The following is a 272,084-nucleotide window of genomic DNA, read 5'->3' as shown; positions in this document are numbered from 1 at the left end:
CTTAGTGGGCATTATAAAGCCATTATGGTTGGAAAAGACCTCAAACACCACTGAGCCCGTTAATACAGTCAGATGTTTCAGATGTCTCTAATCCACAAATCCAGTAGACAGCTCAAAGGGGGCTGATCCCTTTGACAATGACAGGACTCAGGGAACATCTGGAGCTGGGCCAGGGGAGGATTAGGTTGGATATCAGGGAAAGGTTCTTCCCCAGAGGGTGCTGGGCACTGCCCAGGCTCCCCAGGGAATGGGCACAGCCCCAGGGCTGCCAGAGCTCCAGGAGAGTTTGGACAACGCTCCCAGGGATGCACAGGGTGGGATTGCTGGGGTGTCTGGGCCGGGCCAGGGGCTGGACTGGATGATCCTGTGGGTCCCTTCCCACTCAGGATATTCTGTGATTCTGTGAGTGGAAGTGGCAGGGTGAACATCTGGCAGTTGGCCAAAGTCAACCCACCACGGTATAAATTATTTCTGTGACAGGAGGCACATGGAGCAATTTCTGTGTGGTTTGTGTGTAATTACCACCAGCTGCAGTGCTGAAGGGTTAGGTCACTGTGAATGTAGGTAGAGATTTTACCTTTATGATGATGGATTGCCAAAAGATATTTCAGAGAAATTTTTTTCAAGCTACTTACAAATTAAGTTTAATATTTGTTGAGACCAGGGAGAGCTTGTCTCCAGGAAAAGTTTTCTGTGACCAAAAAAGATTGTGTTTAGCGCTGGTCAGAGACATCAATCATCATAGTGAAGTGTTTTGGGAGAGGAGTTTTTAAAGTGGACCATATTTGAGTAAGATGAGAAGAATTTTGAATGTAGAAGTAGATTTTCATGGAGAAGCTAGCAGAATCAATCTGCATATCCTTTAGCTAACTCGAATGAGAAATCCTGTAGAAAACTTGTTAGGAAAATTATTTTAATTTTCCAGCACTGCAAGATGTTGCAGGTGATGATGCAGTAATCACTGAGCAATAAACACATACAGAAACAGCATCACTTAAAATTACTTCATTGTTCCAATTGCTGATTTGCAAATGGAAAATACTCCCAGTACTGTTATAAACAGACTCGCTGGCAGGCTGTGCAGAACAGTTCTTCTTTGCCACTTGCCAACTTTACAGCCCTACAGGAAGAGAGATTGACTAATCCACTGTAGAGTGCACCACAATTACCTGTGACAAGCATAAAACATTACTTTATTTATGAGTGTTGTGGTTTAACCTCAGCCAGCAACTAAGAACCACTCAGCTGCTCACTCATCCCCAGCCCCTCCAGTGGGACAGGGAGAAGAGTTGGAGAAAGGTAAAACCCATGGGTTCAGAACAGTTTAATAACTGAAATAAATTAAATAATAATACAAGGAAAATCCTTTACTTAGGGTAAGGGTTGCTGAGCAACAACCAAACCCTCAGTGTGGGATTCACATTGTTCTCATTCTAAAGACAAAACACAGCACTCCACCAGCTACTAAGAAGAAAATTAACTCTATCCCAGGATAATGAAACACTTTTTTATTAACTGTTGCATGTAGCACAGTGCCGACCATCTACATGCAAACATGACCTGAATTAAATGCAAAAACATAAAAAATGTCTGGAATATTTACCTTGTATTTCTATAGAAAGAGTTAACAATTAAAAAACCCCTAATAGCTGGTGGCCATCAGCCCATATTGCTAAGTTATTTTCTTCACAGACTTCTAAAAGTGAAGGGGACTTTTTATTTTAAGAATTCTGCAGTTTGGACTACTTTGAAGATTTGAGTCTTTGTTTTTTTGTTTTTTTTTTTTTTTTTTTGTTTAATTATTTTTCAATTTAATGGCAGGTTTATCTTAAGTACAGTTAAAAAGAAATCCTTGAATGTATTTACAACTGAAGTTGATTTCAAGCTGGCAGTGAAATGCCTGGTAAAATCTGTCAGAAACTGGCCAATAGAACATGAACAAAATGAATTATTTTCCAACCTAGAGGTAATTTTTTGGTTATCAGGCTTAATTCATCAACCTGTGAGGCTCACTTCAGCAACAAGTGTCTATCTACCCAATGTGATTCTATAAAACAAATGTTCAGAAACCCAAATATTCATTGACAATTGAGACTATTAGCTAATGTGCTGAATAAAAATGTGTGCATTTTGAATTACTTCTAACTTGCAATCAAATCAGGAACAATTTTGTAATCCTATTTTGCTGACATTGAAAAATACATATTTCCACATCACCTTGGATTTTCAAGTGTTTTAAAGAGTTGGGTTGGTTTTTTTTTAATAGAAAACATAAAATAATGTCTTAGTTACAGACAGGTGTGGGTAGAAGTGATCACTGTGAGGTGGCATTCCATGGACCAGCAGGGTCTCCTCTCCTGCTGTGCTCTCGTGATGCCACAAGGCAGCACTGGAGCTCTGCAGGGGCTGTGTGAGCAAACTTAAAATGAGCCAGAACTCCTTAACCAAAAAATTCCTGCCTCAGCAAGGTCAGAGCACAACAAGTAAGCATAAGGCAGTGTGGTGGAGGATTAAGACAGTGATAGGATCCTCCAGTGATCCTTATTGTCCTGGGTTATGAGATATGTGCGTACTCTATCCCCATCTGTCAGAGGTGGGGCAGCTATCCTCTGCTCATTGGGCAGGTTTCTTTATCTCTTCCACAGCCAATCCCCCCTCCAGGAGATCCCTTATGTTCATGGGCCATTAATTATTCATTATCTTCTGTTCATGGCCAGGGAGTGTCCCTGCATGGCTGACCAAATTCCATCATCCATTAGGAGATGCTCTGCCCAGGGGAGGAGCCAAGCATTCCTACCTGGATACAATCTGAGCCTGGAACAGCACAGCAGCCTTTGCCCACTGCATTCCCAGAGAAGCAGCTTTCTCCTGCCCTGCATTCCCAGAGGAAGAGCAGGCCCATCTCCAGCAGCCCTGGAGCTTCAGAGGAAAACTCCAGCCTTGTGCAGGATCCCTGCTCCAGCAGAACCACAGCTGGCACTGCAGGAGGACTGAGCCCCCATGGGATGGGACTGTGCCACCACCCTGACACACAGGGGGCCAGGGCCTGCTCTGACTCTGGCAATGTTGTTTTGTATTACTACATTATTATTTTTTTTTTGTTTGTTTTCTTCCCTAATGAAGAACTCTTATTCCTACTCCCGTATCTTTGCCTGAGTGCCCCTTAATTTCAAAATTATAGTAATTCAGAGGGAGGAGGTTTACATTTTCCATTTCAGGGGAGGCTCCTGCCTTCCTTAGCAGACACCTGTCTATTCCAACCAAGACACTTATGCACAGACCTCTTAGCAAACTGCAGCAAAGTAGGACAGCTGGGCCTCCCTGCTTCTGTGAAAGGCTTATTTGTGTGTGTGTGTTCAGCCATGGGCAGAGATGTACAAACTGTGCTCAGTTATCAAGGAAATAAATGACCAAAGGAAAGAGCAAACACAAAAAATCAGAACTCACCAAGTAGAGAAACATGGTGGTGGTTGACAGCTACTCAGAGAATGAAACACTGCAGCAAACCTTAGCTTAATAATATTCATACTTTTTGTGTGAGAATTTACTCCCACCTTCTCAAGGGTTTGTTCTTATTTTCTGTGTTTTACTACATATGTTAGGAACATGGGAAACAATTTATTTAACAGACATTGGTGTTAGTGAACAAGGAAAGCTGCATGGAGATGCGGTATTTTGCAGACAAAAAATTCTGCGCCAACACCTCCACAAATACTAAGGCAGAACAACTTCTCCACCTCCAAACCTGGTTCTGGAGCCTGTGGAGAGTTAACCACCTTGACTGACAGCTCACCCAGCTGCTTCTTCACTCCTCTCCTCCCTCCCCACCCCAAAGCAGGATGGGAGGAGAGAACAGGAAAGGCTGAATTGAGAAAAGCTCGTGGATTGAGACAAAAAGAGTTTAATGACTGTGAAAAACCACCCCTAAACCATAACAACAAAATTAAACCAGAACCTCCAGCTGATGCCAAGGCAATCCCTGACCAGCTTCCACTATCAGACTGGGGCCAACCAGGCTATGAGAAATGGCTGCTTTGGAAAATTGGTGATGTCTACTTTTGTTAGGAGTGACCTCTTTTGAAGGTATGGCAGTAGAAGGGCTTTTTTGTACTTCTCTGCTCTTTTTTCCTCCTACTGTGAAAGGAAAATTAATTTCTGAGAAGACTTTTTGTTGTTATTGTAGAACAAGATGAATAGCCTTGCTTTGGTTTTCTTATTTTAATGATACAGAGAAAATTGGGATTTTTTTACTAATTCACAAATCAAAGAAACTGAAAATGTTTTCTTCATTTATTTGTAGCAGCAAGGTTGTTTTTGTTTGCTATTTATGCAAGCCTTTGCATTAAAAACACAGGAGTGCTGACTATTGAATTTAGGAAAAGACTCAGGCTAGGGTTATTTCTTAAGAGTAGAAAATGATTGGAGCACTAACTGTAAGGTAGAGTTGCAGGGCACAGACTGGTTAAACCATAGCAGCTACATTTGGATTAATACACATGCCATCTTCTAGCTCCAAGGTCAATTCAGGCTCTAATAGTGCTCAGTTGTCTAAAAAGAGCAAATGCCAACATATATGTTCACCATATAATATATACATAATGCAAATTATATAATTATATTGTATAATTATATATACATAACATATACAACATATATAATATATATTATACATTATATAGTTATAGTATAAATTGTATATTTTATATTATATATATTATATAATAGATATAATTTTATTTTTATATATATATAGCTAATTATATAATTATATACAATTAATTGCCCTATAACTTCCAGGTTGAGAAGACCTTCCATTTCCTCTAGACAGCCCAAGTAGTGCTCAGTGAGAATGTTTCCTTAGGGTTGTTTTTTTGTTAGCCTGTAGGGTTTTTTTACTCTGTCATTTAAAGTGCACACCTAATAGGGACATTGAGACTATCCCATGTTAATACATTTTGGAAGTGTTACTTTTCATGTCTTTATCTGATAAAAAACAAGCAGGAGAATGGCTATCTGGTTTCTTAATGTCCTACTAAGAACAAGACAGTGTTCTGCTGTGTCAGAGTTTTGCAAAAGATGAATGTTATTTCTGGGGTTGAGCAAAATCAACACAGCTAACTTTAAATTGAACTTATGTCTTTTTTGAACCAGGTTCTGAGATTTCATTTACTTTCTCTCCAACCTCTTTTGAAGAAATGTAACTGAAACATGGCTCTGGTAAAGGCATTTTGCAACACTTTGAAAGAATAAATTCCTGCTGGCATGTGATTCAGCAAAACACGTGCTAGAGCCATGAAGTCATCCTCATCTGCTGAAGTTTTAAATGTGTGCTTACAAGCCAGAGTGCTTCACAAAATCCATGTGGGCTTTGTGCTCCACTGCTCTGACAAATGGAGAACCTAATCAAATAAATGATGGAAGAGGAAGTGTTTTTTTTTTTTACTGCCTCCTTTCCATTGTGACCGAGAAGAGAAGCTGATATCTCCCTGCTCTCAGCCCCCAGCAGCTGGGAGAAATGTCAAAAGGGGATGGCTGTTGACAAGACACATACCTGTTGTGTGCCACAATGACTCAGCCTGGACTGCTGCAAGACAAGAACTGTGAAAAGCAAGAAAAAACCACACACAATTTTATACACATATCGCTTATTTTTCATATTGTTGTATTTGGGTTGGAAATTAGGTAAATGGAGTTCATCCATACAAATTCTTCATACTTTCTCTATCTCATTAACTCCACAGCCTAGGCAAATGAGAAATGCTTGTAAAATTGCTGTATTTTAAGTGCAGGCTGGAGACTGGAAATGCATGGAACAGAATGTTCAAGAAAGTGTATTGTTTTTGTTCAATGTCATTAGTGGCCATGTAGTTTGATTCTTATGAGTTAATGACACATAATAACAAAGGTTATTTTCAAAACTTACTACAGATCTTTTGCTCAACTCGTTTCTGTGGGAAATAACCAGATTTATTGAGATAATGCAGCAGATGTTATTCAGGGAATGACTATCAAATGGAACCAATATCTGTAAAATAATCTATTTTCTAAATGCAAATCCCATTCTCTACAAGTTTTTCTTCACAGCACAGCCACTTTGCAAAACTCTGCCTTTCTACTGTGCAATTCCTTGACTCTGCAAAGCATCAACTGAACTTCACTTGGCTCCACCACCCTTCCAAACATTCCTTTTTTTCTGTATGTGGGTCTTGTTCTTTTACACATGCCACAGAAAGTTCATTGAGGGGGTCCCCTATTAATTTCAGCTCTTTTTCTGTCCTACACCATTAATTCAAATGCATTTCATATCCAAACTCTATAAGAAGAGGCTTTTTGTGTTAATACATTGCCTAGTCTGGAAGGGACTCCTTTCTGACTACACAGAAATAACACAGCACCAGCTTGGTAGGGTTTTTTTCCTAGCTCTGGTGTCAACACTAAGGTCACATGGGACTAAAACACAACAGAAGATGCAAGACTCCTTTATTTAAACACAAGCACGCTAAAATTACACCTCAATTCCTCTACAAATGTGCAGAGGTCAGTGCTTCTCACACTGCTTGTAAAATCAGTGCTTGTGGCAAAGGGGCCTCCATTCTCTGGCCATCACATCAACTACAGAAATACAGATTATACCACTTTCATAGGACAGGACTTCTCAGTAACTGAATACATTATTTCAAAGAAAATCAGGCATTTGATGCACAGGAATCTCCACCACAACAATTCAATGTGATTTCAAATGCATCTCCTCCTTTACCATTTTCTCCACAAACATTTCTTGAAATGAACAGAGACTTTTGTGATTTTGTAAAGTCCAGTTAGAGTTGGGAGAGATACCTGAATACATCAGAGGATATTTTTAAAATGGCAAACCCATATTTTTCCCTGCATGGCTATTGGACATTGAAACATGGCTACAAAAAAATAGTAATAGAGTCACTAACATATTGCAGCATGTTGGTGTTGTCATTGCCCCATGGATTTGGAGACAACTCATTTCCTGTTGACCTTTTCAGCTTTAATGTCAAGGCTGAGAGCACTTTAAAGCGCTGATTTTCCCTCTCACACTGTATGGCAGCAGACATCCTTTGCCTTATATCCTTTAAGAATTAACAAGGGTAAGCCAAGCCTGTCCCAGAACAGCCTTGAAGAGAGCCTTGCATCACCCTGCCTGGCACAGATGACAGCAGCTGGGAAGGGTCAACAGAACAGCCTTAAATCTTTCAAGAACAGGGCTCAGGAAGCTGGCAGGCCCTGGAGAAGTTCATGCCTCCACATCTCAGGTGCCTTTGTGTCCCTCCTAGACACACGTGTCTGGCTATGTCTGCTGAGTTCAGCTTACAGGTCTGGCAATTAACACCTTCTGAAAGCAGCAGAGAAATACCATCTCTTCAAAGAGGTTATACCACCTCTTCAAAGAGGTTATTCTGTCTAGGAAAACTGGTGCTTCAATGACAGCAGGAGCCTGAAAAAAAAAACAAAAACACAAAAAACCAAAAAACCCCAGCCTTTAAGTTTGTCCCCTGCTGCCAAAGGACAGGGCAAGTGAATAAGGAAACATGTTTTATATCTTTGATATTTTGGGGGAAAAAAATACAGTATTGATTCAGTTTTCTGTAGGTGAAATGTTGAGAGATCCTAAAAAAATCTCCTCTGCAAGTGAGGAAAAAACTCAGTGGGCATAATTTTGTTCAGGTGAATCATGTCTCTGTTAATGCAAGGTGCCCACCAAGCTGCTCTACTGACTCCCCCTTCCAGCTGGACAGTGCAGAGAAAATAAGATGGAAAACAACTCATAGGTTGAGATAAGGCAGTTTACTAAAAGTGAAGTAAAATGTTGCATTCTCTCAAGGAAGATTTTATTCTCTACTTCCAAGCAAGAACAGCTAGCAAGGTCTGGTCTGTTCCTGGGAAGTAGAGCTGCAGCACATGGAGCTGCTGCTCTGGAAGGTAAATAGTGTAAATAACACATTCTCCTGCCCAGTCCTCCATCCCCACTTGGCTTTTGTCTCTGAGCTGGTGGCATGTGCTCTGGAATACCCATTTGGTCAGTCTGGGGCAGCTGGCCAAGCTGTGCCCTCTCCCTGCCCCTCCATGGCAGGGAATGTTGAGGACAGAGTGGAGTTGTGCCAGCCCTGCCCAGCAGCAGCCAAACCTGCTGTGTTTGTTATCTGCTCCTCTCCAGCTCCCAGGGCAAAGCACAGCACTGAGGGCTGCTCTGGGAGCATGAAGCCCACCCCAGCCAGACCCACTGCACCAGGGGAGCAGAAGCATCTTCTCCGTGGCCAGGTGTCTCTGATTTATTCTAAATATGGCACATTGGTTTCTGTAATGAGCAACTGCAGGGCTTGTTTAGATACACAGGCCAATTTATGGGTGCAAACAGTAACTAGAAATGAAACTCATGAATATGTGAAGCATTATTTCCCAAGCAAAATATGAATGCTGGACACAGGCAATTAAGCACTCCCTATGTTTTCTGGATAAATATGCAAATTTGACATTCAAATCAGACTTCTAAAAAAAATTTCACCCAAGTTAAAACACTAAGAACATAAGCAGTCCAAAGCTTAAATCTTTTTGCTCCAACTTTAATTGCTCGCCATAATTTCTGTTAAGGGCAAGGCACTTTAGTAGGTTATCATTCTGCTCCTCCCAACTGTTTCAAAAGTCAAGTGTGGTTTCCCCTGACACATCACATAGTGGATGGAATTTTTAGATGGAGAATTTACAGCAGAGTAGCATGCAGGGAATTCATTAAAGCTGGGAGAAGGAAGTCACTGCAAGAAGGTGACAGTATTGTTCGTATAATAGGTTTGCCTGTTGCAAACTAAGACTAGCTACTGAACTGCCTTAATTAATTACATTTTTCAGTAGTTAAAGAGAAGCAGTTAGCAGGTTCTGGAAGAAAGAGGACCAAAAGGTTGATCATATGAAGCAGAAAAAAAAAATGTTTTAGGATAAACTGTTAAAATGTGTTTACACAGATATACACTGCTGTTAAAAGCAGATTTACAGGACAAAGGACTCTAATGACTCTAATTCAGGGCCACAAGGCTTTTGGGAAGAGAGAATTTGACGTTCCACTCCTCCCTCACATGAGGGTCACAATCTGGATTTAGCATTTTTGGTGGTGATGTAAGTTTCTGCCTCGCTCAAGTGCGGTTTGTTCCATTATTTGTGACTTCAGTACTCTGCCCTAAAATGAGATTTTATAATATCATATTTTAAGGCCACATATTATTAACCGCTGGACAAAAGGCATCATAATCCTCTACAACCCTTTAACTCTGATTCAGAATGATTTTAAGGGCTCAAATCAAACTGTAGTGGTAATTAGGTCTTGGAGTTGACCACAGGGAAAGATCTGTGTTGTAATTCCAAAGTGTCTCTTTAACCTTTTGGTAATGGACATAATCTTTTCTGAGCAGCCTGTTCTAGAGGGATGTAGAAAGGGGCTGGAATTAGATCATCTTTAAGGTCCCTTTGCAAATGAACTATTCCATAATTCTGTGATTCTATAAAGTGAATAATATCAGAATATTCTTATTCAATTTAAAGTGGAAAAGAACCAGAAGAGTTGATACTACCTGAGGAAACCAAGGTGTCCTGTTGTGTAGGTGAAAGAAGGTGGCAGGAAGGGAAAGAGAGCACAGTGAAATAAAGACCAGACTATGTGCACTGCACCTCTGGATGCTATGAAGTAGTAAACGCCGCCTTATTGTGAAGTGTCTGAGGCAGAGACTAATGAAGTCCATCCCTTTCATTGGGAGGATGAGGTTGGTCAGGCTCAAAATCCTCCTTGGCTGATTTAAGCTACCTTTGCTGTGAAGGAGCTGCAAAGCAAGTTCAGCCTAGAACACCGCTAGAGAGAAGGAGAAACCTGAAGGAAAGAGCAGAGAGGCATTAGCACAGCAGCAAATCTCTTTTTATGCATTCTGTGTGTCCCTCTGTCACACACACGCGGCGGAGAGGTCCGATGGACTCTGCAGTACCAAACTCGGCCGTGACGGTGCTGCTGCCCGTGTGCTCCCTGGCGCTCTTGATCCATCCCAGGCACACGCCACGTCTGCCCTTTGTTTTCTGCGCGATTTTATCAGCCTTGGAAAACGGGCAGTACCCTTATGGAATGCCTTGAACACCAAGTCTATTTGACAGTCATTGCAGGCTTGATGTACAGCGGTCTTTGTTAAGGAACGCACAATATTTACATAAATAGGCTGACCTTTTAAACCGCATTTTCTCAGGAGGAGCTGAAGGGGAGGAGATAAGGGGGCAGAGGAGCCTTTCCTACCTGTTGCTGTAAGAGAAATCATATCCTGAGGCAAAGAGACCTTTTGTTTTTATAACTGCATAAAAAAATCGTATCTATGTCGACATATTTAACAGCGACTACACTTGAAATTTACACTGAATTATTTTCTTTACAAACCGTATCATTCTGCCTTCACTCCTGTTCTTATATCCTCGCTAAAGAAAAAAGAAATCAATAAAGCCCCAAGCAGCGTAAATCATTGCTAAGATTCATTTCACTCCACGATTCTTTAGTATAAGAATGATTAGATATGCTGACAGGAACAAACCAATGTGGTGCCAGAGGAATCTTGGGTTCCTGCGGTTTCCGACTTTTCCCCAGCAGATTCTGGAAACATAAAACTGCCAGGCACGAACAGACACGAACGCTTCACACTGCTGCTTACAGAGACAATAGAAAGAAGACAAAAAGCTTCTTAATAGCAAGGCAGGGATTGCCATCTCTTTTAGAGAGCGCACACGGCAGAGCAGACAGGTTCTGCTGTAACGCTGCATCTTGCCTGGCACACACATCGCATCATCTCATGGTTACTGCGCTCACCGACCCTGCTCCGCTGCAGGGATGCCGGAGCTCCGGCCGCTCTGCACGCTGCTCCTGACACGGACCGCCTCGCAGCTTACCCGTGCTGAGCTCTCAGCCCGACTATACCCCGGGAAAAGCATTTTTATTAGCCACGAACGCGTGTCTGTTCACAGCGCGGGTGTAGAAGAGGGACCAGGAGAGGGGGGGACGTGTATCAAGCTCCATAAATGCTGGACCACACACACCTTCAAATTCCGCACGCACTCCGGAGCCGCTATGCGAGGAAAAGGGGGATTTTCCCACCGAGCCGGGGCATTATTTCCATGCCGAGAGCCTGGAAGCAACGAGAATCGGGAGAAATGGAGGGGCGATGCTCCGCTTACCCGGGGCAGGAGAGGGACTCGGGTGATGAGCAGGCGAATTTCCGCCCATGCCCTCTCCCCGCAATCGCTCCTGGCCGCACGGTCTCTCCCAAAAGCCGCTTCCCCGCTCAGGGATCTCCGCAGCCCTTCCTGCCGGGCTCCGAGGGAGAGCGGCGGGCAGGGCTGCGGAAAATATGGAATAAAAAGATGAGAAACAAAGGGCTGGCCGAGGGTAGGGGACACGTATGTTCTTACCCGCTCGGTATCTCCGCCGTGGCTCGCTGGATTGCGGGTGCAGGAGGAGGAGGAGGAGGAGGAGGAGGAGAGGCTGGTGCCGCGCCACCCGCAGCCTGCGGGAGCTGCCCCCGCACCGAGCTCTGTCCCCGCCGTGCCCCGGGAGCTGCCCCCGAGCCGAGCCCTGTCCCAGCCGTGCCCGGCCCCGGGAGCTGCCCCCGCACCGAGCTCTGTCCCCGCCGTGCCCCGGGAGCTGCCCCCGAGCCGAGCCCTGCCCCACCTCGGTCTCGGCTCCCCCGCCCCCTCCTCCTCTCGCCCCCGCCCCGGGGGCAGGGTCACCCCCCGGCCGCGGCTGCCGGGATGAGCCCCCGGTGCTTTCCGACCCTCCCGGTTGGCTCCGGCCTCCCGCTCCTCGCTGCGGTCTCGTCTGTGTTCCACCTGCGTGGGCAAAGCCCCTCTCCTCCTGCCTGCTGCTGAGATCCCACAATTTGTTATTCTTTCCTCGAGAATCGCTTCCATCACCACCAAAAAAACCCACATCTACCCCAGCGAATCCCATCCCTCTTCGCAACTCCTCTTGCTATTCGGGTTTGCTTCCCTCTCTCCTCCTCCTTCTCCCCTCCCTCTTTCCCCCCTTTCGGGTTTGGAGCCTCTCTCTGCCCTACACACACACACAGACAGGCACGCACGGTGTAAATGGGTTGTCACACACACAGAACCGCTGCTGGTTGCCAAAGTTCCCCCACCTTGCTCAGCCATCCTTTAGCTTGAAGCCTCAGATCATGGACTATATGCTTGGAGCCGGGATGCGTTTTATTCACAGCCGCTTCGCCTCCTGCAATTTCACCCGGTGAGTAGGTTTGGTTTCGCGTTCAGGTGGCGTGCTTCCAACAGGAAGGACACTAAATAGAGCAGGGAAGAATAAAAAGAAAAGAGAAGATAAATTTAAAAAAAGTTTTGCTTCCCCTTATTCCCGAACGGGCTGGCTTCACTTTCTAAACTCGAAGGAATTAGGGAGCACCAGTTTTCTGCTCACGTTCATTCCCAGCCACCGCGCTCGGCGCTGATTGCAGCGCGCACCGCAGCATCGCTTCCAGAGCCGCCGTTCCACTGCTTATTCATCACATTTTATTCATGTTTCCATCAGGCACGGTACCTGCTCCGTTCCCCGGTTAACCCTTGCAGACGGAGCGGCTCTGGAAGGGCTCAGTGTTGCTCCCCGTGCCGGGGAAGGACGGGATTGCTGCTGCCTGAGGCAGCCGGGAGCGTGCCTGAGGAATGTCTGGGAGCCCGCGGGGGGAGATCAGGTGCAAAAGTTCATTGCTCTTCCCCATCCTCTGAAGAACTTGCACAGGATTGGGGGTGGGGAAGGATTCTCCAGAAGGGATAGGAAAGGATTTCCAGACCTGAATTCCCGTCGCATGTGCTGGGAGGGGGCAGTGGCCAGGCGGGGGGGCCGGGGCTGCGGGGCAGCAGCGGGGTCGGCGGCCGGGGCTTCTGTCCTGCTGCTGCCAGGGCTTCTGTCCAGCCGCTGCCGCCTCTCGCACCTCGCCCTTTCCTCACTCCTCAATCCCATCGCACCTGATTTCATTTATCACTATTTTCGGGCATGCCTGTATTTTTTGCCGGCCAAAAATTGGCTCCCGAGGAGCACAAAAAAAATGTATGCCCATCTATAGATGTACCTGAGGTAGAGGTAGATAGTAGAGATAGGGCTCTTGAATCAAGTAGGGGCTTCTTTGACAGAAAAAGAGAGGAGAACCAAAGGCAATAAACACATTACATTTCAAAAGGGACGAGCCTTCAGAGTGCTATTTGTGGTTGATACTTCCAGGATTTCAGTGTCTCTAATTAGCGGCAGAGATCCTCCCACGGTCAATAGCAGAAGGTAGGGAGGAAACATGCATGTCTGACTGGGCTCCGTGCAACTCTGTCATTTGGGTGCAGGATAAGTGTGTGTGTGTGTGTCTGTGTGTCTGTGTGTGCGCGGTCATGTCCCCAAAGCAGTACCTGCAGAGATCACCAGGAAGGTGCTCAAGGCTTGCAGGCAGGTAGAGATGCCAGGGAGAAATAACAAGATCCGAATTTATTGCCTGGTGGCATGCAGAAGACGGGGAAGACCAATTCAATGCCAGACTGTGCTCCCCCCCGTTCTTCCCTCCACCCTCCCCCTCCCCGCCCTACTGCCTCCCTCCTCGGCCGCCAGATTGCTGGCTGATGTCTGGAAAGGAGTAGTGAAAAAGCCCTTCAAGCACGGGATCCAAAACCCACCCTTCCTCCAGCTCCTCTTTTCTCCCACCAGCTCGAAACTCCCATGCCTACTTATCTCCTTCCAGCTCAGCGTCCTCCTCCCGAAGGCTCCAGCAGGTTTTTCCCATTCGCACTGACTTGCCCCTCAGCCCCCATCTCCTCCTGCCCCGGACCTTTCCATGAGACTGAGGTGATGAACCAAATCCCAGACATTTCCCCTGAATTCCCTGCCTCTGGCCCTGCTGCTGCTGCCGGGATCCTCCCGCACCAGGCTGCTCAGGAAAGTTTCCGTGCAGTCATACCCCCCTTCCCTCCCTGGGCAGGGAGTGCGTTTCAAAACCTTTACCTGATTTTTAATGATCCCCCGCCCCTAAACCTTTAGTAAAGAAAAAAACCCCTAAAACAAACCAGCAAGTCCTGAGGGATTTATGTTATAGTGGGAATAGCTCAGCCAGTGAGCATCGCCTTGCCGTGCTGCTTAAATGTTACCGCTCTGCAGAAGAGATTTATGTGCCCATCAGCAGAATATTTCCCGGGTTTAAGAGCACTCGATTTTCCCTCTGCTGACGGGGATGGGAGACGGTAAGACACAGGGTGAGGGCAGTGGAGTTGTTTAGCTCACAGGCACTGTGACGGATGGCAGTAAAACGGTGTCTGGGCAGCAAAAGTGACACAGGTTGGACCGGGTGGCATTTCTATACTCAGAGGAAGGCGAGGGGATGCACATCAACCCCTTTGCATACAGCACCGAATAAATCAATGCAAGTAACGTGGGCTTAATGGGCGATTGCAACAAGCGACAGTCAGGAGTGGTAGAGAATATTCCCACTACCCTTAATTTCCAGCATTCCGCACCCCCAGCCCAGGGATGCCTTCTTCTCACATGAGGCTGGATGACTCAGAAAAAAACCCAGGAATAATGGGCAGCAGCCGGGCGGCTTTTTCTTTGCCGTAGTTGGTTCTTTTGCTTTTTGTACAATACATTGGCGGTGCAGAAATACCTCCCGAGCCCCGTGGCCCATTCCCGAGAGAACGCTCCCAAACATCTCTCTTCCCTGTATTTAGATGTCCAGGCTCCCTGCTTGCCCGTGTCTGGCTTCACTGCCAAGGATTACCTCTATCTGCCCTGAAGCTGCGTGGATCTGGGACTCCCTTTTGGCCGGGAGTTCATTTCCCGATTTCCCGTACTGGCAGTGGCAGACGGACATCCAGGGAGGTGGCCCTGGCAGAGGGAACACCTTTAAGGACCTGTCAGCGTCCAGCCTGTCTTCTCATCCTCCCGGGCTTCATCTGCCCCGCTCCTCTGCGTGTCCCCGGGGCAGGTGCCGGGGGAAGGGCCGGGAGGTGCCGGTGGCAAGGCGGAGGTCGGGGGGACACGCCGCCCTCCCCGGCAGCAGGAGGGGCTGCTCCGGCTGCGGGACCCCCGGCTCGCCCCTCCCCAGCCTCTCCCCATCCTCGGCAGCCGAGGGCAGCTCGTTTTGTGAGGGGAAGAGAAAACACCCCCCCTCCCGAGAGCCGTGCGTGCCCCGCAGAGGGAGCAGAGGCTTCACCGCAAAGGGTTAAGGCAGGGCTGCAGGGTGCTCCAGGCTGGAGTCCTGTGTGCGCCTCTGAGATGCACCAGCCAATCCTAGAGACAGCAGCGTGAACTAGATGTAGCATGCTGTAAGAAGGGAGGTGAAGAAAATAGGGTGTAAACTGTCGCCGCACACCGCGAGGCGGACCTGCTCCTTGGGCTGCGATTTCTTAGAGACTTAGAGAGCATCATGCATTTAAAAAGGTAAGGGCTTTGTTACCAGCAGTCTGTATTGTGATTCACTGCCGGATTCAAGTGCATTTTCCGTGTGGTTTTCATTTAGTGATAAATTGTGTAGCGCAGAGTGGGGAGAAAGTGGAATGTGGCATGATTTACTGTTCGGGAGCCGTTTGGAAAGACTACGTCAGCTTCGAGTTGTAATGATTTCATGTAGAGATTAAGCAAGTGAATGCATGTGAAGTGAATTCATGACTGGCAGAAAAATGTACTGCATGTGATAAGAGAAGGCTGTTCTGTTGTAGCAGCAAAATCAGTTATGGATCCATGTGAAATGAAGGGTACTGTGAGATAGACCTGATTCTGAGAAAATGCAGAGAGTAATTCAGAGGCATGTATCTGACAAGCAAGTCTGTCAGAAAAACACCTAAAAATAACTTCATTCCTAGAAAAAAATATCCATGTTTATTAAATACAACATCACAAAAGAATGCTATAGGAAGGAGTGAAGTCAGAACCTTACAGAGTCTGTATGTTCAGACATGAGTGACTCTGACACATTAAGTGTACAGAGATAAAGCTAGAGTGGCCCTGCTAACATTTACAGGATATAAGAAATAACTTCAGAGGGGCAATCCGTTTAGATATCAGACTTCACAGACTGCTGTCATTGCTCAACTCCATCCCTACAAGGAGTTATTCATTTTAAATAGGTGCTCTATCAGCTTTACCACAAGACCAGCTTTGGGAACAGAAACATTTGGCTGGATCTCTTCCTCTCTGTATCTAAGCATAGCAACAGACCCTCGGTCTCAGATGTTGTTGCAGTGCTAATCAGCAGAGTTCCATCCAGAAACTACCTACAAATTCTTGCCTCCAAGCGTTTTTCTCTCTAAGACGTGTATAATTTAAGCAGGGGAGGAATAAAAAAAAAGATCTGTGATATTTTCTGTAAGCTGATCCACCTCCAGTGAGAGCAAACCTCCCCAACAGATGCTGAGTTCACTGGAGTTGTGTTTGGGGTGCTTGTTCATGAAATGCTGAAACCCTGTGAGTGAAAATGATAACTGAGAAACATGAAAACAAGAAGCTGAATGTTTTTACAGAGCTCAGTGCAGAAGGCATCATTTGTACAACAAGCCAACGAAACAACTTGAGAATCTTCAAATGATGAAATCATCCCGTCTTATCCTTTCCTTTTTGTTCTACTACTCTCTGAATGCCTTTGTGAAGAATTAATTACAGAAGTCAATTCATTGTTTACACCAATGTGTCCAAAAATTTACTTTTTCATCACATAGATTGCAGTGACTTGTCTCTCCTCTCAGTCCCAGACAATGATTTATGGGACTTAGATATTTTTACTTCATTTGTATTAATTCAAAATCATATCTGACTGTGATCAGTCTAAGTAATTTCTTGCTTGAGATGCAACACCCGCTGAAAACAAAAGGAAGATCTTTTTACCAGCAAGCTTGCTTCTTCAGCAGTTTTTGAAAATCTAAATGGAAAATTGGATGATCAAACTACTTACCTAAGTTTTCCTTAGAAGAAAAAGAGTGGTAGAAGGTATTAGGTGATAGTTTCTGGAAACATTATTTTCTATCTCTCAGGCATACCCAGTGCAGCGCTTTCTTAATCCTCCCAAAGCTTCACCTTTCCTCAAAACCAGAAGGAGACATTTTTTACTCTCCTGAAACACTAGTAACCTCATATGGGAGCAAAATCAGCAGAAATACACTTTGACCAACAGAGCCCAAATGCTCTTTGAGAAAGGTGGCACTGAAGCCACTGTCCTGCTAGAGCTGCAGGGAGTACTACAGCCAGTCTTTCCATGGGGAACTAATCTAACTTTTTCCTGATCTCATCCTATATCAGCATAAGAGAACATTTTTTAAAAACAAATTTGCAACTACATTCTCTTCATATTGTGGTTTTCCTTTTGCTCAGTATGTATGTGTTCAGTGAGGGCCTGATCTTGGACAATTCAAGATCAGAACATCCCTATTAACTTCATTAAAAGCAAGATCAATTTCCAAAACAATATTTTGGAACACAAATGAACTTCAGATTTAGAAGGGAAAAAAGTGAGCATCATGAAGTTACATGCTGCGCACTGAGCAGTGGGAGGCTTTGCTCATCTTGAGTCAAATAATATTAAAATACTAAAGAACTAAGTATTTGTGAGTTGGTCTAGGCCTCAGTACTTTTTCATCATTGATAAATCAACATTTTCTGTATGAAGTTGAGGAAGCTGAGCTGCAGGTGATCAGCACCTTGTGACTGGAGTCATCACCCTGCTGAAAACTGTAGTGTGAATAAATTTGGTCTTCTAGCTTTGAAGTTACTAATTTGTATGTACCACAGTTTGTGTGCATACACAAATATGGTTTATACACAGATATCAATATGCATGATATGCACTACACATCCCTCCACACCCATGGTCTGTATAATCACTTTTTTGCCCTGGCTCGTACCATGGGAATGATTTTTTAGCTCAGTCTCTTTCCTATCTCCCACTGAAAGTCTTCACCTGCTCCGTGTGTCACAAAATAATGCACTGAGGAGAGGGAAGAAGGACACTCTGCCACATCAGAGCTTTTCAACTTTAACTAATGAGCTTCTTACAAAGGCCACAGATTTTGTTCCACCTTCAGAAGAAGATTGACCAAGCAATATATATTGTTAGCTAAATTAACACTATTAAACTGTAGTGGTTCCTCCTATAATGAGGTGAGATCGTAAGGCTCATGTGTCAGATACCTTTATTGTACCAGTTACATTAATGGGGGAAAATTCTGCTGATTTGCAGTAACACCTTCATTGCCACATCCACCAGCACTGATTAATGAGAAAAGTGGTTTGTAAGGCACTTATCACACATTGGCAAGTAAAGGATGTAAATCTGGGGAGTCAGAGCACTGCTCCATACCCTTAATCCCATATTATTCATGACTCCTGAGAATTCCGTGGGGCTAATTTAGCTCTTTCAGTACTTATAAATCTACTCGAAATAACAAAAACACCTGGTTAATTGAACATGGGTGACCACACTGGAGTCAAATGGGATTGTTAAAATCCATGATAAGTGTTACTTCTTAGTATTTTCTTTTTTTCCTTTATTTGAAATCCCTTTCTGAGGAGGCTTACCACCACTGGTGAAGAACACTGCTAAATGCTGAAAAACAGTATCATGGTTGGAGGTGGCAGCCCAAGTGTATATTTTTATTTCAGCTGAAACATTATTGATCCCTATTCATTAACAATTTGTTGGACAGAGAGAGCACATATAGGTTACAACAATTTTAATATTGAATAATTCTGTATGGTTTGCACTTAATGTGCCGCCCTAAAGGTTAAAACTGCTGTAGTTTAGGGCAGAGATGATACCTACCTCTTTTTCTCCAGAACACGTAGCTGCTCAGCATTTCTTGGATTCATCCCCTGATTCCTTGAGGTCTGTACCAACATTTCTAAGGAAGATGCTTGTTTAGGTAAAGCAGCACTGTTTATGCAGGTCAAGACTCATCCTGCTGCCAGTCTCTGGAGACTGTGGATTTATTTCACAGTCAGAGAGCCATTAGTTGGTGATGTTCTCTTTTTAGTCACTGCTCCTGTGGGATGTGAATCTAACTCATTGGCTTAAAAAGTAAAAGCTTTAGTAACTATCTAAGTACCCTTTAAGCTCTCTGTTAGCTTGAGTTTATTAGATTGATTCACATTAGTTGAAGACATGGTGGTGGCTTTATTTTTTTAAAGTACTCTTATTTATGAACCAGCTTAACTTCTTCATGCTTGCTTGTCTTGGCCAGGCAAAGTCTAGAATATTTTCTTTGTCTTTCTGGAAAAAAATAGTCTGTAATAAAGAAAACTGATGATCCTCACACTCAGAGGGACTGCAGTGATCTGTAATTCCTCATAAACAGACATGTATCTCTCATTTAGCACTGTGCAGGTACTACTGAAAGTTTTAAGCTCCTCAACATTAGCTTAACAAATTTCTACTGAAGAAAAATGTGTTTTTCTATGAGCTACAAGAAATAGTGACAATTTCGTACTTAGGTAGTTTCAGACTGTGTCATATCTAAATTAAAACAGTAGAGAGATTGCAATTCCTGATGCAAACTCAGGCTTTCACTCCTTGTATCATGATGTTCATAAGAAAGACATCTTTTAGCAGACAGATTTTTTTCTCTCTCTCTAATTTTACAATTTCTTCTAATCTTGTCAAAAATCAAGCCTTGCAAGGCAGCTTTGGTGCTAGATTTATGTGAGATAGCAGGCTGCCCAGTACACATAACAAAATTATTACTTGTACAATCAAGTTTATCCATCCTGAGCTGCAATTAGCCCCAGACTGGTTTGCTGGAGCTTGAATCTTTGCTCAGTCAGCCATAAAGTCCCTACTCTTGCTATAAAAAATTAATAGCTGTAACATGAACATTTAAGAGGATCTGGCTACTGCCCATGCAGTGGCTACAGGCTTGGAACGACGCGGCAAAGGAACCGTGGAAAAATCCTGCAACAGCTTTGAGTAGGATCAGCTCTAGAAAAATGGTCTCTTGAAGCTTTTATGAGTCCTGCCTTGGCAGCTGGCACAACAAGTGGTGTAAGTTAGGTTTTTTTTTTTTTTTTTCCTGTAGAATAAATGGGTTGAAGATGAGGAACCTGAAAGGAGTTTTCACCATCCATTTATATCAGCTGAACACTATGTATGCCATCTGTGAAATCAGCTGTAAAATATGCTGTGAGATCTGGAGCACTTTTGTCTGAAAGACATAGTAAAAGGGCAAAATAAAAACATTACCACTCTATTAGATATCATGATTAAGAAATAAAATATATAAAATAATCCATTCTTCTCACAAGGCATCCAGAGAAATGCACTGAAAGAAAAATTTCCTGCCATTAGATCTTTATAGATGTTATTCTTAACTACTCATCTAAGTCGTAACTACTAATTTTCACATGGATAATAAAATCAAGAAGAGTGTAAATCCTTGACCAGATACAACCTTAACTAATATTAGAGGGCTCTGTCCCATGCCTGAGTCAGAGCCTTTAAACTGAGAAAACCATTCTTAGAAATAAAAGAACCCCCAACCACATTATTTGTGGATTAGGTCAGGTAATATCCGAGGGGATGGAAGTACATGAAACTAGGCTGGATTTTGTGAATATGTCCCCACTGCAATCAGTTCAGTACACTGATATTTTGGCTCTCTTCTTAAGTCCAGGGAACAGCTATACACCATTATTTTTTCCCTTCATTATTGTACAAACAATATTAGCACTCCAATAACTTCAAAGAAACTTGTATTTTTGCCTGAGACTGACAAATCCTTTCCTCTCCATCCTGTTTCTGAGCATTTCTTGTAAAATCTCCAGGAAAAGTGATTTTAATCGGCAACAAAAATAGTCAGCCACTCTGTTAATGAAAAAATCAACTTCCTTTTTATTTTATAACATTTTTGCCATCTAGTAATTTGAAAGCATTCTATAAGCATTGCTTGTTTAGGCTTCATAATAGAAACTGTCATTAAAGAAGGTTAAAGCACTTGGCAAAGTTTATACAGCACAATCAAAATTGTACTTTGAGGTAACAGCTCCAAGCACTCTCCTTTCTCTCTGTAACCTGAATCTTCTTCAGTTCACCAATCTGTTGGTGAGCAAAGTTTCCTCCCACTCCATCCCATTTTAGCCCTTCTGTACTACTAATCAGTTATATTTGGATTTGTCCTCGGGCTTGAAAGCCTCTGGAAGCAAAGCTTTAGTGTACAGTGTGTAAATAGCTGCTTCCTCCTGCTCTAGATGGTAGCAGCTGTAAGAGCCCTGGGTTTAAAAACAAGGATGGGTTAAAAGAGGAAAGGGCTGTTTGTTACTCCAGAATGGTTTGCTGCATACAGCTAATTTACATGTGTCTCAGTATCTTTGTATCCTACTGACACTTAGCTGTCAAATTGGGTCAGAAAACTTGTCTGGGGACTAAGTTACGAGTGGAAAGGAGTCATGCTGCTGGAACTCATATATCATGACTTTTCAATGGGCATTTATCACTTAATTTCATGGGGTAGTTTTTACAAATCCTGAGGAGCAGCTCAATTGCCATTAAAACACACCCAATGAGATTATCAGAGTAGAGAATGCTGGATGATCAGAAGTTAGGCATTCAGTTAAAAAAAAATAAAATCCAAGATGGAATCAAGGCTTCTAAATATATGTCTCCTGTTGGGATTTTCTTCAAACTTGAAAGCTCCAGTATGCAAAATTGTATGTCACAGCAATACATGTCAGTCTGGGCCTGAGGAAATGCTGGACCAGAACCTCTCCCGAAGCTGTTATTTTTCTGTAGAGCCACTCCCAAACTTATTCCAAGACAGCTTGTTCTGTTTCCCTTCTAACTCTTTTCCTACCATCAGATGCTTTAGCTGAAAATTTTTGGACAATTTGGGAGAATGTTTAGCATAACTTGTGTAATGGAGGAGTGACTTAAGACTGAAATGTCATGTAGAGTTTTCATGCAGAGAGATTTTGCATATAGTATAGTCCATGTGCACTTGTGGACTTGCAAAGATTAAGGTTTCATCCCTACAGACTTCAACCCCTACAGATTTTTATGATTGCAGAAGTGCAGTCATCCAGCCTGGAGCAGACTTCAAGCTCAAAGCAGCAGGTTTTCCGTGTCTTCTTGGCACCCTGAGTGTTGGCCAGAAACCCAGGGCTTCCAGAAATCAGCTTCATTTTAGCTCCTTGTGGGACTGGTACCAGTTGTCTATCAAGAATTTAGGTGCTAGCCCCCATTTAAAGATGAGGAACTGGGACACAGTGAGGACTTGAGTGGATTTTACAAGATCACGTAGTGAAAGGAAAATGGAGAATGGCTTTAGACTGCAAGAGAGTAGATTTAGGATTTAGATTGGACATTGAGAAGAAATTCTTCCCTGTAAGGATGGGGAGGCCCTGGCACAGGGTGCCCAGAGAAGCTGTGGCTGCCCCTGGATTCCTGGAAGTGCCCAAGGCCAGGTTGGGCAGGACTTGGAGCAACCAGGGACAGTGGAAGGTGTCCCCGCCCATGGCAGGAGTGGCACTGGATGGGCTGTAAGGTTCTTTCCAACCCAGATCATTCTGTGGCTCACTGATTTCTTCCTTTCAGGTATTCACCTACACAGTCCCACTAGCTCCACACAAGCTGGGACTGGAGGTCCTGGAGCCCCTGGTCAGCCTGAGGTGGGTGGAGGACTCAGATAAGGCTGGTCAAGGTTATTGAGGCCTTTTTGTGCTCTCAGAGCCTTGACAGGTAATATCTTCCCCTCAATGGGCTCCTTGTAGAAACAGATTCACTCATTAAGGCAGAGAGACTGCAAAGGCATTTTAGGGATGTTGCTTGACATCATCAGCTAAAACACATAAGGATCCATTTGCACAGGAGGATGAGCTTAGATTAACAGATTTAAACAGCGCCTGAGGGAATTTACACATCATGATTTGGGCAGCAAAGGAAAAAATCAGGTCTTTTACAAATATCAGACGTTGAAGCAGTTACCTCGGCACGCCTGACAGCCAGCAGATACTTCATGGGCTGAGGAGGCTGGGACTTGCTGCACTGGGAAGTGGCAAAAAACACATGGGGACATCAACTGAAGGCTCACAGGCACTTGCAGGAGTGAAATTCTGCAGGGACAGAGCAAATACCAAGGCGGGTTCTGTAGGCAAGGGCTGTAACACTCAGCAACATTCCAGACAGACCTGAGCGCAGCTGCAGAGGTTGGGCTGACATAAATTCTCTCTTTCTGTGGATGCATTTGATGTTTTCTCCTTTTCTCTGAGGGAAAAAAAAAAAAAAAGCAGAATTGTTTAAAAAAAAATTAAATCAGACACCTTATTTGTTCTTTATTTTGGCTGTTGAGGACATAGTTACAGGGGTCTTGTCTCCCCTTTGAGAGGGGAGAAGAGAGCTAAAATCTGGCAGTGGATGAAGTTCTGTTTGAATAAAGGAAAGGTGCTGGTTTAGGGTGTCTGTAGTCAAAACTGCTACCAGAAACTGATGTGAAGGCTTATTCTTAAGCCTGGAATGTAAAACTCTCCTAATCTTGTTAGACATAAATTTAATTTCTCCTTTCAGATTTTTTTTCCAGATGATTGTAGCTCAGAATGAACACCAGAGAACAAGTTGATTCAATCCCTCTCTGGAAAACCATGCTGACAAGTATGACTTGTCTGTCTAGGTGACTTCTAATTTTTTCTCTAGTGTCACACACTGTCCCCTGCAGCTCATGAGGTCAGATCTGACAGCAGGGAGGCCTCACCATCTTCTGCCCTGGTCCTTCTGAGCGACCTGGGCCACTTGGCATTGGAAGGAGCTGAGCTTCGAGATCCCTTCCGACCCAAAGCACTGTGACTCTGTGATGCAGTGATTCCAATGCCCCAAAAGCCTGTTCTGTTTCTCTGATCTGGGTCTCTTGCTCCTGCCCCAGACATCTGGGGGGACTTCAAACAGAGCTTTTCTCTGTCCAACAGCTGACTGTGACCACAGGATCGAGCAGCTCACCTCTGTTCTCAAGTCCTTTTGCTGTCCTTTAGGAAGTTCAGCTTGGGAGATGTTTCTTCTGTGGATTTGAGTATCTTCCTTTGAAGAACAGCCCCTGTGTGGTGGCCAAGCCCAGAGCAGAGCACAACTGAGATACTTTTTGCTCTTCTCTCTAACTGATACTGATTGCAGCCCTTTCTGCTCTTCTCTCCCTCAGCACACCATCAGCTCCACAGCTGTTTAATTTACACTGGGCTGTGTGAGAACCCCATGGACAGGTGCCTCCTCGGGTCTCATTCACTCAAAATTGTTAGCATGAGAAAAATGGCTTCTTGAAGAAAGAATAAGAATCACTGATGATAACGCAGTAGGTCCTGTGGTGCTTTGCAAAGGTGGGCAATGTGATCATCACACTTCAGACAGGGAAGTGAAAGCAGAGACACATGAAGTGATAAACCCAAGGACTTACAGCAGATAAGAGCAATCTCTGAGACACAGACTATGGCTTTATTCTTTATGTAAAATGTCTTTCTATTTTTCAGTGTCAAAATACCTTTGAAAAAAACGGTCTGGACTTATCTTGCCTTCTCTGAGCTTCACTGTTTCACCTGCAGTAAATAAAATGTTGCTTCTTGCTGTTGATTCAAAGTTGTAGCATTCCTGAGAATTTCGTGTAATACCTAGAAAACAAAAGATTTGCTCCATTCCTGTTTTCCATGATGTGCAATCTAAAAGAAATATGAAGAGTACTCTGCTACACCATGTATTGCACTTGATCAAAACCCGTAACTTTGAAATCCCTAAGGCTTGTAAGGAATGGAGGGATGGAGTACCAAAACCCTCATAAATGGTAAAATTATGACCTTTCTGAAATCCAACTGCCTACAAACAGAATTGGATGTATTCCCCACCATCTGCTATCGTATTTTTTCTTTGTTTGTTTATTTTTAAAGGATATGCAAGTAGTATTTAATATTTTGATTAGTTCAAGGAAAGCCAGGCTTTGTGTTTTGCATAAAAAAGCACCATCTTAGATATGTTAATTTGCTAAATGTTATAGAAAGTTATTTTTTACTTTCCTTTGAAAGGACATATCTGAGAATAACAGTGTTAAATTTTTATTTCACCATTATGGGAAGTTACAGCCAGGAGAATCCCACTTTGGCACAGTGGATTCTCAATTTTCCATAGAGAGCTGACTTTTATCAGCATTTTCTTGGGATTCAAGTGAACATAAAAACCAAAGGACTTGAGAGAGACCCTGGTCTTCTGCATTTCCACTGACAGAAGGGGATCTCAGACCAAGGTCTCAGATAAAATTTTTACCAATTTTTCTCTCTACCCCAGAATCTCTCAGATTATGGGGTAGAGAGAAAAATTGGTAAAAAACCCCCAAACCTGATCTTTTCAAAAATGCCCATACATTTGTACAGTTATTTTATTTTTATCCTTGAGAACCACAGGTAGATTTGGCCCAAAAAAGTTACTGGTGATGCCTAACATCAACTTTAGTGACTCTTACATAAAAGGCTGCTCCACTAGTGAACCAGTAATGACCAATTTAGTAGCTATATCTTTACTGTAAGTTAACACATTAGTATTATACTTGACTCTCACCTCTTGGGAAATAAAAGGTTACATGCACTGAGGTAACAATAGATTAACTACACCCCCCCCCCCCCCCCGCAAGCTAAACTTGCTGATTTTTTTTTTTTTTTTTTTTGAGCATTGTTGTCACACATCTGGGCTGGCTCTATATTATTCTGTGTATCTTAGTATGCATGGTTCATTAATTAATGTTCTGTAAGCAAGAAAGCTCAACCACAAATCAAGCATACGCTTCAATCTGGACTATTTTAGTTTAGTGTCTTAGTGAGTTCATAAACTACCATATGTAATCATATACAATTTTAATCTTTAAGAAAATATTACCTGAAAAAGAAAGACTGAATTTGGTGGGGTTTGCCCTAAAATATGATGACAACAAAATGACCACAGATGTCCTGTTCTCTTGTTCACAGCTGAAGCTTGATGAAATTTTTCCCAGTGGCCAAAATGTTTGCATTGCATTTGCCAGTTCTACATCCACACATGATACAAATACATGGATTTTGCCAGTCTCCAGAACCTTTACATATTCAAGAGAATTAGGACTTAGTTATGGTATTCCCAGAAGATGCTGAGTCAATTCCTGCTGCACTAATGCCAGTGAGGAGACAATAGATTTCTAACAAAGAAGAATTTAGCCTGTGTTGCTTCTTGAACTCAACCTCAGAATTTAGAAGAAGAACCAAAAGCTTAGCAGCCTTTACAAGTGGTAGCTGGGTGAAACCATGGGGATAGCAGAAAATAAATGTGCTGAGCATCAATACCTGAGAATTGTCCTTTAAGCCAGCACTTCAAAGACACTGTTGTTGACATGACAGTTTTTATCACAGAATAAATATTGCATTATTTGCTCTCTGTATAATATCTTCTCTACTTGAAAATCCACCAGCTCTGTTACTTAACAGGTGTTTTATTTGCCATGCCCCATCCTTTATATACCACAAATTTAATACACATTGTTCTTCCCTGGAGTTCTACTGTGGCTTTGTAACTGCAAACTTTGTATGTTCCATATGCCTGTAACAGTCTTTAGAAAACGTTTTCAGGGCATTTGCATTAATTAGAGAATTTGAATATTTAAAATTTTAAGATATTTCTGTAAGCTTTGCAAAAATTCTTTGGCTGGAATTTTCTAAATTATCTTTTAATAGGAAACACACATTGAGATCCCTCTAACAGCTTAACCCCTCCCTTAGCACTCATCTTTTCAGGCTTCTGGTCCTTGTTTGTTAAAGTCTCCCTCTCAGGGGTGTTATGAGGATTAATGCAATGCAGAATGATTTTACAATGACTGGACAACAGAGACAAGTGCATAAATACCAGTTACAAATGCACACATGATTTTTCTCTCTTTATTTCTCTTCTGTATATTTATGCTCCTTTGGAATATACCTCCACAGATCTTTTAAAACAAGGAGATCTTTAAACCAAGATTATTTCCTTCTCTACCTGCACAGGTTCTCTGCAGGTGTTTTGCCAGTGGTTAATTTATGACACACCATGAGGTGCAGCATTGAGCCAAAAATAAACTCCTGTCTCTTCCACTATTCCTTTCCAAGTGCTGTTTTAGTCTAGTGTTAGGAAGATGCTACATATACACAGTAATTAATTTTCCAATCCTAATATTATCATTTTGAATTCAAAAGGGACTCAATTAGTCATCATTACAGTTTAGCAGCCTGAAACACTTTAGTGTTAATAAGTAACTGAAAAAGTAAACTCCTATCTTTTCTCATTTAATCAAGTATGGGAATTTTTCAATAGAAAAGTTAGAAATTTTAATAGAGCAGTAGATATGAAAATTGAAATTCTCATGAAACTCACTTTCTGTAGCTTCACATAATGTCAAAAAATTATGCTCAGCATCTTCCCTGTCTATGCTAAGGATGATGGAAGGGAATGAATATGCTGTGCGATACATTACTAATAAGAAGAGACAAAAGTATTTGTGGATTTTCGCTCTGTTGTGATGCAAAGGCTGGTCTGGCCTGTCTGAAAGTGACTGGAATGTTTTCTTCATTTATACTCATTTATTTTTAACAGGAAGTGGAAAGCAAATGATCATCATGGCTTTTCTGGGCCAGCAGAGCAATCTATTGCATTTCAGTTTTGCTTCAAATCTGTGCATACTTTCTCATACAGTGGGAGGAAGGTTATGCAGTGGTGTAACCTCAAATACATGAATTTCCACCTGTGAAGGAAAAAAAACCACCACCAGTCTAGGAAGATGATACTCAAACTTCAATATGCAGACTCTTTTTGCATGGAAGTGATGGCTTGCGAGTATAAGTAAAAGTTTGAAAGGTCTCTGCTGTAGACTCATGGAATTTAATTTCAAAAGGATTTATAAAATTAATGCAATCTGTGTTTTATGATCAGAAACTACTGCATGGCTGTAACTGTTTATGGTTACAATTCAGTCTCTTGGTACATACTCAGCATGAAATACGAGCAGGGTCTTTCTTCATACATTTATTGTTTGCAGAATCATGTCCAAATCATGTTACAAACAATTACACCACATAAAGCTTGAGTATTTATCTGGTTGTATAGACAGATTATTATATTCTTAGGCTGTAAATTCCTGTTGGTTCACAAGAACCTCTGTACTCTCATGGAGGCAGTCAGCTTCCTGCAGACTCTTGAGAATATTAATATCTCACATATATGCACAGAGCATATTTATTCAGCGACACAATTTTCATTATAATGGATGAGGGTGCTGAGTGTTCAGTTGCAGGACTGTTCTGTTGGAAATATCCATCTTTTAGGGCTCAATTACAGAACAAATTACTGATGGGAAGGAAACATTTCCTGCCAAGTTCCAAAAAACATAGCAAAGGTGAAAATGTCATGATGAGTGCTGATTTGAGTGAATGTGAATCCAGCATTTTATTCCCTGTAAACTCATCAGCTAGAAAAATTAAAGCTCTCACATTCATGTATTTTAATTCATTCTGTGCTGTTTCAACTTAGACTGAAAACTGGAACTGATTGCTTCTATATATTTAGGAATCCACATGACTTTTGTAATCTCTGAAAACCTCATGCATAGATCTTGTATAGATGTTTTAATGAAATCTCTGCAGGATATTGGAAACATTTGCCCATTCCACAGGTATGGGTCTGAGGTACAGAGGGAAACTGTGGCTTGTCTTCACTGAGCTCCTACATGATGCAGTCAATACTTGATCTGTGACAGGGCACACACACACAAAAAAAAAATGTTTAGGCACTGTTTAAAAAGTGTTTCTAGGCGGATCCGCTGAGTTGCAGCAATTTGGACTGAAAGTAAAATATTGCTGTTAGCAATACCCAAAATTTCATCATCTGGAGTTGGTGTAAGTCACTTGAACTCATCACCATGGACAGCTCCAGAACTTTTGATCAGGGCAGTCACTCTGTCCAGCAATGCTGGTTTGGAGAGAGGAACGTGATTCTGTTAGCTACACTTTGCAGTGAAGACAAACCACAATGCAATTTTCCCGAGGACATTAAAAGAGAAAGCAGCCTGGGTCTTCTGAATCTCACCTGTGTTTTCTGTCCAATGTGTGAACAGTGAGCTTATGCACAGACATTGCTGAATGATTTTGTACTGCTGCTTACAGACAAGAATCTGGTGTTGCATATTTTTCATTAATGACTAGCATGAATGGGAAAAAAACCCCAACAATCCCTCCCCTGATGATTTGTGAAGGTTTCCCTTCAACAGTAAATATTATCGCTGATGATGTTAATGAAGACATTAGTTTCACAGCATTTGAAGTACTGAAACACTCCACTGTTAACTAGCCTAGTGGGGTTTATGCTAATGTAAAATATAATAAAGTAGAGGCCACTATCTCTTTAAGCTGAAAGAAAGGAAACTTGTTTCTACTTCCAAGGGATGCCTAGTGTGTGCTTATCTAATTGACTGTGTATTTTGTCTAGGTGTTGAGGGAAAGCTAAGAGAATGAAGGCTCTAAGTCCCCAGTGGAAGCATGATATGGCGATGCAGTGCTGGTGCTGAATTGTTCTCTCTGATGGCTCTATGGGAGTGGATAGCACTGAGTCTTCATTGCTGGGTTTTAGCAGTTGCTGCTGTCTCGGATCAGCATGCCACAAGCCCCTTCGACTGGCTCCTCTCTGATAAGGGACCCTTCCATCGCTCACAGGAATACACTGATTTTGTGGACAGAAGTCGACAGGGATTTAGCACAAGATACAAGATTTACAGGTATGAAGCAAAGGGAAAGCAATTACAGAGATACCGTCTTTAGAAGTTGTAAATTATCAATAAGGGTTTACTTTAAGGGAAAGGTTCAGCTGTGGGAACAAATCCATAGACATCAAATTAATTGCTGAAATATGTGCAAGGCCACTGTGTATTATGGAAATGCTGCTTGTGTTGTTTCTGTTTTGCTTGAAGAACTTTTGATAATTGATTTTGTTGCTCTGAAAAACTTTGTTGTTTGCTACCTACCTCTACTCTGTCCTAGTGATATGGTCAAAAATGTGCTAGGGATTCAAACACCACCTTTGGTTGCAGAGGGATCACCTTTGATCGTGCATAAATTGCTTTCTGTGTGACTCATCAAGACTTAAGCTGAGGTTTTAAGAATGAAATTGTGGCTCTGCATATACTGCTGACAGAACAGACTTCATGGTACAAAGGAGGGCATTTCAAAAGTGACTCAAAAATATTTAATGTTAGTTTATGCCATTTAATGTTTATCTATGCCATTGCTTTGAAAATGGATGTTCTCTTCCCTGAGGAATCGAGTGATAAGAGCCACTGTGAATTTTAACAGAGGTTGCAGGTGTTTGGTCCATCACAAATCTCAGCATTAGGCTGGCCCAAAGAAAAGAAAAAAACAGAGGATGACTTCAAAAGTATAGGTCTGCTTGAGGATTTGGGCTTTGCTGTGGAATCACTTCAGTGATGTTTGTAACCTGTGAGTCTCTACTCTTTTGAGACAGCACTGGTGAAATGTCTCCTCAATCATGTGCAATGGGTGTAACTCAGTAGCATCCAATATTATCAAGGACATGGGCAGGGAAAGGGGAGCTCAGTCTAATATGAATGACCTCATGGCAAATAGACAGAAGGACAAATGAGAGACCAGGAGAGACTAAAGACTGGGAAAACAAATCTATAAGCAGAGAGACTTCTTTACTCCAAATTGTGGTGGATTCCTCCCAACAGCCAAAATCAAGTGGGGCAGCAGGACAGTACAGGGCAGATTTTCAGCTCCCCTAATACCTGTCCATCCTACAAACACAGACCATATTGGTATGGGAAGACACACACTGATATCACTGAAAAGTACAGAAGAGATTGTGCAAATGTCATACCTATTTTGTGCTGTTATTCCCTAGTCCTTTAGAAGAAGGTAAGAGTGATATATGCCTGTATGTATATTATATTTAGTTCAGAGTACAGTAGCCTGTAACAAAAATGCTGGCCTCAGCGTGTAAAGATTTTATTTTTAGGAATTGACTTTATTTTCCTTTCCCAAATACATGCAGTAGAGGGCACTCTGTCGCAGGTCAATTTTGCAGTGGGCTCCTTTGCGATATACAGAGAAATTAAACCCATTTTGAAAATAAAGTGTGATTTGGAAATATGCTTGATGAAGTGGCTTGTCTTAACAGAACAGCATTGCCCAATATTTACTGCATTTTAAAAGCCAGCTGTCAGGACCAATAATGTAAAGCCAATAATGCAGAGACTGAGGCAGCATATTTTATTCCCATTATTCTGTATTAGTCAAAACGGAACCAAAATTATCTTGCTAAAACATGAAAGATGGAATTGTATTTCATTTGTGCTCTTACAATCAGGTCCTTGAGAATTTTTCTCCTCTCAGCCACCATTACAGCAACATTGTTAAGTTTCACAGATCTGTAATCACACTGCTAATATTTATTTGGGTTTGTGCATAGGTTTCAATTGACTTTAATTTACACAATCCCCCAGAAAATGTTTTTCAGCTTTAGTTCCATTCTCTGCCTATTCCAGGAAGCCAAAAGAGCCACAAGTTGTACTTTTCTGTTTCAGCCCTCCAAAAACAAATCTTATTGTAAAGTTTCCTTGTAAAATATGGTCCCATTAGTGAGTAGTGCAGAACACCGTGACCTTGTTAGAGGCCACACACTGTACATTTAATCCCTGTTGCTTTTCTATGAGCTTTCCCAGGCTATAGGACATGGAGCCTAATTGTCTGTTCATTCCCTCACCTGCCTTTTGCCTAATGAAAACGATCCCTCAGGGACAGGTCCTTATTTGAAGAGAGAGGTAAGGAGGAAGAAAGCCCCTGCCTGCAGGGATTCGGCTGAATTCACCAGGGAGAAAGGTGCTAAGCGAGCCCCTCCAGTCCCTGGGCTCTTCAGCCCTTGAGCCACTCACATGAGTCCTGACATTTAAAGGTTAAGGATGAAGGAAAGTCTCCTTCCTTCATTTTAAATCCATGCCAGGTCAAAATCCATGGGGTTTAAGATGAGCAAGATGTGTAGGGTGAAGGACTCCAGGGGATTGTGTCCCATTTGAACCCTTTTTGGCAGGATGTTGGTGGCACAATGGGGTCAGACAGAAAATGACTGGAGATCCCTTTTCTTTTTTAATGGCACAAACGTGGCAAGAGGCTGCAGGCTACCTAAAGGAATGCCTCTCTTCTATAAGGGGCTGGCTCCAGAAGAACCAACAGGGATTTGAGCAGTAGCAGCTTACCTCCTGTGTCTCCAGACTGACACAAGAGGTGACCAATTGTACCTCTCTGCCAAAACCCATCAAGTCCTGCTGCCCATAGGAACCAGCTTAGGAAGAACAACCTCACACTGGGACTGTTTTTCTACAACTAGCAGAAATGAAACAGCCTTAATAAAAATAACATAAAGCCAGCAGTGAGTTGCACATATTCCATGTCATAGTTCAAGGTGTGTAGCAGGAGATTTCAGCATGAGACTGCTGTCTCATTTTTGCTTTCCAACAGTGGAACAATTATGCAGTGACTAGAATGATATTTTCATTTCCCCTCCATTTGCAGTCTCAGGAGAGGCAGTAATGATGTGGAAAAAAATAAATCTTGATGGAATCTGTAATATCACAAGATTTTATTTCATTCCCTCATTAAAAACATTCTCTATTTTAATCAAAATAATATTAAAAAGCAGAGAATGCATGTTATTCTGCTGTTGGTTATATCAAGTAATGCATTTTTCTGGAAATACCAAAGTTACAGGTACAAAGGCCTTTGTCTTGTACCATTCTTTGACACTGGGTTTGAATGGGATCAAGGTCATACACTGCAGGCCCATGAAAGATACAGAATGATTAAAATCAGATAATAGGACAGAGAAATTGGAAAAGCACCCAGTAGAGAGAATAACAAAGAATATTAAAATGGAATTTACTTGAAGGATACATTGTCATTAGTTTTCAGCTATTGAGTAAAACAATGTTGTGCTAATTCTTCTATTTCTGTCACTTGCGTGGCAGGAGACAGACTGATTTTAAAGTTTAATTTCACATATGGCAATTGTTTTTAATGATACTCAGTAGGCTTACTTTTTTCAGTTCTTATTTTACATAACCTGTTTCCATTTAAAATTCATGTAGTCAAACTTTTAGCCTAAAACAAGAAAATTTATCACTCTATGGACTGTGTGTTAGTATTTCTGTTTTCATGAAATCACAGACTGGTTTGTGTTGGTAGTGACCTTAAAGATCACCCAGTTCCCATTAGCAGGGACAACTTCCACTAGTCCAGGTTGCTCCAAGCCCTGTCCAGCCTGGCCTTGGACACTTGCAGGGATCCAGGGGCAGCCACAGCTTCTCTGGGCACCCTGTGCCAGGGCTTCCTCACCCTCAGAGTGAAAATATCCAATCTAAATTTACCCTTTTTCAGCTTAAAGCCAATCTTCCTGTTTGCATGCCAATAAGGCAAAAAGCAACTGCTTTGTATCCACACCCTGTGGTCACTGTAAACAAGTGTTCATCTGACCATGAATCTGTTATAAATTATTGGGATGAAGCCAAGGATTTGCACCATGGAACACACTGATTAACTGAGCCCAATTTCTAATAGGAGCTCTTCACTTCAGCATAATTCTTAAACATAAAAGTTACACTTTTTCTTATCTCCATGTCTGGCTTTTGTAGCATCAAACAATCATGTGACAAAACCAACTAGTGCATCATTTGTGGGAATGCACCAGCAGAAAAAAAATCATCTCCTACCCATATTTTATTCTATGTATTAAGGTTCAGTTATGTTCATGGGCAAACAAGCTGGCTCTCTCCAAGGCCAGGAGTATTCAGTGTTACAGGACAGAGCTGAAAGAGACAAAGAAATATGAAATAATTTTTAATCTGGTATTGCAGAACACTAAATAATACACAACTGGTGATATCAACATTGTTATAAGTTGGAAATTATGGGCTGGTCGTATTGATTATGTGATTATCATGGCATTCTTCTATTCCCTCTAGTGCTTGAAAGGAAATACCCTCCTAGGGGAAATTTAATAATTGCCACAGTTTTTGGTGGTATTCTTCATCACTGACCTAGAAAGAAATCCACCAAGATTTTCTTTTCCGAAGAAAGAAAGGCCAAGAAGACTCCTGGATGGCTGCTGAAGACCTCTAGAAAACCTCTAGAATGCTATGTCAATATTTCATGGAAGGTGGCTCCTGCAGTTAGCATCAATAAGTATTTTGGCAAGGAAAACCAAGTTTATAATTTGTTATTTAATACACAAAAGGACTGCTGTGCCTCTTATGTAAATCAGCTACCCAGACAAAGGAATTTAAATCCAAACAGAATGAGACAGAGAGGTTACCAGGATGGAAAGAGTGATTGTGAAATTATGCAAAGAACCTACATTGTATCAGAAGAGGTAATTTCTACAGAGATAGGGAAGTATTCAACCTATCAAATAAGGTCTTGAGGAAATCTCCTCAGGGATACTGTGGAGTTTTGTTGAAGCAAAATGATTTAAAACCTGAAACAGATGTGAAAAATCAGGGGAAGAAAGAGCCTCACTCTTTTAAGGTAGAAATACTTGACAATATTTAGGGGGAGAAAAAAAAAGAGAGTTGAAAGAGGATAAAATTCCTGCCAACAGAATACATATTGTAATGTGAGATGAGCTATGTAAACCAAAAGCCATTGATGTTTCAAAACCAAATTGGTATAAACTGTCAATGAATAAATTTAGGTTGGTTCTTTAGAAAAGGTTCCTAATAATTGAAGAAATTTTGGGACATACAGAGTTACAGAACTTTCCAAATCATAAAAATAGGAGGAAAAGGTTTTATGATGTGATGCAGGTAAAAGTGGATGAAGTTTTAGTGACCATTGACATCCTTTGGGGCAACTACTAAGTGCCCAATACTACTCTGCAAAAGGTGAAAAAAGAAGTCTCTTGAAGCAGTGAGTTGGCCTTGGCAGCCTGGTATTCACCTGGCTTGAGAAGATTCCCTTAGAGGTTGTTTTAAAAATGATTGTGTTCATGAATAGCTAAAAAAAAACAAAACCCAGAAACATTGAAAATAATGCAAGTTAAAGATAACACATTGTGTTCCTCTCCTTTGTTCTGAATCCTTTGGTGACTGAACCCATAGGGCAAAGTGAGCAAGACTCAAGACTGTAACAGGACACTCACTCATATGCTTCATCTCCTGTGGGTGAACCTAAGTAGGGCCAACATTAGTTGGTTTTGTCATTTTTTTACTCCCTATCAAAATATTTTAGCCCACAGTTCTCACTAGACTTGACACATGTGACAGACAATGTTAATAAAATCCTAGGGGCTTCAGTTGTGCAGGTGCACAATATGCCCTGAATCACAATTTTCACTCCAGTGTAGTCTGGAATAACATTTCCTTCTGCTCTTCCTGAGGGTGATTTGAAGTGATTAATCTGGAATTTCAAAGCATGGAGAAGAACTAACAAAGGTCTTCCAACAGTGGTTTTCAATGCAGGTGTCTGGGCAGGAATAACAGGAATAACAGGAATAACAGAAATCTCTGCCTTTTCCAGCAATTGGCTCTATCAGAAAATAGCTTCTGGTCTGTGTTGTAATTGGTTCCTTTAGGGAATATTTCATTCAACTTTGTGGATAAAATGTACAGAAATCAGATGAATCATTGTTCCCAGAATGTTTCCAAGAGGCTAGATTGGGGAATGCACTAAGTCCTCTTTATAATTTCAGGGGCTTACAGGCTGGTAACAGGGAAGAGCAGCTCAAAGAGTGTTTCTGTGATTGTGAGTTGATACATTCCCACTAGAAAAATAATATTGGTAGCCAAGCACATTTTTAAGAATGTCTGGATATGAAAAACATCAATGAGTTTCATTTTGGATCGTGATACAACAGCTTCTCTTAGTTAGCTGGGCATAGAAAAACATGACACCAGTTAAATAACAAGGTGTGGTGAAACTTCTTGAATAAGGACATACCTGAGCAAAATTAAAACTTTAGATGACCATATTTCCAGGTCTAGAAATACCTGGATAGTGCCCTCCAAAATAATAGAATTTCCATCCCTTTGTTCCAAATGGAAATCCCTTTCATAGGAAAGCATTTTTTGTTTAATTTTAGAGCCTAAAAACACACCAGGTCATGATGCTTTACAATTAGCAATTCCTGTTATCAATGTTATAAAATATCAATATTATACTAGTTTCTTGATTCAGGGGGATTCTCTGGAGGGTGTGTGCTTGTGAAAAGGTGGAAATAAAGGATGAGAAAATTTAAACTGAGAAGCCATGCATACATAACAAAAAAGAACATGTTTTCAGATGAATTATAACCAGAGCCTAGTTTAGTCTAGCCACAATATTAAAAGATTGACAAGTCCCTGGACTGGATATTCCCAAAGGTGAAGGAGCATTTAGCTATCTCCAATATCACTGGGACAATCAGGGGACTCCTAAGATGGATATCAGAGACATGAAATGTGCAGAAGATAGAGACTGGACACTTGTTTAGGTCTGTGCTCACAATCCCAGTTGTGTAAGGGGTCTGCCATGCATGGATAAATGATATTTCTATGGGCAATAATGAAAGAGATCTCGTGGGTACTTGTGTCCCAGGAAAAGGACAGACAGAAATGAGGGCTCAGAGATGGACAGGAAGGCAGGCAGGCAGTTCTGATTCCCAAAATGACCCTGTCTTTCCAGCTCTCTGACATCTATGAGCCAGCATGGCAGAGAAGTCATGTGCTCTGGGTAAAGGAAGGCACTTTTTACTCAAGAACAAAGGAGAAATCAAGTTCATTTTGAGACTGATCCACAATATCAGCCTGCATTTGAAGATCTTGAAAAAAAGGCCCCATCCCTGGAAGTGTCCCAGGCCAGGTTGGGCAGGGTTTGGAGCAGCCTGGGATAGTGGAAGGTGTCCCTGCCCATGGCAGGGCGTGGAACAAGGTGGGCTTTAAGGTTCCTTCCAACCCAAACCATTTTGTGAGTCTCTGAAAAGCATGACAGCCCCTGGAGGCACAGGGTATTTTTAAGTGATTCTGGCTTCCTACAGGATCTTGCAGAACATTCAGTACACCACAAGTTATTTATTGATCAGAGAGCCCACTTCCACAGAACTCAAAGGCCTCGAGGGTGCCAGGGATCAGACTCAGACCCATATCCCCTGATATTTCACTCAGCATCAGCCTCCTGGCTTTCAGAGGAAGGGTGGAGTTCCTCTTGGTCAGCTAGAGCAGCACTGGGCAGGGTGCTGGGCAGCAGTGCTGGCTGTGCCAGCAGGATTAGGGGTGTTCTCAGGAGTCAGCTTGACAAGAACATGAGCGTGTTTCAGCTTGGCAACAAAGGAGAATATTGATGCCAAGATTGCCTTCTGTATGTCTTTTTTTCATAATACACTGCAGGAGTCTGTGTTTTGACAATCTCTCTTTGTATTTCTCCCTATTTGTTCTGTGTATTTAATCAAAGATCCTAAAGAAACTCAAATGGCAAGGAGAAGAGCAAATCTTATTTTTTGTAAACATTATTATAATCTATTTCTAGAATATACTCTCTTTCAAAATCTAATATTTAAGGATAATTATTAGATCAAACCTCCTACTGATGTGTTTCCCAAGAACAAAGAACATTTATTTAGAGAATATGGTGTGTCATCATTTCAGTTAGTGAGTTCATGTATCATTTAAGTTGCCCTAAAAAAATTAGTATAATAGAGGCTGTAACTTAATGGTTTCATGCAATCACTGAAGTAGTGTAAAAGCTGTTTAACACTAATAACAGATACATTCTTTAGTCAGCAGGGTAGTCTGACAGGATTTTGCACATGAAATCAGGTAATTTTCATTAATTCTTTGAAGAACATTTCGTTAGTTTGGTCTTTGTTCTTTCATTGCCCTTCCTTTTCATTTTCGTTTCAGTATCCCTGCTGGTACTATCAGTGATGTTCAAGATGTAGAGGATATCAAACGCTGATGACTTTCATAAAAGAGAAAACAATTACCAAGATTTCTTTTAGTTACAGAAGAAAAAAGGATTTTTTTTTTTAATTACTTGAATCAAATTCTCTCTGCTTTTGTTTGAACCCCCATGTTGCTGTTTTCTCTTACTGCTAGGGCAGTAGCTGTCTCCAAACAGAACGGCTTTCAGGTTTTTCTTTTTGACCTTATGTTAAGTCTGTATGGGTGGCACATTGTACCTTATACAGAGAAAAATGACTGAGTAGCACAGAAACCTTCTCTGTATAAAAAGCCAGTGATATTGATTGGAGTGTGTGATTCTTTGTATAGAAGGGCATTTGTGCCTTTTCCATGCAGGAAAAAGAACAACTGACACCAAATGTGCTCACTCAAGAATTTTTATCATTTTCTTCTACTATCATTAAGTTAAGGTTGTGGTCAATATCTCTGAATCCAAATCTTACTTGTCTTCTAGCTTGGATTGATTGATTCTACAGGTTTCCACAGTCATTATGCTGGTTGTGAATTTTTTTTTTTTTTTTTTTTTGTAGCTACAGGTTCATTCCAGCAGAGACCCTTGTGAAGAAAAGCAATACTTCAAAATAATGTCTTGTTGCTCGATTCTGCCTAGAATCCCAATATGATTGTTATGGATAACAGTGTTCTTAAGGTCATTAATGGCTCTGTATCTCAATTCATCTTCTGATACTCTCAATTTCTACTTTATTTATGCAGCTTGAGAAGAGAAGATATTGTTACTGACCAGACAATTTGATATATACAGAGCTCTGAAAAATGCACATGCAGAGCCCACCAGCAATTTAGAAGTTGTGTATGCAGGTCTCACATGCATCCAAGAGATAGAACCTGGCTTTGAGGAGTGAATGCTAATTTCTCAAGGGAAAAGCACATACAGAGGTTTTGACTTATATGGGTAACATAATTTAAAATCAAAACAGAAGAGACACTACCAAATATTCAGAAAAAAAGCAGAATCTGAGTACTGAGGAAATGAAATTGATTAAGCTAAACTAAATATTTGTGTTTCAGCTAATTCTGAATGATATCCTTACAGTTCTTTAACTATAGCTAATATAGATTGGATTGGATGCTTTACTAGGAACTCAAATACAACATCATCTTTCCTTCCTGATATATAAGCTCTAAGAATAGAAAGTAAACAAAGACATTGGTTTATTATCAAGCCATATCTAATTGTATTTTATTTAAACTACATCTTTAGCCATTTACAAAAAATACTGGCTATGGATGATGATTATAATAATAACATTAATAATAATAATAGTAATAATAATAATAATAATAATAATAATAATAAATTAAAAAGAAGGCTAAACCTTACACAGCATAAGCCATGTGGCAACCTGCATTAACAAACAGAATGTGGCATTTTGCCTACATTTCATATATTTACCCATGCAAAATAAATTTTGAAAATAATAAGTTCAAGTGGTGAAAACAGAATACATAGGATTCATGCAAACAAGCAAGAGACTGATTATTTTCAGATATGCTTCCGTTTCAAGACTCACAGGAATCTCAGGCCTCCATTGCAGTGGAGAAGGAGGTGGACTCACAGCCCTGCAGGGCAATTAGTCAAAAGCCTTCTAGTCAAGAGTGTGTTGAAGATGAAGGCTGTAAGAAAATGCCTGCACATAATAGCAAGAAAGTTCCTCTTCCTCCTCCTCACCTCCTCAGAATCTGACAAGCAGGGCTGGCACCTCCTGCACCAGGCACGAGGTTGTGGATCTAGAAGGCCAGACAACTGATGAGGTGGGCAAAAGTCCTTCTGTCGTTGTGGGGCCTCCTAAAACACCACCACCTGTACCCTAAAAACACCTGGATGACAGCTTTTGGGAACTTGTCCTGTGGGAGCCAACTTGGAAAGATGCCCTCCTCCTCCTTGTCTGCAGCTGGGATTTTGTGAACAAAGTGGAGGTCTTGGCCGCAGCAGGCATGGAGTTGTTGAATTTAAAATCTCTGGTGGCAGAGGAAAAATGCCAACAAAACCTCAGCTCTGGCCATGAGGAATGCAACCTCAGGCTGATCAGGGGACTGGTGAGCAAGGTCCCCTGGGAAAATGTTTTAAAGGTGCTGGGGCCCATCAGCACTGGTCAGTTTTGCTGGTCAGCAATTCCCAAATGCTGGAAATCAGAGGAGGCAGAAGACCTGCTTGGTTGAACAGGGATCTTTTCTTGGAAATAAGGCTAAAAAGGAAGGTGTGGAAGCAGTCAGATGATGTGGGGAGAATACAGAGGTGCTGCTTCCCATTATGGGGAGAAAATCTGTGCAGCCGAAGCTCAGATGAAGTTGAGGCTGCTGGAATTGTTGGGGAGAATTGAAAGTTTTTTCAAATACATTAATGGCAAATGGCAGAGTAAAAATACCATTGGCACATGCCAGGATGAACATGGTCACCTCACAAACTGAGACAGCGACAAGGTGGAGGTGTTTAAGGCCTTCTTTCCCTCTGTCTTCAACACGGGTGATGGACCCAGAGAGTTTCAGTGCTGTGAGCTGGAAGACCCTGTCCATGAGAATGATCAACTCCAGTCTACCCTGAACTTGTGAGGGATCTGCTGCTCCAGTTGGATCCCTACAAATCTATGGGGCCTGGTGGGCTTCATCCAAGAATCCTCAATTCAATTTTTGAGCAGTCTTGGGAATCCAGAGAGGTCCCATCTGCCTGAAATCTGGCAAGTGCTCTGCTGATATTCAAGGAGGACAAGAAGGAAGACCCTGGAAACTACAGGTCTGTCAGCCTCTCTTCAGGGCCTGGTAAAGTTATGGAGAAGGTTATTCTGGGAGGTATTGAAAAACTCCTGGTGGACAACACAGTCATTGGTCACAGCCAGTATGGCTTCATGAGGGGAAAGTCCTGCTTATCAAACCTGATTTCCTTTTATGACAAGGTGACCCACCTGGCTGATCAAGGGAAGCCTGTTGATTTTGGATTTCAGTAAAGCTTTCCAGACTGTCTCTTCAAGGATCCTTCTGGACAAAATGTCCATCCCACAGCTGGATAAACATATCGTGAAATGGGTGAGCATCTGGCTCACAGGTCAAGCACAAAAGGTTATGGAGCCTGGGATGACATCAGACTGGCAACCTGCCACTAGTGGGGTTCCACAGGGCTCCATCCTCAGCCCTGTGCTCTCCAATGAACCACCTGGACATGGGACTGGAAGGGATAGTCAGCAGGTTCACAGATGATACAAAACTGGGAGGAGCTCTTTGATTACCTCAGAAAGGAGCTGCAGAAAATCCTCAACAAATTAGAGATGGACAATCACCAAACACATGGACTTTAACAAGAAAGGTGCTGCCCCTGGGACAGGGCTGCCTTGGCTGTGTGTATGGGGAGCAAGAGGCTGGAGAGAAGGTGTGGGAAGAGCCCTGGGGGTCCTGGTCCATGGCCAGGTGGATCTGAGTCAGCAGAGCCTGGCAGCCAGGAGGGACATCGCTGTCCTGGGGACACCAGGCCCAGCACAGCCAGCCAGCCAGCCAGGGGAATGTCCCACTCTGCTCCTGGGTGGCCTCACCTCGAGTGCTGGGGGCAGTTCTGGGTGCCACAATATAAAAAAGATACTGAACTGTTAGAGAGCATCCAAAGGAGGGCTTTCCTTGAGGGGAAGCCTTATGAGGAGTCTCTGAGGGCAGCTGGTCTGTTCACCTGGAGGAGACTGAGGGAGAACTCACTGCAGTTACAGCTTCCTTGTGAGGAGGAGAGACAGACACTGATCTCTTGTCTCATGGCCAGAGTCAGGACTCTTGGGAGTGGCCTGAAGTTGTGTCAGGGGAGGTTTAGGTTGGATATCAGGAAATAGTTCTTCTCTCTAGAGTGTGGTGGGCACTGAATGGTTTCCTCAGGGAATAGGCGCAGCCCCAAGGCTGCCAGGGCTCCAGGAACATTTGGACAAATTTCTCAGGAGGGGAATGTCCCACTCTGCTCCTGGGTGGCCTCACCTCGAGTGCTGGGGGCAGTTCTGGGTGCCACAATATAAAAAAGATACTGAACTGTTAGAGAGCATCCAAAGGAGGGCTTTCCTTGAGGGGAAGCCTTATGAGGAGTCTCTGAGGGCAGCTGGTCTGTTCACCTGGAGGAGACTGAGGGAGAACTCACTGCAGTTACAGCTTCCTTGTGAGGAGGAGAGACAGACACTGATCTCTTGTCTCTCATGGCCAGGGGCAGGACTCGTGGGAGTGGCCAGAAGTTGTGTCAGGGGAAGTTTAGGTTGGATATCAGGAAATAGTTCTTCTCTCTAGAGTGTGGTGGGCACTGAATGGTTTCCTCAGGGAATAGGCGCAGCCCCAAGGCTGCCAGGGCTCCAGGAACATTTGGACAAATTTCTCAGGGACAGGGTGAGATTGTTGGGGTGTTCTGTGCTGCCAGGGCTCCAGGAACATTGGGACAAATTTCTCAGGGACAGGGTGGGATTGTTGGGGTGTTCTGTGTAGGGCCTAGAGCTGGACTCAAAGATCCTTGTGGATCCCTTCCAAACTGGCAGTGTTTCTGTAATGATGCTTTTGGTAGCAAATCACCAGGCTTGATAAATTAGAATAAGTGGAAAATGTGTAGCCTGTGGTGCTTGTCCATCTACTGGTGTCTAGAGCCCAAATATTGGTCATTATTGTGAAAATGAATCAGTGTGAATATGAATTCATGTGTTTTTATATGTTCATGAGTATACATTTCTATACACATATATGTATGCGTGTGCATGTGTGTGAATGTAGAGATATGTGGCTATATATACACACATAAATATAAAGATAGATAAGGATGAGTTAAATAGCTTAGTTTATTGATTCACCTTTTTGCAGGGAGATGTATACTGTTGATTAGAAAGAAAAGCTTATATCCTCTGCAGTCTGGTGTCTGAATAGCAGCCTTTGGCCAAGGCATTAATGAAGTTTGCTATGGACATTTGCTCATGAATCAGACATCCAGAAAATCTTTGTAACCCTGGCAATGCCAAAAGATCTTTCCTGATTAGATTCTTATATTCAAATGCCTATGGCAGAAACATTCTGTCACATCTTGCTGCATTTTCTCATGCTTTTGGTCAGCTCTAGATTATGCCTTATACTTATCCATTAAATTTTAGTTGTGGCTGCAATAGAAGACTTCTGACAATCTGTAACTGAAACACATTGCCATGAAACTTCTTTTTCCTTTTCATTAGCATCAAACTTATTTTTCATACAGGGGGTACCATGACTTTGCTCTGTTTTTTTCTCTGTCTTTCCATAAGATTCTGGATATAGTTAATGAAATTAGCCTTGACAAGGTACAGAAAAAATTTGGTATGTATGTGACTACAGAAGCTCTTCATTTAAATCTCAGCTTTCCATAGATTTCTTCTGTGATAATGTCATGCAAAATTCATATGCTATAGATTCTCCACCTGTACCTTCATTTCTAGGTCCACCATGTGCTCATGTGTTGATGGTGCTAAGAGCTGTCAACATGTTTGATAAATATTACAGGTGGTGCACAACTCCAAACTTTCAAAGAATCTGAAAGGAGTTGTTGAGTTCTGTGCCTAGGACTGCTTTGTTCCTTAGACACCTTTGCCTTTACCCTTTTTTTTTTTTTTAATTTGGTTTTGTTTTTGTTGTTTTGTTTTGTTTCAGGCTTTGTGTATTGTCTGGAAGATATTTTTATTGTATTTGTCTTTTGAATTTGATATTCCTTTAAGTAGAATTATTTCTCAAGTGGTTGACTTCAAAGGCACATCTGTTTATTTAAGATTCTGCCTGATGAAGTAATGGTTATATCTATTTTTACTGCTGACTCCTTGGCCTGGATGAGCACAAATGTGTGCTTGTTTACACGTTCTGAAGTAGCAGTTCTCTGTGACTTGGGTATGTGTTTCCTTGGCACCCAAACCATGAAGGAGTCTTAGAAATCAATGTAATACGTCAAACTCCCTGACACTTGTTCTTTCAGAGAGACAAAAACAATCAAAAAAACCCCCAAAATAAACAACCAAACTGTTGTTTAAATTGTTGTTCATTTTTTTTACAGTAATGGTCATTTTCTCATTCTATGAAACTGGTAAAAGGTGAATCACTTAAAAAGGAATTTTTAACATAGTAATTAATTGGAATTTAGAGATAATTAACAAGAACTTTTAAAAGTAGGACATTAAAATGAAAGAAAAAGAATCGTGCTTCTACTTTATAAAATGTCTTCATGTACCCATTCTGTATTTATGGGAAGACAAAATTAGATATACGATGTATAAGTCACACTTATTTCACTCTATTTCTCTTGTCTTCACAGTTAAACCATGAAAGTTCCAAACCATGAGTGGTTTTACAAGATATTATATGGTTGTTGACAGCAATAAAACAGTCTTAATGTAGTATTTATGCTAAAACAAAGTAGGACTTGTCAAGCTTCTAAAACACAAAACCTGAGGTCATGAGACTCCCGTTTCTAACTCAGCTTAAATCTTTGGAAATTCCTATGTAAAGCTGTTATGCATGAGTTACCTTCCTCTCTCCGTCAGAAGAATTAGTTCTGTCACAGTGTCTGGACTAAAACAGTAGGCAAAGGTCAATTTTAGTTAAGTAAACTTGGTAATATTTCCAAATTTAGTCAGGGTGCAGAATTTTTGAGAGTGGGTAGGGTGGAAGAAAGGTCCATCTTCACATTACCAGACAAATTTGTGGCTGACAGCTCTGTCTGAACAGCAGGTACCTGAGATAAAGTTGTTTTATCCTTGTGAAATATGCATTTCCCAGCTGTAAAAAAATGCCTGTGCTTTGCCTCTCTGTTGTCATGTGAGATCATCCTGAAACATGCTAACATGTTTCAGTAATTTCAGAATTTGCTGAAATTACTGAAACATCCCTTAAAAGCCACTAAGCAAAGGAAGATGATGGTGACAATCCCATGAGTGGAAAGGCCACTGGAGTGATTGCCTGCTCACACTACCTGCTGAGTGCAGGGAGAGGAAAGTCAAAGGGCAGATCCAGAGCAAATCCAGGGAGCCAGCTGTTTTTGGAGTGCCAGAATGAATACAGATGGCTTTTCCACAACTTCTTGTTCCCTGGTTGATGGTTGATGATCTGACTGCAGCTCATCTTACAGTCAAAGCATTTTTAAGAGGGTCATGTTTCGGCACTCAAGTTTAACTTTGCAGAGACATTTTTGGGTGTGCCTTTGTGATAACATCATTTTGCCCACAGTGATATCGGATCATCAAATGTGGAAATAGTTTTAAGGTGATTTGTGGCTTAATATGTCTAGAAATGGGTGAAATTCATTTGAGGATGTACAGTAAGTTAGACATACCCATCATCCTGTAGTACCTCCCTGTATGGGTAACACCTACTACCACAATGCTGATCACAACTGCCACTTTTTAAGAAAGCAGGTTAAATCACATCTAGAATCAGACTAAATGGGAAAGATGGTATTCTTGACTGGTAAGGACCTCTAATGCCACTGACTTGAAAAAGCACATCATAATAGAAATCAGAATTGTTTGGGTTGGAAGAATCTTAAATTCTATCCCATTCCACCCCCTGCCATGGCAGGGACACCTCCCACTAGCCCAGGTTGCTTCAAGCCCCATCCAACCTGGCCTTGAACACTTCCAGGAATCCAGGGGCAGCCACAGCTTCTCTGGGCAACCTGTGGCAGAGGTTTCTCCCTCTAGTCTTTTCTCATGAGACCCCATCTGGCACTGCACTCTGGGGTCCTCAGCATGAGAAAGACATAGACCTGCTAGAGCTGGTGCAGAGGAGGCCACAGAGAAGCTCCAGGGGCTGGAGCCCCTCTGCTCTGGAGCCAGGCTGGGAGAGCTGGGGGTGTTAATCCTTCAGAAGAGAAGGTTCCAGGGAAAACTTAGAGCCCTCTCCAGTGCCTAAAGGGGCTCCAGGAGGGACTTGGGACACAGGTCTGGAGTGACAGGACAAGGGGGATTGGCTTCCCACTGCCAGAGGCCAGGGTTAGATGGGATATTGGGAAGGGATTGTTTCCAGTAAGGCGTTGGCACAGGTTGCCCAGAGAAGCTCTGGCTACCCCATCCCTGGAAATATCCAAGGCCAGGCTGGACAGGGCTTGGAGCAACCTGGGCTAGTGGAAGGTATCCCTGCCCATGGCAGGGGGTTGGAAATGGATGAACTTTAAACGTTTTCCAACCCAAAACATCCTGTGATATTTATGATTCTCAGAAATCAAGAAGCTGGGTGGCTTTCATTATTCAGGCAATCAGGCAATATCACCAGTTTTCCTCTGCATATTTACTACTAATCAATATGGTTCTCCACAGTTTATAATTTCATGAGATATATCACTGAATATCTCACCTGTTCAGTCTTAGCAAAATGTTCTGAAAGGTGCCCTATATCATATAGCTCAGAATCAAAACAGTCCCTATGTTTTCTGCTTGCTGAATTAAATTACCCTGCCACAAGGTTTGGTAATCCCTTTTAGTCAATGCTGAACAGTAAGAAAGGAGTGAAATGAATTACTTCACATTTGCCCCAGGCAAAGACACTTGTGTTATTTACCCTTTGGCTGTTACCAGGTCTTGAAAATCAGGAATCATTCTATCTCTGTAATAACATTATGCAAAAACAACATGACCTGTGAATTAGTCTTGTGGGATATGAAACTCTCTGTCTCAGACCAAGTAATCCACTTCTAGTTAAAGCAGGGGGGCTGAAACGACAAACTACAGAAATTTCTGGGTCTAGACTAGCATGAAATGGTGTGTTGATCTTCATTGTAAGTTGACAGGCATACAGAGGGAAATATATAAATGTGTCCACAGTGGACTTGATGCTGAGACTAATCCAGCAAAAGGATTAGGATTTGGGATTTATTTAACTCCTTTCTAATATAAAGAGTGATGATGTTTTTCTCACTGATAGCAAATGGTGGAGTTTGGAACAGTACTATGGAGATTTAATTCCCATGCTGTGAAATGAGGAACAGTCATGCTCCTCACAGGCAGAAACAGAAAGTGAAGGCAGAAACCTTCACAAGCAGGGTGTTCAAGGACTATTAATTTACTTTTTATGAGATCAACTACTACCGAGTGCAGTAGAAAAATGGTGAGGTGCTGGAGAGTAGGAATGCCCTGCAGATACAAGAGGAGAGGAAACGGCCTCAGGCTGGGCCAGGGGAGGCTCAGGGTGGCAATTAGAGAAAATTTCTCTGCTGAAACAGCAGTCAGGCCCTGGCACAGGCTGCTCAGGGCAATAGTGAAGTGCCCATCCCTGGAGGCGCTCGCAGGGTGTATGGATGGGGCACTTGAGGACATGGTTCAGAGGTGAATATGGTGCTGAGTTGATGATTGGACTTGGCAGCCTGAGAAGTCTTTTCCACTGTTAGCAATTTTCTAATTATATGGTTTCTCTTGGGTATTTCCAGGTTGGTTGAACACCTTTTTCATATACCAAATAAAATTTTAAAGCATCGTTTTCACTGAAGTCAGTTAGATAATTGTTTACTAAAAAGAAATACAACTTTGAGAATATGTGTGAGTACATGTGTGCAGATTTTGGAACTACTCTTGAGCCAGAGAGGATGTTAGACACACACACTGGGTTCTCTCTGAAGTAGTTTGTAGTAATTTCCATTCTCAGCCATTTTTTAAATAGTGATGATCTTAAAGGAACAAATTAAATTTCTGGAAGAAAACAATTGTCCATTATAAATACCTCCTTTTTTGTCATTTCTTCCTAATGAGCTCATGTCATGCGGTGTAAGTTATGTCAGGGTGGTGCAATTTGTGAAAGGATTAGGTTTATTCTGTATCTCTTTCCACTCTGGTGTATTTGATGATACAAGATGATTTTTTAAATTTCAAATCTGGCAAACCACAGAGTAACATATTTCTTGCTATCTGTAAAGCAAATGGAGTTCACCTTTGCCATTTTACTGCAGAGCTTGTTCCTACTTTTCTTTTTTAATTATGTTTTATTTTAATTTTCCCCTGTGTTATGGCCATCCCACAGTTGCAATTTGCAATGGGAAAAGTGGTTGAATATTACAGGATGGAAACTGTCCAGTTCTGCTTTTGCTGAACTGGAGAAGTTAGTCAGACGTGTCAGATGAATAGCATAAATTCTGATTTTCCAGTTATGTATTTAACTGGTTTTGTAGGATGGGTGCTACTCAAGTGTGAAATATTCTTGTATATCACTGCTAAAGCACATGGCATTTTACGTTTTCACATGCTTTGATTTCATGGTAAAGTACTAATAAAGGCAGAGGAGCAAAGCTGGCTATGGTTTTTGTATTAGTCACTAATAGAAAGTGGCCCATGTAATTTCTCCTATATGCTAAGCCACCTCTTGCTGTCAATATAGACACAATTCACCAATCAGCAGCAATAAAAGCTCTTTAATTGCATATTTTTGTTGCAAATATTTCTAAGTAAGCATGTCTGAAGTATAAAAAGCATAATTAAAATCTATAATTCAACTATCTGGGTGCATTGATAGAAATGCAGCCACCTTTTAAATGAGCTTTAACAGTTTAATAGCTCTGTGCTTCAAAGAAAAGTGGATTAATACAAATAGCCTGCAAGGAAAGATAAAGGTTCAGATCTCAGCAATCTGTAAAACTTTGCATTTCTATGGAATCCAATTTCAGGCTGCACAAATAAAGTTAAGAGGATGAGTAAACTTACTGCATAGCATATTTTGTTATCCTAGCTATTGTTGCTCATTGAATTAAATTTGATCATTCTGCTGAAGTTCCATTTTTGCTTCATATTCCTCATGATACAGATATGTTCTGTCTTTGATGTTCTCTAAATGTCATTGAGGCTAATGCCATATCAATTAAATATGCTGTTTGAGTACTTTTTTTTTTTCTACTAGTCAATCACTGACATTTTCTATACAGCTTAGCATTAGCATTCAGAAACAGATTTTCAAAAGAACCTCAGATTTTCAAAAGACTTCAGACCTCGGTGTGACATTTGTTTATTTAGGTACCTAAGGAGAGTAATTGCTGTGCTGAAGGAGTTGGCTTACCAGGTTCATATTAACTAGGATGGTTTCACTGTCATTAGTGAAAAATTGTGTGAACAGCTGACATGTTTAACAAGATTTTACCTCCTGGTTTGGTTTAGTAGGTTCAGGTCCTGATTGCAAAAAACTTTGGGACAGAGAACGAAAGAGTAACATCATAAATAATGATGTGAGGCTGTAACAACAAAAGAAAAAAAATCTCAGTCTGACAGGAGGAAACCTTGAGGATTTTGTGAATTAGAGGAGTTTAATACATGCGACTGAATTACAGAAGGTGGCAAAGTTCTGTGGATTTAATGATTAGGGAGCAGGAAAGGAGTTTGCAGAGAAACAGCATTGTTACAGGGCAGTGAAATTCTGAGGTTCTTAAAAATAAATGAGGGAAAAATTACAGGTGATTAGCTCAGATAATAGATCTAATTGAATTCAAAAGAGTTTCTTGCTGATTTTTTTTTCCTTAATATGAAGTGTATTGGTTCAACTTAATTTTATATAGTTTATGGCATCTTGCCTTAAGTAAATTTTGTCACCTGCTTGTGGTACTGGATGACACCATATCTCTCACCTAAACCTAAATGATTTTTGTGTATAATTTACTAAAATATTACTTTCTCTGTTTCCATTGACCAACTTTTGCTATAGAATTGGGAGATATTTTTCCCCTCCACCCTTCCTAGGCCTCTGAACCCTTGGTGCTGGCTTCTGACAGTGGCACTGACAGTGGTGCACTTGGCTTACTTGCAAAGAGATTTCTTCACCCCATGTTAGATGTGGAAGAAAGCAGAATTCCTATTCATTCTGGCCTCTAATGGCATACCCTACCTTTGAGCAGTTGGAATTGCAAATTAACTGTTCTTCAAAAGTATGAACTTATAGGTTTTGCTATTACACTACATGCTACCTATTATAGGTATTACAGTTTGTACTTATTTTATTTTAAAAACCCCAATCCAACAAGAAAAGCACTTCAGTTGTGTGGTGATGCGTTTGTTTCCTTTCTTTTGGGAACTGTTCTTTTTCTCAAACATTCTGGACCGATCAAGAAATATTTTGGAGAAGAGAAAAACATTTTGGTTGAAACTTCACTGTTATTTACTTATCAAACCCATGTTTCCTTTACTTCCATGTTATAGGTCTCAGGAAAAATTTCTTCACTGGAAGGTGTCACTGTCATTGGAACAGGCTGCCCAGGGAAGTGGTGGAGTCACCATCCCTGAAAGTATTCAAAAAACATTAAATGTGGCACTTAGAGACATGGTTTAGTGCTGGGCCTGTCAGTATTATCCTAATGGTTGGACTACAATGATTTTAGAGAGCTTTTCCAACCTTAATTCTTCTATGATTCTACAATTCTATATTTTAGAAGCTGTGCTCTGTAATGCATCCCATAGGTAGGGGGTAGGGAGCATTCTGCATTAGCAGTGCAGAAGAGCAAAGGCAGGAGAAAGCCATGCGCCTCTTGTTCTACATTTTAGAAGAAATCCCCACGTGGAAAAGAGGGATTAAAACCCCTCAAGAAAAATGACAGCAGTGTAACAATCTTTCCTATATATGTTACTGAATATGTGCTCAGATGGGGATTGTTTAAGCTCTGAGTTTTGCCAGATGGGTTCTAGAGCTGGATTGAGCTGTGTCAGTTGTAGAGGGGGACTGTGGATAGCCTGATTGGAGATCTCACAGTAAAATTCCCTCATATGGTATATTTTTCTTCTTCTGATAGGCTGCAATTGTCACTAAAAAGTCAATCTCAGTATGCAAGTATTTCTCACTTGCATACTCATTTGTAAATTAGATTAGAGATGCATTCGCAGCACAGCTAAATAACTGGGTGCAAAAATGGCAAATCTGTGGGCTCCTGACACTGGATCATGAGCAGATCCAAGGAAACCTGTCCTCCTCTGCACAGGGTGTGTCTTGTAAGGCCAGTGTGGGCCATAAAGAAAGTGCTCAGCCAACAAGCCGTGCCTCATTAGCTGAGACCAATCTTACAAGATCGATCTTGAGCTTTCTTAATCTGAATTCTGTGGGTCAGATCTTTTGGGAAGAGCAGAACTCTTCCCAGACTTCTGCTAAGAAAGTGTGAGGACAAACAGTAGGTATGTTTGATTTGTGTGAGATTGGTGCTGTGCTGGGGACTAACCACGTCAAACAGAAATGTTGGTCAGGTCAATCAAGCTTTAGAGGTGTAAATTTATTTTTTCAAGATAAAATTTATCTTGAAAAAGATTTTTTTTGGTGTTTTTCTACTGTTTATTGACAGGCTTTTGTGGTTTTCTCTGTGAGAAGCATACTGACAGCTTCCTAATCACAATATTCTATAATGTACTTGTTCTGAAATTCATTTAATACGATCTCTATGATAACATCAACAGACAGATGAAATGTTGGAACCTTGGCTGCTAAGAATTTTAGACTTTCTGTGCTGACAGACACTGACTCCCAGGAGAGCAGTGCATTTGACCTGAGGCCATGGAGAAGGCTTCCAAAATGGAATTATATTTGGGATTATAATTGAATCATAATTTGGGATTATAATTGAATGACAATTGGGATGGTGGGTGTGTAGTTTGAATAGAAGTGTGTAACATCACAGAGTGGAAAACTTAGAGTTTAAGGTTTTAGAATATAGTAATATATAAAAAGTAAGATGGAGGTTTTAGGGCAGGGGCTGGTCCTTCTTCTTCACCTTCTTCTTCACCTTCTTCTCCATGGATTTGGGTCTTTTTGTGTAATTGGATAAATAAGTCCGTGTTGCGGGCCATGGGTCATTGCTTATTGGGTCAAAAGTAAAAATAATTTAGGTTCCATTTCTTAATTGGACAGTTTATACTTAAAAGGACTTGTAGAAAGAGAGATGGGGCTCCATTTTTAGTTTGTTAAAGTGCTGTAGAGCTCATGGTTTGTGAGACTGTAATAAGAACTGATATAATAATATAATAATAATAATAATAATAAATAAGAACTAATGAACATCTGAGTCCAAACAATGAAATGCCAGCTTACACATCTGCTTCATCTGTTTGCTTCAAAAAAGACATGAATAATGGAAATACATGGTGTCATATCAGAGGCTGGAGCTCAAATGTTCCCCTTACCTAAAGAGTGCATGATCGCTCTGTGGATATTTGCATGTTCAGCTGTTCTCAACCTCCAAAACTGATTTGAAAGTTGTAGTGAGTCATTAGCCACTTCAACATTAATTCATAAATACCCTCAGGTACTCAAAAGCATTTCCTCCAAGAAACTGAAGTACAAAATTGGGCCAATGTCACAGCTTTGTTGAACTGCTTTGGGTACTGTCAGGACTGACATTTCCTTTGGAGATCTGAAGAACAGAATCAGCTCCCTGACTGCCATCTCTCCCTTTATGGAACAGGCTAAAATGCTGGGAATGAACTAAATCAGAATGTCAAATATTCAGTACTGGCAATTCCAACAGTCATACAGCTTTCCTCCAGTGTCTTTCTGCCATTTAAAAGTAAAGTAATGCTGACAAAATGCTGAAATAAATGTATTAACATTTCTATTTACTTTGTTAGGTTACCTTCAAGTAAGAAGTTGAGACTGATAACACACAGAGAGAAATGGTTACAGTAAATCCCAGAGAAACCAAGTTTATTAAAATTTTCTTTATTCCAAACAGTCAAGCTGATGAATGCCAAACACTGCATTATGCAATGGTTTTGGTTCTACCTGAAAGGAAAGGGAATATCACTATATAGCCACAGCTTCAGAAGTGATGCTGCTGTAACCTGTTATCCTCCTCCAAATCCCTAGATATAGATTCTTCCCTGTAACCATCTGGATGCAGCTTCCTGGAGGTTTTTCTAAAACACACTTTCACCTAACAGTTGAATTTAAATATAGCCTCTCTGTTGCAGGCTGGAGGGTTAAGTGTCATTTCAGTGTAACAGTCAGCATATGGTGCCTGGCGCAGGGAGAAAGAAAATTGAAGTCGAAGCCAAGCTGTCAGGAAGCTGCTGCATGTCTCTAAGATAAACTGCAGAGTTTCTGCAGTGCTTCGGGGCTCCTTTCTGATATTTATGTCTGTATTTGACACTTTTGGAGTGGTCACAAGGTGTCCTTGGAGGGCAAAGGAAAAATTACTCAAAATTTCTGGTGCTCTGGCATATGTAATTAAAAAGCAGTTGAGACGATTACTGCAGTTAGTGAGCAGCTCTTTTAAACTGCAAACCTGGATGAAGAGAGAGTGTTTTGAGCAGAGGGACCCCTCTGAGCAAGGCTTATAGGTGTGCTTGCCCATCTGGCCTCCAGATTTCACAAACCTCTTTGGAACAACAGGTGAAAAGGCCAGGTGAGACCCAAGGCAGCCTTTGGGTTTTCAATCTATCTTCCCTTCTAAGGCAATCTTTTTCCCTATCTGCTTCTTATCACTTTGGTTTACTTAAGAAAACTGGCTTTTAGCAGAGAGAGTAAATCCAGCAGAAGGGGATGCTGCTCTTGTAAGAGAAAGAGCATTGCCAGGCTTTACTAAATCATTACAGCATTCCTACAACTTATCTCTTGTGTATACTGGATGGAAGAGGTTGCACAGAAATTCTGTGGCAGCTGCCCCATCCCTGGAAGTGTCCACGGACAGGTTGGATGGATCTTGGAGAAACCTGGTCTAGTAGAAGGAGCAAGGGGTGGAACTGGATGAGCTTTGAGATGCCTTCCAATCTGAACCATTCTCTTCACAAGATTTAATTCTGAAGCCACATGAACATTTTCTCAAAATCATTTAATTTAGGCAATCATTTGAAACATTGACTTTGTTCAAAGATAAATATTTCTGTATGAATTACACATAAGTCTCTCCTATATTTTTTTCCATTGCTCTTCCTGGTAGTTTTGGGAATTACCTAATTCACTAAAAAAATATCAAAAAAGTATGAACTTAATATGGCTTAATGACTAGCAAAAGCAAAAGCATATATGAAAGATGTTTTGAGATTCTGTAGAGGTTTAGATTGTAAGAACTAGTCATAATCCTGATCAAAAAGTAATTAAAATCCTAATTTCAGCTACCCCCCAGAGAGACTAGTATTCCATCTGTTTGTGTTAGTTTAGATTTTCATTTTTTAAAACTCCTATAGTTTGATTTAAGAATGAAAAAGCTCACATCAACCAAACCAGTTATTTGTGTTGTTGAGATATTAACACACTTCCTCTGGCCATTATTGCATGAGTCAGTAATCAGCATTACTCAGTGCTGTGTTCATCCCTGTTGTTCCTGGGAATGAGGTAATTATGGTGATACTTGGGAATAAAAAAAGGTGATTGTTGTAGTTCACTGACTGAGCTGCTCTAATCTGATCTAATGAATTTGCTATCCTTCCTTCCTTCCTTCCTTCCTTCCTTCCTTCCTTCCTTCCTTCCTTCCTTCCTTCCTTCCTTCTTCCCTTCCTTCCTTCCTATGTGCTTTAGAAGAAGAGACTTTGGGTTATTCAGGGAACTGGACAGCTTTTTGGAAGAAAAAGCAGCTCTGGAAGTTGGCAAGGCTGAGAAAAGAGAATCCTCTAAGCATCCTCTAGGCACAGTCAGGAAAAGGAGTGGATGTATCAGGGGACCAGCTTGGGTAAGCAGAGCTTTGGGGCAAACAGGCACTAAACAGGAGATGGGAACAGGGACAAGCTGTCAGTGAGAAACTGAAAAACTTCCTTGAACATGTAAAAATAGTGTTAGGAAAATGAAAAATTAGCTGAAATAGAGACTTGTGAGGGACAACAAGGGGGACAAAAAGAGCTCATACAGTTATGTAAGCAACAAATGCCGCACAAGGCAAATTTGGACTCACTGCTGTATGGGACAAGTGATTTAAAAACAGCCATGGCAAGGCAGAGATGTCTAGAAGTATTCCTGGTTTTATTTGTGGAGTGTTTTTTCCCTTCCTTCCCATCTGTTGTTATGAACAAGTTTTCTCTGCCCCTAAACTGAGTGAAGAGGTACTAAGGGGAGAAGAGCTACCAAGAGAGAATGAGGGTTGAGTGAGGAATTACATGAGAAAAACTGGATCGTGCAACCCCATGGGACCTAGCATGCATCCAAGGGTGGTGTCCTTGTAAGGCCCCTTTGTGCTGCTCTTGAAAAATCATAGACACTGAGGAAGATCCATGATGAGTGGAGAAATGCAAGTTGAACTCATCTTCTAAAATGTCCAAAAGAATGGTCTAAGAAACTGATCGCCTTGGTTGGGATCAATGGGAAAAGCATGGAGTGAGACCTCTAGGGGCACATTTTGGGAACTTGATGGCCACAGAGAGTGGCTGACAACAATGAGGATTGACCAAGGTTAAATCATGTGTGACCCACCTGATCACCCTGTAGGGAAGTGACTGGAGGGGTGACTGAGGGCACTGACTGCCCCACATCTCCGCTGTAGTGAGGCTTTGTCAGTCTCACAATGTGCTTGAGTTCCACTTATGATGTTGCAGCCCAAATGGGAGGACAATCACATGGACAACAAACACAGCTGGACTGCTTTCAGATGGTCTGGGATGGGGAGTCTCATCCTGTTAAAGTCTGCTTATTAATGGCTCACAGTATTCCTCCCATAAACTGAAACAGAGTGGTTCAGATCACATGTGGGGAGGAACTTCTTCTCTATGAAGGCAGTTAATAACTGAAGAGGTTGCCCAAGGAGATGAACTTTTTCTCCATGAGGACAATTAATAACTGAAGAGGTTGTCCAAACAGATGGTGTAGTCTCCATCTTCGTCCGATTTCAGCAGGAGGTTGGACCAGTGACCTTCTGAGGTCCCTTAAGCCTGAGATTCTGTGACCCTTATAATATTGCTGAGCTAGTGAGATGGCACTGACTGCCTTTACAAGTGTTCAGAGAATATTTTTCTCTCAAATATCAACATTTCAGTAAGACTGAAAACCTCAGCTGTTACTTGTGTGGCTTCCCTTCCAGACTCTTCAGCACCTCCATGTCCCTCCATGGCACTCTCTAACAGCTCAAGATCTTTCTTGCAGTGTTTGATGAAAACAATTTCAGTTTTGGGTAAACATAGAGGAATTTCTTCCCTAACCTCTCCCAAACCACAGTGAACACCACTTCTGTCGTTACAAAAACACCACTTTTCATGAAAGGAGGAAAAATGAAACTCTGTGAGGAAGGCACAAGTTCTGTCTATACTTCTACCTGATGAAAAGCATTTTCCTATTGAAAAGAGTTTAAAAAAAATCCTTGTCCAGCTACATTGTTCAATTCTTGCAGAGAAAGGATTCTCCACTGCATTATCTTCAGGATATTCCATTGTGTTTTCTTTATGTATGGCTCAAACGCGTCTGCTTTATATGATGAAAAAATAGTCAGTGGTATATGTGTGTATTCTGGGAGATTTAGTTCTGTGGGTTTAAAAGAGTAGGCTCAGATCTTTCTGCATTAAGTTCTAGAAAAATGCTGATTTATACAGCTCATTAAGGGTCTCAGAACTAACTTTTAACTGAGAAAATATGGGTGACTAAGCTTATATACCTTTGTTTGAAACAGATTCAGAGTCCAGGGCTTAGAGCACTTTTTGCAACTGAGAAAACTTCTGCCCAAATCCCTTTTTCCTTATAGATTCATTGTGTGACCATGCACAAATCCTTTAGCCTGCTTTGCCACAGATAAAACCAATTTCCTGCCTCACAGGAATCTGTCAGAAGGAATAAATTTAAATGTGCCCAGGTACTGTAGCAAGGGTAGGGGGTGTGGAAATTAACTGAGCACCACTTTTGCTCAATCTGAACTTGTTTGACCTTTCTCATTTAAAATTTAACTTTATGTATAGGTTTAAGGGGATTGTTTCCTGCATGTGTGTATGTGTGTCTTCTCATCTGAATCATCTAGAAATGAAAAACATAGTTGGAGGCAGTAATAGTGATTATAAATTGAGCTTCTGATGAACAAGTTGCACTTTTGTTAGCACAGAGGGATGAACTTCTCTTTTTCAAAACCGTAATCTTGCATGATTTAGTCCTTGTTTTTCCAGCACTGTTGGGGTTTTCGGTGTACTGTGGTGTCTTATGTGTACTGCAGGTGTGATTTCTACTCAAGGTGTTCTTTGCTCTTTGTAGAAGGAAAAGCAAAGTGATGGATGAAAGATTTAAGAACAAATTCTCCAATCCTTTCACCCACCAAGAAGTAGGATCTGGTTTCTATTTGATGGCTCTGTGAGATGTGAGCTGCAGATGTGTTTCTAAAACAGCTCCACACAGATCTCTTGATCAAGCTCTGTGAGCAGACTGTGGTGAAGTGCAGGGACAGAAGGCAAAAAAAGCCTGATAAGGTTTTCTGTGGACTAAAAGGGAGAAGAAGGAAGGTTTATCCCAAAAACTGGAAGCTTAAAGGAACAAAGGATTACTATGGATTATCCAATAAATATTAGTTTCCAATGTCACCTGGCCACAGAAGAATTTGTAGGCATTTCTTGGACTCCATCACTTGTATTCAATGCCTTTGAGCTGCAAATAAGATTTAGATTCAGAGTGCTTAATTTATGATCGGCTGTACTTCAAGAGAGAGCCTGCAGTTCAGCCATGGTTCCTGGGATAACATCATTCACTCACAGGAGAAGGAGGAATCTTTAATACACAAATTGTGGGGCACCACTCATTGCCCTGCACTGTGCTAGGTCAGATTAGATGCATTCCACAGTCCCTGTTGACTTTAAATCAAATGGATATAAGAATCATTTGAGATAACTGGGGGCTGTCATCATGTGTTTTTATTTTGGTGTGTTAAAACATGGGAGTCAACAAATAAAGCACTACAGGCAAGACAAATTTTAACAATTCACATCCAGTTCTTTCACCGTGTTCACCTTTTGAAAATCTGCTTGTTTGACCCAGACAAGGTGATGACAACTGTAATAAAGTCACTCCAGGAAAGTTTCTCTCATTGATCTAGCTGGACAAACAACAAGGATCAAGATTTTGCAGCATGAGCTCTTAACAATCTTGGAGACAGCCAGTGAAAGGGAAAAAATGTGAATAAGAGGTAAGACACAAAGGTAGTTATTCAGGAAGGTGGAGAAGTTTGGCAAGTGGCTTTTGTAATCGCCATCAAAATCTGACTGTTTCTTCAGCAAACCTAGTAAGTGTGAAGAAATGGATCTGGGGAAGAAATATTCTCCCATGTTAAAAATAGACTTCAAATACTGGAGTGAGCAGTTTAAATATAAAATGGTTTGTGAACGAAAAATCCATTGAGGGATTACTCAGTTCAGCTGAAGGTCTTTATTGCATTTTTAAAGTTTTGAATTTTGACATTTTCACCTCATTACTCACACCATTTTCCAGATGATTTAGGAATATGCTGAACAAGAGAGAGCCATGTGGGATGCAATAATCCTCTCCCATGTGCACAACTCATCATTTTTTCCCCCTATATTTGTTTCCTATCTTTTAGCAATCCACTAGAGGATCTTCTCTCTTGTCCCACTGCACCACAGCTTCTTTAGGAGATTTTGGCTAGGAAACTTCTCTAATGCCTTTAGAAAGCTGAGTGCTCTAAGATGAAAGTGAAGCTGTTTATGTTTGGATAGAGGAAGGAGCACCCTCCTTCTGGTAATTCCCTCCAGAAGAGCTGTAATGGGACCAAGCACAGCCAGTGTCATTACTACAGCAAAATCATCAAAGCCTGCCCATTTTTCCCTCCATATTGCAGTGGTATCCCGGGACAAATCCTGCCACAGGCAGAGCAACTATTTGTGCCTCACCAGAGACATTTTGCCTAATACTCCCTTGCTGCCATTGATCAGACCCTGCTTCTACTTTCCCAGGGCCTTTTATCACAGCTCACACCCTAAGCAGTAATAAACCTTCACTCCCTGAACCCACACAACCCACACTCCTGGGTTTAAATCCTGAACCAAATGGAGGAGTCACAGCTAGGTGAGCACGTGTCCTCACAGCCCCCTCTGATCACATCTGTCTCATTTAATTTGTAGCTGTATAAGATTTAACCTGTAAATGAAAAGTGAAAATTGAATTTCTAGTGTTACTCAGTAGGCAGGCCAGGTTGCCTGTGGGCTTGGTAGCAGATGTGTAGTAAAAGAGGACTCAGTACCTTTCCAGTGCCATTTATGGTGCTCAGAAATCCACATGACCCTTGGAATGCTGACAGTGGTACCAACTGTGAACAGAGAAAGAAATCAAAAACCCTTACGTGGAAGGCGGGGTGTCTTTCTTCCCCAGGAAATTTCCTGCTAGTAGTCTTGGATAATACAAAGAAAACTACACTGAACAACTACAAGAAGGTATAGTGGAAAGCACCTAAATATTTTCATGTGCCCCTTGATCCTGGTTAAAAGCTGCTATATGGGTTTTCCACAACATTATCATAAAATTGCATTATGACAGTTTATGCAGGCTGAGTTATTCACATGTTTTGATGTGATAGATTTAGAAATCTCCTTTTAAAATGAGTCAACTAAACCACAATTTTGATGTGAAATTTATCCTGGAGTGGTCATGCATTTTTTCCAAAGCAAAGCATTTGCTTGTGTTATATCAAAATGTCAGTTCGTTTTTATTTTGCATGTTATTCTCAGTCAGAATATCATTCATATGGTACACAACGATCTCACTGGATAGAAATGTGTTCCATCTCCTGGATTTGTAAATGAAAGCTGTAGTTTTGCACAAGCTGTGCCAAAACTCGTGTTGTTGCTGTCTTGTGCCTTTTTCTGCCTCCAAGAGGGTAATTGTGGCATTAAGTTAGTCCTGTATTTAAGGTATTGCAGACGCAGGAGAGAAGACAAGGGTAAAGAAGGGTTAAAAAAATGTGACCCAGCAATTTCTTGGGAAAATAATATTTCATCTGAAAAGCAGCAGTGCTCTCCCAGGTTGAAGAATGTGATATGTCCACTGGGAGTGGCCTTTTGATATTCACTGTTATCTGTTAGCTTGCCAAAACTGATTAAATTGTTCTTGAAGTGTTCAAGGGCATATTGGATGGGACCCTGACAAGCTGGTCTGGTGAAAGGTGTCCTTACCCATGGCAGGGGATGGAACTGGATGGCCTTTAAGGTCTCTTCCACCCCAAACCATTGGTGCTGAGATTCTGCATTGGACAGAAAGACAAAAACCATAAGGAAGGCAGGAAAATGAGCATGGAAAATGCTGCATAAACTTCCCACACACATCAAGGTGCAGCTCCACCTGTCTATCAGCCTTCTGCCCTTCTTGCTTCAATGGGGAAGCAGTGCCAAATTCATGGGATCATTCCACATGCTTCCAGTGTAAGTCACAGAATCCTCTGGCAGAATCATAGAATTCTCTTGCAGAATCATAGAATCCTCTTGTTGAATTGCAGAATGGTTTGGAAGGGGGCTTAAGCCCTGTTCTAACCCCTTAACACCTTCCACCAGACCAGGGTGCTCTAAACCCCATCCTTGAACACTTCCTGGATTCCAGAATCTTTACTAAAAACAGAAGGCAGGACACGTAAAAGTACAAGAGGTAATGCACAACTAGATCCATGGAATATGCTGTGACAAGATAGTAGAAGGAGAAATATCTATGTGAATATTTCAAAGAGAAACCATGACTGCTGTTTTCTAACATAAACTTGACAAGGCTGTGAATGCTCATATTTCAATTTTTAAGATGGTAACCAACGGGGCAATGAAGAAATTTGCTTCCATGGTAAAGCACTGCACAATTAAACCTTCTCGGCTGAGTGCTGAATGCCTTCAGCTTCCAGGGAAGCTGGATACTTCACAGGCTTGCATTCCCTGCCAGATGCTTTGTAGATGTTAATCCACCCATCTGTGAACCATCCACTCTACCCCAGCTGGAGGTGGGATACAGAAAACACAGGGAAAATAGCCTGTTAAACCATGGCCATTTCCTCTACTTGCACTGAAATGTGTGGCAGGACAGATCAAGGAAATGCATTTAAGAGAGAAACATGTAATTAATTTCTATTTTTTTCTCCTATTCTTAATATTATAAATTTACTGTCTATTTATTGATTTTATTTAGCTCATTTAGAACTTTTGAAAGTGACAGACTACTTAAAAAATCATTCTAAATCATCAAAAGAGCAAGCTTGGCACCACATGCAGACTTTCCCCTCTAGATCCAGTTGCTGTGTTTCAAGGGCATTGCTGAGAGAGGTGCTGTGGGGAACTGGAGAAGAGAGTACAAGGGAAGAGTATAAAGTCAATCTCAATTCCCAAAAGGCTTTTTGTCCTGGTAAGAATCCCAGCCAGAGGTAATCCAGGACTCTTGCTGAAAAACAGAAACCAAAGAGTGAGAAAAAAAAAGGATTTTATTTCTTAGCCAGCTCTTGTTGGGCTTCAAGTTTCAGCCTGGGTTGAAAGTTTAGCTCTAGCAGGAAAAAAGCAAATCAAGGATCTGTCAGCTGTAAATTTTCAGTAGAATATTTCATAGATAAAATATTTTGATTTTGAATCATCATCAATTTCCAACCTTTCATAAATATTGAACCTCACTCAGACTACCTTATGACACATTAGCAGGTATGTTAAAGGAGCCCTTGACCTGGGAGGAATTAATATATCACTAAAGTGTATGAATTGCACTGTTCAACTGGTAATATTTATATTTTCTGCAGAAACCAGCTTTTAAGATATTTTTCATCTTTCCTTTCACACTCTCTTTTCCTCTAAAGCTTTAGAATTTGATATCTGTCCTCCTCTAGCTAAACTTAATGTTTTATCTGGGTGTTGAGATGAAAATATACAGATTTTAAATAGAAGAAAAGCTGTTTACAGGCGTTAGATTTCCCTTGCTTTCCAATCTGTGCTGCAAAAAGCAATAAAGCTCACTCAAAGTATAAAACACCATTTGCCTTGGACATCTCACCTCCATTTAAAGTAGTTTTGCACCTGTCAATGAGGTCATGATTAAAAGCATATTCAAATTGCCTTTTACAAAGTACTGTCACAGCTCACTGATAATTGTCCCCAGTCAAGCAAGGAAATTCATAGGATGTTTTCCTTTTTTTTTTTTTTTTTTCCAGTGGAAATTGAGAAATGGTGTAATAGGTTATATACTTTAATGTCTGTAAGCCTTGCAGCTCATCACCACTGCAAATAAATTCATTGTTTTTCCATTACTTTTCCATTCCATTTATTGCCCCTTCTGAGAATTACACAACACACATGTGCCTCCAGGAGTTTGTTGATTTCTTATCAGGTAAAGTTGCTGCTCTATCTGAGAGCTCTGAGCCAGGCCCTTTGGAAGACTGTAGGAGGAAAACATTCCTGGAATGTTCACATGTGGGATACAGTAAAGAGAAAGAGGAGCCTTAGCCCTGAGCAGAGCCATAACCAAACCATCTCATTCCTTTGGTTTCTTTCCAAAACATGCTGGGCTAAAGGAAAGATCTCTTGTCTTGCAGAACTGACCCCACAGTGGGAAGGGAAGAAAAGTGTTGTATAACCTTATTGCTTAAAAAATCGGTCTCATAAGTGAAAACAAGTTCTATGTGGTTTTGCCAGGCTGGAGAACCTTTGAGTAATTATCAGTACCTTTCCATGAAAAATGGAAACAAACTGATGAATAAGGACATTTGCAGTAGAGGAATTTGAACAAGCTTTAAATATCTTTTCTTCATAGCAGATGATTCCTTTTCTTTACCCTAAACATTCATTTTTTTTTATTTTTTTTTTTTTTTAATCTGACCAGCTCTTTTTCCTTTTTCTAGGCCCTGGTAAACACGATTGTGAGCCTATAAAATCCCTCTCTCTTTATCTGTTATGGGGATGCAGCAGTGCTTTGCAGCAGCACTTTGCAGCAGCTCCACACATTTTCAAGTCAGTAAAAGTGACACTAGTTCTAATGTAATAAGCTTAGAAACTGCATTTATTTAAGCAGTTAATGACTCTTGCTACAGTAAGTTTTCATTAGCTTGTTTTTTATTTTCATTCTGTTTCCAAGTCCCCTCTATTGTGCAAGGAATGATGAAGCTTGGTACCAGGGCAGCAGCAGTTCTTTGAATGGCCTCGAGCTCCACCAGGAAAGGTTTAGATTAGCTGTTAGGGGGAAAAAAATCACAGAAAGGGTTGTAAGGCATTAAGGGTTTTTTCCAACTTTAGTAATTCCTTCTGGAGAGGACTGACAGCTGGTCTGTGAGCAAAAAGTTTGAGGTAGGAGGGAAGGAAGGAAGGAAGGAAGGAAGGAAGGAAGGAAGGAAGGAAGGAAGGAAGGAAGGAAGTTAAATGAAATGAAGGAAATGAAGAAGACAAGGTCATTTGCATGGGAACCAAGAGAACAGAAATAAGCAAGGGATATTTGCAGTTGGAGAAACAAAACTAATACATGCCTTCATGATTTTTGTAAATGCTTTCCAAATATGTTCACAAAATTACTCTGCACCAATAAATATGATGAGCTTTTTCTTATGACCAATGATTTAATTGCAGGCTTTGTCAAGAAACACACTTGGTTAAGGAATGTGTAAAAGAGGAGAAGAAGCAGCAATAAAAAAAAAAAAACCTCTGATACATTGCTCAGTGTGTCATTCCTGTCCATCTCAGCTGTGACAATTCCTTGCCTCTATGATTCCATGAATGTCCAATTCTCTGAATCTTCTGCACCATATTGCCTTTTCCAAAATCCCACGAGTATGTCTGAGGTTAGCCAGGCACATCCAACATTAAGAACCTCTTACATCCATCTAAAGGCACTTGTTTTGCAGTTCCTTGGGAGATGATGTCAGCCTGCAATATTCAAGGACTTTGCCCATTGAAGCATAACCCTTCTCCACATCCACAATTGTTTTTGTTTATTCTTGGTTGCTCAAATTGCTTTAGATGGGATAATTACATGTGCTTCAGGTGTCTTATGCAAAAGCTGGTTTTGTGACCCTCCTTTTCAGTCATCTCCTTAGACCTGACAGTGGCCTAACACCTTCCCTACTAACTCCTCTCATGACCTGGGTACCTCTGGTTTGAGGGCTTGTTCATCACCAGTAATTAAAGCAAGGAAATGCAATCCAGGAAATATATAAATAGAGAGATGTGTAACCACAGTAATAATCTGTATGAGATGTAGAATTCAGCTGACTGGAACTCAGCTGCCTCTGAATCAGCCTTGGCAAAAGATTTAACCAGTTTTTTCTTACATACACTGCTGTAAAGTATCAACAATTATATAATGATTTTATTTTCTAGGCAGGTAGAGCTTTAGTTGCTGTTTTTCTATATAAAATCTTGTTAAAGATTTAACCAGTTTTTTCTTACATACACTGCTGTAAAGTATCAACAATTATACAATGATTTTATTTTCTAAGGAAGGTAGAACTTTAGTTGCTACTTTTCTATATAAAATCTTGTATTCTTCAGGGCATCCTGACAGTTCAAAGCAGGGCATTCTTCATTAAATGCTCTCTATTTGGAAGTGTCCTCCAAGCCACTCGGATTTTGTATCTTTCAGAAGTATTTATGCATTTCTCTGTGCCTTTGTGGGATTAGATTGCAGGATAGAAATATGTCAGATTAGGCTTTTAAAACTATTTAGCTTTCAGGTGTCAAAATAGATATTTGTTTAGGAAATAGGTAATGAACAGTGGACATAATAAAAAGTCAAAGCCCGTTTTCAGCAAGTATGGCCAGGAACCATATAAACACTGTTAGAAAAAGCAATGTGAGCTGCACTGCAAGGTCTCACTTCCAGTTTTAGCCACACTGTGTTTTCTCATTAAAACAAGGAGCAAGAAGTAGGTTGTGAATCAGCGACAGCGTTTCCTAAATTGACCTCGCCTTTGGTGCCAGTAATAGAACTGGGTCTTTATGAGTGCTCATGGCTCTTAACGTGCCCAGCTGGGCCATGTCTTTATAGGCACTTATGCTATTTGCATCACAGTGGCAGGACAGATGAAAAAAGTCCTGGGGCCATGCAGCTGCCATTTCTTTAAACTACCACCACTCCAGCACGTTTAGGGCTTTAAACAAAACGTGTTTTAATGGGTTCCCTCTGTGTTCAGACTAAGGAAAAAAAAATATAAGCTGACACACTGGACTTGAGTGCAAAAGACTCCAGTGTACCTGCTGGGATGGAAGAATCTGGAATATAGGAGATGAAGGAAACATTTGAGCACCTGGGCAGTCCCAGCTGCTGTTCCTGGGAAGAATGAGGCTGTGGACAACCCTCTCCTTCCCCATGCCAGCAGGGAGGACTCTCCTGGGAATGCAGAGGAAATACTTACTGTTTTTCTTGGTGAGAAAATGCTGTTCTCCAGTGGACTAGAGGCTCTGAAGAGAACTGATATCTGAGGCAGCAGGAATTGAAAATAATTCAGTAAGCCACTCAATGTGGGTTTATGAATAAAGCTACCAAATTGCATAAGGTGGAGTAAAAATCAGCAGCACTAATAGTAATGCTGTAATAGTTGTCAACACTACAGGTATTTCTTATACTAGAGAGAGAAAAAAGTGTTTATATAGCTGGAAAAGATCCATCTATAGAAATAATCACAGATGACTGGAAGATATATGACCCATAATCTGTCTGAGTGTCTTGGCCAAAAGGTTCCTTTAACACTGCTCGACCCAAAAGGCACAGAAATGTTAAAGGAAAGGGTGGGAGCCCCAAAGCCTGGCTCCCTTTCCATTCGTGACATTTATTTTCCCTTCAGCTCTACACTGAGAAGCTGCTCTTTGGTTCTTTTCCCGTGCCTGACGGGGCTGCCATGAACTGAAACATTTTCATATTTCATTTCAGCAGCAGTTTCACTCCAGTGGTGGATGAAGTGATTCAGCCACAGGGCCAATATTCACCTCGAAGTTTTTCTGAGCCTTAATGCTATTTTGTATTTTAAAAGCCACTACACAAATGAAAATTTTTTCCATATTAATCAAAGTAAAAATATTTACTTACTTCAGTTGCTTTATTCTCAGCTGAGAAAACACAAACAGTGCAAATTTTAAATAGTATCCTTCCTGAACCAAAACCATGGTGTCTTTATCAAGATGTTCTGTTTTTCTCTTTGGCTCTTTTCCTCACATTTCAATGTACCATCCCATAATAACATCATCACTGTCTCTGTTAGTTATTAAATTAACTTGAGCCAAGACTAGGCAATAATGGATGGTTCCCTCCACCTCTAGTAACTGGAGAATTAGATTTAAAAAAATGCTGCTTTTGTTAAGAAAGAATAAAAATTATTTACTTTATAGTATAGATTAATAGAAAAAAATAATACATAAGAAGGTTATAAGGTTAAATTGTGCCTAATACAGAATGGGAAAAGAAATCTTTTTATATTTCATATTAACAGAGCAGAAGAAGATTTGGTTTTTGTTTTCCTTTTAATATCAACACAGATATCAAAGTACATAGATACATGAAGTATGTTGGGTGTCACTGTAGCATCTCCAGTGTGTGCAGTGTATCTCACAATTCAGGTTAAAGAGGACCACAGAAAGCAAGAAATGCATGCATGACAGCCAATAATCTGCTCTGAAATGCGGGCTGTGCTTGTCACCTTCCTGAGGGGATTATCAGAATTAATTTTTGGGATCCTAAAATATTTCAGTTAACATGGGATTTGTCTTTAGGCAAATGAGTAACTTTGGCTTATTGGCTAAAAGTATTTTGATGAGACTGAATGAATTGAAATATTGAAGAAATGTGCACAGCAATGTCCTTTATTTGAATAAAGTTGTGTACAGGTTTTGTAAGTTTAGTCTTGCAATGTTGTTTTATTTTAAGAAGATAATGCCTATATATCTGTGCATGTGGATTTCATTTTAAAACTGATTTTTATTTACCTACATTGAAAAAAAGACAGAAAACACATCTTTTTCCTCTCCACAATTCCAGTAAAATCACCAGATATTGTATTGGACAGTGTAAATGACATTGTATTCTGCTGTAGGACAAGTTACAGCTGTGACAAAACCATATGATTGCAGGGACAGCTCTTTATAATGGAAATTTGTTTAGGTATGAGAAGGCTACAGAAAAGGTTCAATTTCCAGCTATAATATACCTTCCAAAATGTGCTCCAGGTAGCATAAAACAAAGAGATTACTGAAGAGTGGACGATAGAGATGTGAAATGCAGCCCTGGAAGGGCTGTTTCATGTTTTTTTTTTTTTTAATTTAGTTGCATTATGCATTTAATTTCTTCATCCTCTGTTAGATCTCTGCTATTTTTATGGTTTAGTCTCTCTCCCTTTAGTAACTTATGGGTGATTTTATAGAACTGGAGTATTTAACACCAAAAAAGCAAAGTTATAATATTATTTTAAATGTGCAGATAAGAGAAAACAATTTGTTTCATGACAATAGAAATTCAAAGGATTCTTGTTGTTGTGTTTTTTTGTTATACAGATTTTCTCATTTGGAAAGAGATTACCATTTAGAAAAAAAACATGAAAAAAGTCAGAAAAAGTCGATGTTATTGAAAATAATGATATTTTAATTATATTCTCTTTAATGAAGCAATTCTCATTTTCAGAAAAGAAATTAAGTTATTTGAAAACTAATCTTTGCTATCCAATATCAACACTATTGCAAATCAAATAGTGTTGATAAAAGCAAAGTTAGGGTGTGTGATAATTTTTGGGGCTACATCATTGGATGAACATGTGTTTCCACAGTTTTTATGACCTTAATAACAAACTCCTGCAATGTAAAGACATTCTGAAACCATAGCAGATACCTTCCTATACAGCATATAATGTAGCCTGAAATTTATCCAGAATGAAGGACACCTCCTTTTTTCAGTGCTGAAAGGCTTTGAAAATTATCTGGGTTACACCTTTGGAAGTGAAGAGCTAGTGCTGGCATTTTTTTTTAACTAATTACAGTAATATATTTAGATTTAGATAAGATATCTTAGAAATCTTTTCCTGTGAGGGTGGGCAGGCCCTGGCACAGGGTGCCCAGAGAAGCTGTGGCTGCCCCTGGATCCCTGGCAGTGCCCAAGGCCACGTTGGAAGGGGCTTGGAGCAACCTGGGAAAGTGGAAATGTCCCTGCCCATGGCAGGGGTGGCACTGGATGGGCTGTGAGGTCCCTCCCAGCCCAAACCATTCTGACATTCTGTGATTCTGTATTTCTGTTCACGGGCCTTCAGGTCCAGTAGAACACACCAAAAATGGAAATCTATTTGGAAATGCAGTGTGGTTTTGGGGGAAGAAGGGTGGGAAGTGGTGACGCATCAGTTCCTCTGCTGCCAGACATCTGAATCATGCTCTGTAGCAGAAACTCTCCTGTGCCAGGCTGTTAGGCTGTCCTGTAGCACTCTGCATTCAGGTGATGTTTGATGGGCTCATTAAGGCTGGGCTCAGCCTCTGGAGCCTGCATTGCAGCAGCACCTGAATGCCTCAGAGTCTGGGCATGCTGCTGGAGTGAATTGTGTGTGCAGGGTTCTGCAGGGGCAGAATAAAGTCACGAATGTTTTTATCAGTAAAACCTTTAGTGACAAATATTCTTTCCTTCTGAGAAGTTTATACTTTTCTGCTAAAGTGCTGTGCCTTGGTCAGGGAGAACCATCTGACTAATTTTGGAAGGTTTTCTTCCCTCCAGTTTGTGGATTGCTGTCTGAAGCCTCCAGTGGGGTGATCAGTTCTGGCACTGAGATTTCTGCCTGTGCAGCTCATCTCTGTGCACTGAGGTGGAAACAGAAACTTTAGAGGGGTGCTCATTAATGCAGAAATCCTTCTTAAATGCATTTAAATTGTCCATGAGACAAACACAGTACTTACAATATAGTGACAAGGCTTTATATCTGTACTTTGTGGTTGGCTCTATTGAACTCCAACATTTCTTGACTAATTATTTTGTTTTTGGAAAGAGAACTTTCTTATAAACTTCTCTGCATCTTGGTTGGTTACAAATTTGTTTGGTTTGCCTTTAGATCTCCAATGATATGTTAAGCACATTTTAGATATTTTATTTGAAGATTCTAAAAATTCGAAATTCTAAATATAAATTATGAGTTAATTCTAAGGATTTTTTTTTCTCATTATTTTTGAGGTAGATTTAAATGTTTGCTTTTACAAAATTTTAAATATTAATTATGAGTTAATTCTAAGGATTTTTTTCTCATTATTTTTTGAGATAGATTTAAATGTTTGCTTTTACTAAAGTCTGCCTTGTTTTATTTTGAAGGTCCAGAGTACTTACAGCTATATCACGATTCTAGTAAAAAAAAAATTAAAACTGATGCTATTTTTTGAATGCATATTATTAAATAAGTTTCCTACACGATTCTAGTAAAAAAAAAATTAAAACTGATGCTATTTTTTGAATGAATATTATTAAAGGCTCTTTCTGAAGGGCTAGGACTCAGTGTATCAATGTATAACTGTTGATCTGGTGAAATTAAAGTTAGGAAGCTAGATAGAAAACAATGCATAAATTAATTATTATTTTTTTTTTTACCTTTTCCAGTTGCTTTGAGTTTTGTGTATTTTAAAAGTTGGGGGGCCTGATATTATTAATCAATTTCTTAAATCTTTGGCTGGTCATTAGGAGCAGGAGTTTGGTCCCTTGGGATCGTTCAGAGGAAGAAGAGATCAACAGAGCTCAGTCTCAGGCAGGCTTGGGCTCAAGCAACTGCTCAGGCTCCTGCTGGAAGATATCATTAATTTTCAGGATGAATTGGAACATTGCAGGGATTCTGGCCTTTTTGGCAAGTGCAACTAACATCCCTTTCTAAATCTGAACAATATCACAGGGTGTGCTTGCACAGGCTGGACTGACAGGGTACTCTTAATGGTGAAATAATAAACAATGAAAAGTCGTCCAGTAGCAAATTGTCAGGAAAAGAGGAAACGGCCTTAAGTTGTGTCAGAGAAGGTTTAGATCAGACATTAGGGAAAATTTCCTCACAGAGAGGGTGGTCAGGCATTGGGCTGCCCAGGGCAGGGGGGTTGAAAAATTGTGTGTTTGTGGCACTTGAGGCCATGGTTTAGTGGTGAATTTGGTGGTGCTGGCTTGATTTTCCAACCTTCACAATTTTGCAATTCTGTGAAATGCAAGCATAAGGAAGAGAAGAAGAATTTAGCTACTTTCAGGGTATAAAGCAGCACCCCATCTACTTGTACCATAAAGCGACAAAAAGGGGGATTTTCAGCAAGCTGACATTAATCTCATGTAATTTATATTCATTTTCTGTTTCTGCACATACTTTGCCTGTGCTGCAGAAAACAAAGGAGTTTTTCACAGGCAGCATTGATGGCAGGGTTTTATTTCAGGAACAGGTCCTGTGCTAGCTCCTTATCACTTTTTAAGATAATGTCAGTTTTGATAAATGAATAAACACTAAACTCCCCAGTAGGTAACTTCCACCTGTTTGAGGGAAGCATTGCAGGTTCACCATGGCTCACTTTTCTGTACTATTTCCTGTACTTACCATGAACACTTCTAATTATTTCTAGCAACATATCTTCTCTGGACATTTACTGCTGTTAAACAATTTTTAGAGGACATTCCTATCATTTTACCTCCAGCCTGCATGAACAGTAAATATCCTTAGCAGAGCTGAAGTTCTCACAATCCCTTTTTTGCCCTAAATATTTATTTTTCCTAGAGCAGCTGATCTGCTCTTACAACATCATTATTTTATAAATTCAGCTCATAGGTGTCTAGTTCCAAACACTGCAAGTGTCTTGTTGACCACTCTCTGTTGCAAATAATTATTCTGTTTTATGCACTCATTTGGAAATGATTTCTTGCTTTATATACACTTTTCACTTGATAGAATTTAAATTATTGTGTTGATGTCTCTGGGTCTTCTTGAGAGCCAGATTTGACACCCTGAAACACACTGAGTTGCTTAGACATGGCTCATTGAATTAATTTACACACTCATATGTAGTATGTAAATACAATATTCTATGATATAATATTCTATGATATAACAATATAATATAATATAATATATATGTTATATGCATATAAAATATTATTTTATATAATATTTTAATTGTATACATCTTGTGACTGGAAATCTGTCTGGAAGAATTGCTTTCCTTCATAGCCCTACAATAATTCTAGAATCAAAGCAGATAAATCTGTAATTTGGTGGTTTTTACCACGCAGCTGAATAAAGTTCTGAGCAATCTGCTCTGACCTCAGAGCTGCTCCTGCTTTGGGCAGGAGTTGGACTAGAGATGTCCTGAGATTTCGGTGATCCTACTGATCCAATCAGCACCTGTTCATAACAAAATGTTGTGGATTTTGTTTTGGTTTTTTTTTTTTTTTTCAGGAAAACAAAAGTGAAGCCACAAATGCTCTGCAAGAGTTTAACAATTGAGTATGGTGTTTTTTTTGTTTGTTTGTTGGGTTTTTTTGGTAGGAATATTTTTTCCCCCATTTTTTGTAGACTGCATATCAGGGGCTTAATTTTCCTCAGTCTTTCATTCATGGATTATCCACAGTGCCAGTCATACCTGAAAAGGAAGGTGTGATGAATTTAGCATTAAGCTTTCATTACAAATGTGGTGGCAAATGTGTAATGTCTTGATGACCTCCCCTTAGGTTTTCACACTCAAAATTGTTCCCAAGTCTTGTAAAATCCTTCAATTTAAATTTTTTTTTTATAACGCAGAGAAATGTAAATTGACCTTATGGCAGAAATAAAAACAATATTGTGAAAATCAGTGTAAAGCCAGTGTTGCCACTTGCTGGACCTGTGTTTGTTCAGAGGTCGTGTCCCCAGCAGGTGTCTCAGACAGGGAACTCTCAGGTGGCCTGGGTAAGCTTCAGGATCTCTTCTTCTGTAACTTCTCCACCCATCACTGGTCATTTGGAAGTAGGATTCAGAATTAATGTGTAAAATAGTTTCTGCTTTACCAGATTAATGAGTTTTGTACTGTGGTAATCAACTTTCCCCCCCTTTAATAGAATTTATTTTTCAAATTTGTGTATTTTATTTTATGCTTATTATTTTGGCCATATCCTTTTTCATCTGAGATTCTGAGTGTCTGTTTTTTCATTCCCTCTCAATTCCCACCTCAGGAGAGGAAGTGAAGGGTCTGAGCACATGGCAGCAATGTGGTGCCCCACTGTTAGAATCCTTGGTTTGGAATGGTGGCATTACGTGATATTTATCTGCATGAAATTTAAAGCAATCTATCCTTAGTAAAACACATTTGCAGCTGTGACACTGCCATTTCAAGGTTTTCATCAAAAGGAAACACATCTCTGAGGAAAATTGCTGTTTCTCAAGTGCCTCTACCATCCTCAATGCTCAAAGCAAGCCCAGTGTGGAATTTTGGGTTACAAAGCAAGCTCCACCAGGTGATGATTTGCTTCCCAGCACGTAGTTTGAATAGACTGCTTGAGTTTTGTGTTTGATTGATTCTTTTCACAACTGCAACAGGAAGGAAAACTACAATTTATTTACACCTAGCTGAAAGAAAAGGGGAACTCGGATTTAAGGTATGAAAGGTCTGAACTTGGGAAAAGTCACTCTTCCAGTGCCTGAGCATCCTCTGGGGGAAGGACCTTTTCCTAATACCCACCCAAACCTCCCCTGACACAGCTCCAAGCCCTTGTGCAGGGTTTTAAAGTTTCCCATTTGGGTATTTATTCCAGCATATGTTTCCCATTTCAATGGTTTCAGAGTTCTTATGTTATAAAAATTAGATTGTGACAAAATCCAAACATTCAGTGCAATATGAGACATGAATCACAGCACCATGATAGTTGGAAAAGAGCTCTAAGATCATCTTGTCCAACCTTTGGCTGATCACCAGAGTCATGCTATGAGATAGATTAAATAAAACTCAATAAGAGACAGATAAAAGATTGTAAAGATCTTGGATAGCAAAGCTGATTAGGTTTTCACATAACAAAAATACACCAAATGAAGTAATGTATTTAATTTAATGAAAGTGAGGCTACAGCCATGAGGAGACTGGGCTTGTAGTTTTGAGCTGATCTTTGCTTCTTAATATACTTCTAGTTGTCATGACAGAGGCTTTACCCTCCATCCCCTGCTCAGCTGCAGCAGGTAATTACTGTTTTATCACCCCTTAAATTAAAAAAATTGTAAATTTGGACCTGTATTTTACTGATTTCATATTCAGGAATTTTTATTTTCTTATTTTTTTTTAACAGTCAAATTTATGCACTTTCTACTTTCTGAGGGTTTAAATATAATGAGTTTTAGAATCTCTTATTATAAACACAGCAAATTATTCACAGGATAATGGATGGAGAGTGATGAATTACTGGAACATAAATCTGTAACATTCACTCATGGTGGGAAATAACAGAGGAATGGCAAGGCTGATTTATTACTTGCTGGTGTATCTATTCCTGTTTGTGAGTGTTAAAATTACAGTACATAGAAAAATTTAATTAAAGTTATTAAAATGAGAAAACTATTTTCTGTTTTCTATTCCATAGCTGTAAAAGTTTTTCATTTGCTCATAAATTTAGGGATAAGTGTAACATTCATCAAAGTGTGAAGAACAATGTTAGACATAGAGCTTATTGTAAATCTCATATTTCATCAACAGAAAGGATAATATATGTCAGAGAGTGTAAGAACTCTGGGCTTTAGAAAGCCTAGCACAGAAAGAAATCATATTTCATGGCCATCCGAAATCCTCATACAGGCAAAACACATTAAATCCATTTGAATGTTAAAATAATACATATAATATTGGCATGATGATTTTATTTCTTTGAGCCATGACTCTTCAGTACATTGGAGAAGTCTCCTTGTGATAAATTTCAGACTCTCTTTCTCTACTGTGTTCTAAATTCTCCCAATAAGCAAGAAAAACCAGCAGTGTTTACTAGGAGGGAAAAATATATCCTTTATTTGATGCTCCAGCATGATCCACATCTAAAGGAGGAAAGACACTTACAAGAAAATCTTTCCAAATCTACCAAAACCACTTTTCTACCAAAGAGATTGTGGGGGGAAAAATGAGTTCAGAAATGAGTTTCTCCTTTCTTGATGGGTTTTTATTCTCTGACACTTTATTTTATTGATTTCTAACTTTCAAGCAATTTGAATGAGTTCTGCAGTGAACTGATATGGAATCTCACTGGAAACAGCAAGGAGTTTCACTCAGGGAAGGGAAATAGGCAATTAGATCAGTTTTCCAAGTCTGAAGTAAAAGCCAGGCCAGTTAAGGTTTGGCTTCTCAGACAGTGCCCAGCTCTGACTGGTTATCCAGAGTTAAACTTCAGCCCAGACTTAGGGAATATTTTGCCACTTCAAGAATTTTCTGCTCTACTTAAGAGCCGGAGCTTTTGTTCTCAGAGAGGGAATTTTTCTGCTGAGCCAAGGACATAAAGCAGAGTTTAAATTCAGAGCATTCTTTGGGCTGCCTGTACTCCTGGAAAGATTTATTAGCTTGTAGTACCAGCAGATAGTTAGCCAGACCTCACTGGCAGAGTTCCGTGGGGAAATGCAATGGATGGGCAGCCTGCAGAGGGGGAAAGTCATGAAAAGCTCAACAAATCCAGCAAGATCAGTGAGCTGAATGGATGAAACAAGATCCTAACGAGTGATCAAAAGGCCCTGTGAGCTCATACCTAAAGGAAGGCACTTGAGAAATTTCCTATATTTCCTGGGAATGTGTGTTCTCGTGATGTCTGCTCCTTTGCAGCCCATGAGAGATCAAGGTGGCTTCCTTAAAGATGTCATTTTAACAGAGCAGAAGAGGAGCATTTCAATCCATCTGATAATTTCCCTTGAATCAATACACTCTATTTTTTACTTTGCTTTCAGGTGTTTCCTATAGTTTAACTTTCTAAAAAGTCTTTTGCTCTACACCACAGGCTCTTCTTGTGCTCAGGGAAGAAAAATTCTTTAGAGTGGGTTAAGGAGGAGTAGCTCACATTGGCAGCCAAGAGGAAAAGGAGGAGAAAATCATGTGGGTCAATAATAACAGAAAAAATATAAGGAAAGCATTTTGATTGACCCACAGCATTTCTCATCTTATGAAGTGAGGGATTTTTACAGACAGCACAGCTGTGAGAGCTGCCAAAAAACTTCACATATGTTGAGAAGGAACATTGACCTGTGTAGAGAAAGCATATAGATAGATTTTATATATAAAAATATGTATATTTAAGTAATAAAACAGGAAGTTAAAAGGGAGTGGGAAAAAGACACATTTATCATCCCTGTTTCTTAGATGGCTGCAGTGAAGCACAAAGGTCACATAAAAACTCTCTGGGGATTAAAATACTGAGCTGCCATAGGCCATACATTGAACTTGATGCTTTACTTCCATGATACCTTTTCTTCAGTTCAGCGAGGATATTTAGAGCCTTTAAAGCAGTGGCAGGAACTCACACTGGACAGGGAATCCCATGAACCTCTCCAAGTAGGATGCATATCCCTGTTTTAAATTGTGCACTGTGCCTTGCCGGCAACCACCTGATTTAAATATGTTCATTTGAAGAGTATGCAAACAGCCCATTTAAATTCACAAAATGCTCTGTAGTTTTGCAGGCCATAAAAGCAGTTTTATTTAAGGATAGTTTTGCATCATTGCTTGCTAGGAATAATTCTTACCTGAATATTTGGGTGCTTCTACATCATTATATGCTTGAGGAAAATGGTTAGTTTAGAGCAGTAGGATAACAGAAATGGAAATAGACTTGTATGTGTAGGAATGCTGACCAAGCTTTAGCTCAGTAAGGATACCTAAATTAAATTCTGATAGTGCAAGTTGCACACAAATTGTTCATTACCAATACAGAGATTAAGAATTCTTTTTTATTTTTTCCACAATAATAATTCAAAAAATCTGAACTAAAATAACAACAAGATCAGCAACCCAAGCCCTTAGGTAAGTTAGAGTTGCATGAGTCCATACAAATCTGCAATTAAAGATGAAGGAGAGGAATCATTCTTTTTGGTGTCATTTCTGTTTCATCAGGTTTGCCATTTTCCAAGGATAATGAGGGATGGACATGCTCTCCTAACAGTTCTGAATTAAACACCTGAAAAGGCAAACAGAAAATGAGTCACACTGCTTTGTCAGATAACTGGAGCTTAAATGGTGAATTCACACAGTCATAAAATAATCTGGGATAAAATATTCATACACAACCCTTTGGGACAAAAGCTATCTTAAAACCAAAATTATTGATGCATCCAAATTTCCAAATCACTTCCATAACTTCAAGGACAACATGGAAAAGTTGTAACTGTCACAGAAATATTCCTAAAATGAATAATTATTTTCATTTCAACATAGCTTGTATTTTAGTTTTGGCTTATTTAAAAAATTGCAAAACAAACCAGTTTTAGACAAGCCACTGTTTGGTTTAAGTTTCTGTTAGAGGTTGTGACCAGGGCTGTGGTAATTCTGAAGTAAATAATGAGCTTCTAGAGGGTATGATGACTTGGAAGTATTCTGTGCTATAGCATTAATATGCAAATAAAAATATTTGTGAACATGTGGCAGTAGACGACGCCAAGGTGTGCAGGCCTGCAGTTAGAAAAACAAAAATCTTATCTCAAACTGACATTGGCCAGAGATGTTAAAAAACAACAAGAAAAAGTCCATCAAGTGTTGAAACCATAAGCAGAAACAGAAGAAAAATACGAGCCTGCAGTTTAACAGGAGAAGTGCAACCAACAAAGCTGAAAAGATGGAGGTTCTCAACACATCCTTCACCTGCTGGACCCAGTTTTTGGGAACACCAATCCAGGGTCATGCAAACAGACCCATCAGGGAAGGAAGAGCTGTGTGTGAGCTACTGAGGAGCTTGGCCCTTACAGACCCTGAGGATGTTAAAAAGAGTTGGCTGATGTAATTGTGAGGCTGCACCCCATAATCTTTGAGGAGTTGTGGAGGTCAGGGGCTGTCCCAGAAGACTGGAAGAGAGTTAATGTCACCCCTATCTACAAGAAGGGCTTAAAGGAGGATTGAGGAAATTACACATCCATCAGTTTTTCTTTGTGCCCTGGGGAAGTTAAGGAAAAACCTCATAGGTCAGGAAAAGTCAGTTTACTCACAAAAAAGCCAAAGGTTGTGCATGCAAGCAATGAAACAACAAGAGTTTATTCTCTATCAGCAGCACACATCCATAATTCTTCTTTTTTCTGTGCACCACCCCAGAAATTTCTGCTAAGAGCTAGATTCTGATACCCAAGCTCATCATGAATAATGAATATATATTTCATAGGTGTCTCTCTCACCTACAAATACATATGTTATTGAAATCAAAACCCTACTGAGACATGTAGTGTAAGTGTTATATATTTGATGGCAGTGAAAAAAAAAGCATCAGGAAGTGTCTACCAGCTTTCTACAAAAACTTAAGCCTGTGATATCAACACTGTTTTTATCACATATCCTAACACAGCCCCATAAAAGCTATAACAAAGAAAATTAACTCCATCCCAGGCAAACTCAGTACAGAGAGACACGTGTCTCCTACAATGATGAAAGAGCTGTGGAAAACTTGTCCTTTATTTTTGAAACATCCAGCTGGATGCCTTATGAAGACCATCTGATTCAAAATATATGGAATATACACCAGCTTCTCTTTGAGCATTAAACAGATATATATTGAGTGTGCTCGTGGTTGCATAAAGCTTCAGGAGAAGTGAGGAAGATCAATACATGGATTTGTGTGGGAAAACTGTCCTGGTTTGGATTACAAGCAAGATGAAGGTATTGACAACATATAAAAAGTAAACACAAAAAATTATACAAATAATACAAATATAAATAATACAATACAAGATATAAAAAGTAAATATGGTATAGACTGGACACCATTTGCTTTCCAAGAATCTATGTGGATTCCAGACTTGCTCAAATTACATTCATTTGGAGTTGTTTTCTCTCTGGAAAGGAAACACTTGCTTTTAGGTGCATTCCCCAGCATTTTAGGATTGGCTTTAGGACTAGAAGACAACTGTCCTCTTGCAGGGTTTAACTCAGCTCCTGATGGGGGCTGGGGTGTACTATTGGGTCCTTGGGGCTGCTCAGCTGCAGCTGTGGTCTTACACTGCTTAAACTGCTGGGGACAGCTAATGAGGTATGATTAGTTTTGATTGCCATTGTCATCCCCTGACAGGGCAAGAAACAGCGCTGGAATACTCTGCTGAATTACCTGGAGTCTGCTTGTTCCCAGAAGTGATTCACACTGGGGTTTTATAATCTCTTCACAAATTTTATTTGTGGGAGGAAAGTAGCGGGGAGAAGCTCTCCATTGAGACCATGCTGATAAATGTTCTCCTAGATAGCTGTGTCCTATTCTCCAAATTTTCTTTTAGCAGTGCACCTGATTCCAGCAGAGCCAGGCTTCAAACTGATGCTGGGGCCATGAACACTTGATTATGTTACACTTTTTGGTACAACAAAGCCTGTTCTCTTGCCCTGGGGGTGATGGGTGCTGCTGGTGTGTCTGAAGTACCTAATCGTGCTTTGGAAAATCATTGGCAATGAGCTCCTAATTAATGACTGACCCAGGTGTAACTTAGGAAACATGTAAAATTGGGCATATCTTGAAAGCTGCTGCTGACGTCACAAGGTTGGGTACATCAATATGTTGGTCCCAGCAGGATTTATATTGTTTTTGTCAGAAGGACATTTCCAGATTGAAAATAGTCCAAATGGTAATGAATTGGAGACAGCAGATTTCATTCATTCCAAGAAGAAAAAAAATGTAACTGGTGGAATGGACAAGGATTATTTTAATGAAATAATCCTTGGCTTCTTTGCTAAAGAAAACTTGCCTGAAAGCTTGAGAAAAAGATAAAATTAAAGGCTCTCCCCAGGTTTTGATTATGCTTATTACTGAATGACTTTTTAGTAGGTTTTGTGACTCTGCTCAGACACAAAGTCACCTGGTGACAATCCAGTACAGATTTACTCTGCTGCAAGCTCAGAACCCAATTATTGTAATCATTTTTTGCTCAATTAGTGGTGAGGTTGGTCCACTGAGTCAGAGTTAGTTCCAAAGACAGTGATATGATTGCATGCATTTTCACAGGTAATTCAGCCCAGTTTGTGTGCTTCAGGGCTGGCAACCATCAGTTTAAACTGCTGGTTTTGATTGTGAGTACTATGGGAGATTTTTGTTTAGGAATTTCCACATCTTTACCTTGTGTTGCTGTGTCAACAACTGAACATCCATGATACAAAGTCTGTGCTTCATGAGCTCACCATTTTGGAAATAGATGTACCTTGAAACCCAAAAAAAATTCATCTTGCTCTGCTTCTAAAAAGTATCCACCATGATTTTCCAACTTACTACCTCATTAATTTTATAGCCTCTTTGGGTTTTTCCTGATTTCCTTACAGGCTTGATGATTTTAGAGAGCGATGCTTAACAAATAATTTTGTATTTGTTGTTATTCAGCATCTCAAGTACAAGTACCTTATTAAGAGGGAGAAATATTAGTTCAGGTCTGTATATAGATATGGCTATTTTGTATTCTTGTTCGAGTTCTGAAGGTGAGACTTCAACAACAAATTCTTCTGAAAAGCAAAGGAAAATCCTGTAAAAGCAACAGGGTTTTCAAGAATAGCATATCTTTCTCCATTAAAGCATGTCAAGTCTTATCTCAAGTGTATTTCTGAGTTTGCCACTTTCCATTCTTGTTCTAGTGTCACTGAATTAACCTTCTATACACAGTATGATCTCAGAATCAAAAAGTTGTTAAGACCTTGAAGGTAAAACTCTAAAGATGTCATATGTCTTCAGAGAATTACTTGTCTGAATGAAGCTGCCTTCCTTTCTTTCTTTTGAAGAAAGGGAAAAGTACATTGTAAAAATACTGAGCTTCAGAGTTGTGCATTGTTCCATGCAGAAACCAGCTGATCAGCTATCCTGGATAAATAGGTTGTTCTCCCATTAGCAGGAGCCTCCTGTTTCAGGCTGAGTCTGTGTTCACTGACAGAGTTACTTTAACAACTACTAGTCTTGTTTTCATGTTTTTGCCTTATGAAGGGGCACAAAAATGAAGAATTAGTCCCCAAAATTCTCTTTTTGCACTCTAGCATTCTCTCTGCAGCTACTGCCACTACTCCAACTTAAGCAGTCTTAAGGAATGCCCAGCTAAACCTCTGAATAGTTTAAATCTAAGTGTTCTGTTGATGATAGAAATTAAAAGTGTGCCTATTACTGCAACATCTCTCAGTCTTTAATACAGACAGACTTGTATAACTCTGGCAAATAGGCTACTACTAGGAAGGACTTACAAAGGGACTGGCACTATTATACTTGATATATACGGAATTGTTTACTGCTAAAACTAGCTAAAACCCCCCAAAATAAAAAGACAAAATAACTCCATCTCATAAGGCAACAGGGAATGTGGAAGGCCTGGTTCTTGAGATGGTTGAGGAAAGACACATAAGTCACTTTTTTTTCTTTTAAATTAATATTTGAAGTTTGCATTGACAGGAACTCTTTGACAGAATCTGAATTTCAGAATTTGGACAGAATTTGGAATTTCATCACTTTGATTTCTATCACTTTTTCATTCCAATTTCCCTTCCACTGTGAAACAGGAACTCCAACACTAAGTGCCACTAATGTCGTTGTCATGTTGGGTCACTTAAGTCCCAAAAAGTGGGCTGAACAACAGTTATTCTAAAGCTTTGGTTTTTCAAGTATAGGGCTAAATATTACCATTCACTTGCTCAGAAGAAAGGGAAAACAGGAGAGGAACTCTGGCAGAAGAGATAAGATCCCTGACAGGAGCCAACTTTATGGAAGGCTGTACAGAGGCAAATAATTTGAACATTTTCCCCCTTGTATTAATATTTCCTTCATAGTTTTTCCTGGAGCATCATAGATTTTGAAATCTGATGCTAGGCTATTGAAATAAACAAAAATGTGTGTGTGTAATACTTCTCTGTGAATTGCCAGCTAGCAAGAAAATTTCTGTCTACATGAAAAGGGGACACACAATTAATTAATTACATAAGTCCCATTATTCACCAAGACTGAAGGGTAGTGAAAACACAAATTTAGAACAAGTTTCCTTTGAAAGGACATTTCAATGCCCAAGTTTGCTGTTGCTGCTACACTATGATTAAATATCAGCTGTGTAGAATTAAAAGACTATCAAAAGGTGCCAGAAGTGCTGTCATGTCTTCTGGGGAATAGATGTCTTACAGTTTTGGGCCTTTTCTGAGCAGATGTCTAACCAAGTGATCCCAATATTGACTGCTCCAGCTAGGGCAAATATTTGCAGAACTCTGAATCAGAAAGGAAGGATTACAGGTTTTCATGCCCTGTGATATGAACACACGTAGCAGCAACCTCTTTTTCTCTGTATTTTGTCATCCTTGAATTCCTACAGTGAGTCAGTAGCATTTATCACATCTCTTTCTTGACCTGGGCACCTCTATTCCAGTATTTGGTCTGCCTCCAAAACACACAACTCACTTCTTGCAGCTGAAGGTTACTTTTGTAAAAAATCAATTTATATGCTGAGATCTTGTGTCCATAAGAAAGGTTGGTCGCTGGAATAGGAAAAATTCAACTGAGGATTAAAGCTGGCTAAAGCACAATCCATATTCCTGAGAAACGATATTGCTGAGCATTCCCTTGCAGTCCAAAGAAAAATCTGTAATGCTGGGCATTCCTACACCTGTGGGCACAGCACAGAGAGGTGGCATGAGGGTGAAAGGTGCAGCTGAGACTTAGGGGTGGGCTCAGAGCAGGGTCAGGCCACTCTGTATTCCACAGCTCCTTTTCCAACACACAAAAGCTCAGGGCTGCCCTCAGCTGAGGGGCTTTCAGCAGTGGCTCCTTGCCAGTTTATTCTGCTTAACTAAATCCTTTTGCAGCTGACTTTCTTCTCCTGCCAGAAATGGTAGAAGGGATTGAAACAGAATAGAAAAGAGGCTGGTCCCGAATGTTGTGGTTTATTTTATTATTGTGGTTGATTGAAAGAGACAGAAAGCTTCAGTTGGGTTTCATTCTCCCTACAGCACACACCCGCCCCACACCCCCAGTCCAAACCACTTTTTTTTTATTATTTCCAAGTGATGCACATTATAATTATCAGTTTATTTGTTAGAGACTTGACCTAGTTGAGTTGAAAAGCTGTTTTCACTTACACAGACAAGCAGCACCACCCTGGAATGTTTATGGAACAATCTGGTGTATAGAAATGCTCACGCTGTAAACATTTTTCTACAAGAAAAAACCAGATCAAAACTGCAGGCTTCCAAAAGATAAAACAGGCCCTCAGTTGTTTCAATGTAGTTGCTGTAAATATGTGTGGTTACTTTTTGATGTAGGGCTGCAACCACATTTACAGGAATCTTCATTATATGGTTTAATGTGCATGGTGGGGCTCAGATGAAGGTAGGACTTGAACACCTTGGAGGTCTTTTCTGGCCTTAATGATTCTATGAAGTGTGGTAATGAAGTAGTTATTTCTTGGAGTCAAAAATCAAAATATGGTGGCAGTAGTTTTACAGGTTTCAATGGAATATTTCTTCCCTCCTGAGAGGTGCAGCATTACTGAGTGTGTGTTTTCAAAATGTGAATGCCATGAGCACAGACTGAGCTGATGCTTTTGACAGCATAAAAGCATTTCCCCCCATTTAAAATTGATCACCACGTGCCTAAAAGTAGAAAGATACAAATCCATATCTTAGGATACAAGCATTTCTCCAAAGGGAGAATTCCATGAGTTCAAAGTTTTGTCCAGCTGGCTGAACCAAGAAGAGCTTACTTTTCCTCATTGCTGTGTGCCATGTTTTATTCAAGTCACACTTGCACAGAACTTTCACAGTATTCCCTTGCTGTCTGAGATAATTTACTTTCAGCTTGATCTTGAGTAACTGGCCAGAGCTGGTTCTGTTCATCTGTGAAACAGAAGGTGTTACATCAGCGCTAAAAGTGCTTGTGGAATGCAGACACTGTGGAAACACCACCAGAAATATCCATGCATGAGAGTATTAGCACTCTAATTTTCAGCTGCTGAGGAATCCCACGTGAGCTTTTCAGGTTTTTTGAGCAAGGGGAAGTTCTGCTTGCTTCCTAGCAAATTCCCAGGTGCATACGAATGAGACAGGGTTAAATTATATTGGAGAATATATAAGTTGTCACTATTTTACAGTGAAGGAAAATTAAAATTGTAACTGTTCAGCATAGCATATGTGGAATTGGCTGGTGACATAGCTTTGTGGTCTCCTTGCTTAAGGCAGTAGGACTCTGCCCAGTGTGTTGTTTGTTAAATCATGTGTTTGGTTTTGATTTTCTTTTTGCTAATCTTTAAGCACAAACATGTACTTTATTTACCTTGGGGTACCATGAAAATTCCCCAACAGTCCTTTTAATTTAATGTGATAAGAGAGGAGTGAAAAGACAGGCTTTTATGATGCCAAATTTCTGCTATGGATTTTGTGCTTTTCCTTTTCCTCTAGTAACTGAGAGAGAGAAGGTTTAGTTTAAATATTAAGAAGAAATTCTTCCCTGTGAGAGTGGCAGGCCCTGGCACAGGGTGCCCAGAGAAGCTGGACTGGATCCTGAATCCCTGGAAGTGTCCAAGGCCAGGCTGGACAGGGCTGGGAGCACCCTGGGCTAGTGGAAGGTGTTGCTGCCATGGCAGGGGTGGCACTGGATGGGCTTTGAGGTCCCTCCCATCCCAAACCCTTCTGTGATTCTATGGCACCAGTCTTATTAATTAAATTCCACTGCCTTCCTTCCTCACTGCCCACATATCAGCTTATTTTAGTTCTCAGTACAAAAATTTGCTACCTCTTCTTCTCTTGTTCTTCTTTCTCATTTTAATCTGCTTTGGCTCTTATCATCTGAGCCTTCATCTCCAGTGGCTCTTCTTAGACTGGGGCTTTCTTTGAAGTTTGCTTCTGCCTTTGTTTCTCATAACAGAAGATTTGGGGTCATATTCATGAAAATGTTCCTGGCAGTGAGGGGCACAAGCTGATCTTCATTAGGAAGAGCAACTGGAACCTATTTTTTTTAATTAGTAGAGAGAGGTTTGATACAGTTTTATGTAATCCATGTTGGAAAAGGGGGAAATGAGCCCCTGTTGATTTTATAGAATTATACCTAAACTGAAGTTCAAAAGGGAGAAAAAACTTCCTGCAACTACAGCAAGAGAGTTTCAGGTGTAAAACAACTTTCGTCGATGCAATTTAAAATAAATTCTACCATATTAAAAATAAACCAAACAAACAACCCTTATTTGTTTTCTCAGAACTTTCAAATTCTGAACAAGATATTTCATTGTGAAACCCTAGTGGAAGCTCTTAAATGGGAGAGGGAGTGGCAAGAGGTTGAGAGACCCTGCAGTCAGGTTTCCAATTAATCCTGATCAGGTTTGTTCTGGAGCTAGTCGCATTCCCTGGCTGATCCTTGTGGACTACAAGGTGGTTTTCAGTCTCTTTTTAGAGAACATTCAGCAGAATGGAGTCTGGACCTGCTGGTGCAGTTTGCAAATATTGTTCTGATGATGGCACTACAAACTTGAGTAGCAACGTGCTGATAGCAAACCTTGACCCACACATCAGGGAGCAGAAACCTCACCTGCATCCCTGCCCAGTCTCTGTATTTTTGGGAAACTTACGTTTGTAATTTGCAGAGAGGACCCAACTTTACTCCTCAGACATCACAGAGCTTAAAAAAAAGCCCTTCCACTTCTGTCCACTCAGATATAAATCTCAGGCATAACCTGGCCTTGCTTGGTGTAAGAATGGGGCTGTTCACAGCTGGTTTTCTTCTAAACCCTGGGACTTTCCACTGAGGTGATCCCTACAGTTACATTTTAGAAGGTACTGCCAGAGGAAATGGCCTCAGCCATCATCCCAGATCATTTATGGGATGTTCAATCCAACACGTCTCATTCACATTATGCCTTGATGCAGATCTGTCTAAGCAGAGTGTGTGCAAGCAAATTCATTCACATGCACTGTAATAAGGCTTCATATCCCTCCAGGAGCTTTGAAAATATGAGGGATACTTATCCCATTTTTATTCATTGATCCATCCATTCTCGAAGCAAAAGATATTATATTTCATGACTTCAGCCACAAGGACCTCCAGCCCTGCTGAAGAATTTTCTGAACCACTGACTCTAATTTCCATATTCTAGGGAGAACAGTAGAATGCATTAGATTAATATCTGAACTTAGTAAAGAATTTGATATCATAGTTCACAAGAATTATTCATGAAAATAATCCATCTTGGCTTGACTATGATCCTTTGGAGGAATTAATTCTTTAAAATGCTTAAATGTGATTGTCTACGAGCATGTAGCTGACCTAGGGAGCAATCATATCAACCTCAGCCCACAGAATAAAAATAAAAATAATGTCATTTATGTAGTCCCTTATCCTACTCAAGGGAGGAAGTTTAGAGTCAGTAAAGTGTTTGAAAAGTGCTTTGCTATAAGTGACTGGGATATTTTGGCTGACATTCTGCTTTTCAATAGTATCCATTTTAGGCTTCCTTCCATATAAATACACCCTGGCTTCTTTTCCCTAAGAGGCCTCTGGGTGCATTTCACCAATTAAAAGAATATTTTATAGACCATTAACTATACTCTGCCAACAACTGGCAACACTTACTCAAAGCCCAGCTAAATTAAAGATGCTGGGGTGCCACAAGTGAAGAGCAAACTCCACACACACCTTTTTACAAGACTTTGTAAAAGTCTTTCCTTCATTACCATTTAGAGAAAGAGAAACCAGCAGATGCCATTCTGATGGGCATTGGTAAGTGCTTGGGTGAAATACAAATGCCATGGAAGTGTCAGATGGCTCCTTTTTGCAGAGCAGAAAGAAGCAAGAATAGACTTAGATAGATCATCTGCTCTGACCTTGAAGTACAAAGGTTATGATCATTGAGAATGATTTAATTTAACCTAGTTGCCAGCTTTTAGGTTCCCTACTTTTGTCCATAGTGGTGGACAGAAAGGCATTCACAGCCACAAGTTTAATCATTTTCAGGGCCTTCTCTTTGCCAAGAATTTCCTATTCCCAGAGCCACCTTTTCCCAAAATTCCCTATAGCCCATGTACAAGCTGGAGAACTCTGAACTTGGAACTTAAAAGTAAGGCTGAGCATGAATTTGCCTTTTCCTGGGGCAGTGGATTTTGATGCTTTCTAGGCTGTTTTAGTGATTGAGATAAATTTTGTGCAGCTTGTGCCTTGAAAATGATAGGAACTATCAATTTAATGAGTAGTTGCACTTGCTAAAGTGCTTTGCTCAATTTTTTTTTTGCGTGTGCCATGATCAAGTACAGCATCAGGGCCACTAAACTGTATCTTTATACTTTAATTGCATGCCCACATGTGTGATTGACTAAAAAATTGATAAATTGGCCCTCACAGAAAACAAATAGCTTTAAAAAAATGCTCTAGAGCAGATTTTCTGTTTGTTGCCTTATTTCCCCTGCAGCAAAACTCTGTGCAACCCTGACAGCGAGGATACAAGGTCAGTGGAGATGCTGACATTTAATGCCTGTAGTAAACATTTCAGCATACAGAAAGCAATTATTTACAGCTTAAGCAGTGAGAAATTACAAAGCTTCTCTTTAGACCTTGTGGCTCCTTGGCTGGTATTTGCAGAGGTGATGTATATACAAAAGGATTTCTTTACTGCTGTATTTTCTTTACTGTATTGTCTCTAGATGTTATTGTGCTGAGCTTTCTGAAGGCTAATAGCTCACAGAACACAATAAAAAGTGGTTATTTAGCAACAGTTCCACGGGTATAATACTTTTCTTTTTTACCCTCTAATGCACCTTTTTAATAACTTCCAGCTGAAAATACTGCCCTTATTTCCTAAGAGCTCTTCGCCTTTACTAAATCACCAGCAGGTATTGTTGTTTTTACAAACCTCTTCACAAAAACAGCCTGTAAAATATTATTATTTCAAGTAGCAGTTCACAGGAACAGAGCAGTTCCTTGTACTGAGCAGAAGTCATGTATTAGAATGCAAACCTCTTATTCTTTTAAATAGTAAGGTTGTTTTACAAGCTTACATAGTCTTTTGTGTTTTTTTTTTTCTGAGTGGTGTGTGCTCTAGTAATATTTTATTAATACCTGCTGAGTCATTTGTCTTTCACAATTAGAAATTATAATGCACTTAAGTAATACATCCTTTATAAAATCTGAGTTTAAAAACAATTTTCTATACAAAACCAAAGTATTAATTTTATTATGCATTCCTACTATTGTGTATTTTAATTCATGGTATTGCAGCAGGTGATAGAGATGAGTAACATGTGAATTAAAAACTGTAGCAGACTGTACAAGGAAAACGACACAAATAAATGACAACAGAAATAAAAAGTTGAGCACAGCAGGGATGTTTTATGGTTACATTGTCTGAGAACCAGGCAGCTTGATAGAGGTTGTTAAAATACAACACAAGAAAACAGGAATTAGGGGAACTAAAACTTTTATTAGGTAAGAATCTATTAAAAAAAAAAAAATCAAGAAAGATTAGGAAAGCCAGGAAATTTGTGGCTCTCTTAAACACTCCATGTTAAATTCTCATTCTAAATTCGGGGATTTTTTAGCATTGTGGCTGTTGGACCTTTGCTGGCCACTCTCACTGTTCCCCTCCTCAACAGGATGTGAGAATGAGATGAAAAACTCATGAGTTGACACACAGACAGAGACACCACATACCAGCTACCAGGCTAAATAAGGATAATTAATTTAGTTTATTACCAATGAAAATAGTGTAGGAAAGTGAAAACCAGAGACAAGAACTCGGAGATAGTTTTCTGAGAGTATTTTACTTTAAAAAAAAAACAAACCTGTGAGTTAGTTTATTACCAATGAAAATAGTGTAGGAAAGTGAAAACCAGAGACAAGAACTCAGAGAGAGTTTTCTGAGAGTATTTTACTTTTAAAAAAACCAAACCTGTGAACAATTCCTGTGTGTGGTCTGTTCCATTCCTTTTTTCTTTTCTCTCTGTCAAAAAACTCCACCATCCAAAAACAACACCCCACCAACAGTTCCTTCTTTCCAGCTTTTGAAAATTCTTGAGCAACCACAGCTGTTGGCCTTTCCCTTTGGGGAAACACAAGAATTATCACCCTTCAGCTTAAAGCAAGGCAATCTGGAAGTCCAGAAAAAAGCTGAACTGCCCTTGGTGGCTGTACTTGGAATCAGTTTCCAGCTTTTGAAAATTCTTGAGCAACCACAGCTCATCTTTGGCTTCCCTAGGGTGGGCATCCCAAATGGCCAACTTGGGCCTTCAGTTAGCACAAGACAGACAATTTAGGTGAGGAGATAAACTATGGGAGCTCATGTAATGATTTTGTGAGCAATTTTTGGTCCAGGTGTCTGGCTCAGTGATGCTCCTGTAGCTTGCAACACGTTCTGCTCCTCCAGGAGTTATGAGCTTCTTCTTCATATTTATTTGTATGTGGAGTTATAAATTTCTGATCTTATTTCTTGCTTGTGGGATACATTTTCTCCCTGTACATTCTTATTCATGCAGGTTTTCATTTGATCCTGCTAGAAGATTCTTTCCTCCTTTTCTTGTGCTCAAAAACTGTAGCCACAGCATGCGGTCGTGGAATTATGCAGCTGCTTAACTCTCCTCTCTTTCTTGTCGTGCTTGTTCTCCTTCTGTAATCCCAGGGACAGGAATTATGGCACTGGAGCCTCTTAAATCACCAGGGTTAACACAAGCACAGTTTGCACTCTCTGCAGTCAGAGTTCCAAAGGCAAAGGGTGCCCTGGAGCCGGGCGTGCTCCTGTCTCGTGGGGCTGCTTGGGGCAGGGGTGGCTGATGGACAGAAACCTTTCATCAGAAACCTTTCATTGCAGAAGCTGCATTTTGAGCTTCATGGAACTGCAGTATTTTCAACTGCCATCTAAAAAACCCAACCAACAAATGGAGCAAATTATTTCCACTGCATTTAATTATACATAAGCATCCCTAGAAAGTTCTCTTAAAACGCATCCAGCGTGACCTACGGATTGCTTTTCATTTTCTTGCTGTTGTGGACACTTCACTGTGCCATCCTCCATTCAGCTGGCTGAAAAGAATGGAAATAATGCTTTCAGATAAATAAAGATGCGATTTCACCCTTCAGCCCTTTCCTGCCCTTGCTTTTCTCCTTTTGAGAAGCTGATCTGGTCTGTCAAGGTCACTGGGAAGTACAAAATGCAGGTGCAGAGAGTTGTCCAGGAAAACATTTATTTGTTGCTCAGATAAATTGTTCATTTAGTCCTCAGACTGTTGAGCTCTCTGGCTCCTGACATTTTCAAATGACAATAGTAAAAATGAATGTGGTGAGCGGAGTTGTAGCTGCTGGTTTATGTACTGCTTGAGCAGGGGTTAATGAACCTTTTCTGTGTTGTGAGGTTACAAAGCAAAGAAAAGCAAAGGCCTGTGAGGGTGGAAAAAACCCTGAATAACATCAACATCATAAATAAATATCTGAAATAAGATTGGTTCTATCTTCTGAGCTAAATTTGATGGCATAGTGCACTTCCTCCAATGTTAGGAGAAGGGTGAGGCACACCCAAAGCAGGATTAAATGACACTAAGAAAAGGCAAAAGTTGAGCAGGAGTTCCTAAAATAAAACCTTTGATAAAAATCCATGCCCAGTCCATAAGAAGTACTAGTCTTATAAAAACATCTAGACTAAGAACTAAAAATTACGAGGATGAGGAAAGGAAGAAAAGATCCTGGGAGAAAGATTCTCCACTAGTTGTCATACTGATTTTTTTTTTACCCCATGTAACCAACACCACGAATTTCAGAGCACCTGGTGCACCAGTGGCACACATACCTCTTGTAAACCAAAAGTTGTTTCATGAGATTTAAATAAATTTGGAACTGAAGAAGTGTTGGTTAGTTAATGCTAAACAGTTGACTGTCAGGATATATTCAAGGTCAATATTAGTAATGCAATGGATAAACTATGGTAATAAATAAATGAGTGGTAAAAGTACATCCCTAATTTCCTGGTACTCTTCTACAACTGATCCAGGGAGCTTTAATCTGGCACAAACAGACAGAAATATGCTCCTGTCCCTCAGCAAAAAGTGAAATAGCACCTAGAGAAAGGAATGAGTTCTTGGGAGGAAAAGCGCAGCCAAAGTAATAAATAGTAACATTGTGATTGCTGGATCTGCAGAATAAAAATGAGCCCATGCAATATAAAAAAACATATTCAAGAGAGTAAATCAGAAAACAGATTTTAGGAGTTTATCCTGAATGTTTATATAAAATAAAATCTAAAACTTCAAGGAAAAATTGAGCAAATGAAAGGGGAACCCTGCAGGGTTATATATATGAAGAGGCAGAGAAACAGCATTATTTAAAACATCCTTCAAACAATTTAAATCATCCTTTAATATCAGACTTACAAGGGTGTGGGGGCTATTCTTCTTTAAAAATAAGGGTAAAATAATTCATTTATAGAAAAATTTTGTATTGTGCCTATGGTAAACACAGATCAATCAAAGCTCACATGTCCTATTTTTTAGACACATAGAAAAAAAAAGTCCCTACTACTCAAACTGCAAAAGAAACCCCAAAATAAAAACATTTTTTAACCTATATTGGTTTGATCCTTGTTTTTAATCTCTCTAGATTTTTTTCAGTTTATAAAACCTGCTGCACCTTGCACACAGGTGACTGAGCAATTTGTATGTCAAAGCTCCTATAAAGCTTGTAAAAGGACTGAAAAATAAATATTTCTGCACCTAGGGAAATGGAGTAGTAATCAGAGAAAAGTGACTTTATCTGCAGTCTGCATGGGTTGAAAAGGGATTTCAGTGTTATACTCTAAAAAGCAGAGATAAATGATGATCTTTTCTAAATTTGATAAAACATAGGTTTTTAGTTTCTTGCTGAAAAATATCAGGAGGTGCCATTTTCCTACATTGTCATTAACACTGTAAATGATGCAAGTGGTTTCTTAAGGAAAACACTGAGACTTTTCGCCAGTGAAATCCCAGTCTGTTGAAATTCTGTAGGAATGTTTGGCTTCAGGATGCAGGGGAGGTCTCCTTCCTCCTTGGTGGCCACCCTGCTGGCTCAGCACCTATTCCAGGGCTGCAGAAGCACTTGCACAACTGGGCACAAAACCTGCCAGGCTTCTTTTTCAGCCCTTTCCCACCAGTTGCCCATGTTGGTTTCACCCCCAGTTCATATTCTTTCCTTCTCTGTCCTGGCCTACCCCCAAATAGATCACTTGTCCCTGGTTTCTGTTTCCCCACAGAAATAATTTTTCCTATGTCAGCTCACAAATTTAGAATGTTTGACAGCATTTCCAGGGTAATCCTGGCATTGCTGACACAGTTCCCTGTGTGCTGCTGGCCTTTCAGACAGTCCCCAGTGCTCCCTTCCAAATATTTCCAAAAAAGTGCCTTTCTCTCCCATAAATCTCATTAAACTCCTGAAAATCTGGCCATTCCTGACAGCAGTGTCTGTAATTTTATTTTCTTATCACTGTGCTCTTTGTTACATCCATCAATTTCTCATGTCATTCCTGGTGGTTTCTCAGGGTCTGTTCGCTTCTCAGGTCAGGGATTAGTCCTTTACCTCTGTGCCCAATTCTCTAGATTCTTTGAAAATCTCAAGTTAAAAAAGCATTAAAATCAGAAGAAAAATTGAAACTTGAAATTATTAAAATTTAGTATTTTTTTTTATTGTGTACTATTACACTTAACAAAAATATCCAATATGTCTAATTTGATAATAAAGCTACCTGAAAATGCTTTGATAAGTCCAGTTTGATTTTCCTCCTTGTTATATCCTCATGCTTTACAAAACCTCAGAACAAAGTGCTACAGCAAGAGGCTGGGAAAAACATCTCTCCTAAGGATATAACCCAAAAGTTATCAAAAAAATTAATTAATCCAGTAAAATATTGACCATATTATATGTAATTGCTATCATATGCATTCCATACATGACAAACTGATTTAAAAATGGAAAAAGCCCTTCACGTGTGCTCTATATCCCAGCTGACACAGCAATAATACCCAAGTATGTTATTAGACCCTGCAGCTAAGTGTGATATTCCAGTGGTTCTACAAAAGCCACACACTTTGGCACAGCAGAGAGAACTGAACACTTGGCTCCCCAAACTTTGTTCTGTCACATCAATGCCGAAGAGCCCACGACCTCAGCGTGACCAAACACCCGACCAAAAAGGCTCAAATGTACCAGCTGCAACTTCACAGGCACTGCACAATCAATAATTTGAAACCCACATATCTGACCTTCAAAATGAACCCAGTCTTTGAGCTCCTTGGCACTAAATTCCCACAAGGACAGTGCTGGATTAATGAGCACTCTGTGCCTCGTGCCTTGTCACCTCTCAGCAGCGGTGGCTGAGCCATTAGCTTGCAAAACGTTCCCTGTCATGCCAGCAATCTATAGATGCTGTCCTTTGACCTCACAGAAACCTGTGTGTGCTGATCATCCCATCAGGAACAGGTGCTGAGCCAGGAGTTTAATGCAGTCACCTCCATCCTGCACAGAGAGGCACACCCTCAGCTTGGTGCACGCTGCCAGGATACAAATTTGACTCCCTTGGTGTTAAAGTGTCCCTGCCACATCCCACAGAGCCAGCACGGGAGGCTTGGCAGTGACCTCTATTGTATTCTTTGTATTCCTCACTTCTATTGTATTATTTGTATTCCTTGTTGCTGGGAATGTCCCAACTAAGGGAGGAATGATGCATCTGACTCCATGTTCTCAGAAGGCCAATTTATTACTTTATTATACTATATTATATTAAAGAATACTACACTAAACTATACTAAAGAATACAGAAAGGATACTTACAGAAGGCTAAAAAGATAATAATGAAAACTCTTGACTCTTTCCAGAGTCCCAACACAGCTTGGCCCGATTGGCCATTGAGTCAAAACAACTCACACCAGAATCCAATGAAACAATCACCTGTGGGTAAACAATCTCCAAACTCATTCCACATGTGAACACAACACAGGGGAAGCAAATGAGATAAGAATTGTTTTCCTTTTCTCTGAGGCCTCTCAGCTTCCCAGGAGAAAAATCCTGAGCTAAGGGATTATTTCAGAGAATGTGAAGGGCACAGAGCTTGTAACCAGGAACTTCACAAATGCCTGGTACTTGGGTGAACACTGCAAATATCCAACATCCACAAAAGGTTTTGCCTTGAATTTTCCCCAGCAAGCTAGGGAAAGTGAAATATTGGTCTCTTGTTTTTTTTAGGCTATCAGATCAAGAGGCGTGAGCTGCACTGACAAACCCTGGCACTTGGCTGGTGTCCTTCTGGGGCCCTGCACCTTGATGCAGAAACAGCAAGCCAAGTCTCACAAGAGCTGGTTTTAACACTATTTCAACAAATAAAAGCTGTTGAACTTGACACCATAGAAAGGAGGTCTGGACTTTTGAAAAGCTCCAAATCTGGGTTCTGCTCAGGTGCCTTCTGCCTGGCAGTACACTCAGAAGGAATGAAATGCCAAATCCCTAATGTGAGAAATATGTGGTTGCCATGTGAATGCTGTCCAGATGGTGACCATCCCTCTACCTGTGCTTTAGACAATTTGTATCTGTGTATACAGCTTTGACAGCTATTAAGTTCTCTTAATTTTAACACAGGTTTTGGAATGTATTTAATTTTCATACTAAGAGATCCAAATTGCTGATGTGGGATGGAATCCAAAACGCACTGAACTGAGCAGAAAAAAAAATAAAAAATCACAGCCTGACTACATCTTGCAACTAGTAATTAGTGACTGAAACTTTTCTACAGCTGGCCTCACACTCTTTAATAAATGTAGTGGAGTGTTGAAAGGGAAGACATGGACAGAACTGCATTGCATGTGTGTGATTCTTCTCCATTTATTGTCTTTTCTTGTTGGGACTAAACATGATTGAATGTGAGGTGGAAGGGATTCTGGTAGAATAGCCTAGTTCAGACAGCTCATCACAGCAGGCAGTTGAACATCAATACACTGTGTAAATAAACACCTTTGTAAATGGAAAACAACCACATTTCAAGTCTTTCTGTAGTCCAGGGCCTCAGCTGACAGGCAGCACTTTTGCTTCCTTGATGTGGAGTAATTAATGCAGTGCAGCTATACTGCTCCTCTTAACCAGGATGGTGTTTTTAAAAGGTGCCCAGTACTGCAAAATCTCTGTTTGCACAGCCCCAGGAGCCAATAAAGGCTGCTCACAGTCATTTACAGCATTTTTTTGTATTATCAAGTTGAAATATAGAGTCACAGAATCATATAATCACATACTGGTTTGGGTGGGAAGGGACCTTAAAGCCCATCCAGTGCCACATCCTGCCCTGGGCAGGGACACCTTCCACTATCCCAGGACCCTCACAGGGAAGAATTTCTTCCTTGGAGCTTTCTATTGTCCAAGCTGAACAGCCCCAACTCAGCCTGCCTCCATGGCAAAGTTCTCCAACCTCTCCTATAATTTTTTTTTTTTAGATAAAATCACATAAATTATTTTGATTTCTTCCTTGGAGCCTTCTCTTGTCCAGGCTGAACAGTCCCAACTCAGCCTGCCTCCATAGCAGAAGTGCTCCAACCTCTCCTATATATATTTTTTAAAATAAAATAACATAAATTATTTTAGTTTTTAATGCTTGTGCACAGCATATCCTGGTTCAAAGTATTACAGTATATTGCAGGCTAACAGGCAAAGCTCCCCAGATTTCTGGGCCAAGTGGTGTAAATCAGTTATTTGAGTCACTGGGTGAGCTGGCACTTGGAGGACTTTGTGTCTCTCAGGCCAGGCCAGGCTTGGTTTAGTTTTCTGTATAAAATCCATTTCAATTAAAAGCCTTGCTGACAGTAGCACCATTATTCAATCTGGGAAGAGTCATTCCACGCTGATAAAATTGGATTTCTTTGTCGCAGCCTTTCAGACTCTATCCCCACAATGTGTAGCAATTTTGCACCAAAAAAAAAAAAAAAAAAAAAAAAAAAAAAAGGATTTAATCCGCAGCAGTTATTGCAATTACAAACAGTGTTCACAAAACTGAACAGAATTCATAATTCTCCAAAGCATCACAGAGCCATTCAGCCACAGCACAGCTGTGGAAGAGAGTGCTGAAGAAGCTGAACAAAATAATTGATTGGGGTGATCACAGTGGCAGTGGTTCAATGCTGCCTCCCAGCAGAAATCACCCACTTCCAGCCCCTGGGAAGTCACAGCACAAATCACTCAGCTCTTCCTGGGGAGGCCCAGGAGCTGCAAGGGGAGAGTCTGAGAGGAGATGCTGAGATATCACTGTCCTGTGTCCTCTGGAGTCTGGGACGCTGAAAATGGCACCAAAATCTGTGCCAGAGCTAGAGGAATACAGATGGGAGAGTGGCAGATTTGGGCATTTGACTAAAGCTTGTAGCTATTTGTGGCCATTCCTGGAACACTAGTCTCATCACTGTATGTATGTACCCTGCAATAGCTCAGAATCATGGAATGGTTTGGGTTGGGAGGGACCTCAAAGCCCATCCAGTGCCACCCCTGCCATGGGCAGGGATATTTCCCCTGCCCAGGTTCCTCCAAACCCTGTCCAGCCTGGCCTTGGACAATTCCAGGGATCCAGGGGCAGCCACAGCTTCTCTGGGCACCCTGTGCCAGGGCCTGCTCACCCTCACAGGGAAGAATTTTTCCTAATATCCAGACTAAAACTGCCTCTTCCAGCCCCAAGCTGTTCCCCCTTGCCCTGTCACTCCCAGCCCTTGCCCAAAGCTCTCCAGCTCTCCTGTCAGGCACTGGGAGGACTCAAGAGCTTTACCCCAAAATCCTCTCTCCTTCACGCTGCACAATCACAACTCTCCCAGGCTTTTCTCGAAGAAGAGGTGTCCCATCCTTTCACAACCATTTCACACCCTTGCTAGCAGGGTTTGTTTTATGCCTCTGCATGAAGAACCTCCTTTACTTCAAGGAAATCAGAGTCAAAACACTCTTGTAAGCACAAAATAGTCATTCTTTGGGATTTCTCTTAGGTCCTTAGGGGGGAAAGGTGGGAGCAAACAGGCCCTGCTGATGCAGGACAACAAACTCTGTGGGATGAGTTACCTTATAAATTCCATTGTTGATGAATTTTTCACTCTTTCCAGACAAGAAACAGTAAGCAGGGGCAATGAGGAAATGTATATAACTTCTGAGAAGTACCCATTTTATGCTGCTTTCTAAAGCAAGTCATTGAAACACTGTGAGGATTTATATGCAATGTGCAGAAGATGTTGAAGAGATCTGCCTATTAATTATTAGAATTATATTAATATATATTCTAGGAAGTTATGTATATAAATATCAATCAGTGTTTTTATTTAATAGGATTATTTCTCTTTCTCTCATAAACTTATCTGGAAATGCAAACTGACAGAACAGAAAAGGAAAAGACCAATTAGATGGGGAAAAAATGCATTGCCATCCAAACACTGAGTTCCTGTAATTCCTTAGCCTTCATTAACAAGCTCCTCAGCTCTCCTCCCTCTCCCTGCTACTCCCACAAGTTCAGTTTTAAGCTTTTTCAGAGTAGCAGAAGTTATTCAAGCTCTGATTGATCAGCAACAAACATGAAAACAGGTCAGAACCTTGAGTGTCTCTGAACCATACACTTCACATAAGCACAACAGTGCTACCAAAACTAAAAATTTTTGAGATCATAGCAGACATCTAAAAGATTCCTTTTTCTCTGAAGAGTTACAGAGACTTGAGCTCTTATTCCAAACGTTTCAAACTTTTGAGGGCTCTGAAAGCAGCCATACTTCTATGAAATAAAAACTTGCACAGGAATGGTGCTGGGATGATTTTTCCCTTTGGAAAAATCATGGCTGAACGTGAGCTGTGCATACATGTGCACACACAGCATCTGTGTCACACACATGTGCACACACAGCATCTGTGTCACACAGCCCCCAGCCTGCTGTGCAAGAGCCTTCATCTCTCAATACAAGTGCTTGAAAGTGCTCTTCTGAACACTTTTGCTACTTTGAGTCTTTTTTAGCTCACTGCAAAACTTGTTAGCATTGGTATTGAGTCTAGTGAGGCTGGAAACATCCCTTCTCTTGGAAATGTGGGGGATTAGGATCTGATGGATTCAGCTCTCTGGTTTGGTCAGGGTTTCCACACCGAAGCTGAGCTATTTGGGTTCAATGCCACGAAAACACTGGTTCTGTTTTTCCCCACAGACATTGTGGAAACCTCAGTTACAAGTAAAATATCCCCCAACAGCTCACCAAAGATGCTCTCTAAACATGCAGGGCATATTTGTGTTCTCTAACCTTGAAACACACTCTTGCTGTTTTCATTCTTAGTTTTCAAATCAACATTAGCAATGGTGGAATTATCAGATGCTCTTCCCAGCCATAGTGGTGTTAAGAAGAAGGAAAAAAAGGAGAATGAGAGAAAAAACCCTCTTTGGGGAAAGAGTTATTTAATTAACTCTGTCCTCCATCAATATTCATGACTATAATATATGTATGTACACTCCATGTGCATAATACTAGGAGTGAAAGTCAAATTGAAGTCTGTTGATAGTGGCACTTTCACCATCCTAAAGGTGACCTAAAGGAAAAAATAAACCCCTGCTAGGAGGAATTTTCAGACAGGTACAGGACACCTGGGCCCACATCTGTGTCTGCCAGTGGTCCCCTGAATAGTCATGGTCACTTCCCTTATTAGCATCTCACCTTAATAAAATGTGAGGTGCTGGTGTCACAAATCCTAAATTGATTAGCCAAATAAAAATAGAAGCAGTTAAGGATGTGGGAGGAAGGTCAGGATTGATGCTCACATTTGTTCTGGTGAGGTGCTGGTGTCACAAATCCTAAATTGATTTACCAAATAAAAATAGAAGCAGTTAAGAATGTGGGAGGAAGGTCAGGACTGATGCTCACATTAGGAGTTGTCTCATTCAATACTCACTGATTTCTTAGTGACTGGTATCTAGTATAACATTCCCAAAAAACATAGATTAAACTTGTCAGCACCTCAGCACTGCAGAAAGAGAGTGATGTAATTATAAGAACACAATTTTTATGAAAGAATATATCCCACCTGATACATCCTGCATAATTTCAAAAGCACCAGCTTTTCTGCTTCAGTATTTCAGCACTTCCATTGAAACCCTCATTTTAATGGGAATGCTGTTCATCTGCAAAAAGTGTATTCTGAGCAGAAAATGGGACTGTCCAGGATCAAATATGAGCACACCACCACTTAAAGGAGTATTAATGATTTTAAAGAGAGTCACTTGCCTCTTTTTGAAAACACGACCATCAACAATTTCAAGTTTAATTTTTGAAGATTTGTTAAATCTTGGCTGGAATTCCAGATGGTCCATAAACCTCTTTTTAGAGATATATCTGCTACCAGGGGTGGGAATGGGCTTGGGGAAAAGATTTATTTGACCTGTTCAATGTTGTTAACACAAATCAGGAAATAGTGACAGTCTGAAAATGCAGGATTTCCAGGGGGAGGCAAAAAATCCCCAAAATACAACCTAGTAAAAGAATGAAGATAATTGGCTCTGATCCTAAGATGCCACAGGGAATTTCCAAATGGGCCCCAGGGGATGTAGGAACACTGATCTTCAAAGGAAGTGCACACAGGGCTGTTGCAAATTATGTAAGGTCTGATAAGGAAGTTACACGGTCTGATAAGGCAATTATCTGGAAAAATACCATCCTTAAATCGAAAGCAGTCCAGAAAGGCACTCACAGGCAGAATTGGCAGTGTGCTTTGGCCCATCTCCATGTGCTCCTAAGCAGGATGGGGGAAGGAGAGAGGGCTTGGTTCTGATTCTGGCATGCAGGACTGTATAGACAGTACAGATTAATTCACTGCACCATCACCTCGTGATTTCCAGCGTGTGGCTGCCCTAGAAAGTGTGAATATTACAGTTGCACATGATGGGCTTAGCTCTGAGCTCTCACATATTTGAGTGTGAGAGTGATGACGGCATGGAAGGCCAGAGGAGTTGAAAGCTGAGGCAGCATCTCCAGCTGCACCTTGGTGCCACTGGGTCTGTGTGATCCCGACCTCTGCGGGCTCCATCTCTGGCCATGAAGCCAAGAATCACTTCCTGCACAGAATGTAAATGCTTCAGACCCGCCCCAGCTTGTTTCTCAGCACGAGCTCACTCATACCTTAGGTATGCGCTTCCAAGATATATTTTCCCTTTGCTACAGCCACCCAAGAACAAGGGCTATGATTGCAAATTTAGTGGTTTCTTTAGCAGGAACTTTTCTCTCAAATGCACCCGTTAAGCATCTTTCCTGTGATTTGTAGCAGCTGTTGTGTCTCCATGCCAACTGATGGGGAAACGGGGGAAGGACACGCTCAAAGTCATCTCTGAGCTCTGCAATATCTTATGAAGAAAAGCTCATGATTATAATGAGAAAAGTAATTCCTCACCATGAAAGCTGACTGAGAGCAAATGGAGAAAAGTAGGACTTTCAAGTAAAGAAAACCTGAGTAGAATTATCACCCTACATGAAAAAGGTGGAAATGCTTTGGAGATGAGACCTTCCTCTTGCCTCCTGAGAACAGCTCCTGGGAAGGGCTGAGAATTGGCTATTGTGAGTAATCTTTGTGCTAGTGCTTGTGGGGTGATAAAAGGCACGAGGATTTAAAGCAAATTTCCTTGCTTGATAAATCCAAGCCTTTTACCTGAGGAGAACAGTTAATTTTTGTCAGAAGTATATGTGTAATTGCCTCAGTGCTGAGCCAGGTGGGAACTGAGGCAATAACACTCGAGTCCTAATAGCGAGAGAGAGCAAGAAACTCTTCAATGTCTCCATGAACGCACAAGTATTTCAGAAATGCAATAAACAAGACTCAAGTTCTCTGCCAAACCAGAAGTATGGTGACAAGACAGACAAAGAGAGCAAAACAAACCTGGGGGAGGACAAGCTCACATTGAAGCAATGACACAGTTGCCGCACATGCAGCAATCTCAGCACATTCTCAGCTGTGTTGTTATCCCAGACAATGCATTTAAGTATTTGCTGCAATGCTATTTAGCAGATGATAATGAAATAGCAGGCAAAAGTACATGAAAGAAGATGGAAATATCTTGTGCCTCCTCACAGGGAAGCTATCAAGCATAGAAACAGGGAAATGACACTCAGAGCACTTGGAGGAAGGCGAATGCTCTCCGCTGCTTTCTGCTGTAAATTGGGCACTGGGGAGAAAGGACAGAAGTTCCAGTCAAGTGTAACAGAGGGTAACGTTTGCCACCACGTGTCACCACTGCACTCAGGGAATGCAGAGGGATGAACTGCAAGAGGCACCAGTTTTAGAAATTCATCTGCAGCCACTTTCTACTGCAGAGCAAAATAATAATAAATAAGAAAAGGATGAAGGCAAAGAATGATGTCTCTCTCATTTCAGCTTCAAACAAACCTAGTTGTGTATCTTTCTCTTCACTCCTCTCTGTAGCCTCTGCACAAGGTCTGGAACACTGAGTAATTTAAATATTTTTGTGGACAGATCTACTGACAAAGGACAGGGTTTGAATTGCTGATTTTAATAACAGACATGAAGCTAATTGGTCATATCAGATACCTACTGAAAGAATTGCTACACCAATGGATTTTTGCTACATTAAAGTCATCCTGAATTTTTTATTCACTCCCTAAGCTGAATTTACAGAACAATGAAATAGATGTACACACAGAACATGCAGGCAATGTAATTGTGGTGTGAGGTGGACACAATCGAGTGAACTTCACCATGGCCTGCAAGTTACCTCAGCTTTGCAATTTGAGGTTAATGTGACTGATGCATTTAGACTAATGGCAGTTTGAAGTGTTTTCTTTTTCTCCTTCTCAATGTCAAAATATGTTCAGTATAATTTTATCCATTTTGCATGAAACTGGATGTGCCTCTCCTTTACCATTCAGAAGTTGCTGGACATCTTTAACTCAGAAATTGCAAGTCAACAACTTTGTAAGTCCTTCCCTCAAACAAGACTCTCATGATGCTCTGTGTATATAAAAATTGGTTGCTCCATTCAAAATGGAAATAGGCAAAGGCAACTTTTTCTGGCTGGTAGATTTTATCATTGTCAGGGAGTTCCAGAGGACATTTTGACCAAACACTTCTCACTTTTATCTACTTATGGTACTGTTTAAGAAGAGGTGTGAGTAGCACTGAGAAATCCTTCCAACCACCCACAGTTCAGATTACAATGAAGAAACGTTCAGATTAACTGGCAATGACCTTTCTGAGTCAACATTCCTGCACTTTGAAATCCGAGCATTTCTAGTTCTGCCTTTTTGCCTTTGATTCTGACCTGGTACAGCTGGAACTAAATATAGATGTGTAAGGTAAAACCCATGATCACTGCACTTCAAATGTGCCTTTCAACTTGCTTGCTAGGGGCCTTACAAATCGCGTCTTACACCAGTAGTCAGTGGGCAATGATCACCTCTCCTGGGATTAATTTGTGATAAGAACACTTTCATTTGGGAATGAGTTTTATTTAACACCACCACCCTTCTTTTTGAGAAACAATTTCCTATCATTTACATATCTTGTAGATGCATATTTTATCACTTTATGGTAGTGGCACAGTGTTTGTAAAATATTATATTATTATTATATAGACAGAAAAATATTTTACTTTCATTTATCAGTATATATTTTACTTATTAATATCATAAATTTCAGGTGCAACTCACTGTGGTATCTAATTTTACATAATAAACCTTATTAATAATATACTTTAAGGTACTGGGACACTGCTAAAATATAAATAACAAAGAAGAACAAATCATATCTGAAACCAACAAGGCTGACGTATCCAGAGGGTAATTAAAAAGTCATTAGTTAAAGTCATCTGAGGTTTTGGTTGATAAAGTAAAATTTTAACATTTGTGTTCTGAAAATTGATTAACAAACAGATAAACAATTTTAATCATAGAAAATCAAGCTGTTGGTTAAAATTGAATTTCTTATGTACTTCAGATTAAAAAAAAGATCATTTACTATACTCTAACAGGAAAAACTGGAGGCATATCCAGTAATGAATGGGGTATGGCTTTGGCTCTTGTCCAGTTATCCATAAATTCTCATGGATCAACAGGAATAAGCAAGTGAGCCAAACCCAATGAAGCTAATTTTAGCTGGCTGAAACCGACACCATCTGGACTTCTGGCCTTGGTAACTTTCTATTGATCCAATCCTTCCAGAATGATTGGATGCCAAATGCATAAGGAAGCTTTCCAGGTTCATGGTGGGCATTGGGAAGGTTCTGGTATCATCTCATTTGAGGGTTTCAGATGCTGTAACTTTCTTTCTTTCTTTTTTTTTTTTTTTTTTTTTTTTTTTTTTTTTTTTTTGATTGAACAGTGTTATTTTTGTGTGTATATCAGGTAAACATTAGTATCCATTTCTTTGCACAGTTCCAGAAACTAAGTATATCAATTCAAATTGTTTTCTCTCTGAAGCCACAGAAACAGTTTCAAGTGGACAGATGAGTACGTTTCCCATGTGGTTCAGCTCATCTATACATCTGCTTGCTTATCCCACTTATGTTAATCCAATCAGAGGAGATTCATGCAGTGATCCCAATTAACTGGCATTCTGGATGCGGTGTCAAGTAGATACAATGAATTATCCCCAGTACAAAATACAAGGGAAATATTCCCACTGCACTCAAACACCAAATAAACTACACAAATAATCTGCTACTGGACATGCTGAGAACAAAAAGAATTCAAATTGATCAGACATTGATTGCAAATAATTTACTCAAACACATAGTTTTAAATCAGTTTCAAGACCAGAGGGCAAAAATAACCAGTTAAAATTTTGGTGGCTTGTGGATTTATCTTCTACCTCTTCATTTACTTCAGTGGGTTTTCTATTGAGCTTTCACAGGGCAGACTTACATTAGAGATCACAAAGCTTAGGGTCCACTTTACCATTTTTAATAATGGTAGTTATAGTGCTAGCATTTGATATGAAAAATAATTTGCATCTGCTAACTTCTCTGTTAAAATCTCTAAATATAGTAGACATGATGCTCTAATCCCTTGAGACTTTTAGCTTTTCTGACAGGCCTTGGTTTTAATTTACTTACAGAGCAGTAGGATTGTCAGCAGAGCTCACTAATGGCATTATTTTCCTAAGTGTAGGTATTTTAGTGTATCATTAAATACGCCTCTTACACATGCTACATAAGCCCCAAATATAGATATACACTTATTTAGACCTACTACAAATTAATAAATAGGTCCTTTTAGATTTTTTTTTTTTTTTTAGTGACTGTGTCCATTCAGGATGAGAACATTTCAGCTGCTGGTTTTTCTTCAGTATCAGGGGGCTGGAATCCTAAGACTCAAAATATTCTTGCACAGCATCACAACATTAGTGTCTAATATGTTTATTAGACACTTGATAAGCCCAGAAAGTTGCTTTTCTTTCATGTTGGTATAAACACCAACTTCTGCTTCATTATTGAGGACACCTCCCAGGGCGAGGCCTCCAGTGGCTCATGGCAAATTTGCATTAACTCCAGCAGGTGCAGAACAAACATTCTTCACTCCTCATTCCCCTGACACTTCTGAACTAATCATTGTTTACCTCATTAGTTGTGCTTCCAAACTTGTATTTAGAGGAATACTGCTTTATTGGAGCTGTTGAGAGGACTTTGAAGGCTCATACCTGTAAAGATGCCTTGGGGAGAAGTTGGATATTCAAATGTCTGGGTGTAGATTAAAACAAAGGTGAGCATTTACAATTTTCTAAAACTATTTTTGATTGTCTTTAATCAATTAAGTCAGAAGCCAGGTGGGAGATGGAAAGGTGAAAGAGAATTACTGACACTTTGCATATTTACTCCTTACTGAAGCAGATGCTGAATTTAGAAGACCAGATTCTACCTTAAATTAAAACTACTCTATCTTTAATTTTAATTGTTCTCTTTGGTACATTTTAAGTGCTTAGGATTTCCTGAGGGGTGAATTTCTACAGAATGCTTCTACTCTTTGATTTACCTTGATTAAGGTAAGATATGGGCAAACCAATCCCCCTCAGGTAATAGCAAGTTTATTGTTTTATGATCCTTTGCACAGGTCTGCCATGCTTGCAATTCTTCCATTGTTTATGTTTGTGTTATATAGAAAGAGAAATGAAAAGCCAACCCATCCATCCATCCATCCATCCATCCATCCATCCATCCATATCCATCCATCCACATCCATCCATCCATCCATCCCCATCCGCACCTTCCCAAAAATGTCTGAGGCATGTGTAAGTGATATGTCCTACTTGCCTGTGAAACTAAATATAATTGAATCTTGTCAACTTTGCTTACTGGCACATTTTTGAGTAGTTATTGATACATGGCTTAGATCATCCTCTGGTGCCATGGTTATTATTTGCTAAGAAATTGTGCTGGCAGGGCCATATTCCTGTCTTGTTCTTGGAGTGCAGCTCAGAGGCTCAAGAACATCTGTGCAAAGACACAGATAGTTACCACTGGAGCATCCCAGGGAGAACACAAAAAATGCATTTTAGGGGCAACAGTGATTGCTTGGAGCTAGGGAGACTCCATTGCTGCATGGAAGTGAAATAAGGTCCTTTAAAATCACAAGGGAAAAGGAACCACTATGCCACACAGATCAAAGGGCATCCCATTAAAATTATTTTTGCAGAAAGAATGTAATGCTGGAAAACCCATTTAAAATCCCATCCCATTGTGCTTTCCATAATACTTTACACATACAGGTATTATGACTCCCATGAATGTCTCAATACTTATCTTTTTCCAGCTGGGAAAACTGGGGCTGGAAGGGGCTGTTCGCTGTGTTTAAACAAGTGCAATTGTCAATGGCCATATGAGACTCTTAAAACACATTTTGTTCTTAAAATCCCTAAAGCTGCTTCCCAAATAACATAAGGTCAGGTACACACAGATTACTCACCTAGTTTGTATCCTGGATCACTTGCTAGAAAAAAGAAAATATTTATTCTGATACAGTGTAAATGTGTAAGGACATAAAGTACCTACAGGGGGTAGGTTTAGCTCCCCATAAAAATGAGATCAGAGCTCAGAGATGCCAGGTCTTGTCCACTACACAAAACCATTTGCATTCCAGTTGTTGGCTGAACAAATACAGTAGGGAAAAAATTATTAAAAAAGCCTGAAGATTATTTAAGGTAAATAGAATCTTAAAAAAGCTTTTCAGTTCCACTTTCCCAAGATGTTATCATCAAAGGCAGGGCGTTGCTGGAATCTTCAGCACATCTCTGATGCTCACATTTCCTCTTGTACAGCTCACTTGTAAGCCTTGTAAGTGTTTAATGGGAGATCAATCCCCTCTGCTTCCAGCGGAATCCTGCTGGGGATCCCAGCACTCCCAAACTGAGAGCAGAGCTCTGGGAAGGCTCTACCCCTCGCCTGGGGGCTGCTGCTGCTCACCCATTCCCCACTTGTGCTCTCTTCTGGCTGCACATTCCAGCTGTGTCAGTGTCCCCCTGGAAGAGCTGCTCGTCCCCAGGTCCAGCTGCCAGGGCTGCTACCATCCCTGAGCTGCAGGCACAGATGAAAATGCTACAAAATGCAGTTTATGAAAGACCCATGGAAAGCCTGGAAATGCTCTTTCCTGATAAACAGCTCTCCAGTTGGAAAGAGACGTTTTTCCTTCTCTTTTCCTTCCCTCTGAGGACATCAGCTTCTAAAGAGTCACCTGTTCTCAGCTCGTTCACCCGAAATAATCCTTTATAAGGATTAATCCTTATGGGTTTTAGAATAAAGCTTTATTTTCAGGAGTTATATGGTTGCTATGAGCTGCCAGAGAGCACTTTAGTCTGCGGCAGTGATGTCAACAAAATTAGCACTTTGCATGGTCAAGCAGTCACTGAACAATGTAGTAGAAGATGCAACAACATAATGCAAGTAAGAGCTGAAGGAGAAAAACACTTCATGTTTTCATTACAAAATTAAGTTTTGTTCTGCGAGGTTTCCCTCAAATCCTACAAAAATACCTGTTGGCTGTGTGTACCTGCTGTCGTGGGCAGGACTGACTGCTCCTCTTCCTGCAACCTCAAACACAAAGAATCCCATGGCAATTTCTTTATAAGTGGCAATTTCTTTACAAACACTGCTATTTGTATGGATATACATAACTTCTTCCCCTCCTCTTCTCAGGTGTGAGATGAAATAATAAATCAAAATCTTAATAATAACTGAAATGGTTCAAATAAGCCTAGAACTTAATAGCAACAAGAAGTTATACATATCTGTGCTTTCTCTTATTTTCAATCCCATGAGGATAAAAATTTACATTATAAAACTTTCAGTTGCCCAACTTCTCTGTAATTAAAATGACATCTCCTTGGTGTCGCTGAGTCAAAATGTGTCAGCTTTAGAAAAACACCAGCCTAAATAAAATTAGAATTGATTAAAAGATAATCTTGAAAAAATTTTAAAGAAGCAAAACATTTTATCTAAGCATGGTAAATCTACTGAAATGTTGAAACAGGCAGCTTCTACTGCATATTTGACATTTTCAATGAAAATAACATTCTTGACTACAGCTCTACTCTGGCATTTTGGAATAATTCCCCTTGCATCCTGTGCCATCCACGACATGACTGATCCTTCACGAAACATAGCAGTTATAATCAGCACTTAATAATTTCTTTTATTTCATGTTCTTGTATCAACTTGTAGCAAACCCGCCTTGCATAAAATAAAATTAAACCCAATTCTTTTGCTGACAGTCCCTTATTTTTCTATGTTCCTCTACTCTTCAGGAACTATTGTGTTGAGATAACACAATAACTGTGAATATTATTAATTTGTGGATTGGGACTCACCAACAGAGCAAGGCTTTCCTATGCTAAAGTGTGTACAGGCACAGCTCTTGTTCAGCCTTCTTTGCCCCAAATAAAGTTTCTTTTTCCTAAGTGAGCAATTGTTCACCTCCTGTTTCTGAATAACATTCCATATGTTATTGGAAGTCTTGTGCTCTCCAAGAAGATCCAACTGTGCAACCTTTCCTACTAAGGAATTTCTTATACCTTTTTTATCTGCTTGTTATTTTGAAAATTATTTAAACAGTTATTTTATTTTCTTTTATTATATTTTAATTTTATTTCTTTGGGGGCTATGACTGGGATCTTAGCAGCCCTCTGGAAGGTGACATAGCTATTTTATTGTCACACATAAAACCTTGTTATATCTTGGAATTTTTAGAGATTGCAGATTTGGATTTCCAAAAATAATTAAGTGGACTTTTTGGAAAAGTGTTGTATTTTACCATGTTTCTACTTGCTTAACTATTTATTTTAATAAAATTATATAATGGAGAAGATCTCCAAGATCACTGAATCCAACCTTTGACCAAATCCCATCATACCCAGTAAACCACATCTCTTAACACCATTTCCAGTGGTTTTTTCAACACTTTCAGGGATGGTGACTCCACCACTGCCCTGGTAGCCTATTCCAATGCCTTTCCTTTAGTGAAAATATTTTTCCTAATAACCTGGACCTCCCCTGATGCAACCTGAGGCCGTTTCTCCATGTCCTGTTACTAATTGCCTGGGGAAAAAAGGCTGACCCCACATGTTGTGGCATTTTCTCTTTTTTTTAGCATAGTGCCTTACCTTTTATCACATTCCCAATTTTCAACTACTTCTCTGGTTTCTCAAAACCTTCCAAAGTACTTTCAAGGGCCATCAGCTTAATATTTTCTGGGTGTTCTATGAATATGCTTTCTGTCATTCTACTCAATAATAAGAATTTTTGAAAAGAGCACGTTGAGGGTCATCTCTGTAGGATCCTTTCTAATTTGATAGTGCACCAGGAACAACGAACCCTTTGCAAATCTGGGTCTGCTACCTTCAGCAAAATGACTGTAGTCACTCTTTCTGTGCTGAAATACACAAACTTCATCATTTATTGGGACTATAAATGGACACTTATTGATCAAATTCTATCATGAGGGACTCCAAGCTGATCCACAGCACAGAGATTTTCCACTGATGATTTCTGAGTTTCTGTGGAAAAGGAGATGATTGTAGCAGACTGCAGTGAGGTCTTCGATTGTTTGATATAACAATTTTCTCTCATTATGTGAGTTATAAAAGAGCAATTTGTGTGTGCAGAATGCTGCAAAAATTCCACTAGAAAACCGAAATTTGCATGGTTAATATTTTATATTTTTATGTTATTTTTGCATAAACAAAGGTGTACTAAACTATTAACCAGAAAATAGACTAAAAATTACAGTGCAATTGGAAAGTATTTGATTTATAACAACTTTTAAATTCTCTTTAGCTCAGTAAATTAATTGTAATGTGACACGCATATAAGATGTGGAGGATATTTTTTTCCTGTAATTTCCTTCAATTCAAAAATTTCATTAGTTATCACAAGATGCAGCAATACCACATAGAACAGCTTACAACAAAATCAACCATTTTAATAACAAAAAAGCCTCGGATTGCTGCAACTCTTTTTATTTCGTTTCAAGGAAAAATCAGAGAGGAAATGAAATCACCTGCTGTCCCAATTAGCATTTAAATAGTCCCTATTTGGCAGCGAATTTCTTGTGCTTTTTTAAGTTAAAGAGGTGAAGAAAGCGTTTGTTCTTATCTGTGCAGCTGTTGCTGGGTCAAGTTTCTCTTGAAAGGGTGCAGGGATTCATGGCTATGTCAGAATTGTTGGATCCAAGACCACTTCCTAATTCTTCGTATCGAGGGCATTTTTGGTGTTAGCCAGATTCAGAGCAGAATATCCCTGTATTTTCCTTTTGCTTTAATTTCCTTGGGAAAAAAACTAAAAAAAAAAACCAAAAAAAAAAAAACCAACCAAACAAAAAAAAAGACCAACCAAAAAAAAAAAAAACCCAACCAAAAAAACAAAAAAAAAAAAAAATCAGGATTGCTCCCAGAGAGGCAACAGTGTGTGTGTGTATATATATATATAAAAATATATATATGAATATATGTATATATAAAAATGTAACACACCTCACTTCCAAGAGTAAATCAAATTAAGTCCAGTTCTCTTGTAGGGGTTATGAATTTCTTCTGGAAACCTGCTTTTCTACTTTTTCTGCTGTGGTGGTTTCAGCAGGGTGAGACCACTATTGCTGCAGACCAACCCTGGGCATGGATGGGCCTTGTGGAAGAGGAAGAATTATCACCACTCTGAGGCTGATGTCTAAAGAGGCTGACCTGGAACATAGACAGGGTTAAGGGAATAAAGCAGGGATTTGCTAAAAGGCATTCACAGGATCCACCTTGGGCAGTACAAGAGCCTGGCTGTGGCTACACCCAAGATGGACCCAAGAGGGATGACTGGTCACGAGTTTTCACACTTTTATAAGTTCTGGTCCATTTCCATATTTGGGTTGATTGTCCAGTTACAGCTCTGGGTTATGAAGTCCCATCCTCCCAGTTTGCTCTCCTCGATTTGCTGTTGTTTGCACTTTTTGGGCCTGAAGCTGCAGTGGTGTCCTTGGTTCTGGGGCTGGAAAAGGATTGGTTTGTCTGGCTAAAGTGTGTGAACTTGCTGACACTTTATATGAAGTTCAGAGTTATATATTAATGCAGTACAGAATCCGGAAAATATGAAAGCTCAAACTGAAGACATCAAGGTGACCCGTGGCAAGGGAGTCCAACCTCAACCACACACAAGTGTCAGGTTTAGGATGAGCAGAAAGCAGAGTGATGAAAAGGGTAGTTCCATTCTGTGTGTCTGAGCGGTTGTTTGAAGCTCATGACACAGTGTTTGAGCTCCTGCCAGAAAATAAAAAGGAGAGATATTCCTCAAATTTGAGATATCAAAATCAAGATTTTCCTCAAATCATAGGAATATTTACCTCTGCTTCTTCCTGCCTGACAGAGATGATATGGGGGGATAGGGAAGTTGTGGGTTTGTGGCTTTGTTTTGTGTGTGAACTTCTTCTTACAAGAAAAGCATAGCAAGGAGTCTGATGTCAGGGAGAATTCTATTTCTGTGCTGTTTGAACAGTCACTAAATTTCTGCTCTTTGACCTGATTTCACCTGGTCCTAGCTCAAGGGGGAAGGAAGTTGTTCAGCACGTGTGGCACAGCAGCTCTCTGAGCTGGTGTGGAGCACATCATGAGTCAGCAGAGGCTGTGCCACCCTTGGTCCAGCTCAGAGCCCAGGAATGTCCCTACACCTTGGTGGCTGTGGGTTTCTCACTCATACAGGACAACTCAAGGCACCAGCAGCACAAAGTGAGCATTTATCTCTGTAAAAGGAAATTTCCAACCATCCTGTCTCTTTTTCCCACTGCTTGCATGCTGTGAGACAGGAAGAGCAGACCCTGGTGTTATGCAGTTTCTGCCTTGTTTTCAGTGAGACTGTTTATGAATATGCTGATTAGCTTGCTCCTGCAATATTTTGATATCTTTTCCCCAGAAAGTGAAGCTGGGGGTCCCTTCACTCTGCTCACTGCCAAGTATCAGATGGCAAAAATGCCTGTTTTGCTGCACCTTGAACTGTGTTCAAGCTGGCAGTTCAAAGGGCAAGATTTTGTAACTGCTCACAGGACCCTCTGTCAGCAGATTTGTCTTGTGCACTGCCATTGCCCATGAGTATGATATAAACGACCTCATTTATTCTCACACCTTTCATTTAATGGAAATATTCTTATTACCCATAAAATACTGGGCTATATTTAACACTTAATCTCCATTCAGGGAAAGCAAGACACACTGCAGAGGTACATTGGTATTTTTTTCTGGCAGCATTGCAGAGCTGGTGAGTGCTACAACCAAACAAAAATCCTCTTGGCCAAGACATTAGGAACAAATGTTAAATTTATTCTGGCTAAAACTGAATCCCTGGTAATTGCTCAGCATTGTTCCTTACCCAAAAAAGATGAAGAATAAACACCATCACGTCTGTTGGGCATATGGTTTGGGAAGTCAGTTAATTTTGGGTTTATTCCTAGATCTGTGGAGCCATGTTTCATATTTCTGTTTCTTCCTAAGCAAACTTCCTATGAAAAACATGCAATGTTCATGTAGGCCCTCATAATCCCAAGCCTGAGGCAGAACAGCAGTCAGGACAATGCGGTCCAAAGCACAGTTTTTGTGATTAACAATCTGAAATTATTGGCTAATCAACCTCAAGCTGAAATATTCTTAGAAGATAAGTAATAATCTTTATGCTAATTTTAGTTAAATTATTGTGCCTCTTCTTTATTTCAACTGGCCTCCATATCTTATGCTGCTCCCAAATATGTTAACACTCATGTTCCATAAAAAAATGAAGAGAAAGGCAGAGTAACCCTGCCCATAGTTAAATGTTTGGGAGGATATGTCATGTACTGCTGCTCTTGTATGTAAAAGATGTCCCTGGTCTGCAGTTCTTGTCCCAGCCTCTGCTGGGTGCCCAAAGTCTCAGTCTCTCCCACTCTGTCAGGACTTGTGGTTTATAACTAAAATCTACTGTGTAGATGATAATTACATGGCATTATTAATACTATTTTACATCCTTCTGGTGTTTATATCCCATTTGATATTTTCCAAAATCACCTTTAATTTTCTCTCTAAGACCTCTTCTACAAAGGTGCTGGGAGTGATAATGAAATGAATTCAGAGGCACAGAAATTTTATAGTAGTGCATTTTCAATACATATATTTTACAATAGAAAATATGTAGAGCTTCATTCTATTTACAGCTTTTTTAAACAGCTCATATTTGGACTCTGTAGAGGGGTTAAATATCTTTCTCAGAATTTTTAATGTAGGTTGAGCTTCAGAATAGGTCTAGTTTAATACAAAATGTGTAACTCTCTAATGGATGTTTTACAAGATGCATTACCGGCTGACCCAGTTCTGTATGGTCCCCAGAGACCTGAAGTTTTTTTTTCCCTGTTTGTTTCCCCACCTTGTGTGATTTCCACACGCCTACCATTCAGGAAGGACTGAAATATGGAGCAGAGGGCCTGTGCAGTCTGGGGCTCTGTGAACCTCATGGATTCCACAAAGTGGAGTGCAAGGTCCTGCACCAGGGTCAGGGCAATCCCAAATTACCTCTCAGGAACTGAGAGCAGCCCTGGGAGAAGGACTTGGAGGTGCTGGGTGAGGAAAAACTCCCTGTGAGCTGGCCCTGAGCGCTCCCAGCCCAGAAACCAACAGAGTCCAGGGCTCATCCAGGGCACTGTGACCACCAAGCTGAGGAAGGGGATTCTCCTCCTCTGCTCCGCTCTTGTGAAACCCCACCTGGAGCTCTGTGTCCTGGAGTCCTCAATGTAAGAAGGACATGGAAATGCTGGAGCAAACCCAGAGGAGGCCATGAAGGGCTCTGGAGTACCTCCCCCATGGAGCCAGGCTGGGAGAGCTGGGAATGCTCAGCCTGGAGAAGAGAAGGTTGTGTGGAGACCTCAGAGAACCTTCCAGGGTCTGCAGGGGCTCCAGGGAACTGGAGAGGGACAGCTCATCAGGAACTGGAGTGACAGGACAGGGGGAATGGCTTCAAACTGTCAGAGGGCAGGTTTGGATTAGATATTAAGAAAAATATCCTTCCCTGTGAGGGTGGGCAGGCCCTGACACAGGGTGCCCAGAGAAGCTGTGGCTGTCCCTGGATCCCTGGAAGTGCCCAAGGCCAGGCTGGATGGGGTTTGAAGCAACCTGGACTAGTGGAAGGTGTCCCTGCCCATGGCAGGGGTGGCATAGGATGGGCTTTAAGGTCCCTCCCAACCCAAACCATTCTGGGATTCTATAAAGTAAGATAAATACAGGCTTTATTCTTTCACAGAACACGTTTAACACTTCACTGTTTCTGTTGCAGAAATTAATAACTGAGCTCCCATCCAATGCTTTGATTTAGTTAAGAGCATTAGGAAGCTCTGTGTTTATAATCTGGAATTATATTGGCAATCTTCTTGTCCTGATTCTCTGTTTAGCTCACCAGCGCAATTCCACTGCTTCTTTAGAGACAGTTGCAATTTAGTCCACTGGAAAAAACAGGACCATTTTTAATAAGCTAACATTCCAAATTTAGTTTGGAATTAATACAAATAGTTTTTCCTAAAAGAGAAGCACCCTTTGCTGTGGTAGAAACATTTTCATATGCTGAATAAGAATTCTTGACTTAATTTTTCTGTGTGCACGTAGAGATCTGAGCATTTCCTGCTGCCAGTGAAACAACACTTGCATAGGAGGAGAACATTTAGATGCAAAGAACATCATCTGCACATTCCCCCAAGAGCTAAGCCAAAACAAACAAATAAAACACCAAAGTATTTTCAGAAATATTTTGGTTTACCTCCTACTCCTTTCAACAATTTGAATTGCTACAGACAACAATAGTGCAGATGTTATATTTCACAATATCAAGACAGCATTTATGCATATGTTGGTGAGATTTACACTTGTGTGAAGCCAGACTCATCCCAGAGGGTTGGTAGAAACAACTGCCTTTATAAATTCAAGAGCAGGTTAAGTAACTGTCATCCATCAGTGCTGTAAATAGCACTGCTGGCATCAAACTGGAGACAAAAAGCCTCCACTTTGGAAGGATAAACTTATAAATTGAATAGAAAATGAGCCAAATAATGCACACTGTAGAAGGTTAAGTCTAGACAACATTCCTCCTGGAAAAGGAACAATTCTCGATTTTATATGCAGCTTCATAAATAAGGCTTTAGATCAGTATTTATTTGAGAAAATATTTAAGATTATATATATTTGTTTGAAGCCAACAATTTAGGTACCTTTTCCCTCTCTCAGGCAGTCAGGAGTAACATCAACTTTTGTTTTGGATAGAAGGCAATTTGGTCTCTGTGGCACCAGGCAGAAGCCAATCCTGAGCACCAGTAACATCCCAGAAAGAAGCAAGCAAACCGCTTCCAGAGGCTTTACGGACTGATATTCCCTGCCACGCTATCCAAGTCATAAAGTTTTTTTGTTTGGCTCTGGGTATGGGGTAGAAGGAGGTCATGGCTGCTCACAGCACTGCCAGAATTCTCAGCCTGACTGTGCCTCATTTTTCAAATGAGAACGAAGGTGAGCAAGAGCACTCCCTTGAAACTTTAAATCATTTATCACAGTGTGGGTTTGTCTGTAGACCTCTCCGTTGCCCAGTACTGCAGATCAATTTGTAGTTCTGAAACAGAAGTTGTAAAAATGGTAATAAAAGGCATTTCAAAGACTTTGAGACTATGAGTTGTATCACATAATGATGAAGAATTTTAGCAGTTTGTGTTTCCCCTGTGATTCATCTGCAAGTATCCATCAACACTGAATCTATGAATCCTCTGCTCTGTTTTATTTTCTCCATCAGATCTTTATGCTGATTCATTCTTCATAAACTGTATTTTCTTGTGTTGATTTATGCACTAAAACACTTGCACAGATTCAAATTTCTTCCTTATCTCTACAAGAAACATGGTTCAATTCTTTTTGTTTTCAGTCAGGACAAAAAGCGACTGAAGAAGAATATGATTTTCATGCTGATTTTGAAGCAGTATAAGGTGTAGCCAAATCCCCAAAGTCCAGCCCCAGTGAGAGTTCCAGAGACTTTTGACTTTCATTTTCTTAGGATCCAGAATATTTTTTTCCCTGTAAAATTAACTACAGGGATAGGACCATAATATCAACTGGCTCTTAAGGTTAGGCAAAAAGACTCCAAACAGACCTTTTTGCTTCTCTTTCTAATAACTCTTTTCCTTATTGTGTCAAAAAATTCTTTTCCAGGGCAGTTTTCTCCATTTCAAAGGTTAACTGCTGTTTTAGCTATGGGTAAGATACCTTCTTCTCTGAAAGTGAAACAGAATTTTTAACCATTTACAAAGTATAAACCCACATCTTTTCCTCACACTGAATTTCAGGCAACACTGGCTTTCATAACAGTCACAAATAAAAGGAAAAAAAAAGAATCTTCCAGTCAGAGGAATTTTTTTTCATTTCATTTGTCTTCTGCCAGTCTAAACAAATGCACTATTTTATCAAATCTGTTACCTGTTTAGATAATAAATGATTCCTATGAGCAGATATGAACTGGGAAAGGAGGATGCTTTGAGCTTGCCAGTACAAGGTGTTGGAAACTCTCTTGATACTGCCAAGGGAAGAAGGAACATTTTTCCAGTCCCTCTAGGACATATGACAAACCACGAAATCAATACTTTTTGCAGGGAAAATAAATATATAAACAAGTGAGAACGGATTATTGTAATTATTTGGATGGACAGCTACTTTTGTCTCCAAATATATCACCATCTTACCTGCAGGCTGGAAACCCAAGTTGTCATTATAATTTTTACAGGATCCCAGACTGTTTGGGGTTGGAAGGGCCCCTGGAGATCAGCCAGTCCAAGCCCTGCAGGGTCACCAGAGCAGTGGCACAGGATCACACCCAGGCAGGTTTGGAGTGTCTGCAGAGAAGGAGAATCCACAGCCCCTCTGGGCAGCCTGGAAAGAAGATTTCCCTCGTATCTGGATGGAACTTTCTGTGTTTCATTTTGTGCCCACTGCCCCTTGTCCTGTCTCTGGGCACCACTGAAGGGTCTGGCCCCATCCTCCTGGCATTCACCTCTGAGTATAGGGCACTTCCATGCTTAAAAGCACCAATGTAAAATGTACTAGTTTTGCTCAACAGATCTGCTCTTTGGACTAAATCCAGATTTCTAGATATTGAGAGACACTTTTACTTCTGGATCATGCCCATTGTGTATATCCACACATTGCATGCACAAGTACCTACAGGCCAGAGCACATCTAAGAAAACACACCCCAGAAAGAGAAAAGATGTGCAAAATCTGTTTCCTGCTTACTCAGCCTGTAGGAAACACCTCCCAAGCATCCCACTCATTTTCCATTACAGATGTAGCCGAGGCAAGAGTGGGTTTTACTGGGAATTCTCCCTTTCCCCTCTGCTCCCTGACACCACTTTCACACGCAGAACAATCATTTGCTTGGAATTTAACCCTTGTCTTACAAGCCTGTGCAGACTGGTGAGATCTTACACGATAATTCACCAGTTCCTCACTCGTAGATGATTCATGCAAACACATTTCAGTTCTGAAGTGTTTTCACTCCTCCTTTACTTGCTGTTTATCTCTTGTGTCACTTGCAGTGTGCTCCTGGCAAGTGCATTTCTGCTTTATTCTCTGCTGCTCGGTGATTGAGCTGCCTCTGAGGCAGGAGGTAAATTAGATTTAGTCATTAGGAACTACAAAATACCTTTGTATGAATATAGGTCCAGCTAAATATGTGGACAGTGAGTTCCTGAATGAATGTTCACAAAATTGTTGGGAAGTTAATTACAAACTCTAGGTAGACAACACCACAGGACAAGATACAGAAAGAATTCCCTCTTGGATTTCATCAGAGGAGGAAATTTTTCAGTACAGTTGTTGTAGAGCTAAATATCAATCAGACATGCACAAAAGGAAAGCCACATTCCTCCCTCTTGTGTTCCTTTTGATATTCATGGCAGGTGAGAAGTTTGAAATCATTGATGTCCCAGTAGCTGACTCAGTAATCCGACTATCAGGAGTCATAAAAAAGAAATATAAAAGAGTACATTCCAGGTATAATGTATGTACATTTTATTAAAATTCATTAATACATTTGCACATATTTCATTTGCCCAATACAAGAAGATAGTGAAGCTGATACTGATGAATTCTAGTTCTGGAAGTAGAATTTCAAATGCTAGGAAAGCCGATAAGGCAAAAAAGCCATAGAAAGGGAAAAAAATACTAGGATAAAAAGACATTAGGATAAAAAGAAATCCTACTGACAGTGCTTATTCACTGCCAGGTAAAAAGCACTAATATGGAAAAAAATACATACGTTCAGTAAACCTTTCTGTTTTGACCTTGGCAAAATGTCAGAAAATTACAAGCATAAAATTGGTGAAGAAATACTTTCCATTTAATCGAGGGCAAATATGTTTAAAAGGAGCTTATTATTTCTTGAATGTTTTTTTTTTTTCTGATCACCACGTGTAGATAATTGAAAATGTTAAGGGACACAGATGAGATGTGTTCTGTACTATCTGCTTCTTTTCCTCCAGGGAGTTTTGTTCTGTTTACTTTGCTCATATTGCAATGTTTTTCTCTATTGTCATGTCTCTATACAAAGGTAGAGATTTTCTGGAGGCTGCTCAGCCACAATGTAACTAATCCCCTTCTTTTTCACCTTGGATAGAAAAATCAACCATAACAAGCATTTAGTACAGATTTTGGCAGATTGTCCACTGTTTAACTGGTTGTAATAAGCATTGAAAGTTCTATGGCCTGTGCTTCAAGGAGAATTTTTTCACTTGCCAATCTGTGAATAACACAGTCTTGGATATTACCTGATTCCAGATCTATCCACATCTGGGTGAATCCTCTCTTTAAAAGTCAATTTTTTTTCCCGGCCTGTGCTTCAAGGAGAATTTTTTCACTTGCCAATCTGTGAATAACACAGTCTTGGATATTACCTGATTCCAGATCTATCCACACCTGGGTGAATCCTCTCTTTAAAAGTATTTTTTTTTTTTTCTAGCAAATATTTTATCTACTTCCTGTTTTGGAACTGCTAGCAGGTAGAAGCTTAATGTAAAATGAAATTGCTTTCATTTGATCTTGGCCTTATTCAAACCATGGCCTCAGGCATTAATCCTCAGGCTTTAAAAGAAGGTAGGAGGAGAAAAACACCATTTATTGTCTCAATTAGCTGTTCTGCCAACAGCAGAACTTGCAGCTGCATGAGAAAACATTGGATTCAGGCTGCCACTGTCATTCCAGCCCCTTCAAAGCAGTCATGTTCTCACCATCCAAGAGTGAAGGTGTCTCGTTTAGAAGACATTAAGAGAAAGGAACACAGGAGAGTTCTTTTGTATTAGAAATTGTACAAAGTTCATTTTCCAAGAGTGTTCTCCACATTATGCCACAGTATTATTCAATAACATTTCTGCTTACCAGTAATAACATTGATTTATAAAATACAACAAATGACTTCAAATGAGGCCTAACATTTAATTTTGCCTGAACTCTCTTTTGTGGTTGGTTGACTTTAGGTAGTTGGGAAGGATCCATCAAACTCACAGTAAATCTCTTTATAGGCTGATTCAGTCACTGCAATGGAGGAGATTATATTCCCATCTCAAATCTCCTCACACTATCATTTTAGAGTACAATGGCATTTTAAAATTTTCCTTTATCTAGTTGTTTTATAGAGAGCTTTCCATAGCTCCCTATGCCATAAGATTTTAAATGTATTGAGATGAATACAGTGACAGAAGCAAGTGTATAATTAATGTACACATTTGGAAAAAAAGCTATGGCCTGAAACTCAAAAGAGACATTGACAGCCCGAGGATTCCTTTCAGATCCACTTGCAATTTAAGCTTCTTTGAAGATATAAACTTGTCCAAAACTTGTATGATGCTTTACTAAAAGGTCTTTCCCATCAGAACACTAATGATTTCCTGAGATTAAACATCTCTCTCCATTTCATTAATAAAAGAAATAGTGTTGAAATGACAACTGCATTTTAGAGTGTGCTTCTTCTCATCCCATGTTGACTCTCTAGCTGGTCATTCTTCATGGGAGCTCCAGTGTCACTGTCATATTTTCTGGAAAAATCCCTTTGCCAAGATTTCTTCTCCTGGGAAGCTGAGAAGCCTCAGAGAAAAATGAAAACAATATTATCTCATTTGCTTCTCCTGTGTTTTGTTGCTTTGGAATGTGCTTGGAGATTGTTTACCCAACAGGTGATTCTTTCATTGGTTGCATGTGAATTGTTTTTACTTATTGGCCAATTACAGCCAAGCTGTGTTGGACTCTCTGAGGAGAGAGTCATGAGTTTTTCATTATTATCTTTTAGCCTTCCTGCCCTGTATCCTTTCTGTATTCTTTAGTATAGTTTAGTTAAGTATTCTTTAATATAATATAATATCATAAAATAATAAATTAGCCTTCTGAGAACATGGAATCAGCTTCATCATTTTCCTTCCTTCCTTGGAGGACACCAGAAACGACCACACTCCAGGGCTCCCATGGCCATGGCAGCCAACCAGCCAAGGATCAGATCTGGGACAGCACATGCAAATCCATGGCTCTGATATCTGGGAAGATGGAGAGAATGCTGCCCGTGCCCTGGGGCACTACTTATGATAATAGCATGATTCCATTATAGGCTTCATCCTAGGAGCCAGACTGACTGATTTCCTCTCTCTTGTGCAAGCCTGGGAACTCTGAGCCATCATCCTTCTCCACAGCAGGCTTTGCCTGGAGCACTGAAGAGCTTCATGCAGTGAATCACACTGGAAATAGATGGGCAGCACATCCACCTGCCATCCTCTCCTTGAGAACACCATGGAGGCTGCTGGGCTGGGCTCTTACAGAGCAGAGGAAGAGGAAGAGTGGGAAAGAACAAGCTGCTCTTAGCCCCAGTGTTTGTTCTCAGTGGAAAATCAGTTTTCTTGATCAGCAGCCAGCACTGATGCCATGCTATTCCATGGGAGGTGTTCTCCTGATGGATGGAACTCAGTGGCTCTGGAAAGCAGCGTTTTCTCAGCTCAGAGTAAGATTATTAACTCTGAAATCCTCAGGCTTTTAAAGAAGGTAGGAACAGAAAAACACCATTTATTCTCCCAATTAGCTGTTCTGCCAACAGCAGAACTTGCAGCTGCATGAGAAAACATTGGATTCAGGCTGCCACTGTCATTCCAGCCCCTTCAAAGCAGTCATGTTCTCACCATCCAAGAGTGAAGGTGCCCTGCTATCCCATGGGAGGTGTTCTATGGATGGAACTCTGTGGCTCTGGAAAGAAGCATTTTCTCTGCTCAGAGTGAGATTGTTAACTCCATCAGAGCTGCTGGTCTGCCTTTGGCAATAGGCAGGAATTTGATTTTTGAAGGGGAATAATGCACACTGGGAACAAAACAAAATGTTTGGGGCTGGAGAGTTTGTGTTAGACTGCAAGACAAACAGGTAAAGAAAGGGATGACAAGAGAGTGTTGCAAAGTGAAATTAAGATTAAAACCAGAAATTATATGGACAAGAATATACATAGACATATTTATGTGTCATATAAAAAGGAAGATAAGGATATGATTTTACTCAGAGTGACATTGCTAAAAAGGGAAATCAGCTCTAATTTTAGGAGCTACTGGTGACCCAGAAAGCATTTGTGAAAACCTCCTCACTCAGTGTGCTAGAAATAATGCACCATAACCCCTCACCCTGAACCTCATCCCAGCTTTTACCCTGCTCCTACAATTTACTCTCATAAACCCAGCTCTTTCTGAAGTCTGAAATATTTCCTCAGCTCTGGAAGCTGCTCATCACTTCTCTCTTGCCCAAGTCCAGGTATCCCTGCTCCTGCAGACAGGCAGACACTTTTAGTGTCCTGCATCCCTATTTTATCTACAGAGATGAACCTTATTCTTGTCTCTCCCAGAGACTTTAGGTCTTCATCTCTCCATATTCCAAAATACTTTATTTAAGAAAGACCTCAGCAAAATAGAAAAGTTGTTTTTTAAAATCTCCAAAAGCTTCAGCTCTGTCTGCGGCACAATTATAAAACTGTCATCTTTTTAAAAGGGCTCCATCTTCCATATTCTACTCCCCCAGATTCATCAGCAGTGAATTTCAAAGGATGATTACTTGCTGCACTAACAAATGTTCCCATTGATACATTCTGAATAAAAAAAAAACCCAAAAAACAAACAAACAAACAAAACAAAACCAGACAAAACCTTTACAAAAGCATTTGCCTACTTCCTCTCTAAACCTACAGAGAAAAAAAAAATCCTTCTGTAGCAAAAACTGTGGAAGGAACTCGAATTTGTTTAAGCCAAGCAAGTTTCTCTCAGTGCTTGAATAACCCAGTCCCTGGATTCAGTAAATAAATGATTTGTAGTAGGTCAGGGTAAACTCAACTTGGAAATTCTGGATTTGTTGTGGATGTGGCCACTGTTTCCAGTTTAACTCTTCCAAGAAAGGATTTGCTGCTTGTGGAGAAGGGCTGTAAGACATCATTTCTGAGCCCGCTGTTGACAGAGAGATGCCAAGGAAGGCAGTGGGCTCAACCCAGGGTTAAGAGGGGATTCAGACAAGAGCTGTAATTACTTGCACAGAATGTGTCTAATATTTAGACAATTTTTCAGTTGCCCAGCATGCATTAAGAGCTCTAAAAATTGGAAACTGGAATTGGCAATATTCAAACTGAAAATAGAATGCACCCTCTGTAGTTAAATGCCACAACAGATTGCAGAGGATTTCTGAGAAATCCTCAGAATTTAAGTAAAGATGAGATGTTTTTCTGGGGGACAGTTTCATCTCAGTCCCAAAGGTGTGACAGCAAGAGGTATTTGATGAGGTTCCTCTGACTGCACTGGAAAGGGGGCAGCTGGAGGGTATTAGGGTGGTCTTCTCTGTCCTTAAACATGACAAAGAAAATCAGACCAAGGATGGCAGCAAACTGTCTCATATAAGAATTGTATATTTCCTGTTAATATTGTGTTTGAACCTCAGCTCAGATAGTGAGCTTAGAACTAAAGGTTTCCTCAAGGCATAAAATAAATATTTTACAACATAAAACTTGTAATATTTTCTTGGTGTCAAAGCAAGTCTGTCTTGCTGGTCTGTTCAGGAGCTACAGTTAACCAATATTTTCTGATGTATTCAAATGAAAAATATTACCAGAAAGCAGAGAATTTAAACAACAAAAAATGGAAGATTTTTTGGAAATTGATTTATTTTTTGGTGGTTTGGTTTGTTTTTCACTTGAAAATTACATTTACAGTGCAGGGTAATTCACTGTTTTCAGTGTCTGCATTAATGTGATCAATATACACAATGAGGATTTTTTCACTTTACAGGGAAAAATATTTGTGTGTGATTTTTTTAATTTCTCTCTACTCATATACAGTAGTTCCATAAAAACTGCAAATAGAAGTTATAGTTTTTCTAGTTTCTTAACAAGAAAGGAAAGTTGTCAGAGAAAACTTCAAGACCTGACAAGTAAGATGGAAAATCCCCTATCAGAAAGCAATTCTCAAATACCAATTTAGCACACTGGTGATGTGCAGAGTCTTTAAGAACTATGGGGTCTTGTTTAACTTCATGCCCTTGACTGGTAAATCACATTAAATTTCAGTTACATTACAGAAATCTCTCCCTTCCATCATTCTTCACATTTGTTTTTGATTAAAAAATGGCATCTGCCAGAATGCGTCTGAGAGGAAAGGCAGTTTGGATCTGGGAGAGAAAGAGGAGGATGCAGGAAAGCAGAAGGGCTAAATACAAAAATGTATTTATGTGGGTTTTACTAATAACTGTGGACTTCAAAGTATTAAAAAATCCCACTGTTGAGGATGTGTTACACAGCCCTGGTCATTCAGCTGCTGGCTGCCCTTGGTTTCTGGAATCCCTCAAATATTCTTTTTTTTTGCTGCATCTTTGATTCCTGCTTCTGTGTTAATTTTGTACGTGAGCATTTCTCTCTGTTTACCTGGGACCTTCAGCAGGATCTTGCAAGGTCGCTAAGCTCTCTGCTTTCCCACAATCTTGTCTAAGAGGAATCCTAATTGATGTGGCTGTACAAAAGACTCAACAAAGTGGTGGCTGAGGCAGAGTCCTCAGGTGCCTTGCACTTAATTCCCAGAGTCTGTAACCAAAACTGCTATCTGGGAGAAGCCAAGTTACTGCCAAGGCGGCTTGTCCTGCCTAGATTTGAGGACAATGAGTCCTTCTCACTAATAGCTCTATCTGGTATCTTAATTGGCAAGTAAATTAATAAAAGATGTGTTTATTGCTGTGCAATGAGCTTGTTTGTTTTCCCTGCTGTCATTGATTTACTTTGGAGGGGGGAAGGAGGCAAGTCTTTGAATTCACTTACATCCCTCTTACAATTGAAACATCACCATTTTTTAGGAATCAGTCTTTCTGTCTGTGCATTTTCTCAAGATGGAGGCCAGAAGTGTAGAAAACTGGAATTATCACAGAAAGGTCAAATGTGGTGTGACAATGTTTCTTTAGGTTATCCAATTTATCTAGTTCTGTACCTAAGCGACTTGACATCAAAAGGACATGGACTCTTTCTTGTTATGATTTTAAAATTTACCTTGTTCTAACAAAAAATACCTGTTGCATCAGGTCCATATTTGGGGAAATCATTGCTTTCTTTTCAGTTTCTACCAAATCAGGTTGTTTCAGAGCTGTATTCACATCAGAGGCCACACAAAACCAACGGGCGCAGCAGCGACCTAAGTGGCTTCGTTTTTATTTATTTATTTCCCAACAATTATTTTATTATGGAGTACTTTCCTCACTTCTAATAAATAACCCTCGTTGCTTGTCCTGTCTATAACACATGACAGAGTATCACTGTCAAGGCCCGTTGTAATTCCCAGCCAGTCGCCCCCAGCTACTCAGCAGAGCAGAGTCGTTTGCAAATGAAGGACATTTGTCTGAATGACACATTTCTGAATGAGAACTGCTTTGTTTTTGCAGAGAGTTTGGCCGCTGGAAAGTAAACAATCTTGCTGTGGAGAGAAGAAATTTCCTTGGCTCCCCACTGCCACTCGCCCCCGAGTTCTTCCGTAACATAAGGCTGCTGGGACGGCGCCCGACCCTTCAACAGATCACAGAAAACCTGATCAAGAAATATGGGACACATTTCCTGCTCTCAGCTACCCTGGGAGGTAGGGTTAATTCTTGGGAATGTTGGGCATGAGCTTGGTGGGAGTAGACTGAGAGTGCTGGTCACAATTTTTCCTCCTCCAAGCTGCCAGGATGGGCAACGCTCGCTGTGGGAGCAGGTTTTGTCCACAAGTCCTTCTCTTTATTGGTGCTAGGTATAGAATTTTGTAATATTGTGCACAAAAAGAGAAGGAATCCAGTTGCTAAGATGGAGGTGCATTATCTGAGCTCCTGCTGTGCTGCCCCATGTCTTTTGGGTGTCTTTGTCTGCACTGAGGTCATTAAGGAGAGTGACTTTTTTTTTTCCTGTAAGTGGTCCTTGTAACAATTTACATAATAACAGCTCACAGAAATGTCTGGGTCCATTGCAGTCCTGCAGAAATGGAGCCAGAAAACCAGTAACAAGTATTTCCAACAAATCTTTTAATTTATGAGACTTTTAAACTACTTTATCCATTGGAAAATCCCTATATTGTCACTCTGCCCTTTTTAGAATTAGTCTTCACTTAACCAGTGGGACTGCATTTTCAAAATGGGATGATGAGGCTTTGCCATGTCATTCCCATTAACTTAATGGAATCTGCATCTTTCAGTCCCCCCAGACTAATCTGGAAAGGGTAGCCCCGTGGATAATTGGGATCCAGTCACCAGATGGATTGAAGAAATCCAGTGAAGAGGCCTAATGTTCAAAGGAGAGCATAAATTGTTCCAAATGAAAGATAATTAGTACCTGTGATTACCCATCTAGGCATTACACAATGAACTGACATTTTAGAAATGCAGCTCTATCCCGTCGTGGGTGATAATATTAAAGATAATTCTGGTGATTGAGTGTCCTTCCAGCAGGACAGGCTTGTCGAAATCCTTTATTCACCTGAGGAATGGTTCTTTTTAATACATTTCATAACTGAATCCTAGCCATTTGTAAAGGAAATGAGAGCCCTCCTAGTCTCTCTTGGCTGATACCTGAGATCTGTAACAACCCAAACGGCTCACAGAGGCTTCCTTTTGAAGGAGACCGTCCTAAAAACAAGAGGAATTTCTGTCTTTCTCCAGTTATTTTAAAAAATAAAGAGCTAATTTCTATCATTATTTTGGGAACTAGTACCTCTGCAGCATTACCGTTAGAATTTGAAGAACAATTTATGTGTGTTGACCAGCAATTTGTAAGAAAAAACCCTGAATTTCTTTTAATTACTTTGAATATTTTTCCATGCAAATATGCATGTTTTATAAATGACTGATTTCTTGAGTATAGAACACATGGCACATTTGAATAGGAAAACTAAATGCTGAAGAGAAATAAAATGTTCCTTAAAATATAAAGCATAAGAACTAAAGCTCTGGCTGCTGCATGCATCCCACTTCAAGGATTATCCAATGGTAAAAATTATTTTTCAGCACAGCTACCTATCTGCTAATTATTAACTAATGTAAATAGCAGTAGCTCCTCAGCCAGGTGATGAAATTCATTGTCAAGGTGAAGCTGGATCTAGCAGCTCTAGAAAAACAGTCTGACATGAGCACAGCTGATCTTTACAATCAAAGCAGCAGCATCACACTGATCACCACAGAGCCACAGAGCTGACAACCTTCAGGGGGTCTGGACCTAAGGAAAACTAAAACTGAGTGGTATTTCCTTTGAGGACATTTGGAAATTCTAGCTTAGACCTTCAATGTTCTCCCCAGAGCCTCAGGATTTGCTGCAGGGGAGCTGAGGTAGGGTACCATTTCCTCACCTCAGAAAGGCTCTAAAATGCAGTGGCTGCCCCAGCCTTGCCCAAATTTTCACTCAGAGGGAGACAGTGTTGACTCCTGGGCTCTGTCACTGCTTAATGAAGTCAAAGGGAGTTTTCATAATAACTTGGGGTTTGATTTAGATCCCTAGTCTCAATTTTTAGGCATGATTTGAGGCACACCTGCTGCCTTCCATTATCACTGGATGGGTGCTGAATACTTTGAAAAATTGGTTCAATTGCAATAATTACAGGGAATTAGTAATTTCTAAGAAAGCTTTCATGAGGTAGCTAATAAACCCATACTTTCCTGGATGTGTTAGTTCTCATTTTCGGGCTGGATTGAATGGGGATTCCCACAGATGCTTGTCCACATTTGATTAACACATAATTAGATTTTTTAAATTATTTTAATAATGTATTAGTACTTTCCCTTTAATTACAAGTTGTTTTATTGTGAAAGCTTGTCACTTATGCAGCTTGTTAAAAGCAGAAGACCAAACGGAGTGTGCACAGTACTTTTATTTAATGAATCCCCAATCATCTGTATTCATGGACAGAAAGGAAAACTTGGCAAATGAACGATGCTGTGATAAGATTTGTGTGCCTCTGTGACCATTTGGTTTCCATAAAGATCCCTTTTTGAGCATAAAGGGAACTCTTGCACATGGTTGTTTGTGAAACATTCCCTAGTCTTTATTCACAAACACAGAAATACACTCCTCAAGGGCATTCAGAAATGAGAACTAAGGGAAAAAAAGTTCTATATTTCTTGCTGCCACAAGATAATGTGGAAAGTGGCATTTCTCACTGCTTTTATTTCTTATGGAAATTTTATCTCCTTGTGCCATGAGCCCAAAGTCCATAACGAGCTGCATGATCGAAGGACCTTGTGTGACCCAGCAGACTGAGCACTCACTGTCACTTTCCCTCCTTTTTGCATTTATACTTTTCTTTTACACTTTTTTGTTTTGCTTTTATACTTTTCCTCTTCTGCCTGCCCACAACATCGTGCAAGGATGGTGCAGTTTGCTGGAGCTACTCTTTAATGGCATACAAAAAACCAGATGTGAGCTGGAGGGTGTTGGGGACCTGGGGTACCGCTGTGGAATGGATGTAGGAGGACAAAACGGAACCCCACACGCTTTAAAGACATTCCCTTTAACGCTGTTCCTGCAGAAAAGGCCATTTAGCAATGCAATAGAGTTGGTGATGAGGATAATTAGCACGCCACAATGACAGGCTCTTGTTCGCCCTCCTTTGGGTGAAGTGAGGCTGATTTGGGTCCTTTGCAAGACAGCAGGTTTTGCAAGGAAGTGCTCCTTGCACCTGGAAACTGCTCTGAATAAACCAATTTTCAGGACAATGCCAAAGCTTCTTGAGAAAAGAGAACCTCGTTAGGCCACTGCCTAAGTGGTCACCTGAAAAGTTTCAGGTCTATCTATTTTTACTGCTATTGTCAGTCATCTTTGCTCAAGGTGTTCATTACCAGACCATCAATCCATTCAGCTCTTCGGGTCAGAAATAGCCCTTGGTGTTGATGAAGGCTTGGTGAATCGGAAGGAAAAGAGGTAGTTTTGTCTTTAAAACAGAGAGCCTTAACAGGTGTGGACAGATCAGCTCGACCCCAACCCCTCTCTGCTGATTACAGCCCTGCGAGGGTGATGGGTACACCTTCACTTTTCCAGCTTTTCTGCCCCTCATTAATATTCCCTCTGAGCTGCGAATTATTCTGCCTGCAGAGAGGGAGGAAATTGTCAGGTGGGGCAAAGCAGTGAATCTCAATGGATTCCGAAGGATTTATTAGCACTTGCACTAACTGCTGATACGACCTTTGCTTTCTGTAACACTCTCTCAAGGTAAGATACAGACTATTGGCAAATGAGGGAAGGAGAGGACAGTCTCAAATGACTGATGTGAGAAAGAAACTTGAAAATTTTGCATCAGATTTGCAAACACCAGTCACTCCCCCAGTCTGGCTACGTAAATTCCCCAGAATTTAAGATTATGGAAGCTAAGGGGAGGAAAAAAAAATCACAAAACACATTAACTTTCTTTCCTCTCCCGTTTACTTAATGAAGAAAAAATTTAAACCCTTAAACAGATGGTCTGTATAGAATTAACGTGCACTGTTATTCACTTGAACCATGGAAATGATACCACATCTGGCCTGACATTAATTTATATCGTTTTTGAGCCTGTGCATTTCCATCAGCATCTGCTTAAGTTTGGGAAAATGACCTGATAAAACCCTAATGGTACCTTTGGTGATCCAGACAGGAATAGATTTTCCACTAGCTGGTAGTAGCTGGTGTATTTATTTAGGTGTAGTTATTTAGGTGGTAGCTGAGGTATTTTATTTAATCAGAAACCTTTGAGAAGTTAATAGGCCAAAGACCTTTATTCCTGTGTAAGATACATTTATGTGTGTGAAGAGAGGGCTCTGAATAAGCATCTGTGGGTTATACTCCGCTGTAGCTACCTTGGAGTGCTGTCCTTTTATTCCTGCTTCCTCTCTTTCTGACGTGAAGTGATGGGAACTGCTTGGATCACTGCCTTTTCCTACCACTTCCCAGTCTACAGATGAAAATATGAAACATTAAGGCCTATAATCCCTTTATTATTCCTAAAATGTGGGTACAGGCAAACAATGTCTCAACAACTGAGGCAGAAAATAGCAGTAAGCATTTAACTAATATTAATATGTATTGTTGTGTATAACAAAATATATTTAATCCTTAGTTACAGTTGATACAGCATTATTCCAATTCCACCATATTGATGGAGATTTGCCTTTTTAATTTAAATAATTCCTGAATCTTAAGATGAACACAAAATTAATTTCTAATTTCTGAATGCCACTTACCAACTGTTATTTAGGAGTCTTACATCTAAATGGCCACAGACAGGTTTTATATCTGGGTAAATTTCTATATACTGATTTTATTTTAACAGCACATGTTGTTGGGACCTAGTTGAATTTATAAATTTGTTCCTATAAACCTAGCAAGAATTAAAAATTGAAGTTAAGTTATAAGCTTGCATATTCCAGGGCTGGTGGGGACAGGACTGGACACTGTGGCAAGGCCAGTGAAGAGTGTGAACATCAGTCCCCTGCCCCTGCAGTGACAATGACAATCTGTCAGGGACAGCCCCCACATGGCAGTAAAACATTTCTGTAGTGACTGAGAGCTTCTTGAACCACCCATTGGGCTATGTGGAATTGTTTTGTGAGCATAATTGTGTGTTTCCATGCTACTTCCTTTAAACCTGAGAAAGTGAAGTTTACTATCTTTTGAATTTTGGGAAGGAGAGCAAATGCAGCTTTCAGAGCTTGTGAAAAGCACAGCTGGGAGGATTTGATGCTGAATAATCATGTTTTATAAATGTTCACTGTCATTACTCCTTTTCAATTCTTAAAATTCATAACCTTGTTTTCTAAATCACACTTGTTTTTAGCTGATGCTTGGGTGTCTTCTTAGCCTGTTTTATGGTGGCAGACAGTAACCAGAGAAAAACAAGATTCCTCCATGTTTTCAGTGTGACAGAAGAGTCTCTTTTGGCATGGGTTTAACTTTCTCCAAATGAACTTAAAACTCAAATTGCCTTCCCCAAATCTGAGTTGGCAGTGTTACTTCCCAAACCCTGGAGTTCTGGGTGTTTAAGGGAGCCCTTTCACAGCTCTGCAGGGACATGGGTGCCTAAGTACCAGTGTAGAGGGGAATTCACTTTTTCTAGAAGAGCTCAATGAGCTCTGACAGATGAAAAACTCTGTGAAAAGTCTTTTGGGCAGAAAACATTTTTGAGCTGCACCTGATGGCACAGTGCTGGTAGCACAGTGCCTGGGAATGCCAGTGGTGAGCCAGGACTTCTTGTGAGATGCCATGAAAGCATTCAAAGCCATTTCAGTCTGTTAACAAAGAATGAAAACCCAAACATATCTGTCAGGGCATGGGGATGATGCCTTGTGAAGGCTGACCTAGAACTGAGGCTAGATGGAGTTAAATAATGAAGTAGGGATTTATTAAAAGGCCTTCATGGATCCACCTTGGGCAGCACAAGAGCCCAGCCAGGTCTACACCCAAGATGAACCAAAATGGTCACAAAATGCACAACCACTCATGGGGGCTCTCACTTTTGTAAGTTCTGCTCCATTTGCATATTGGAGTTAATTGTCTAATTATAGCTTTAGTCCATGAAGTCCTATCCTTCTTGTTTTTCTCTCTTCAGCCTACATTGTTTCTGTCTTGAGCCTGAGGTTTGGATCATTTGTCCTTGGTCCCCAGCTAGAGAAAGAATTTTTTGTCTCCCTACTCTGTGAAGCTACTATCCTTTGATATGAAGTTCAGAACTACACACTTCAGCAGTTCAGACTCTGAAAAATAGAAAAGCTAAAGCCTGAGGCATCAGTGACAGAGCCTGCAGGGCTGGGGGTGCCAGGGGATCCTGCCTGCCAGAGCACACCAGCAGCCACTGCTACGGAAAGCATAGGATCAAGCCGGGCGAGGCAAATAGGATGATGTGATAACTCTGACATGGTCCCAACATTCTTTTTCTGAGATATTCTAATCAAAGTAAAGATTTTTTCAAGGTTCTGTCCTTTTTCAAGGTTCGTTTGTTTTTGAAATGGGAGTTTTTGTTGCAGTTCTGCTGCCTGCTCCTGGAGAGCAGGGAACAGGAATATGCCTGAGATTTTTTTTTTATGTGAACAAAACTCAACAAACTCTGCTTAAATAATAATATAATTTGTGATAATGAAACACAAAGAACCTCAAAAAATGTTAACATTTCCCAGGGATTTTCTGCAGCTTTAAGTCCTTGCTTTCTTTGCCCTTACAATTCATTATATTTTCAGTGGAAAGGTGTTTGACCTTGCAAAAGCCATTTTAATCTAAATAAACAACTTCAGACCTCTAGAAAAGGAGAAAACATGGAGAGAAAGTTCATAGTAAAAATTTTGCACCTAATCTGTGCAGCCTGAACTGCTCACTGGCACAATATTCACCCTCTGAGTTCTGCTGTTGTCTTCTCTGATACCACAGAAACATGGAATGGTTTGGGCTGGAAGGCATCCTTGGACTGGGTCGCTCCAAGTCCCATCCAGCCTGGCCTTGGACACTTCCAGGGATCCAGGGACAGACACAGCTTCTCTGGGCACCCTGTGCCAGGGCCTCCCCACCCTCACAGGGAAGAATTCCTTCCTAAAAGCTGTTCTAAACCATGTCTTTGCAGCTCCACAAACAGCTGCACAAAGCCCACGACCCCTGGCTCAAACCTCAGCCCACTCCATTGCTTTTGATCCCAGAAATATCTTTCCTTCTGGCTGGAGTGACATGGCAGGTTGTGACAAGGCAGGTTTTATTGCATGGGCATATTGAATGCCAGCAAAAACTGGAGCTCAGAGCAGTTTCTGATGGCAGATTTCTCTCAGGGAACAGGTCATTAGGGTTTGCTGTGCTTTCCCAGTTCCCTCCTCACGGCAGCTGTGAACCTTTGTCCACATATTACAGCAGAAAGATTAAATAATTGGGTGGGAAAATCCTGGTGCTTAAGGAGGCTGTGTTAATTCCTGGTTCTTTGGAGCTTCAGGCAATTAATCCCTGCATTGACGATTTTATGCACTAAATAACGACCCATTAGGAAACTGTAGGAGGAGAAGCATAAATGTAGTGGTGGAGACTGAGGTAAGCTCCAGCTGGAACAGCCACCTGTCCCTCCCAGGACAAATTCTGGACAAACCCTGCAGGTCTAATTAGATAAAAAACTCCTGTATAATGCCAGTTTTGCCTGTGTAAGGTCAGAAGGGCTTGACTGTCCTCTGAATTTTTGAGAGATTGGGAAACACATCATGTACATTGGGGAGCAAGGAGTGTGCTCGTGTTAACCAAAGACAAATTTTGTGGGTCAAAATTTGCCAGCAGAGGTGATCTCCTGCACGGAGGCACACATTCCTCACTTAGCATTGCTCACCACCCAGATTAGCTCCCTTTGAAGATGATGTCATGTTCTCATCCTAGATTTTTATCCTACAGCTCTTACTTTTTGGCACATAATCCCATCTGAAGTTGGCGTCCTCTGCATGGGCACAGTGCCACTGCAGCAGATGGGTGAGCAGTGAAAGTAGCACAAGTGGCAAGTCAGACCTTAGCAGGGTAACTTCCTTTCCAGGAACTAGGAAAAGGCGCTCAGTGGAGTTGTTCAGCACCTAAAATCCAGGTATAATGACATTATTAATCAATTGTTGAGCTAAATACTGAAGGATGCAGGTTACCAAACACACTCAGAGTGAGGAAATTTACTTCTGTCCAAATTATTTTGGACATAAATTGCACAGACGAAAATACTGGGTCCAGAAATTACTTTTCCAATTTGTTTTGTGATGTAAAGAGTTTTGCCTAAACACTTTACTGAATGAATGAATTCTTGCTTAGCCTGGCACACAGGAGAATATATCCATGAACTAGATGATAAACATGGAAAATTTGACAGTATCAGTAGGTGTGAAAATATTCCTAAGAACTCAGTTAAGCAAGCCAGATTTTTTGATTTCAATAATCTTACAGAAATTAAAATTTCTGAATTCAACAGTATTTATCCACGTCTCTACAAAGAGATTGGAAGTGAGAAATCCACAACACAAGGTGCCGGAGCTTCTATTTTCTTTTGGAAAGTCACCAACTTTCTGAAACCCCCACATTTTTCAGTTACAGAAACTTGGTTCAAGACAACTGTTCTATCAGATTTCAGGCACTGCTGAATCGATTAGAAAGCACATGGCTGCACATAACAAGGTGTAACAAGGTGCCTTTCTTCTGAAATCAGCTATGAGAGAAGGAAACAAACAAACAAATCAAGTATTACACTGGTTTCATTTTATTTCATGCCAACACAGAACACTACTGAACTAATGTACGAAGTGACCTTGGAAATAAACATATTTTGTATATTCTTCATGTTGAACGTTTACAAATTCTCTCTGTAGTGTTGCACATGGCTGATGCCTGCTGGGGCTTCTCTTTCCTTGCCCAGGAGAGGAGTCACTCACAATTTTTGTGGACAAACGGAAGCTGAGCAAGAGGTCAGAAGGGAACGACCCCAGTGCCAACAGCTCTGTGGTGACCCTGGAGACCCTGCACCAGCTGGCAGCCTCCTACTTCATCGACCGGGAGAGCACCCTGCGCCGGCTGCACCACATCCAGATCGCCTCCACCGCCATCAAGGTAGGGACAGCTCCAGGACACAGCTCCAGGGGAGATCCCAGCTTCACCAGCTCCTCAGGAAGGGTGGTCTGATGGGTAATTGTTAGCAAAATAATCCGTTTTATTCTCTTTTTTTGCCCAAATCAAAGAGTTTGATTTATAAGGGAGGTGCTAGCCTGACAGAGGGTCTAAAGATGTGCTAGAGAGATTAGTGATGATTGGTACACAGTTTGACTGGTACAGAAGTATTTATAGAAGTGTTTGGTCATTGGGACAACCTCATGGATGTGTGATCAGTAACAACATTTACAGACAGATTTATATTTCTCACACTTCTTTCTTTTTCTTCCTTAAAAAAAAAAAAAGATTTATTTATTTATTTTAGATATAGTAATTGCACTTGAATTATTATTATTTTTTTTTTAAATGACCTTTGAAACAGGAGCTCTTGGCTCTACAGTTTTAAGGAGATCTATTATTATTTTCTGTTAGGAAGTAGTTCTAGCATGGTTTGTCAGTAAAAACACCCTCTGTGCTGACTGCTGCAGCTCACTCCTAGCACTGGAGGATGTTTGGCCAAGATCAGTGGCCCAGGTAGGGCACAAAGCAACAACTGTCCTCCTGAGGAGATCTGTAGTGTTATGTTACTCATTTGAAAAATCCACTCCCAGGTTATTTCCAGCTTTGAAGGGCAAACAAAATTGTAACTTGCAGTTGAATGTGCAGTAATTATGAAGCTCTCGATGTAAGATGTGATTTAGGATCCTTTCTGCTCATGGGATCCTTCCACTGCTAACCAAGATCTTCATTAAAGACACCTGAAACCAGACGCAATTCCCAGCTGCTTTAGCTGCTACTCAATCAAATATAAATGTACTTCCTTGGACGTGCCTTTACTGGGAGAAGGATGCAACCAGAATTTGTGGCTCCACGGCACATGTTCAGTTTGGTCTCTGGAGGATATTCCCAAAATCCCATCCATCCTGGAATGGTGCCATGGCCGCTCAGCTCAGCCCAGCTCAGGGTTGGTCATCTGCTGGTGCCAGAGTTGAGCTGAATGCAGCAGAACAAACCCAGGGTTTGGCTGAGGATGCCCATCTCATCACCTGGTCTTGGAGGAAGGACTGGATTGGGAGGTTGTGGCAAGGTGGGATTGGAGTCTTCTCCCAGGCAGCTAGTGATCGACAAGGGGAAACAGCCTTAGGTTGTTCCAGGGTAGGTTCAGGATGGATTTTAGGAACACTTCCTTCCCTTCAAGCATGGTGAGGCATTGGAAGGGTCTCAGCAGGGCAGTGGGGGAGTCCCCATCCTTGGAGGTGTTCAAGAAGTGAGTGGATTAATTGACAGAGTGGTTTGAAGGTTGATGGTCTTGGAGGTCTTTTCAACCTTAATGGTTGAATTCTATGATTCTTGCTGTAGACCATGGTATCACCCATCCCTCAGACGTGATTTACCTTCATAAACTGACTTTATTAAGTAAATGTATAGCAACCCTTAAAACCAGGCCCCTTCCACGTGAAAAAATTCCTTCCAAATGAAGCTCGTGTCTGCAACCAGTGATAACTCACGTGACAGAACATTGAAATGCAGAGACAAAACATTGCCTGAAAGAAATCTGCCCTTTCTGGCCACTGAAATATTTTAAAGAAAATTTGTGTCACAGTGCAAAATTCAACCCTGCCCACCTACAATTTACAGAGTAACCTTCTGCATGTCCCAAGATTTCTACAACCACCACCAAGGAAAGCTTTCTCTCCAGCCTCCTGTTGAGGTGGACACAAACCAAGTGTTAGTCCACCAGCAAGTCTGATTTGGTTAATTGGTGGCGGGAGCCTCCAGGAAATGGTTCTCACATCAGATGCACCAGTTCTGATAAATGAAACCCTGGCTTCTGCCACTACTTTCATTGAGAGGCTGGGAACATTTTCATGACAAATTTCTACTGTCAGAACACTTAATTGAACAAAAAACCTGTTTCTGTTGAAATCAGCCAAGGAAGGCATTTTTTTTTCCTTTTTTTTTTTGTTCTATATGCACAGGTTTTTGAAAGACTGCTGTTTTTAAATTGGAAAACCATCAAGTAAAGTTTTAGATCCAGGGTGTAAGTAGCACATTTGAATATTATTCATTGATCTTCAATCAGGTATATACTGACATCTGAGTTAGAGTACTTTCCATACAGCTGCTGGACCAGATCTCTGTCCCAGCCTGAGGGCTGGCTTGGGAGAAGTGACACCTTGAAGGACCTGGGGACCAGGATCCATCAGAGCCTTCCTTCCTGTGCTGCTGCAGGGAGGAGGGACCCCAGTGCTTGTTACACCAGATTCCTGAGCAGCTCTTTAAGTCCCAGTGTCACCAAAACTGTGGGAAAAACAAAAACTCTGCAGCATCACTTTTAGTGTTAGAGAATTAAAGCATTACTTTATTCTGGAGAATTAAAGCATTAATTTATTCTGGAGAGGATGTTGTTCTGGCCAGGATGTGTAAAGAGAAATAATTTCATCCACATATTGCAGAGTAAATAATTCCATTACACATGGCTCTTTACTAGACTTTTCGCATACTTGTACAGACAAAACCCAGAGAAGTTCATTGGTTCAAAGCTCATTGGTCCCAAATTCTCAATATTTGGGTTCCTGTGGGTATTGATCCCTTCGCCTTTAAAGCTAATTACATCCTCATGTGCTGCTCCTGGGCTGTAGATATAAAACCATCCGGCCTCGACCAGCCAACAGAGTCTTTTGAAAAGAAACTTTAATTACTTTCCCTTGGGCAAAAACAAGCAACCCCCTGGTCTACAGTTAGTTAAAAATTTTAAAAGTTGTATCATTTCCAACACGAGCACTTCCTCTGTCTGGTGTGCCCACCACAGCTCTGCTCAAAGCCTTCCTCTTTTGGATGGATTTGCCCAAGGAGCCCAAGGAAAGGTCTCACAGCTTGCCATAACTCCCTTTTGACCAGCATCAAAGAAATCCAGGATAAAGGTATTGCAACAGATTGAGAAATCCCTAAAATTCTGAAGTAATATTAGAAGTTTTCCCAGCAATCATTTTCGATTGCTGACTAGTTAGAAACAACAACAACAACAAAAATCATGTTCAGGGACCTAGATAGTATTTGATACTGTCATTTTTTTATTAATTTTGGGTGGCTTTCTCATATGCAGTATTCTAGACTATACCATACTAACAAGAGTTGTTTATATTTTAGGAAGAGAGTGCTGAGAGTATCAAAACTGTTTCATATAACTCGTGCTCTTACTAGGAAGAACATAACTACCCTGTTGGGAATGCATATCTGCATAAACCTACCAAACAAAAATATGATGTGGAACAGAAAAGATTTAAAACACAAATCAGAAGCCCTGACATTTGCAGTTAAATCAGAGCACTCTGGTGCACAAATGAAATCTGCCACTCAAGTTCCTGGAATTTTGGCCTTCTAAATGAACAGGAATAATTTGCTTTGCTATTTGACTTATTGTTTGTCACATTTCTTGTGATGATGGGCAATCTGAAGCTGCAGCAGGAGTTAGGAAAAAATACCACAACTGCTTGCACACCTACATGTTTACTGATTGCAGTGCTCAGAAACAGCTATCCTGATGGCTGGGACACCTCTAAAATATTATTTGAGAAGAGAGATTACAAATACAATTTCTTTCCTCCAAAACCACACAACCCCCCACAAACAAAGCCAATATATGTTCCTTCTTTTTTTTCCCCAGATTGGTATAAGCATCCCTTTTCAGGTTAGACCACATCACTCTCACACCTCTTTTTTTTTTTTTTTTTTTGTTTTCCTATTTCTATGAAAAAAAAAAGTGCATATTTTCTCCTAAAAAAAGAGATAAATTCTATCCACATGTGATGCATCTTCGAAACAAATAACTACATTAATTCTGTATCCATTCTTGCAATTTTTTTGTTTCTCCTGCTACCCTTGATGTAATTATCCTTAAAAGTAGCACTGAGGCTGCTGCTGATGTAGGCTTTGCATTAATCATGCACTTTATATTCCACATTAAAAGAGGCAGCATCATCCTGTGGCAACATTTTCTGACTGGAAATCAAAATGTCCATGGGAAGAGCCCATAGCTTGTATCAATATTTAATATATTTCAAAGTCCCTGACACATACATTCCTTCAATATGATTTTAGCACATGCATTTCAGTGCAAGGGCTAAGGCTCATGCGCTAAATCAACAGTTTGGAGCCTCCAGGGCCTCTCTGGAAGCTCACCAGGTGCCTGAGGGCTGTGTCTCATTTGCATAACATTTACATGAACATACAGCCTGTTGTGTTTGAAATATGACACGTCCAACATCACTTCCTTGGCACGCTCATTTCAGAGGCGTTTTCCTACAAAAACCTCTCTTCAGCTGCACGGGTGCCTGTTGGTTCTCCTTATTAACAACCTATTAGGGTGATGGGGCTCTTGTCTAATAAAACCCTGCCCAGCTGTGGGAGCAGAATGCAGATAAAGGCAGCAGAACACAGATGATAAAGGCAGCAGAACGCAGATGATAAAGGCAGCAGAATGCAGATAAAGGGTTGTTTTACAGATGGTAAAGGCAGCATTTTTCCCCATGTCCTGTCACTGCCCGCTGGCAGAACGACCCTGCTGTGCTGGCCCGGGTGGTGTGGTCACGTTCCTAGCAGCACATTTGAGATTTTTGTGGTTGTGGGTGGGTGGCAGAGGGCTGTGCCACCAACATCTGGATTTCTGCACATCTGGATTTCACCCTGCTTCCTGAGCCCCAGTTCTGGGACACAGCAGCGTGCTCCTCGCAGGTGACCATGATTCCAGTTTGCTACAAGCTGTAATTCCAGCACTGTCCCTGACAAACTTCTGCAATGAGTCCCAACAGCTGTGCAGAACACATAAAAACCACCCTGGCTGCACGGTAAATTGAATATTACTGAATAGTCTCACGCATTCTGCAAAATTATAAACACAGTTTTGTTAGAGCATTGCCATTAATGAAGTGAGGCTGCTCCATAGGTGTCTCTTGGAGGATATTGTCTTCCATCCCAGAATACACCTCCTTCTGTGGAAGCTGGGCCAGGTGAGTACAGAAGAGGCGTTATTGTAGAGTCCAAACAGTTCTGGGACAGCCACAGGGCAACAAAGGAACAGGAGGCAACAGAAGAACAGATGCATAAATTGAATTTTCCACCAGCTATTTACAGCTATTTACAGCCCATTTATTCCATCTGAGTGAGAAAGAATAAACATCCTTGAGAACGTGCCCTGTAATTCCAATTAAATTTTATTGTGCAATTTGCTTTTTACTTTCCCCAAACCACTTTTTTTTTTTCTTTGCTATGAGAGATTTAAGCATTTGGTTTTATCTGAGAAGTTTAGATTACAAAGAACAGGGCTCTATTGTGGTGGTAACTATCTCTGATTATCTATAATTAACCCGTGAATGACTCATGGTGGGTTGTTAGAGAGGAAACTTAAGTGTAATGAAATTAATTTCTCACTCAAAACTCAGACTGAAATGCAGACCTTTTTTTTTTTTTTTCTGTTTTCTTATTTTTTTGTCTGAAAAAGCTTGCTTGGTTCAATTTCTTTTCCTTTATACCCCCTATTTGCATCTGTTTTTCTGTGAATTCAAGTAATTGCCGTAATCAAAAGTAGAAACGCTGAAATACTATAAAGCCTTTAGCTTTTGTCAGATTTCTGGCAAATTCTAAATCTCAACAGTTTGCACAGTTTTGTATAAACAGCCAATTTTGGGGAAGCTTTTGAAATCCAGATCTCAAACCCTTCTTGCCCTCACTTTATCCATTTAGTTTGTGGGTAGAATTTAAGACTGTACAGCTGTCAAACCTTGTAAAGGAACCAAACACTGGGGAAAAAAAATTGCCCAGCAACAGCTTTAAAGTATAAAATCACAGTTGGAAGCATTGTTTCGGAAAGTCCTGTGATAGCAAGCTTTTATTGATTTCGTTAAAGAAACAAAATATAAATGAAAATTTAATTGCAACAATCCACAAAATTAAGAGCCAGGAATTACTGATCCTTATAAAAAAATTGTGGTTTCCCCGTTGTGTAGGTTTGGTGACATGGCTTAGGAATGTCAAGGAAAAGCCACAGGACAGATTTCCAAGGACAGGTGTTGTTCAGGACCATTGTGAAATGCCAAATTCTCCACTCCCCTGGGGGATCAGACTGCCTTCATCCAGGCAAGACCAAAGCTTGACAATTTTCAAAGGGGGAGTTAAAAGTCAGTAAATATACAAGAATTGGGATCTTGGATGTTTTTCGTCCCTGAAATTTCTGTGAGAGTTGAATACTTTTGCAGGTGTCTTTAGAAATCTCACCCAGTACTAAGAATTTCACAGACCCACCTTGCTGTTAATATGGCTAGGCTTGAATTTTAAATTTAAATTTGGGTTATTATTTTATCTTGCCAGAAGGATTGGGACCAGCAATTAGACTTTGGGCATCACCAAAAGCTAGCTAAGAAGTCTCTGAAACATCTTCTACTGCACAGGATGAGATTTGTATTTGTGTCACTATAAAAATGAAATACATGAGGTTTTGTACTTTTTTTACATGGAAACTGTTGGATATGCTTGGATTAAATTCACCACAGGTATAGCAAGGTATCTTGTGTCTGCTATGTGTGGACTGATCACTAATTTTAAGAATATACCAAGTGAAAGGTTAGGGATCTATTTCCATATCTTATTGAGGAATTTAAGGTGATGATATTAAAATAAAACCCCTCTAATTCATTCGGAGAGTTGAGTTTTAGTTAAACTGAATCTCCAGGGCTGCTTTCTCTGAAAGGTAACGTAGAGGTCAGCTCTTGAGCACAATTCATGTGGGAATCTGGCCCTCAGTATTTCAGAGGGTGAGAGAAAAGGGTGTGTGCGGGGGAAATCTAAAATATCTAAATAGATAAAGATATATCTAAATATATCAAGAAGACTGGAGTGGAATTTTGACAAGGACAAGCACTGATGGGAGAAGGAAAAATGGCTTTAAGCTGAAAGAGGGTAGGGTTAGATGGGATATTGGGAAGGAATTTCTCTTTGTGAGGGTGGGCAGGTCCTGGCACAGGGTGTCCAGAGGAGCTGTGGCTGCTCCTGGATCCTTGGAAGTGTTCAAGGCCAGGCTGGACAGGGCTTGGAACACCCTTGCGTAGTGGGATGTCCATGGCAGGGGAGAGAATGGGCTTCCACCCAACCATTCTGGGATGCTGCGATTCCAAATCCAGAGCAGGAAGTGAAGGCAGTAACATCTCACTGCTCCCTCTCAGTGCTCACCCAGCAGCATCACTGCCAGGGTCCATCACAGCAGCTGCAGCACCAGACACTCATTAAAGATGTGTCTTTGTGTCTTGGTTTGAAAAGACAGGTGTCTGCTAAGGAAGGCAGGAGCCTCCCCTGAAATGGAAAATGTAAACCCCCTCCCTCTGAATTATTGCAAGTTTGAAATTAAGGAGTTCTCAGGCAAAGATATGGGAATAGGAATAACAGTCCTGTACTAGGAAAATTAAAAATACAAATGCAATAGTACAAACAAAAACCCCAAACCACTGCCAGAGTCAGAGCAGGCCCTGTCCCCCTGTGTGTCAGGGTGGTGGCACAGTCCCATCCCATGGGGGCTCAGCCCTCCTGCAGTGCCAGCTGTGGTTCTGCTGGAGCAGGGATCCTGCACAAGGCTGGAGTTTTCCTCTGAAGCTCCAGGGCTGCTGGAGATGGGCCTGCTCTTCCTCTGGGAATGCAGGGCAGGAGAAAGCTGCTCCTCTGGGAATGCAGTGGGCAAAGGCTGCTGTGCTGTTCCAGGCTCAGATTGTATCCAGGTAGGAATGCTTGGCCCCTCCCCTGGGCAGAGCATTTCCCAGTGGGATGATGGAATTTTATCAGCCATGCAGGGACACTCCCTGGCCATGAACACAAGATAATTAATAATTAATGGCCCTTGGACAGAAGAGATCTCCTGGAGGGAGGATTGGCTGTGGAAGAGATAAAGAAACCTGCCCAATGAGCAGAGGATAGCTGCCCCACCCCTGACAGATGGGAATTGAACACACGGCCCCATTTCCAATCTGAGGCACTGAGCAGCCTCCAGGAGCAGCTGCACTCTGTTACCTTTGAGCAGAGTGTGCAGAGGATCACAAGTGCAAGGAGTTACAGCATCTCCAGCTCGCTGGCAGCGCAGAGTGAGATGCTTTCAGAACAATAAAATGGCACATAATAGAGATGCTTGGATAAGCATTTTGGAAAGATTTTGGGTAACTATCCTCCACTTAATAAAAAATACCCAAACAACAGAATAGGATAAACTATATTACATGATAGAACAAAACAAATTGAAGGGCTCTTCTACTTATGAGTTTAGTCAAGAGAGAAGAGTAAAAAAAAAAAACCAAGGGGATGAAGACTGCCAAACCCTGAGCAGGCTATAAATATACATATGTAAACGAGAAACCTTAACAGCACTCACACAACACTTGCCATCACAGTTGTCAAAAACCTATAAACAATTCACACCACAGTTCCTTAAGTGTTCCATACTCTCTTGGATTTTTTTTCCTCCTTAAAAATTAAAACTAAGGTAAATAAACCCAGAAGATGGAGAAAGGTTTTAGTATTGAGAGCTCCACAGTGAACATATTGAACAGTGCAGTTAGAGCATTCCAGCAGGAATTTGGAGGCACTCAGGTTTGTACAGATTTCAATTTGATCTTTATTCTGGCTGGCTTGTGTATGGGTTGGGAAACTTCAGCACTCTGCCTGTCCTCCATCCTCTAATTGGCAGCTACTGCTTGCCAGCAGGTCAGAGAATGTCAAGCAAGGACTATAAAATTCACAGAACATTTCTCTGCCTCTGAGCTCTCAGAAATAGGAGATAGCATGTATCAACAGCTTGTATGAGCACAGAGGTCAGATTAGGAAGAATATCTCAGACCAATAGAGACTCTGCATCAGAACAAATCAGCTTAGAGAATGATAAAAGGCTGTGGAAAGTTTTCAGTTTTCATATTATTTTTCCAGGAGAATTTTTGGCTCTAATACATTTTTGCATGTTTTGTTATTATGGTTTATGATTCAGTCTGCAATCATCCCCTTTGATCTATTCATTTAGTGTGAAAAATTACCCCTTGTGTGGGAATCCTTCACAGCTAAGTGGCACTGAGAGTTATATCATTGCTGTCTTCTGCACTTCACTGTTATTTTTACCTTGTACACCTTCTCACTGAGCTCCAGCAGAATTTGCATGTCTGACAGCAAAACTATAATTTAATCTCTTACAAGATAATGCACATAACGCCTCTACATGCTGAAGCAGCGCTGGGTTTAAGAAAGGTTTCATTATTCATCCAGGAGAATTTCTACAGTATGGAGCGATCATTATTTTCAGATCTTTAATGCCTGAAAGGTTGGAAGCTGCTCTGCAGGCTTTGTAGCAGAATCCAGTGAGCAAAATAAAAAAATGGTTCTAATTTTTTATGGCGAGGTTCTGACCTTATGCAAGGAATAAATGACAGTGAGTCAAGGAAGTTTCTGATCATTCATGTAGGTTTCACTGAGATCAGGGTTTCCACAAGCCAGCCTCAACTACCATCTTCCCAATTTATCAAACTGTTGCTCATTATCTCTCACTGGATAGCCCACTGTAACCCTTTAATTCCCAGGGAATAGCTAATACATTTCATGGGCTTTGGGTATTCTTCCTTTAAATTTTATTGAAAGTAATATGAAAAGAAAAAAATAATAAAAAGGTCCTTTTGTGTCATGGTTATAATAGTTCATAGTTTTCCAACATTTATAATAATTCCACCAAATGGAGGATATGGGTGTCTCCCAAATAATATGTAAATTTACATAAAGGAAATTTAATTTTATCTTCTCCAAGTGTATCTAGAGTCCGGCCAATGAATAATCATTCCATGTTTTTTCTTCAGCTTTTCATGATATTCTTAATGTGTAAAATTAGGTGATGATAAAACCTTGATAATAATAGAGAAAATGATGTGTAGGGGACCATTAAAATATTTTTCCTGTCATGTTTTAATCTACTTGAGTTTATTCTTACTTCAATTCCCTGTTTGAAACACAACATTCACAAGAATACTGAGCCCATAATAAAATAAATAGCCCATGTCCCTTCAGGCATAAAAAATAAAATGTTTTGGTGTGCTTTTCTTACTGTGGTGTTGGTTTACACTGGGGAGGATCTGTCCTTCCTTGATGCAGATATCCCAAAGTGACAAGTCTGTAGTGTGTGACCTGTGAGTTCTACCCTGACACCACTGTGCAATGGCTTAGAAACAATTGTGCAGACATACAAGATAAACATTCCGACAGCAAAAGGGCATAAAGAAAATATACAGTGGTATATATGACTTCAATCCAGATATTTACGTGTGCAAGTCATTTAATAGAGGAAACAGCTCTTGTCAAAAGGTTTTTCACCTACAGTACTGTGCAAGGAGCTGGATATCTAGGAATGTCCTACCTCCCATGGCCATCTGCATAGAAACAAAGCAAAACCTGCAGGTGGTTTAGTTGCTCTCAATTCTAAGCAGAAGAAAGTCCTTTCACTTCCCCAGGGCTCCACAGTCCTGATAATAACTGCTGCTTTCTTTTCATAGGTTTCCTCTTTTTCCTTCTGAACTTCCCTCCTTCCCTAGATTCTTGTGCTCATAGGAAGTCTGGCTCTCTCTTTTTCTGTCTTTTTGATGGAAGAAATGCACCTGCCCTTATGATACATCATTCTTTGCCCTTGCCATTGGCTCAGCTGTGTGAGGACAAGAAAGGAATGAATAAAACCCCTTGGACAAGATCCTATATTCTATATTCTAAATATTTCTTCCTACCCATAGTAGCACACATTCATGTATGTTTTAATGAACAGGTCTTGGTATTTGATAGGTCTTTCTGTTCCCATGAATCAGGATGATGTGAAGGATTTTCCAGCTGGGCTCAGCAGTTAGCCTGGGTAACGTTGCCCTCAGAGCCTAATTCCAAGAGCAGTTTTCTGTACATTAAAATATCTCTTCTAGTTTTGTTCATGAAATAACAATATTGAGAGTCACTGGGTTCTCTGACAGAACTTTCCATATGAATGAAGCAGCCATGTGAAACGAAGTTTAAAGCTTCAGTGTTAAGTTGCTTTTCTTCTCTAACACAAATTTAGCAAAGCTAAATTCCCTTTAGCTTGAACAACTGATAGGGATTTAATGATTAAATTATAGATCAGTTGTAGCTGCCTGGTCTGTAGCAGGTCTGCAGAGATGCAGGAAAACACTCTAAAAACCAAGCTGCAAAAAACAAGAGTTCAGCAAAACTCTAAATTGAGAGTTGGCCCTACCAATGAGACAGAAAGGGCAAATGTGTTACAATCATTCACCAGAGGGAATAAATGGGTGGGAAGTAATGAGGATGTAACCTAAAAATAAATCCCTGCACACATCTCTGCGAGCCAGGCAGACACCCCTGTTATGGACACTAATGTGATTCCTTGTGAGAGCTTGGATGACAACCCCAGGAGGGGGAGTTTGATGGCAAAATAAAATGGACATGAGAAATGTCCTGCTGCAGAGGGGAGCACCAGGGATGGGCAGGCCGTGCTGAGCTGGAGGGCCACGGGCAGCACAAATAACTCAGGGGTTTCTGGGCAGCAAATCTGACACCTGGAAACAGCTTAAATGAGTGAATTGTTAGAGATGTTGCCAAAAAGAATATTGCAGCTAAGTTTTAGAATTGCACAGAAATGTATAATCAAAGGTAAAATTCTCTAGATTCTCTCTATGGAAAATTAAATTCTTAATTAACCTGCCATTATCATTTTGATTTTTAAGCTTCAAGTCTTTAAATGCCTTTCATATTCTTTTTAGGAGCCAATGTTAACCTGTCACATTTTTTCTTTGGCACAAGTTTGGGGTTTTTAAAATTTTTATTTTTCTCTTAAAAATAGCATATACACGATTTTAAAAAACTGATCACATTAAAGGTAGAATGTTCCCAAATGATCCAAAGATAATTTTTATATTTACCAAGAGGATCTTTCTCCTGGCACCTCAAAAAGAAAAGGAACATTTTAACTTTTATTCCTGATTTAGAAAAGACTATATTTTTTATTCACACTTTCCCAACATAAAAAAAAAAATAAATCCATTCACCTGCAGTATTATTATGACTAATAATATCTGTGAGTCTTATAAACAGGCAGATCATTCTGTCTTCTTGAACGTAATGGGGACACAGTGAAAAATCCCAGTGGCCTCAGCACTTCCTGTTGGAACTGGTCCATGAAGATACAAATCCTGTACCCAATACTCTTGGGAAGTCCTTGCGTGGGATTTTGCAGTTGGGTTAAATGTAAGAAGATATTTAACCTGTACAGTATGAGCCCCCAAAATTTTTTGGAGCTTTTTGTCTTCTATACGTAATGCAATTATGTTTGGAAAAGGATGTAAAGTTGGGAAATGGGTTTTTCTTAAGTAGGCATCTTTGCTTTTGCTTTCTGCAGATACCTTGAGATTTTTATGAACGTGAAATATTATTTTAATTTGTATCTGCACTGTTCTCTCTGTTTCTAATTTTATCTTTTAAAGTAAATATATAGATTTCATTTGCTGTTTGTTGCTCAGCTGTCTCTTTAGGCAATAAAAGCTGAGAAAAAAATAATATTAGTGTTAATTTAAGTAAGATATGGGCAAGCAGAAGTAGCTAAATGGAGACTGAAACAAAATCCTCTGTTTTTATTAAATTTTTGCTAACTCTATTATTTCTCTGTAAGAGAACTTCACTGTCATCTCTTCAAGATTAATTAAAAGAGATAACCTCTTCTTTTGGAGATAATGCCTGTCCTTATTCTCTCTGTGAGGCTGATGCACCTTTGATTTCTGAAAGTGCAGGAAATAAAGGCTCTGGAAGGGCTGCCCTGACTGGTTTTCCAGCAGCCTCATTTCCTGCAAACTTCCCTGTTGCAATCCAGAAAGTTGCATGGGAATGTGGCATCTGACAGGCAGTGGATTGAAAATGTCCTTGAAAAGGGAAAATCGTGGCTGTGATGCCAGAGCTGTCAGTGCTCCCAGACTTGTTCCAGTGTTCTTGTGTATTCTCCTGGAACTCACAGACAATATATTGCTCCCTGAGATAGTGGGGAATAGACTTGAGCAGAAAGGGGATTGTTCCCTATCAGACAGACCTGAACAGCCTTAGAAAATCACAGCATTTTCAGCAGAGCAGAATTCAAATAGTGTGAGCTCATTTCCAGTTCCTGAAATATTCTGATTTCTGAGGTATTTAGTGCTTTATGTAAGAAGAATGCATTTCAATTTCCTTGTTATTTTAAGGTAACAGTCTGGTTCACAGTAAATTCCTGGGAGTGTAGAAACAAAGCAGTGCGAATGGAAGGATTAGACTGATCTTTTGGGAAGCTTTAGTGCTGCATTCAGTAAAATTCAAAGTCATCTCCTTGCCCAGAAACTTGAAAGAAGTCCTTATTTCCCTTCTAATGAAGTTAATGGAAATTTTGCAATTATCTCTTTTGCATAAAGATCAAGTTTACTGTTCCTTTTCCATTTTACAGACGACAGAAAAATATGATGGGAGTGTTTCCAGGTCTCCTGAGTTAGGGGGCTTCTTCAAATTAAAGTGTCAGCCCTATGCTGCTAGAAAATCTGTTCAAAATATGTCATGCCTTTGAGGTATTGTTTTAGATTCCTGGCAATTAAAAAAATCATATTGGAAACATGAATCCAACCCCTGATGTTGTGAATGCTTCTGGTTTGTCTGTACCTCCTTCAAAAATGTTCATCTAGCCCCTAGCTGAGAAGTATCAGTGCTTGGAACACTCAGAAAATTTGATTTATTTTAATTGCATACTCATTAGCAGGTGTTTTTTAATATGTTCAATGACAAAAATAGGGCAGTGGAGCAGCAGCTATTGTGTGGCAAAGGGAAGTGCTGGAATAAAGGTGCTTTTGTGAAAAACTGTCAAGCCTGGGGGAAAAGAAAGAAAAGAGTTGGCAGGAGATGCACATCTAAATAGAAAGTACATTTAGTGCCTATTTATTTGATCAAGTCTTTGTTAAGGTGAAATGAGCATTGACTGCAGGATGGGACCACAGGGGGTGGGAGCATGGGCTGCAGGACAAGGCCTGAAGGTGAGGGTGGCAGGAGAGTCATGGAATCAGGACCGTCATGGTTGGAAAAGACCTTGAAGATCACCAGGTCCAGCCCAGCACCACCATTGTGTTATTCAGGAGAATCCCAGTTTCTCCCCATTGCAGACTTTTGCCCCATCTTCTGTCGGCACAGCTGCTCAGAACAGACCTTGCTGCTTCATGCAGATACGAGGAGTTTGCTCTAAATCCTTGAATGTTTGAAGCATTAAAGAGGTTTATGTGAATGTGAGCACAGCTGCCTATTCTGCAGCGACCAGCATTGCCTCATCCTCCTTTGTGCTGGCTCAGTGCTCATCCTCAGAAGTCAAACCCATTTTTAAGGAGTCCTGCTGAAGAGGACAGTCCTTTATGCAAGGCACACACCACCTCTGCATGGACACTTCGTTAGGAATATTAGCTACATGTGCTTAAAAGGACTCACCAGGAGCAAAATCTCTGCAGAAATGTATTTCCCTTTTATTAGGAAAGTCTTCTGTTGGCTTAATTATCATGGACAAAAAAAAAAAAGCAGGCTGTTTCCCAGGGAAATGCTACCCACTGATATCACAAGAATTCAGCCCTGCTTAAGTGCTGGGAGGTATGTTCTCAGTGCACTTATAATCGGGTCATTATCACCATGGTTATGAGATTTAACTGACTGAAAACTGTAGGCATTTGTCTCATTAATGCCAAATGTTAGAGTTTATTTCTGGGAACTGAAAACTCTGCTGCCCAGGGACACCTGTTCTGTGATAATCTCTGAAAACAAGGCACTGGAGAACATCCTGCCTGCTTCGTGTCAGATGATGTCACAGGTGTTTTTACTGGTTCTTAGGGGGTTTTGGTTGTTTAATAACTTGGTTCTGTGGTGCTGTTAATGCTCTTTGTGGGCTGCAGGTGATGGAAAACAAACATTGGTTCTGGTGCTCTTTGCACAATGTCAGTCACTTCTGGGCCATGCTAACATCCCAGCATAATCTGAATTTCTATTTTATTACCTGTCCCTCTCCTCTTTTTGGTCCATCTTTTGTTCATGCACATTCTGACAGTACAGTTTTCAGCTGTGATCTTGGGACTGAGCCTAGTCACACTTCTCTGCTTGGAAGATAATTAAAGACGTGCCATTGCCTTTCCAATTGCATTTCTATTGTTGCTGAAACAAAAAAAAATGTAAAATCATCAGTAACACTTGGCTCAAACCAGAATTAATGTATTTTTATCCTTTCAAAAATTTTTTTCTTCTTCTCTAGTCTGCCTTTTTATCACCAAAGTTACCCCTAAAGGCTCAAGACTAGATTGGATGGAGCTTGGATTAACTCAGTCTAGTGGAAATGTCCCTATGGCAGGGGTTGGAACTAGATACTCTTCAAAGTCCCTTCCAACCCAAACCAGTCTGTACCTGCATAATTTAGGAAAAACAAATCCTTTCCTCTGGTCTGGAAATTTATAGATAGAAATTTGATAGAAATTTGAGGCTTTCATTTATCAATCACTCACAATGTTTTTCTGATTGACAATCTTTGTGGAGTAGGATTTGTGTAGAGTATACAGAAACATATGTAACTGCATAGCTTTGACCTCTGACTAGAATTGTCATCCATCAAAAGTGGAAGGTTGGATGATTTTCGTATTCTTTAGCATTTCTTTTTTACATAGTGAGACTATCCATGTTGAATTTCTTGCTGCAATGTATTTTCTGTGCAGAAGATAAGAGTACCAGAGCAAGGCAGCTGACAAAGGGTGTGAATATTCCTGGAAAAGTAAAAGAATGAATAATATAACCATATAGATTGGAATGAAAAATGAACATTTAGAAAAGGCCCTTATTTATTGATGTATTTATAGAGCATTGTCTATTATTATTATCATTACTACTACTACTACAATTTTAATTACTTCACTGCAATGATTTTAATTTATACCAAAACTGCTCTACATAATTTTCTTCTGAATCAATGTATTTATAAATGTTATCACTCAAAACAGTGGCAGTCTCTATGTCTGGCATAATTCAGATAAGAGTGAAGAAATATGAACAAAAAGGGGGAAATAACTACAAAGCTACTTTTCACCCTTCCTTATTTTGTGATTTCAGGGGCTATAAAAGAGTAATAGGAATGGATAGGAATGGTAATATTTGCTTTATAGTTTATACATTCCATATAACTTTATGAAGCTGCATTGCGTTATGGAGAAATGCTTGAAAACCATAATAATAATATGCAAACGAAAGCAACGTTAAAATAAATGAATTTTTAAATAAAGAATTGTATAGATGAATGCTGAGCATAATATGTCAGAGTAAGGATAAAATTCATTACAACATTTACCTGTCTTTTTTTATATTCTGGCTATTTTTCTTATTTAATCTAGATAACACTCTTTGTTATTGTACAAAGAGTTTAGGATTTTATATATGGACTGGGGGTACTTCCAAAAAAAATAATATTTTAGAATGGAATTTTGGACTATGTGTTGGCAGAGACTGAAGGATCAAATCACAATTGTCATTCCAGCCATGTCAAATCCAAATCTTATCCCCCTGCAAGAGTCTTTGTGCTGATTCAGGATGATTAAGCAAAAACCCACTGCTGTAATAAATATTAAAGATTGCTAAATATGTGCAGAGAGGACACAACCTGGCTTGGTCCCTTTTTCCCATGCATCTCAAGCTCTGCTCATAGGTTTGGTGTAGGGCAGCTCTGTGTCCTCCCCATGGGCTGTCCACTCTCAAAGTGATGGAAAGGTGCCAGGAGCTTGGAATGACAGGAGATCTCATATATTCTTTGCAAAAGGGCAAGAAATATCAGAAGAAAATCAGAAGAACATCAAATCAGAAGGTTTCAAGAAGGTTTCAATGGCCCAGCTGCAGCCACCCACAGGCTGTGTGTGAGCCAGGGAACCCTCAGCAACATGAAAAATCAGGGTTTATATCAGCAAACCTTCACATTCCCATCAAATCAGACTGTTTACATTTCCATCTCCCTTTTGTTCTTTACAATTCACATTGGTTGTCTGGTTGCATGGTCGGCACACGATCAGCGCACGTCTGTATTTTGGAAATCTGCTCCCTCACCCCGTAATTTAGGCTCGTTCTCCAGGAGATCTAGAGCTGAATATGATACCTGAAATAATAGAAAATACAAGTGGTTGTATTCAAAAATGAGGCAGGTACAAAATAAGGGTGAATCTGGCCACAATTTCTGAAACAGTCAAAAGAAGAGAAGTAGGAAATCCACAAGAGTGGCTGAGAACGGTTTGGGAGGTGCGTGACAGAGGAATTGGTTGTACTTCTCATTTTAGAAAGAAATTGTTGACACTTAAGAATTACATATAATATTCCAGGAAGCATGTAAATTACTAACATTTTTAAAAACTTGTTTATTTAAATGTGTTTACTCACTAAGTTGCACCAGGGACAGACATTTAGATTGGATGTTATGAAAAATTTATTCCCTGAAAGGATGGCCAGTCACTGGTACAGGTTGCCCCCAGGAGAGTGGTGGAAGCCCCATCCCTGGAAGTGTTCAGAAACCATTATGTGGTGCTTAGGACATGGGTTAGTGATGCACCTGGCAATGCTGGGTTAATGTTTGGACTTGACGATCTGAAAGGGTTTTTCCAACCCTAATGATTCTGTCACATAAATAACTGCTCCTTCCCAAATTCAAACCTTCACTGCAGAGCTCTGCATGTAGAGGTCCTGTTCTGATAAATTATTTTGGTTCTGTGGCCATGAATTTGGTGATTACAACAGACAGAATATTCACAATTTTGTGCCTAAACTTATCTTAGGCCCTTCCCTTATTAAAAAAAACATCCCACCGCTATCACCATTACGGCTCATAAAGGGTTTTTAATTCCAAATCCTGATCTTCTTCCCTGGAAAAGTCAGAGCTTTTTCCATGACTTCAAGCAGAATTTGTCATGTGCACAACTTTCAAGAGGGAAAAATCACAGTCCTCATTTTTATAAATCGTATTTAGCAAACTCATTGTAATTCCCACAGCTATGAAAAATAACTTGTATTTAAACTGTTGTTGTGGCATTACACCACTCCATGATTGTAGTACTGTAGTATTTGTGTAGAATTGTAATGGTGTGGTGTTTGTAAGGATTCTCTGTGGTACAAACAGCACTTCCTGCTGCTAAAATATTTGCACTTATCCTTTTGGCAATACAATTATTATTTTTTAATTATGTCTATTCATATATTCTTAATTATGTCACCATAACTAAGTCTGACATGTATTTCTGGCTGAAATAGGGGGAAACTTTATGAAACAATCTTCTGAACTCCTCAGTCTGGTTTGGATATTTCAGTGCGTGCTTCTCCCTTCCCACCAGGTGACAGAGACACGGACGGGTCCCCTCGGCTGCAGTAACTATGACAACCTAGATTCTGTCAGCTCTGTTCTGGTTCAGAGTCCTGAAAATAAGATTCAGTTGCAAGGTATGTAGGTGCAATTTCATTAATTTGTTTTTCAAGCGGGGTGACATTTATCACGCTATTTGTTTTTTTTTTCTTTCTCCCACCTCATAAAAGGTCATTTTCCTAATTTTTGTGTGTGTGTGTGTGTGTTTGCAATGGGTGCATTCCAGCCAAAGTGAAGGAAATGTCAGCACCTCGTGGTGCCTTTCAAATGGAAACAACTTCTGCACCCACCAGAAAATAATTTGAATAGCCCTGTTAACATTTTGCATTCCTATTTAGCATCCACTGGCACACCTCTTGAACAGCCTGAATTCCCAGAGATTCCACCAAGCTGGGGGTGACACTTGGTGTGCTCAGCCTGCTTTGCACATACTGAGCAGCAGCTGACACCCCCTGCACTTGTTGCACCAAAACTGCACCAGAAAACAGGATATTAATTTTCAAATACTCTAAATCAGGAGGAGTCAAAGCGCTCCTCCTCTTGGGAATTAAAAAAAAAACCCAAAACCTTGGAAGGTTAAAATCTCACTCATTAGGAAAACAGTAGTAATTGTGTATAAATAAAAATGAAAAATAGAAAAAAGCAGAAAGAGGGAGCAAAAGGAAGAAAAGGGTCATCATTTTTAAATATTTTTTTTTTCAAAATTCCGGCAAAAGCATTTCCTGGCTGCATATTTGGGCATAAAATTTTTTGAAAAGTCTCCCTTTATGGTATTAGGTCATAAATAATTTTTATTTTCAGTTACAAAAATAAAGCATGAGCAAATTATGGCTATGAAAACACCCACTAAATTCTCTTTAATATGTGTATTTTTGCATACCTCTGACTCTATGCCATGAGAGAGCCACACAATTCTTAATTTGCAGTTGAAGGTAGATATGCAATTATTTCCAAGATTTAAATTTTTCTATATGAGTTTGTAAATCATTCAGACAAACAGTGTGAGGTGGTTAGTGATATTAGGATCAGCTCTCAGGGGTGATGATCACTGTGGTCCCTTCAGTCTCAGAATATTCTTCCTTAATATATCCATATGTGTTTTCTCCTTTTCCTTTCTCTCCAGAATCAATTAAATACATAAAAAATTAAAATTATTTCACAGAGAGATTTTTTGTTTTACAAATAACTTGTCATTTCCACTGGGATGCCATGAATATTTCCAGAAAATATAGTTTTTGATGGTTTCCAGCATATTCATGATGTTTATCAGTTAGAATTTGGAAAAGAGTCTTTGTATCTCTCAGACTGTTTGTCATCATGTGGAGAAATCTATTATCAGAATTGTGTTAACTCTTTAATGGAAGAATCAAACTTTTTTTTTCCTTTCACAGCCTCTATGGCTGAAAAAAAAAATGGTTCTTTACAAGAGAGAAGCAGAGTTTTCTAGATTTTGACATGAGACAGAGGGAAGCACAATCAGACCAGGTTTCAGCAGTTGTGATATGAGTTTTGACGTGGAAGGGTTCTGAAATTCCTGTTTTAGCTATAGTTTTGTATATACCTAAAAATAAAGGATAAATCTCTGTGAAATCGTCCAAGTGCCTATGGAGAGGAAACTTTTATCACCAAATACCCAATTGATATGATGAGAAATTACTTGGAACACAGGTAGCAGGAGTTTTTTGAAGCCCCACAGGAGCTGGACTTTGCACCCTTTCCATGCTAAAACTTAAGTGGATTTAAGAATGAATTTTCTTACTCAAGGTTTTGTTGCCCTGCCCTTCGCATCCAATTGACTGTCACACAGCAATTTGCTACCAATGCTAGAAAAATAACCAAATCTTATTTATTTCAATGATTTCTTCCAACCCAATTTCGCCCTTCCTTCTTAGCCACCACAGAATCACTGGAGATAATGAGTTATTTAGACAAGTTACATCTTGTTGTGCCAAAGGAAACATGGAAAACAAGCCCAATTTTGGATGGAAATGTTTACACCTCTTTTCCTGATTATGCTGTCTCTTTACTCTGTCTCTCAGGGCTGCTTTCCCTTCATCAGCATTTTCAGAATCTGCATTATTGCTGGCACCAGGATTATAATTCAGCTGTGTGATTTCCTGCTGCAAGGCTCTGGCTGCTGTTCACACAGCAGGGAGAAGTTGATGTTACCCAATGCCCCTAGAAAGATTGAAACAATAAATGCTCTGAGGAATACAGGTTACTCGTTAGTGGATGGATGTTCCATGCTGAGAGGGAAATGTGAGGAATATGTCTGAAAATAATTATTAAGAAAGGAAACACATGACATAATACAAATGCTGGACAGATGTACAAATTATCCTAAAAATTCTATATGTTTTTGTTTTTCATAACTGTTTGTTTGTTTGCTAGGTGAGCTGGGGAAGCTGCTCAGCTCCAGAACTTCCTTTGTGTCTAACACCAAAATATTTCCTCCAGGTCTTCAGGTCATCCTTCCTGAGTACCTGCAAGAGCACTTTGTGCAGGCAGCTCTGAGCTACATTGCCTGCAATTCAGAGGGGGAGTTCATCTGCAAGGACAATGACTGCTGGTGTCAGTGCGGCCCCAGATTCCCCGAGTGCAACTGTCCCTACATGGACATTCAAGCCATGGAAGAGAACCTGCTCCGCATAAGTGAGACTTGGAATGCATACAACAGTGAATTTGAAGAATCTGGTGAGGTTTTTTGGTTTTTTTTAAATTTATTTTTCCCCCTCTTTGGCTGTATCTCGTAGAATGGTTTGGGTTCCAACCGGCCCCATCCATATTTTTACAACTCGCTCATGCCATGTTAGATTTTCCTTAATGCATCAAGGTTTGTTTCATGTTAGAATCCTAATTGCTAAGAATTTTAGACTTTCTATACTGACAAAAAATAACCCCCAAGGACACACTACATTTAACCTGAGACCGTTAAGAAAATTTCCAAAATTAAATAATAGAACTAAAATTTTAAGTGTATAGTTTAAATAGAAGTATATAATATCACACAGTAAAAAACTTAAGAGTTTAAAATTTTAGAATATAGTAATATATATAACAAGACAGAAGTTTTAAACCAGTAACTAGTGTATAGTTTAAATAGAAGTTTATATAGTATGTATATAGTTTATATATATAGTTTATATATATAGTATGTATATAGTATAGTATAGATATTATATATATAGTATATACAGTTTAAATAGAAGTATATAATATCACATAGTAAAAAACTTTAAAGTTTTAAATATGTTAATATATATATAAGAAGATAGGGTTTTTAAAACAGTAACTAGTCCTTCTTCTTCACCTTCTTCTGCATGAATTTAAGTAGTATTGTATAATTAAATAAAAAAATCTACATTACAAACCACGAGTTATTAGTTATTGAGTTAAAAGTAAGAATAATTTAAGTATAATGTCTTGAAAAAGCTTATAAAAAGAAAAATACTACTCCATTTTTAGCTTATTAAAGTAAAAGTCTATAGAACTCACAGTCTGTGAAACTATAATATAAATAAAAACTAATAAATGTCCATATCCAAACAAAAAATACCATCCCACCAATTTAATCCCAAATTTAACCAAAAAAAAAAAACCACCAAAAAATCCACAGTTTCATACATCATTTCACCTCTCCTGATCATCAGAACTTTCTGTCCCACAGAGAATGGGAGCTACAGGTAAAATCAGCTTCTAAACAACTGTTTTCACAACCCACTTGTTCAGTGCTATCAGAAACAGCTGTCTAGCCAGATGGTGGGAAAAGTAAGGAGAGATCAGCAGACCTGGGAAAAATTGTTGAAAAGAAAAAAACAATTGAGGGAGTTAAAGAAAAGTCAGAAAAAATACAAAAATCCCAGGTTCCAAGGTGTTGTGTTGGAGAAAGAAAACAAATCAGTGGAAAAGAAAATGAGGAAGATCATACAGTGGTCAAGGGAAGGGTAGAATAAATATCAGTAAAAGAGTGTGAATGAACAGTGCTTTAGATACATCCATTTTTATATTTCTTGTTTGATTGTTAAAGAATGATTCCTCAGCTCAAGAGACCCTGTATCAAGTCTAAATTCATTTGTTGCCATTTTTAACTTGATGCTATTTTTTATCTGAGTCTGTTTAGAAGATCTGCAGCTCTTTTTCTATCTTCATTCTCACATTTAGCAGGAAGACATCACTTAAAAATAACAATATTTCTTAACAGTATTTCTTAACTTAACAATATTTCTCCTTGGAGGACCACAGACATCTCTGACTGTAGAAGCATTAATTGGTGTATTGGTTTTGTGTACATTTAGGTGCATTTTCTCAATGACTATTTGGACGCCTTTAATTATTTGTGGAGCCATGCTACCATCTACTATTTTGCAAACTTGGGCAAATATATCGACTCTTCAGAGGGACACATATTTTGCCATATTTTGTCCTATCTGAATGGGCTGTGACACTGTTCAGTGCCTGAAAAATGTCCTTTGCAGGCACCTACTTAACAGCAGTTTCAGTCAAGCTGGAAGAACACACACATCTGGGTCTGTGGAGGGTTCTTACAGCGAGCTGCATAATGGACATCAAGTTAATTATGAGTTTGAATCATTGTCAGCTACATTTCTAGTCCTATGCTCAGGTCTGTGACACGAATGTCAGGGGAAAATTGGTAAGAGTTAAATTCTGGGCTTTTAAAAGACTCTCTAGCTCTGCTGGGTGAATCACTAAAATGCCAACTTCACATATATCTGTCAACTTGGTAATTGCTAGTAGGTGTGGTTACTAAGAAGTGTGAAATTTAGGTTATTAACATCATTAAGACGTATGCCACGCTCCTCTCTTTAGCCCTTGAAATACTCAAATCATTTTTAATCTAATAAATATACCAAGCATGACTTCCACAACTCAGAGTTAGCTACAAATTTTTCTGCTTTTATCTCACAAAGTGTTTTGCATAAAGATGTTAGTGGGAAGATGAGATAGGTAACCTTGTATGGGTCTGCTCTTGGAAAAAAGTTGGCATGGGAATTTTTGATTGATAACTTAGTCATTGAGAAGCCAACCTCATATAAATCATATATTACCACTGAGCAGCTCTTCCAGTGCTGTCACACATGATCTGTAAGCATTTCCAGCAACACTGATATATATATATATATATATATATATAATTTATATATTTTTATAAATATATAAAATAAATAGATATAATTTATATATAAAATCCATACACATATATATAACCATTTATTACCATTAAGACATATTCTGAAACATTTGGAGTTTGAGCAATATTTCCATAATGAAAAATTATTAACAAATATCAGTGTGATCTGGTCCATGTTAATAGCATGCTCTGGGAGCAAAAGTGACCTTTATTAAGGAAAAGTAGAAAACTGCTAAGTCTTTGTCTAAATCAGTGGAAGTCAGCTTCTGAGATAACAGTATGTTGCTTTATTCTAATCTATTTATAATAAAAAATAAATTCACTAGAAAGGAGGCCAGATTATGTAGTAATTTCAGTCTGAGCAGCAAGGGGCAAAATAATCCAGAGCAGTCACTGCTGGCCCATATAGCTACTATTAATGGCAGAGGAATTAATGAACTAATGAATTCTCTTCCATTACACTGTGAAGTCCAGAGTCAACTAAAGGTAGATACGAGAGAATTAATTTTTTACCTTTTCTGCTTCTAAATCCTTTGTTAGTTTAGATGTTACAAACCAGTCTTCTGACTCCAGAAACAAGTCTTGTCCCCTAATAAAGACCTGTATGACTTACTGGGTTCACTTGAGGCCATTCACTGTGGGCAGGATTTAGTTTAAAGAGGAAGAAGTAAATATTCTATTTAAGATGGTTTGTTTATTCTCTGTGTTATCTCTCCTCCTGTCTGTTCAAGATAAAACAACTGAGGAATAGTTTTTTTTGTTGAAGGAAGGATGAGAGGGCTGGGGCTGTTCAGCCTGGAGAAGAGAAGGCTCAGGGAAAATGTATAAATACCTGAAGGGAGGGTGCCAAGAGGACAGAGCAAAGCTCTTTTCAGTGGTGCCCAGCGACAGGACAAGGGGAAATGGGCAGAAACTGGAATACAGGGGGTTCTCGGTCACTGAGGGTGACCTAGTGCTTGGCACAGTTTGCCCAGGGAGGTTGTGGAGCCTCCTTTGCTGGAGTTCTAAGGCTGACTGGCCATGGTCCCGGGCAGCTGGGTCTAGGTGGCCTTGCCTGAGCAAGAATTTGGACCAGGGGTTCTTCCCCATCTCAGCCGTTCTTTGATCAAAGAATTGTCCTGGTTTCCACACAGGAAGACTCTGGTCTGCAGTCTGGGCCTGCTGGTAGTGACAATTCTCTCTGAGCCCCTCTGGCTCTTGTAGGTTACATGACCAAACACATCCCAGGTCACAAAGTGCTGTTTATCCTTATGTACAGACTGCATTTCACCCAGGCTCTTCTGGTACTTTTTAACTACTCAAATCCCTTTTTGGAGGATGTGCAGCAGTATGTTATTTATCTCTCAGTAAATTTGGCTGCCTTTTTCATTTCTTTAGCTGCCCTCCAGCAATAAATATTTGATTAGCTCAATGAGCTTTGTATAACCTCTTAATGTCAGGTTATGTACCAAGACCTTAAAAAAATTACAAGAGCTTCTTCAAACTGTTTACTCTGAACCATCTGCTTATCCTTTATCAGATCTTGTGGCCCCCAGAATCTACTACTAACCAAGAAAACGAGCAGCTGTTTCTTTATCAAAAATCCATATGAAAGCTGTTCAACCTTTATTAACAAATTTCATTAGCTTCTTGAGGCATTTGGCTGAATTACTGTGTAAGCAAAGTGCTCCCTGAGACCATCAATTCCAAGAAGCTGTGCTCTTACTACTAACACTAAAAATATCTAATGGGATCAAGCAGGGCTCCATTTACCTCTCCTGATGTGCATGAAAGTAGCCTTTCACTGGATTTTGTAGCCTGAAAGGACAACTAAAAACAACAAACAAACTGGTGATGCAGTTTGACCTGCTGCTTTCACTCAGTTTCCCGGAGATCCCAGGCTGTGGAGTCCACCCACGTTAGATTAAAGCTGTGCAATCTTCTTGAGTGTCCCTGCAGCCCTCCTCACCTTTTCAGTGTTCAACTGATCTTTAATATTGCCAATTTTCTTGTTCCCCTTCTGCCCCAATACAGGAGCACCTTCTTGCCCAGGTGCTTTTCCTACCTCACCTCAGTGAACTCCACCTTTCTATTTCAGGAAAAAGGTTTGACCTAAGCACTTGGATGTTATTTGTTTCCCCCAATAAAGAGTGTCAAATATTCCTTGAAAAAATTCTCACATTTTGGCAGTACGTGGGACTTCCACAGCTTATGGTTGGAGCAGTGTTGAGGATGGTGCAGATAAAAAATTTACTCTGTTACAGATCACTGATTTGGGAAGATTTTGAGAGTGTTAAAGAATTAATATACAAAGGAACTAATTCTGACATACAACACTGAATGGCAATTTAGCATCTTCCAGAGATCATGATCCACTCCTCTAAAACATAGGAAAGTCAAGAAGATCCCCAAAACCATCCACAGGCTCTGGATTCTGACAACAAGGATAAGAACACGATCACACATTGCCTGTGCCATAATCTTGGTGAGGTTGGCTGCTGAGTATCTCTGGAAATCTGAACACTCCATTTAAGCAATTTAAATGACAGCAATTTTCTTTTAAGGTGATCTGGTCATTGACATGGAAAAAAAAAAAATTGCAGCAGTTCCGTAGTAATTTCATCTTTCAGAATTAAAAAGGCTATCAAAATAAATAAGGACATAGATGATAATGTAGCTCAAAAAATAGAAAATTGCAAAATTGTGTTTTTCATAATTTCTTTTTTTTTTATCATTAGCATTTATGAGACCTCCTGGAAACATGAAAGTAAAGTCTTCCATCCAGAATTTATTTTCACATATCTGCATGCAATGGCAGCTTGTTGCCTTCTCTCTGCATATTTCACAATATGCTGAGCAGTGGATTTTTTTCCCCCTTTGAAGGCAACAAAATCCCTTTTGGAATATATCCTTGGAAAGCATGGGATCAAGAGATGTACAATAAATATTATGATACCTAATTTCAAAGTAGCTTTGAAACACCAGGCTCATTCTTTCAAACATTTAGTTTAAATACCAGCTAAGATGGAAGGAAAGAGCACGCCCACCACAAACTGGACAGAAATTTGCCTGTCACAGCTGGGCTCAAGGGTGATTCAGTGAAGCACTGAAATATGTGCGAAATGTGTGAATCAATTGAAGGGTTTGAAAAGTTAACTTTTTTTTTAACAATCTGTAGTCCATTAACTTCAGGGATTTGACTTGGATGTCCACAGAAGCTTCAGAGGAGCAGAACCAGAACTGTGGAGGCCCCTGAAGGGTTTGACCACAGAACACAAACACTGTTCACTCCAACAGACACGCTGGACACAGACAGAATTAATCAAAAGTCACCTTGCAAATATTTTGAAGTGCATCTGCCTACAGCTTTAGATGACAAACAACTTCTCAAAATGTCGAGTTTGATTTTTCCCGTCACTTCTGTATCTGCTTTGCAGAGATAATTCAAAAGGTAAATTTCAGTATCCCAGAAAGTGCAAGTGATGAAAGTACAGCCAAAGTAAATTGATATTAACTTTCACATTAATATTTGCTGAAACTATTTTTCATTGTCCATCCATCCACCATCGCTGCTTTGATTGCAAATACTAACAGAAATGAATTGCTGGTGCAAGCTATTCTTAAATCCCTGGTTTCATTGGATTTGGATTTCATGTCTAATGCATTCCATAATTCCCTAATAACTCCGGGATGTCTTGCTATTGAGCATTGGTTACCCTTTACATGTACAGACTTAAAATCATCTGAAGAAATGCACAGTTTGGAAAGGTTCACCTGAAAATGAGGTCTGAACCTCAGTTAATACACAGCACTGCATAGATGTTAACAAAGTTTTTTTGTTTGCTCAGCAGAGATTGCTTTGGAGACTTTGGAGTCCTGCTCCTCAGTTCAATTATATTTTTCCCTTTCTTTACAGTGATTGAATTAATGATGTTCCCAAAATCCCTTGTATAAAAGAATTGGATTTAAAGGGTTGGAGAATGTGGATTCTAATAGAGGAGATGATAAGCTTATTACTGAATTAAAAATCAGTAATACTGAACATGAGGAAGGCCAACCATTTCATTATTTTTTGAGGGGTAGCATTTGCATCTTACATAATTACTTTTATGCAAAACCTACAGAAAGCAATAGGAAAGATCATCTCCAGCATTCCATAATCTGCAGTGAGATTTAAAGAATTATCCATTTAATAGTGCCATGAATTTATATCTCCATTTTCAAAACTGCAAAATGTGGAAAATCACCATATTTTGCTGATACACTTTCCCAACTCTCGCTTCTCCTTCAGCTCATATTTTCCCAAATGAAGTAAGCCCATGCTGTAAAATACCAACTTTGGAACAAGAAAGGCTCTTTCCACTAAGCACTGACTTAGGAAAGCCAAGCACACCAGAAGATTGACCAACCCTTTGTGGTCACACTCTGTCTGTATAAAACAGGACCCTGCCCTCACTCCTGGCTTCAAAACTTTCCACTTGTGGAGTATTCTGATCCCTGTTTTCACAGTGAAAGTTGTTTCCAACAGCCAGGCTGCAAACTGTTGTAAAATACAGGAAAATCAAAGCTGGAAGTGAACATTGCAGGTGCTCAGGGGAGAATTCCTTACACTGCCTGCCAGCCTCATGTGTTTGTTACAGATGGACAGCACTGCCTTTGTGATTGCTGAGGCTGTAAAGAAGCTGCAAAATAGGAATTCCGAGATTGTCCCAACATCAGAGACAGTCCAACAGTCAATCAATACACCCAGCCATAGCAAGTGGTCATAATTGATCTCAAAATCTACACAAATCTCTTAATACTTAGAAAAGAGAATTACAGTCATAATTCTTGCATGTAGATACTCCTAGATGCTGAGCACATAGCAATAAAGAGTGATACATCTGTTGAGTTACATTTTCATCAATTTTTTTGTAGCAATCAAAAAATAAAAGATACAGCTGGACTTACTTAACTGGCTAAAAATATATTGATGCTTTGAGAAAGCAGGTACAAAGCCAGGCAGTTAAACAAAATATAAAGTTATATCTTTAACTTAGATTTGAATAGACTAAATTTCAATCTAGAAAAAAGCAATGTAAAAAAATTTGAATAGATTGTCCAGTGCTGAAGACAGAAACCTTTAAAGCAGGTACAAAGCCAGGCAGTTAAACAAAATATAAAGTTATATCTTTAACTTAGATTTGAATAGACTAAATTTCAAGCTGGAAAAAAAGTAATGTAAATAAATTTGAATAGACTGTACAGTGCTGAAGACAGAAACCTTCTGTGATGCACAGAATTCATTATGGGGAGAGCCAAAGACAAATTCAAATCTTCAAGATAAAATGTGAATCACAACATAAAGACACAGGGGGCAAGAAGTCTGCACCATCAGATAAGTTCCAGCTTTTTCATCATTTCATACACTGTTGTTCTGAAATAATCTTAATTATGGATTATATTAATATTTCCTGGCAGTGCATTGAGAAATGCAACCGGTGGAACAGTCTTTCTCCTCCTCTTCATCAGACAAACATTTTAAACTCTTGTTGTCATGTTCTTCCTGATGGACAACTCCAGAAAAGCTGCAGCAAATCTGCATTCAGCCTGTGAAATTTAATCTTAAAAATCCCTCTATCTAGTCAGAAAAATCAAGTGTAATTTTGTTTGCCACCTCAATAAGACGCAGATTTTTGCCATTCCTGTGGCACAAATCCTTTCTTAAAACTGCTTTAGCAGGAGAGGATACCATGGGATTCCTTTTTATTGCCTCTCTGCATCCAAATCAAAGTCACCTGGCTGACAAGTAAGAAAGGTAATTCTTCCCAGCAGCCAAGCTTGTGGATTGATATCATGGAGACACTGACCTGGATCCCAGCCTTCTTCCTTCTTACCAGTGATAATGACAACCCAAAGAGCTAAAAATGGCCTCAGTAACTCCTGTGTAAAATAAAGTGATGTTGTCTTAAAAAAAATTCAGGCTGTCATTTAATCCCTAGCTAAAAAATTATCTTGGCATTTATAGTGTTTGCTATGGTTCTTCTGCCACAGGAGGAGAGAATACAACCACCCCCTGCCCCCCCACCCCCAAAAAAAAAAAAGCACAGAAAAGTTCCCCCCTAAAATAAAGGCCAACAAAAATCCCTCAAAGAAAAACTACATTCTAAGGCAGACGTTTTAAAACATGTACCAAATGTCTCATTTATACCTGTTTCAAATTACTAAAAGGAAGTAAAAGGGCAGAAGGTAACTGCAGGCATAATTTGGAAATGTCAGTTTAAACAGAGATGTTGTGCACTCTGATCAGAAGAAACTTATTGCATTTATAATGGAAAAAAGATGCCCAGACTGATTCTCAGACTCAGTGTTGAGATTTCAAATCCTAAATAACATCACAAGATGACAAGGTTTCACTTGGCATCACAGACAGACTATAAATTCCTAGGCCCACTCCATCATTGGCAGTGAAGGCAGTTTGCACTGGAAGTCCTCTCTTAGTCCAGTGACATATTCCTGCTCTTCCAGCTGCAGTGATTCAATTAAAATGCATGTAAAATGAGACTAAAAATGAAATCTGGAATTCAAACTGAATGCTGGAGGATTTCTTCAATTTATGGAAGCTACAAATCTAACCTTGCTGTCTGAAAAGCTTTGTTTTGGTGGGTTTGGGGCACGGGTCCTGGCACAGAGCCCATCCCAGATGTGCCTGGGTCACCGTGCACACTCTGTCTCTCTCTGCTGACCAGGACAGACCCATTGCCATGCAAAGTGAGTCACAGTTGAAATCTTAATTGAAAGACTCCTTGTGAACAGTCTGAACTGACTCACTGGCAGCTGAAGGTGCTTTTTAATCACTGAGAATAAAGACTTCAATCAATATGGTTCAAACTATTTGCCCCTGAGCAGTGGAGCGGTGGTTTGCTTTCAAGCACTGCTTACAGCCTCAGGCTCAGGGCCAGGAAAACTTAGCCCCCTGAGTTCTTAATACAATTATTGTTTTCTCTATTATCTTGCAGGGGTGTTAATTTGCCTCCCAGTAATTAACTTCCCTCTGTGGTTGTCAGGAAGTTTAATCAATAACACGAGCAGATACACCAAGCTGCCGTTCCTTCCGTGACCAACGCTCCCCTTCTAGCTCTTCCACCCCTGTGGAGGTGCCACTGTTTTAATAAAATGAACAGGTGGGATGTGCATAATGTCTTTGGAGGGTCAGTGTCTAAATTGTTCCTGTCCTACTTCAAAAATGATGGTACAGCTGATATAATTGCCCCTGTTCCAAAACTAAAAGCATTATACAACTCCTGCTGCACCTGGCAAATCAACTTATTAAACTTTTACGTGGCACTGCACTCTGAGATGCTTCAAACATTGTGATGACATTGTAATAAGAGGAGGAGCAGAAGGCTTGATCTAATATAATTCTACTTATGTCCACCATGTACAGGACATAATGTAATTCCCTTCAAAGCTAGTGACAAAATCCCCTCGTTCTTGGTGGAATTCCAATCTGCCTTGGCAGCTTTGGGCTTTCTTTATTAAGAGTGATGTCACTCTGTGGCCTCTCTTTTCTTCTAGGGCAGTGTTGTCTGTTCTGATTCATAGCTTCTTAAATCTTCTCCTGGAACAGCTTAACACTGCTTATTTACTTCAATGTGTTTTCCAAGAACATTTTTCAGTTTCACTCATTCTCTTCCCTCCTTTATCCTCCTGTGAATCATTACATGTTTATTTACCCTTCCCAGTTTTCAAACTCTAGGAGTTGCCAGCATGTTCAACTAAGGTAAATCTTGGACTGACAGAGGTTATATCTATATCTGCCATAAGGAATATGTCTTATGCATTAAGTAAACTTATAATTCTGTAGAAAGATAATAAAGGACTTTGGGACATCCATGTTACAGGACTACTTCTAAACCACATTGGAGTAATAAAAATGTTTACCAAAAAAAAATCCAAAATAACCTGTAGATAATTTTTGAGACATTTTTCTTGGAAGCTTACTGTGGCTTCCAAGGAGCATCCCTTTGAAGGGCAGGGATAGAAACATTTTAAGGAGTAATGAACCAAAATCAAACCTGACAGGCTGAAGGGAATGCCCTTCAAATGCTGGGACTTACAGAGGCAGCTGTGGAGTCTGGCTTTTGGTTTCTGAAAAGGCAACTTGATGCCAAGGTCATATTTAGATTGCAATAAGAAACATGTTGCTTCATTGTAGGAAATGTGAGCCCTTCCAGCTTGTAGCGGAGTCCAGGCAAGGTTATCTCCTGCCCAGCAGAAATTCTGAATTAATCCACAATTTACAGGATGATATTCTGGTTTCATTACTGATTTGGATGAAAATTATTTCATCTTTATGTGGCACCAGGAGACTTTCCAGGCTTGTGAGAGGAGGATTTTTGGTTTTGTGTTCCTATGACAGGCTGACATTACTAGCATTAACTCTGCAACAGGCATTTATACATGTGTTTGTATATTTATACACATATCTAACATCTCTCACAGAACCACAGAATCATTAAGACCTTTAATACTATTATATGATATAATATTATATCATATGATTATATGATATTATATATATATATAATATCATATAATCATATGATATAATATTATATCATATGATTATATGATATTATATATATATAATAGAATATATAATATTATATAAAAGACCTTTAATATGATTAAGTCCAACCATCAACCAGTACCACTATCCTGTTGTCCAAACTTTTTTAAAACACTTCCAGGGCTGATGAGTCCCCCACTGCCCTGTTCAATACTTGACAAACCTTTTCCATGAAGAAATTTTCCTTAATATCCAACCTAAAGCTTCCCTGGTGACCTGGAATGAATGGCCTGAGACCATTTCCTCTCATAACTTTTAACATTTACATGAGGTTTCTCAGAATTATGTACATAAATGACTGACCAGAGGATCTCTGTTCCCCACCAATTCCTCCTCCATGCTGACACTTATCCCTGTTCTTTCCTTCTTGCCGAGCACAGGGATGAGAGGAGCTGCCTTTGCAGCATTCCTCACTTCAGAAAGAAATCAACCAAACCACTCCCTCCACACCTCCAAATCTACCCCACTGCTAGGATCATCCAAATTTGCTTTCTGAGGTTTCTGTAGCAGCTGGATTGTCCCACTTCAAATAGTCTGTCCAAAAGGAAGTGTGGGCCTCCTTTCCTCCTTGAAAAACAGAGACCATGTCTTGCAGAAAACACACATTTCCTCCCTTCCCTCTGTCCTTCAGAAAGTTTAAAGGAGAAATACTTTGCTTTGGAGAAGGAAATATTTTAATTATCAGGAGAGCTGGCTGATTTAGCCTAAATTGGAGGGAGAAGGGGAAGGAAAATTCAGATTTACTGTCTCTTCTCTGAAGAAATAAGGTTGTTTCCAGCTGCAGTCTTCTGCTTCTTCGAATTGGATTATTTTCAAACATATATTTCTTGGAACACAGCTGCTACTTCTTTGACAAATTGAGTAATGCATCACGAAGAACTAAAATTCATGGCAACATAAAAACAAATATATGTTCATTTTTAGCACTTTGTTTTCTCCAGGCTTCTGCATCATGGTGGGATATTTTAAAAAACATCTATCTTTTATAAATCTCTTTAATAACATCTACACAATATTGAGGCAGCACTTTAATGAACAGCAATCACATCCAACCATTTGAAATGTGGGTCCCATGGTTTATACCCTCTCAGACTTCCAGCTTTGTGCTTTCAGGTCTTGATTTACAGCTGACAATGGTGTTTGACTCACCATCATATTTATTGCCCTGATTAAAATCAAAAAAACATTGTTATGGAATAGGAATGATAACATTGGTGGTCACATTGTTGGAACAGCAACAGGTTTGCACAAACAATACAGAAAAATGTGTGATAAATGGGAATTAAGAGATCTTTCCTACTAGAACTCTCGCCCCTTACACGGATTGCACTCCCACTGAGGACTCCAAGGAAGAAGCAGTTGTCTGCAGCAATAGACAAAATTATTTTTATTATTTGTAATAAATGGCAACAATTAAATTTGGGATCTGTTGTGGTAACTGCCGTATAAAGACATAATATGAGCAAGGCCTCTCTGAAGAGCTTGCAGTCTAAACAGAAAAGTCTGTTGAAGTATAGCAGATTTATACATAGGATGCTACAAAATATAGAGACAGCTACTACTTTAAATAAACCAACCAGGAATAATCTTTCAGTAACTGCAAAATTATGGATTTTTTTTGTTTGGTTCTGGTTTTGTTTGGTTTTTTGTTTGTTTTTGGTATCAATTTTTAGGAATACAATAAAGTGCTTAACCTTCATTTTGAAATGTTTATTAATCTTTAAAATTTTTTACTTCATAACTTTGATGTTATAATATGAAACTTGACATAAGAACAAACTTGAAACTTAAAACTTAACAACATAAAGTTGACATAACAACAAAAAATTTATATTCTGTCAAGGTGAAGTATTTTGACTGATTCAAAGCAAAGCAAAAGAGGAAAACTTTGCAATATTCCTTTTAGAGGATTTCAGAGGAATTAGAGGCATTTGGGAAATTTTGAAAATTTATACGAAAATGTAAGATAACTTTGGAATTCTAAAAATCCTTTCACCTTTTCTTTGCTTTGTACAGTCCTACTCAAGAGCCCTCTTGGTGGTGACATGAGTAGCTTTAGCAGCTTTCCTTGGCTGTTGTGTGTGATGAACTGGCAGTCTTCTTTCCAACTCCTAACCTGGAAGAAAAACCAGCCAGTATTTGTATTAAATAATAGTCTTGTTTACAGCACCAGCAGATAACCAGCCCTGTAATGGACACACAGCAGGGCTGGCTGCCTTTATTGCTCTGTGTCACCTTTTCTGTAGGGAAATAAACTTCTACTAGAGCTACTAGAGATATTTCCTACATTTTTTCAAGGAGAGCTTCTGGTCTGAATATTCTTGCTGATTCTGGCTGTCACTGCTTTCCCTTATGCAATATTATCTGTTTATTTTGGCTTGCTGTTAGAAGAAATTGTGCCAAAGAAAGGCTGGAGTCCCATTAAAACCAGGTGTAGACAAATGATTAGCAGAGACAAGGAGACAGGTTACTTTGAAGGAAAAACACAACAGGAATGAACTGAAACTGCAGATTAATTTTTTAAAATTTTTATTTAATATAAAGTTTTGAGTTCCTTAAGTAGTTTTTAATCTGTTGGGCAGCAATCTGGAAATGCATTATTACAGGCACATGCCTCTGGAATATCATCTCATGGATGGGATGATGCTCAGAGGGGGAATGGCACAGCTGGAATGCATCAGGAGTCACACTGAGTTCAGGCCTGTGAGGGGAAGGGAGAAATCCTAAAAGTGGTGGAAAGTTTAATACACCCAGGGTATCTCCCAGGACTCGTTCCCTTTACTTTCTTCAGCAATGACTTGGAGAAAGTGCCCTTGGGTTTGAAGATGTTGCCAGTTTGAAGGAGTGAGGCAGAAATCTCCAAGGTCAGGGCTGGCATGCAGCAGGGCCTGGACAAGCTGGATCAGCACAACAGGGACCTGGCAAAGTCCAGCAAAAAAAAGAAAAATCCTGCTCTGGAAGGCAGAGCATCCATCAGCTGGGGCTGGATCTGCCTGGCCAGGAGCAGTCCTGCAGGAAGGTTCCTGGGGCAGAGGATGAAGCGGCCTGACAGTAGCAAGTCCACATTTTGGGTGCTACAGAGGAGGGAGCAGCAGATCAAGGAGGGGATTAGCTTCAATGCTTTTCAGACCACATTCAGATGCTGCATCCAGTCTGGGGCTCCACGGTGCAGGAAAGACATCAGGAAGCTGGAGTGTGGTCAGGGATGGCCTCGGAGAGGTGGAGAAGCTGCCCTGAGAGGAGGGGCCCCAGGAGGGGCTGGCCAGCCTTGGGCGTGGAGGCCTCAGAGCACTCAGAGCAGCCACCTTGTGTGCAGGGAGGGGAGAGAGAGCCAGGCTCCGTGTGGGGAGAGACAGCAGGCATCAAGTGAAACGAGAGAGATTCGCGCTGGGGACATGGAGACATTTGTTCCCCATGAGGGCACTTGGGCCTTGATTGCAGCAGATTCCAAATCCTGACTGCAACAAGCTCTGAGAAAGTTAATCTGATGTCAGAGCTGACATGCTTGAAGCACAAGAGCATCTCTCCTTGGACTCCAGACTGCCCAAGGAAATAACAAGCCTGACTTAACATCCGATCCCAGCACTCTGGCTTAAGAAGTGAGCTGGCTTCCTAAAGAAGCAGTGTGCTGTGTACAGAGGAGGGATCCTTTGCAATCCTCATCGTGAGAGTGAGCAAAGAGGAAATGCAGTGGAGAACAAGAATTCACCTGAGCTTATTTTGAAGCTGTCTGAAGCACTCTGGCTTGGAGCAGCACATCGTTGCTTGCTCAGACACATCACACCCTGACGTGTTAAAGACCACTTGGTTTTTGTTAGTTTGCCTTAATCCCACTGTAACATTTTGTCAGAGCCAAAGCAGAACAGTTTTGGCATGAGGCATTACTCACTTCTAGACTGTGATGGCAGAATTTTGATACCTCTAGAGCAAGATAAAGAACTTGACTAAAACAGAGGATGTGTGTACGAATGACTGATGTAAAGATTTTTAAGGGAGAAAAAGGTTTCTTTAGAGCCTCATTTAGAGAAATGACAAAACAGCCCATTACAATTGCTCTCTAATGGTAGATTTTGACATGATAATGTCAAAAAAGGGCTTCTCTCCTATATACATATTTTTACTGATCTTTGTTAAATGAAAAAAAAAACCACCCTAAAATCCAAATGCTTATTAATATTAGAAAATACATAGACTATATAAAATTGTAAATAGTATGTTTCAGTCAACAAAAGATGCTTAAATTTTTTCAGTTATTGTCAGGCTGCTTTTGCCCAGAAAACATAATTGCTTTTTTTAGGATCTGAATACTGTTAAAAAAAAATTAAAATTGATTTTGGGTAGATGACATAATCCGCAATTAGACAGGATTATATATTTACTGAAGTACTATGCTGTAATTTCTAATGCTAAAAGTTTTGTTTCCATAAGATTATATTATTCCATTTGGGGCAAAATGGCTCATCAGAAAATAGAACATTAAATGAAACAACAGAATAATGCTTGATGGAATGTCATCTCCCCAGGAACTGCCATTTTTGGAGACTGAGAGAAGGTGGCTTGAAGTTTCTTGCTATGAAACAATTTTTTCCTAGCATATTACCAAATGCAGATTAGTTTCAAACTATGCTTTATGTTCTCCTAAATTTTATGTAGATTTTCACCTCACTTAATTATTGTCACATATATGTTGTCAATTATTTCAGCCATAATAAGAACCAGCAGGGAAAAAAACCAACCAGTATTCTATTTCCTTTGATAGAAATCCATGTCAAATTCAAATTTTCTCTTTACTTAGGAGTTCTGGTGTTCCATAAGCACATCTCTGAGACCTCCCTAGACACAAGCCATGGCTTAAAGGAGCTGTTGTTTTATCCCCTGCTCCTGCTGCCCTGACTGCAGAGGCTCAGGCTCTTCCCTGCCTTGGTGCAGAGCATCTCTGGGCTGTGAGGAGGAAATTGCTCCAACGTCCTTAGTCCTGAGCTAATCCCAGTTACACTGAATGGGGAAACAGTGCCCATATGATTTAAAAGGAAATTTCAGGAATGGCAGTTTCAAAGCTCAGTCCTGGACTTGCTCTGTTTACTCTAAAGGAAATAGGAGACAAAAGTGCAATGATAAAATTTGGTATTTTCGTATTTCCAGCATGACATTGCTGTCAGATGTGAGCCTGCAGCACCTTTAACAACCTGGTGTTCTAAATCCCCAAGCAGGTATAAATCCACTGACTTTCAAGGATCCCTCCACAAGGGATCTTAGGAAACAAGCTAACCCAAAACATTTTGGCAGCCTGGAGTAGTTTCATAAATGACTCAAACAAAACCAGAAGTGTGCTGTGTAGGTGGGACAATCTTGTACAGGCCTTGTAGGAAAATACCAGGGAAAATCAAAATATTAACAGCAGAGAGATCAGGGCTTCTGTTCTCTTCCAACAGAGAGCAGGTGCTGGAATCTGAAATGCAAGGAACTCTCAGAACTTTCGGCCTGTGAGCCAAAGCTTAGAATTAAACCCAGGATTTGTTCTGAGACCTTGGGAAAGGCTTCCAAACTTAGGCGCTAGAAGCGAGAATGTGGATTTAGAGTTTAAAGCAGAGTTAAGCTAAATACAAGAAAGTTTAGAGCTTTAGAGTTTAAGATATAGAAATAAAAGTAGTTAGAAAGGTAAACAAGGAGTTTAGAACGCAGTCCTGTAGGTTTGTATGTCATAATATAATATTCTATGAAAGCTTACACTGTAACATAAATCCAAAAGAGGAAATATTTAAAGATTGTCAAAAACATAAATATCCTTGTTAGCAGTATTTTATTAGTCAACAAGTCCTTAAAAAGTCTTGTAACTGGGAGTCTTGTGACCTTCTGAACCGTGCTGTAAAGATGTAAGCCAAACTCACCCTTCCTACTAATACAGAGAAAATAAACCTCATCATCAAAAACAACTCAGAAGCCCCATCTCTAACTCATTCAAATTCCTTCCAAAAATAAAGGAGGCATAAAGCATGGCACCTTTTTCCCTTGTAGCAGAGCACTGTCAGATCCTTGGGTGAGGCTTCCTGGATTTTTCTGGCCTTTGCCAGCTCTGTCTGCAGAGTGGTAACCACTGCACCCAGCCCTGAGCCCTGCTCTGACACCAAATAACACTGAGGATCCAATTTACATCTCTGCAGCTCTAGGTATTTCTCACAGCCTAAATATGTCTGATATTCACCTGATTTCAGCAGGAATGTTTGCTCCCATTATGATATCTCTCATTTATTCTTTCCCACTGAAATATGGGATGCCATTCCCATCTCCAGGCACTGTTGACACAAGGGAGATTTACCTGGCAGAAAGGAGAAGTGAAAAGAGACACAACCAGCCAAAAAATGAACTTGCTTGACCCACCACTGCATATAATGTTTTACCTTTTTTACCTTATTTGCAATTAGTTAAGAATATATAAAATCATATTGCATGTACTACCCACGTGAAAATAAAAAGGGAAGTGCTGTAATCAGATTTTATGTGGTATCAAGAATCATGGTCTGGTTTTTGGGGTTGTCCTGTGCAGGGCATGGGGTTGGACTTGATGATCCATGTGGGTCCCTCCCAGCTCAGGATATTCCCTGATTTTATGAATTAAGGTATCAATTTCTATCGCCCCTGGGACTGTAATACTGGCTGTTAATCCTCAGGAATGGCTGGCACTGTGTGTTGATTAGAGTGTAATAGTTTAATCATCTCTCAGTGTTAGGACTTCATGTTGTAGTTTCACAGATCATGAAATGTGTCTGTTTAAGATATGGCCACATTATCTTCTCTTCTTTTTTTTTTTTTTTTTATTTTTTAATATGCAGCAGGCAATGTGTAACCATGCTCATTTTATCTCTGTCTCTCCTCCACCTGCATTATGGAGCTCATTAGCAGGACCAAACAGGGCACAAGAGTAGTCAAAGATTATGTTTATTACAGGGAGAAAAAACCATTTTCTGATTGGAAATGCTGTTTCATTGCAAGTTGAGGAGTGTAAACCTTGCTTATCACTTCCAAACACTGCATGGAGCAGTTGTTAGCTGTAGAGATTAGTGCCATCGAGCAGAGGACAGCAAAGTGACAATGTTCTTTAAATACCTGGTTAGAGCAATGTGAGGGCTGAAAAGGCATCGTCTGAGCCTGTTGTTTCCTGAGGGAGTTGCCTTTGTTTTGGCTTCATGAAACTCATTTTAAGGAGCTTTACCAGTGCCTCAGAGGAACAGAAAGGAAAAGAGACCTTAGGAATTAAGCAGGTAGTCAGGAATGTGGCTTTGGGATTTCATCCCCCCTCCAGAGGTGTCAGAATATAAATTTATATACATATATACTCTCAGTCCTCTAAATCTGGTAGAATTTGTCTGGTTTTTACAAGCTGCAGACCTCTGCTTTGTAAAGGACCTACTTTGTATCAGCTCAGTTAAACTTACTTCCTATTACTTTTTTTTTTTGTTTGTTTGTTTAAACGACCATTTTTAATATTTTTAAGTGTTTAGACTTGGAAGGCTTTACCAAGCCAATGGGAAAAGGCAGGTATAACCTTCTGTCACACCTTCTGTGCAGACATGGGAGGGACTGAGGGCTGGGAAGGGCACTGTGAGGATGTCACTGAGCTCAGGAAGGAACAAAACTCTCTGACACCGTCTTTGAGCTGCCAGTGAGTCAGGCAGTCCTTTCTTCTGGCCAGGATGTGCATTGGAAATCATTCCAGCTACACATGTCCATTACGAGATTTTTCACATTCTACACACTTATAGAAAGCAAAGGATTCTTTGGTTCTGCATTACACAATTCTTTTCATTAGTTGGTGTGTGATCTTCTATTGGATATTGATCCTTTTGCCTTTCATGCTCATTTGGTCCAGCTCTGTGCTTCCCTTAGCATTCTTCTCTCAGACAAGGTGCCTCCAACTTTGCCAGGGAGATAGTCATCAGTTTAATGTCTGATTAATGTCTGATTACCTCCTCCATATCTTCTAGACTCCCAACAGGTAAATTTTAAAATCCCACACCTCCAAAAGTCCCTTTTTGTTTGTTGAAGCTTATCAGGCCCTGACCAGCCTGACCCAAAACCTTGGTGGTTTAAAGATTAAACCAACAACAGAGCCCAGCTCCTCTCCCGCTTGGCAAAGGGGAACAAACCCATGACTAAAGTTGCTTAAAACTAAAAAGAAAGTTTTGGCATTTCCAACAAGGAATCAGAGGTTGGAAAAGTTGGACTGGGCTCTGAGAAACCTAATCTAGAGAAGGTACCTGCTCATTGCAGTGGGGGTTGGACTGTAAATGTCCTTTCTAACCCAAATTATTCTCTAATTCTAAGGAAGGAATAGTTACCACTTGGGAAGGAGAAAACAGAACTATCTATCCCAAAACTACACTAAGATTCACTGATATGCTCATCTGGTAATGTAGAATTTATTAAATATTCCCATTAATTCAAATTATTAGCTGTACACCCAGTAATGGACATTCTTGCTGGCCAGAGGATAAAAACCAACTTAGACAAAATTAAGGAAGGCATAAAGGAAAAGATAGAAAGCTCCAAATAGTTGATAAGATTAAGAAACAGCTCCTTTCCCTCCTGCCCTAAGGACAGCACAGGGGCTGTGCACAGATGAAGGCATGAGGGCAAAATGAACAACACATTCCCACAGGAATTATTAAAAACATTTTGTTAAACATAAAATCATCATCATTTTCCCTTGATTTTCATTTTTTTACCTTCCAGAAGACCTTTCAATGCTTTTTGTTTTGAGTCTTCACCCATGACAGAAAATACTGTGCTGAAGAGGGACTGTTGTATTCCATCACTGCCCTGTGTCCTTCAGGATGTGGTCAAGGGTCACTACAGCTTATTTACAAAAGATCTCTTTTTCTGCATCCACAAAAAAGAAAATATTTTTGCCTGCTTTGTGTAAGAATGTTAAAATCCTAAACTAAAGCTAAACCAAAAGACTTACAAACAAGGATGTTAATGGTGTATTCTTTGATGTGAGCGGACGTTTTCCCCAATCTTCCAGGAGCAACCTAAAATCACATCAATGTTAAATATTATGATTATTTTCCTCTGAAGAGGGAGGCCACTTCAGGCAGCGGGATCTTTGCTTTCACATAGTCAGCTGAAATATAAACTATCCAAAAGGAGCATCTGGCAGGGTGAAAGCCAAACTGTGGGATGAGTGACTCCATTGCAGGAACAAGCTGAAAGAAAAAAAAAGGATTGTGAAGGGTGGGAGGATGGCAGCAGGCAGGAGGGCAGGCAAGGAAACATACTGATATACAAAAACAAGAAAGAAAAAGGATAAACATGTGTGCTCAAGTGTGCCACTCACTCTCACGTATTTACCCAGTATCTTGAGCCTTTTTAATGGTAGTTTATTTAGGTTCAGGAGTTATACATCATTCTACTTATGGAAACAGACTCCCTGATTCATAAAACTCTGTTAGTAAGATTCTGTCTACATCTCTTGTGTGAACTGAGCTACCAGAACAAGTCACAAAGCATGACATGCTCACAGTAACAATGACCTTGAGATTGAAGAACTCCTTTCCACCACTTTAGAGACAAAAAAGAAGTTATGGGAACATTTTTGAAGTGTCATAAAATTTTGAAGTACCATAAAATGCTTGAAAGGCTCCATTTTAATTGTAAATACTTATGAAAGTCTAATTTAATGGCTTGTGTCGGGTGAAATAACATATATATAAGAGCAATGGCCTGTAAAATCACATTTACTTGCATGTCCTAAGTATTGGAATATACTTCTTTTAAGGCAGTTTCTGATGTTCTTCAAATGAGTCAATAAACATTGATCATTAAATGCACATTTGCTTTCAGATCCCAGATTTGAAGGTAAGAAACTCTGATTCTTATTTAATCTTCATATTACCCAGGTTGAGAAATAAGAAAAATGTTTGTATTTGCTTTAATATTAATTTAAAAATTACATAAATATTGGATTTTGCTGGCTTTATTCTAATATTACCAATAAAAATGTAGTCACCTTTCTAGTTTGAAAGAGTTAAAATGCTCAATTTTAAAATTTCAAAAGACTGAGTTTATGAAAATTGGTTTGAGAAAAAAAAAAAACAAACCAGAAGTTAATTTCAGCTGCAAGAATAACCATAGCCGCATAATTAAAGACTATTAATGATTTTTTTTTTCCAGACGAATTCAAATTATTTATGAAGAGGCTGCCTATGAATTATTTCCTGAACACATCTGCTGTGATGCATTTGTGGACAATGGATTCTAACTTCCAACGCCGCTACGAGCAGCTGGAGAGCAGCATGAAGCAACTCTTCCTCAAGGCACAGAGAACGGTGCACAAACTCTTCAGCCTCAGCAAGAGGTGCCACAAACAGCCTGCCCAATGAGCAGAGGATAGCTGCCCCACCTCTGACAGATGGGGACAGAACACACACCCAGCTCAACCTGAGACAGTGAGGAACACTCTGTGAAACCCTGAGAAATCCAAAAGTGGCACTAAAATCTCTTCAAGGTTGTGGATGTGGGAATGGTACAGGCACAGAGTACAGTCTTCAGGTTTGTAGGAGTAGTCCCAGCTTGCAATATCACTCTGTTCCTGTTTTCCTAAATACAGTGAGAAAGGTCAGAATAAATCCTGATTTGTTTGTGACTGTGTAGGATAGGAGGCAACTTAGATGTGACACGAGCACAGATTCATCATCCCATTTGGTTTGCTCTGTTTTACAGAGCCATGTTTTCTGTGGCACATGGCCAGGTGCACCAGTGCCAAGGAATTGTGTACAGAATCCTGAATAACTGCTCTGGAGCAGGCACAACTGCTTTAGGAACTTTGCGGGTCATTATACAAAGCATACTACACACAATTGATTTCTCGTCTCGTTTGTCAAATATGGATTAGATTGCAAAGGATGCCTGAAGAAAGAAAATAGAAGAGTTTGAGTCCTTCCTAGAAACAGAGAGAGATCCTGAAAGCCAGCTAATCAAACCTACATTAGCATAAAGTGGGTATACTTGATTCCTGGTTGAAAATTGCTGTGTTGAAAATAGTGCAATGACACTATAGTAAATCTGAAATGAATGAGATTTTAAGGACATTGTTCTTCTGAGCTCACGCATTGTGGGATAGTCCAGTGACTCCTGCATTTAGCACGTTTCTCCATTGATTTTAAAGAAATCTAGTTTAGGTTCAGTGTTCCAGAACTGCCAGGGATACTTTACACTCCCCTGCTTTCCACTCTGCTGTTGCCAGCTCAAGCACCATCAATTCCTCTTTGCTTTCAAAGGCCTTCCCCCTTCTTTCAGGAGGCTGTGCTTGTAGCTTTCATTCTCCCTTTCTTTTACATATTGTGCTTTGGTGTGATCTTTTAGTTGAAACCAAAACTTCGCTCGTGGGGTCATTTCAGTATTAGAAAACATTCTGCCAAGAGAGGTTATATAATCACTGCAGAGCCTCGTATCCTCCTGGGTGTGTCTTGGCCATGACCTGAATGAGCATCCTGCAAAGAGATAATTCACCATGAATGACTTCTGCAGGAGCCCAGAGCTTCTTAAAACACAAGAAACACTCCCGACTCACTTTTGCCCTCCCCAAAACTGAACATAATAGATTCCAAATAATTTAAAATAATCAGGTCTTCTAAAATATACTCTGTAGGGCTTTGGAGCAATGTTTGGTTGCCATAGATAATGGCAGTGATAAAGATGAAGTGAGATATGTAAAGTTGCAAGGATTGGTCAGAATACAGCTTTCTTGTTATAGAAAGGATTTCTTTTATTTCAATGCAGAACTTGCAACTTCACAATCTATTTTTCAATATTAAGATGTGGCAGTGTGCCAAAAAGATGTGGACAGGCTGGAAAAGGTCCAGACAAGGGCCACAAAGATGATCATAGAACAGGAAGCTGCCTCATTAGGAGAGGCTGAGAGACTTGTGTTTGCCTGGCTGTGAGAAAAGAAGGCTGAGGAGAGCCCTTATTTCCATGTTCCATATTTAAAGGGGGACACAAAGAAGATGGAGACTCCCTTTTTACAAGGAGTCACATGGAAAAGACCAGAGGAAATGGGTGCAAGGTACTGCTGGGGAGATTCTGAGTGGACAAAAGAGGAAAATGTTTCACAATGAGAGCAGTCAGTCACTGGGATAACCTTTCCAGGGAAGCAGTGAATTCCCCAGTGCTGCACAATTTTAAGATGCAGCAGGACAGGGTGCTGGGCCATCTTTTCAAGGCCATGCTTTTGCCAAAAATGTCGGGCCAAATGATGCTTGAGATCCCCTCCAACCTGAAGGTATCCCACGATTCTGTCACAGCAAATGTTACCAGCAATGAGTCTGCCTGTTCTACAGGGAGTTGCACCAAACTTTCACAGCAGTTTGATTTTGCAGTGTATCTCAAACTCAGAAATACCATCACTTACTTTTGAGTTAATTAAGTCTCATTTTAGTGACTACTCTGAATTTTGTTCTTGTCACTACAGAGGGAGATAGGGCGTATGATGTAGTGATGAGCAACAGATGACTCAAATATCAGTGTTGAAGCAGGCTTGGGAATACTTTGCCAGTGGGATACATTTGCTAAAAGACAGTTTTTAAAGGTTGGATTCCATCTGACTATCTGGGAAAATTGCCTTCTGACATCCAGGCTTTTATGGCTGATAAGCAGAGCTTTAAAATAGGAAGTGAGGGGAAAAGGTCAAAAGAAACTGGTTTAATGTCCAAGCCCATTTAAAAAAAAAAATCTGATAGATCAAGATAAAGTATTGGATAAAGGAATATCAGTGGTGAAAAGACCAATAGTGAGAAAGAAAACAGGACCTTGACAGAACAGTTTTCAGATATTCCTCATGGTGAGAATATACCTAATCCAGATAAAATACTGAATTTTTGATACCTGCCAAGAGGTAAGTGAATGTAGAAAGAATACCTGAGTAATGCCATGGAGAAACAGGAGCCGTTGCTCAGGCTGTAACATCAAACATTTCAGCAGACAGTGAGGGGAATAAGAGAACCAAACCCCAGTACAATTTTTTTTGTGTTCAAGAGAAGATAGAAATAAAAGCAGAAAAAACATCTTTGTGATCTTTAAGGTCCCTTCCAGCCTAAACCAGTCTATGACTCTGTGTGCCATGCACAGCCTAGGCTTCAAACAAACAAGAAGGGGAATTGGAACAAAATATCATTTTTTCCAGGGCTTTCTGAACAACTCCTTCAGGTTAGTGTTTGGGCCCTGCTACTGGGTGAATTTTATTTTGGAAAGAGAAATTAGATTGAGTTAATGAAGACATAAATAGTCTTTTTAATATTTTTGGTCAGGAGTCCTCTCAGATACAGATTAAAGAGGCAATGCTTCAACTTTTAATAAAGGTCATGGTGTTGGCAGTGAGTAAAATCAGCTCTGCTAATGTTTAATTTTACACTGAATTTCACTAATCAATAGAATATATGTATAAAGCATTTTTAAAGGGATATTTCAGGAGTGAGGGTTGGTTTTTCATGAAACTGGGAGGTATGTCCTCAAAGTTTAATGTAATTCATGAAAACTTTCTCTGAGACTGGAGTTTTATAGGGATTTATCTCTGCAGTCTGCCAGAAATCATTTGGTCACGCCTGAAGGAGCTCCTGCATACGGTCAAGGTTATCATTAATTACTGAAAAAAATAATCTCTTTTCTCTGGCTACAAAATTTCTTTCCTGAACATGAAACAAATTGTTGCCTGATTGTTTTAAATGGGACTTAATTAATGAGTTACACAGAATTGCTTGCAATTTCTTTCATATTTCCTAGAGACCAAGCCACTTAGTAATCATAATACTAAATTACATTAATATTTTAATTTTCGAATCCTGAAACCAAAATGCCATTGAATCCTCTCCTAACATCATTGTTCACAGCAAAAAAAAAAAGACTCAATTAACTTGCAGGTTAAAGAAATTAAATTTCCATGTTTCCTTTTTGGACATAGTTTATGTTCTTCTGCTAGAATAAAGTACAGATAGTTTTCTTTCAGTTTGCACTCGGGGTCAGAACAATTTACTGGAGCACTTTGTGTACAGTGGGGGTGGACCCAGGACTGCAACTTTTATTTTATTCTGTTCACTGCAAATCTTTTCAAGTTCCAGATGTTCTGCCCAGCTTTTAAGCTTGCTTTCATTAACATGAAACAGACGTTTGGTCCTTTTCCTGAAAGTCAGATCATGCCAAGGTACATCAAACACCCTTAGATTTCCATTGTGGCACTGCTGAGTGTAACTTTTAAAATTCACCTCAATTAATCAATCAATCTGTAATCAGTGGAGTATTTAACAGTTTTCTGAGTTCAGCAAAAAAATACCAACTAAAATTCAAAGCCAACAAGGTGCAGAGAAGTTTCTGTGTAGGTAATCTGCTCCCATGTTGTGCATAAAGGATGGGCTAATATAACATTCCATTTCAAGAGATAAAGAGAAAAACAGGTTTAAAAAACAATGCACTCCAAAGAAGAAACATGTTCTGCAGAGTAGTACTACCAGGTGAGCTTCTGCCTTCATGAATTTGAGGCTCTGCTGCTTCAAGAGGCTGAGGTGATTTTATTTCCAGTGTGTTCTCATTGCATTAACACATCAGCCTTAAAAACAGGGAGTATTCTTGTGTTCTCTTGGGCAGAGTCCACTGCATGCAGCACTTGTTATCCTGCCTGATGGCCAGCTCCTGCTGCAGCCTTTGTGCAGGAATGTGGCTGGGAGATGGCACAGTACATTTTGCTTTGCAGAACTTGTTATCCTACCTGATGGCCAGCTCCTGCTGCAGCCTTTGTGCAGGAATGTGGCTGGGAGTACATTTTGCTTTGCAGGAATCAGCAGGAGGTGTAAAATACAGATGGGAGGGCTGTTGAACAGCACGAGGAGCACAGAACATTTGGTTTGCAGGAAGCAAGCTGAGGTGTAAAACACGTGTGTGCCCTGAGCTCATCTGGTGCATTTCTGGGTTAGGAGCAGTGGTTAATCTTTGGAGGGGATTTGTAGCCACATTTCTCTCCACAGAGAAAAGCGAGGCACAAATTCCCAAGGATAATCTGGGATTTGCATTCTCTGAACTTCAGAGAAAGCAAAACCAATTCTCATCTCATTTGCTGTGCCTGTGTTTGTGCCAAAGTCGAATGCAATATGGAGATTGTTTACCCAAAGTGATGGTGTTTTGTTTCCTTGGCCTGTCAGGGCCAGGTGTGTGTGTGTGTGTCGGGACTGTCGGTGACAGTCACGAGAGGTTGTGCAGTTGTGTGCAGAGTTGAGTGCTTGGCAGATTCAGTTTAGATGTAATGTAATATAGTGTAATATAATATGGAATAATATAGTATAATAAAGTAATTAATTAGCCTTCTGATATCAATGGAGTCCTCCTCATCATTCCTCTCCTTCATCTGGAGAAAAAATATCATTGATAGAGATTTGTTGTGGAGTGCATCCACCCTCAGAAAAGGACTAAACTGGGCATTTAGTCCAAGCTCTGGGTTCCAGCAGCATCTTCCTCAAATGAGGTTAGAAAGTGATGTCCCACTTACTGGGTGAGGGCAACTTTCCTCACAGGCTTAGGCTGAGCCTGCTGGCTCACACCCCCGCTAGAGGGTGACATTCGTGAGCCACCTCTCACTGTATCATCACCTTCAGGCTGAACCTTTTCATTTGTGAAAGAAAAAATATGTGGAGGGAATTAGTAAATATCAATTGTACTGCACAGGGCCACTGCAGCTCCCATATGGCCAGGAGAGGAGGTGAAGCAGCAAGCAAAGGGGTAGTTATACAGTTGTCACTGTGTTCTGGGGAGGGAAAATGGCTTTTCTTTCTGTTTGGGTGGACACAGAAGTAAAGTTTAATTTCAAATGCAATGACTGTGCTGAGAAACTGAAAATCCCAGGACGAGAAGACCTGATTCTACCCTTGAGATGCTGTCAGTGAAACCCCTGGTGTGAAGCAGAGCTAGGGGTGTGCTGGCACTCACATCCACCCAAATTATGGAACCAAAGGGAGAGGACTGGAATCTCTGTGCTTGGGAGCATTAAAAGAAATATTAGCTGTCTGGGTGGAGAAGGAGAATCTTCCCTTTCCCAAATACTTTTCAAGAAGGAAAGCAATGATTTCCTCTGATTTGCTTTAATATCCAGCCACTAGTGAAAGAGATGGAAGAGAGGGGAAGCTTTAATTTCTTCCTTCAGAAGTGCCAGTTTATAACTTGGTTTCATTCCTTTTGTGTCATTCAAATGGGTTCCTTCACTAATCATCCTTTTAAGTGAGTACACTCAGTACAGGACATTATTGTAGGCATGAACCTTATCTGTATGCACTTTAAATAATTTCATAATGAAAAAGCATCACTTAAGGTCTAATTTAATCAGCGCCATCTGTGATTTAATAAAGATATAAACAAAAATATTAAAAGGAGAGAGGTAATGTAAATACAGTAATAAGTCAGTGGGAAAAAAATTGCATCTTCCTTGCATAATAACTAAATGGAAACCTGGTGCAATAAGCTGCAAATGAAGATTATCAGCATCTCAAGTAAATAAGAATTTCAATCTTAGAACACCAAGGTATGGCAAGTGCACACAAAAACATGGAGTTTTGAATAGAATGTTAGTATTTGAATTTTTGAAAAGACTGGATGCTTAATATAACCATATAATTTAAAGTGAAGGTGATAATTATATCAATAGTTCAGACACTTTTTAAAAGGATCTTATTCTGGTAACAGAAATTGAAGGCAAACACAGACGAAACTTCTTAATAACTTTAGAAAAAATATTTTAACATATTAACTCCTTATTTCTGGAAGGAAAGTCATTCTTGGCAGCCTTATGTTTGCAGCATGTCCTTATCCCCAAGAAAGTGATTTTTTTAAAGAAGCTAATGTAAACTTAGAAGGAGTTCATCACTAGAGGCAGTGAATAGCTACATCAAACAGAAGAGTTTCAGAAAGAATTCTGCTTTTTAAAATCAGATTTTTTTTCTGAAATTTCCAGAAAATGCACCACAGGCAGCTATGAAAGAAGGAAGAGCCATTATTTGCATTTTCTTGTTTCTCTGTAGTTTTTGAATTTCACTTAGCAGAATATTCACATGCCCTAGAAGCACAACAAGGTCTGAATACTCTAAAAACACTTCAGAGAAGGGGATTTGTGTCCTGGTCTTCTCTTCAGTCCATAGGCAGAAAAACAGATTTAAAATAGATGACTTTTTTTACAGCATCTGTAAACACAGTCCATCAGAACACTGAGGCCTGGAAACCTGCTTCCTTCAGAGCTCTCCAGAATGAAATACATAAGAAATAAAGGGGATGGTGCAGGTTAATCCAATTCCCTCAGGATATAATGCAGGATTAGTTCCTTACATCCCAAAGTTGTTTATCAGCTACTTTAGATTGCTTTGCTATAAGTGTAATTGATTCATGGGCACAACATTACTAAGGAATAAAATATTCCACCAAGGAAGTCACAGAGTTCAAGATATGAAAGTTTCTCCCTGCATCACACAGAGACTTTTCTTCTTAAAGAGCATTTGTGGCACTGGATGTAAGGGGAAAAAATATAATTATCCATCACTTAACAGGCTGCTGGAATGAAGGTGAGGAGTGAGTCTAGAGGAAAATGATGTTTTAGAAAGGCGGTGTAAGACAGCAAAAGCTCCTCTGGATGGGTGGGTCTTACATAAATGATTCTTCTGAACATGAGGTGCTAAATAAACAGTATTTTGTCTGCTTTCAGAAATCTTCTTTAATAGAGGACAAGGGAAGGGTCACAGAGATGTATCTAAACAAATGCAAGAAAAATGTGTTGTCATTATTAGTATATTTTAAAAAAAAAGAAAATAAGAAAAGATTTTTATCTGCTCCAATTAAGATATTGCAGATATTTTTAAAAAAAGAAAATAAGAAAAGATTTTTATTTTATCTGCTCTAATTAAGATATTGCATTTGGGAGTAAAAAATGGATTTACAAATTTTAATGTAAAGGAATGCCTGTGCAGTGGAAATTGAGATTGGATGTGACACACCAAGTGCACATCTGAAAGTCACATGCCACAGACAAGGAAGGTGATAAGATGAAAGTGTGAGAGATAAAACGAAGGTCAGCTTGGTAGTGGCTGCTTTACTAACCCGAATACTAAGCCTGCATCTGTTCTCAAAGGAAATAAAATGATCTGCTTCGAGGTGATACCTTTAATTGGATTGGGGATTAGAGTTATTTAAAACTAACGTGACATACATAAAAATATGATCTGCAGCCCTGCAAATAATAGGTGTGATAACAAGGAGAAGCAGAGATAAACTCTTGTGTACAGATGTGTTTCCACACGTGGTTTAGGAGCTGTACATACACAGGGCACCTGTCCTTGGAACACCTTTCCTCTCAAGGAGATCTGGGGTTCTGGTGGAGCAGCACTTTATTGCACATTCATAGAAGCTGTTCTTGACCACCTGCTACCCATGAACATTTTTCCAACTGCTCCTCAGCTCCACTTTTGGTATTTTGATGAATAGCAACATCAGAATGAAGTAATTTCAGCATGTCAGACAGTGAAATGAATAGAGGGTTTATAATAACATCACAGAGCAGGAATATTCCTGCTTTAGAAACCATATGTGCAATATGTGCAATGAAATCACATTTCCACACCAATGTTTTGTCCTTTTCAATTACAAAAAACTTACCAGCGCTACTGTCCCCTAAAAGCAGTGTTTTGGCAATCGTAGTTTACATTTCGTCATGGGATGTTAAAAAAAAAAGAAAATCATCTTAGTAAGATTCATCTGACATGAAAGGTGTTCCACCAATGCAGGAAGATATATGATTCAATGATATTGAAGATATGATACTGATTTATTATCATAGGGTGTTGAGTTACACCTTGTTCTGAGACTTGCAACACTAAAATATGATTGCTGAATCACTGACCGCATGGCAAACAGCCTATACTTTAAAAGGACACAACAGATGTGGCTTGTATTGCTCACACATTATCCATGTATGAGCAATGTTGTCTGAGTATCCATGACTGCTGGATACTCAGACAACATTTCAGAGGAGTCACTATTTAGAAGTGCAACAGCAGAACATGACTCAAGGAAATCATCTGTTCATGGAGAGTGACTTCCTTGTGGGCTCACTTCTGTGAGTGACAGGGTGGTAAGAACAGAAATCACATGCTCTGTTGGAACATGAATTTCCTCTATACAGTCCAGTTCTGAGAAAGTGGAAAGCTGGGCTCAGTTTCTTTTTCTCCCTCATAAAACAGTTTCTAGAGTGTTAATTTATTTCAGATCTGCTGACACTAATTTGCTGCCACTTCAAATTGCCTTTGCCCCTTCCATCTAACAAACCATCTCTTTGTTTCTAACCCAAAGGTCCAAACTGTCTTTTTTTTTTTTCCCCCAGGCATATTTTGTAATTCAATTGATCCAACCAACTTGAAAATTTGAAAAAAAATTAAAAACAACTAAAATAACATTTTATTTGTATAGACATGTGGTGTTTAAAAAATAAAGAAAAAAATGGGTTAAGAAAAAGCTGCTAAAGAATTTCAGCTATAAAGTATTCAGCACATTTAATACCCAGTGTAGATGCACAGTACTGAAGATCTTGCTTTTGGCCTTTTGGCTTTCACTGTGACCAAACTGCTGTAAAGGACTTTTCCTCAGGCCAGATTTAAAGACATCTTAATCACCTATCCACATGAATCACTTGCAGAGACAATATCAGAGCCAGCACTGCGGTGACTCACAAGGCTTGGGAAAGTCTACACTTTAAAATAATTACTTGACGTGTGGATAGGTCCTGGCACACATCTCTGGGCTTGGCAGCTCCTGCGTGCCCCTGGCCTGGTGACCATCTGTGTTTGCAGCCATGACATGTGACACGGTGGCCGTGAGGCTCTCTGGACAGCACCCACTGCCTTCAGCATCTTGTACTCTGCAAACGCAGCTGGAGGTCAGCGAAGGACACCAGAGGGATGTGTTGGAGCTTGGAGCACCCTGGGCTGCCACTGAAACTGGGAATTACGAGAGGAAATAACGGTGGATGCTCCAGTTTAAGAGGGTTTAGATGGACTTTTGGGAAGGAATTGTTCCCTGTGAGGGTGGGCAGGCCCTGCCCAGAGAAGCTGTGGCTGTCCCTGGATCCCTGGAAGCCAGGCTGGACAGGGCTTGGAGGAACTTGGGGCAGTGGAAGGTATCCCTGCCCATGGCAGTGGTGGCACTGGATAAAGTTTACAGTACCTTCCAGTCCAAACCATTCCAGGAGTTTATGAAAAGATTTATGCAAAGTTTCATTTGACTGATTCCTACTAGGCTGTTTTTCCATTTGCAACACAAAGAAAGAAATAACTCATATATGCCAGCTTCATAATTATCAAAACCTAATAACTCTTTCTTATTTACAATCTGTCTTCTACAAATTGGAATTTTGTTAATTTTTGCTGCAATATATTCTCTTTATTCTCTCATACAATCGAGATAAGAGCAAAATAAATGGATAGAAAGAAGTTGAAGGGTAAAGTGTAGGGAAAAATTAGATTTTTCTGAAGTTGAGCTGTTAGATAAGAATTCATTTTGTGCATAATTGCTATGGATATTTTCAAGTGTAATTTATGAACAAAAACATTAGAAAAAATATATACAAGAGGAGGTTGTTTTGTTTTTTAGACACATAAAGAAACCTCTGAAAAATTAAAATTAAAATTAAGAATTCATTACTGGTGTCTCATGTATGTAGCTACATCCTGATTGGTAATGACTTTCTGCCTTCCCGTGTTTTGGAAGGTATTTATACCCCCAGAGAGGAGCCAGGCAGACAGCCCAGGAGCATCCAGCCCTCTGTGCTCCTGGAGGGACAGGAATCAGCAGCAGGTCCAGGCTTGCACTGCCTTGCCAACAAATGTCACCTTTCCCTGGGAAGGATCCCAGCTGGAGGGGTGAAAGCAAGTCCATGATAAACAATAAACCAGCGTTGTTTTATTCTCTGCTGGCTGTGATGTGACATGTGCTGTGTGCACAGGTGTCACCCAGGGACACCTGGGTGCTCTTGAGGGATTCACCTCATGTTCTGTGTTGCCAGAACATTTATGTCCCTGACAGGTTTCTTTACAAAGTCAGTGTAGCCCCTCAGTGCACCCAGAGATCCTGACAGACAGGAATCCTCCATCCTGGGTTGTTTGGGAAAGGACCTAAAGCTCATCCACTTCCATGCCCTGCCATGGGAAGAGGATGCCTTCTACCAGACCAGGCTGCTCCAAGCACCTTCCAGCTCCATCCTCCCTGTCCTTTGTTATTGTACAAAAGGCACAGGCCTGCACTGATGCGAATTTCCCATGTTTTTATCCTTTTGGAGAAGCGCCACAAATATGCTTCAGAAAAAAACATAAAGCACTGAGTTATCAATAATATAATTTTTTTTAAAAATCCCTAAATTTTAGAGTTATTTTTAGGCAGGAAACAGAAAAGCTTCAGGCTGAGAGGATGCAGATGAATTTTGTTGCACCAACAAGAGGAGGAGATCAGGGGCTTAAACAATTTTTGAGATGAAAACGAGATTGCCTTGCTATCAAGTTTCCTGCCTCCACATTACATCCTGAGCAATGTTTTGGAATTAAACAGTTGTCTCCTTATCCTAAATCTTCACAATCACCAATGACAAACAGAAAATCAAATGTCCAAGACATCTGAGTCCCATGGCTTCAACCCTGCAAGAGATGGCAGGAAGGTTTTTTTGGCACAGGGCTTCAGAATTCATAGGAGGAACTCATGGAAATCTCATCCTGGGATCCCATGTGATCTATCCCAGGCAGGCAATGCTGACTCAGAACATACAGTCTGTTTACCCCTTATTTTGGTCTCTGGGACAAATTAATGAGATACAATCAGTGCAATAGATAAAAATGGCTAAGCACAGACCATTACAAAATTCTCCTCAAGCAGCAGATGACACAGCACAGCTGCAGAAGGCATTAATTCCAATTAATTTGTAAGGAATTTATCCCAGTCAGAATTATATCAGACTTCTAGAAACTGATCTTTGAAATGATAGGTCATGGTGAGTATAAAATAAAGGACTTAGCTATTGCAAGGAGCAAAACTAATGGCCCTCCAGACAAAAGGGGACACTTGCTAATTTTCTAACCTAGTTATATTGTATTATCTTTAATAACTGACTTATCTCAACTGTTGAGGTATTAAAGTAAGAAGATGACCCGAACCAAACTAAAGCCTTCTCTGAATTCTACCCAGAATCATCTTCTCTTTGCAATTAATCTATTTGCTTAAAGGTCAAGAAATTATAAATGTAATTAGAACCTTTACAGGAAGGCAAGAGTTTTTTTCCCCATTGTGAAGCTGCCACTATATTTACCAGAAAATTTACTTTTTCCAGGTTTTTGTTACAAAAATCACAAAGATTTAATTTTTTTTTATTATTTTCCTATGTGGCTTTTTAGTTATTTGGAGTCTTAGATAATTAGTTCCTGCCTGTATGACAGGAAAAGCCTCAACATGCCTCAAACCTCTCCTGTTACATAAAAGTACAGCAAACATCAGCATTTTTTGGATTAATTGAAATTAATGTATGTCTTTGTGTTAAAAAACAAATTTAGAATGAATTTAACTTTTCAGAAGGCATTTCCTTTTGAAAAACAATTAGAAATCTCTATCAACATAGGTTAGACTTTGTTATATTTCTTTGTTATATTTAATAATATTTCTATTCCTTATTTTAAACAGTGATATTTCCAACAGAATCTGATATTAGGATAATTTCCTTAAACTTTTATTAATTTGTTGTGGGTTTTTTTTAAATCTTCCAAATTTAAGACACTGCTTGTTGATAGTTTAGATGAAATCCCAAACAATTCTTTAATTGGCCTTAGAAGAGCCCAAAGGCATTCTGTCCTTGAAACTGTGCATATATTTTTCCACAGATTTTTGAACAAAGCTGCCTTAATTTTAGAAAAAATTAGGAACAATAACTGATGATTTTTTTAATGTAAGTTGATAGCTTACCATCTGTGTAGATTGCTTCATCAGTGCATTATCTGCAGCAAGCACTACTGGGTTGGATCATTCCTGGAGTGATGGCTGAGACAGAGTATAAATATAAACCAGACAGTTGGCAAATGTGTCCAAGATGGGAGCAAGGCACTGGGAAATGGAAAGCTGAGCTGCTGACGGGGCTGGCCCAGCCTTCCTTGACAAAACTTCAGTTAAATAAGCTCTGAGCAGAGACCAATGTAGCAAATCCCAGGCCAGCATGCAGACTTTCTGTTTCATCAATTTAGCCCTCGATACCTCACAAAACCCTTGAGCAGCAGTTTCTGTCTTGCTGAGTCCAGCCCATGGTTTAATGAGTCTTGCCACTGGTATTTGTTGTTGGACATTAAGTGATTTTTTATTTCTTCTGCTGACCATCTGCTGCATATTCCAACTTACTCCTCTATGTATACCCACATTTGGATATAACATCAACTGTGTGGGAGAGAAAACATTTTACTTGTGGATTAAGAGATGAGCAAAAGTCCATAAAAGCCAGAATCCTCAGCTTGAAATGACAGAAGTAGAGAAACAGGTTTCCAGCCATGAATATTTAAAAGGAAGTCTATACAGAATTTCTGCATCTGGGTTTCTAAGTGTTGCTGCAACTTAGGGTTGGATTAACTTCAAAGACAAAAATGGACCCTCTGTCTGTGAAAAGCAGAATTTCTCTGCTCTGAATAGAGATTAGTGTCCTGACACAGAGCAGTGAAGCTTTATAAAGAGGGTTTCTACAAGAGGCACCTGTGAATCTTGGCTAATGACTCCAGAGCCTGTTTCTTCTTTTTTAGCTGAATAGCAGACAGACATCTGGTTATAGAGCTCTATAGACAAATTCAGATGAATGGTGCCATGCATTTGTGAAATCCATGACATTGCAAGGCTCACAATCTATGGGATCACACATCTCAACCGAACTTTCAAATTTGTTTCACAAAAAACTTATTTAATCTAGTTCACCTTTGAAGTTTGCGAGAGCATTCACTATGTTCTTGTTATCCTGTGTATGGCTGTCACATTCATATTTTCTGAAAAATCCCTTCACCCAGGATTTTTCTCCTGGGAAGCTGAGAAGCCTCAGAGAAAAAGAAAAACAATATTATCCCCTTGCTTTTCCTGTGTTTTGCTGCTTTGGAATGTGGTTGGGGATTGTTTATCCAACAGGTGACTGTTTCATTGGTTTCATGTGAATTGTTTTGACTTACTGGCCAGTCAGGATCTAGCTGTGTCAGGGGTCTAGGGAGAGTTATGAGTTTGTTATCAGCTTTTTAGCCATCTGTAAGTATCCTTTCTGTATTCTTTAGTATAGTATAGCTTAGTGTTCTTTAATGTTATATAGTATCTTAAAATAATAAATTAGCCTGCTGTGAACATGGAGTCAGATTCATCATTCCTCCCTGCCACCAGGGTCCCTGCAAACACAATAAATGATAGTGACAGTGAAATGGAACTGGCATCCTGTGTCTATGAAATTCACAAAATTTGTATGCAATTCCTAGTTTCAATATCTAACCCTAATAATAAACACAATCAGAAATTCCTTTGCAGATCATAATCCCTAATAATGTCTATAAAATATACAACACTGCACACACAAAACCATATTCATATTTACATGTGATAAAATAACATTTGAAGAACTCTTTCTTTAACAAAAGTATACAATTTTCCTTCAAACTTGTCAAGTGAAAACTTCTACAGCATACAAGTTATGTTGCACAGAAGTTTGCCTCTAAAAAAAAAAAAAAAAAGGTTTCTCAAGTCCATCCTCAGGAATTTTATAAGACTGCCCTGACTCATATTTTCTGCTTTTACTCTCTGACAAGCTTCATTGTAGGGGGGTACATCACAGATTGATCCCTCTGAGTGACAGAACTTGCCACACCTTGGAAGAGAAGGCTGGTTTCCATCATTTCCAAGGGTCTGATCTGAGGTGTTGCCTTGAAGATTTAGTAGAAAAATAGATTTGCAACTATCAGATAAAAATAGTAACCAGATAAAAACCAGAAACCAGTTGTTTCCTCTCTTTCTGACCTTGTCATATAGAATCCTGGAATCATGGAACTGTTTGGGTTAGAAGGAACCTTAAAGCCCATCCAGTGCCACCCCTGCCATGGGCAGGGACACCTCCCACTGTCCCAGGGTGCTCTAAGCCTTGTCCAGCCTGCCCTTGGACACTGCCAGGGATGCAGGGGCAGCCACAGCTTCTCTGGGCACCCTGTGCCAGGGCCTGCCGACCCTCACAGGGAAGGATTTTTCCTAATGCCTAATCTAATTCATATCATTTTTGTTCTTAAGACCTAAATTCAGTTGCTTGCTCACCATTCAAATCCAACCATCCCATCAATGCTTTCAGCTCCAGGAAAGAAGTGAGCAGTTCTAAGTATCACTGGTTTTCACTCTTAGGTCTGCAAGCTCCCACAGGCCCTAAGAAGAATTGAATGTCTTTATTGGCAATATGAGTCTGGCATGAATTCATGCTTCTGAACCCCAAACGATCTCATCTCTTGTACCCATAATGATGTGGGTTTGCCATTTGTGCTCAGTAGCCTCGCGAATAGTACAGATCCGAAACCAGTTCAAATAATCTAAAAAGAAATAGAACTATTGAACTATTTTTGGGTTTTTCTTAAGTGTTTAACGTGTTCTATTCAGGTCTGGAGGCTGTCACAGTGCTGAGGTTTCATTTGCTCACCTAGAGCTTTTGGCTGCTCTGCATATGTTGTTGACATCAGAAGGTGCTGAATTACCATTTCCACTGGAGGAAAGGAAAAGATTGAGTGCTTAATTTCTTGAGAAGATAGCTTTTAAAATGCAGTTAGGGCGTGCAACTGCCAGTACTAAGGCACCTGAATGGCAGCAACACTTTGCATACCTTTAAGCTGTAAAGTAAAACTGAGTGTGATTAATGGGATGGCTTTGCACATAACAGCACAGCTGGGGATTATGTTATTTTATATTCATCTTCCAAACTCCCATAAAAGTGGATTATTGTAGCATAGCACTTGTGAATAGCTACATGATGACTGGAGTCTTAACAGCTCCCGTGTTCTTGCAAAAGGAAATGTACTGCCTAGAAGCTCAGTCCTCCTCTGTGGAATTCACCCTTCAAGGAGGATGAGGAATAAAAAAAAAGCTGGAAGGCTGGTTGGGGGACACTGGGGTCATGATAAAAATATTGGAAGAGGTGTAAACACTTGGCTGAGCATTTGCTGAGCTCCTGTGGCCCAGGTGGGCTGTGCAGGGCTGAGGGGCATGGCTGGGGCTGGGCACAGGTGACCTGAGCACCAGAGTTACAGCTGTCACTGTTCCCTGAGCCCCAAAGCCACGATGAGAGTGGGAAAATGGTTTTTGAGTCTAAAGATTTGCCCCAGAGTGTCCTGGTGGTGCATCCATGTTGGGAGCTGGAAGAATCTAGATGACCTGAGCAGCAAGAGAGAGGTTAGAGGTACAGAAGTTACACAGATACAGAGGAGAAATACATTAATAGAACTGTGAACAGCTCTGCATAAAAGGGTATTTGACTTATGGTTCTCATTGCCCACTAATTACAAGATAAAAATTTGCAGCCATCGAAACTCTGCTGAAACCCAGCTGGAATTGGAATTGCTGCCATGTGTCATGTGAAAACCCTATCACAAAGGAAGATTTTTTAATGGGCTGTTTGCATCAGCTGGAAGATGCCCACTGATCTCCTGGCATAAGAATCAGGGTTCTCCTTTACGGTCACTCTCAAAATTAGAATGCTTTTCTATAAAAAATCAATTTTTCCTTGATTCATAGTCTTTGATTCTATTACTTGTGAGCACTTGAGTCACAAGAAGAGAAATTTCTTATGGCTTAAGTTTTTCCCCATTCCTTTTTGCTGTTATTTGTGAGACAATATAAATGTATCAGTAATTAAATATCAATACTTTAATTTAAATAATTTTAACTGTATCCATGTCTAAAAGGATTCAGGTTGATTCTGCAGCAGGAGCTGTATTGATTTGCAGAAAATGTTGCTCTCAGTCTGGCAGATACCAAAGAGATACAGTACAAAGAATATTAACCATAAATAATTTTAAAATTTCTAAAGTTTCTTTTCATAAATAGAATTTAATGAGTAGGATTCTAGCTATTTAAAAATTACTTTTAATAGAAGAATAATACTCATTAATTCCGCTTTTCTGTACTCTGTGTTCTTCAGAATGTACGTTAAAGACCAGACCAGCTGCTGACATGGCTTCAGTACCAACTTTCCTGCAATAATATTTATTTTGTCATGGATATGTTACACTTTTAGTGAATGAATAAGAGAAAATATTAACTGTATTTTAACCCCCCCCCCCCCCAATTTTCTGTGGAAAATCTCCCTTTTTTCATCTGTTTATTTGTAAGCATATGGTATTGCACACATTTACGAGGCAGTGGTGGTGTACTTAACTAAAGCTAAACACTGAACTATTTTCCATACATTACTGCAGTGCCATTTCTGTGCTCCTTAAGTTCTTAAAACGATAGATCCCACTAGGAGGAGCATAAATTTAATAATGATTACTTAGCAGGTCAGCAAGAAATGAATAATAACAGGTGACATTGCTTTGCCTCAGTACAAGTAGAAATAATGCAAATACACCAACCGTAGCAAAATCCTTTGAATGATAAATAATTTAAATGCATATTAACATATTGGGGTCTATGGTAAAAACATATTCTGATTCTTTGTGCTTTTAAAAATATGTTGGTATAATCGTCGGAGGTTTTTTCAGGAATCTTTGTTTAAAAAAAATTTAAAAAAAAAACAACAACAAAAAATTTAAAGAGAAAATAGTTCTGTAAATGCTGAAACTGTCAAGTCCTGTTTCCCAATAAATAAGCCTCTCATTGCTGAATTCCCATCTGAATCTATGGATTATTTGGATTCACATTGCAAATTAACAGTTTCTCCATTCTATGGACTGTCTTAATATTTTCATAAAACATGGAGAAACTCAACGTTCTTGATAATTCTGACCCTTTCCAAATTTCTTAGATATTACCTGAACACTTCCAGATCACGTTGGCAGCAATAGCATAGGAATGGTAGGCAGCACTGACAGACAACACCACTAAATAAACCTTTTCCCCCTCAGAATGCAAGTGGGAACACATGCAACATTAAACCAAAACAAGCCAAACAAGGTTCTTTGGGGTCCCAAATGAGAGAACTTAAATGGCAGTGAGACTGTTAGAAGTCTCAGAACCAGAAACCAAATTATGAGGGTTTATCTTCAGTGAGTATCTTCTTTGTACCTACACATTGAACAACTCTGTGTTGATATATGACCACATTTTTTCCTAAAATTCCCTCAGTTTCAAATAATTTATGAACAACTATTTGCTGTTTTTTCCATTTGCTTTAAGATATGTCTTAGTTATCAGCACCATCCTCATGGAGGGATTTTCCCATATGATCTTTTCCAGCTTTTGAAGAACACCAAGGAGGTGTGAGTTTGACAAGCAATTATGTGCAGATTTAAGAGTAAACAGAAAGAGCACATTTATCTCCACATGAGTCCAGAGTAACTAGAACAGTGCTACAGCAAAACTGCTCATCTCTACAAATTCTTGGATATTGAAAGGAGGGATCCATCAAAATCAGACACAGAAGCAGTTAATAGCAAATGAAAAAGACCACTTGAATAAGCTTAAAAAACAAGCTTTAAAAACCATCACATCCAAGAAAATAAAGTGTAAGTTTGAAGAAACAGATGAAACTGGCAAAGTGCCTCACAAAGAAGAGAATGTAGGAGCAGAATCTTAAACATCTTTTTCTTTAATATTTGTATTAAAGCCCATCAGGGTAGGGTTTGGCAAGTCAAATATATGAGAATCATTTTGCCTATCTATAGTAAGTTCTCCAAAGTAAAAAAACCAGAAGTTCCCCCCACTATATACCTAGTGATCTTGTGGAAAATTGCAAATTTAGCAACAGATGGCAGGAAATGGAATTTGCTGTCTTATCAGGACAATAAAGCTGAAAACAGTTGGGTTAAACTTGTTACAAAGGGAAAAAAATCTAGCAAAAGAAAATAGGACAGACACTCTAGTTCACATTTATAGATTCTATTAAGGACAATCTGTTTTTAATTGGAGAGGGCTCCTTGAGCCTGAAAATGTAGTGCCTAAGAAAGTATTTGCAAGTTATTGTCATGCAGAACATGAGTGCTGCTCATGCACTAAATTAAATTCACTGCTCAGTGACTCTACTCCTGTAGCAGCAAACCAGGAGAATCATGAGTGGTGTCTGGAACAGCATCTCCACCAATTCCTTACCTTGTAGTGGAGCCTGAGGAGGGAAGTTGATTTTTCATTTTCAGTGTAAGAGAATGAACGGACAAATAAATAAGAGACTCTTGGAATCTGCATAGAATACAGGGATAACCCGGTTTTAGGGGTCAGCCCAAATGTTTGCACTTCTAAAGTTTGCAGGATTTCTCTTCTCTTTGGTTTTGTTGCTGTTTTAGGGTTGGTAATTGATGTAGAAAGGAGAAGGAGAAAGAGAAAGAAGGAAAAGGGGAAGGGGAAGGGGAAGGGGAAAGGAAAGGAAAGGATGTAATGAAGTGCTAGTTCTGAGTTCACTGTGATGTGACCTCATATGACCCTTTTGGGTCTCTTTGTCCTTGGCATGGTGTCCTTTGTGGGCAGAAAGTCTCATCCATGAATCACTTTTGAGAAAGATCTCTGCTCAAGGTGGAGGAGAATTGCAGCTTGTCCATGATGATTCAGCCACTGGCAAAAGAAGGAAAAGTTGTGTTTTATCCATTGCCATCTACCTGATGTGGGGACAACATGCTGCTTCCACACTTCTCCCAAATAAGAAACCTGCTCCCCAACTGCTCTGGGTCTGGAACTAGAACAAGACAATTCCCAGCACAATGGTTATTACGTATTTTCCTCAATATTTGCTGAGTTTGCCTAGAAAAAAGTTTGTAGACCATCTTTCATGTATTAGTAATGAATCTCCCTGTGATATTTAGAGGAAAACCTGGTCAGTATTATGTACAAGGTGTTTATAATTAGGAGTTTGTTTATGGAAGATATTTCCTCTCTGTGCTCCAAAAAGATTGTATATAAAGAAAAAGAAATAAATGAATATTTTTAAAAAACAAAACAAACACCCCCCCCACCCCAAACCAGAACTAAAAATTAGTCAAGAAGAAAATTTTTTTAAAAAAAACCTTTCCAATATTAAAATAAACACATTTTTACTGCAGAATAGGGTGAGAGTTGAGAAAGTTTATTCTTTTGCCACAATGCTAAAACCAGGTTTCTGCAGCAGGCTTTTGCACTTTTGGTCATCTCCTCCTCACTTTGTGTCCATTTTGTCTGAAGTCCAGTGGTTCTGTCTCTTAGCTGAAGTCCCTGACTCCAAGTCATGATTCAGGCTTTAGGAAAGGCCACAGGAATTATCTCTGTGGGGTCTCCTGGCAGAATTACAGATCCCCTCCTTCTGTTCCTGTACGTGAGAACTGGGCCTGACTTCAGGATTACCTGGAGGATCAACACCCAGATTTGGGGGTGGGGGATTATGCCTTGGCACTACAGATGTTGTTTTGCACTCCATCTAATGGGTTCATGTCTATGGGTTTGTGTTTTACGTGATAAACAGCATTACCTGAAAACACACTCTGGTTTTTCATGGTGCAAACCATAGATAATGAAAATGTAAACTATATTAAAGAGGTCAACGTTTAAAAGGTCTGTGGAACAACCTCAACAACCATGCTCAACTTCAGTAGAATATTTTAAGTAGAAGAATCAATCAAATTGCAGATCAGTAGGGAAACAATGACTCCCTAGGCAAGACAATGAGGCTTTCTCCCACAGCAACCCTATCTTCCTCTTTATAATGGTTATTTTTACCCTAATATCATCCTCAGCTAGAAAATGGGAAATCATTGAGATCCTCTAGGTGCAGGATTTAGTAGGATGCATTAAAGATTATGCCAGGACAATTCAATTTTTCTCCCCCCTCACAATCATTTCATGCTGGGAAACTAAATGGTCTTTGAGTACCCAACAAACCTTTATTTCTGGAGCTGAGGGTAGAGATATTCAAGAGTTCAAGTGCCCATTTGTGGTGGGGAGTCTATGCAGCAATTCAGTCCTGTGTGACAAAATAATAATTGAATGTGTTTCCATAGAAACTAAAGACAGCCAGTGAAAACTGCTGTAGAGTATTAAAGGAATTGAGTCAAGTTTTATTTGAGTAAATAAGGATCACTGGCAATGTACTGCTGGTTACAAGGACAGGTGGTACTCTTAAAATTACTTTTAAAATTACATCACTGAGCAGGAGATCCTGTGGTTTCTCACAGAGCTACAGGCTGGTATGAAAAATATTAGGACTATGTAAGTGATTGGTCAGGAATGCTCCCAAGTTAAAGGGGTCCTTTTTAGTGCTGCCATAATTTTTTTGGAGCAAGCCCATAGTGAGGTGAATTAGATAGATTAAGGGAGCAATAGACATTCAGATAACAGTAATACTTAACAGAACTATATTGCAATAAACAGCACTGATTGTAAAACTCCTGTAAAGCCAATGATAATTTGCTCTCCTTGTACCATGGACAGTTTGGGGTTTGGAGAAAGAGTGTTTGGCTCTTAATAGTAAACTTCAAAATCCAAGAAAGAATTTGAACAGAGCCATTTTTTCTCTGACTTTCTGGGCATGTTGATCCTGGCTGTAAACAGCATTATGAAAAACACAGGGCTGTGTGTGGATTTGGGCTCCTCAGTCCCTTTGCCACTGGAGATGGATGGTGTGGCAGAGGCAGTGTAATTACTCACCAAGGTGAGAGTGTTTGTGCTGCAGCCCTGTTTACCTGCCCGTGACAAACCCTCTTCCCTTTGCTGTCCATCAGGAGCACCACAGCTTGGGAAGAGGGAAAAGTCATCAATGCTTGGATGAACGTGCAGGCTGAAAGAGATCCCACCACAATCTGCAAACTCCTCTGTAATATAAAGGCTAAGCCACCTTATCCACTAGAACCCATGTAAAAGATACTTCCAAACCCCATGTGTTGGGCACAAAGGAGAAATAATGGATGATATGTTTGCCTGAGGACATCAGTGCTATTTTTGTGGCTATTCCTTGCTATTCAGTGGTACTCACTGTGCACAGCAGGAAATCTTCTGCATGACAGAGGGGCTGTTAAAGATCCAGACTTGTATTTCAGCTCCTGGCTCTGCAGTTACCCCCCTCCAGTCCTCACCATCCCTCACTGCAGCTCTAAAACAACTGTGAGCACATCCTAAAGCCCATTTCTATTTATTTTGTCTGGTTTGCACTTAGATTGGGATCTCCTCAAGGCAAAGGCTTTTCAGGCAGGGATTTTTTTTTTTCAATATGGATCATGTCTTCAGGTTTTGTTGTCACTTCTACTATAAACACAATAGAAGGTGCAATATCATTTGTAATATCAAGAATGGATGGAATCCTTTTGGGGACATTTTGGTAGTGCTTTTACCCCAGTAATTAAACATTTAAAAGCTAACACTATGATATCCTTTGTATTTCATGACCTCATTCACAATCTTAAAATTTAACCAACCATCATGAGCTTCAAGAGTTTAAAGTGCAAAGATACTGAACTACACGTGGTGTAGAATTCTGTACAAAGTGGTAAAAAAATGAGCTCTTTGCTGTTTCTCTATCCTCAGTAAAAAATTCAATTTAATCTCTTCATCACCCATTTCCATTAATTAGTATCATCACCATTCCCCTCATGCCATCATGACCCTTGTTCCCTTGGTTCATTTAGAGCCCCTGAGTTTGTGTTTGAGAGGACTTTTTTTTTCAAGGGATTTTTGTAGCTTTGCTTTTTGATTTTCCCCAGGTGGAAGCATCTGGTCTTTCTGGAAGGGATAGATAAACCTTTCTGAGAGTGCCTAGGGTATTAAGGAGGAAGGTTTTGTGTATATATATATATATGTGTGTGTGTGTGTGTGTGTATATATATGTGTGTATGGGTGTGTACATATATATGTATTTATAAATATTACATATATATATAATACAAGTTACATGTATTGCATTAATATATATACTATATATATTACATTAATATATCTTTAATATATATGTAATATATAAATACATATATATGTATTTATATAAAGCATATTAGAGTCCTTCTTAAATAGAATTACACATATATATGTAATATATGTAATATATATATTACATTAATATATAATATATATCATGGACTACATTAATATAGCTATAATATATCTATGTAATATAGATATAAATACATATATATGTATTTATATAAATCATACTAGAGACCTTGTTAATGACAGAATTCCTCCAGAGCCTTTAGTGTCCCACTGTGATTGCAATCCAAGATTCTTGGAATGTCTCTGTTGAGAATGCTAAATATGCCTTAAACCCCATGCCTTTGTAGGCTCTGAAATGTTATGCATCACTTGTCAGAAAAACAGATTCTCTAACAGATCTTTTTTTCGTCTCTTGCAAGGAAATCTTGTCTGCTCCAATCCACTTTTGGTTATTGATGTGAACACTCCGGAATTCTTTGTGAAAGACAAGGTCCTTAAATTAATTCCTTCTGTAGCAGCCTGTTAATTTTAATAAGGAGGAATTTAGAGAGGACCAATATGTTTGGTATTTTGTCAGCTTTTTGTTGTTGTTTTGGATGGGCTTGTGTCTGTGTGTTTTGAATTATAGTCCCTTAAATAAAAATGCCAAGGTATCAAGGAAGCTGTTCTGCACGGGGAGATTTTCTTTCCAGCCTTGAGTATGATGGAATTTAAAGGCACACCATACCAATAGGGGATGAACTCATCAGAAGGAGATTACCTACGTAGAAAAGTAGCATTTCAGGAGTAACATGGTCTTTCTTTGCAATAAGAGTTGTCACTGCTTCAGGGTGTGATTCAGAGTTCCTCTAGTGGTGCAGATCAAAATTCTGTATCTTCAAAGGTGGGACTTTGGCCCCTCGCTCTGCTATCTACACCAATTTCTCTATTATGCAGATTAACACGTAGAAAACTGCTCTTTTTTCACCCTTTCTATCACCTTCTATATTGCATTTCAGGCTGTGGGTTTGATTGCTTAAGGAAGGCAAAAATGTTCGAGGAGATTTATCTAGATTGATTCTACAATCACTTGATATTTGTTATAAGCATTACTGCAAGCCTGTCTCCTAATTTATATTATAGACATGCAATGTTTGGCCATTTATTTTAATACTTTCTCTGTTTATGAATGTTACACAAGTGACATATTATTACAAGTATTATAGATTTTTAAATGAAGTGAAATACATGTTGTTTTTAAAACAGCAGGATACAACTTTTCTAGACAGCCTTTAATTTTCCTTCAGAAATTTAAGGGTGTCCTTGCAATTTTGAACACACCATGGCAGAAAACCAAGCCTCTCTTCTGCAATGTGTTTTGTGCCTGTATTAAAATTTTAAAGAGTTTGCTCAAAATTATAGTTATTTTCAGTTATTACAAAATTAGAGAAAAAGGCATACTGGTCTCACAATCTTATTTTGGTTTATTTTGTTTAATAACATGACAAGCGAGGTATGAACACAGAACTGAGTTTTGTATTCTTTAATTAAGACCATTACTCTTGTCTGGGAGATTCTTGCTTTGTTGTAATCCTTCTGGTTCTGCACAATGGAAGAAAATGACAGATTGTTGCTGTTTATATTACAGTAGCTTTTAGGGATAACTACATTTATAATCCAAATAGGAAACAGCAGGGAAAAAATAAAGATTGTTTTCAAAGGAAAGAGCAAGTGACTGGTCCATAACCATCATCACAGAGAAATAAGCCAGGAATAAAAGCAGATTTTCCCCAGCTCCACATTTATAGCTGCCACAAACTTTGCAGAAACAGATTTTCATTTATTTATTTATTTGCTGTTTATTTTATTTTATTTCAGTTATTTGTGTCTGCGAATAAGATGCCTAAAATAGGACTAAATGTCCTGTCTCAAAATCAATAAGAAAATGAGAAGATGTAATGGTCTTGTACCAGCTTCGCAGATGTAATCATGGACTTGCCTCTCTGCTAACGGCTGTTAATGAGGCTCTGATTTTACCGGGAATAATGAGGTTTAATTCCAAAAAGTCTGGAATTGATGGCTGCTTTTTCTGGTGCTAAAGCTCATTTCCCATCCAGATTTACCCCTTACCATGATTAAAACTTTGGATGCTGCTGTCAGCAGTGGGGTTTTGGTGGGTCTGTTATGGTTCAGTAACCCTACCAATTGCCCTTTTGCTTCATTTTTGATTATCCTACAGTACATTGAAAGGCTTTAGCTCAGAAATTATCTCCAGTCTCTGAACTTCCTATTTTACTCCTATTTTGAAGAAAATACTCCAAAAACGTGGAGGCTCCTTCCTCCTATCTGAAGTTAAAACACACAGCCTTCTGCTCTCACCTTCAATAGATTTTGTGATCTGCTGCATTATATACAGAGAGCTTTCAGTCAAGGCTACTTTTTTATTAATTCTAGAATTTCTAGTGTCTACTAGAGCTGCTGGTACATCTTGTTATTGTTGCCAGTGTTGTTGTCACACAACAACTTAGACTATTATTGTGCTTTTGGCCTCAAGATCTTGACAAGGGAATCCAGTTGGTCTTAGTGGCTGCTCCTGGCTCCCTTCCTCCTAGAGATTAAATACTGAAATTAGCTTTATGCCTGCTATATATACATATTAAAATTCAAAGAAACCCCTCAATTAGCTACATTTACACTTCCATCTTAAATTATTCAGTGAAAGGAATTTTCATTTTGGAATCCTATTTAATTTTTCTCCTTTCTCCAAGTCAGGGTGTTCCTTCACTTCTTTCTTTTTTTACCTCTACCTTATGGTCTGCTGAACACAGAGAAAAGAGCTGCCCTTGCTCTACATTAATGTGAGCATCTTTTGGGGCTAATAAATCCAGCTGGGAGGGAAAATCTGGCAGAAATGCAGGGAAAGTACACTGGGCAATATCAATACAGAGTGAGACATGAATGGGTTTATATGAAATGTGCAGAGAGACTTTCAAAAAAGAACTGTAGTGAGGAGATAAAGGGCAATGGTTCTAAGATAAGAGAAGGTGGATTTAGACTGGGCATAAAGAAAAATTCCTTTTAGGATGAGGGTGGCAGGCCCTGGCACAGGGTGCCCAGAGAAGCTGTGGCTGCCTCTGGATCCCTGGAAGTGTCCAAGGCCAGGTTGGATGGGGCTTGGAGCCACCTGGGATTGTGGAAGGTGTCCCTGCCCATGGGAGAGGATTGGATTGGATTATCTGAAAGGTTCCCCCCAACCTAAACTGTTCCAGGATTGTGTACAGAAATACACACAGCATTATCACACCCTCATCTCACCTCTCCTTGTGAAAGTAAAGGCATTTCAATGTTTGTTTTCAGTTTTTTTTCAAAACTGTGATGTTTCTCCAGTTTCCCTTCACACACACAAAAAAATGATTATTACATTGCAGTAAAGTTGGCTGTTACTTTTCTAGTGCTCTAAAGGGGTTTATTAACCTGAGAGGCATCTAGTTAAATAGATTTAACTATATAATATAACATATATATAATATAACTTATAATAACTCCATATTTCTTTTTTACATTAATACTTTAACATACATCTGGAAAATTCTGCCTAAAATTCCACAAAATGAGTGGCTAATCTGTGAGCCAAGGTCAGTTTTTCACAGATCTAATACTGCAAACACAGGCACACACAGACATTGACACCCAACAGGTGAGAGGCTCCAAGCAGCACAAATTGGTTGGCTGGTTTGGAGATTTTTGGCTGGAGTATTTTGGTGGGGTTTTGTGCATGTGTGTGGCAAGTTTCTTCCTCCTTTACATGGAAACTCTTACTTTTCCTCACAGCTCTGATTCCTTTTGTTCTGCAATTGACTCCATTAATTAATTTTCTGTGTATTTCCTTTGTCCCTGCTGCACTTTGGATCATTATTTAGTAAAAGCTTTCAAAGCTTGTCTATGATTTGTCTTCCTTTACATAAATATTTGGTGCTACAAAGCAGTTTGATTCCCAATTAAAAATACCACAATGGTCACTATGATTAGGGCTGTGTCAAAAGAGTTCTGGATATACTACCTTAATTTTTTTTTCTTAATAATTATTGTTTTGGGGGTGTGTGTGGCAGAAATATTTCATATTAGAAAAAATTTACTATGAGAATTATAAGGGTGTAACATCAATGTAATTAAAACTACAAAGCTTTGTAAATCAATTCATAACAGACCAAGTAGAAACACCCTCTGAAATACTACATGTTTTAGTGCCAGAATATTGTTTAGCTTGAAATATCGTGAAACCCATGGCAGTTTTCTCTATGAGATACAAAATGTTTCAACCACTTAATGTAGGGACTTAAGTCCTCTACTTCCCATAATATAAAGGCTATGTGGAATTTAAAAGGAAGAACATGTATTATTAATTTTGCACCAGCCCTGAGGGGTCCAGGCAACAGCTGCAGAATGGTGGCACGAGGGCTAGGGGATCTGGAAAGACTCTCCTTAAATGTGATTAACAGGGAAAACAAGGTATTTTGGCTCCATAATTCAAAGTAGATTCAGTTTAGATTGTGTACAGCCCCAGCAACATAATCCAGCAGCATGCTCCTGGTTCATCCAGTCACCATGAAATATCCTCACCCTGAGACAGATTTCTTTAGTTACTGTATCCACTTCAATGCTGGAAGCAATTTCAGCATATGGAGGCAACATTTCCATTAAAATTCCATAGCTAATTAATATCCTTTCTGTGTATGCCAGCAGGCATCCCTTAGGTAGATGTTTCTGTTTCCTTTACATACATTTAGAAAAGTATCACAGTCCTTCCTTACTTTACACTGCTCTTTGTGTTCACCATGCCCCACATAACCCAGACCTTTGGGTCAGCCTAACAGTTCCTGGCTCAGGTAAAGCAGCAGTGAAATTGTGAGATCTGAATTCAGAGCAGCTGCTCTGCTCCCCTTTGCCATCTTTGGGAGTGGGATTTGCAGTGTCACCAAGAGTCTCACGGCCTCACCTGTAACGTGAGCCACAGGAAAGTGATTTCAGGCACATTCATTTCAGTGGTGGGTAATTTTGTGGGGCTGAATAAACTAAAAACATTCAACCTTCTAATGACAGAGGGATTGAGGCCACCCTCAGCAGGTTTGCAGGTGACACCAAGCTGAGGGTGCAGTGACACCCCTGAAGGACAGGGTGACATCCAGAGGGACCTGGACAAGCTCCAGAAGTGACCCTGGGAACCCCAGGAGGTTTAACAAGGGCTGGTCAGGCAACCCCGGGATCAGCCCAGGCTGGGAGGAGCAGATGGAGCAGCCCTGGGAGAAGGACTTGGGAGTGCTGGGGGTGAGAGCTGGAGCTGCCCCAGCCCTGAAGCCCTGCCCTGGGCTGAGCCCCCAGCCTGGGCAGCAGGGCAGGGGGATTCTGCCCCTGGGCTCAGCTGAGACCCCACCTGCAGAGCTGCCCCAGCACAGGGAGGAGCTGGAGCTGCTGCAGAGAGCCCAGGGGAGGCACCAGGATGGTCAGAAGGATGGAGTAGCTCTGCTGGGAGGAAAGGATGGGAGAGCTGGGATTGTTCAGCCTGGAGAGGAGAAGCTTTAGGATGACCTCACTGTGCCTGAAGGGAGCCCACAGGAAAGAAAGAGGGAGGCTGTTCACAAGGGATGGAGTGACAGGACAAGGAGGAATAGCTACTCACTGCCAGAGGACAGGCTAGATTAATTATTAGGAAGGAATTCTTTGTGAGGTTGGTGAGGCCCTGGCACAGGGTGTCCAGAGAAGCTGTGGCTGTCCCTGGATCCCTGGCAGTGCCCAAGGCCAGGCTGGACAGGGCTTGGAGCACCCTGGGCTAGTGGGAGGTGTCCCTGCCCACGGCAGGGGGTGGTGCTGGATGAGCTTTAAGCTCCCTCCCCACCCAAACCATTCTGTGGTTCTGTGATTCTATGATTACTCACTGCTGTCCTGGCTACTGTGCAGTTGGTAGTTTTACCCTGATTATTCCTAGAAGAAAACAACATTCTCATAAAAGACCATTATCAAATTAAGCATCCATTACTGTTGTTTTGAATCACAGCACAGAAACAAAGTACTTGTGGTCTGCTTTGTCCTTCTCAAGATGTAAATCCACCTGATCCAGAGCAGGACGTTGTAGGGATGGCTGTAAGTGCATTTGGAGCTGATGTTGCTGTCTCACAGATTTATACTGGACTTGGCCTCCAAAGAAGGGGAAAGTAGGTAATGGGTATTTTACTGCCTCTCCTCTTCTTGTTAAATTGTCTTCATTTTTTTACTTAGCATCTGCCTCACTGAGTACTCATCATCTGCTACTGAGCCATCTGATGTACAACAGATGTTAAGCACTTAGTGAGGCAGAGAAGGAGGTAAAAGTGTCATATCATGATTAAATACTTGCTCCAGCTATTCTATAGGGTGACCATAGTGCTTTGTTCTTACATTTAATGTTACAGTGTACTGAACAGGAATAGGCATGTGGTTTGGATTAAGCTTGCAACTGCTCTAGTAAAAATAATCCTGTTTTTAAGCGAAAGGTTTTTTCATAGTAAGAAAAAAAAAATCACAAAATATTTTAAATGCGCTTCAGAATTATGATTTATGTCTGTCATTAAGATTCTCATCAGAAACTTGGCTGGTGTTAATTGCTGCATTAACTTCCCTAGGATTATCATATTTTTTATCATTCTTGTGTAAAAGTGAGATTATCTGGCAGGCTTTCTGTCCCCTGCAAGCATTCCAGCTGAAAGCTGGTGCAGTTTATGGGGCAGCAGATTTAACCACAGGAGTCTCTTCATCCTGCAACAGTAGCCTGAGCTTGTAGCAGAGTAGGAAATGAGTGGAAGTTGGAGCAGAAGTTGTCATTGAAGCAGAATTAGTTAACAATCTGCTTTCAAGTAAATTTTAAGAACTGAGAAAATTTGTGGAATATTGTCGTGCACCTCCAGGTATTTTCACATTGACATATTTGATCAGACAAGGAGGAATAAGGAAGCAGGAATTCTTATTGTTATTAATAAGAAGGGAGGAATTGTTCTTCCCTGGGAGGTGTGATTTTTGTGAGCAGTCAATGGTGAGATTCAAACCCCAGAAGAATGAGACCCAGTTTTGGGGTCTTAACTAAAAGGCAGTAGTTTGGGATTTGGAAGGGTTACCTGGCTCAGTGTCCATAAGTCAGAGCAGTGGCTTGATGAACTATTTCCTATAGAGACAACAGGTTTTCCACTAACAGGACAATCATATTCATGTTTTCATAGGAATTCTGTCCAGATTTAGCAATTCTTTTGTACTTTTGTGTTGGTTTTGAAAGGTTGCTTTCAATGACTTGATATTAATAAACAAAAGGAGTTTAAAAATTGCAAAAAAATTCTAGGAAGGTGTAATTTGTCATAAAATTTGAGAAGTATCCTGTATTTACAAAGTATCATATTTAATTAAACTAAAAATTTACTTCTACAGTAAAGTAGTGATTTCAAGTGTGTGAATGACCAGAAATAGCTTTTGCTTGTAAATTATCACACAACTTTTCACGATGAGGAAGACACAAGTATTTCAAGCATTCCATTTGTATTTGAAGCTCAGTGGAGTGACTAGGACTATTCTTGCTGGTTTCAGGAGCTTTGGAAGCTGGTTCTACACCCCAGTGTTTGGAAAACTAACTCATCAGGCCAGCATGTGTAATTTTTCAAATCAAATAATAATTTTTTTTTGTTAAAAGGGTAATTGAAGAGCTCTTTCAAGCCTTGCTCAGGGCACCTGTGGTCATGTTCTTTCTCCAGTTGGTTCTGAGTGATAAAGTTCTGGAATGATCTGCCCAGGGAGGTGATGGAGTCACCATTCCTGGATGTGTTTAAGAAAAGCCTGGATGTAGCACCCGGTTCCATGGTTTAGTTGAGGTGTTGGGGCATGGGTTGGACTCGATGATCATGAAGGTCTCTACCAACCCAGTGATTCTCTGAATTCAGGGAGGCTTCATCCATTTCCTTTTATCTTACGGCTTGTAAAGATTCTGACAGTGCCCTTCTCACTGTACTCTGCTCTCATCCCTTCCCTGGAGATCCTGACCAGTGCATTGCTTGTTCAGTAGTGAAATTTTGGTTTAGTTCTATAGGCTTCTTTTTGGGGGGAGTGCAAATGTTCCCCTTCTGTCTGATTTCTCCAAGGACTCTCTGTCCATCCACCACACCTCTGTGGTATTGAGGAAGTCACAGTACTGGAAGTGTGTCTAAATCTGCCTGTTTCCCACACACATCCATGTCCAGGCACAGAGAAGGGCCCCTAGATGCACCACTTTCTGCACAGAATGAATCACACAATCACAGAACATTTTGGGTTGGAAAGGACCTTAAAGATCATCCAATTCCAACTGGATTATGAAGTTCCAAACCACACTAGAAAGCCTCTCTCCCTGGATGCTTTATTTCCCACCCCCATTAGAGCTCCAGCCCCAGGCTAGCAATGCTTGAAGCCCTTGTCACAGGGTTAGCAAGGCTGGCACCTGAGCTGTCACCTCTCACCTTGTCTGGAGCCCCCTCTGTCCCCAGCTGCCACTGTCCCCACAGGGGCTGTGCAGCCTGAGCTGCACCAGCTGTTCAGCCAGGTGGTGACCTGCAGGACACGTCTGCTTCCAATCAAACCTCTCCCTCGGCTGCAGGGTCCAGAATTTGTCTGATCTTGACTTTCTAGGAGAAAAAGAATGATTTTGTAATGACGTGCCAGTGTGAATTTACCCAATTAAGGACGAGTGGCTTAAATAAAGTAGGTATCACCCACATTTTATGTACTTTTGCATAATTTACTTAATTTTCTCCACTGAAAGCAATACATTTACAACGAGTAACAGTATTCCTTAATGACTAATTTTAAAATAAGCAGTTAAATAAGGAAGTAGATTTTATTTTTAAAAATAGACTGTATTTGTTAAATAATCAAAGACAGGTATAAGCAGATTCTTCTTGAAATCTCTCTGCTGAAAGTCAGGTAAAGAGAAATCAAAGTAAGGCAATAATATTAGAATGTTATTGTTTTGAACTTCACTGGAATAAGGAGATAACCTCCTTCCCTCTAAAGTTGTTGACCTCTTTGCAACTGCTAATCATCAAAGACATAGCAGTTTAAATAAGCTAGATAATACTAAGTTACAAACAACATAACTAAAGTTATAGAAAGAAACTTACTTAATTTGCATGTAATTTCATCCTGATTTTTAAACTGCTGCTTGTATTCCCTAACAAAATAAAAGGAGGAAGGTAGGCTCATTAAAGAGAACAAAAAAGAAGTGACTTTAGAGATTCTGTTCCTCATAATCATCAGAATAGCAGATTGCATCATTAATAAAGAAAAAAAACAATGTTTTATACGCCCTGTGGTTGGAATACCCAGAATGTGGTTGGCTCACCCAGAATGTTTTTGCTTAATGCTGGCTTTTAAATAAGCACCAAGAAGACTAAGGTATGTTCATGTTGTGCATGTTATTATATTTACTTATGCTTCTAGAAAATACCTAGAGCTATAGGCATATAAATCCCCAACCCTGAACAACCAAGATTCCTGCCCTAAAAAAGGAAAAATTAGAAAAATTTAAAAAGTCGCCAGCATATTTTTAACTGAACTTTATTTCATGTTTACTTTTATTTATTTCATGTTTCTAAAATACCAGAATTTGAGATGCCATGGATTTCTTCTTGAGGCAAATTCAGATGTGACTTAAAAGTCAGTCAGGAATAAATGAGGGTCTTGCATTTTCTCTCCAAAACAATGTAATGAAAGGGGAAGAAACTGTGCAACCATCATCATTCATGTGGCAACAACAGATCTGATTGCAGCAGACAAAACAAGTTCTTTAAACTGTGCATTGCTGGGAATAATAAGAGTGGAAAAATACAAAGAAAATAATTTTTCTGACTATTTCCATGTAGCTCTGCTCTTCCTGTTGTCATTCTTCTAGTGGATGTGCCTCATCAGTCTAAACTGTTGGTTTCAGTATGTTTTCCCAGTGTGATGTAGGACATTAACTGTTCTTCCTAGTGAAACCAAAATGAGATGACCAGAAGAACATTAAAGTGATCTTTTAATTTTGTCCCCAGAGATGAAAAGTAAACACAACATGCTCATGCATGGCTTCCTGTAGAGATACTGTAGTGCTGAAAGTCATCTAAAGAATCTCTTTAGGTGGGGAGTGGGGACCTGTTGCTATTCTAGGAAAGAATTTTGGCTCACTGTCTGTAAATCAATGCAGCTCCAGCTAGAAAAGAAAAAAATCTTCATAATGGAATAGAGAGACAGTAGAGTTGTAGACAATTAGATACACACTAAACTCTTCTTTGGTCAAATCGAACACACAAAAATAATCTCAGCTGCGTAGGATTTCAAGATGTTAATCTGAAGACAGTCATAGAAAATGGTTCTTTGTCAGGCTTCCTTGACAGAGACGCAGAGAAAGCAAATACCTGAACTAAATGTTCCTGTCATGCCTGTGGGTTTATAAGGAAACTTTTCTTTTGTGATTTTGCATTGTTAAGAGGCAATTTATATCTGCATCTATCTGACAGCAGATGCTATCGTGCCTTAACCTGACACTAAAACAGCTTTATTTTCCTCTTTCTGATAAAATATAACAAAGCCATATTTGCTGCGTGCAGGCCTCTCCTCGTTAAAAACAACTTCTTTTCACGCTGCAGGTCTTCCAACTACTGGCTGAACCGCATCCAGTCGTTCCTGTACTGCAACGAGAACGGGCTCCTGGGGAGCTTTTCCGAGGAGACCCACACGTGCACGTGTCCCAACGACCAGGTGGCGTGCCACGGCTCGCTGCCCTGCACGCTGGGCGACGGCCCCGCCTGCCTGAGCTGCGCGCCCGACAACCGCACGCGCTGCGGGAGCTGCAACGCCGGCTACATGCTGAGCCAGGGCCTCTGCAAGCCCGAGGTGGCCGACTCCACCGAGCACTACATCGGCTTCGAGACGGACCTGCAGGACCTGGAGATGAAGTATTTGCTGCAGAAGACGGACCGGAGGATCGAGGTGCACGCCATTTTCATCAGCAACGACATGCGCCTCAACAGCTGGTTCGACCCCTCGTGGCGCAAGAGGATGCTCCTGACTCTCAAGAGCAACAAGTACAAGTCCAGCCTGGTCCACATGATACTGGGCCTCTCTCTGCAAATTTGCCTGACTAAGAACAGCACCTTAGAGCCCGTCCTTGCTGTTTATATCAACCCTTTTGGGGGCAGCCACTCTGAGAGCTGGTTTATGCCTGTGAATGAAAATAATTTCCCAGACTGGGAGCGGACTAAGCTGGACTTACCCCTTCAGTGCTATAACTGGACGCTGACTCTGGGCAACAAGTGGAAGACATTTTTTGAAACTGTGCACATCTATTTGAGGAGTCGAATAAAGTCGAACGGTCCAAATGGCAACGAGAGCATCTACTACGAACCCCTGGAATTTATTGATCCCTCAAGAAATCTGGGCTACATGAAAATCAACAACATCCAAGTGTTTGGCTACAGCATGCACTTCGACCCAGAAGCAATCCGAGACTTGATTTTGCAGCTGGACTACCCCTACACTCAGGGCTCACAGGACTCAGCACTTTTGCAGCTGTTGGAGATTCGGGACCGTGTAAATAAACTCTCTCCACCCGGCCAACGTCGTCTGGACCTCTTCTCTTGCTTGCTCCGTCATAGACTCAAACTGTCTACCAGTGAAGTGGTGAGGATCCAATCTGCTTTGCAGGCCTTTAATGCCAAATTGCCAAACACAGTGGATTATGACACAACCAAATTATGTAGTTAACCATAAATGTGAAGCACAACACAAAACTTTGAAGGAGTTTTTACAGTGCTTTTGTGGAACAGTTTATGTTTGGAAGAGTAAATTTAAATTGTCTTTTCAATATCTGTCTTATATCAGTCAATACTGTTGGATGGCAATTTACACACATGAACTTGCTGACAATGAATATATTATACCTGCAGTTTTGGTTTATGAATGAAATAAATACTGACACCAGTCTAGAAGACATTCTACTTTTTACAATAAATTTCATTTGTAATTTTATATGTTCCGTGGCAATGCTTTTGTGCATTACATCCTCTAGAGGGAACATAGAAGGAGACCAATAAAATTTTGTAGCTGAACAGTTATTACAAAGAAACGCTGTGGGATTCTTTTTTCTTACACAAAAGTAGTAACTTTGATACACTTTTGTGTGTGTTGAACTCAGGAGGGTAGGCAAAGAGAAGAGATTGAGTCCAGATTTTAAGATAAACTGTCAAAATTCAAAGTCATGGGATATTTTAATTTTAGGATGTGGATCTAGGAGTTCATGCTGGGCTGAAGTGACCACTGTAGCATTGCTCCACTTGAGGCTTGTGCTTTCCAAGGTGCTCAACGTGACCCCAGGGAGTTTAGGATGTTTTAGGATGTGCAGGAGAGGGATGCACAGCAGTGCAAGGCTGCATTAGCTCTACAGGAGACAGGTGAGAGGCTGTCTGCAAATGACCAAAATGCTTTTCAATGCCCTTGATCCTTTGCTTTGCATATTTACCAAAAGAATCAAGCATATGTAAACGTTGCCTCCTCCCAAATGCACACACTATAATATTCAGAATTCTCTGTTTTGAACTGCTCACTCAAGTACAGCCATGCTGCTTAGATTCAAATGGATATTAAAAATTTCCCTGCCAATGCAGATGTTTAGTAGATAGGTGTTTTTTCCATTCTTTTCAGCAAGAATTTTCAGTTTTTTAAAAAAACCTCCCCTTTTACAGATACAAGAAATCCAGTTTATAAAGCTGCCAGTGCAAGTCATTAATTAAACATTATCAATTCCTGAAATTAATTAAATGTGAATGTCTGTGGATCAGAATTAGGTTCTTTGCTGTTTGACATTCCCAGCAGATAAAAAGCACATCTGAGACAGCAGAACCTGGGACTCACAAGAAGCTTTTGCTGCCTCTTGCAAGAGAACAGAACAATTGTCTGGATTGTCAGAGGTGCCCATTAGTAAATGCAGGGTAAAATGAAGGAAATTGATACAAAATGGTTTAGTAGTCCCTCCTCACATTCATTCTGAATCTGTGTCACGGACTTAAAAGTCAATTTGTATTTTTTAAATGGGAAGGAATTACATAAAGAAAGATATTTTATGGGCAAGCACATAAAGCAAAAACCCCCATTTCATTCATACACAATTTTAATTCAGCTGGACTCTGACAAAATTCACTTTATTAATTTCAATTTGTTGTATTACAGTGTCATTTGAATTCAGCCTAATCTAAGATGCACTGCTCACTTCCAGCAAGATCCCAGCAACACAGAGAAAACACCTTGTAGTGAATGTAGACAAGCTAAAATACAAGGGCAGAAACTCTTCAGAAAGTCCACTGCCAAGGGAAATCTTTTCCTTAGTGATTCCTCTCTCTCCTTGACTCTTGTAAATATTTATCTGCTTTATTGTTTCACTGCCACCATTTGGATAATTCCTTATATGTCCTATACTAACAAGTCACTCACAGCTAAAATTAACAATTATTTTTCCCCCCTTGTTTTTTGTTTGTTGGTTTTTTTGGTTTGTTTTGGTTGTTGTTGCTGGAGAAATTAATCTCTGGAAGAATTCCTGTTTGTCTTCAACTTACAGCTTTCTTTTGGTGATAAATAATGTATCTCAGCTCCTCTTCTACATGTCCAGATTTTGGCTTGCTCTTGCATTAGTAAGATCTCCCTAGTTAAAATTCTGAGTATTCCTGTTTTCATCTTCAAGTCTTTATTTTGCTCTTTTGTTATGCCTTTGGCAACTATTATAACTTGCAAAATTAGACAGTTGGATTTTACGAAGTACCTTGTGTAGTCTTTTCAAACAAGTGAATCCTCCTTCTTAAGATTTTTCCCCATGACTATTTTTTCTTTCTTGGCCGAGTTGTGGGGGTTTTTTTACATATCTTTCTCTGCCAAGATTTAAAGTTCTTCACTGTGCAGAACGATATCTGTAATAGAAGATACAGATCAGAAGAAGCCCCAAAAGTGGGACATCATTTAATTATTACACAACACATTCAATGTGTTGGACTGGAGTAGTGCAAACCTCCTGTCATTACTCACCAGTTTTGTGCCAGATTTCCTAGCCCACTACTCAGATTTTGGAACTTGTAAGCTCATGGAAGAGGGAGAGTTTCTATTTTACCAGAACTGGATTCTATAAAGATAAATATGATAGGAAAAAATACCCTGTAAGAATATAGTGAGGGAAAAAAAGGGCACAAGTTTATCTGGTTCTCAAACAGGAGACAACATTTCCCTTTTGACACTTTTTTTCCCAATTGGAAACTTTGTGTTCTCAAAAAAAAGAAGTTCAGGATATTTTTTTTAGAAAAAGATGAGTCTGGATAAGCCCAATCAGCAAACAACTTGATCCATAAGAAAGTTTTGTAACAAGATATGAACCCAAGGGTGGAGAAGAAAGGTCTGTGGTTACATCCATGTGTACTCTTTTCCATTTGAGCATTGCAGATATTTGGAGTGATCAGATTCTGGTGCTTTCTGCTCGCATTCACCAATGCTGTTATTTCCTGCCATCATAAACTGGAAAAAAACCTCAAAAAACAACAAAGCATGGAAAGGATGGAAATAGAGAATCACAGAACCATGGAAATCCAGACTTATTTGGGCTGGGAGGGACCTTAAAGCCCATCCAGTGCCACCCCTGCCATGGGAAGGGACACCTTCCCATAGCCCAGGTTACTCCAAGTACTGACCAACCTGGCCTGGGACACTGCTAGGGATCCAGGGACAGACACAGCCTCCCTGAGCACCCTGTGCCAGGGCCTGCCCACCCTCACAGGGAAGGATTTCCTCCCAATACCCAATCTAAATGTACACTTCTATTTAAAGCCACTCACCCTTGTCCTGTCACTGCCTGGGTACTGCACCCATGGAACAGCACAATGACAGCTCAGGACAATATTCAGAACAAATTCCAGTGACTACAGGTACAATCACCAGGTATTTGTTAATTAGAACACAGTCACCATCTTGATTCAGTGAAGGCCTGTCTGATAAAGAACTCTTCTAACACTATTTTCCAAGCAAATCCAGTTCAGATCATGTCTGAGGTGTGGGAGCCAGGCTAATGTCTATAAATTCTATTGTGGGAAGAGACTGCAGTAGGGATGGGCCCCCTTATCACTATCTGGGAACCAGAACTAGGTTTCCCAGACAGATCTAAGTCTCTGGGTGACAAAATTCAGAATACAGAGGCTGAATGGAATCATACTCAGACATAATGAACTCTCATTTCTTTCATTGCTTGCTGAAAAAAAATATAGGCAGGAAGAAAATGAGTTCATATCCTACTGGCTGAAGGTAGAGAGAGGTGTAGTCATTTCAGGGTGTTTCTTCCCAAAATTTGAGTGAGGGCCTTTGTTTCCAAAGGTACGCATATGCTGACTGCATTTCTTGTGAAAGTGCTTATTTGGCAGTCTGACACCTCAAGTCAGCAAAGAGACAAAAGCCAAAAAAAGTCAGTTTTCCCAGGCTGAGTAGGCAGTTTGTGCAGGAAGGAGGATGGAGGATGCAGGAGGGGGCTACAACTGCCTGAAGGTCTTTTCTGTGGAAGTGCAGCATGTTTTCCAGGGACAAAAAAATGTCATGGGGAAGAAAAGTGATCCACACCCTCCTCTCTGCTGTGCTGGCAGCAAGCAGGAAAAGGGGATGTGGGGAAGGATCAGTGTTTTACAATGCACCAGCCATCATTTCTTTGGCAGGTAGGGGACAGAATCGGAGCTGCTGTGCCTCCCTTGGGAACACCCCTGGATGCTGCAGCCAAAGCGCCTGCCAAGGGGGCTGGAGTGCAAGGGGGAAGCCAGGGAAAAGTAGAGAGAGGAAAGGAACCAAGATCTCATTTGAGTGGGCTTTTAACCAAGCAAAGAGCTTGTATGCTTCGGTACAGCTAAAAGCAGAGGCCAAGATCTCCCTGGGTGTGATGAGGTTTGGATACAAGGAACGTCGTGGCTACTTTTTAGTGAGAGTCAGTGCTGGGAGATCTCAACACCAGAGCCAGGGCAGTGTTAATGCTGATGTTCAGGACTCATGGGGGCCCAGCAGGGCAGTCTGTGGGACTGCAAGGCTGACTTTGGGGTCTATTCACTCAGCTTCATTCTCTAAGCACCAAATCTACTCCAGAAGCTGCACATCCCAACACTTTTTCTCTACACAGACTACCAAGGGAAAAACCCACAGCCCTGGGTCAGTGACAGTGGATAAGATGTCAACTTACCTGCAGGGCAGAGAAGTGCATGGATTTCTGACATTAATTTTCACAAATTTGGCAGTGTGGCCACACCAGAGGAGCTACTGCTCTGGGAGCGAGTGCACGTGGGAGTGCAGGTCCATAAATTCCTTTTTTCCCTGCCAAGCCAACAACAGTAAGGTGTGAATTATGACCAAAGAAACAGTTTTACCTCCCAGAAATAGTGAAATTTTCCTTCCCTGCAGATTACTCCTTGGATGGTAATGTGCATCTAAAAATACCAGTGTATCTTGTCAGCACACTCGCATATTCCTCTGGTTTAGGGAACATTCAGTGCCACGTGCAGGTATGAAAGGGAAACACAAGAAATGCCAATGTTAGCAACAATAGGTGCTGCAGGATTGCCCAGCCTCTGGTCACACCTGCACCAGGCTTTGTTTGTCTGCCTATGATCTGCTCTCAGCACACAGCAGAGAAGAGAAAAGAGCTTAAAACCACCTGGGAGGCAGAGATAGCTTTGCTCTGAAAACAATGCTCCCCTAAGAGGGACTAATCCAGAGCGTGACCACCTTTCAACACATTCCAAGAGCTTTCTCTTCTCAGAAAAAGGCTTTTTGCCAATTCTCAGCTGACAGGGAAGAGAGAAGAGGAGGAGTAAAACAAAGTGAGGTGTGTACATATCAAGCCACAATTCTTCGGTGGGGAGAGAGGGGAGAACAAAGAGTCTTTGAAGAGCTTTGGGATCCCATCACAGCTGTGTAACTCACTCCAAAAACATTTAGGTACCACGGGGATAACAGAAAACCAAAAATGCAAAGACCATGTACAATCTGAGCACGAGCCTGACAGAAGAAAATCAAGCATCACTAGTTTTGAACACGCAAATTTTCATCTTTCATCTTTTCCTCACTCTCAGCACAGAAGAAACTTTAAGCATTAAACAGGAATAGGGGAATGACAAAAGATAATTCACAGTATAAATGTGTGGAGCTTCTTTCATGTGCCCTTTTCATTGGGGCCCCTCATGTTCCTCTGTTATTCAGTTTTCCAGGAGTTTATTAAGGCATAACTCCTTTACCTACAAAATTAAGGCATCACAATGTGAGAGAACTTTACGGTTGTAAAGATGTCCAAATAATTTTAAAAAACCGTATGTCTTACATATCATCATAAATTTTCCAGCTATTTTGATGCTGATCCTCAGGATTAAAGAAACAAAACCAAACCAAACTCCCCTTCCCCAAAATAATATAGACAATTTCTACAAGGTTAGACAGTAATTCTACCATGAACCAGCTCTATGAATTTTTTAATTTTATTTTTTTTAAACTAGTTTTATACCACTGTCTTTCTATGAATTTAATTCCTCTCTTGCTGTCCAGTGCTTAAGATTTCCCTTCCAGAATCTGAATTTCTGAAGGGCTAGTTTGACAGCTTGAGATGTGAAAGTTCCTGTTTAACAGCAGGACATCAGAGAGCATCACAGCTGCCTTTTTAATATTTAGATGCATAAAGTTAAGATGAGGGCTGTGCTGCTAAGCGTTTTAAAAATGCTGACTTGTCATCACAAAATAGAAAATGGAAATTCTTAGCTATGAATTTTATCTGGACTCCAAACATTAAAGCCTCTAGTCATTCAGAATTTAGTCATGTAAAAGTACCAAGCATTTATTTTCATACGTTATTTCTCAGCTTTAACAGACTCAGAGGGCAAAATGAACACGTGAAGTGACTGAGATTGAAAACATTGGTACTATTTCTAATATGCCTTTGGTAGAATGGAATACATTGATGACAATTTTTTTTCCCTTCATTGGAAAGGCAATATTCTGTCATATTCTCTTAAAATAAATTGGAGTGCCTATATTCCTCCACTTCAACCCAGATATATATGAATTTTTTGGTGTGAATATTTACTAAAGCAGCTGGATTCTATGCACACACAGTCATTGAACTGCCTGGTTACTTTTTTCCTTAAGAGACAACTTTTAATGTCATTGATAGAGTTGGGAAAAGCTATTCTCTAAAGAACTGGGACACTCTGGGCAGTAATCCCCCTGCGAGTGCAGATATTTGACTTTCAGGTTAATAGATGTCATTTCCACCTGAGCACTCGGGGAGCAGGCAATTCTTGAGCAGGTGAAGTTGCTCTGTAAGCAAGGCCTTTGTCACACTGCTGAAGGGGACGGACACTCCTGGTGGCTGAATCCATCCCTGCCCACATGGAGGCATCCAGCTGGTAAATCCTACAGCACCTGTGATGAAGGCTTTCAGCTGGGAGCCTCTTCTATTTGCAATAAAGCTCTGAAGGGCAATTTGGACATCTCATTAGTCCATTAGTCTCTCAGCAATCCAAAGGTCCGAGGTTCCTAGCCTAGATTAAATGTGTAATGATGGGCGATGTGAATAATCAGCCCAGAACTACTAAGGCCTTTATTCATAATTCTATTGAGCCTAGGCTCATTTTCTATTAAAAATTTGCAATTTATGGAAGAGACAAAGAGCAAAAAAAGAAAAAAAAAAAAAGGAGAAATACCACCAGTCATAGATATAAAAAAGCAGTCATTAAAAAAATAATTTTAAAAAGTAAGAAGTGATTAAGGCCCACATTTAGCCACTGCATAGAATCGTGGAACCCCAAAATGGTTTGAGTTGGGAGGACCTTCCAGATCACCCAGTACCACCCTGCCATGGGCAGGGACACCTTCTGTTGTCATATTAGCGTAAAAGTTCCATATTGTGGTCTCTATATCCCAAAAGCTTCATACCTTCTCCATGAGGGTTCTTGGGCAGCTCTTCGGAGCACGGACTCCTCCTTCTTCATAGCAGGCAATTGACTCCAGGTCCTCACAAAGGGCCAACCCACTCTTTTATAACAGCTTTCTTATTGGTCACAGCTGCAGCCTGTTAAAGTTAGACCTGCTCCTAATCTTTGATAATTGACCCAGCTGCAACTCCTTAGGCTGAGATTACTTTCTACGCTATCTTTGTTTTCTTATATTCTGTCCCCCCACAATCTTCCACTATCCCCGGTTGCTCCAAGCCCTGTCCTACCTGGCCTTGGACACTGCCAGGGATCCAGGGGCAGCCACAGCTTCTCTGGGCACCCTGTGCCAGGACCTGCCCACCCTCACAGGGAACAATTCCTTCCCAATATCCCATCTAAACCTGCCCTCTGTCAGTTTGAAGCCATTCTTCCTTGTCCTGATCCTCCAGTTCCTGATGAGTTGTCCCTCTCGAGTTCCCTGGAGCTCCTGCAGACTCTGGAAGGTTCTGTGAGGTCTCCACACAAGCTTCTCTTCTCCAGGCTGAACATTCTCAGCTCTCCCAGCCTGGCTCCAGCGGGGAGGTACTCCAGAGCCCTTCATGGTCTCCTCTGGATTTGCTCCAGCATTCCCATGTCCTTATGTTGGACACAGCAGGACTGGACATGGAGCTCCAGGGGCTCCCAGCAGAGCAGAGGGAATGTGCTGAGGGTGCCTGGATGCCACTGCCTGTGGGACAGAACTGTGCAGAAATGTTCCTGAATGTGCTGAAATTCAGCAGCTGCATGTGGAGGCTACAGCACAGTCACACCTCAAGGAAATATTTTTAACACATTAGGAGAAAATGTAAAATCTCCTTATGAAATATGATGTTTGGATTTATAACTGAGTTTCCCCTGGTAAGTTCTGGGAAATTTCCCTAAATCAAATTAAACGCAGGGAGCTCAGCTGGCCTCATAAATCACCTGTCTAAACTAGGAATGCTTCAAGTGATGCATGTCCAAGTCAGGAAGCGTGACAATAAATTTGATGACATGAAATGAGCCTGTTAGGCCTGGATAAAACTGTGAATAGGCAGTTTTTGTGCCTGTCCTAGACAACTACAAATGAGGCTTGTGTTTGTAAAATGCTGGATGAAGTGTCCACATGTGCAGCTACAGCCCCATTGGATCTTGTTCACAGCAATGAAAAGCTTTCTGCTCAAAGAATTTTGGAGAATTCGAATCTGAAAACGTTCAAATGAATATCAAGTCTTGGATATCTTCTTCTCCAATGTCTGTGCTATCAGGTAGGAGGGAGCTAAACAGGAATGCAGTGGGATTATCAGAAAGGTGAGAAGGGATTTGGGGCATCTCTCTGATGAGGAGAGACTGTGGGAGATGGGTCAGATTAGCTTGGAGAAGGTTTAGAGGAGATTTAATCAATCTATAAAAATATCCCGAGGGCAGGTGCCAAGGGGATGTGCCAAACTCTGTCCAGAGATGCCCAGTGACAGGACAAGAAGTGATGGCCATGAACTAGCCAAGCACAACAAGTTCTACCTCAGCATGAGGAGCTTCTTCCCATGGAGGGTGGCGGAGCACTGGAGCAGCTGCCCAGGGAAGGGTTGGAATCTCCCACTCTGGAAACATCCCAAACCCACCTGGACGTGCCCCTGTGTCTCCAGGTGAGCCTGCCTTGGCCAGGGGTGGGACAGAGGATCTCCAGAGCTCCCTCCCAACCCTAGGGACTCTCTGGTTCTGTGGATGAAGCCCCTCCAGCTTTGGAAATTTATTGGTGGGATAAGAATAACGTCTTCTTGCTCCTTACAAAATGTCACTAATTCACAATTCTAAGACTGTGCCAGAGTTAAAGGATGAGAGACAGGCTGGGGGAGCTGGGGCTGTGAGAGGGACCCCAGAACCCCTCCCAGAGCCCAAAGGGGAACTCCTCCTAAGGACTTCATTGCTCACACCTCTCCTCAGAAAAGGGTCAGGAAAAACCAGCCCATTACCATTCAATATCTTGTTATAGACAACGATGAAACACACATCAAAGCAAAGAATTAGTTATCAGCATGTTCAAATCTTACCAGAATAATCAGAGAATTAGTATTGGTTTAGGGGAAATTATTAGAAAAAAATAGAGTAGAGTACTGTTACACAAAAAATAACAACTGTTGGAACCCTAGCTGCTGAAAATTTTAGACTCTCTGTGCTGACAAGCACTGACCCTCAAGAGAACACTACATGTAACATGAAACCATAGAGAAATCTTCCAAAATTAAATAGTAAAACTAAGATGATGACTGCATAGTTTAAATAAAAGTGAGTAATATCACATAGTAGAAAATGTAAAGTTTTAAAATTGAATAATATACATAAAACAAAAAAAAATTAGAACAAAAACTAATCCTTCTTCACCTTCTTCTTCATAAGTTTAAATAATGTTATATAATTAAATAAAAAATCCACATTACAAATTACAAGTAGTTAATTATTAAGTTAAAAACAAAAATAATTTAAGTATAATTTCTTAATTAGTTTATCCTTAAAAAACTATATAAAAATACAACTCAATTTTAATTTATTAAAATAAAATACTGTAAAACTAACAATTTATAAAACTATAATATAAATAAAAACTAATAAACATCTAAATCTCAAAATAAATAACATCTCACACATTTAATCCCAACTCTAAGAAAAAAATTAAAACTCCAGAACCAACAACAACAGCAACAACAATGACAACAACAACAACAATAATAATAATAACAATAACAATAATAATAATGATAATAACAACATAGCATCAGTAATTATAATATTTAAATCCATTCCATGGAGAAATAGGATGTGATTTCCCACACATTCCCCACCAGCCCCCAGAGACAGGCTTGGTATTTTGATGTGTTTTCCAACAATTTTATCCACTTTTATCTTCCTTCATTGGTGTGAAGGTCCCTACCATAAATGAATTCACTGCACATGGTGCATTTTGCAAAAGTTAAATATTTGGGATTTGTTATCTTTGTTACCTCTAAACTGATTTTGTCCAGCTCCAGTTGGAATACACAGCACAACATAAAACACCTACATCTGACTGACATGCTAATAAAAAGGAATAAATAATATACTGTAAGAGGGCTTTCAATGCTACCCTGATCTACCCTGTTAACCCCACAGGACACATTAAAAGCTCAGCGCACAGTTTCAAGGTTTTCTTTGTGGTTTTTTTTTTTTTTCCTCATGGCCAAGTTTCCATTTAGAAGGATGTTGGCTTGCTTTTGTTTTCATTTCCAGAGTGCTTCATTAGGCTTACAAATGTTTAATTAAGTTTTATTAAATGCATTAAGCTGAGAGTAAGGAGCTGCACTTTGCACGCTGGGTGAAATGGACTCAGTGGAAAAAAACCCATTATCAAGAGTGATCAAGATTGATCTGTGCATGCTTTGGCCAATTTGTAGCTAGAGGGAGGCTGATTTTTACTTGCTGTTTATGTAAGGGAATGAATCATACAAGTAAAAATAAATCATTGTTTTGATTAGCCATTTTTTCCTCTCTTTTTTTTTTAATTTCCTTGTATCAAATGTCTATTTTCCCTGTTAGAGACAGGCTGCACTGACTCCTTTAGAAAGTTCTGTTGTTTTGCCAGCTCAGGGATTTTACTGTAAGGCTGATGATACCAGATTTGTTTTAAAGTCCAGGTCTTGGAAAGCTGTCATGGAGTGAGTCTTCATTATGTGCACACAAAAAACTTGATATCCTCAAGGCTAGAAATAATTGGTGATATAATGGGAATATTGTGGGGAATAGATTTCCAGGTGGCATGTCCCATACCAGGCTTGAGCTGAAAGAAAAATCCAAAGATTTTTAAGCTGCCAAAGCCATCTGATACATAAAAGTTTCTGATACATAAAACCTCCAGTTTCTGTGGCTGACAAAAATCTTCTCACTGTCCTTGCCCTGGGTAAAACTGACATCTGTGGGTAAAAGTCCTTGCCTGGAAAAATTAAAAACAAAACACTAATTTAAACAAACACTAAAATACAATGCAATCTCATGCTTTTTAAGATTCCAAGATTGTTGTTTTAAGCCAGATTGTTGTTTTTCTTATCATTCTTGTTATGTGTAATTTATGCTAATATATATTCCTGATTACTGGTGGTTTGTTTTTTACTTGGAAGCTTACAACTAATCAAAGAGCTATTGCTATCCTTGGCTGAGCTTTAATTTTTGAACTCACAAAGCTGTGTGTGCTACATCTTGGCTCCTTGAGAAGGTACTTGTTTTGGAAAAGAGTAAACTCTTCACTCAACATAGCCACTATTTTTGTCTCAGCTCATATATGCTTTGTGCTAATTGGAACAGAACCTTAATTTGAATTAATTATTGTATCAATTAAGCACCAAATCTGCACCAAACAGAACAACTATTTAATTTGTTAATGAAACTTTATCATATCCCTGCTTTGAAAATAAACTAAAAGTGAGGAAGGAATTGGGAAAAACAGCCCTGAGATATCCAATGGAGAGCAGAAGGGGAGAAGGTGCTCCAGATTCCCCTGCAGGGTTTGGGGAGACCCCAGTGGGGCAGACACCCACAGTAAAAGCCTCAAGTTGTATCAGGAAGGGTCAGGCTGGAAATCAGGAAAGGTTCTTCCCCCAGAGGGTGCTGGGCACTGCCCAGGCTCCCCTGGGTATGGGCACAGCCACAAGGCTGCCAGAGCTCCAGGAGAGTTTGGACAACGCTCCCTGGGTGGGATTTTCGGGGTGTCTGTGCAGGGCCAGTTGGACTGGATGATCCCTTTGGGTCCCTCCCAGCTCAGGATGTTCTGTGATTCTGTGAAAACTATAATTAATCAGCAGGTAACTTTGCCAGAAAGCTTAATTCTAGTCATAGAATAATCCGAGAATCATGGAATCATTTAGGTTGGGAAATGCCCATCCCTGAAATCTTCCCGTCTGACACGGCTCAGTGGCACAGGTCTCCCAGAGGCAGAGAAGGCAAGGGTGAACCAGGTGAAATAACCCTGTGGCTGATCAGAACCTCCTCTCAAGGCCTGCTCTTCATGCCCAGACTGAGACACATTTGAGAGGAATGATGGATTTGTCTTTACAAACAAGCCTTGGATCTGCTGGTAGATAAAACCAGCACGGAGAGATAAAAGAAACAATGGGGAGGATTCCGCTGATTGATGAATGGAAAAAGATATTTGCTTTTACAAACAAACTGTAGGTTGGCTGATAAATGAAATTGGATATTGAAAGATGAAGGAAACAATGGGGAAACCCCTAAATTCCATGAGAGTTAAAAATTAAAAATGAGGATTATACATTAGAGGGGACTCTTCAGTATCAGGTGTTCCGGAAAGTCTGTACCTCTCAAGTATCTCAGCCAACAGGGAAAGAGAGAGGAAAATGAGGGAAATTAGGATAAAAGGAGGCTGCGTCCTCCGAAAATGTGAGAGACCCCAGGAGAATGCCTCATGGCCTCTCCCTGTATTTGAATAAAGTCAAAGGACTCCTCTGTCTCCTTTCTGGACATAAACCTCTGGTGTTTGTGGGTTGATCTTCCTGACACATTCACAGAACCTCAGGGCAGAACTCTCATGAGTGCTTGGCATTCTGTTGAACCCTGTGCTGAAGCAGTTGCTTACAATGCTTTTAACCATCGCTGGTAAGAATTTGTACTCAAATTTGACAAAAGCTAAATAAGAACCTGGGCAGAGCTCAGCTCTCACCTCCTCCCCTGACATCACAGGGAAAAAATTTAACCCCTTATGTGACATGTGCATTTGTGTATCAAGACTACAAAGCCTGTTTGCCACGTAAAATGCATTTACTTTTGGTTTCTAGATGATTAGTTACAGTTGGTCAACCCTACAATCAGTACTACAGACTTTGGGGGACTTTTCCATTGTGCTTCTGGGCTTATAAACATTTCTGAAGCATGACATTGTTTGAAAACACAAAAATAAATTTACACAGCGCACCTTCACCCAAAAATTCAAGAATTACATAATTTGCAAGTTATATAAGGCAGGAGATATATGGGTTTTATACATAAGATATGTATATGTCTCCTGTCTCTTACCTTACATCTTGCATCCTACCATTATGAAGACATTTCCAGGTAGCTGACACTAGAGCTAAACAGCAGGTATTAAATTATTACTTCTTCATCCTTGTTGGCTTTTTCTCAGGCATTCTTAGATGAACATTTTTAGCTCCCAAAACAGTTGGGATCTTAACCTTAGGACTATGAACACCCAGGAACGAACTGGAAGTTTCCATCAGGTTCCAAATTGTGCTGAAGGTGTGTGAGAGGGTCAGAATGGATGGGGGACAGCTCTGCTTGTGAATGTTGCTGTGTTTAAGGCTGCTGCACTTGGAACAAGCACACAGAACTCCTCTGCTGCAGCTGAAGGCTGGGGGACCTGCACACCAGCACTTCCAGGCTTTCACAGGCACTGAATTCAAATTCCAAGGAAGAGCCTCTCACTTTCCTCTTCCTATGTGAATCACTGAGCACCATTTCAGCCTGCAAGCCTTGCTTGAAAGAGTCTGCATTAATTACTACTCATCAGCCTTAAATATGGTGACAGCTCCTGTTGGCAGCACTGTTCATTTTGTGACCACCTTTTCAGCTCTGCTGTCAAATGGAGGGTTTTTTCTCCTTCCCAAGAAAACAACATTTCTCTGTGACCAGCTGCTGAGAACAAACCTCCTCTCCCTCCCCTCCCCTCCCAGTCCTGAACACGCCATCCTTATTTCCTTGCCAATGAAATTTTGTCCTTATAAATAGGGGCCAGGCTGGAGTTATAGATATCAGATTTTAGGCTGCTGAAAGGAGAGAAGGTCTATCCTGCTTCTCTGGTTTTCCTCTTGATAGATATTGTGATCCACCTGTCAATATGTTCTTATTTTCCCATGACTGTCTGTGGTTTCCCTGTCTACAGAAATATTTCTTGTTGCAAAGGTTTGTTTGGAACTACCAGCCTACCTCCTGTGAAAATCCTTTCTGATGGAGATGTTATTTAGTAATTTTTTATTATTATTTCTCTAGTAATCTAAGTCTAAATCTTTCTCTAGTAATCTAAGTGAAAAGAGAGTTTGGAATGCTATAAAACAAATAGTCTTTTACCATCCCTTTCTCAATGAAAAGAAAAACACTCCCAATTTTCAAATAATAACACCCAAAACTCTATCAATATGTCTGAAGAAGAGTAATTATTGCCTGAGGGGGAAAAAAAAAAAACCAAAAAAAAAACCCCAAACCCAATCCCTGAATAAACACCTCTGAAAAAGAAGAAACAAAGATTGTTAGAGAATTAAAATAAAAGGTTTCCGAGTCTAAACAGTAGAACCCACAACCATAAACACAATTCAGTGTAAATTGCTTCACTTACACAATAAACCCTGAGTCATTAAGGTGAGAGAAGAATTAGGGGGGAAGGGAGGAAGGAAGGAAGGAAGGAAGGAAGGAAGGAAGGAATCACAGAAAGCTCTTTTAAAGCAAACAGGGCATATTAATTTTCTCTTCCTCTACTCATCTGCATGGGTACAGTCACAGATGTGGGAAAACAACAGGGTCATTTTTTACATTTTGAAACCTTAAGCCTCTGTCCTAAACATCTTGTGCAAGTAAGGATAACCCAGTAGAACTTCCACAGACTCAAACTTCTTTGATGGCTACATTTAATTTCCTAAATAATGGTGCAGAGATCAGAGTTACAAACCAATTCCATGTCAAGAGCAACTGGGACAAGGCAGGATACTTATATGACACCAACTGCCCTACTTTTTCCTTTTGCTGGCAGTAATGTCCAGCAGTCAGAGTACATAATTTGACACATTCTACTTAAATTTCTATCAGTTTCTGCACTTGCTTCATATTTTCAGCTACTCTATCCCTTGTTTGTTTTTCCTAAAAATGCTTCACATAGAAGTATGAGCAGTAAACCCCCCCCCCCCCCCAATATGTCATTGCTTGGCAGCAAAACCAGAAAAGAAAACCCATTCACAGGGAGCAACAATGAAGCAGCAGAAGACACCTTTATTCTGAAGTACTTTTGTTTTAATGTGCTTCTGTTGAGAAAACTGAGAATTTAATTTGGGCTTTACTACAATGCTGCATCATTAACTTCCAAACACCTCTAGAGCTTTTCCATTTCTCTGATTCTATTCTTTAACCTGGAATTAGACTGCCTTAGCCTTGAGTTCAGGTGCAGTGAATACTTCAGTCTCACGCAGCTGTTCTACACCTCTTCCTTTAGATAAATGTATTTTTCATTCTCTCTTCTCTTTTTTAAAATTTTTTTTTATTTCCCAACTGTCTGAGATTAAATCATCTGTACTAATTCTTATTTTCACATCTGAACAATTAGCAGAGGACTGAAGGAAGATGCCATTTGACAGCTATGTGAATAAGAGATGGTTAACTGAGAGCAGAAATAAATTTTAGGGATGTCTTCATTTTTTTTTCATTCTAATTTGGAGAAGATCTTGCACCTTAAAAATCTTAACCCCCTCCATAATTTTGTGAAACCTAGCTTTTGCTGGGAGAGGTTTGGTTTTCATTTCATCTTCTCCACCACCAGTTGTTTTTACCAGTACTATTACAAGGACCTCATAAAACTTTCAGTGAGAAAGGCTGTCAAAACAGACAGAACTCCATGAGATATTTAGCTTTCAATGAAATGGATTTTTCTACTGCAAACCACTTTTTTTTTCTGACTGGCCTTGGTGAATGATAACAAGTGTGATGGGTCTCTTATGTGGGAAGATTTAGGAGAGTGTATCTGTCACATGTATATTCACCTCAGTAACTCCTTGTTCTTGTAGTAACAAGAATTTCTTATTCTCTCACCAGGCTCTACATCATCACCTGAAATGGAAGCTGGGTGTCAATGCCAAACTCAAATCAATAAAGAGCTGAAGTACCTGTAGTGGTGCCAGAGGTAATGTTTCAATTAATCTTTCAGAATTAATGTCTGCTTCATTTCCAGGAAGTCCAGAGGGGTACGTAATGGACCCATTTTGTGCTATTTAAATAGGGTGAGAAAAACGTTGCTTCTCCAATTTGAATTACACAACTGCAGGAGGATTTGGGTAGGACAAGCACCACCCTAAGCCAGTTTGATGAAGGGAAGAGCAGTGAAAAGAGCAGTCCCTCTTTATTCTCTTTTGAAACCAGGCAGAAAAGCAAAGGAAAATATTGTGCCTTCACTGTGGTACCACCAGCAGCACAAAAATTTGCTGCAAATTCAGCCTAAAAGTAGTCACTGCCCCTGGTGAATGGTGGATTTGTTGGAACTCTCCAGCTGATCTGCTCTCAAGGTCAGGAGCATTTGGAGTGGCATCTAGCAATCAAATCAGTTGGGGAGAGGGAAAATTGTTGAAAACTTCTGCATATGTCCAAGTCCATGACGGTGTCTGTAAAAGCCTGGGCCCTGTGAGCTCTGCAATCGAAGCTATAATCAAATAATGGAATTCTGGAATGGTTTGGGTTGGAAGGGACCTTAAAGTTCATCCAGTGCCACCCCCTGCCATGGGCAGGGACACCTTCCACCAGCCCAGGATGCTCCAAGCTCCTTCCAGCTCTGGCCTCACAGTCCTGCAGTTGTTTTTGTAGGAGTCAGGAGATTATAAAGTGTCTGTAGAGGATGGAGAGGGAGCTTTTCTTCCAGCACGGTTGGAAGCACTGCTATTACTTGGTGATTTCTTCCTCTGTGAACACAGGAATGCAATGATTGTTTGCCTGATGATGCCTGATTGTGGTTTTGCCAACAACTAAGACAGTATCTCATTAACTCTTTTTTTTTTCTTTTTCTTTTTTTTTTTTTTTCTGTGCTATTAAACATATTTGAGTCTCTCTGCTGTCCTGTTAAGCCAAGTAGCAGGAGGGCTCCTCATTACCTCATTCATTGTTTAGTAGCAAAGCCTTGCAGGAGCCCAAATGAGTGGCTGAGTGTCACAAGTGTCGTTGTTGTTCCAGCAGAGCCCCTTGTCACAGCAAACCACGGCACGTGCGAGCAGCACACTGGGGCTGTCACTGTGCAGTTCAGCCCTGGCAGCTGCTGGAGCTCAGAAATTCAATACAGCCCATTGTAAAGTCACCACAAAAGGAGGCAAATGGATCTGCAGTGCAAGAACTTCTCTGCAATTTCATATTGATTCATAATGAAGGCTGTTCATTAACATCAGAACATTGTGCATTTCTTTAAGTTTTTAGAGTTCATTTTTTGAGATCTTATGTACTTCTGAAGAAGTCACAAGTGGTTTCAGTGCGGTAGCAACCCCCAAAGTTTCTTGGCCTCTCATTGCTCTGGGCCTAAAACCATTACAAACAAAAAGGTTGTTTTCTCAGATATTTATATTAAAAAAAAAAAGAAAAAAAACCAAAAAACCCCAAAACCCCTGAGAAATTATTTGATATAATCTGAAAAAAGCCCAACAAAACATTTAAAAGGTAACAGAATCCACTACTGTAAGAACAGTACATAGGCAGAATATTCTTGTTGAGATTAATTTCCCTTCTAAAGCTGTTTGGAGTAGATGCCAAAGCCTGACATGCCAATGGTTGATGGGGGATCATGCAGAAGACACACAGACATTTGGTAAGATAATTATTTTGCATGAAGCATTTCCCTGGGCACAGGAAGCTTTATAGAGGACCAAACCTAAACCAAGGTTTCCTTTCAAGACCACAGACTTCTAGAGCAGCTCTGGGCCACCACATTTTCCAGCTGACAACCTTAGGGCCTCTGTCAGAAGTAAATAAGTATTTAAGTAAGTAAAAAACTGTATTTCTGAAGTGGTGACATGCTTGTAAGTAGAGAGATATTTATACAAACAATAGTTCAGGAAAGCTGGTTTGGGATGAGGGAGTGATTTTGCCTTTTTTAAAAAGATCTGTTGAACTATTGTGGATGCTTTTCTAAAGCTCTGTGCAGTTACTGCTAACTTCTGTTCAAGGCACTGATGTTTATGACCATTCTGAATTCATTTATGAATTTTGCACATGAAGTGCCGAAGCTCAGACTCATCCTAACAGGAATCTGAGTAGAGTTAGCAGCAAGCTCAGATATTTAATTAACAATAAGGAATAGTATTTGAAAACTGGAAAAAATGTCTATCATTGCTTATGGCCCAGATTAAGCATTTTGTGCATTTCTAAGGTAGTCTTATATATTTTTCTAACCTAAACTTAGCAAAATTTGGCAAATTATTTAAAAAAAAAGGGACTGGCAACATTGCTATGTCTAGAAGACATTTTACTTTTGTTGCTCCCATCAATCAGGGTGAGACACAACCCTAATGACCAGTAGAAAACCCTGGAACAATTAAAGGAAGCCATCAGTTTTATTACAGACTCTTAAAAATACATCTAGAACTTCCTAGGCTGTCAAATAGTCACTGAGCACCTGCCCCTGTCTGTCTTCACAGGACACAGATTTTTTTCTCTCTTTTTGTACCCAACTGATGAGAGTATCTCATGAATAATTAACAGAAAGCACCTGCAGGACATGTAAGATTTGAAATTAAATCAATCAATTGGTACCTGCAATTCATGCTATTAACTTTCAGAATCCAGTGAGGGGAGGAAGAATGATCTGCATGCTCCTCACCCAATGCCGATATTTGTGCAAGCTAGGCTGGATTTCATCTCAGTCCCACAACAGCTTCACACTCAGAATCCACATCAGGCCAGCAGAATTTCTTCACTTTTCTGCTGCTGCCATTGATGCCAGAGTGTGGCCACAAGCACTTGTAGAAAACTCAGTTATGAGGTAGCTCTGCTCTAGTTTGCAGCCTACAAGGCAATAAATGTTTCCTCCAGAACACCTTATAAATTCTAACTCTCACAAATAACAACATTATCACTGCTCGATGGGGGAAGGCTAATAAATTTTAACAATAACCAAAGCAAAAATGATGCCCTAAAACACAAGCAAATGAACTGTTTCAACAGAGCTGGATGAAAAACAAGAAAACTTTAAGAAGGATAAAACCAGAACAGTGCAGTACTTAAAAATTTGGGTTACTTCAATCCTCCAAGAACCAATAAGCTTCCAAGTTGTGTCAATTTTATGAGACTAGAAACCCATCAGATCCCATCATATACATGCAAATTCAGTATTGGATAAAAATATTGACAGTTAAATACCAAGGATACTTAATCACATGTAAAAGGGAAAGATTTGCTGATTTGAAAGCTTAAGAATAAGTCAAAATCTCTAAATATACACAGTACCTCATGCTACATTAAATCAAACCCACTGCAATGTACCCCCACTGCCAAAAAAATGAATTATTGAGACCTCTTGGGAGAGATAAGGCTTATCCAAATCTGCCAACAAACATGCTTTAACTGTCCCACAGAGCCTGCTATTGCAAGCAGGGCATGGCACTATTCTAATGAAATGCATGGAGGGGTAAACAATACTTTTTTTGGCTTGTTGTATGCTGTCTCTAAAGATTTATCTCCGTGCTTGTCCATTTTTGTGCATTGTAGGTCATAAAGCCCAGCACATCCAGAGTGACAGAAAATGGGGCTGCTGGAACACCAATGATCCCATTTTCTTGCAGCAAGGCAGCACTAACTATCCAAATGCAGTTGCTGGCAGAGCTTGGTCAGTCTGTTTTGCTCTCACACAACTTCAGGGCCTGAAGCCTCCTGCATAATTTATTCCAGTGCTTCCCAACTCTTACATTAACTAACCAAACGTGGTTTTATTACCAAGTTGCATCACAAAAAGATTATGGTTTAAGCCACAGGTTTCTACTTCACAATGGACAGGAAAGTGGATAATTTCCTTTCCCTTTGAAGTTTGTTACAGAGACCATGGTTTTCCTTCCAGAGTAAATATGCAGGAGAAAGTTACAGAGAATTAATGATCTCGTAGTCCCTCTAAGGACTTTGAAATAATCCAGGTAGCTCTCACTAAATTAATTATTGGATTTTCTCTAATTAAAAATTGTTCATAAGAAATGGTTCCCAGCAACAGAAGGGAACCTTGACATGCCTGGAGAAAAACTGTACCTGCACCTTCAGTGTTTGATCACCAAAGTATACTTTAGAGGAGCATTTAAAAGGCCTCACAAAAGCCAAAACAAAGGTGCTCTGCAGGTGTAATAAATTTATTGATCCCAGTTAGGCAAGGCAGATTTCCTTAACTTGTGGCTAAAAATGTGCTTTTTTCTCACACTGCAAGATCTGAAATTATTTGCACCTAGAGCAGGCTGCCACTCCTCTTTTGTCCTAGCCCCATTGCCTGTTTCAGTATTCTGAGCACAATTTCTTTAGGAGTTCTTGATTTTGTGTGTGGTCAGCTTTAGCTGAGTCCCTTAACAAGGAAAAGGGGGAAAAAGTGGAAAGGAGGAGGCTGAAGTGACCCCAAGGCTGCCAGAGGGTTTGGAAAACATTCCCAGGGATGCACAGGGTGGAATTTTTGGGGTGTCTGGGCAGGGGCTGAGGTTGGATTCCATCATCCTTGTTGCTCCCTTCCAGTTTGGAATATTCTGTGATTGTATCCTATGATTCTAAAAGTTTTCTTTAGGTCACGTTGAGGAAGAAGTGCTGTGGTGCAACTCTCTGGAGTTGTAACTACTCAAATTATGGGCAGAGTAAGTGCTCTGCTCCCACTAAAAAATGGGAATTTGCTCTCAGTGTTTTTGTTCAACCTGGAACAAGGCCAGAGCAGCATGGCACTGGGAGTGGAATGATGTCTGCATTTGACTGTTCTAACTTGGAGAGAAGATTAAATATACAGATAAAGATGGAACCAATGCAGGCTGCTGGTTTCCTTGTAGTAGCCAGAATAGATATATTTATTTGATTTGAGAAGGTGCATTGCCTTTTTATGTAAATGTACATACTTCTGACATAAAAAAAAGGAATATTTAGGAGAAATTTACACTAATAACAGTTTAAATTATTCTATGTTCACTGTTAATTGAGTACTTGGTGTAAGTGCTGTGTAATTGACAAAAGCTCTTTTTTTTTGGCTTTAGCTATGCAACCTATCCTCTAAAACATGAAAAAAGATATCTAAAGAGAGACCAAAAAGCCATGAAGTTAAAGAATTACATTTCTTCAGTTTCAGGAGAGTTAAATTTTCTTCTGGATGTTTAAAATGGACAACTTTCAGGCTAAGAGTAGGGATTGAATTTCTATCATTGGGTGTGAAAAGGAAGGAAAGGAGCCAAAAATACTGAAAAAAAGTTTGCCAAGTCTTCTGAAGATGTGAAGCACAGCTACAATTTAGATTATTCACAAGCATTGTTCTGGCTGAATAAACCCCAATTCAAATTTATTACCCAGCTCAACTAGAGCAAACCTTTGTGAATCAGCATGAGTTTGCAGAAGCATCACCAGCACAAAAGTAAACCCTTACTGATACTCCATTCCCCTCTGTAAGGAAAATTGTGGTGATTTTTCTTCATACAAGTAATTTGATCTTCTAAAAAATAAGATCAGTAATCATAACCTATTTTTTCCTGCCAATTCTCTGTATAAATGTACATATTGAATGTGTTTATTAACAGTTCAGATGAAAAAATAAAGTTCTCAGTCTCCAGTACTACCCTATTAAAAGCCGTTCAGTTATTGGAGTAGGGTTAGTAACACTTCCACAAATGTGTAAATCTCTGCTTGATGTTCAAATTCTTCCTGAATTATTTCTGTCCTACAAAACATTGTAGGATGTGGTCAAAGTAAACATCAAATTAACACAAGTTGTGACTCCCCTAAAAGTTGGTGGCTACCAGTTCTAATCAGGAGCTTCCACAGTTCCATGTGAACAGAAGTTCTCTGTTTACTAAAAAAATAAAATTTATGTTAAAAATCCTCTTTGAAATCCCCTTTGAAAGCAAATGTATATTTGCTGGAGATCTCTCTCCTCTTCTAAAAAGAGTCTGATGAAAAAATATCTGAGTGCTGTGAGAAGATATTCCTGCAGAAGTGTAAGACGTAATTTTTCGTGCAACATCAAATTGCCAAAAGCTGTAGTTGGAGGAAAATATTATTTTAACAAGTGGCATTTCATTTTCAACTGATTTAAGCAATGGCTTTAGAAAAATGTTTAAAAAGTATTGTGAACTTGCATATACATTTTATATTCCTTCATGATTGTTCAGCAAGTAGCAAGATAGTAAAAATGATGTATCAGAATAATGTAGTAACAGTGCTGGAATGAATGGCTCAGACTGTGACATATTGAATATGTTGTGTATTTCAGATGAACATAGATACAAAAAGATGCTCTTGTCAGTGCAGGAGCAATTTTTTGCTATTTGATATATATATATATATATTTGATAAAAATATATATATATTGACTCTTTATGTCATACTTTGCCATTAAGTCTCAGTATGCACAGATACTATATTATCACGTACTGTAAAAAAAAAAGAAAAAAAATTAAAAAGTAATTAAATTGCAGAATGCTACAAAAAATAGCCTATTTTCAACCAGAACTTATTCAGAGCTGCCTAGCCATGGGAGTTTCATTTTGCAAAAGAATATTTTAGCAAGATCTTTCATCCCATCTGAAGTAATTTATTTTCCAGTGAGATTTTGTAGGAAATTACATTCTGAGCAGTGTCTGTAATTCCTATGCACAAGTGATCTACAGGAGCTGCTGAGTTTTGTGTGCTGGAATTCAATCTGCCTCAGGGCATTGTTTTGCAGAGCTGCTGCTCTATGTTTTGGGTTAGACACATCCTGAAATATATGAAAATGCATTCAGAACTTTTAGGTTTCTTAGTTGAAAGAGAACCTTTCAACTTTTTTAAACGGTGCACATCTAGATTAACAAGTGGTACAGGTATTATGCTTTAGGCCTGATTGAAAATACTTCCAAGTCAATAGGAGTAATTTCATTGACTGTAAGTGGGGTTGTAACACCCACCAGGCAAAAGTAATGGACCTTGAATTGAATATGCTCATTGTTTCCTTTTTTTTATCACTAGATAACTTTCACTCGCTGTATTTTTCTGTTCATTTCCCTGTGTCCCATCATTGCATCCTGACTCTTCTGTTTGCCTTCCATTCCTCAAGGTTTCATTGGGATTTTTGCTGATGCATGACTGGTATATTTTTTTCCCTTTTGATGTTTTTTTCCTTCCCTTTATAAATAATGTCCTATGATTTATGAGTAACTCAAGGAAAGAAAATTTTACACTCTTGCTTTCCTGATTTAGAAGCCTGATAAAGGTAAAGAAAGAATAATGGAGGCTGCATGATAGGTAACAGAACTGAAAAATATTTAAAATTAGTATCACAGAAACACAGAATATCCTGACTTTTAAGGAACTCACCAGGATCATCAAGTCTAACTCCTGCCCTGCACAGACACCTCAGCAATCCCATCCTATGCCTGAGAGTGTTGTCCTTTCCAACCTGGGAATGTCAATAATTCTCTATTTATAATATCTAATATCATAATATCTATTAATTATCTACTATCTATTTGCCTGCTGTGCTATCCTCACAAATAATACTAACTCCTCATTCCCTTTGGTTTTATTTGTCGCCCTGATTTTGTAAGACTTTGTTAAGCCTTCTGATGTTTGCATTCTTTCAACAAACTTTCTCACACACAGTTCTGTAAATAACCTATGTTTTGCATTCTTTCATGGAGGTGGAGAGAATTGATGGACCCTTGGTCTGTCCAGTGGCATTGGAGAGGTGGCACTGTCACCCTCCAATCCACTGTCACCTTTGGAAAACTATAAATGTTGGAGTCAGAAAATAAAGTTCTTCTTCTTCTTTTTTGTTCCCCTCGAGAGCAGCAGTGTCTGTGTCATCATTTCGTGCCGTATCGCAACAAATATCTATTAATTATCTACTATCTACTACCTATTAATTATCTATGATATGCAATTATTTATTAACTGACTCACTGCAAAGTTATCTTGTTAAGAAAGGAAACCAATGGCAGAACATTTAACTGAAGAATAAAATTTAAATTTATTCTTGTAAGGAATATGAGGACTTCTAAAAATTTTTACATTCTTTTCCTTTTCTTTGGGTCTTTATGTTGAAGGGGACATTCAATCAGAAGCAGGAGCAGTAAATTGTGATGAAGAAATTTATCTGGGATGCCCCACACTCCCAGTATTGGTGTTGGCTCATGGTGCTTCTTTGCAGCCTCCTTGTTGTGCCAGCAGATCTCTTTTCAATGTGTTAGTGGTTTCTATTTGTTTGGGTTTGTTTCTCTTTGGTTTTTTTTTTGATTGTTTGTTTTAGGTTTGTTTGTTTGTTTTCTGATTTTTTAAAGAATTTCTATATTTAAATGCGAGTGTTCCATTCACATCAAGGGCTAAAATAAAAATTCCCAGCAAAAAATGCAGAGCCTCTAATTACATTTAGAAATGGAGACTCTTTACATGAGTAAAGAAAAGAAGACAAACTGTTTCCCTCTGCTGTCACTTAAAAAATCTCTCCTCAGAAACAAGTAAATATTTTTCTAAAAACTGAAAATATGCTGCTTTAAAATGAGACTTTCTCCAGTCTCCCACTTAACTTTTCTGCTTCAAATGTTTTGTCCCATTTTTTCTCTTTCCAAGGAAACCAAAATACTCTTTTCAGAAAGACAAAGAAATTAGAATTCCGTTTACAGGTGTAAATGGGCTTACCTGGGGTACTGAGGTACTTTTCCAAAGTAATGTGAAATGCACATGAAAGAACCACTGTAAAGGTAAGAATCACTGTAAAGGCTCCAAATTTAAAGACACAAATGGTCAGGCACATACAAATTATGGCTCAGAAATTACTCAGAAATGAGCTGTTCCTGTGCTGCCACTTAAGCCTCATTAGGTACCTTCAAAATCAGTGGAAATGTCTTGTCCTAACACTATCCAAATACCAGAAAGGCATTAGAGGTTCTGGATTCCCCTTGAGGGTCTCCAATTCTTACAGGTTCAGCCAGAGCTGTGTTTCTGCTGGGGCACTGAGCTCTCTGCTGGATTCAGACTCTCCTGCCTGGTTTCCATGTAACACAGCACTGCTGTCTACAGAAACCTGGTTCAGCCAGAGCCTGGCTCAGTGCTGTGTTCTGGGTCTAGGATGAGAGCAGTGTTACTCCACACTGATGGTTTGGTTGTTCCTGAGCAGGGCTTACACTGGCTCAAGGAGTTTTTGGCTTCTCTTGCTGCTCTGCCAGCAACAAACTGGCTGTGGGTGCAGGAGAAGCTGGAGGGGACAGGGCCAGGACAGCTGATCCAAGCTGCTGGAGGGTTATTCCATACTGGATAACATCCTGGATGAACAATAAAAGGGGGGAGCTGCAGCCACTACTCAGCTGGGCATGGGTCTGTGGGTAGTGAGGGACTGCACTGTGCAGCACCTTGGATATTCTTTTTTCTTTATTATTATTGCCCCTTCGTTTTCTTTCAAACCATCATTTTCTCAAGCCAGGAGTTTTTTCTGCTTCTCTCCCTTATCCCACTGAAGTGGGAATGAGTGAGTGGCTGCAATGTTTAGCTGCCTGCCAGGTAAACCACAACACTCAATATGGGGTATAAAGTGTTGAGATAATGATAAATCTGACCACAGCATGTTAGAAAACCCCACATTTTTATAATAATTCATTATAATATTTTAATAGTTCTGGGCACAATATTTATTAATTTCGTCTCAGACTTGCTGTGCTCATCCCCAGAGTTGTGGTGTGTAGCACCTCACCTCCTGTGAATGTTCCCTGTTGTGCTGTTTGGCATCTCTGGGGGCTGGATTAAGGTTATTACTTTTGTGTACTGTGTAGCACTGGCTCATGATACGATGAAATTACTGGTTGTGACACTAATCTGGTATTTGTACTCAGCATTACCATCAGCTCTGCAGTTCAGGAAAGATCTCTTGGAAACTATGAATGGTTTCTGTCTTTACCTTTTCTCCTCAGTGCCAATCCATGGGGAAGTCAAGGGAGGACACTTCCACCCTTTCACCTTTCTCTTCTCCTCCAAGCCAGCTACAATGGCTCTTGAAAATTTTGGATATACTTGGGATTTTGAACGAGCACATTCCTATTGCTGTCCTTCCTGATTCTGTACACCTGATCCTCATCCTTCAGTGAACTGCGGACAGGCAAAAAGATTTCACCCATAATCCATGTGGGACAACAGGGCCAGCAGCCTGCAGTTACAAGGTAGGGAACCAAGCAGCTGGGATCCCTTTCTAGGGAATGGGGCAATGACAAAGAGATGGGAAAGGAGCACAAGCCACAGCCTCTGGAGGTGACTTCTGTCAGATGTGAAGGAAGTCCCTTTTCCTTTTCCTTTTCCTTTTCCTTTTCCTTTTCCTTTTCCTTTTCCTTTTCCTTTTCCTTTTTTCTCTTTTTTCTCCTTTTTCTCCTTCTCCTTCTCTTTCTCCTTCTCCTTTTCCTTTCCTTCTTCCCTTTTCCTTCCCCTCTTTCCCTCCTTCTTACCCTCTTCTCCTTACCCTCTTCCCCTTCCTCTTCATCTGAACCTTTTTTATCTCAGCCCAGGAGTTTAACCTTTTTTTTTTATTCTCTCCCTGACCCCACTGCGGGGAATGAATAAAAAAATGAATGAACAGCTCTGTGGGGTTTAGCTACCTGCAGGTTAAGCCACCACATGAAATATTGCTACTTTTTGTAGGGACAATGCCTTTGGCTTGTTACGATATTTAATATTGATATAACAAGATTGTACAGACCTTATTCAAAACAATCAACATGTTTAAAATGCCAGGAAGTTTTTGAGGATAAACATTTGAATTCCATTCCTGATTTCATACTTCTTCTGCTAAGAGGAACTTGAAGTTGTTTTGCAGAACTTTAACTTCACTTTCTCAGTTTCTCTCATTGTAGTACCAGTCTGATTTTTTTTTTCCTTCAAAATGAGGATCTTCATGAAAATCATACCAAACAAACTCTGCATCAAATTTTCTTGTAGGAGAAAAAATAATAACAAAAAAAATTCTTGCCTGGATCACAATTTAACAGTGATAGCACTTTCCTTGTTATATATGTACAATTGCATTTTCTAATGCAGGACCAGGCAAATATTGATCTCTTACCCTAAATAAAATTCAGTGATATTTTCATCAAATGGAACACCTATAAACTAAGAAACTGCATTAAATTGGTTAACCATTAACAACTCACCCTTTCCCAGCTACATTCTTTATTCTTCCTGTTATTTTCTAGCAAAGATGCACTTGACAGGGAAATTAATTTTCACTCTCTTGTTTGACATACTTATGCTGGGAAAACCTTCAAGCATACCTCAAGCCAGAAGGGCACTGGGGAATATTCCCTGAGCAAAACACAACTGGAAAGAAAATTAATAACCTTTCTTTAGATGAATGCAAGAGAGGACAAGAATTAAATATTTTTCAGTGAAACAGCTGTAAAGGAGTGATACAATGCTTTTCTACTATTCAAGGACCTTTAAATAGCCAATTTATTTATTGCTCAGCAAAAGCCCAATCAAGTAGCTCACTGCCTTGAAAACAAAACTTCACATGCACTGCCACAAACTGAAATTCCCTCACAATCTCAGCCTATGGCTCCGGTTGAGACAAAGTGCCAATTGACTTAAAAAGCAAATAAAAAATGCTCTTACCCCTACGTTCAGTATAAGAAGGAGCAATATTTTGCAAGGTCTGTTAAAGTAGCTCCTGGTTCCTGGTGCAATATTTCTGACATCTGTTATTTCAACGTGATGTTTCCATTGGCACTCTAGCCCTTCAGCCAGCCATGAAAAACTGAAAAATGACTTTGTGCAATCGAAATGACAAATACAGATCTACAGGATCAGCCTTCAGCAAGAGTCAATGATCATAAATCCCATGTTTCCATTGTTTTCTTGAAAAATTTATGGTGTAGTTTGGCTTGCTTTTCAAATGAATGCTGAACACATCGTCAGCAGAAGGATTCCAGAGCTCTGTAAGCAAAAACCCCTGGGGTTTTTTAGATCCTGAAGATTTGAACCAGTAAGAAGGTTTGGAGCTTTACAGAAGTGTGTTGGACAGAAATTTATCACTTTATTTAAGCCTTCTATTATGTTTTTAGTGGGGTTTAGTTATTTATGATTTATTCTATACATTTTGAAACAAATTTCTAGAAGAGGCTGCTGAACCAGAGCCGTGTCATTCAACCCAATGTGGAGATCTTAAACCACCAATATTCTAGGATTTTTACACCATAAGAAGCAGGAAGGAAATACGAATATGAAAGTAAGATAGGATTTTCCTTTGACAGGAAAAGGGGAAAAAATACACCACAAATAAAACCAGGAATATTTCTAGATTATTTTCATAATCATATTCATAATCCATGTAAACCAAATTTTTAATTTCCCCATGGATGAAATAGAAACAATGACATTTCCTCTGTCCCTACTGAGGAAGGAAGGAAAGAAGGAAGGAAATTATAACTGTAAACAAAATTGACCAGCTTAGAATAAAATTGTGGAATAAAACCCATGCCATTTTTCTAGGGTTCCCAGGTTTCCTAGGAAACCCTTTGTCCTAGGTTTCCTAGTTGGTCAGAGAAGCACTAATTCTGCTTTCCCCATCTCCTTAAATACTGGAATTTTTAAAAATGGTAGACACTACAAAGAGTAATGTGTACATAGATGGTGGCTTTACTTTTATGCATGAAAACCACCCAAAATAATAAGATCAAAAATGTTATAGAGATGACAACAATAATAAAACAACTTATCTCCCACTGTGAACTGGTAGGGCCCTTTAAAAACTTTTTTAAATCTTGTCAGATTCAATTCTATCCCTCTCTCAAAAACAGTGAAAAAAAAGTACACTGCTTAAAACTTTCTGGTGATTTGTATGAGCAAGGAAAATGCAGAAATATTGTTGTTCAGAAATGTGTAGGCAGAAAAGTCATCATCCTGGTAGCTGGAGAGTTGGATTTGCTGAGGGCTCTGAAATCCTGCTAAGCTTATTTCTTGTCAAGAAAGAATATTAAAACCAAAAGAAGGATCAGTAACTGTGCTGGAGAAAATATTGGTCCTCAGCAGCAGCAGAAAGCCAAGAACACACAGTGAAGCACTGAAAGAAAATGTACAAGTAGGGAAAAAACTTATCTAAGAAAGTCACACAAAAATTGAACAGAAACTACGGTTATTAGGAAACATTTTCAACCATGCTTGCTCTGCAAATGTATTTTGTCAAGATGTATCCTGGAAATGAGTTGTCTGATCAAGGTCAGAACCCCAAAATTCCTAGGAATTATCTATTTGAAGAGGGAGGATGAAGAAGTAGGCACAGATCTCATAAAAACAGGAATTATTTTTTGAGGGACTTGGCATCACTTTTAAGCATATCATGAATTAAATCCACTTATGTCTATATAAGTCACTTGTTTTAATGAATGTGATGTGTAATGGGGCACTTGGGTTTGGTGCAACTTGTTTTATATTAAAAAAGTGACAACATGCTTGTTTTATATTAAAAAAGTGCCAACAAGCAACAAACAGACTAAATTTGGAAGGAATGGGATTTCTTTTAGGGAATCAAATACTGTGTGAAGGTTGAACATGGAAATGTAAAAAAATAACACTTTCAGATTATTGAAACTTTCACGCTCACACATCTCTCTGTGGCCTGTGAATTCTAAATCCAGAATGCAATTTTTCAGCTGATTATCTCTTTAGGCACCTAAAATGAAGTTTAATCCTTTTTACTTCATTTTGCATTGCATCAGTTTCACGGGAACGTGTGGAAGAATGAAACCTAGAAGGGGTCCTACAGGGAGTCCTTCAGAAGTTTTCCCATTATGAAATGGGACAGGATGGTTAAATGTGGTTTTTCTTTTAGGTTTTTTCCCCCCTTTTCTAACATTTAATAATATGGAATGCATTATATTACATAGGTATATTTTTTTCCCCTGTCTATTCTTGCACATGTAATTTCGGAATACCCTTACAAGTTCCCTTCATTTAATTCAATGTAAATTAGAAATGCAAACGATTATACTAAGGCTACATAGTTAACATAAATATTTAATTTAACCCTTATTTTTTAACTAGCTGGTGCATACCACCAGATAACACATAACTGATGTTACCTTTCATTCCCCCACTGATCTGTAGACTTAAAATAATCTATTTTTCAGGCCATAAGCAGATATTCCCTAAGTCTGTGTGTGTGCAGACCACTTGTCCCAGTGACCAATTAGAGGTGGGCACATTTGGGGGGGCTTCACTGACTCATGGCAGGAGATATGCTGATATATTCCTCAATTAAACATGACTGAGCTGCATATCTGGGCTGGTGGGCAATAACCAGAGAAAGCTGATTCTGGTGGTGTCATTAGAACTCACACAAGAACTTGCAAGGTCGTAGCTTTAAAATTAAAAAATTATACAGCTAACAACTAAAGCAATTGGAAAGAGAGTGATCAGAGCAGCACAGAGGAAAAGCTGCCTACATCAAATAGTGCTGGTCTTTGATATCAAACCCTCTGAACAGACTTTAATTAGGTGCTGAGATTGAAATCTGTGCTCTTTGGAGGGTTGGTGGTGACACGTTCACAGCTGTTTGTGTGGAGCACACATGGACACACAGACTGGTGGCCAGAGAGGCCATGGGAATAGCTGCCAATTAAGCCTTTGGTTACCAGTTCCAAGTGTGGAATATGGCTGTCAGCTTTCGAAATAAATGGGACTTTATATCCCAGTCCTCCTGGTGTTTCTGAATTGGGATGATTCAAATTAAGTGGGACAGCCAGTAGGTGAAGGAGCAGACAAGGAAGATGGAGAGAGACTCTTTACAAGGGCCTGGAGTGACAGGACAAGGGGAATGGCTTTAAACTGAAGGAGCGAAGGGTTAGATCGGATCTTAGGAGGAAATTGTCCCCTGTGAGGGTGGGCAGGCCCTGGCACAGGGTGCCCAGAGAAGCTGTGGCTGCCCCTGGATCCCTGGAAGTGTCCAAGGACAGGCTGGACAGGGCTTGGAGGAACCTGGGCTAGTGGAAGATGTCCCTACCCATGGCATGGGTGGCACTGCATGAGATTTAAGGTCCCTTCCAACCTAAATGATTCTGGAATTCTGTGATTTATGTCCAGATCCCACTGGTGCTCCTGAGAGGGGCTGAGCTGAAGGCAGGCTGGGACTTTTGCCTGTGGCTGGGGAGTCTGGCCCTGTGATCCAGCTGAGCAGAGCTCTGGTGTCTCAGGTCCCTGAAAGTTGCCTTTGGATACAGCAGCCTATTTCTTCCAGTAATCTGGAGAAAAAAATAAAAAGCCCTGTGAATAGGGCAGGCTTCACAAGAAACCAACCTTCCCTGACAGGGGCAGCCCTTTGTTCTCGGCCTCAGGGCCTTTCTGGTCAGCAGGGCTCTGTCTTCCTCCAGGCCTTACAAGTGAAATTGAACTTTTCCTTCATTTCTGCTAATTTTACTACGTCTGAGTAGCTAATGAAATTAACTTTCTCTTTCCCCTGATAATGCTAACCAGACTATTCTCCTGTTGGATAGATCCTATCAGATGTAGCAATATATTGCCCACAACAATTGCTGCAAGACTTCTTAGTAAACATCTGAACCCTGTTAAGATCCAAAGGCCTCACACTAAGGTGGGAATCACTTGTAGTGGATGCTGTGAAAGTATAAAATAGGATTTCATAGAATCACAGAATCATTAAGGTTGGGAAAGCCTTCCCAGACCATTGAGTCCAAGTTATGACCAATTCCACCTTGTCACCCAGACCAGAGCCCTGAGTGCCACATCCAGGCCTTCCTTGGACACCTGCAGGGGTGGGGATGTCCCCAGATACACTGACTTTAAGGATATTCCTTTAGATTTTCCACTGTGCTGCCTTTCTAGACTATTCATTCAGTCAAAAATAATATTTCTATTTGAAAATGAAAGTAATTTTGATTACTTATATTCTACCTGTTTTTCTACCTGATAAACCTCCAGCAGGATTCTCTGACAATGGATGATGTGCTTTCCTTGTAACTGATTCCAGGCACAATTTTCAAATCCTCTTCTATGACAAACACAACTCTTAGGAGCACTTGAACACCATGACATCTTCCTTAAGATGACAATATAGCCAAAGAAGGGAAAATGTGCCTTGCAGACTACAGCCTACATGGCTTCCATAGAAGCTATTTGAAACATTTTTGTTTGCTTCTGGATGGTTTTATAACCAAATGAGGTATATATGTTTATTATTATTTTGAACAATACTGAGAGTAAAGATTAAGTTAAATTTGCAGGTGATTTCTGCAGTCTGACAAAGGAATTGCCAGTGTTCTGTGCAGCAGAGAGCTGTCTGATCTGCCAGGTTAGATTTAACCTGGCAGATTTATTTGTCAGGAGAAGGCTCCATGCTTGGCACTTTTAGAATCTCACAAGTTCTTACCCACTGCCACAGCCCTCAAAAGCACTTCACAATTACTCTAGGTTAAAATAATTAGTTTTCTTTTCCCAGTAATGTAAAATGGGCCAGTCCTTGAACAAATGCTGTGCTGGAATTAACTTAGAACAATCACTGTAGTCTTGCCCTCGTGGCAAACAGAAGTTACCACTTAAATACATCACACAAAAGTCAAAGTCTAAGGTTCCAAAGATTTAAAACCACTAATGGGAGAAACAGAAAATATTCCCGAATTTAAATATCCAGGAACTGCATTCTTGCTGTAGGAACAGGAGAAAGACAGGTTTCCCCACAGAGTAAACCAGAGCAGGTTTAACTTGTGTATTTTAACATGCTGGCTTTCTTAACTGAGCTTTCTAAAGCAGTCTACAACTTGGCAACATGAAGGTCTACTCCAAACCACCCTGGTATAGAGCACTAGACAAATGGTTTATAGAGCACATGAAAAAATCTTCTCCCTGAGGTTGAGGATGTGCATCAGTAACTCTCAGCTTTAGCCTTCTATCCTCAAGCCAAGGCTAGTGCTAGAGAATTAAAATACTGCAGTATTGCAAATAACACTCCCAGGACTACGTATCATTTTTATTTGCATTTCTTGCAGCCTTCTGGCATCTTATTATCCCCCTGGACACAAGGCCAGTAACCTTAATGAAATACCAGGAGATATACACAATTCTAGCACTCCTAGTTTAATAAAAAAATGCTTTAAATTCTTAGTATAGAGCATATTATTGGCTGTTTGTAACAAATTCCACTTGGGAGAGCAGCTGGCGCATCAGTGAACCCAGTGCCCTTGACTTTATGTGCTGCCTATTATTTTGGGAAACAACTCTGAGATGCAAATAAATAGCAGACACTTTTTTGGAAATACTACCAGGATGAATAATCATTTACTGAGTCTCAACAGTTATACAAACATTTCACATGTATTGCTCAAAGTATTCCCCCCACCTTCTGTAAACACAGACGTGAAATCACAAATCAGACTTGCTAGGTCATACCAACTTTGGTGTGTGCAGCTTGCTTTGGGGATCAGAGCCTGTTCCAGATTCTCTGCCTGGGATTCTGAGATGCCAAAGGGAGTGGGATGGGCGTGGATTGAGGGGAGATATTGCAGGAAGAAGCTGGGGAGAGCAACCTCAGATGCAGGAATGCTGATTCCCTCAGTCTCTCAGCATGTCTTCAGTCTAGCTCTGGGCTCTTCCTCACACCCTCAAAGTGCTCAGAATGGCTAGAATTCATTCCAGCAGTGACCATTAACTCACCAGCATCAGGTGTGGGAAGAGAGAGAGGCTCAGACCCTAAATAAATTGGGAGGTAATAGACAGGGGAATGACAAGGGAAAAATAGAGACACCATGGAAATATTTCCCTGTTAATGATGCCACAGCCCACTGGAGCTGAGGTGGACGTTGCACAGAGAGGTGTCATTGATGCTGCTCTTCATTTCTTTGTTTAGCAGTTTGCCTTGGAGGCTGTGAGCAGCTGCAGCAGCCCCATGGCCTGAGCAAAGCTCACAAACCCTCTGCCTTACACACAAAATGTCTTTTGTGTGTAAGACATTTTAGTGTCTGATGGAGCAGAAGACGTTCCCATGAGCTGCTTGTGAGTTATTACAATTTTGCAGCTGAACGTTTCCAATAAGTGATTCTCTAACTTCATGGAAAAAAGATCTCATCTTTCTTAAATGAGCTCTTCCTTCATCATGAACCATTTCCCAAGCTCCGCTCCTGATGCCCTGCAAGTCACAGCCAGCATGCCAGTGACACAGCCTCATTCTTTTGATGAAGTCTTTCAATAATCACCTTTGCCAGTAGGGCACTTTCCCCCCCACACAGATACTCCCTTCTTTCATTATTTTCTGGATCAGGACCAGATTCTTTGTCAGCCAGGGTTTTCCAGGATCTCATCAATAAAACTCTGAATTAGCAGACATGATTCCAAAGGAGGTGTTTGATACTATCATTCTTCCAAAAGCATTCCCATACCTTCCCTAACAAATTTCAAGAGCCATTTTGTGATACATTTTCCTTTGTTAGAACAACAAAGTGAAACTCTACAGATTTTAACCCGCACAGAGAAATTTAAATTCCATTTTTCATTTTATAACCTTTTGCATGGAAATTATTTTCTTTTACAAGGGTAATGCACATTTTAGGCACTTGGCACTGAATTTAGAAGGGCCCTGGAAAAGAAAAGCATGCTTTTATAAAACTTATAACAACCTTTAGGAAAAAATGAAAATAAAAAATGGATTTTTTGAATAATGAATTAATTCTGGGGAAGGCTAAGAAGCTGATTTGTTATTCAGAATGAGTGACCTACTGCACTTCTTCCCAGTGAGCATGCAAAAAAAATATAATTGGGCTTTCTAACAATGGCATTTAGCATCAATATACAGTTAGAGGCTTCATTACTGAAACTCTGCACAGAAGTGATTTGGTAGCAGTCTATCAGCATAGTCCCCTTCTGCACAGCATTTTGAAGTTAACTGCTAAAGAACAGAACAATTCAGTGCATAAAAAAATCTATTAAGGCTGTACAATACTTGAATGAAGATGTGTTTACAGAGGCACTCCTCAGAACAAGGAATATTTCCCTTTGTTCACAGTTCAGAATACAGAGTCTGTGCATTCCTGCCCCATCTCCCAGCCCTTAACGTTACAGCAGTTAAATGAGATTTTCCTCTCATGTCCTTGACTCTGCAGTCTGCTTAGAACTCGGCCTTCAAAGTGCACCTGTGAATCTCAGTGTTTAGAGGAATATGTCACTACTGGCTTTAGCACTTAGCCGCGTTCATAAAATAAACAGTCTATAACCTATCCTGCAATTTAAATGCAAATAATATTTAAACAAGGCTAATCTGGTGAGCTTTTGTGTGCAGAGTGATATATGGGATGGAGATGTTTGAGGTGCAATAGTTTACTGCTCTGAATTCCTTTTCACATCAATCATCTCTCCACATGCATCAACAATTAAAATGGTTAATGGCTGCAGGGACTATGACAAACTAACATCATCATTTAAATGCCCATGATAGCACCTTTGAGCATAAGAAGCTGATAGGAAATGATAAAATGTTAATTATAAGTTGTAAGCAAAACCAAGTACCTCTATTCATCAGTGACCTGCTGATTATAAATAGGGCTTGTTTGTACAGCCACCATACATACAGAAAAATGTGCCGTGGTGGGGGCTGGTCTCATTTCATCTTTTCTGTGTAAATCAGCCGTGGCCAGCTCTGCCTGTTGCCAGGGGAAACACATTTTTACTTCACTTTCCCATCTTATCACAAGGATATAATGGAGTAACTGTCCCTCCACCCAGAGAAGATATCAAGAACTTAATCACCAAAGTCGGATTTTTCATCCTTCCCTAAAAGGGGCTTGCAGTGGGTGTGTCGTGATCAGCCATTCCTCTCCAGGCACTTCCTGCTCCTGTCCAGGCAAAAGGGACTGCTGACACTCATTTTTCCATCTCCAGATGGCTCCTTAGCTTTGCAGTGTCAATTTAAATTGATGCTGACACAACCCAAAGAGGGTATTTTTTTCCCCCCTGTCCTGCAATCAGGATAGTGATTCTGAATTGTGTTTAAAATGATTCTCCACTTTCCTCTTCCTTGGCTGTAAACCAGTTCTCACTGAGACTATGTTCTAAAAAATATCATGAGTCACTCAGATGGTCTGTTTTATTTGAGCTGTAGAAATGAGCTGCAAAACTGTAGCAGGAATTAGAGAGCTAGAAACATATTTTTCTTAGAATGTAGACCTAGAATGGATTTTTTTAAAGTAAAAAAGTAGGCTTGACTGTAAACATGTTTATACCTTTTTTTTTCTATAAACTCATTTGCCACAGGACTATTTTTCTAGTGCATAATTCCCTGTGCATTTATATAAACTGATACTAAATCTATATAACAAGGTGACCTTTTTTTTAATCCCAAGAAACCCCTGAATATAGTCATATTCTATAACTTTGCATTATTAATTCATATTTTTAAACCTTTGCATCTACCATTTAAAAAAAAAAATTAAACTGGCCCTTGCCTCACCATAGCTCTGTGTTAAAAAAGGCAAATTTCTGCCTATAATCACTTCTATTTTCCTTTTTTCTGCCTCTTTTTTTTTTTGTTCTACAAACACTTTCCGAGAAGCTAATCAATACCTGGAATATTTGCACTTCCAGGCTGCCAAATCCAAGAACTGTGGGTTACCCATGAAACTTGGAGCAAAACCATGATCCAGTGCAGAGCAGCAGGAGTTTCCAGGCTTACATCCTTACGTTTGTGACAAGACAAAGGCAGTGGGAGTTTGCAGAAGAGCGGTGAATAAGCAAGAAAAGTCACCCTACAACAAAGCAGCATGTCAGGCCAATGTGAAAAGGAAAAGGGAGGTCAAAATCAGATAGAGAGAAAGAATTCCTTTGCTTCAGTCTCAAATATTTTAAAAAAAGGCAAAAAACATAGCAAATCTGAAAATGAAATGTATCTGATGATTATAGAGATTTTTTAAAAAATATTCTCTCCAAAGTTCAATACTTTTATCAGGAATATATTCAAAAATAAAGCTACGTTTTTAATACTGCCAAGATTTTCAGGTGAAGTGTTTTGCGGTCACTGTTTCAAGGCCTCTGAGTTATTTGACTGTTGGATTCTTTAGAGAAGGAAGCCAAACTAATATGGTGGATTCTTGTTCTTTCATTGCTGCTTCTTTCTTGTTAGCCCGACTTACAAACCTGGTAACAGCAACTTGTTCAAAATATCTGCACAATCCATCATCATCTCAGCCATGCACAGACCTGTTCTAACACATAAACGGAAAAGTAACTTCCACAAGTCCTAACTCCTAATTTTTGTAGCAACTGAGAAAACCTGTGTTTCCTGATGTGGACTAGAACACAGGAAGGTTGTGTAAAAATGTAAAAGCTTTGCAAACAGAATAAATTTGATCACAGAAAGATGTTGGGAAACATCCAGTGCCATGTAATTGTTCAGTGTCCAGCCAATGTTGTTGGATGACAATGCACTGGGCTTGGACGTGGAATTTGTTATTGTTTAGGCAGACACAATTCAGCCGTTGAATGAAAACTACTCAGAGTATGTCCATAGTATTGTATTTGCAAGGAACCCCCGTGGCAGGGAGGAATGATGAATCTGACTCCATGTTCTCAGAAGGCTAATTTATTATTTTATGAGACTATATTATATTAAAGAATACTACACTAAACTATACTAAAGAATACAGAAAAGATCTTTACTCAATGCTAAAAGGAAATAATGAAAACTCGTGACTCTTTCCAGAGTCCTGACACAGCTTGGCCCCAATTGGCCAAAGAGTGAAAACAACTCACAGCAGAATCCAGTGAAACAATCACCTGTGGGTAAACAATCTCCAACACATTCGAAAGGAGCAAAACACAGGAGAAGCAAATGAGATAAGAATTGTTTTCCTTTTCTCTGGGGCTTCTCAGCTTCCCAGGAGAAAAAAATCCTGGTCGATGGGATTTTTTTCAGAGAATGTGAATGCCACACCATAGCAAGACCTCACTGGTCTTCTTGGAGAAGAAGGAAAAGCAGAAAAGGTGAGAAAACCTGGATCTCTTTGGAATCATGAATCTGGCCCTGTATCATTGGCCATTTTTCTCGGAACATTCAGTTTGGAGAATATTTCTGAGCACATTACATGAACCACTCTGTCTTTTGTTAATACAAAATTAGATTTGTTGCTGTTATAGATGAGTTGAAAATGTAGAAATGGATAGTTTAAAATGCAATTAAAGCACAGCAGGTGTTTGGCTTGTTTGTTGTGATGCTTTTAAGCATTCTGAAGTCAAAGAGGTTCATGTGGATTCTGTTTGGATAAGATTACCGTGCAGAGCAGCAGCTTTTTCTTTCTTTGTTTTGGTTTGGTTTTTGGATTTTTGTTTGTTTGTATTTTTGTATTTGTGTGTGTGTGGTGGTTTTGTTTATTTGTTTTGTTGTTGTTGGTTGGTTGGTTTTTTGTTTGTTTGTATTTTCATTTGTTTTGCTTTTTTTTTTTTTAACACTTAAAGAATAAAAGATGTGCTTATGTTCCCATACAACTTCTGCAACAGAGATAAGCACACATGTAATGAGACTTCTGAAAAGACTTGGAAGAATTGTATTTTCCCCTGAGTAACCTTTTATGACAGTCACAATATGTTGCTCCCACTGTTACATTAAGTTAATGATAAAGAAAACAAATTCAGAAAAAACATTAAACAAAATCAATAGACATATCAATTATTTACATTCTAATGGGGGAAAATTCTCTTTGAACTGAGGAGGATCTATGGCATAAATATAAAAATCAATAGGCTGAAGTCACAAGGGAGTGTTGCTGTTTGCAGCCTGCTGAATACTTAGGAGCTCTCCAGAAAATGAATGAATTCTACAAGCTGACTGAAATCCAGAGGTGGTGGCCATGATCAACGAGCAATCCTGGGATTTGTTCTTGCGATCACAATGTTTGAACATGCAGGGATGTGTCTGTTGTAACTCAACAACACCTGCTCTGGTGGAACGTGTCCCTACTCATGGCAGGATATGGGACATGGATGATCTTTAAGATACCTTCCAACCCAAGCCATTCAATGGTTCTATGGATTCTGGCAAAAAGCAGTAACTGAGGAAATTCTTTCCCCCCTGCAAATGCGTTCTTTTTTGGTCTACGCTGTCCCAAACAGCCCCACCATTAATTGTAAGCCAGCTTGAAGTTTTTTTCACAAGGACAGCAAAGGTTTTTTCACTTGGGGCTAATGTCTCTTGATTTGGGCACCTGCAGATATTGTTATTCCAGGAGTTCCTCTTCCTTCAAAGCTGACAAATAAATTTACTTGGGATTTTGCCACTACTAGCTTCCTTCATCATTTTTCTCCCCCAGCCATCGATGTCCTAAGAACATCTGCTTTGGCACATTTCAATGATCTGGAGCTGCAGAGGTGTTGATAATGAGAGAGATGTCCCCTGACATTTTTCCAGCAAGCCAGGGATGCCAAACTGATGAAAGGGCTTTGGATTAGCACAATATCAGAAAGGTGGAATTGCTGAAACATAAAACTGTACCCCACTGTCTCAAGGGCTGATCTGGTAGGGTGGATGTAGCCTCACCTCTCCCCCTGAGTGCCACAGTGATGTTTTTGACCCAAGGAATTCTTCTGCCATGACAGCAGGTCACCAGAAGGAAGGAAAGATGCACAAAAGCTTTAAATAAGTCTTATGTGACTCTCTGTTTTTAAAAGCCTAATATTACAACAGGGCAGCACTGATTCATAACCTCGGGTTTCGTGCACTAGGGAAATTGTTTCTACAAATGCTCTTTAAAAAATATTCTTTTTTTTTTTTTCATCCATGCCATCTCACCTTGCCTCTGTGGCTAGGAGGGGTAAAAAAAGACTCCCTTTTTCACCTGTCCCTCCCAGGAGTTTTTAGTAACACAGAATTTATCCACAATTTACTGATCAGTGAACATAATAAACGTCTCTCATATTCATGTACATCTACCTGTTAAAATTAGCAAGAAAGAAGTGAAGAAATCAGCAATTTCATTTTTAGTTCTGTAATTTTTCAAAACAACCTTTAAAAAGGTAGAGTTCTAATGAAAGCTATCTGCTTAGCTCTAATCCTGGATCCTTCTTTGTGTTCTACTGCCATTCTGTTGTTCCACCATTTAACTTATATGACACAATGCTCCATCAGTGACATTCCACAAGACTTTCAGTGAAAGACTGAGTGTAAAAATGGGAAGGCTGCGTGTTTTGGAAACAAAATGTGATTGTCAGGCCTTGAGATTGAAGGCTAATCACCAAAAACATAAATCCAGGAAGGATCAGAGGTGCAATGGCAGGCAGGGGAACCCTAAAAACTTAATCAGTGCAAATAGATACCTGCTTTTCTCCCCTCCTCAGGGGTTACCTGAGGACAGGGACTGTTCTTGGCACTGCTGGGAAGCACATCAGGATGAGGCAGCCAAAGAAACCCCCAGGATATGCAGCAGACACTGAGGGGTTATTGACAGCAGGGTTCAATTGGGAAGGAGTCCTAGGAGGGCAGTCTGGGTGTGCCTGGATCCAGTACCAGTCCAGGCTTGGGCAGTTGCTGTAAAGGTGTAATTGAGACTTTATATAAAGTGACTTTGTCCCCCAGCATTAACGATGGCAAATCAAATGTGTTTATATAAATAAAATAAATGGTTTATTTAGATTAATGATGATAATTATAATGATTAGACTACAGATCTTAATCAGAATTATTTAGTGCACAGTATAGGCAGCTCTGACTACTTCTATAGTGCACTATTTGTTGAAGCAATGACATTAAATCTGGCAGAATCATTTCTCAGTAGAGGCTGATGTCACTCACCCATCCCAATGACTGTGGGCAAATCTCTTTGGCCCAGCCTTGAGGAGTGTTCCCACTCCAGGGAAGAATCTCCACACACATGCCAAGAAAGAGCTGAAGATCCCTCCTCTAAACATTGGGAGTGGGTTTTTGTACTATGAAGTGTTGGACTGTCAGTCAGATGCCCTCAGGCTGTGCCAGCTCAGCAGCTTTGGATCAGTTGTCAGCACTATAATTTGTTGGTTCCTCTGTCAGGAACTCGGGAAACATTATTCTTCCCAGGTGTTTAACTTCAGAATGGATGAGTCAGGCTGGTCTCAGCATCCTTCAACCCCAAAAATGATCCCCATCTCCAAAGAGGGATTTATCTGAGCTGTGTTGGCCCCATTTGGGCAGAGCATCCTGCTCCATCCTGCACCTCCATCCTACAAGTGCCAGTGAGGAACAGGTGAAGGCCAGGACCAAGCCATCCATGCTGTTTCCAACAGGATGTGTTTACAGCTCCAATGTGTTGTTCCATCCTTGCCAGGACATGAAAAGCAGCAGTAACAGCCCATAGCAGGGACCTGCTGGTGCCTGGTTCAACATCAAACTGTCCCGTTGGCACTCAGAATTTCCTGCTTGCAGCTGTGAATCCTGATTTTGGCTTAACTGAAAGAACACCCACAGAAGTGTGAAAAAGCCTCAGAAAGGTGATTAGAGGAGCTGTCCACTCTTCAAACCAGACTCTCCAAATCCCAACAACTCCTGCCTCATCAAGGACTGCCACACATCCCAGAGACTGCTATGGAAATTCTCCTACATGAAACCAGTTCCTGGCGTTGTAGCCCTATTGGATGTCCTCCCCTGCCACAGAAGAGCTGAACATTAAAAAGTAATCAAGCATCTTGCAGGCACATGTGCCAGGCCAGTTTACAGCTTCCACTGCACTCACTCAGTTTTATGAAGGGAGTCTTTGACATGACTCTCAGATCCTTTTACAGTGGTAATCACAAGACTGTTAAGTGATTAATGTGATCATTTGGACAGAAAGTCAAAGTTGGCCAGGCAAAGTGACATAGAATGCTTGTTGTAAGAGAGATTGCAGTTCTAGAAAAGTGAACATTTATGTGCTGGCAGTGTTTAGAAACACACACCTTTAAACTCAGACAAAAATAAGGTCAGAATATCTTTTGTAAAATGATTGATTCCAGCCTGGATGAGTAAAGAATTTACCGTTAATAGATGTGAAGATAATCTTATCTAGTGCCATGATTCCTTCCTGAAAAGATTAGAACTGTTTTACTAATTGCATTATTTGTTAGGCAGCGGATAAAGTTAAAAAATGAACTTTCTTCAAGCTGAAGCATGCTTCCACCCAGTTCTAAGTACCATGGTTTTGTTGGATGAGGACATCCTTTGTAGGCTGGATTTGCCTAGGAAGAAAACCAGGCAAAAAAAATCATGGTACAAAAAGATCAATGATTTATTAGAACTGGTTGATTGGGTTCTTGTGAGGTTTTTTGTCTTTTTTTTTTTTTTCCCCTCCAGTTCTCTGCCTCAATCCCTAAATATGGCAGTTCATTGCAATTTAAAAATCAGACCTATTTTCACCTTTTCTGTTAAACCCTCAGATCCTGGTCTTGTAAAACACAGCCTTTGAGCTGCAATGCTAGAGAATTATGACAAACCATCTTCTCAAAATGATTTTGGGTATGAAACCTCTGGTACTTCATTAATGCTTTTACCTGAGGATTCTAAAGCCCCATCTCTCAAGGTTCCTTTTGGAAAGCCTCTTTGATGTTTTTAGCATAAAATGGAAAATTTGAAAGAATCCCTAGGAAGGTCTTGACAGTTAACTTCTCATGCATATGTGACATGCACTTTGAAAAATAAATTTACCTTTTGTCACTCTTGAAGAGGACAGTTTTTAAAAACAAAGGTTAGCTTTGGTAGTCAGTAAGCGTAAAACTGTCCTTTTATGATTAAATTTAATTGCTGATAAATACAAATAGAGAGAAAAACACATTCTCCCTTTGGCAAACACTTAATAAACATGTAGACTGGGAGAGAAATCTATAGTGCTAGAATATGTTTTACCAGCAAAACCAACTATTTTGCCCCTAGACACCTTTTGTTCTGTCTACTCAGAAAACATTTCACCCAGAAAACCAAACTCATTTTTTTCTCAAGTTTTTTTATTTTTTCTTTCCTATACTGAAATTCTTCAGATGGTTTGAAAATGTTTCTCAGTCAAATATTCACCTGAGCTTTATTTCCTGTGTGTTTATTGAGAAATGCCTGGAGCTCAGCTGCACAGCTCTACTTTTTAGGAGACAAAGATCCATTGGCAAATTAAACTTACTCTGACAAAGATTTTAAATATCAGTTTGCAGCAACTATCAAGTACAGCTGAGAAGAATGGTTTGTTTGTTTGGTTGGCTTTTTTACAAACTATAGTGCTTTTGGTTGGTTTTTTTTGGTGTCTGGAGTACATTTCTCAGTAAGTCTTCTAAGTTTCAGATATGCACAATCCTCCTTGGGCCTTTTGTAGGAATTATCACATTATTTAGAAATAGAGTGGTTGGATATGCACTTAGGCTAGCAGAGAAAGGGAATTATAACTAAATCTATTAGCTTGTTCCTTTTTCTTTTCTAGTTCAGTCCTACCCTTATTTTTTTTTCTCTGCTAAAGGCCTGCTCCAAAGCCTGTCCCAGTCAATAACAGTCTTTCCCCTGGTTTCAGTGGACAACACTTCAGCAGTTCAGAGTGTTGCTGATTCATTTACATTTTCTGAACTAAATTAGTTGCTCACAGGTAATTTATTGCAGTCATGAAAACCCAAACACTTTCCAATTCTTGGCTTTTATAGATCAGCTAGCATTTGGGATTGAGAAGATTAAAGCTGCTAAAGAATCAATTGGCTGAACAAGTAGAATGTATAGAAAAAAACATTAGGAAAGCTCAATGATGTACTACATTATCATTAAACATCAATAAGAACAGGGAAGAAAAGCACAGGCATTTTTTTTTATATACACAAAGAAGAGGGTATATAGAACCCAAAGGCATGAGAGATCTGGGTTAGGTCCCCTAGCTCTGAAGATGAATAAAGGAACTCTAACACAATTTGGCTAACCCTTCTTTTTTTCCCGTGCTTGCATAAGAAAACAAAATCCATAAATTAAAAAGTATCAGGGTTTCTTTTATATATTCCACGTATTTTGGCTGTATTCTATATCACTACATGAATCATTACATGATACATATCCACCATCTTACTCATGCTCATTACTTTCAATTTGTGGCAAGACAAGCTCTCCTCCATCCCTTAATTAGCAGTAATGAGGTAATGGCAATGGCCATCTGCTCTGATTAGGGGAATCAGTGACAAGAGCTGCTTGTACTCACCTCGTGTTTGCTCAGTGCTCTGAGGTGTTGCCTTGTAAGAGCTCCATCTCTCCTGCTTGGAAACATCCAGTACTAAAGTTTTCCCAGGACTTGCTACGTGCTCTCGCATTTCCAGGCTGGGATTAGAGGAGCAGAGGAGCTACTCAGCATCAAAACCATTGTGCTTTAGTTGCCTTTCCATAGCTACTTAAGAAGCAAAACTCCAAACAAAGATTTCTTCAAAATCTTTGAAAATCCTGACATAAATCTCTCTGTATATAGATCTCAGTCTAAGAATGTTTCTTTTCAACACCAGTGAGAAAAGATAAGACAAGGGAGTTTACAAAGTCTTTCTCCAATTTTTCACCTTCCTTTTCACTGTAGGCAGGTGTTAACAGCCTAAACCTGTTCATATTCTCTTACTTGGCTTTTGAGTGATCAAATGAAGTTCAGCAAGGCCAAGTGCTGGTGCTACACCTTGGTGGGGCAACCCCAGGCACAAATCCAGGCTGGGCAGAGAATGGATTAGGAGCAGGCCTGGGAGAAGGACTTGGGGGTGCTGGGGGTGAGAGCTGGAGCTGCCCCAGCCCTGAACCCCTGCCCTGGGCTGAGCCCCCAGCCTGGGCAGCAGGGCAGGGGGATTCTGCCCCTGAGCTCAGCTGAGACCCCACCTGCAGAGCTGCCCCAGCACAGGGAGGAGCTGGAGCTGCTGCAGAGAGCCCAGGGGAGGTCACAGAGCCTTAAGTCTTTTCCAACCCAATCCATTCTGTGGTACTGTAAATTTTGCACTTTGATGAATTATTTTTCAGTTATATATATCTATATCTATATATCTATATATATAATGCTTGATTTAATTGTATAAAGATTAATGTTTCTATTTACATGTTTATATAAAAATTATATGTAAATTGTACAAGTTTTATCCTTAGTGAGAAGGAGACACCTGTCAGGTACAACTGCGTAGGAAATGGAGCAGAAGCCTAAAATCTTAATTTCTGTCTCTCTTAGTGGCTTACAAAATGTTGAATACTTGCTTTCTTTGTCTTACTTTCCATTCCCTGTTAAACTGAGATGACATTTAATTCCTCTATAAAGCACTGTGCTATTTATAGGAGGTAATACAACTTAGGAAGAAACTACGAGGAAAACATGTATTTGCATTCTTCTGTGTTTAGGCCTTGCACTTCTTCAGCATCCAGAATGCTCGAGAAATTGAAAGATCATGAGATCCCCAGAAAAATCAAGGCAATATGTTAGTCTTGAATGTGCTTATTTGGGTAAAAAATGGGGGAAATAACCTTAAATCATCTCCCTCAAAAAGTCTAATTTCTTGATTTTTGCTGCACTATGAGTAGGATGATAAGTACCTTTTAATGCATCTCTGGTCACAATTTGGAGCTTTCCAGTTACAGATTAGCAGATATTAAGACTATCAACCATATTTGTATAAAAAATATTATGAGATCCATAAAGAGTACAGAAAGGAATGTAACTTTTTCATATTTACTTTAGCAAAACATGCGCAATAGGTAAAATAAGACTAAAACTCCTTCATGTTACCTTAGTCCAAGTGCATTTCTCTGCATATTAACTTCTGTGGCCTGGGTTGCTGTTACTGTGTATCAATTATTAATTCACCTTTATTGACTATGACCATTTAAGTCTCTGAATGACACAGGTATATTTCTTAGACAACAATACTCAAATGACACATTTACTGCCTGCATTACATAAGAGAAATGGAGCTCAGGGACTGTGTGCACTGGAATTGTAACCAGCAATATTCTGCTCCATGAGAATGCAAATCAGACCTCAAGAGAGGGAAGATTCTTGGATGTCTTATCTGTAAAATATACAAGTTGAAAACTTCCTTTTCAGTATTATTTTTTTTCACATTTGACTAGGTTATAAGTAATTTGGGACACACTGTTGGTAAAGATCACCTTACAAGGTGGAATCAGTGGATGTTACCAGGGGAAATGGAATTCATAGAATGGCTTGGGTTGGAATGGCTTTAAAGATCAACAAATTCTCCCCTCCTGCCATGGGCAGGGATGCCTTCCACTGTCCCAGGCTGCTCCAAGCCCTGTCCAGCCTGGCCTTGGACACTTCCAGGGATCCAGGGGCAGCCACAGCTGCTCTGGGCAACCTCTACTTTTGTTTCAGTGTCTTCATCATAAAAAAAAAAAAAAAAAATCTGTGTTGAATCCAGTGCAAATCTATCCTTTGTCTTTTGGTTTAAAACCATTGTGCCTTGTCCTGGCACTCCAGGCTCTGGTAAAAAGTCTTTCACCATCTTTCTTAAAGCTCTTTTACACATCAAAAGGCTGCAATAAAATCCCACTGGAGCCTTTTGGTCTCCAAGCCCCAATTCCCTCAGACTTCCTGAAATGACAAAGGTGTTCTTGTCCTCTGACCTCTGTGTGGTTCTCCTCTGGACTTGCCCTGACTCTTCTATTACTTCCTTTAATTAATATCCACTGTATAAATGGGGGTTTTATGGATTTAAAGTAAGAACACACACAAATGAATTTCATAAAAGCATATTTACTTCATTAAGCAAAGTCAGCCTAAAAACCAGGATGTTTCCCTGTTCCAGATCCAAACCCACTGGAAATTTGGAGAAGGTTGTTAAAAAAAACAGAGAGATATCTGTGCTCACTCAAAGAACATGTAAAACTGTAGTAAAATGTCAGTTGTTGGTTCTGAGTTCTACTTTTTATTAATTTTATGCTTTCAAAATTACTTTCAAAATACTTTTACTCATGTAATTTTTCCAAATCAACCACTAAAATAGAGTTAAATATAGAATGTGGCAACATATACTGCTAATGTTATTAGCATACCAAAGTTTCCAGGAGTTTCTACACTTAATACCATCTTCTTGTCTAAGAAATATTTGTTATTGAAAAACTTCCAATGTAAATCAGTGGAACACCAGGTAAAGCAGATGCCAGGCTGAACTTTTAACAATCTGTAGAGAAGCCTTGATATATGGCAAACTCTATAATGAAACAAATGTTAGATGTTAATTCAGGTCACAAATAAAAGCTACTTGAAGAAATTTAATGCCAAAGTTGAATTTCAAGGTGCTTTTAGGATGATTAATGGCTGGAAGAATGTATGAGACTGTTCAGTGTTTTAGATGGACCTTAAAAATAACATCAGTATATGAAAACTACTTCAATTTCTCCATCTCCTTGAAACCAACCAGTTCATCTTTCTGCTTCTAACCTGAAGCTTTCTCTCAGTTGAGGTCTCCAACATGTTCATTGCGGAAGAGTTTGCACTTGTCCTAGAGGAGATTTTTCTCTAGGAAGGCAGCTATAAAAAGCAGAGTGGCATGTTATAAATAACTCAAAACAGAAGGGTGCACTGAAATCTTCTCTGTTTTCATAACTGTGTTACCCAGCTTCTGTCCTATTGCACTAAAAACATGTACAAGGACAGAGAGTTTCCATTTGCCTTATTAAACAGGATGTGTTTTGGGCAGAATTCATAATTAGGAACCCATTTGAAAATTATTATCCTTTGCATTACTAAAAATGGACGTCAAGCCACTGACACTTTGTCTTGTTGATAAATATTTATTTTTGAAATACTAGACATTGAAGCCATTAAATGTACCAGAAGATGAAATTAAATTATAGTTCTCTGGCAGCAATTAAGCTGGTGACTGTTTTTGTGTCCCTGTTGGACATTAGGCCAGGGGGTAAATTTGTGAGCAAGATTTGTGCAGGTGGGGTCAGGGTTTGACCCTGGAATATTTACTATGCTAGGACAGGGAGGAATATGTTTATCAGGTGATACTTCATTAGACTCAGCAGCAACTCTGTCTCTACAGAACATTTACATTACAAAGGATCACATGTTCCAGAGGTTACATATTTCACACAACAAAACAATTTATTTCAGAGTGACATAAGAACTTCAGCAAGTTACATAACTGCAAAATCTTTTAGAAAGAATAATAATTGAAAATACTAAACAGAAAGATTTCGTAATGAACACAGTCATGGAAACAGGTCAGTATTCCAAGGTAGACTTCATTTAAGGAAACCCCAGTCCTCTGGTATGACACAGAACCTTAGAATCATTAAAATTAGAAAAGACCTCCAAGATCATCAAGTCCAACCTTATCAACATCAAGAACCCCAGTCTTCAACTTGTTGCAGAAGCTAGCAAAGCAAGAGAGTGGTAACAGATTTACTTTTCCCCAACACATTATACCTTCAAAGGAGGAAAAGTAATGAAGTAATTTAAGTCATTCTTAAAATGCCCTCTGAAATTCAGGCAGAAATAACGACTCCCTTGGTGAAATGCTGAAAGCCAATCTGCAGTCAAATAAACCCCAGTGAGTAAGTAAGAGAGATATGTTTCTGATTCCACATGGCTACAAGGCAAATGGTGATTTCACAAAAGACTTTGGATAAATTAATTAAAATAAACATCATTAATATCCACCAGATAGTTATCTGCTGACTTTGCTTTCATATTCTCTTGGAAAAAACTTGAGTAATTAAGACCAAACATAAGCATTGCTTTCTCTTTTATTTGGCGTGTCAGTTTGGGCACTATGTTGTTCACACAAGATGAAAAGAAGAAACTAGATATTCAGGAAAAAATAGAAGCAGGAAGCAGGTCATGGGGTGGAATTGCTGCAAATTTAAGATGGGCTTAGACAGAATGTCAGAATCTCTCTCTAAAAGTGAAATCCAAGTCTTCCCCCTCCAACTGCAACTAAATGTGATGCACACCTGAGTATCACCTGTATTTTCTACCACAGATTTCTCTGGGGGCTTAGGCTTCTTTGTATGTCAGCCCTGATCTAAATTCCTCTGCAAACCAGGCACAGGGAAGAGTTGTGCCAATCATCTACAGAAGCAGAGAACATTTTGGGCTGGAAGGGACCTTAAAAATCATTTCATTGCACCTCTGCCACAGGCAGGGACACCTTCTGCTATCCCAGGCTGCTCCAAGCCCTGTCCAGCCTGGCCTTGGACACTTCAGGGATTCTGTGGTTTAAATATGTGAAGGAAAGGAGCATTTCAGGGCTACAGGAATGGCAAAAGTGATTCACATTTTTGGAGAGTTTAAATTTCCCAAGTGTTTGCAAGGAAACTCATGTGCTGATGTGACAGTGTTATTTTCTGTAGTGTGGTGTCCCACCATAGAAATAATTCTGTGAATACAAACAAGATGCTGCAAGCCCTTGAAACAAAAATCTTGATTCTCTAGAAAGAAATGTAAATTTAAGCAGTAGATGATGCCTTTTTTCAAAGAATTTGGCAGAACCCATTTTCTTCCATACATATAAGATCCGCTTAAATTGGTAAGAGAAGGAGTTAAGAACATAGAGACTGAGTTTTCCTTTTGATTTTTCTGTTTTATAGAAAGGCACTTATTAGTCTAAGAAAGGCAGTCACTCTACAGTATTCTTGAATTTACTGCACCATTAAAACACAGTAATCAGCTGCAGTAAAATGCTATCAGGATACCAAACACAGTGAGTGTAATGAAGCAGCTGCCACAGTGATCATCAGGATTTAGATTTTTGTCCCTACACAAATGAGAAATAAGATAAACATAGAGAAATTAAGAAAAACTTATATAGATCTTACTGGCATGATTAGGAAAGTGACATTTAGAGTAGAAAATCAGCATATTTGTGATGTTACCTAACAATAAAATGAAAATATTGCATAATGGATTAGGAATATCTGACTTCAGCAGCGGTCTGATGGTGCAGCTCACGTGATGTTTTAGAAATGGAGTGTTCTCTGTGATATTTTTATACTCAGATATGTGAGCCAAATTTGTTTATTTGACAACCCCCTTTCTTTAGTATTCTGTAAAGAAACAAACGCTTGTTTGTTTTCATAACAAATGACAGTTAGTATGAGTTTATTCATAGACTGTCAATGTTCCTTCAAGATAGTCATATGTGACTTTTAAAACTAGGAAAAAGCTTCAAAAATTTGTTGATCCAAGATTAAAGCATTATTTGGAGTTCAGGAGAACAAAGCATTACAGGAGCTGATTCTCCCAGAGTTTTTCTCCCAGAGACTTTTGATTTGTACAGCGAGGATCCTCATTAGGAGTCTAGACTGTCTTACCTCTCTGACAGACACTGTGACAGAGAATCAGGGAATACTCAGAGAGTTTTCTGTCAGAGTCATAAATTTATAAATACCTTTATGGTTTTGCTGGTTTAAGATGCAGAAACTAAAGATACAGAATGTTATTAATGTATATATTCTGATAGGTGAAACAATCCTGGTACCAAAGTCTTCTGAGCCTTCACTTACAAGCCTGGAAAGATTTGGTTTTGCAGATTAGATATCTAAATGTGTAAAATTGAAATCTTGGTCTAGGGAAGGCCAGATCTAAACTAAATGCACCTAGCAAGAGCTGCTTGCAAAGATCTGCACAGCTGTATAGTCCACACTGTCTGGGTAGATATTGACATCATAAGAGAAATTTCCTTTAACTATTTACCATGGAGCTGAGCAGTATTTAGGGTTAAACTTCAGGGTTAAACTATTTCAAATTGATGTTTCAGAGCGCAAGTCTGATTAAGAGTGGCTGAGGGAGCTGGGAAAGGGGCTCAGCCTGGAGAAAAGGAAGCTCAGGGGGGAAATTCTGGCTCTGCACAACTCCCTGACAGGAGGGGTCAGGCTCTGCTGTCAGGGAACAGGGACAGGAGGAAAAGGAACAGCCTCTGGCTGTGCCAGGGGAGCATCAGGTTGGACATCAGCAGGAAAATTTCTTCACAGAAAGCATGTCCAGGAATTGGAACATACTGCCCTGGGCAGTGCTGGAGTACCTGTCCTTGGAAGTGTTAAAAAAATATGTGGCTGTGGCACTGGTTTAGCTGCGAACGTGTTGGTGGCACTGGATTGATGTTTGGCCTTGATGACTTTAGGGGGCTTTTCCAGCTGTGCATCTCTGATTCTCTGCCTGAACTCTGTTCTCATGCCAGATGAACGTCCTGACTTTCACAAAAACCCAAAATCATAAAACCCAAACAATGTCTGCACACTCTTTCTGGGTCTTCATCGAAAGATTGAGGGATAAGCACCAGGAAATGTGCTGTCTCATGATTTAGATGTGGGATGCATGACCCCGTCAGCACGTGCAGGCCAGGTCACTGTCTGGAATATCGCTGGAGTTTTGGTTCTGAATGGAGAATTCATCAGCAAAATGCAGGTAGAACACTGTGGGTATCTGTCCTGTCCCCTTGTAAAAGGGGGAGCTGGGGAGAATTATTTTTGATAGATTTTTCTAAAGTGCAAACATGACAAATATTATATCTGAGAACCATTTATTGATCAAGAAGGGTAAGTGTTCCCACCTAAGGGGGATAGAAAGGAGAGCAGAGAGGGAAAGAGAGAGACAGAGACAGAGGCAGAGGCAGAGACAGAGAAAAAAAAAGGGTAGGGCATCTAAAGACTTGGATTTCTTAACATTTCTTAACATATTTTGTGGTGGTGGAACGACAGGTCAGAGGCCTACAAACTGAATCCTGATCTGAGCTGACAGAAGCCGTGAGAAAGCTGAGAGCTCTTAGTGAGAACAGAGTCCTGCAGCAGTGAAAAACAACTTGTTTTCCCTGAGAAAGAGCTCTAAGACTATGGAAAACAACCTGCTTTCCCTGATAAAGAACTCTAGGACTGTGATAAACACCAGGCACCTGTATAAACTGTTTTTACACCGTTAGATAAAAAAAATGAAAAGAGTATGTCACCAACAACTCTCTCTGCATGTGCACACAGGGGTTTGAGAGACCAATATAGGGTAACAACTTGTTACTGATCAACTGTGGATAGACAGGGGATGTTCTTTAAAAACCTTATGAAAGGAGACTCATTAAATAAACTGGGGTTGATCCTTTTCTTTTTGCACCTTAAAGTGTGTCCTACATCCTTCTTTATCAAACAGCACAGTGACATCTTTAACATTGTGTAGCAGCAGAACTGTACACTTCATGTATAAATTCAATATTCTGCATGGTCATTTTGGAAGGCTGCTGGACTTGTGTGCTAAGTCTGAATGAGTGTTGTGTTTATTTAACTTTAAACCCATTTGAAAGGAAGGGATTCTGAGTTCACTTTTTAGTCCAGCAAGCTGTTCTACCTCCAGAACAGAACAACAACAGCAACAACAAAATGATCTTATTAACACTGCATACAGTTACCCTGTAACACAAGCAAACATGTTCTGGGTCCTTCCAGAGCTGGGAACATAACTAGCATCAGAATGAGGGAATAATCCAGGCGTTTACACCAAATGTTTGTCAGATTTTTCACAGAATTACTAAGTCACCATTCAGATCTTCACAATCCTTTCTCTAAAAAACAGGTACTTGGTTGGATTTCATTTAAAAAATGTAGCAACTCCTGCCAATGTTGAAGCCTGAGAAAACATATTTCTTGCTATTTTCTAGAAATTAATCTTCACTATCAAGCCCAATGTTGGTAACCTTGTATGTATTTATATAAATATTTGTTGAGTCAGGCTCACTTAAGCTATTTCCTCATGTATTTCTCTCATAAATCCTCATTTGCCCTTGTGTACTGTAGGAGAATAAAGATGAAGTGAAAATGTACTTTGTCCTCGGAGTGTTCAGACAGTTTTCTGTAAGGGTTATGAATAATTCTCTGATATTCACATTACATTGAATTTAACTAAATTTATTCCAGGCATGGAAAGTTTATGTTGCTGTTTCTCAAACTGTACATGAAAACACTTTATAATTATTAGAAATTTGGAAACACATTAACAGCAATCCACTTATTTTATTTTAGGGAATGTTTTTTTTCTCTAAACAGAGATCTGTGTTCTCTTCTGAAGGAAGTATTTAGTAAAGTCAGTTTGTGTGAAATATGGGTACTGTTGACATATTCATTTTTACTTTTATTTCCCTGTATAAAGGGGACAGAAACTCCATTCTTGGCCTTGTATTTTTAAAGGTTGACAACTACAACACTTCCATAGACTAAAATTAATAAACTTAGTTATTAATTCTTAGTTATTAATTCTCCCTGGAATAAAATATTAGATTCTCACAAAGATTGTTTTTGAGGGGAAAAAAAATTTCAAAAATCTATTTGCAATTCTGTTTAGGTGCTGTGAGTCCACAAAACCACAGTAAGGACTGGGTTTCTTGCAGTGTCATATCAAAGGGTTTGAATTGATTTAATTTTCCTCCTGAGATGTTCCAAGACAGTGATTCTGGTGGGGGCTCCAACTGCAATAGGCTCAAGGGAGAAAAATATCCAAAGAAACTATCCAGGGAAAAGAAAAAGAAAAAGAAAAAGGAAAAGAAAAAGAAAAAGAAAAAGAAAAAGAAAAAGAAAAAGAAAAAGAAAAAGAAGAAAGATTTCACTTACTATTATCTGGGAAAAAAGAAGAGGTTCCAGATTATTAAATAATTATATTCCCATGGTTTTAGGACAGTTGAAGGTGTCATCCTGCTTCCATCTCACTTTTTAAAAAATTTTGACCCAAACCATTGCATTCTCTATTTTGTTTTTCTTCCTCTTTTTTGTTTTTTCTTTCCTCCTGAGCTATCTTGTGGTGTATCTGTAACAGAATTTTAAAGAACTGTCAGGTTTCTCAAATAAACAGTCACAGCAGCGGTGAAAAATAATAAAAAACCTGTGAAAAATCTGATGAATTTTGTATTCTGTGCAAAACAGGCTCCTATTTTATCCTGTTTTTTATCAGATTCATATCTAGACATCACTAAGAAAGAAAGAGTATTCAGGAAGAGCATTTCTGCTCAGCTGCAGAGAAAATTCAAAAATACATTTCTTTATTTATATAAAACTAAAAAAGCTGTCAGACTAAATACATTTTTATTCCTGTGAATATATAAAGGTTAAAGTGAGTGATGAATACATTAAATACACATTATATTGCTCACAGAAAAGGAAACAGAACTCAGAAGTTTAATGCTGTATTTCAAGTTGAGTCTTTTGCTTTACTTGCTTGTTTATGAGCTTTTCCCCAAATCCCCTCTCCTCTGCACAGCTCCCAGTGCAATTAATTAAAAGAATGCAAATTCCAAAAACCCACCAGTAACCTAAAAAGGGGTAGAATAAATTAATCTATTCCTCTGAATTCCTTTTAAACTTTTTTCTTCATGTTTTAAAGGTTGGGGACATGTGGACAACTGCTGAATAGTTCATACCTGTGACAAAGAAAGCAATCATTTGTAGGAAAGCCTGAAAGAAATTTCAACAATGAATGTTAAATTCAAAGTTCTAAACAGACTTTTTTACTCCTGAGAGGAGAAATATCTCTTTAATCTCCCCTTTTATATAGTGGATAACTAATTAGATGGCAATAATTAAGTAGAGCTGCAAAACAAGCAGTTTATAAATCCTAATACTCTGTGTTCCTTTTCTAAATTTCCCCTCACTCCATGCAGTTATTAGTAGTTTTGATTAATTCAACATTAACAGGGAGCAGGATTTCAGTATTTCTTGTGCACCTAACTATTTGGCAGATAGTAAAATAAATGTAAAATAATCACCAAAAAAAAATTGAACACCTAATATCATCAACCACATGTTTTCTTAGACCCACGGTAAGATTGAACAATAATCATCTGTTCCACATTACTTATTTTTATAGATACAAAAAAAAATTAATTTATGGTTAATTTCATACAGTTCTTTTTTTTCTTTATTTCTTAAAATTCTGTGTTATAAGTGTTAGGGTAGTGTCAAAGCCTGGAGATACCAGTCAGGGCTTTCCCAGGCAGGACAGTGCTGTTTAACATGCACGGCATGTGCTCCAGGCAGGGTCGTTGGTTCTACAAGCACAATCTTAATTACTGTCTTTATGCTGATGACATCCAAATATAATAGGTGTATCAAACAGCTCCTGATGACTTAGATAAATCTGTCTCCACTCTGGAAAGATACTTACGAGACGTTAAGTGTGGAGTGTCTGCTAACATTTGGTGCTTAAAGCAGAATTGATTTTATTTGGCCCGCTGCCTGCTAAGTAGCAGCACCTCATTTATGGTACCACTGGTTGGAAAGAGAAAATTGCCTCCTTGCTGAATAATTTTGGTGTTATATTTGACCCTGAAATTTGTTCTGAGGCCACATTGTTAAGTCTTCATATTTACACATCAGGAATTTAGCAAGGTTAAGGACATTGCTGGTTCAGCAGGATCCACGGCTCTTGATTTATGGCCCACCACAGCGAGGTTGGAATGCCATAATTCATTGTTTGCAGGTTTCCCTGAGCTGTTTGTTGTACACACTTGAGCTGTACAGCGTCCAACACCTCCAGCACTTGCAAGAAATCAGCTACAGGAGAATATCTGAGGAGTATGTGGCTGGCTGTCAAAAGGATTCTGAAGTGCTGGTCCGTGTTTAGGAATTCTTCCACTCAGAAATCAGCTGGTTTAGAAAGCAGAGGTAGTTGATGACATCTAAATATCTAAAGCAGATCCTTGGATAGTTTTTCTGGTAAATTAATTTATATGAATTTCCCATTTCCCCTGTGAATTCTCCAGAAATCTGTGTTCTTTTCTAGAATATGATTTTACTTCGTTTGAGGAGCTGCTTACTTAATAGCAGTTTATTTAATTCCTTCCAAAGTCTTTCACTTGTGCTGATAGGAACTCCTAAACCACTTGAGTATTACTTGGAAAAGCATTAATTATATCTGATTTGACCTGAACCTCCTTTAGTTTTGTGAGCCTCCATGATTTTAGGGAATAAGCAATGCATTTGAAGAATGACCAACTGATATTCTGCCTTGAAATTTGGGAGAGGTGAAGATGGATGGTGGTCCTCAATGTCTTTATTGGTCCCATAATTACAGTGGAGATAAAATTATATGGTGTTAAACTTACCAACAGGCAAACTTTAGGAGGCAAGAAGTCAATGTTTCTTCAGGAACAGTGTAATTAAATACAAATAGATGCTCAGTACAAGACCAAAACCACACACAACCTTTCTTGAAAGTTTGTTTAATGCTGTTTTAGCAGTGCTCTGTATTCTGTTGCCTTTCTCAGTGCCATGTGCCTCTCTCAAAGCACAACCTTTTGGAGGCTCAGGTCTGTCAGACGTGGTGTTTGCTCCACAAGGGTTTTTCAATGCCTTCTTTGGCTCTTTCCTTTCTACTTGTCATCCTGGAGTGTCCCAGGTTGCCTCAATAAATTTTCCGTAGGAAAAAAAAGCTTTCCTGAGGACAATCTTCTACACTAGACATTTTGGTCCCAAAATGAATGTTTCTGGTCTATACCTAAGTATAGAAATATGAAGAAATAGGTTTGTCTGTATTTTATTTATACATAAAAAATTTGCAGTCTGAATTTCCCCACCCAAAGCAGCTTTATAAAATGAACCCTATTAACCTATATATTTTATTGCTCTTTAAGATGATTTTCAGATTGCCCCAAGCTCTAACTCTAATGTGCTCTTACCTCTTTAAGGACACTGTCTACTGTTACTCTGTTGATGCCATGTGTGGAAAGGCCTCCAACAGATTCCTGAGTTTGCAAAGTGGGTCATGCAGTCAAGTGGAAGAACATAGCCTTTGGATACTCTGGAGATGTTGTATTGGGATGATTGCTCTGAAAGTGCTTCCAATTACAAAGACTGCTTCCCCCAAAGGAAAAGAGACTTTGATGTTAATGAGTTATCTCAAAACAGTTGGAGATACAATAAAATCCTATCAGAAACCAGCATCAACGCGTGCCATTGACATATTGGGTCTCAAGACAACATTTACCAAGAACCAGATAAGCCCGAGGCTTCCTCTTCCTTAATTAAACTTAATTAGGTTGTCTTTCTGAAGTTTTTTCACTCGGGAATGATTGAAACCATTGGATTAGTGAGTGGAATTTTCACTGAGTGGGTTTTGGAAGAACTGCTCTTACAGCAGGTGGGTAAATCTCTTTCCAAATCCACATGTTGCCACAAGGAGTTTATGTAGAGAGAGGGTGTCACCATGATATTTTCTGAAGAATCCCTTCACCAGGATTTTCTCTCCTGAGAAGCCTCAGAAAAGAAATGTAAACAATAATTATCTGATTGCTTTTGAACAGGGTGTGGAGATGGTTTACCAACAGGTGCATCTTTGATTGGTTCCATGTGAATTGTGTTGCCTTAATGACCAATCCCAGTCCAGCTGTGTCGGACTCTGGTCTGTCACAGGTTTTTATTATTCGTTCTTTTCTACCTTTCTGATGTATCCTTTTCTCTATAGTTTAGTATAGTTTTAGTATATAATTTCTTTTAATATAATATAATATCATAATATAATAAATCAGCCTTCTGAAACATGGAGTCAGATTCATCTCTTCCCTTGTCCTGGGACCCTCACAACCACAACAAGAGGGGACTTTGGGCATGTCTTGCACTTCCACATTTCTTTGTGAACATGGACAAAGCAAAACAAATTGTCTCATTAAAAAATCAGCTCTCATAGAATTTTTTACCATCCCAGCGTGTCTGTGGTTGACAGAATGACTGTTCTGATAATTAAACTTTTACAGTGGAAGTGATAATTTCTGATACTCGAGCCACATTCATGCATATTCAAAAAGGGATTTGTTTTTGCACACCTCCTGATTGCCATCTCTCAACAAACATCAGATTGTTTCCATTATCAGTTCACAATACCTTTCCTTGATGGTAAAAGTCTTTCATTTGCCTAAATGGAAATGAGAATGCAATTATGGATATTTATAACTATGCATAATACAAATTTTTTTCTGACAATCATGGGACTAAAGTGATGAATTTTGTGTTCTGTCAGTTCATATTATGGCTTGCTAAAACTTGCCTTCTACCTATGTGCATTTGTCAAGTAAATTGATAATTCCATCACTGGACATTTTAGGAAACAATTGCTGTGATTATTGAAAGATAAATTATTTACACAATAGCCATCAGTACTGACTGCATAGCATTTACATTATTAAACAATTTTTAAGTAACTTATTTACTATTGTTTTTCTCTTTCTAATTTTACTCATTTAAACAAAGTGCAACATTAGAAAAGTACTTTCTGTAGGTTTTATCTGATTATCTGAATAATTCCACTCTGTAACACAATGTGGATGCCAGGTTTGGTTGTTTGCAGCTTTTAGGACAGGGATCTAAATGCCCAGAACCAAAATAATACACACAGTGGAAATAGGAAAAATGTATACATTTGAGAAAATGCTTTTCTAGTGTTTCACAATTAACTGCAGTGTTATTAATGACACAACCTTTATGTTTAAAAAATAAACTGCATGATATAATGATAAGTAATTTGTATTGTCATTTTTTGGCAATATGTTTAAGAAAAGAAACAGGAAAAAATTAAGATTTCGTAATTTTCCGGCATAAAAATTATGAGTTTATTTTCTATCCTCCAGAATACATTTGAAATAGCTCTAATATTTTTTTAACCAATGCTTTTGGTAGAGATCTGGACTGAATAAAGCATAAAAAGAAGGAGTTGATCACAGATAACCTCTAAGATTGTGTTATCAATTTTTCCTTTTGACTCAGTGATATCTTTCCACTGCTTTTTTTTTTCCTTTCACTTTAATTCTGAAAGATTTGACAACTTTCCCCTTTGATGACTAAGTACAAACTATGCAGTTTTTTATTTACTACTATATGGATACTTTCCCCCTTCTTTTTCTTTCTATTTTGAGCACCTTGCTTAGTCAGAAGTACAAATAAAATTATGCGTCAGAGAAGATCTGGGTGAGAAAATGGTCACACCAATTTTATGTAACAATGTAAAACAAAAAGAAAAATCTCAGGTACCAACTGTTTCTAGAAGGTACTTTTGTCCATGAAATATTATAGGTAAAATAATTAAAGGGAGAATGGTCCGTATTTTATTATTTGTAGCAAAAATCAGTATCTGGGAACTAATATATGAATAACTCTTTTGATTGTAGGGAGAGAAAACAACTCTGTTTTCAAGCACTCAGGTCACATTTTATTCAAACTCATATATTTTCTTAATACACTGAAGACAGTTGTCTTTGTCTACAGCTGCCACATATTCCCAAATTCTGACAGATTAATGTCTGTCATGGTTCTGTAATACATGGTCTCCTCAAGTAGGGCAGTAATACAACAATGCAGCTTCAATACTGAAAAACAAAACCGAAATATTTACAGCAACAGTAGTTGCTCATTCCCACAACTCTTCTCTCCTCCCTTAGCATTCAACTCTCCCTCCTGCTTGGAGCCTCATCATTTCAGTTTATACATCTGAATGATGAAATACCAGAAGCAATTTCACACACTGTTTCCTTGCATTTGTTCTCATTATTGTTTTTTACTAGAAAACACTCGTGTAGTTTTTCCAAGGAGGGAGGGCAGTGACACAGAAGTAGCCAAACTCTTTCTTCTCGGTGATTCCTAGAGTCATGACAAGAGGCAAATCAGCACAAGCTGAAACACAGAAAATTCCACTTAAACATAAGGAAAATTTTTTTTCCTTTAATTTTGTGAGAGTATTTGAATATGGAAACAGGTTATCCAGAAAGGTTGTGGAATCAGTGGGAGGGTTGGTCCAGAGGGTGTCCAGAGGTTCTTTCAAACTCAGATCTTCCAAGGTTCTGGAACAGAGATGATGTTTTCTAGCATTAAGTATACTCACAGTTTAAAAGACTACAAAATGCCTATGAAATCTTCTCTCCAAAACAGTGTATGAAATGTATGAATGTATGCTAAGACATTAAAATAAACCCCAAACAAGCAAACCAAAGGTTCTGAGATTCTTTTAGCTTGCACTTTGCTAGGAAGTCCTCTAAGCTGTTCCCTTCTGATGTAAAGCCAATCCAATTATTGCAACTCCCCACCACAACTTACACCCTTAAAAAAGTACTTTTGGAGTTAGTATTTCAATTTGGCAGCTACCAAATGTCATGGGGTTTTAATTCAAATATAGGGAATCATAGAAACTGTGCCAAGCTGGAGGTGAGTGTAATTTTCCACAGTTGTATGTCCTAATGGAAAATTCCTTGCCCATGGCAGGGGGTGAAACAAGCTGATAATTGAGGTCTTCTTCAACCCAAACCACTCCATGATTCTCTGATTCTTACAGAGTTAAGGCTCATCTGTGCTTTCAGGAAGCCCATTGTTTATTCTTTTTCAGAACCAGTGTTTCACTTCCTGCATTGTCATTCAACTTCCATCTCCAAATATAACCCAACCTTTCAGAGGTCTCTGACTGAACTCATCCTGTTGAAGTTCAAAGCATTTTATCGTCATGGATTGCTGTGTCACATTGATTTGCATTAGGAAATGTTTACAAGAACTGTAACAGCCCTTCAAGTTCTTCCTACATAAAGAGTGACTAAAATTAAGTGTTGTTCAGTGGCAGATGGGATATACATATATATATGCATCACTTTTATTAATATATATATGTTAACATTATTTATTCATGATGGATATGCTCTTAGCTCAAGCCTTTAATTTCAATTCCACATAGATTTTGGCAGGATACCAGAGTTATTTGAATTCAACAGAAAACTTGCATTGACTATGATGGATAATCATTAAAAATGCAAAATATTCATAGATTCATCCCAAACAGCCCAATAATCCATAATCCTGAGTTCTTTAATGGCATTTAACAGTATAATTATTTTTGTTTTCTTTTTATGTCTTCCAGAATGCAAGAGTTTGGTAGCAAACAGAAGATATTGTGCACATTTTCCTCAAGTTCACAGGCAGGCAAATTAATAACTGATTCAGAGCTTGAACTGGTACTACAAGTTCTCTTCTTCAAATCTGGTGTGAAAACTGGAATTGGTTTCCAACACATCTGGGAAATGATGATGATTTCAGATCATCTTCAAAATGATAAAACCACACAGATTGGTTCCCTTTGCACCAATGGAAAATAACAGGAAATGCCAGATACTCATCTGGTTGAGTTCCAAACTTTCACTTTTGAGTGACATTTTTTCCATTTTCCTTGGATTTGTGATTTTTCCTCTTTCCACCTGATTTCTGTTTATCTTTCATTTCACAAGGTGGATAACCCAGGAATATTCATTGTATATCTACCTCAGAAAGACATAGAAATGAATTTTCTCTGTATTTTCTTTAATCTTAATTTTTAGACCAGACTTTATCAGTGCACTTAATGCATCTGTTCAGTTCCAGGGAAATAGGGGATAAGGAAAAGTGAACATGGGTTTGGAATGGGGATCTGGACTTTGTATTGGAACCAGGAGAATGATGAGTGGTTTTGTGACATCTCCTAAGGATATACAACTTATCTCGCTGTATATTGCTCTGTAATTTGCGTGCAGAAGAATCTGCAGATTTGCCTTTCTGGATTCAGAAATATACCAATTAGGTGGAAAAGACATAGGAAACAAAATGGGAAAATGATAAATCTACTGATAAACAGATGCTGTGTTGGGTTGCTTTTACCCTGTCTTTTGAAATCAGCTTGCAGTTAGACTTAGTAAACAGCATATGCTTGTTGATATAATAGTAGAACTAGTCCAGATTTCTAAGATTTCTCTGTGGCATAGTTATTGATTAACTTGCAGAAAGATGAAAGCTCTTTGGCTCTAAAGATTTGATGCAATGCTATTTTTGTGCATATATATATATATATATATATATATATATATATATATATATGATAAGAAGGCTGGAGATAAAATAGAATTTTATTATCTTACAGAAGAAAAAAAAAAGCAGAAAAAGAAGCAGAAAAAGAAAAAGAAAAAGAAAAAGAATGCTGGTCCTTAATATTGTAAATGTATCAAGATCCTGCTTTTATTAAAAGCTCAACCAAGGGGAAATTTCTATCAGTCATGTATATTACTATGATGCCTTAGAGGAATCTGGAGGGATAGGAAGAAAATGTCACACTTTTGCAAAAAATGAAAGAAAAGGGAAAGAAACAATTTATCTGTCAATCTTAAAGCAGTTACTTCAATGCTGATCACAGGAATAAGGAATGAAAAAATGGAATGCACTGTATAAAAAAAAATTAATGAGTAGTTTCTTCATGAATGTCAGTCTTGTGGTTTTGTGTGACACAGCTCTTACCCAGAGTAACACATAATCATACTTAAGGTGCGTTAGTGTGAGTACACCTCAGCTTTATGCTCCAGATTGTAAATTGGTTTCTTTAATTTGCTTAAATGGCAAAATTGTCGTGTTGCCCACGGGAATGT

General features: G+C 39.7%; 1 protein-coding gene across 4 annotated transcripts; it reads left to right on the top strand.

Moving 5' to 3' along the window:
* The first annotated feature begins 29,551 nt into the window (after nt 1–29,551).
* LOC121344292 (BMP/retinoic acid-inducible neural-specific protein 3) lies at nt 29,552–209,933 on the top strand. Of its 4 annotated transcripts, XM_041420112.1 has the most exons (9): nt 29,552–29,787; nt 123,312–123,502; nt 132,266–132,456; nt 150,924–151,029; nt 153,410–153,646; nt 174,862–175,061; nt 180,104–180,109; nt 180,180–180,196; nt 208,467–209,933. In XM_041420112.1, the coding sequence occupies exons 1-9, from the start codon at nt 29,552–29,554 to the stop codon at nt 209,581–209,583; spliced, it is 2,301 nt and encodes a 766-aa protein (XP_041276046.1). In that variant the 3' UTR covers nt 209,584–209,933. The 4 variants fall into 4 exon arrangements, with proteins under 4 accessions (XP_041276046.1, XP_041276045.1, XP_041276044.1 ...); XM_041420111.1 differs by lacking the exons at nt 180,104–180,109; nt 180,180–180,196 and adding an exon at nt 194,654–194,677 and having other exon boundaries at nt 174,862–175,060; XM_041420110.1 differs by lacking the exons at nt 180,104–180,109; nt 180,180–180,196 and having other exon boundaries at nt 174,862–175,057; nt 208,428–209,933.
* The last annotated feature ends 62,151 nt before the right edge of the window (nt 209,934–272,084 follow it).

This window comes from Onychostruthus taczanowskii, unplaced genomic scaffold (assembly GCF_017590055.1).
Source record: "Onychostruthus taczanowskii isolate IOZ18803 unplaced genomic scaffold, ASM1759005v1 scaffold63, whole genome shotgun sequence".
In the NCBI taxonomy this organism is placed as follows: Eukaryota; Metazoa; Chordata; class Aves; order Passeriformes; family Passeridae; genus Onychostruthus; species Onychostruthus taczanowskii.
Note: the sequence above shows the minus strand (reverse complement) of the source record. Positions and strands in the feature narration are given on the sequence as shown.

Excerpts from the sequence above, each read along its gene's own strand:
- LOC121344292 (XM_041420110.1), top strand. The coding sequence starts at position 29,552 with ATGATATGGCGATGCAGTGCTGGTGCTGAATTGTTCTCTCTGATGGCT. Across the intron at positions 123,503-132,265 it reads GCTCTCAGCTACCCTGGGAG|GAGAGGAGTCACTCACAATT; the intron begins GTAGGGTTAATT and ends TTCCTTGCCCAG. Across the intron at positions 175,058-208,427 it reads AGCAAGAGGTGCCACAAACA|GCCTCTCCTCGTTAAAAACA; the intron begins GCCTGCCCAATG and ends TGCTGCGTGCAG.